Source organism: Anguilla anguilla, chromosome 2 (assembly GCF_013347855.1).
Source record: "Anguilla anguilla isolate fAngAng1 chromosome 2, fAngAng1.pri, whole genome shotgun sequence".
Lineage (NCBI taxonomy): Eukaryota > Metazoa > Chordata > Actinopteri > Anguilliformes > Anguillidae > Anguilla > Anguilla anguilla.
Genome location: NC_049202.1, coordinates 8,778,218 through 9,053,217, shown reverse-complemented (window position 1 = coordinate 9,053,217; position 275,000 = coordinate 8,778,218). Strand labels below are relative to the sequence as shown.

General features: G+C 43.9%; 5 protein-coding genes across 11 annotated transcripts in view; 2 read left to right on the top strand and 3 right to left on the bottom strand.

The window, feature by feature from the left end:
• The window catches only part of LOC118221909 (myelin and lymphocyte protein-like), a 4,989-nt gene extending 1,459 nt beyond the window's left edge, over positions 1-3,530 (top strand). The window contains exons 2-4 of the mRNA XM_035407338.1: positions 1,823-1,990; positions 2,239-2,376; positions 3,022-3,530. Coding sequence (XP_035263229.1) covers positions 1,823-1,990; positions 2,239-2,376; positions 3,022-3,096 — 381 coding nt within the window. The 3' untranslated portion in view covers positions 3,097-3,530. The remainder of the gene's footprint in view (positions 1-1,822; positions 1,991-2,238; positions 2,377-3,021) is intronic.
• A 2,080-nt stretch (positions 3,531-5,610) lies between these two features.
• mrps5 (mitochondrial ribosomal protein S5) lies at positions 5,611-30,371 on the bottom strand. The gene is made up of 11 exons (XM_035407016.1): positions 30,252-30,371; positions 27,045-27,194; positions 22,858-22,983; positions 20,105-20,338; positions 16,998-17,032; positions 9,696-9,786; positions 8,482-8,528; positions 8,326-8,383; positions 6,974-7,036; positions 6,639-6,775; positions 5,611-6,558 (listed from the first exon to the last, which is right to left on the bottom strand). Exons 1-11 carry the CDS (start codon positions 30,298-30,300, stop codon positions 6,334-6,336), a joined length of 1,215 nt encoding a protein of 404 aa, XP_035262907.1. The 5' UTR covers positions 30,301-30,371; the 3' UTR covers positions 5,611-6,333.
• Positions 30,372-37,912: 7,541 nt separating this feature from the next.
• Positions 37,913-41,742, bottom strand: LOC118220082 (bilirubin-inducible fluorescent protein UnaG). The gene is made up of 4 exons (XM_035403700.1): positions 41,591-41,742; positions 39,048-39,235; positions 38,458-38,559; positions 37,913-38,104 (listed from the first exon to the last, which is right to left on the bottom strand). The coding sequence occupies exons 1-4, from the start codon at positions 41,661-41,663 to the stop codon at positions 38,048-38,050; spliced, it is 420 nt and encodes a 139-aa protein (XP_035259591.1). The 5' UTR covers positions 41,664-41,742; the 3' UTR covers positions 37,913-38,047.
• Positions 41,743-100,692: 58,950 nt separating this feature from the next.
• Positions 100,693-243,533, top strand: LOC118220813 (sodium/calcium exchanger 1-like). Of its 6 annotated transcripts, none has more exons than XM_035405098.1 (11): positions 100,693-100,795; positions 114,304-116,154; positions 206,924-207,030; positions 210,540-210,560; positions 211,474-211,491; positions 211,626-211,640; positions 213,578-213,646; positions 218,283-218,407; positions 220,486-220,585; positions 234,516-234,791; positions 238,916-243,533. In XM_035405098.1, exons 2-11 carry the CDS (start codon positions 114,341-114,343, stop codon positions 239,290-239,292), a joined length of 2,922 nt encoding a protein of 973 aa, XP_035260989.1. In that variant the 5' UTR covers positions 100,693-100,795; positions 114,304-114,340; the 3' UTR covers positions 239,293-243,533. The 6 variants fall into 6 exon arrangements, with proteins under 6 accessions (XP_035260989.1, XP_035260990.1, XP_035260993.1 ...); XM_035405099.1 differs by lacking the exons at positions 100,693-100,795; positions 206,924-207,030 and adding exons at positions 110,407-111,317; positions 207,742-207,842; XM_035405097.1 differs by lacking the exon at positions 100,693-100,795 and adding an exon at positions 110,408-111,317.
• Positions 243,534-273,175: 29,642 nt separating this feature from the next.
• Positions 273,176-275,000, bottom strand: part of tmem178 (transmembrane protein 178) — a 10,285-nt gene continuing 8,460 nt past the window's right edge. For both annotated transcript variants that reach the window (XM_035402732.1, XM_035402733.1), the window contains one exon: positions 273,176-274,638. In XM_035402732.1, coding sequence (XP_035258623.1) covers positions 274,397-274,638 — 242 coding nt within the window. In that variant the 3' untranslated portion in view covers positions 273,176-274,396. The remainder of the gene's footprint in view (positions 274,639-275,000) is intronic.

Below are 275,000 nucleotides of genomic sequence, written 5' to 3'. Positions count from 1 at the left end.
TATCCAGGAATCATTTGAAATATTTTCATGTTTGATTTATTCTTCTCTGCCAGTTGACATTAAGCTCCATATTAATAAATCATCTGAGTTTTGGAGTGCTGATGTAGGATCAGTTTTGCTCTAGCTCATAATACAGAAGGTTATGATGTGGACAGGAAAAACCTGATCCTAGGGTGGCACTGCTACTCCGAGATGCTTCGTAAATTTTGGCCTGAAATGGAGCATTCTGCATTATCTTTATTGGCCTCAGTGGTGCATTTCTAACCTCCGCCCACAAGGTGTCACTGCAGCCAGCTTTTCCGTTCCCTGCTTAACCATTTGCTCATTGATTGCAATTTCAGTTAGTTCCAAAATCTGTTGTTTTGTCAACCCTGAATATTACTAGTAATTCCGTAGTTCATTTGTCATATGCAATAATAGTAACAACAATGATAAAATTAAAATAATAAAAAACTTAACATGTTTTGCTACTAATACGCATTGTGAATTAATTTTCTTAAATCTGTTAAACAGATAAGAAAATATTGTTGTTCAAACACTGCTGCTGCTTGTTCACACCTTGATAGTTTTTGCATCACTGTGAAATGCCTCAAGATTTATTCTCTGACTGGATAACATGGTGTGAACATAACAGTTAACAAAACCAATAACAAATGCATCAACATGTAGATCATTGTTTAATGCGACACTTTAGGTAAGCACCTTAAATTAAGAGCCTGTACAAAATAGCAAGAAATACAGATTCTCTAACAAAAGATGAAGTTTACCACATGCAATTTAAGCTGAAAAATGCTTTCATTTAAGATTACATGACATTATGGTCATGGTCAGACACCATCTTTTTTGTGATGAAAAAGTGGTAGGCTCTCTGCTACATCTCTTTTTCAGTCACAAGTAACACCCCTCCCCAATATTTTCACCCATCTCATAAAACACCACTGAGGATGGCTGACTTGTTATCCTTCCAATGGGATGGTACACAAAGTATATAAAACAGAAGTGGGAAGAATATTTGTGACAATTTTATTCTTATTTTGGTTGATTCCTCGGAATCATTATTAAAGTAGGATATTTTCGATGATGTAGAACTAGTCGCACCGCAGGACTTCTTATTTCACCACATATTCTAGTTCATTTTTGTCAGTGCTTCAATTGGCACCAGGAAATAAGCTTGTGCTGCTAAGTATTTTCACCGAAGAAGTACCAAACACGGTGAATAAAGGTGATTTATAAATTTGATATTCATCTCGAATGAAAGCTCAGATGGATCTTGGTCATATAGAGTAGAGACACAGTACAGAGGTTGTGTTCCTGGTTCAGAACCGGTTCGGAGCTTTGCTTACAACTGAATTTCAGGAAATGGCTGTAATTAGCCTGCTGTGGTCCTAAAGCTGGATGTCAGCTCACAAGCTTGGAACATTGCACCACATAATTAGCATCCTAAGGAAAGGTAGCTGCCAAGACAATGTTTCTTGAATTGGGATGGGGAGGAAGAGGGTTGTACAACCAGAATTTAAAAGAAGCCACACTTAACAATAACATTAAGGATAAGAACAGGCCATTCAGCCCCATATGCTTCCTTCTAAATTGTATCTAAATTGATCCATATCTAAATCGTACCTACTGCTCTGATTACCTATGGACTACTAGATGGTATCCAACACCTTATCAAGCCTAGTCAAAAAACCCCCCACGGTTTCTGCCTCTACTACTTGGCGTAGAATGGCGAAACGGTGGATTTGATGGAGGTGTGACATTTCAAATGGCGGTTGCGTAGCGCGCGCGTGTCACGTCACCCACGTCTCCCCCTCGTGCGTTTCAGATCTTCGGGGGGCTGACCTGGACCCTGGTGGCGTCGTCTCTGGTGGATCCCCGGAACCCTCTGGGGTGGGTGATGTTCGTGTCCATCTTCTGCTTCGTGATGACCTTCCTGTGGATGATCATCTTCGCGTGCGGGGGTCACCGGAACAGCAGCGGTTGGGCCGCAGCGGTAAGGGCCTCCGTGTGTAAGCGGTCAGATCGTGTTTTTCTGTGGCGGTGGATTTGTGGTGGGGGGGGGAGGGGGTTCAAAATTTTCTAACTCAAGTCGTTACTTGAAGTTTATCTGGCTGGCCACGCAATGTGTGTCTCACTCACTCACTCACACTCACACTAACTCACACACTCACTCACACACGTGTTTCATGCTTCTGAAATGTAAATATTGTTTTTGCACTCTCTCTCTCTCTCTTTCCACAGGACTTTGCGTATCATGGGATCGCGGCGTTTTTTTACCTTAGTTCCTCCGTTGCCTTGGCATATGTGACCATTGGAAAGAGAGACAATTTACCGGGCGACGAGGCCCTCAGGATCTACAGAATCGACATTTCTGCTGTTGTAAGTACTTCAGATGCTTTGGAAGTCTTTGTTTATTTTATTTTTAAATTTGACAATTACAGTTCACTCGGAAATTTAACTTTAAAAACAAACCTCTGAATTATTCTTGCATCTGCATGTCGCCACCCACCCACTTGTCTTTGACTCCGCCCCCACCCCATGCATCATTCCTGCCCCGCCCCCTTTCCCTTCTAAGTATGTCTCTGGCGTATGTGCAATGTATCATCTGACGGACTTGGGCCATGTCCAAATCGGCGCACTTGCCTACTATTGAGTATACAAGTCATATACAACTTGTATACTCAATAGTAGAAAAGTACACCGATTTGGGCACAGCCATAGGCTCCTGGAACCTCGTAAAGGGTAAGCACTCCACTGTTTAAAAACTGAGTTCAAAAAATCTCAACTATGAAGAATCCGAATCAGAAATGACATGACTTGGTTTAGCCTTATACGGAATATAACTGTAACCTAGGTGATTCCGGGCCTAGTTGCTCCGTTCTGTGGTTTCTCATTAGCAAGACTCATTAGCAATTCACAAACCTGTATCATTTAAGGTTGTATGCCAGAGATGCAAGCAGACGAGATGAATTCAGTTTTGTATGTATATTTATAAATGTATTTAACTTATTTAAACTCTTTCAGGTTTTCTCGTATCTGGCCACGCTGCTGTACTTCCTCCACACCGTTTTCTCTGCCTTGAGGTGGAAATCTTTCTAAAAATTCTTTCCACATGGAGCTCGGTTTGCAAAATGACAGGACAGAATGACAGAGGACTGAGAATGACGTTTCGGAACTTTGACTGCCATGGCTTCTGTTCTGAGATGAAGGGAATAACTTTCATATTTCATATAGCAAAACCACCTTAGTAGTTTCCCTGCTCTAGATTTACCAGTATGAGGACAGGAAATAAGGCTACTCTCAATAAAAATAAGAAAACAAAGTGGAATTGTAGTATAATGATGGCTCATGTATAAATGTTTTTTTACAGATGTAAGAATGGTGGATATATAGAGCCAGTAATTTCTTTTTTAATAACCAATTTTTCCAAGAGTAATGACAAATTTCCATTTCACTGTATTACTTTTTGGTTAAACTCATGTGACTTAATTGAATAAAATAAATCATTGTGGCTATGCCATGTTATTTTCAAATTTTTTGGTTTTGTACAACTTTATTCTGTTATAAATTGGATATAATTTTGTATATTTTTTGAACTGCTGCACATAAATCTAAATTTTAATAAAGGGTAAACGTTGTAAAACCTGAATTTGACTACGTTTCTAAACCTCAATCACTGTTTTTTTGCAGGTGTTTTTCATTAGACTTTAGCAGTATCCATGAGTGTTCTAGTTGTGTTGACTGTAGAGAGCCCATGTCCAGCTGACATTGTGCCCTTTCACTGTGGACAGTCAGCCTGTTGTGGTCATTGTGAATGTAGGTGTTGAGAAAAAAAAAAAGATTGTTTTTGCAATTACAGATTAGAAGAACATGCCGTATATATGTAATTATCTGTGAAAAATGCCCACACTTTGTTGCTTCATACTGGTTTTTACCCAGATCTGCAAAGTAACAGAAAAATTCAGTGTTAAACTTCACAGTTGATTTATCAGTTCAGTAGAGATTATATGTACTCTATTTGAGTTAAAAGTACTATGTGAGAGTTGATTTTTACTGTCAATATTTTGATGAGCATGTATATATTTTGTGCTGCCTGTTTACAGTCAAGGCAGATAGGTGACAACTTCGTGTGTCACATGCGAATTGGATTAGATTTCAAAATGCTGTGCATCTTTAATGGTCCAGGGTCGTGCAGCGTAGGCTACTGACCCAGGTAGAACGAGCCAAAGCTCCAATTCGCGTTACAACCGAGAGCCAGTGTCGCACGGCAAAAGTATTAAATGTGTTTGGCGCCCGAGGCCGTGGGCGGGGCCAGAGCCCATTTATTGTCTGGCACACTCCTCAGATCATTGACGCTTTTTGTATGGTGGATATTTCTCTGCCGACCTACTGTTCGTTAATAGAGAGGGACGGCAGCTGGATTTGGAACTCATTCAAGGAATGTACATTCTGTGCAAGTTGCCTATCAGTTTAACATTTAATATTCCTGTGTAAAACTATAAAGATAGAAGTGGAATCCTACGTCATTGGCCAAGTATGTTTTTCATTCATACAAGGAATTTGACGTTATCAGAAACGCCGCACAATGTAGATAAAACGTCAAAACCGCCCTGCCAAAGACTGGTAATGTTTGCTTTTTGGCAGTAGACTTGCAAACTACAAATACAGGGCGGAAAAAATAAATACTTGGTTGTGAAATACAGGAGATGGACTGTTTCAGAACTGAATCCTGAGCCCAGCGAACTGTAGCTTAGCCACGATCAATTATTTATACCTAAAGGTCGTTGGCGACAGAGCGGAACGACATTCTCTCAGGAGCAGGAGCGACTAAGCGACAGTGTTCTTTAACTACACGGAACAGGTGCACCTTCCAGGGCTCAAATTCTTGCTTACCCATTCCATATCTGGCCTTGTTCTTTCATTGGAGGAAAAAGGGCGAGAGAATAATAGAATAATTAAGAGAATAATCAGCAGTTTATCTTCAAATGGGGTTGCTAACTTTACAGATTAAAATATTTTCATATTTCAATATTTTTACCGTAAAAACATGTATTTTGTGAAATATGAGTGGGCTAAAAAAAATAAAAAACGGACCAATAAAAAGGTGAGGTAAGTAGGCTTTATCTCAGAGGTTGTAAATTGCACTCCCAGAGGAGGTACTGCATTCATTTAGCCATCCATTATCTATATCGCAGGCAAAGGTCGTGTTGGAACTGGACGCAGTGGGCGAGAGGCAGCAATACGCCCTGGACTAATCGCCAATTCATCGCAGGGCCCGCTCACCATTCAATCACACTGGGTCTATCGGGACTATGATTAAATGGTGCTCAAGTCGAATTGTTGGCAACCATACAACTAGTAAAAAGCGCAATATAGACAGGCTACTAAAAACATTAAGCTAACGCTTACAGCTCCAGCAGCAACTTGAAAACGAACTCACTTAAGTCCAGTGATTTCTCTAGCTACATTGATTCAAAGTTTAGCTTTGTGTTTTAGATAGGGGAAGTGCACCATCTCATGCCCCTTACGCTGTATAAACATAAAACAAATATTCCCCATGCATACCTAAGAAAGCACGACACAAGAGATCCATTGTTTTTTTTTCCACTTTAACACTTTAATCCAACATTCCTCAATGTGAAGAGACCAAACAAAATGATGTCACTCAAACCATAAGGTCACCTGGCCAGTGTCTTAGATTTCCACAAATACAGTATTTACAGCCAGCCATTTTACATCAGGATTAGAGACCTAATTTGTTAGCTTGCTGGATTCAAAACAGAAATTCCAACCATAACCATGGTGACAATTTACCCTAAACACTGACCAAACATCAACTGCTCTGGATACAAACAAACACGCAGACACGTGCATGCGCTCTCTCTCTCGCTCTCTCTCTCTCCCTCTCACACACAAGCACACCATTAGCCTTTCCTTTCCTTAAAGATATTCAATTATTAATAGATCGTGTAACTGTAGTACACTTTGAGAGTTTAACATAGAATACACAGCTCTACTGGAGGGGTGATTTTTAACATTTCAATAATTCTGCTTTAATCTTGTTAATGAGCATGGGTCCCCATTTGTTCAGTGCGACTTTCAGCCGTAGTTTACAACTACAGGCCTGGGGGTGACGTGGTTCTGTTCAGGGTCAGTGCTGTCAATGGGCTGATGTGGTTCTGTTTAGGGTCAGAACTGGCACTGGGCTGATATGGGGTCAGAGCTGTCGCTGGGCTGATGTGGTTCTGTTTAAGGTTCATAGCTGGGCTCGGGTGCATTTGGTTCTGTTTCGGGCCAGCGGGGGTTGTGGCTCTACAGGAGAGTGGGGGGCGCTCTTCACCAGACCGTCCTCTTGACGTTGGCCCAGACGGAGCGCTTCATGCCCTGGGCGGCCCGCACCTCGCCCCAGTCCAGCTTGGTGTCGGGGATCTCGTCCTCGGGCTCGGGGGTTTTGCGGACAGCGCTCGAGGGGGAGGCCACCACCAGGGGGAGGGGCCCCCGCTCCGACTGGAACTCCACGACGTGCAGCTTCTGCTTCTCCGCCAGGTCGCTGTGAGTCTCCTGCAGGTGGAGAAAGACGCTCCACTTCAACACCCATCGGTCCCTGTCTCAATACGTTAACAGTAATAACAACAACTCACCTGATTGGCCAGCCCCTGGAACAGCGCTCTGGTAATGTTGAGCAGGTTGGTGGAGCCAGACACTTTGGCATACATGTCCTCGATGCCAATCAGTTTGCAGATGGTGATGATGGCCCGGTGGCAGTGCAGGCCGTAGCCTGAAATGGAGAACACACAAAGCCCAGTGAAAACTGGGATCTCTGCAGGATGCTACCTCTCCGATGATCTCTAAGAACCCAGTCAGTCTGGAACCAGACTCCTCACTGGTTAATCTGGAACCAGACTCCTCGTTAGTTAATTTGGAAAAAGACTCCTCAATGGTTAATCTGAAACCAGAATCCTCATTGGTCTTTTACCTTTATTTTGTTTCTTCATTCGCAGGGTTGTCCTCTTAAAGGTTGAGTTGATATCATGGTAAACTAAGAACAAAAAAAAAGAAAGAAAATAAACAATGACAATCAGGAGATGCTCAATAAGATCCCCAAAGTAACAGGATAGAGGACTCAAGCTTGCCTTCATTTCCATTCACCTGCAGCCAGAGTTTGGAAATGCATGATGCAAATCTTTGCCTTTGGAGTAGACACTTTTATTGAGGGGGGGAGAGATCAGTGTTTGTGCTTGTTTCATACAGATAGCTATACACCATTGTAAAATGGTCAGTGGATATTGCTTCAAAACATGTAAGTGGGTCAGAAAGACAAAGATTCTCTTTTGGATGTTAGCCCAAGCTTCAGCTCAAGCCAACGGCAGTACTTGGGGAAAAAAAGGCTTCTGGCACCGCACACTGCAGCCACCACCAACGCTGTGCTAACGTTAGCAACAGCCACTGAGCTAGCCGTTAACTCTCGCTTGGATAATATCTACCAGCTCTCAACCTCCCAGCCAGCAAATGACAAGGTGAGAGTGGAGCTAAAGGTGAGGCAACCACACCCACCACTGCGGTGAAGAACCATGTCATGGCGGTTAGCCTGGCAAAGCAGAGCTTTAGACCGGAGTAACCACCACCGACTGCCCATCCCACAGACCGCCTTAAGCGAGGACTCCCACAGGAGCCTGCAGAAATCAAAATCCCTACGGGGTAAAAAACGCACTGGAAATCTGCCAAGGGAACTCATGGCTCAAAAATGCTAAGTCACTTCCGAGTTATAGGACTACAAACCCTAACACCCTATTGGGCAATATGCTGTTAGTATCGCTAATGGATGATTCTCATTGGCCCAGCTGTGAAGTGGGCGGAGCTTATGACAGATTACATTTCAAAGCAAGATATCCCAGTTGATACCGTCATGTTTTGCTGGCATTCTCTTAAGGAAATGTGAGGTACTTTTCATGATTCTGACTTCCGTGCTACAATGACATGTTTACATCAGTAATATCGCCTATTTGCGCTACACCCTTACATTACTGGGATATGATAGGTAACTGGAAACCTTAAAAATTATGATTTTTACTGAATATTTATTTTATTGAACAGGTATTTTTGATTGCACTCTGGACAATTTGGAGATAAGCGTTCTTTCTCCTTTACCATGAATGGCAATCGAAGCATTAAGTTTACTAAAAGCTCAAACCAGAATGACAAGAACATTAGGGCTTGTTCAACAGTAAACTGCTAACCACTCAGAGAGCGCCTCCTGGTGCCAAAAGATGTAAACTACTTTGATCAAGTTTGATTAATGCACACAAATCGCAGTCTCCTTCCACTTACTGGTGTGGCTGTTGTATCTTTCAATGAAGTACAGGTAGTGCACAGCCCTGTTCTTTGCCTGAAAAAAGCAAAAAAAAAAAACATCTAAAGTTAATATTTGCATGCACTTCAGAGACAGGAGATGACAGATGTGCAGAAATGAGAAATTCACTTTACTTTTCTCAAGGCTGTTGTCCGATCTGCGGCTTTTCCCACAGCGAAACCTGTGGAAGAAATGGTAAATATTTCAGCCATAATATAAACATTTCCATGTGTTTGTTCAAGTCCCTTATATAAATTGGGCGTTTCAAACTCTGGTCCTGGAGAGCCGCAGGGCCTGCAGGTTTAACTCCAGTCCTGGAGGGCCACAGTGTCTGCAGGTTTAACTCCAGTCCTAGAGGGCCACAGTGTCTGCAGGTTTAACTCCAGTCCTGGAGGGCCGCAGTGTGTGCAGGTTTAACTCCAGTCCTGGAGGGCTGCAGTGTCTGCAGGTTTAACTCCAGTCCTGGAGGGCTGCAGTGTCTAAAAATTAAGCCCTTGAGTGCTCAAAAATCTTTTGGCCTTCCACGACTATTGACTGACACACCGATCTTAAACGTGCTGGTGCAGCACAGATTAATAATCTTTATTCAGTCAAACTTCACAATACATTTACCGCACCTCTGATATCAAATGCTGCCAAGCCATGTTGTTGCAACAACCAACAAAAAAAAAAAAAGTATATAAAAACTAAAAAGCACTCAAGACTGTTGTTTTTTTAAAACCTTTTCTCAATGTGAGAAAATCCTAGCATGTGTGCGCAAAGCAGTGATGCCTTTTTTTTCAAAACTGAGAATAATCTCTCGAGTGCACAGCACAACCAAAATGACAAATACGAAATTGATGACATTAATCTTTTTCTTTTAAAACTCATAAATAACTTTCATAATAACAGAGGGGAAATCCAGAAGGTGCTCATTTTGGGGCTGCAACCAGGGGGCAGTATTTCTCAGGTACTGTTTATGAAATATGCATTTGCAGTTAATCAGCCAAATTGAACAGGGCGGAGGGGGGAAAACACTTCTGCATCCAACAGGAATATTCCAATTTATTTTTAAACAAGGTGCACATTTCAAAGTCTTTGAGAAGCATCTAAACGAAAGTGCACCCCTGTGCCACCCTAAGCTGGGATGGTGGTTGCCAAGATATGGGAGTATTTCTCACACACACACACAGCTGAAATATGTGCAAGTGTTTCATATGCAATGCTGGGTCGCTCACCTTTTTTTTTTTGGCAGGGATTATATCTGCCATCTTGAGCATTTTGCCAGTAGTTTATCCCAGATAAATTAATTTACTGACAACACATTTTGGCGCACACTTCCCCCATTCCATGGTCCATTGTCACCTACCTGCGGCTCCGTTGCCGTTTCCCACGGCAACCAGGCAGCTAACCACCCTCTTTCGACCTTCTTTGGCTGTCATGTTGAAGACATTCTTCACCTAGAGGAAGCAAGCAAGAAACATAGGGTGAAAAGTGTATAAACGCAATTCATTATTATTATTATTAATAATAATAATAATAATAATAATAATAATAATGCACCTCAACTGCACCCCAACTCTGCTGCTTTTGAAATTATTTCATAACAAAAGCAATCCTCCTTCTGGCCTGCAGGTGGCAGTCATGTCTCAGCCTTCTCACAGATCAGACCAAGACTTTAATCACTCATCAGGTGGAACGGTGTAAAAACCAGCTCAGTCAGCTCTAGTTGCGTGTCAGAAATCACAACTCAAGAACAGAACAAGGGTGTTCTGATCACGACCACACAAAGCGCTTTAAAATAACACCACAAAGTGCTGTCTTCAGTGTGGCAAGAGCCTTGATAAGTATAAACTCACACACGATTTATTTTAGTCTCGGACCTCTTGACAACGCAATGTCTGAGGTGTCGCGACAAGTTTGCTTGGTAGCTGTTAGCACGATAGCTCGTTGCTAACGATGACCAGAACAACAGAGTGACCTTAAGGGACATCATCGAAAACCGTGCAAGAGCTCAACAGCACCACCTGAGTCTAGGACACTTAGCACAGCGGCTGCCTGTTATGGGCAGATAACAACAACAACTGTTTGCTGTTAGTAGGGGCGGCCATAGTTTAGCATTTCAGTGGCAACATTTTATTTGTACGACCACCACAAATTACAGGTTATTTTTATAACAACATTTCATTTCTAACACGCATCCTTTTCAATATGTGACACCAGGAACACCTCCTCCTAGATGTAATTCACTGCTCTCTCTTCTTAATTGAAAGTTATGGCCTTTTCTTCCCAGATGGTAACTGAAGCATATTTTTTCACAACTACAGCCAGCTTTGCTAAGTAACATTCGTATGTATACACATCTGCATAAAGGCTCACACACAAGATCTGCCTCTGATTTAATCACAGTTCATCTACAGCTAAATTTAAACTGAGAAAAGGCTAAAATGGCAGCAACAACACAATATGAAAATAAAATAAAATGTGCAGGGGATGGGGGGGGGGGGGGGGGAGGGGGGGGGTGAGGGTCTGCTTCCCACGCCACGGAAGGAATTCACACGTTCAACTCCAAAACTCTACTATTCAAGGTTCCTGGGTCAATGCTCACTCTCGTTAGCTTTTAGGCTGTGAAAAACGACACAGAAAGACTGGGCCTTATTGATCCAGGAAAGTATGGCTACAAGAATAAATAAATATAGGCAATAAGCTTTTTCTGTAGCATGGTGGCTCAATATCAGCCCTGGAGGGCTGTAATCCAGCGGATTACAATTTTTTCGTTTTTTTTTTTTAGATCTCTCTTCAAACAGAGCCGAGAGAGGAGAATATTGATTCGCGGAGGACTGCGATCAGCCAAATCGAGTCTTTTGAGTGCCACACTGGACCATGAGCAAACAGTCCTGGCAGCTTTCCGGAGAAGCGGAGCTCATATGATCTGCTCCAGGTGATGTTTCCAGAGTAAAACACATTCTAAAAGTAAACGCCATGTTTTGAAACAGGGAAATGTATTTGAAGCAGTTATGAAGATTTGCCAAGCCTCACTTGTCAGGCGTGTAACCGTAGGGTACTATGAGCCTGGTCAGGCTGCTCACAACCTTATTGGTACAAAGAGCCTGACCAGGCTGCTCATAACCTTTTGGTACTAAGAGCCTGACCAGGCTGCTCATAACCTTATGGTACTATGAGCCTGAACAAGCTGCTCATAACCTTATTGGTACTAAGAGCCTGACCAGGCTGCTCATAACCTTACGGTACTATGAGCCTGACCAGGCTGCTCATAACCTTATGGTACTATGAGCCTGACCAGGCTGCTCATAACCTTACGGTACTATGTGTCTGACCAGGCTGCTCATAACCTTATGGTACTATGAGCCTGACTAGGCTGCTCATAACCTTACAGCACTATGAGCCTGACCAGGCTGCTCATAACCTTACAGTACTATGAGCCTGACCAGGCTGCTCATAACCTTACAGTACTACGAGCTTGACCTGGTTGATGCTATGGTTGCGCTGGTTGAGAGATAACTCAGAAAAACCTCCAGGGGCCGAGCTTTTAAACACACCACTCAAACGGTTTTCAGAGGCCTTAGAGAGAGGGAGAAATTATCTGGAGTTGAGACCACGTGGAGCCTAGATGGGCCGAATGGCTTGTTCTCAATCATCAAGCACTCTTGAGCGAGCAGAGATAACCATTCCGCTGGAGACGCTGCACTTCCACAGACTGAATGATTGCGACGGCGTACATTAAACAGAAAAGAAGAAAGACTATTTATTTTCACTAATAAAAAAAAGGCTGACACTACGTGACAAATATGTAGACGCTCACGGAAAGCTTTTGTGCGGAACGGAAAAATTAAACTATCGACGCGGTGCAGCCGAGATGCCCCTCCCCCATCAATCTAAACGTTGGGAGAGAACGTCAGACGAGGCCTTTCTGTCTGCACCACCATTTACCATCCACACTATCGCCATTTTCCATTCGGCCACATTTCGTCCTTTACTTGTACTATGACTGAAACAAGTCCACAAAACACACATTAAGCAACACAAATGTTGCACCTTTTCAGTTTGGCGAGTTCGTTTTATCACCTAAAATAGTGTTTCGTGAAGAAAAAACTTAATTTTTTCCCCCTGTTAACCAGCCAAAATTCATATGAGTCCAGCAGGGACCATGTGCCCTCTAGTACGGCATCAGGTGATAGTGTAGTGTAGTGTAGTGGGTAGGGAACTGGTCTTGTAACTCCAGGGTTGCAGGCTTTATTTCCAGGCACAGCTGTTGTACCGTTGAGCAAGACATTGAACTTGAACTGCTCCAGTAAATATCCAGCTGCGTAAACGGATGGTATGCAGAATAATGTACGGTGTGCAAAACCGCTCTGAATGGGAGAGCATCTGCTAAATTTGAAAGCATCAGAGTTGATCTTACGCTGAACGTTTTACACAACAACCTGGCAGTCGTTAGACCATGAAGCAAAAACACAATTTGAAAACGAGTTACTTGAGATAAGAGCCCAGAATGTAAGGTACAGATGGGCGTGGACTCACACATGCATCGTAGCAGCCATGCAGAGAGTTAGGGTGGATAAAAACCCTTCAGCAATGCATATATTATGAACATCACTTCTAAAATAACAAGTGCAGAATTGAGCTCTTGTACTCAGGTTTTTCTTGAGCTCATTCAGTATCATCTCCACAGTGATTGGGTGTAAAGCAGTGTGAAGGTACCACTTGGGTTTTTTTTTTTTTTCTCCATGAGAGGATTTTAGGAAAAAAAAAGGCCCAGGGAACGCAAAAAAAAAAATAGGCCAAAAAAGATCTTGCAGAATGCAAATAGCACAGTGCTGTCAACGTCCTTGAGCCTAAACAATACCCACGCAAAACGGAACCCTGGGAGTTTTGGCACCCGGCAAGTTAAATTCAGACCCCGAAGTGGAGTGCTATTTCCTGTCTTCAACGAGCTGTCGCACTGTCACCAACACCATGAGCCTGTACAGGAAGCCCTGACAGCATCTTCGTTGCTAGGTAACCGCACAGCCTCCTCCCCCCACTGCTATTAAGACCTGGAATGATGGGGGGGGGGGGGGGGAAGGCTACATCAATAGTTCTCTTAAGCTACACAAAGTAGCAGAGGGAGAATGCAATAAAGAGGACTGTAATTATTTGAGATGAAAGGACTTCCATTGACTGGAACAGCAATCAGGGCCGCACACATACATTCATTACCTGCCTGTCCTCCCTGATGTTCTGGGGGGGGGGGGGGGGTGGGGTTAGAGCAGGTATCGATCAAGTGCGCAGATTATAGGGGGGAGGGGGTAGTCAGTGCACTCCAGAATCTGGATACATTGTCACACTTTGTTTCTCCCAGCATCTGGCAATAGGCTATTGTTAAAATGCGCAGACCTGCACAAGTGACACTGTAGGCTACGTTAAGGTTGACAGCGAATTCATGGAAAGCACTAAGAACAGAGGAAATGGAAAAAAAATAAGGAAAGCCACAGAATCTGTGGCACCTGCGACTTCTGTGACAAACACCCAGCCTTACTGATAAGTTTATCCCAGTCACATCAAGATATCCCCACGTTTATCATATTAAATTATTATTGTCATCATCATACCATATTATTGGGAAGGGGGTGGGGGGGAATGGGTTTGGGAGACTGAAACACCCTTACAACCACAGGGAACGGTGCTGTGTTTATCAGTGCTTCAGTCCAAATTAGCGCATGTAATTACAAGCAGCCATTGCAGTAAATATGACAAAACCGCATGTGGTCTTAGTACACGCATAACACAGATTTCTTACATGATCACACAAGAACTGCTCAATGTCAGATTTTGTTTACATTCATTGTGAAATGTATTGCAGGCAGTTTCTTTTCCATTTGTACTCATTATGTACGTACAATATTTCATAATAGAAAGCAGGACAGCATTTGGGCAGGGCTGCGCTTCATGCTATAAGCGCTAGCTTCCATTCCGCCCTCAGATCAATGCACGCGCTCTGATAATTATCCCTCTGAATGGAAATGCATTAAAACCAGGGACAGCCGCGGCGCGCGCCTTTATAATCAAAGAAAACGGCAGATTTAAAAGTACAGTACAATAATTGTGCATGTTTTTAAAGCGGAGAATGAAGATGGTGCTGATTAGCCTGGCGAACTGTGTGTGACACAAAGAACATCACATTTTTGTCATTCTTCAGATTGTGTCTTCAGATCAGCATACGTCTAAAAGAGCTGAAGCCATGTCCTACTTAATTAAAATGCCATGAGTTCCTGGATAAATCCTCCGATTTGACTGACAGCTCTCCAGCTACGGAAATGGAATCTAAAACTCAAAAGATGAAAATGCAACATTTTTCCTCCGTTTTTTTTTGCCTCCCATCCACATAAAAACCACATTTTAGGACACCAAAAACTGAGCTTTTCAAAGACTCTCTCCAGAGTGGAGATATTTTGGGGAAACGGCATTGTCAGTGTTTTCACATGGATGGATGAAAAATGTGTAAACTATGTATAGTCTGAACCACATATCCTATAAACCACATCGGAAAAATGGCGTGAAGCATGTGCTTAATGTTCTGTGCATGTTCCGTCCTGGAAGGCATTCTGTGTGGATGAATATTTACTTTAAAAAAAAAAAAATTGCCATTGCCATTGAGCTGTGCTTTATTTGTACACACGCACACACGCACTCACTCACTCATGCACGCACGCACGCACGCACACACACTGGCAGTCACTTATATTACCCAGGTGACACCCAATTAGCTAATTACTTATCTTGGATGCCAATGTGAGCAATGGCACGGTAAATCACAGGTTTACAGGGAGAGGGAAAAGCCTACTAAAACTGCTTCAAGGACTTTTGCGCCACAACTTCGGACGGGAAGGTCCTTGGCTAAATGCCAGCGATTTTTACATAATCCAGTGCAGCAGGAGATTTTCTTCAGCTCGATCCGCAGAGCACCAGAAATGAATCCGCAATCAGTGGGGTTTTTGAAATATGGAACGCCATATGATTTTGAGCTCAAAGTTCAGCCAGACGTAGCTCAGCTGGGGCATTAGCTCCTGAGCGGACACGAGGCCAGGAAAAACTGAGCAGACCCCCAACCGGAACAAAAACCTTTCCCACAATGCTCGGCGCTCTGCACATTCGTGTCACTTAGGTCTGCGAAAAAAGGAGGCGCAGAGATATGTAGGGGAGAGATAAAAAAAGGAGGAGCGATGGAGGTGTAACAATCGGGCAGGTCAGCCAAAGTTGATCCGTGGCATTCACAGAAAGCCAGACGTTGCTTTAATGCCAAATGCAATAACTGCACATTCACCACCAGATATCGTCTGCACTTTTGCTAACTGAGAACCAAAATCGAGCACAACGGATAAAGTTGCTACATCAAAGCCCTGAGATCAGGCGATGTTCTACCTGGACTGAAAAAAAGCACTGTTTATAAACAACGTTAAAGGTCATAAAGTTCTGTTTAAGCACCAAATACCAAGCAGCAGTTAGTCGTATATGCATTCAACTATTTATTAATCAGAAACAAGAGCCAAAACTTTTAAGAGACTTTTTGGAGTGCTTGTCCAAAAATGGCACTTTCCATTTTTTAAGCGTTGCCATCCCCACAGTGCTTTTAAAGACCCTCCTGACCCCTCAGTTCGTTTTAGGAAAGCTGGCATCATCGCTTCAGCTACTGCAAGTCTGGCTGTGTTCTGGGCGGGAGAGATAATAAGGCTCTGGTTTGTCAGCGGCTCTCTGCTCTGGCGCTAGTGGGAGGCTGGAGCCGCTGAAACAAAAAAAAGAATTTTTTTTAACTAAAATAAAATGTCAAAGTGTTTGGTCGTTTTTGGCTGGACCGCAACAGGGGGGGCCAGCCCAATAAACGCGAATGTCTGTGACTGAGTGACTGAGTGAGTGATGAAGTTACACCGCGCATGTCTGTGACTGAGTGACTGACTGATGAAGTTACGCCATTGGTCGGCCGGTTCGGTCCAGCCATATACTAGGTTTTGACCTGGTCTTGTTTTTCATCCACTGGACATAGTGGCTGGTTTAACTAAAAGTTAGTTTCAGACCCTGATGTATACAAGGTCCTTTATGTTTCATATGTGACTGTATGCTAGTAGGTTCATGTACTATATGTTTCAGATGTGACTGTCAACAAGTTTCTGCATACTTCACATGTGACTGTAAGGGATTAAGTTCCTGTATGTTGCGTAAGTGTCTGCATTCAAGTAAGTTCCTGTAAGTATCATACAGTATGTGACCATGTGAGTAAATTCCTGTACGTTTCATATCTGACTGTAATGGCAGTAAGTTCCTGAAGCTACAGCAGCAGCAGCTCAATGCGAGACTCTGGTAGTGAGACCGGTCTTCTACTTAAAGCCCTTTGCGTAGCCTTGGGTAGATGAGCCGAAGAGCAGTCCGATACGCTCCTGATCTCATCGCTTTTGAACCCCAAGCTACAAGCATTAGCGGCTCCTCAAACGTCCATGGCAGGTCACGGTGTCCCAGAAGGAACAAACAGCCCTGGCCCCTTACGGAAAACCCTGCCCCCCAACCCTGCCCCCGTTTCCCAGGAAACCACAGGCCTGGAAAGACACCAACAGTCTCCTGTTTAAAATCCTGGGACCAGCGATGTCATCTGGCCTCTCCCAAAGCTGGGGAATCTTACCTCTATCGCACGAGAATCAAAGTCTTCATAGGTTTCTGTAGAAAAAGAAAAGCAAAAAAACAAAAAACGCATCATCAATAGCAATACCAAGGTGCAACCTAAGCTCACGAATGCCAGTTACTGTTCTTGTGCCCTTTTTTGAAATGTTTACTGTGGTCTATTGTACAGTTAAACCAGCATTGGAGCATTGAGCTAATTAGCTAATGGAGGTCATAACCGGTGGAAGCAAGGTGCTCGATTCACACTACCCTGCCAGAAATGGAACACAAAGTAAACAAGCTGGAAATGTATTAATATTCCTATCACCACCTTCCTATTTCAAAAGCTAATTGAAGTAGCAGGCTGTAGATGACCAAGTTCATTAAAAGAATGACTCTCTCATTGGTACACAGGAGGAGTGAGTTTTTAGATCAGCCCATTTCAAACACTCAACGCACAAATCAAGGTGATGCAAACTTTGGTAATCAAACAAATCTAACTTTCAGGGCTAGCAGGGGAGTTAATAAGCTGAAACACCTTTCAACCCAGTGGGAGATGACGCAACCCTGTGGTGAAGATTAAATTGCTCAGGTTAAATTGAGAATGCCAGTGATGCACACCTTAAAGTGGACCAACTGGATCTGCCCGTCAAAGCTGAACTAGCCAACTAAATAAACTGGTGATTTAAATGCATTCTACAAGCATACTGAAAGCATATATGGCAAAGTTTAACTCTAGGCTACTAACAAAATTCACATTAATTGATTAATTGACAAATAATGGTATAAAATACAGCACTTAAAATACAAAAAACCGAGGCAGTAAGTTCAGTCAGTATGTATATATTGCATTTATGTATATAAACATACATAGCATTCTCAGAAACACAATTTACACATGGTACTTCCACTACCTCAGCGATAAATTATTCTTTGCCCACTGCTGCAATCTGTATTTACTGATTTACCACTAGGGGCAGTGGATTCCCTTAAGGTTACTGCAATGCTTCCTCAGTTTATAGACATTACTGCAAAACTATGACCTATGAGTTTGAGACTGATTACCAGGGGGTGGTGGTGGTGTTGTTGGGGTGGGGGGGGAGTCGGTGTGGTTGTTTGATTTATGTGGCGATTTATGGCAGGTTCCCATCCTAAGGGGGGAGTGGGGGGAGGGTGAATCTTTGGTTTGATCGTGATTTACAGCATCCTATCTTAAGGATGTGGAAACAGCCAGGGGAGATCAGGAACCGCTGTTTAAATTTTTCTGCCAATCCACAGCTGTCTAGCTATGCATCATGGAGACAGCCCAAGGTGGAGCTTTAAGGCTGGACTGCAACTGCACCAGATTTGCCATTGCGAAAAAAAGATGCTACGTGTCACCGAGGGTTTGCAAATCTTCAAGTCTCCAAGCTGGCTTTCATGTTCCGTGGGGGCGAATTAAAACTACAGTGCAAAGTATGAATAAACTTTAGTGCGGTTGCTTCAGCAGTTGTTCAGCTGTTACTAGATTAAACTGGCCTAATGGGGTTTTGTAGACTATCAAATAGTGTCAGCAAATGGGCCTTTTAATAACCACCTCCAAACATCCAGAAAAAAGCACCCAAATTAAGTGTTGAGTATCTCAGCCATTGATTGGTGTAGAGAAATGGCAGATCACTCAAAACAGAGCTTTATACAAGCAATGTCCAGCTCTGAGCCATGGTAAATATTATAAAGTTGGAATGGCATGACTAGCTTAAAAGCCATAAGAGTTGTACTGTGCAAAAATTCAGGCAGAAAGAAAATAATATTAAGAAGTCTGCAGAAGGCAAAATTCTCAACAGTTGCAATGATGTGAAAACATCTTTAAAATCATATCACCCATTGGCCCAGCACAGAGAGACACACTCCAGAACACGCCACACTCATTAAATAGCTCTGTGGTGCATCTCTGAGATCGAAGCTGTGCTGGTAGATTTGAAGGCCTGAAAATTCAAGCTGTCTATGCACAGAAGTAACAAGAAGCCAGACTGATGAACATTCTGGAGGATTCTGGTGTGTTTCCTTAGGACTGGGGGAGGCAACTCTGGTCCTCATTTTGGGAAGCCCTGCCTCAAAGACGCAGTGTTTTGACTTTTCGCCAGTTTGCTAGAATGTTCTACAATCCACTGCGCTGTAGAATCAGACCTGGGTCAGACATGAATCGGGAATATTTCAACTCCATAGACGGCCGTAAAACATCAAAAGGTATTTTGCGGATATCTGAGTGTTTTTACGCGAAAGGTTAGTCAGCTTCTCTGCTTAGACTCGAACCCAGCATCCGAGCGAACATATAAACACGTTTGCTTATGGCATGTTTGTTCACAGACCCCCGCCGTCAAAGTCAATTTAAGTTTGTCACTTCTCTGACCATCTCCCGGCTCCATCTGTCGCCACGTGACATTTGCCCTCTGAAAACAAAGGCATCGATTCACTCTTTCCGGCAAGAATCTGGCTTTTTCGAAGGCGGGAGCCGAAGCCGCCAAGCCCGTTTCATGCTATCAGAAAGATAAAGTTCACCGATTTGGAGTTATTGACTATATTGTTTATTTGGCGGTGGCGTGATCGGAGCGCGATATAAACTCGCAGCCTCTGTGTCCCCCGCCGCCTCAGCGCACTGGTCAGAGAGGCCCGCAGGCCCCCTAGTGGGCGAGGTGATTCAAGCGGTTGAGCGCCAAGGATGGTGTAAAATCCAGTGTGAAACACGGGAAGGAACCGAACCGAACCTACACCCTGTGAATCTGTTCAGGCAGATTTTCAGGCACCTTTCTCTTGAAGGTCAGTGTTATTTAGGCAATTTTAACATTTTAATTTGCAACTGAGGGAGAAGAAAATGGACGCAACATCTGTTGAGTCTGAATATTAAAACAGACGCCAGAAAACTGTTTCTTTTCCAAAGAATCTTGGTGAATCAAGGGCTCATGTCTGTCTTAAGCAGGAGTGGGGCTAAGGGGATATGACAGGGAAAAGGGGCAGAGCTCAAGGGGGATAACAGGAAAAGGGTAGAGCTAACAAGGGGGAGGGGCTAAAGGTGTATAACAGTAACAGTGAATAAGACCACGCAAGAGCATAGCGTTCAAAAACCAATCCACCAGCAGGAGGCGCTCTCACCTCCGTTAGGACCCGGGTCAGGGGGGCCCAGGCTGATGCCACCCCAGGAGTTTCCGGTCCACCCGCGCTCCCTCTTCACCTTCATCTTCCTCTTGCGCTCCCACTCCTCTCTCCTTCGTATCATGTCGGCCCGCACCTCCTCCTGCTGCTCTGCGTCCCGCTGGGAGAACCTCTGCACCGCCCCGCTCTGCAGCACCGGCACGTTCAGACCCGGCCACAGGAAGCCGCCCCGCCCTGAGAGGGGGGGGAGAGAGGGAGGGAGGGAGGGGGAGAGAGAGAGAGAGAGAGGGAGAGAGAGAGAGAGAGAGAGAGAGAGAGAGAGAGAGGGAGAGAGATATAGCACATATTTCTGATATTTTCATGGAGTTATGTCCAACTGCATCACGTAATAATCTGTAAATATACCAACTTTAAACGTCGGCAGATGTGGTATAAATAATCCACGAATTGCCCTATAAAGATGACGGAGATGGGCCGTCTAAGACACTTCAGCGCAGGAAAACCCCTGGGGAGGGGAGAGCAGCGCGGGGTTAGGGGGTCAGGTCTCCTCTCAGCAGGAACATTAAAACATTACGACTCCCTGCAGTCCCTAGACCAGCCAGCGGCACTCTCTGCGAAGGGGCTGTTTCTGACCCCAGGCAGGGACCTGCAGCTCAGCCACAGGCCAAACAAACACTCACGGACCAAGTCAGGGACCTGCTGCGTACACACTGTCCAAAAAAAACCCCTCGTGGATGAAGTCAGGGACCTGCAGCTTAGCCACTGGCCCCAAACAAACACCATCTTCTCCCCACTCAGCCTCTTCCCTCCTTGCGTCTCACAGTTTGAAGCACCTCTTGTCTTCACCCAGGTGATGCGATTTGTCAGAAAATATGGTCAAATCCTAAAAAAGAGGGCGGGTTTATTCCTCTGAACCTCACTGCTTTCTTCAGTCACGCAGCAGAGCATGTCAGTGCTAGTTTTCAAGGCTGAACAAAAAAAAACAAAACAAGTACTTGCATAAAAACTGTTAAGCTCGCAGAGAGGAAACTCCCAATTAGGGAACGCTTGGCTCATCCGATTCCCAGGTGGGGCGCCTGGCACGGTTTTAAAGTCCGACGCCTTTTAATGTACTCCTTACAAAAGTGGCGGTTGGCCCCCTCGTTAGTTGAAGGCCTCCTGCTGCCAACGGCCTACAGATGAGCAGTTAGTAATTAAAAGTGAAGCCCGCATTATGAATGACATTAATAACCCCCAGATACTGGCAGGCAATCTCTATTTTTTTTTTTTTTTTTTTGGATAAAGGGCCACATGGGATCGCGTCGGCCAAATTAATACCAAACATTTCCCCTCCAAAAAAAAAAAGAAAAAAAGAAAAAAAAGCAGCTCCTAAAGCAGAGACTTGTGCCTCTCGTTCATTAAAAATTGATGAAGGGAAAGAGGGATTGTTATGCATGAGTTTACGCAACGAAAATGAGACCTCAGACGACCTCTTAATCCTTACTTAAAAAATGTGTGACTACCTGTGACTCCAGGCTCAGGTCAAAAACAGTGATGTTCTATTCACCGTGTACCACATCGCGATCAGAAAACCAGCATTTTACAATAAATATGCAGTTTGTGTGCACCAGCATTTTATTTATAGGAGGTTAACTGTATGGAATAAAAGTTAAGGTTTGCGTAACTACACAGACGATTCAGATGCAAAACTACATAGCCTAAAGCCTGAATCTCAATGGCAACACTTTTAAAAACAGCAGTTATTAAAATCAATAAAGCCTTTGCACCTCTTAATTAATTTCCTCAATAAATACACTGTTGATTTCCAAGTACTGTTCACTAAACAATATATCTGTGCCAATTTGTAAAGCAGTTTACACTTTACTGAACATGAATTATGCACCATATTGAAGTCAAGTCAACTTTATTTATAAAGCACATTTAAAAACAACTGTCATTGACCAACGTGCTGTACAACTTCATTAAATAGAAACAGATGCAAGGAATAACAAAACATTTCACAAATACACCCTGATGAAGAGGATCTAAACTGGGTTTAAAGGCCAAGAAGAAAAAATGGCCTTTCAACGAGATTTATCAACGGAGTGGACAGACCTGATATAAAAAGATGAACTATTCCACAGCTTCGGAACAGCAATAGCAAAGGCATGTATTTTGTTTTTGAGGCGCCTTTATATTGTGTATTGATTGAGCAACTTTCGTACTGACTGAGCAACTTGGCACGACAATCTCCTTTGGGATTAAAAAAAGTCTAATCTTATCTCATCTTATCAACTTTTAGCTTTAACCAAGCCTATGGGAATGTCAAAAGCATCTGGCCAGAAGATCTGAGTGACTTTGAAGAAGAAAAAAGGCACAGAAGGTCAGAGGTATAAAGAGGTGGCAACATGGGTTAGAACTTTAAAAACAAATAATAAAACCCCAAAATCAACTTGAAACTGAATTGGGAGCCAGACCAGGATGGGTTGATGTCGAGTTGAAGTTTAAGGCTGTTGTTGGGTTGGAGCTGTGGTTTTGGGGTGTGGTTGGGTTGGGGTTGAGTTGAGGTTTAAGGGTGCTGTTGGGTTGGAGCTGTGGTTCGGGGGTGTGGTTGGTTTGGGGTTGAGTTGGGGTTTAAGGTGTGGTTGGGTTGGGGTTGAGGTTTAGGGGTGTGATTGGGTTGGAGCTGTGGTTTCGGCGTGTGGCTGGGTTGATGTTGAGTTGAGGTGTGGTAGTGTTGGCAGGGGTTTGGGTTGAGGCGGTGGTCAGCATACCTTCCCCAAAGCGCTGGCCTCTGTTGAGGTCTTTCTTCACCTTCCTTTTGGTCCTTTTCCCTCTGCCTTTCCGAGCACCGGCACCGGTCTCAGCCAGAACGCCCCTCCACAGCTCGTCCGCTGTCACTGTGGTTACCAAAAAACACAGAATTAAACAGAATAAAGATTAGACAGATAGAGAGAAAGAAAGAGAGAAAGACAGGATACTGTTCAAAGTGGAAACACCTTGCTGGGGGTTGAACTTTGAATAGTCACCTTTTCTGACAGAGAATAAATTATTTCAGAAGTAGTGTGAATGTAGTTCTCTTTTTGTGAAAGATCCAAGGGTTATTTTAATTAAACCAGGCAATGCTTATATATTTCTACTGACAGTACAGAGTGAGCACTTGATTCCAAGTCTTAGCATTTTGCCCTGTTTGTTCAAATATACACACATGCAATACATGTATTGGGTCGAGCATTGTGTTGGAGATCCAGTGACACACTGTATTAACTATTTACATGTGACAGGCATTGAGAAATGCATAATGGATACTGTAATGTTAAAAGGTAGGTGGAAAGTTCATTGTGATTTCACTTATTAAAGAGACTAAACCTCCAGTGATTTAGGCACTTTGAATTTGCTCAGTCTTTTCAGTCATGCAATCAGTTGTGTGTGTGTTTGTGAACAGAATAAACAAAAGGTTTTTGGGATTACACACACACGTGCACTGCATGTGCCTATCTGTGTTTGTACTGATGCTACGCTACGCACAGGGTATTTACAAACAGGCCTTCATTAGACAGCTGAAAGATGCGGGTCCTCTTAAACTCTCTTTCAGGCTTGTTTAACCAGGCAAGCAAGCGAAGGAGAAAAGGTCCTATCAAGAAAACCTGCCAGACCTAGCATAGAGATCCACACGACCAAGTGCCTTTAGTTAACTCGAGTAATCGGTTTGTTTGCCCAGGATGCTGCCGTCTGGAGGAGCAGACAGGGGTCGGAGGCAATTACGTTTTCATTCAGCCGAGCAGGAGCACAATTACATAACGTAATGTGGCAACGGCTCCAATTAATTGAGGCCAATTTATGACGGCCCCTCGGCGATAAGGCAGCGTGAGCTTGGTTCAATGTCACTCCCAGCCCAAACCCGCCGTCCTCCCGGGGGGATCGCTGGCCCAGAAGCCACCTCAGACGTGACCCCATGGCCTGATGGGAAACGGATCCAAACTGCACTGAATCCCGCACGTTTACGGAAAGTTTTGCAGCTCTCAAAAAAGAAAAACCGAAGCTTAGAACATTTTTTATGTCTCAACTATGACCGTCGTCTTGGGGAGGCAAGATCATATTAACACAAGTGAGGTCCAAAATGGACACTAACAGCTGGGCTCTCAGCCAGTGAAGAAGCAGCAATAGACCCAAATTAGGACCCCCACTCCAATGTGTAATGTACCCCAGCATCATTAATGCCACACGCTGCCAAATCACTTTTCATAAGAATTCATAAGAAAGCAATTAACAACTAAAGAGGAGCAATTAAGAGCAATTATCTACTGAGTGGCTTGGTTGGATGTTCCAATTATTCATCAGCCAAGACCACTGACCTGCTGTTTGCTTCTTGTGAAAGAATGTAGACGAGGTGCAGTTTCCTCAGGACTCTTGTCCTTGTTCCCTAGATAGACTAAGATTAATTACATTATTCAGTCCTAGTTACACAACAATTATGACTTTTACGTAAATCACTGGCCTTTTTTGCCAGAAAACAGCTTTAAGTGATGATATTCTGCATACTTGTTCAAACACTGAATAGAGAACTTTCGATGACAATTTGGAATCAGACAAAACAACTTTGCCAGCTAACGTTAGCACTGGCAGCATTTTAATAAAAATATGAAACAGACTTAACAATTTCATAAATAATACAGAAGAAAGCCTCTCTGCACTCAGGTTCACAGCTGAGGTGAACACAACACTCAGTTTTTTCCTCCATTAAGATGACGTCATTCCTTTTACGTATGTACCTGGGCCTTGTGTACCTTTCAGAAGACTGAACATATTTGCGTGCTTGGATGTGTGTGTCCGTGAGAGAGAAAGGTGTGTGTGTGTGTACACGAGAGGTGTGTGTGTCTGTGTACAGTATATATATTGTAGGTAGATTATCTGTGTAGGACAGCTCACGCCTGTTCTGTATCAGACACACTGCAAATATGCGGTGATTGACAGCTGGGAGTGAAACAGGATACAGAGTCTCCTCCCCCTGCTGCGTGAACCCCAAACAGGACGGCTTTATTTCTCAGGCCCGCGTTAATTCCACCTTCCACCCCAAAAAGAGCTGAACGCAGCTGAACACAGCTGGCCGTTTCGGCTCCCCCCTGTCGCCCGTTTCATTTGCCGGGGGGGGGGGGTATGGGGGGGGGGCGGCGGCGGGCCGTACATCACTAATTTCATTACGCGCCGTCTGCCACCGCAGGATTAATGCTCTAGAAAATCTAAATCAGCCACCCTCCCGTTCCCTTCTCCCCCCGCCAGCTCCTACCACTTCCTCTTTTTTTTTCCTGGCAGGAAGCTATGGCTGCAGATGGCTTTAAGATGGAGCCGGTCTGTGCGCCATACATCACGGCACGGGCAGGGGGAAAGCCCTGGGAAGCCGCCGCCGCCTCCGCCGTTCTGATCGCCCGTGAAAAATGAAATTTACTCTCTGGTTCTTTCCGCCCCCATTGCGCTCACAGCAGCAGAGGAATCCCACTGAATCTCGCTTTTCAGAAACAACCTTTAAAATGAAAGGCATTGCTTCAGTTTATTATTGAATTATGTTTATATATGTTTTTGTGTAAAACTTGGTTTCGAATCATGAAATATTAAACCCGTCCAAAATGAGTAACCGTGACCATTGGTCTGAGGAGGTTATTGTGAAAGTGAAAATTATTCTCATGGAACTATTCTTGTGTGTGTGTGTGTGTGTGTGTGAGCCTGTGTGATGCAAGAGTCTGTATCCTGCTGCAAGTCTAAACTACATACTACATATTAATAAACACAAGTATTATTGCAGACAGATACATTTATTTCATGCTATTCTGTCCATGCAGGAACTTGCAACGTATTCAGTACATGGATCCAAGAATGTCGAACAGGAGATCAGTAATTGGCCAGTAGGATTTAACTACCACTGTTCAGATTTGTTTACTCTATTTTTTACATTAGTGTTTTTGGTTTTGTTCATATAGAAAATACTAATATAGAGAGGTAACTTAGTACAACCGTGTCCTTATGTAAATTGCAAGATTAAGCTAATTTTCCTTCACATTTCAGCAACACTTGCATTTCAATGTGAGCTCAGTTTAGATGCAGAGCCGGTGCCTTTGTAAATGAAGTGTGATTTTTCTTCAGCAAAACATGACCTTTTAAATACACTTGCAAATGTTACTCTCATAATTGCCCATAAATCGTTCACCTACTGCAAATTGCTAGACCGCGATAAGCTTCTCATTGTTTATCCTTCATCGTACTGTTGTGCAAAGAGAAACAGAGGCTTTGTTTGTATCACAATCGCAGTCTTCACACATCAAAACTGCTCATTTTTGTGTCGCTGAATCTGCAAATAAATTTGCTCAAAACAAGTGGCAGGATGAAACTCTGGAACCACTCAGGCAGGGCTTTATGTTAAGATTTTTTCTAAGGAGCACATACCTGTATGCTCCTAAGGTGAAAAATGTAGGAGCACACTAATGCATCGCATTTAGCAGACACTCCTAAAATGGGAGTTGTAGTTCCCTGTGACGACTGACTCATATAAGCAGGGCGAACTGATCTATTAAAATATAAAACAGCATGGGATTCATTCACTCACTCACTTATAGCACTCATATGCTATCTGTATAATCACAGATTATATACCAGATGCATGGCTCTATATTCTTAACCTTAAAAGCTTCCTACTCTTATTGTTGGGAGCTGAAAGGTTGCAATTTGATGCATCTTATAAAAATTAAGGGGCATGGCCAAGTACGCAACTGCGGTGCAGGACATTCCGCATCATAATATAGCACCAGAAAATCCTTGCACAAATCAGAACCTCCTGTATTTAGGAAGGCAAGAGGAGGCGAGGAATGCAGGAGTGGAGTAGCTGGCGGTTCTATAGAATCTGCAGTCGCACCAAGACTCCAGAGACACTGAGAGCGACTGACCGACCCGTCAGGCAGGTCCAGCTTACGTTTGTTGAAGAAGCTGCCGTGTCGGACCTGTTGTGTCGGGAACAATGTCGTGGTCGCGGTCGCGGTTGGGGTAAGGGCCCAGGAGGTCGCAAGGGGCCTGGACAGTTGAGAGAGATGGCGCCCCCCACCTGCCAGAACCAGGCCTGGACCTGAAAGAGAACCAAGCGAGAGTTACAGCGGATGTCATGCAGACAGTGAAGAGATGAACCCAAAAACTCATTTCAGGCTGAGGGAGAGCAGCACTAAACCTGTTCAACCCATAGAAGAGTAGATTTTTTCTGGAATCCTTTTTAAAAATTCTAAGTCAGGGTTCTAGAACTCCACTGCTTTCAATTACCAGTAGTGACTATGACATCAGCATCGGAATGTTCAGTGAAGAACCTCCTAATCACATAGTTGTGATCTCACACCTTTTAAGGGTTAAGGGATCTTGCTGCCACTGACTGCGCTGCCAGAGGTGGACGTGCAGCTGTGAGAGGCACATGGCAGAGGGTAATTATTCATTTACTGTCTGGTTTTAATATCAGAGCTGCCGCCCCAAGCAGCTGCACCGTGTTGCCATCTCACAGAACCCATCTGACGCTCCGTGCTCTTTTCAAACGTCAGCAAAGGCCTGCAGCTTTTCTGTGAAGTGTTCTTTCAAACGTTTACCAATTCATTCATCATTTAAAAAAGGACTAAAGCCATTTCGATAAACTTATTAACAAACTATTTGGTTTTTTTTTCAAACTAAATTTTTAAAAAAGGCACCATGTTTTATGATTCGGCTGGTTACGCTTCACAGGGTTTAAGCAGAGTGTTATAAAAGAACCACCATGGGGCGAGTTTTATTGAGCATAAAAATCAGGGGTCGGTGCAGGAATTTTTTTAAATCACATGATCTGAGTCAAGCTAAAACAAGACAGCTGAAATACAGCGGTACCTTTAAATCTCAGGAAAAGCTGTTGAGAAAACCAGCTTATTTATTTATTTATTTTTTATTTTTTGGTCTTCGTAACCCTCAAAGCCTGGAGCAAAAGTACATGTGGCATCAGAAGACTGCCGGGTCCAATCGAAATGTCAAAGGAAAGCCCTTTACAGAGGGATGCCTCATGGGTGCTGGTAATGAGAGTTCTGGAATCCTGCCTAGAGCCAAAATGGAAATCATAATCACCCACCCCTTTTTCCTTACACAGTCAAAGTGAATATTAGCATTGCAATGAAATATTCATCATGAACTGTTACCTTAGAGGTGAATGAAAATCCCAGGCAGTAGTTTATTTAAAATTTTTATTACATATTTTTTTCAAATTTGGAATGGCCACTTATGCCTGGAGTCCATACAGCGCCACCTACACCCACACAAAGGGCAGCACAGCAGACAAGTGTGCACAAAACCCAGGCAAACAGCACTACAGCTGACGACAGCGCACCACACTCACACAAAGATCACTACAGCTAGCAAGTGCACACTACACCCACACACACAAAGGGCACTACAGACTACGACTGCGCACTAATCCCACACAAAGGGCACTACAGTTAATGAATGCACACTACATCCACACAAAGAGCACTACAGCTGACGAGTACGCACTACACCCAAGCATTCTGCCGTGGCTTCACTACACCTTAAAGCAATCCTGTTCCTGGAGATCCACCGTACTGTAGGTTTTCACTCCAACCTTAACAAAGTACACCTCTTTTAACAGCCAGAGATCTTCTTGACCGGTCATTTAGTCGAATCAGGTGTGCAAAATTTGGGTTTAAATGAAAACATACAGGGAGGTATATCTTCAGGAAATGGGTTGGGTAGCCCTGTACTAAAGCAATACAGAAGAAAAAACAGCATGGATGAGAAGAGAGCTGTCTCTCTTTCCAAAAGAAAATCAATCTTAAGCAAACTTAAGTGAGTGAAGAGAAACATGCAGATAAAAACCAACAAGAGTCCAACGACGTGACTCACATAACGAAACGCACCCCTTTAATGTGCCATCAATGCACCAAACGCATCCCATAGACCCTTCTAATGACCGATAAAGTTCACATAATGGTAGGAGTCATGCTTGAGAGAGACTGGATGATCTTTACGATAGCTACGGGTACAGGCAGATATTGTGGGCAGTATGAAAACAGGCACTGTTCTGATGATTTAAATATCTGTAAACTGTGGCACTGCTTGCAAAATCGTAACGCGACAAAACAAAGCAAACCTACAAATAAATTTTGTTACTTCACAGAGAGAAGTTTGCATAGTAGTCATCACTGATGTCTTTCGGTCTTGCAAGATATTTGCGATTATATCACGGAGATGTCAAACTACAGTCCTAGAGGGTTGCAGTGTCTGCTGTTTTTGGCGTGTTCTCAGCACCAGTGGTTCATTTAAACCATCGACTGGCTAAGGAATCCACATACCTTGTTTGCAAGGCCTTAATGATCAGCTTATTGAAAGGAAACCACAAAAACCCGCAGACACTGCGGCCCCCTTGGCTTTCAGTTTGACACCCCCGGATGAGAGGAAAGAATACCTTTGGCTACGAAATCTCTAAACTTTTTCGAGACTGTGCTTGGAGGGATTAATGAAAACAACCATATTGTTAATATTGTTAACCATAACATATATAGCTTACAACCATTTTCCGCTAAAGTACAAATAGGCCAGGGTACCGATTTTTTTTGACAGCATCACATTTTAATTGATGCAGGATTTTCCGATAGGCCAGCAAAGATCGATTGATGGCTATGATTATAAATCTGCGCTACCGATAAGACATTTCGACAAGGTAGGATAAATCGACAGAACATCAGCGTACGGTTAAAGTAACACGATAATAATAATAATAATAATAATAATAATAATAATAATAACAACTGATGTGGAATGTCTGAGGAGGTTTACATGTTAGCACATCTGGTGCTTCGACGAAGTCCAGCTAGCCTACATATATAAAGTAAAACAGAAATTTAAGCCACCTCTATTTAAATCACACAAAACAGTGTCAACTTCACACGATGTCTTATAAGTAGGACCACGTAGTTACAATTAGCCAGCAACCTAAATACCTAGGACATGTGCTAGCAAGCTAAGCAGCTTGCAGCAAAAAACTGAATGCACAGTTGGACGATTTCAGGCGGGCCTGGCAAGTATCTTGTGCACACATACATTTGATACATTGATTCGATCTATTATTTGGACCACAAGATTACGTATAGTACATTTAATTCACCTCTTAGAGTTATCCGGAGGATAGAAGACATCCATATGGGCGCCGCCATCTTCAATGTCGACCGAAGGACCCAATGTCAAATTAAGTACCCTACAAGCTGCCTGATCAAAAATAAATTTCGAAATTTCGATTCGAAATTATTACAGTTGAATTACTTTGTCTTTAATAGTGTCTGATATGGTTTTAATAAAAACATAAATCTTTAGGATTCCACGAATTTTGTTTCAAGAATAGTCTTTGTGGGACGTCAATCTTTTTTTCACAACTGAATTGGGTGATGGCTTTGCTTGGCTTTAATTATCTTCTCTTGTCTCCGATCAGAGTGTGGAGGGAGACTCTCTGGGATTTTATAGCAGAAGTTCAAATCGATTCACACCTGTAGGGGCTGTTATTCTGTCATTAGTTTAGCTGCAGTTCAGAGTTTAAAAGGAGCTTAAACCTTAGAGTATACCTGAGTTGTCCGGAACACGTCACGTGATCTCGTAAACCTGATTGTTGTGTCCTCAACCTGAGGTATAGAAATCAAGCTGCTGAAAAAATAGGAAGACAAGTGATAATACTGAAGAAGAAGGTTAAAAAAAGAAACTTTTTTTTGTTTTAATGAGAAGTGGAAGGGAAAGCTTGATGAAGTGAAAGGTGAGAACGCACACACAACGCATTAACAATGTGTGATTCCAGATGTCAGTTTCATGCATTTTTGACCCGTTTGGCCTTCCGTACTGAAAAAGGATTCAAGGAAAGGAAGAAAGGATGGATAAAATAAGCGACTGGAATGAGCTCATAGTTTTTATTTTATTATTTTTTTTAAAGGCATTAACGAAGGAATTCATTGAAATTAAGGTCCCACTTGGTAGAGGGTAGCCAAAATCAATTATCAGGACAGCTGTCATGGCAGACTGACAGGAACAATGGCAAAGATGGCAGATGGCTGTAACTACAGAACTGTGTTAGGGCAAAACAGGTTAAGGGGAAAATAGGAAAGAGGAGGTATTTATGGCCAGGATAAGGTTGGGGCCTTTTTATACGGTCTATGGTTGGGGCACACTGGATTGAATTCTTCTTTGCAGCTGGTGGGGAGACACATATATGTGTTGTGTGAGATCTGTATGGTACCAGAGACTGTTGAACAGACAATAATGGTGTGTGGCAAATGTGCTAATGAAGGATCAATGTTATTGCAGTACAGGGTCTGTACCTATATGTATAGGATATAGAATAGCTGAGGGTGGAAGGGTCAGTGATATCAGAGACATTTTGTGTGAGGGGAAAGGTTCAAGAAAGGTTTATAGGGCTGTAGTGTAATTTATATTAGAAATGGCTTTGGGAAATAGGATCTGACTTCAGACCTAATCTGCTCCACACTCCAGCACATTAGGTGGTGGTGATGCATCATCCATGCAGGGTGCGAGCCGCCAATAAATACCATTGAAGAAGAAAAAGCAGCCCTTAGTTTCAGACCCTGGATTTGTGAAGACCAATGAACTGTATGGTGTAGACCAGTGGTAACCAACCCTGCTCCTGGAGATCTACTGTCAGGTAGGTTTTCACTCCATCCCTAATTTGGCTCACTTGATTCTACTAATTAGCAGCTCAAGAAGATCTCCAGCTGTTGAATGATGTGTGCTTTGTTAGGGTTGGAATGAAAACCTACAGGGCAGTAGATCTCCAGGAACAGGGTTGGTCACCACTGGTCTGCTCAATGTAGTGTCTGGCTAAAAAAAAAAAAGTTAAAAGTTATAAGAAGCAAATTAGAAGGTGAGATGGGGAGAACGGCATATCATCCCAGAACGTCTGAATTCACAAACGAAGCGTTTTCCCCTGTGTAACATCTCGGTCAGTACACACACCTGCTCACAAATTAAAAAGCCCCTGAAAGAAATGTATCCATGGCACAGCAGCAGCAGACTGTATTTTATGAATTGTAGCCTAATATCCTGGTCCGTTTAGCAATGGTATTAAATTCAGAGAGGGGTTGCCAGTGTGAAGGAAAAACCCCCAAGGGGTTGTTGATTATGAAAGCAATGTGGTGTGAACTCCATAAATATCGCTGACGGTGACTTTCCCAAAGTACAAATATCCACAGTAACCACACTTTGGGGTGGGGGGTCAGTAATAACGGCAAGAGGGCTGTCTTAATAACCTAGCCTGGTTTTCTTTTTTTTTTTGCTAGCGGCAGTATACATTTCCAGCTCTTTTGTATTCTCTTAACCAACCAGCAGGCCACAGTGGTGCCGAATTGTGAAAAGCGGGAGTGTTACCAACTGTGCCAGCAGTGTACCAACAGTGGGCCACTATCAGAACTGAGACCCACAGAGCAGTTTGAAAGGCATCCCATCTATAATTATGCACGACAAGTCTTCATTTTAATTTTTAATTTTTCTATTTTAGAAAATGCAGGAAAATAAATTGCGTCTGCACCTACAGTGCTAACCCAGGTTAAAGATGCAGATATGTGGCAGAACTGAGACAACAGCTATTACAGAAAGAGGAAGAACTGAGAAACAGCGCTCCGATGTCCTGTCTTGCCCGATATTAACAGCACGTCTGTGTTCTATCTGTGCAGAGCGTAGCCTGGCTCTCTTCAGCCAGATCGCTTGCAGGCCCAGGCTGTTGGGATTAGCCTGGTTCAGCTGTCCTCCAAGGGCAAACATTAGGATTGGCTGCCCTTGCCACCACTGTTGGTGTTTGTGTGTGTGTGTGTGTGTGTGTATGTGTGTGAGTGTGGTGTGAGTGTGTGTTTTGTTGCCAGAATCTCTGTTTAGAGCTTGTAATTTTCACCCAAGCCATATAAAACCGGAACAGAACCAGAAGGTTCAGGTCGGGCTGGCCCTAATTCTGTCATTTTATATTGGGTCGGTTGGGGTCGTACCCTTTGTAGCTGACCCTTTACGTTTAAAAAAAATTATTTCAGTGTATTTTTGGCATATTCTATTTTCATAAGGAAGTAAAGCATCTGTACATACATATTTTATGGATCTGCACTTTAAAAATAAACACCAGTGTTAGCGAATTGATAATGTGTCTTCGTCAAACTTCTGATTCATTAAACATTTTTTGACAGTTTAGATATTGGACACCCTCGTGAGATTACGCTGCCTCCTTTGGATACTGTGGAGTTTAATCAGGTCTTATTCACTCTGTACAGAGCAATTATTCCCCTGCAGCGTAATCACATGGGACAGCCCCTACAGGAAGTGCTTGCCACGTTGTGCTGGAGGTCAGCAATCAGTCCTGACGGCTGTGTTTGCCATAATTACCGTTCGCCGAGCGGCAAAATATCCACGCCGCTTCTTGCAATTACATGCCATTCACCGCAATTTATAGACTGTGTGTTCCTGCGGTTTCCTCAAGGTTCGGCTTGATGCAGAAAGATGACTGAAAGAGGGGGGGGTAGCACGCTATTCTCGGTGCCCGTAGGTGTTATGTTTGGTGTCTTGATGATACTCTGCGCTGAGGTGGTATTTTTAGAACGTTTCTGTTGGAAATATGAGGAAGAGTATACGTAGGTAGATCACATCATTGTCCTGAAACTGTCAGTGTGCATATTGCTGTTTTTTTTTTTTTTCATGCTGCAAGGTGTCTGTCCGCAAAAATATTCCCGAGCTGTCACTGTCGAGTTCGCTTCACGGGTGCAAACTTCCCATAAGGCCCTTGTGTTTGAAATGTGCACCCAGGCATATTTGATCCAGGGTGATGCGCTATGGCTGTGCTCGCCTGCGGAAGGATGTTCCTCTCCTCTGCCATTCAGAGTCAATCTTCTGATGAAAAAGCGACTCAAAAACAATTTGCCAAATTCTTTAAACATGGTGGAAGCACTGATGCTGCCAGCAATATGCACAAGCGCAGGACCGTATGAGGTTCGATATCCACGTTTGTGGTATTGCTCAGACGAGTGAACTGCTGTGGCACAGAGTCACTGGTGCATGTAGGGTCTGTGGTAGGTGTGTAATGCGGCAACACATAATGGTACAGTACTGTACTTGTACTGCAATAACATCATTTAGGTTATATTACATACATAATACTGTTGCACACAGCCAAACCTGGCTAAATGACTTTCTGGGACCCAGAGAAGAGTATTATGGCACATCAGAAAACCATGGATGGACCTGACAAATCCGTAAGAACAGCAAGGTCCTCTATTTGTCAGTTTTCGACGACAGCTTCAGTCTCACTATGCGCATTGCTGAAGGGCTTTGAGCTTCATACAGAAAGAGATCCATATTAAATCAAATATGAAACTTACACTGATGTACTTCCAGAGCTATTTGCTCCGCCAACTTTTAGCTGAATTACGACTCCATGAAAGGAACTACTCAAAATGCCCCCTGAGAGCAGCGGAGTGGAAATTCATTGCCGATGCGTATCGGTGAAGGAGAATTAGAGATGGCGGACAAAAGGCCTCATTTCCTTTTCCAGGGCTCGGAGACTTTTTAAACTAATCTTTAGAAATGTTATTTCACGGCAGAGCTCTCCTGCAGGAGAATGGCTGGTATCAGATCCAGGCACGGTGAGGAAGATGTGCACTGGCATGTTTAGCTTCACAGATGGGTGATTATGTATACAAGGGCAGGTGTCCCGCACCCCCCACCCCTCCCCCCACCCCCCCCGTCCCCCCGTACAATCATGGGGTCAAACGTGAGGTGTTTCTTTTAGGCAGAGCACCCCTTGAGCTGAAGCCGGTGTGTGGTAAGTGTCTGTAATTGCGTGTGGCACTGGGAACGCGGGAGAGGCAGGCTGGTGCGTTCTCTCTTTCGTACGGCATCGGTGAGACACAGTCACATGAGCAGGGAGTTCCCAGTGCTACAACATCTGTCATCTAGTATATAACATCTAGTGTGTGATCTGACTCTCCACATAGCAAATTCTAAAAATGCATTACATGCTCTCGAAAAGCATGAACAATACAGAAAAAATAAAGTAAAAAAAAAATATGTTGAAACATATAGACACATATAAATATACATAGACATATATACACACACACACAGTCTAGTCCCAGGAGCCCAGACTCCGTGGTCTTTCCTGAGTTAACATGCAGCCGTGACATGTTTCCATCAGCCTAATGAACAGGCATGAATCTCGGAATGACTCAGAATGAATCCCCGCACGTGACAAACACGCGTGCGATTTCGTCGTGTTAAGAGCCACGCCAGGCCTGTCAGAGAGCGCGTTTTAGCGTGTCACGTAGATTGGGCCGAAATTGAAGTTGACTCATCGCGCCGTCTCCCTCCCACCTCCTGGCAAATCTCCCTAAACACGATGCGCACTTATCGGGAGCCGGGAGGAGTCCCAGGCTATTTGTGATGCTCTGGCCCCTGAAATCCGGCAGCTGCGGCCAGCACCCAGGCTGGAGGTCTGTGGATCTCCAGCAGACCCTGTGCACTTACAGATTCTCCACTCTGCCGCCATTGATCTGTCTCCAGGCGTTCCATGATGCACCTTTATGAATATTCATAAACAGGGCGTGGCCAAGTACAGTACTGTAGCAGTAATGTGTGTTGTTAAGTTGATTTGTGGGTCGGCTACATTTAATTGTGGATTGGCTACATATATTCATTGATCAGATACATTTATCTGTGGATCAGTTGCATTTATATGTGGATCAGTTACATTTATTAATTTATTTTTGAGACAATAATACCCTAATATCATTACCATTATAACTGGCTGTTTAGCCAACTGCTAAGTGACACGCTTATTGAAATTGTGGCTGATTAACCTACGGGGTCCAAGTTAAACTATGCGGTCGTTCCCTGCACTTGGAACTGTACTTCCCTCTAGGGTTTTCAACACACCCGTTCCTGGTTTTGGTTATACACTTTGTTGTACGTCGCTCTGGATAAGAGCGTCTGCCAAATGCCTGTAATGCAATGTAATGTAATGTTACATTACATTAAATTATATTGTAATTGTTAGTATACATTACATTGTATACTAACATAATGTATTGATGTTAGTCTGGCTTTTGTGTTTTTTTTTTTTTAAACTTCCACTCCGCCATTTTCCTGTTCAGTGAATCTTAGGTTGACACCGAGTGAGGATTGCTTGTGATGGCTCTATTCATTGTTGGCCTTCTGGCGGTCACATTTTATGACTTTTTCAAAAGGCTCAAAGTCCAGAGGTGAGCTGCTTCTTAATGGGAACAAATTCGATCACAGGATGGAGTGTCCTGAAGTCCGGGAGCCTGCGATTCACTAAAAGCCTCCTGGATTCAGAGACATTTTACAAGTGCCACGGAACACACTCCAATTGATAGCCGTGCGTAGGACGCACTGAATTATTCATTAAGGCTTGTGCTCGTTGCTTCTGAACCATCCTGCTTGTTTGAGGTTTCACACAGGCGTCTGGGAGAAGGTCTGGGAGCAAAGTGTCCAAAACAAGCAGTTCTCTTTCAGGTCAGGGCTCTGGATGGACAAACACAAAATAGACACCATCACGAAATGAAGATCACACAGAAGAGACTACGCACAGACCTTATTGAACAGACAGCGGGTCTATGCAGTGACTGTTCTGTGAAGGCAACTGACATTACACTGTACTTCCACAAGAAGGTACCATAGCTTCACTGGATCACTCGATTGTTTTCACATCATCATTTCTCATTAATAGACGATGATGTCTTCTTTGGGACCTATGAATAATTTAAAACCTACTGCAAAAGAATGCCTTGTGAGAAACATTTGATTAGTATATCCTTATTGTTGTTTTCCACTGCAGCCATAGACTACAGAAATTGGCAGTATGCCCTGCGCCATGCGCATGGCTCTTAAAGGGAATGAAAAGAGGTAATCTGATTGGCTATTCATGAATCCAGGTTCACCACACCCACTGATAATATATTCAGTATAGTCCAGCCCTTTTTCCAGGTGCGCTGCTCACTTTGTGCCATACGCACCTCGCCTCTGGTCACGAAAGTACCAACGTTCACTAGCTAGGCCCAGTACACCCATGAGTCATGTGACACTGATTCCAGAAATATGCATATTAATTCTCGCCTGTAGCAAAGCTCCGCCTCTGTACTTTCTGACTCTGTGCCAATTGTCTGAACGCATCGTCCCAATCAGTGAATAAGCGCTATCCATTCGATGCCACAAATGAGGTTGTTTTTTATTAAACAAGTTGCTAACGGTTACGACAGTCTGCTGGATGGAGTCGTGACAGGAAACACTGGAGGATACTTTTAAAAGACAGGAAAATGCTTCCAAGAGAAAGGGACAAGGCCTAAAAAAAAACATGTGCACACACACAGAGGGTGACTGAATTTATGTTTAAAAAAATTATTTTTAACTCTTTATTTCACCTCCAATAAAGCAGGGCCTCCAGTTACTGTTGTCAGGGCCACAGCATATTTTGTTCTAAAATGTTGTTGATTACATTTTTTATCTGTGTTTCGACGTGAGCCGCAATGTCAGATTCATGTATGTACAGGCTATAGCCTACTAGAAACTAACAGGGTGTTTTGCAGCTTTAAATGGGCTGGCCACATGTAAGATCTGTGATTGACTATGGGACTATTTGTGGACTCGCATTTATATATATATATATATATATATATATATATATATATATATATATACACACACACACACACACACACAGCAGGGCTCAAAACACTCAAAAACATACAACATGAATGAAAAACATCAAGTCAATCCAGGTAACATGAAGAGATATAAGTATTTATTCACTCAGTATGGAAAGATTTAAGTCATTAATGTGCACGTTGTTTTAATCATTTGACGTCATATAAGCGAGTTTTGGCGAACGGAGGAGGAAGACAGGGCGACACGGGTTCATTCCGACGCCCTCCGGTAGCTGCGCACAGCCACGACGTCTCCCATCGTAAGTGTCTGTGGAAAATAAAACATCATAGGAATAAGGCTACGTGCTAATTAGACATATATGTGGAAATAATGATTTCTGCACCTTCTGAATGCTTGATCACTAAATTTAGGAAAATCGACCACAAACACAATAATAGGGGTAATAGGCCTACCATACAAGGTAAACAACATATCCACTGAAATTGGTCCCCGTATTGGGTCAGTTACGTTATGCTCCGGGCAAGCCGGAAAAGCTTAACTTAACAGATGAGCACGTTTGGGGGTAATAACACAATTACCTATTTTTTAAACCTCAGCATTCCACAGACACTATTAAAAGAGAACCACTGGGCGATGATAATTTCACGTCGCTGTCTTACCACGAACAGTTTACCGTCCTTGATCTCTCGGACCAACGTCGTCTCCTTGCTGTCCCACTTTTGTAAGTACACCAGCTTCTCTCCCACCAAGTTCACGACAGACTACAATTCACAAAATGCACAGGGCTAAGTATTTTTTCTTTCAGAAATGCTACTTTACTAGCACCTCTTTGTAACTGTACACAGTAAAATGTCCTATGTTAATTCTAGGGAAGAACACTAGCAGAACTCAGAGGAGTCAAAAAAGGTGAAGTGTGCGAGTAAAATGCACACAACACATGGTTCAGTATGGTCTATGATCTTTAATATGGATTGGTAAATCACTTCTAATGTATGATCATGTTTCCTCGAGACAAAACTAGGGACATATTCCATTATGTAAAGATCTTAAGTAGGCTAATTTGTTGTGTGGCAGAAGTTGTGCGTTGTGCTTTTTTGTGGTTTTGCATGGTTTTCGTAATGTTGCGTGTCCAGTAATTATCCTTAGCTATTAACACAAAAGCAATACATAGAATAATTTGTATGTTTTCATAATCTACATTTATATATTACCATACTCTGAGTTTACATCTAATTGGAAATCCACTTACTCGTACGCCTTTTCTTCGATCAGAAGGAAATTCGTCGAACTCCTCCCCTAATGTGAACTTTACTTCAGTGTCAAAGAACGTAGGAGGCCCGTTCTCTATTTTCACTCTCATTTTGTTTCCGTCCTTTTGGGAGATGTATAATGTCGGCGTCGTGGCGTCCCCACCATCGCTTAATTCCTTTGGGGCTCCTGCAGGAAGATAATACAAAACAACAGGGGTTAAATTGGGATTTGGGAGGTGGGTGTACCCTGAGATCCGGTGGGAGGTGGGTGAAAAAAGGTACAAACCAATGAATGTCTCAGCTCAAAATAGTTGTATTTTTAATGTATTGTGCACATAATTGTAATTAAGGAAAACAATGTTTTAAGAAGCATGTATACTATGGATGCAAGATTTTACATAAAATATTTCAAGTTTATTTGAGTGTCATTAATGCTGAGAATTTTTTTTACCCCTTAAAATAATCTGTTGTCATCCTCTTTTTCCCTCCCTTTCTTCCTCCTTTATCCATCTTTCTTAAACTGTCGATTTGAAACAAAACCAGCAGCGACTGGTCTGCTGAAAATTGGTGGGGCGCAAAACTTTCCTTTAAACTGATCATTGATCTCAAACTGTTTTAATTCATTTTCAGTGATTAACAAGCATGCAAACATCTGACTAATCAATTGGAAAGGGACAAACAGCTTCTTCGCATTGTGTTAGGGAGATTAAATGATAAATGCGATTTAGAAAAATCCACTTTAATCACTTCAATTTAAGCAGTGAGTATCAGTACAATTAATCCACAGAATAGGCTACTCAATAAAATAATCATATATAGCCAGCTCTCCCCGAATAGGCAGTTTTATCGAGTAGCCAGGCCTTATAGCCTACATGTATTTTCATTTGCAGTCTGAAATTGTGCACATTTTTAATCAACATTATTTGCGGATACATTCCGCACTTCCTCCTCACTCGTATTCATGGCAAATATCTGCAATGCGCAGATTGTAAACAAAACTGATTTGCAGGTTTTGTTTTTTTTGGTTGTTCTGAAGGTTAACACGGTAGATAACAGACTGGTGTATCTTGTTTGTTAAGTGTAGACTACTTGGTGATTAAAACTGATTTTTAACAGATAAATTGAATTTATAATTGAATCCCCCTAACACCGTATGACGACGTTGTGTGTTAGAATACTTTCCATTTGATTAGTCTGATCGTTGGCACGCTTGATAATAAAGGAAAATTACGAATGAAAACAGGTTGAGATCAATGATTAGTTTAAAGGAAAGTTTTGCGCCCCACCAATTTTCAGCTCACCATTCGCTGAATAAAACGTTATGTGGGAAATAGCTGTTCAAGCCTAGCTTAGCTGCTGACCAGCAGCCTGATGATTTTGCTCAAGCAATCAAAGTTGCTGTTAATAATAGTCGGCGTTCGTGGGGGCTGTTTATTCATCTCTCTTTAAAATGTTGCATAGATGAAATTACATGTTAATGAAATTACCTACCGCGTCCGCTTCCAAACCATCAACGATATTTGGACTGGATTGTCACAGTTATTTGAGAAACTGCCGGTCAAAATTGTTTATTTATTTACCAAAGGTGGGTTGACGCCATCCACCCGCGTCCACCCCCAATTTAACCCCTGAGTATTATTATAAGTAATTATAATTGCAGCGTGCACGACTGCGCACAAGATTAGTGCTGCAGTCCTTTCGAGACTGGGCAGAAGGACTCACCAGCCAGTCACCGGCTTCTCTGCTTGAGAAGGGGAGACCAGGGCACGGACTAACGCGGGTCATGCTTCTCACGCGTCAGTGGCGGGATGATTTGAAATGTTCAACAAGAAGCGTCATTACCCAGAATGCTCGGTAAAGGCGGCGCATGAGCGAACAGGTCAGATGGAATCCTACTTGTGTGTGTGAGGTTGCTTAATTGGCTCAGGGATATGGGAGAGATGCAGAGTGCCAGTGGCTAACACTCTATTGCGCACGCGCATAAAATAGTTTCCTTGGGGAACACTCACTCTTATACATGCTTTTGGAGGCATTCACCTCATACTAATCTGTTGGTGTGAAGAGCGGTTAGTTAGAAAAATTATGAGCCATTTTCTACATGACAAATATCAAAGATGACAAATGTTAACTGTAAAAACATTTTAGATCACCTACCTTTGACTTGGTGTGGTGTGGAAACATAGTTCTTTCCAGCCTGCCATTCTCAGATGCTGTTACTATGTGCCCTGGAGCTGTTACAACTTGACCTCAAATACAGGGCTAGTTGTAACCTTTCAGTTCCTCTACCTCTGTTTGAACTGTACCTGACAGGAATGTCCTTGGACTATACTGGTGGTCTATAATCATAGCAAAGGCATGCATCTTGCTTGTGGGTGACAAGTATTTACTGTAATATGTGTATGTTTTTAAATGAGTGAAAAGCAAAAAGGATTAGTTTGTGACCACGTTATATGTTTTTGTCCCGCTACATGGAATAGAGCAGATCCTTCTTAAGAAATAGGTGTACAAAGTGTACACATGTTTAAATATTCATTTAACTCACCGATAGCTTTCAGGTATTCACCAAAATTATGGCTGTCTGCGATCTTCCAGGTGCCAACAAATTTCTCGACCATGGTGAAGAGTTAAATAGCAGTCAAGCAGATAAGGGAGAATAAAAAGTAGATGCTCGCAAAGCTGTTGCCTCTTTTTCCAGGGCTACTGTGCATTTCATTTATGTCTATATGCAACATTAATACCCAAGTGAAGGGGTGGAGACATTGGCAAAAAGGTGACTGCACATCCTCATTGGCTGTTTGTGGGAAATATGTGACTCTTGATTGGTCAACATGGAATGTGTGTACCGGACTTGTGCCTTTACATCTATTTTATTGGGCTAATTTGGGCTTTGATTGGATTTTTCTTTACCAAGAACGCCAGTGTATAGATATGTACATGTATATGTCTGCTATGAAGTTTCAAAACTAGTTCAAAACTATTTACCTATTTTGATTGGTAAATAAATACATAACATAAATAAATAATGTGCAGAGGGGTTTGTTATGCTCATATAAGGACACATTTATTTTGGGTGTTGAACCTCATGCTTTGTCTTAACCTGGCTCGGACCACAAGGTCAGGGCTCACCTCCCAATTCCTTGAAAGCAGCCACTTTCAATTCAATTCTGTCACTGGATTCAATCGGAAAGATACCATTGCTGAAGCACGAGATACAGCTTCACTGGAGATCTGACACTCATCATGTGAGCATCCGATTAGACAGATAATACAGGACCTTTTATAGCTTGGAATTGTGGTTTGAAATATGTGCCGCTTCATAGTTTAATTTTTTAAATTTTAACTGTCTTTAATAGTAGTGAATCAGATATCAGGTTTAGTTTCTGTAGTTCCTTTAGAACGTCTTTATTTGAACTGGTTTTTTACGTTTATTTGCAGCTACTTTAATTTATTTTTCGTTGTTGTCAGTTGCATCCAACAGGTCTGATTACATTTTTTTGCGGAGTAGGATGTCATTATACCTCTTAAACAAGCTTTAAATGAATCCCAAATTATGTGAGATGATAGTTTCTCTATGTCCTCCACTTCTACATTAGTTGTTGTGAACGGTTATGTATGCTGCCTAACTGTTTATTTGAACTTTGTGTCTTGTGAATGTGCCCAGTCCAGAATATGACACCAGCTCTGAGTTGCTTCAGACCATCCAGGACTTTACATCCTTTCGTTCCATGATGCTGCTCATTTACATTCCAGGATATGAATAGATTTCTTTTAGCTGTTCTCTGCTTTGGGGTTTAAATAATTATTAAAATCTCACGTTGTCATCAATTTAATGTCCGAGTAAATAATTTGCAGATGTGTGTGATGACCTTTATTTTCCTTTTTACAGTATATGACTTTAACCAGCCACTCATTACCCAAGCACATTTATTTGTTGATGACCGTGATCCTCAGATAAAATAAAAATGCGACAACATTAGCAAACATGCGCACAAGGCAAACATACAAGATAGATCCTGCCATATCTGTGCTTCCAATGAGCATAGAACACAGTGAGAGATAAATAACAAATAGCCCTAAGGTGCACACCTTGTTGAACAAACTTTGATAAGGCATAGACTACAGCACTGACCCAGTGGCATATTGGCAGTAATTGCATCTTTTAAACCCAACTTAAGCATGTTCAGTAATATCCTTCAGTTACTACAGACTGAAATTAAACTTGGTATAGAGAATAGGTTTCTCTTGAGTCAATAAACTGCCTGTATTCTAGGACTTAAAGATGCTAAAACTAAAATAAGATGAATGAGACAATTCATCGAGTGAAAACAAAAAAATAAAATAAAATGATTCATTGATTAGTTCTTTTGAGACATTATGTAATATTACGAATGCCACTGTATCACCCCCCTATATATACCCCCCGTCTAGAAAAAATACATCATAATAGCCTATAAGTTTTATAATAACTGTTATCGAAATTTACTCCTTCCAATCTTCCAATTTGAAATGCTATCAAATAAGTATTCTACCCACCCCCCCCGTTTCACTTATGACCAGTCTGTCTTCACTTCACTTCCATAAGGTGTAAAACGGTGTAAAACACGTCTGTTCAAACAAGCGAGGGATACGTCCTTCAACTACATTTTAGGTTGGGGAAAAAAAATTAACTATGCTAATTATGTTCGCTATTTGTGCCTCTTAATAAGCCAGGGTCTCCAGTTGCTGCTGCTTCTGAGAAACTAAGACAGCCAGAGTCTGTTTGTCAAGAACACACAAACTCTTACACTGGTTCAAAGATTACATGGCTGAAAAGGAATGTGCACACTCACTGGTATACATGCATACATACACGTACGTACACGTACACAAGTACTCTATGACGTGTTGTATTTTTCTTAGTTTTTTTATGATGTACACCACGTGGAATGATTTACAAAAATAAAATAAGTACATTTTTAAATTCCAGTATGGCTGAAAACACACAAATATACATTAATATGCTCAGACGTCGGTGGCAGTGCAAACGGGGTCCTTCAAGTCTGGAGGCAAGATTTTGGTGGTAGCCCTGATACTGAATCTTGAATGAGTGCCATGCAAAATGCTAGTAATATCCTAGTATGTAATAGAGCCTGGAAATTCAATATAAATTATGCAACGCATTCACAGAACTCCTGTTTCTCTGCAATGTCATATAAGTCAAAGGACAAAAAGGACATTGTAGTATATTTATTCTGGACATGAAGGTTAAGGTAACTGTCCGATCAAAAGGAAAAATGTAACTTTTCCAAAGATTAACTTTGTATCCTGAAAGTTTTCCAAAGTAATCCAGTATAGTAAGTATGGTGGGAATGGAGGTTAGTGGGTTTGGCACATAGAGCAGAAGGTTGTCTGAGTACAGGGATAGTTTATAGAACCAGCCCCCCCCCCCCCCCCCCCCCCGGTCTGTGCCTGAAAAGTCACAAGGTTGTCTGAGGGCAATAGCTGGAGGCAATGGCAAAGAGGAGGGGTGATATGGGGCAGAAAGTGTCCTCAAATCCAAATATTTTTATGGTTAAAAATAAATATTTCCATTCGACTTCTGTCGAAAGCTTTTTCAGCATCGGGCGATATGACCTTTTCATGGGAACGACTTTTCGGAGGAGTGTATAATGTTAAATAACTTTCTCAGGCTTGAACTAGAGTGCCTATTTGGGATGAAACTCGTTTGGTCTGGAGGAATAATCTGTGGGAGAATATTCTCCAATCTATTTGCTAGGATTTTAGATAATATTTCATAAATGTACATATAATCTACTGATTTTTTTTTACTCGTTGGTCCAGTGTAAGATTGTACCCCTCCTACCTTAGAGAAGAGCAGGAAGGGAACAGGGAGGATTTGGGGGGGGGGGGGTGTATAATCTGTAAATTTAGGGTGTATAATCCCAGCCCTCTGCAGTATGTTAGCGGTTCCTCTCCAGTGGCGGGCAGGGCTACGCCAGGCGAAGTCCGCGCTCTCTGGCCCTGCACATCGAGGTTGGGTACTTTCCACTCTGCAGTGATTTGATGTGATGAGAAAGGAAGGCCCTGGTATATGTGGGGGGGGGGCACAGCCCGAACCCCAGGGAGCTCTGTCAGGCGGACTGCATTAACCTCCGCTGGGCCGGAGCGGGGAAACCAAGGTCACAGCTCCTCCTGTGACCAACAATCAGATATTTAACCCCCCAGACCAGAGGAACACCGCCTCGGGATAGATGCACTGTATACTCAAGGCTCAGCCTCTCTCTCTCTCTCTTCCTCTCTCATCTCCCTCTCACTCTATTTTTTTATTTTCTTTTGTTTTTAAGTCCCCCCCCCCCCCAAATTTGACCCAAATTGGAATGCCCAGTTAAATTCACTAGGCTCATAATTGCGACCGCCTCTGTCACATCGGGAGCGCGCTCAGAGGCACTCTGCTGTGGAACACGGAACACTGCGGGGCCCGTCCACACACTGGAACATTGCCCTGCCAGGATGAGTCACCGAGCAGCACGAAGGCCACACGTTTTAGTGTGTTTTTCTACAAGGCTGCACAGGCTCTGTCTGGCTCAGGCCTCCCCAGGGTTCACTCTCAGCCACAGCGATCTGATAAGGATGTGCCCTCTGTTCCGAAGAGCTGGAGCACGGCATTCTGGGAGCCACCGCCGTGTCGGAGACATAAAAATCCTGATCGAATCCGCCCCCCCGTTCCGGACGGACGAGGCGATCGACGGGCTCTGTTAGGACAGCTTTTTTTTTTGACGGCAGAACAGGAGGAGCCGCCGTTTACGCGTTCGAGAAGCACACACCCTTTTCGAAGCTTCTTTCCTCGTAGAACGTGAGTCAGCATGCAGTCACTGTCACATGTCACTTTCACGGATCCCCCCTGCCCCCCCCCCCCCCCACCTCGGGTATCACTCTGTCTCAAAGCTGCACCAGCCCCGGGGTCTCGTTGGAGCACTTAGATCTGCTGCTACTACGCAATACTAATACTTTAACACATAATAATAATAATAATAAGAATAATAAGAATAATAATAATCATAAGTTCAATCGCCGGCAGCGGTACTTCTGGCTTGGTCAGACGTTCCTACGAACACAATTGGCAGTGTGAGCGGGTGGGAAGCCAGTGAGGGTATGAGTCCTGATCGCTGCATTAGCGACTCCTACTGGTTGGTCGGGGCGCCTGTCCAGCGGGGAGGGGATCCGGGGGAGAGAGCGTGAACCTCCGCACGCGTTACGCTCTCCCGGTTTAACTCCTCGCTGTCAGGTGAAAAGAAGCGGCTGGCGACTCCACATGTATCGGAGGAGGCACGTGGCAGTCTATACCCTCCCCAGACCGACAGAAGGATAGAGCATCGACCAGGACTGTGGCTGGTCCACACAGGGAATTGGTATAACGACTAAATTGGGGAGAAAATGGGGAAAAAATTGCCCAAAAAAAAAAAATAATAATAATAACCATGATGTATGATTAACTATGTAAAACTTGACCTTACAATGGATTTCCACCAATCCATCATTCATGTTTTCATCCAGAAGATCAATGCAAACTGCACTGTGATTAATTATCAAAAACGCAATCCCGGTCGGCATTATGTCGTAAATCGATACAGTGGCAGCCTGCCTAAACAGCCCATTGACCTGCGTGATCCTTCATTATGAATGAGCTGCTGCTAGTGCTGTACCTGACACCCAGCTCCTCAGAATCACTGAGAATGGGTGATAGATGTGGCGCAGTCTGTAGAGTGGTGCAATGTGTACTTCTTCCCAGCATATACATTTTCTCAGACATTTGCGGTTCCGTCACTCACAGCTGACGAATAACCAATCGCTGCTCGACTACAAGCTGGATGTTGAGCCATGTCCAGTCAGATCCATGTAATCAAAAAGCAAAGCGAATGGTTAATTTATGAAAAGACCAGCTAGCTTTTTGAACCTTACCAAGGTCCGTTTAATAGCATTAATGCTAGCTACCTTGTGAACAGCTGGCTATAGAAACATAACCTTAAAAGCTAAAAAGTGTTAAACTTACTAAAGAACATCATGCATATCTGCACAAACAAGGCAGACATATATTTCTTCTACAAAAGTGTATTCAAAGGTTAACACAGACTTTGTAAAAGGGGGGGGGGGGTGCCACACTATCACCAGAAGTTATATTAGCCAATGATAATGTGCTATTTTAGGTGGAAAAATAGGGGTGGTACCTGGGGTGGCCAATCAAATGCTAGAGGTGTCCAATGCTACCCCGGGTGACACGGCCCTGGGTTCAGCCCCCCCCGACCTCTTCTCTTCTCTTCCTGTTTCCCTCTCAGCTTTCTTCCTGTCTAAATACAGCAAAAAATATACACTTTGTCCAAATGGGTCAAATGTACAATGCTTTTAAAATGGAAATGCTTCCAGTTCAAATGAAACTGTCGTATAACTTTTGAGTTGCATACCCACTTGCGCAGTTATGATATACAGTCTTATTTATCAGCTTTCATTGATCATTTATGCTATCATCAATCTGCCATCTTAATATTGATTGAGGGAGAATTCAGAGAAGTGTTCACTCTTCAACGTTCATCCATTGTATTTTTGTAACCGATCCAAAATGTTATCACTGAAACAGCAGAACCACCTAAATCCTGAGCATATAAAACCTCAGTTGTCTGAGAGATTATAAGGTGATAACAGGGTAGTGTATTGGTTTGCTTATTGCCTGTGCTAGCTGAGGTCATTCATTAAACACCCCCACGGCCACCCATGTAGTGCCAAATTAATACTTTCTTCCACGGTTGCCTAATTAGTTTCGGTATCCAGTGTTTTATATTACAATTAGACTCTTATATGCATAATAAAAACAAGTAGCAGGGCTCATATGAACATCTATAAATGCAAGACACGAGACTGCTCTGCTTACAAGCGAAGGCTCTAAATTGAGATGATATATAAATGTCGGTGAAAAATAAAGTTCCATCAGGGATAACTGGCCGTGACTGTGAAATCACTGCCCCATCAAACAGCGTGAATCTGTGATCTACCGTTCTCATCCAGCTAAATTAAACTCCATATTCATGTTCATAAGTCGTATTCCGGAATTGAATTATCCCGGCACTTCCTGCGGTGCTTGGATAACGGCGTCTGTGCGTCCAGCCCAGGGATCTCAAGCTCAAATCGATGTGTTCCTGCACTTAAGTGCGTGTTTCACGTCGCTGACCGGCCAAAGAGTCACCTTGTTTCCTCACCTTGTTTCCAATGCCTAATTTGGCGGTCGCTTGAAAGGAAATCACAAAAACCAAGCAGAGACCGCGGCCTTCCGCGAGTTTGAGAGCCCTGGTCCCATAAAGTGGACCGTGTAGATTTCGGCTTGGTCCAGTAGAAACATCCGAGAGTAGTCTTGTGCAGTTATTCTTCATCTCCCTCGTTTGTTTGTCCACCAGTGTCGGCCAGGGACAATGCACCTCTGTCTGACCCAAAGAAAATCAAGCAATTTAATCAGTATTTCACTTTGATGTAGTGCTCTTCACGTCAAGCGTTCCCAGGGCAGTGAACCGCAAAAAAAAAAAGCAGCAACAGCAACAAAAATACAGAGGGAAGGCACCGATCAGTCAGCCAATCAGGTGCAGATTTAAACTTCACAGGCATGAGAGAGGGGCATGCTGGGGTTCAGAATTATTAATCTCTGCTGGACGAGAGTTCCACAGCGGGGGGTTTAGTGATGAATCAATCTCAGCCCAGCTGAGAGGTGCTGATGTCTGGGCACTGCCAGCAGTTCCTCCCCTACCTTACGCAGGGATCCATGTAGGGTGCTGAACACAGCAAAGGAGACCAATACTGAGAGGAAGCAGCCCTGGCATTAGAGCTGCACGGTTAGATATGGCCCTTACAGTACAAAAAAAATATCATGTGCAATTTGTGCAATGTGAACTGGACATTTGTAACATGCACTTGGCTTTGAAAATGTCCACGTGATAAGAAAATAGATCACGTTGACTCATTTGCGTCTTCACATTTTCACATCTGTGACATTTTTAAATGTGAACTACAGGTTTTACATGTGAGAACACGTGAGAACAAAACGTGTGCTTTGAAATAGCATAGGTTACTCATCTTCTAGGATTATTTTAATAGTTCATATGTGTACTCTTGTGTAACCATAATGTGAAGACCCAACTCACATGTTGTGATCCTTGCGAGTTTGCTATACTGCTTACTGTACTACAGGAGCACAAATACACACCATCTCTCCCCTTGCCATTGAATTGAGAAGTCTTAATTAATACAAAGAAACATCGCATAGGCTGTGCTTTTTCATTGGGCACTTTCAATGACGTCCACCTGATTGGATATTACAAATCCCGTACCGTTGGTATTTTGTTTGTTCGCTGTTGTCTGAAGAGAAGAAGAAAGCTGTTTTTCCCTGTGAAATTAACCTCTTTCCATTATGTTGCTTTTGTTGTTGCTGTCTAAATTTAATATTAATATTTCATATCAGCCAGGGTGCCTCTGCTGCACACACCGAGGTAGAACACATAAATGGTGTGGTAGATTGCGCGCGGCAGGTTAATCAGATCTACTGGTACGTGGAGACATTTCGGTTATTCATGCGGCGTGCTGCTATGTATTCAGCTTAATGTCATCTTAATGTGCTGTGTACTGGAAATGAGCTGTGTACACACTCTAAATCATTTAAATCCCCCCTGGTAACGAGAAAGCACGAGATACCCAGCATGCACTGCCAAACCATTCTAAATTGCCACACACCTGAGAACAGCAGGGAAATTGTTCTTTCTGTTTATGTATCACGCTCAGAAATGGGGACACAAGGTTATTCTATGACACTGACAATATGCTGTAAATACACATACTCTGTGTGAATATGGGAACGTTTGAATGTATTATAAATGACGAGAGCGCTTCTGAAATGGTATTAATATTCCCTGCGTTTCAGTGGAAGCAAGGGTTAAAAACGTGGGCGTTCTCAGAAGCGAGAGGGAGACGTCTGTGATGGAGGAAGGTGACGGACAGCTGAGATTGGCTCTCGGAGTTTGGACAGAATCCATGTTGGCAGGCTGGAGGCAAATGACTGATGACTGCATCCGTCATTTTTTTTTCTTTTTGAGTCTGCAGGAAGCGAGGTGGATCCATCTGTTGTTGAGACCACATACACTTCTGCATCATTCTAGCTTTCATCAATCTATTATTTTTTAGATTTTAACACATCATCCTAGTGGACTGTGTTTAGTCATCTCATGATGTCAAAGTATTTACTGTGAAGGGTGGGAACTCATCTCAGTCCCCACTAATGGGTGGTTATTACATGGGCCGGTCAACAGTGGAAGACTCCCTCTCTGCAGGAAAGAACTGTTTTATCATGGGGGTGAGGTTGGTCACTCAGTGCACAGTCAAATGTCCAGTGTTAATTCAACTTTTAACAGATAACATTTGGTCCCACTCTGGAATGTGGGATCAAACGTTATCTGTTAAGAGTTGAAACAACATTGGTAGAGTTGAATTAACACTGGACATTTAACTGTGTACCACTGCATAAGGACTGACACCAACCTTACCTTCTTTGGGTTTGAGTGCCCCCGAATCATCCCAGGAAAATGGGTGCCACTCCATTGCAGAACCTGCAGAACCCATGACAGTTGGAGTGCTGTTGTGCTTCCTCTTTTGGTCACTGCATACTCAGTTGAGAATAGGTGTGAACAGCCCCATTGACTTGCTGCCCAGAGTTAACACTGACGCTAACAGGACTGTGGGCTGTATGATGACGGCTAGTGCTTTAGCCACACGTATCCTCCGTGGTCCAGGGCCGGAATGCACAGGTACGCGCGACCTGTCTCGCGCCACGGCGACACGAGTCTCAGGGGGCTTCGCCGCGCATTAAAGGGATCCTCCGCCCCCACCTTGTCACTTGTCAGCGGTTGTCGTCCCCGACCTTGAGCTGGGCCTGACCTTGAGTGGGGGGGGTGGGGGCAATGGAGTCCGACAGCCTGGCAGTCCGGCTCACATGCAGAGATGCTTTACGTTCTGCCATCCTCTGCAGAAAGATAGAGAGAAAAGGAGGAGGAGGAGGAGGATGTGGAGGTGTAACTGGTTCAGCCTGGACCGGGGTTGCATTACGGTGATTATCTGGTGCACTTATCTTACTGTCCATAATTTAATGAAATTTCTATACAACACAAGCACAACTCAATTTACCTTTTCTGTGTGCGGCCACACAGCCAGCCAATTTCATTACAAAGAGTAAAAATGCAAGAATGTTGACAATTTGTATATTTGTATATAACATATATATAAAATATGCTTTTGAACCTGTACTACTGTATAGTCTGCAGTGTATTGATTGTCTATTGAAAAGGCATTAGGATCATATAAATTATGCATTTATGCAGTGTATCTTTATTTCAGTGATGTTGCCACACTCACAGACTACTGTGTTTTGTGTATTAGGTAATTACCCTAAATTACCTGGTGGAGGTGCAGGTTGTTTATTAATTCTCAATGCGTGAGAGAAGTACTAAATAATGAACATTATTTTCCATCCATCCATTATCTAACCAGTTACCAGATTGTCATCAGAGGGCACAGACACCTTTCACTCACACACTCATATCTATGGGCAATTTAGAGCCTCTACTTTAACCTAATCTGCATGTCTCTGGACCACACAAACACAGGGAGAACACGCAAACCCAACAATTTCGAACCCTGAACCTTTTTGTTGGAGGGCGACAGTGCTACCCACTGCTGCCCAACATTATCATTATTGATTATTGTAGTTGTTGTTTCATAGAAAATTAGCTATTGCATATTGTGAATATGTGGCCTTTTTTGAAAATAATAGTGATATTATCACAGCGTGTGTTTTTAAAATCATGCAACACCTGAAGGTGGCAGTTTAGCTGAGTTGGCTTTATTGGCAGGACATGAACAGACTAACCAACAACATTTTCTATGATCTCTTCTACCATTTATTAGTTTAACCAGTGTGTTTTGCCTTCCTCATTTTTGCCTGAAATCACAGTATGAAGAGTCCTCCACTTATTCTCTGCCTGGCCCAGTACTGCAGGTAAACGAACCACACTCATAATTACTCTCTTTGCTCTAAACCCGACCAGAATCACAATGCGCTCAAAGTCTTTTGTTATGTTTCCAAAAAGGACTGAATAATATTCATAAGATCTCTGAACTCAACAAAAAGCTCAAGTTTATGTGTGGTTTCTTCAGCAACACACTGCCTGTTCTCACGTTTAGCCTACTTATTAAACTTCATGTTTTCTTTCCACAAAAAGTTTTTGCATACTACTCCTACAACTTTTAAGCTAGACATGCCATTCCAACTTTATAATATTCACCTATAACTTAACGCGTGAACTTCGTCAGTCATGCGGGCGGTGTAACCACCTGCTATTTTTGCATGACTCACGTGGAAGCAAAGCTCCACAGGAAATTTTTATTTTGTTTGCTGCTACATCATTGGCCGTATTTATGTACCCCTTGCGCAAGAAATTTAATCGGAGCCAGCCAGACTGCCCCAGAAGTGAAATCCCCACACCAAGCATCCTCAAAATTCGTTCAGTTTGAGGACGTGCGTATTCCGCCCACTGATCGAGACAACATCTTGCAAACCCAGCGCACCCCGCGAGGGAATACAATGAACAAGCCGAAGGAATTTTCGGGGATAATACCGAGCAATATGTTCCCTAACGCACGGCACCTTCGCATCAGTGACGGTTTTTTCGCAACAGTCAAATGAACTGTGATTCTATCCGGAACAGGTGGCAGGGATAGAGTTTATTTTTCTTACACTTCCCAGAAGCGGCTGCTTTGAAGGCGGTTCCTGTTATCTGGCACGGCACGAGCGCCTGGAGTTTATCCTAACGACTAGATACACGGCTTACACCCGTCTTACGACGTCGGTCTCAAGACCTGTGCGCGCATCCATATTAACATCCTGGGGTTAGTGCTGGACTGGTAGTGAGCGAACATAGCCGCGTGCATAGACAGTTTGGAGGAAATAAGCTAAAAAATCAGGGCCTAACCTTTCTGTAGACATATACGAAATTTTAGAGATTATTATACTGTATGTTGTCATACATTCATTATAATCAGAATGATATTTTAATTGAGAAAATATATGATTATTTTGAGGGAGTTTGAAACTGTAATTGATTGAATTGTACTAATTTCCTAATTGATCTGTTATGTACACTTAATTTTCTGGCAGAATTTAATTAGAAATATTTTTCCTCTCAAAAGTAAAGCCCCTGCGCATAGTTTGACAACTTGCAGTAACTACTAGACCCTCTTGAAGCTGGATAAAGTGTTCTGACTTGTATAATCTGTGCGAGAAAGGCCTTAGACTCAAGCGTGGGGCTCAGGGGCTGGAGGGTGTGGTATTTAGTCACACAGAGAGAGTAGGGCAGGAGTCTGTGTTGGGATCATTAATCTAATGACTATGACTGTCACAGTCCCTGGTCCCTTTAAACCAGTACACACAGATTACCTTGAGTACAGCGTGTCCTTCATTAACAGGGACGCATAACCAGGCTTACGGCCAAATATTTATTTAAACTCTTAACCGTAAGCTGAAATGCTCCAGGTGTCACAATAATTGTGTGTAATATTTGGGAATATTTATTTATTTAAAGTTAATATTCAGTTATCTAACATTGCTTTGTAAATGAAGTTTAGGCAGTGGTATTCTTTTTATAGCTCTAAGTGAGGTCAAGCCTATTTTCTCATGCAATGTACAGTGATATGTTCACTCAGGTTAGTGATATACACCAGTGATGGTTCACTCATAGGTTAGATCAGAGTGACTTATTTCACACAGGAATGCTGGAGCAGTCTGTAGATGCCATTAATGAGCTTTGCCATTAATAACAAAAATTATAACAAATTAGCAAACAATAAAGCCATGTCACACAAGTGATTTTTCTGATTAAATATTTATGAGCAGAACCTGTCCTTGCCCACCCACCTATCCCATTAGAATGTGATTGGCTCAAGGCAGGCTTGTGTATTGCATGTGTAATGATATGTATGCAGTGCTGGTATATGCTGGGGGTGCACTGAGCAATGAGCTGCAGCGGCACCACAGTTGTTGCTGAGACCTGTTGGCTTTATTAAAACTGTGCCACTTTCAGCCTTACCGATCAGAGGTCTGAAAAGCCCCAAATATCTTTCCATGACTACTCACTCACTCTCTCTCTCTGTGCTCTATGTAATTACACAACTGGTTCAAGACCTGATCGAGACTTCTGAAACATTCCGTAAACAAGCCAGTATTTGAGCTTCCTTCCCGTTGCTAAGAAACACTAAGCAAAGGCTGATTCTTGCATTTGCAGATATGCACACATACACACCAGACCTGGGTCAAATATGCATTTGTTGTGGATTCAAATACTTTTCTATGCTTTACTGATCTTTTCTGGTGTATTGGAGCCAATGAAATACTCTCAAAAAGTGCAAACCCCGCCTTCTGGTCATATTTCCAGGCTCAGTTACACCAGGCAAGATCAAAAGAGCACAGAAAAGTACTGCAATCCAAAACAAATACATATGTGACCCAGGTCTGATACACACACGCACACACACACACATACACACACACTGATGGGTTCGGTGGTTTGTTCTGTGTGCATAGTTAAGCGTGTGTGTGTTGATCAGTGATTTAGTATAGCAGGTCCCCGGGGCCGAGGTTGTAAATTCTGCGGCCGTTGATCACGGGCCAGGGTGGAACAGGTCCCTGCCCTCACTGAATGGACACCAAGGTGCCAGAAAATTTTGGGCGAGACTAGTAACGTGTGCTGTTGATGAACAAAACATATGTCATTGTTGAGCAAACCAAACATCAAACTGAACTTACCGAATTGCTTGTCAAGGGATAGAAAAATTGGATGTCAACGTTAAGGACAAATGTTGATTGAAACTAGACCCCTCTTCTGTAGTGCTTTTAGAAATCTTTTATGAACACGACTGTGGTTCATGAATGGAAGAAGCTCAATCTGATTACCTTATAGAATCGTGTTTATGTCACTACGTGGGGCTAGCTGTGTTCTGCTGTCCTCAATCTCAGTAAACAGTATGTGAGCAAACATCGGTGTCTATTTCAGAGGAGAAACTAGGTCCTCCTGTTGAGTAAATCTCTTGCTGTGATTGCATTACAGTGTGAAAGAGGAACCAATTCAGAGCGAGTTTAAACCAATCCCTTTCATACCCCTAAAACTTTTTCATTCGAAGAGCTATTTGGCAAAGGTTAGAACATGATGTAATTTAGGGTAAAAGAACTGGCGCTGAACACTTCCTGCATTCAAACCTCGCACTCTCTGAAGCCCAGTTCTTCTTTTCAGTGGAATTTACCTCCACAAAGGCTCCTGGCACTGAAGCTCGAGGGCTGGATTTAAGCCCCACTGTTGGCTTACTGGCAGGAGCTGCCAGCGAGCTTCTTCATCTCATTCAGAGCGCAGATACAGCACTTCAAATATTAACATTAGGGCGAGCAGTCTTTTAATCTGTGGTCTCCAAAAACAAAGCACTGCGCATAAAATATGTATTTTATTGTTAGATCAAATATCTGAACATAATAAATAAATACATTTCGTTCAGTGATTGCTTTGTCTTTTCATGCAGGATTATGATGTCAAGCATCACCCAGGCAACTATATCTATAGAATATCTCATTATATATGAGCATATGCATATGTTACAATGGCTAATATCTCAACTGGCTATACCTCTTTATTCCATTTTTCACTCCTTCCAAAGATATCGGAAACACAGGATGGTTACACACACGCACACACGCACACACACACAGGGAAGAAAGAAGCTAGGATTGCAGAAACGTTAGTCATGCCTGCAGTTATCATAATATACAGTAAGAGCCCCTCACTTGGAGATTTATTTACCTGCTTCTTCACGACTTGAGTGTGAAATCCATGTGGATTCGAAGGGATTTGAAGACCAGCGTCCCGAGTTTATAGCGGACCCTGACAAATTCTGAGGGGGTTCACCGGATTCAAATCCCGAGGTCTCCCCCAGTCCAGTTGTTCCCAAAACCGGTGGGGGCTCAACAGTTTATTTCACCCCTTCGGAGTGGGAAACTCATCGCAATTCGCCGTCTTCATGACGGTGCCGCCCACCACGCCCAACCCCCCCGCCCCCCCCCCCCTCACCCCACCTATCCCGCTTTCATGTATTCATACCCATTTATGCGGTATGTAGAATGGATGGAAAGGCACAATCTGTTTCCCGTTTAAATGCATTGCACTGTGTTTCCTCTCTGGAAAAGTAAAAGAAGTTATTGCTCTTTTTTTATTTCACCTCAGAGTCCCAGTTGTCCATGTAAGGTTGTTTCACGGATCTAGCAGCTGTGGCGCAAGGCGAAATCAGTAGATCAATGCTGTGAAAGACTCAGCGATGTGAGCGCGCCCAGTGCGAATGCAGCCATCCGTGCGGAGCGATGCAGCGTATCTGTGATCGATTAAGGAGGCTGCGGCCCTCGGGGGTCTGCAGACGTGCTAGTCTGAGAAAAGTGCGCGGGTCAGTAGAGTGAGACGGAAGCATAAAATAATTTTTTTTTTCTAAATGTCAGTCCACGAACAAAATGAGCCCATTGTTCTTTGAATGATGTTAAATCTTTATGAGCGTACACCTGTGTGTGCTTCCAATGGAGTCTGCAAATTAAAAGCCAACTTCATTTAAAATCAATTGTCCCCCACCCCCACCATTTTACACAAGAAATAAAAATTGGACACATGAATGTGAATTAAGTGTTTAACTGTGTTTTCAAACTACACAAGTGTGTTTTCAAATCAGTTCCCAGAGCAATTTTATAAAAAACCCAGATTATGTAGACCAGATCAGAAGCCTGAGGTAATTCATTCTTATATCAGTAAAAAAAAAATTTTCTTTGCGTTCATAGTCAGACAACAAAGACAAAGAACAAAATATTAGCAAAATTACCATGGGAAAAATCCTCCTAAAGTATCCTTTTTTGTCAGTATGGACAAATTCTACAGCAGACATCTACAATGCTGACCATTCCCCAGGTTGAAAGGAAGAGGACATACTGTCCTTATTGTACATACCTTATTTTACATCGCTTTGGATAAAGGCATCTGCGAAATAAAAGTAATGTAATTTGCCTTCACAAAATCAGTGGAAGAAGATACTGGCCAGTCCAGTGCTCTGTTGTTCTCTATCACTTGTCCAATCCTTTAACTAATCATCTTCAAGGCAGTGCCTCTGGTTGGTTCTGAGACACTGATGTCAAAAGGGCTATGTTTCACCTCTGCAGAGAAAAGCGCTCTTCATTCTTTCACATTGTGAAAATCATGTTCTCTCTACTGTAAATACACTTCTCCGCCAGTGACTCAGACAGCTTTGAACTGCTGAAGAAAGTGGCGGATGTGGATTCTCAAAAAGATTGGAATTGAATTGCCTAATAAAAAAACATGACTTCCTGTAGACCGGCATTGTTCTAAACAAAAAAAAAACTAGGCTGATAGGCTCTTTTCTTTCTTCAAATCCATGTGGTTTGTGAATGACTGTTGCAATCTGTAAAATGGTTTATTTTAACGAAAAGAAGGGGATTACAGAGACTATTGACATGCAACTGTTTAAATAAGCAGACAACATTTTTTACGTGCTTGGCAGCTTAAGAAAAAAGGAATTACAACTTCTGTTTATTTATGTGTTAAGTACACATGAAAGAAGGAATTACAACTTCTGTTTATTTATGTGTTAAGTACACATGAAAGAAGGAATTACAACTTCTGTTCATGAATGTGTTTTTAGACCTGGACAAGTCTGAATGGGGAGCCATGTATCTTTCACAGTTGCAGAGTAATTTAGGTTTTTAAAGTGCTTTTGGTTAATATGCCTCCGCAGATTTGATGTTAAACCTGAAAGAAACCAGTACGCACTGTTTATTTAAAGGTGTGATTGATATACTGACAGAATAATGCATCTCAGTGTCAGGAGTGTTTCCTGCCGTTGATAACAATCAGATGTTATTGGTTAATGCTGTCAGCAATGTATGTTTTGGGGGGTGGGGGTGGAGAGGTGGGGGAGGGGGCTTAACTAAAAACTTCCAAAGTTGGACAATACTGTAACTTGGGGACATGCCCCAGGGCCGTAACAATCAAGGAGTTTAAGAAAAGTTTTGGAAAAAGTTTTTTTTTAATCAACTAAATGAAAGCCGAGACAGCTTTGATTGAAGTTGTAAATGACATAAGATTACGTGACCCCAAATGCTCTCTGTAGACTGATAGAATGCCATTCCGTTTTAACGCTGAGAAAACTGAGATTTTATTAGTTGGTCCAAAAGCCGAGAGAGATTAGTTCTATACCAGACTGGGTAATTTGGCTGTGCAAACACAACCTGAAATTAGAGACCTGGGAGTCACTCTTGATTCTGACCTCAATTTTAAAAAGCATATTAACAACGTGATTAAAAATATCTTCTTCCACCTCAGAAATACTGGCAAAATAATTTGTTCCACAGCAAGATGCAGAAAATTAGTCGGCTGGATTACTGTTACTCACTTTATACTGGCCTTCTAAAGTAATCCATTGACAAACTTCAACTCATGAAGATTTCAGTGACCAGATTTTAAACCTAAACTAAGATGAGAAATCATATAACTCCATTACTGTCTACATTACATTGACTCCCTGTGTCCTCTTGAAAATATTTTAAGGTTTTTTTTATTGATCTACAAAGCCCTAAATGGTTTAGCACCTACTTACTACGACTATTACATCCCAGTCTGTCTCCTAAGATCCTCCTTTGAGAAATTACTAAATGTGCCAAAAATTAAGTATAAAACTATGGACCAGGTTGCCCTCTGCTTTTATGGGGCAAAAGTATGGAACTAATTTCCAAGGAGGCTGATACAGTGGGCAGTTTTAAGAAGCAGCTAATAAACTAAAAATGTTTATTTTACTCTTGCTTTTAATTGATTCATTTTCTTATTTTAGCTATTAATTATATCAAATATTTTTATTTATTCAATTTATTTAACTATCCAACAGCAGCATTTTAAACTTAACACAGTGCTATATGATGCTTCTCTTTATGACTAGCTGGCAGTTTTTCAGGAGCAGGTAGGTTGGTTAACAAGACATATTGTGAAATATTAGCTAGCTATTATTTGAGCTCGCTGTTGCTAACGTTAGCTAGCTTTCTCATTAGGTTTCATCTCTTGAAACATTTAATATATCCTTACTGACAGTTGGCAGTTGTTTCAGTGGTCCAGCCACCGTTCTAACTTCTGGCCTGACCCTTAATCGGTGCTTCACCAGTCATTAAAAATCCTCTTGCACAATCAGGCCCATCTCAAGTCCCAGACGGCAAAGTAGGCTGTGGGAGTGCTTCAGATCCGTCGTCTGGGACCAAGCGAAATCACGGTTCCCATAAGGGAGGGCGTCCCATCAGACTGACCTTCTCCATTCGTTGCAATATAGAGCTTGGCCTGAAATGCAGTTCCTCCCTGGTAACAGGTACATAAATAAATAATTTAATACAGTATATACCCTCGAGCCATCATACGCACTGGTAAGGATATCTTGGGGATGTAAAGTATACTTGTGAGCTACCTTACCATGGTATATCGGAGTTCCGTCTACACATGCAGGCCCATTTTTAGGCATGGATGAACTAGGCGGTCGCCCAGAGCAGCACCAGGGATATGCACAAAAACAAAGATCTGCACATGCGTCATGGACCCCATATTGGTTTTTCATAGGAACATTTTTAAGAGCAAAAGTAAAGATAATTTGAGAAAAGTTTTGTGAATGAGGCCCATAGTCCGGTTCCAGGAGGTACTCACAAGTGCAACACTTTTTGTGGACTTGGCATTCTTTTGTTTTAACACAAGAAAATCAAACATCACCTGACTTTTTTTTCGACAATAAAAACATACTAGCTTCTCTTTACCCCCCAGAGTCACCCGTCTTACTCCCCACTTCTTTACCAGCAGAAGAAGAAGCAGTAGATGTGTCATCAGCAACAGGGCCTTTAATCACTCCTTCTGAGAGTGTCTTACCACTGTGGGGTACAGACTTATCTAAGAACATGGTTTAATGGGTCAGGATGAATTAACTAGCCAGGGCAGTGGCCTGAGTCACAGTAGGGGTTTTGTGTTTGTTCAAAAATGTCACCACCCTGTCTGGGAAGGCGGTTCTTGAACTCCTCAAGAATAATCAACTGAGCACAGCAAAATCATATACTGACTGAGGCGAGCACCACAGTCATACCACCATTCTTTATGGGGTGAATTCAACAAAAGGCAGTCCATCAACCCTCTTAGGACATCTAAAACTGTAAGCATGAAGCTCAGCTGATTTTAAAAAAAAAATCATAATCTGAGGATTGTCTAAGGAGGAAAGAGGAAAAAACATCCTGTGCCTTGCCAGTGAAAACACTCTGAAACCCATTCAAATAAACTGAAATTGAAGCTCCTGTTCGCTTTCTTGTTTCCATTTCTTTAGTTCTAAGATCTATTTCCCCTATTTGTTATGTGCTCCACTAAAAAACTTGCGAGGTTAAACAATAACCCAGGAACATACCCCAGGGCTGTAACAATCAAAGAGTTCAAAAACATTTAGCCGCTGCACAAAAAGGGAGACATTAAATGCCAAAACAACACAGAATGTCTTACCAAAGTTCGGTAGCATAAGCAAAAGAGAAAAGAAAAAAAGAAAGAAAACAGAACATAACTAACGATGCCGAAGAAAACAAATCTGACTCTAATCAAATAAACAAATTGTCTCCCACAGCCTAAGTTACCTACACTACCATAACTACCCTAACTAGCAAAGAAGAAACAACACAAACTTTTAACACTTTTAAATAACTTGGGGTGTTAATAAAATGACACCTCATCAACACGGACACTCTGTACTAACACTGACGCTCTACGCGAACACTGCCTGAGTGTATAATTACATTGACACTAGATCCAGCACTGGCCCTGTACCAGCACTGACGATATACCGCCACTGACTCTCGCAGGATTGCGCTGTCCTTCCGGAACCCTCTCTCTTTGGCCGGCACACCTGCAGCTGCTGGCGGAAATTCTAACACCCTTGATCGTCATCACCGCGGCATCGCGGGGGGGGGGGGGGGGGGGGGCTGTCCTCTGGCCTCGCTGTGTCCGCCCGGACCGGAGTGAGGAAGTGACAGAGGTGTCTTCTCAAAAAGATTGTAATTGCATGACCTAAAAAAAAAAACATGGCTTACTGTACACCGGCATTGTACTAAACAGAAAAACTAGGCAGATAGGTTCTTTTCTTCAAAAGAATACAGTTTGTGAATGGCAGGTGTCGTAACCTGTAAAACTTTGAGATTCATTTCAATCAAAGAACAGGAAGAATTACAGAGGCTCTTGACATGCAACTGTTGAAATAAGCAGCTGTCATTCTAGTGTGCTTGGCAGCTTCAGAAAAAAGGGATTAGACCGTCTGTTTGTTTATGTGTTGAATATAGCGTCACAATTCTGGCCAGTGTCCTATCAGTAGCCACTTTCACACCTACCTTGTTTGGTGTGGATCAATCGAACTCTAAGTTTGGTTCGTTGAAAGAAGTGTGAAACTTCCATATGCACTCGGGTGCGCACCAAACAAGCAAATCCCGGTTCGTGTTCCTCTGTACTTGTTAAGTGCTGATTAGTTTCCTTTATTGTATTAGTAGTTTTTGGTTTCCTCAGGTGTGGTCTCGATAGCGTAGCTCATTTCACCTGTTCGTGTTAGTATTTAAGTCCCCGTGTTTCTGTGTTTCATCGCTTGGTCCCTGTGTAAGCCTCTCTTGCTCCCGTGCCTCCCTTAGCCTCGTGTGGGGCTCATTCCAATTGGTGATTTTACCCGTCCCCATCTCCTCGGTCCTCACACGACCCGGAAATCGATCATGGTTCCGCCATCTTTAAGAACATTCCAATACGTTAAGTGCTCTTTGGAGGAGCGATGATGATGATGATGGATGGTTTGGGGTTTGGGCAGAAGTCACAGGGTCAAGATGAAGATGAAGTATGAGGGCAGGTACGTTTAGCTCTTTGAAAACCTGCCCGTTCGGGATTTCAGCAAAAGAATGGGCCACTGAAACCACAACCAATTGCCCCTCTGGGGACAAATAAAGTTCTACTTGACTTGAAACACAGTCTGTCACCTTTAATTCATTATTCAACTGAAGGAGATACTCGCACAAATATATAGAAAAGGGCTACTGCTTGCTCCTCGTGATGTGCACTCACATCTGACAATATCCTGTGAAATACCTCCAGGATTGCAAAAGGTGCTAGTTAATCCCGCCCCCACACCCTGTCATGGTGACGTTTTTTATTGCGACTCTGCGAAAGCGTCTGCCCGCTAGGCTACGTAGCTAAACTGTGGAAAATGCTCTCTGTCCTCTTTTGAGAGCTCTGTGTTTCTTAGCTGAAATCCCACGCGTAACAAACAGCACCAGTCATTTATTGTTCTTGTTGTTGTCATGGTTTGAAATTAGACTGCAGCGACTGGCCATGTTAATCTGCATTACTGCGCGTCCAATCGCGTCTACATTACAAATACAATGATAAACAGGGGCGTTTGTTCTTTTTTTGCGCGGACGACCTCGGGCTCTAATAAAATGCATTTTCGATAAATGCACCAAGCTGGGCAAAAGCGATATGTAAATGCACTCACATCAGACCTGCAGTATCTGGCCATTCCTCCCATTCCTCCAGGGTTTAATTTGTTTCTGTAATATATGTTCTACATGGACGTTTTCCACAGGCAAAGTATAAACAGATCCCTTTCATTTCTTCTTGGGTTTCTCTATGTAAGTGTTTACTTTTGTGTATCTGTAAATGGGAACGATATGTTCTTGCCTGTGACAACACGCTACACGCTTCTGCAGCCATATGATCTTCTTGAAGATCTGTGTGGGAGTTTGATGCTGTGGGGGCTCCATTCCACGCAATCAGTTTAAGTGCACCACACTGTGAAACGTAATAATTGTGTCATGCAGACGAATATTAGGCAGATTATTCAAATTATTCCATTTGCATTTAGGTATTTAACAGACACTGTGATCCACAGTGACTTACAAAAGTACGTGCAAAAGCTTAAGGGAATGAGCTGAGACAATGCTAATTCATCAGTCACAACCGATAGAAGTGACTGCTGTGTGTTCCAACCAATCCCTGAGCCCCCCTGTTCCTCTCTTGCACTAGAAAAGCACCTTCAACACCAACATTTTTCAGTTGGACAGTTTACATCCTGTCCAATTTAGAGAAGTTCTAGAAGGGCTACATTTAAGCTGTGTCATCTCGACATGGCTGTGCGGGGAGGAGGGGAATGGGTTGGGAATTTGGGTTAGGGTTGGTCCTTTGTCTAGATTCCTAGATTGAGGACAGGGTTAGCATTAGTCCTTTGTCTAGATTCCAGTGCAGACCTGATGCATTTAGTCCTTTTATCTTTCATTATTAGCAACGGCATTGCCTATCCAGTGCTTACACAGTACTGTCAGTCTGGGCCAGAATAGCCTGTTGTTCTGGAAGTGTGGACACCACAGTGAACCAGCGTATACCTCCTGAGCTGAACACAGACACCAGAGTGAGCCTGCATATTTATCCTGAGCTGAACACAGTAAACCCGTGTATATCTCCTGAGCTGTCAGCATTTCATACACGCCGTGTGCATCTGAAATGATTCGCCCATTGGTGACGACAGCGCTGCAGGTAATCAAGAGACGCGCAGGTCTGTGACTCTGTCGAGTCGGGGTTCATGTCGGGCTCCGTTTCATCCTCAGGAACTTTTCTCAATTCATACGAGACTTTGCTTCATTATAGCTGATGGAACTTTGAGTTGCGACACCCCAACGGTATTTCCAGATGCTGTAGCAGACGGCTTATTCCCCACACCCTGAACAGTCAGTTTCTTGCATTTAAAGCAAGATGCACATTTGCTTTCTTCTACTTAGAGAGTAGAAAAGTTTGAGGTCTGATATGTCTGTTCTGTATGGATATTCAATTCAAGCTTGTGTCTGACTGGCATTCCCAACAGTAGAAATTCCAATTTATTTATTGACATCCAAGAACAAAGGCCACAGTTACCAGGTGAGGGTCCCGCCCAACTCCAGGCTCTGAGGACTGCTGTGTGTGCAGGTTTAACTCCAGTCCTGGAGAGCCGCAGTGTCTGCAGGTTTACCTCCAGTCCTGGAGGGCCGCTGTGTCTGCAGGTTCAACTCCAGTCCTGGAGGACTGCAGTGTCTGCAGGTTTAACTCCAGTCCTGGAAGGCTGCAGTGTCTGTGGTTTTTACTGCAGTCCTGAAGGGGGCATAGTGTCTGCAGGTTAAACTCCAGTCCTGGAGGGGGCATAGTGTCTGCAGGTTAAACTCCAGTCCTGGAGGGGGCATAGTGTCGGCAGGTTTTTGTGGGTTCCTTTCAATTAGCTGCCACTTTAGGCTTTGGAAACAAGGCATGAGGACTCTTTACACAAGAATGAAATGCACCAAAACCCAGCAGAAGAACATACCTCTGAAGAAATGTATCTCTTTCCCCCCCAAACACTTGTTTCTAACAGTTTCACTAACTGCTAGGAGCGGCCCGTTTTTTCTGTCGATTCCTGCAATTTCCACTCCATTCCCTGACAGCAGGTTGTTTGGAGGTCACTGTTCAGACACAGCAGATTCATCTTAACCTGGGAATGTCGGGGGAACTCCACAGGGAACACGGGCTCGGATCACCTCAGGCGTTTCCACGGCGATGGCTGTCCCAGCCAGGCCTCGTACTCATGGCCATTGTGATGACTGATCACCTGCTCCCACCACGTTGCCACGGCAGTCCCAGAGACAGCCTTGTCCGATTATTTTTAAGTCCATAGCACAGCTCCTCTTGGATGCTGGACATTATGACACACTCTTGTTTTTCAGAGAGAAATCTTTTTTTAGCTGGTCGTCATTGCCTTGAAGGGATGCACGTGTGTGTGTGTGTGTGTGTGTGTGTGTGTGAAGGGGGTGGGGGGCAGTGGTGGTGGTTGAGGGCAGAAATCTGTGCTGGGGAAACTGAGGACACAGTATCCATAAGACTCAATCAGACCTGATGAAATGATAATTTGAAATTAATTAATTGGGTTGAAGCCAATGAAATTCCTCCAGATTACTGACAATTTGAAACATTATGCAAATTTTCTCTTTTTTTGCAAGATGGTACATTTTTGATTAGTGACATGTTGTGTTGAATCAGATAACATCTGAATTATTACAGATACATGTTTAACCCAAATCGGCATTCAGGAGATATGTATATATATCACATGTATATATGTGTATAATACATTGGTGATTTATTTTTTACTTAGTTTTGTCTCTGTGTTGCAGCTAGAGAATTCAATCTGTGTCCACACATAAACCTTGGGGAAACAAACCTTACCCTTAATTATTTTTGGAGACATATACATTTTACCGAGAAGGCATTGGTGCAGCTGTGGAAATGTGAGTAGTTGCAGACAGGGACCATAAGGGGCGTGGCTGAATAGCATGTTATGCTCAGTTAAAGAGCCCTGTGTACAGAGCCCTTTACCCGATCTGACCTCTCGGCAGAAGGACATTTTAAATAATAACGGATCTGACGTTACTTGTGAAGCACGGTCTCATTAAGGGTTCTGCCCGCTGTTAAAGCCTGTAAATGAAATTAAATCAAATTAATTTGTGTAGCGTGTTTTTATAAACATTTGTCACAATACGTTTTACTGTGGGCCCTGGGCTAAACCCCACAAAAGCAAGCCTGGAGCGATGGTAGCAAGTAAAAACTACCTAGGTGGGACACTTTGGTAGAAACCAGACTCAAGGGGTGGGGGGCAAGGGGGGGGGGCATCCTCCTCTGGTCAGGGTGTGGGCATGGTCAATCAGTCAATTAATCACACGCGATTCGTGGTCTTATCTCACAACAGAATTTGACATCATTACCAGGACGACCAAACAGCCGATTCGTTTAAATGCCAGAACGACCAAACAGCGGAAAATTGTTTAAATGCTTTTTGAATCTTGAGTCTTTTACGAATTTGTTTTACGGTTCATTAAATACCCTATTGAACTTCCTGCCTAATCAAAAAAGATGAGATTACTCTTTATAAAAGGCCAACTGAATCTTAAAGGTCAAAAGACTTCTATTCACATTTTTGGCGCTGATCTGAATAGTTTTATGAAATTGAGCTGACAAACTAAAATCATTTGGAAAATTTTCCTTCTGTGCTATAAAGAGCATACTCCAGTTCTGCCATCAGAGAGTGATTAAGCTGACATTAATCTAGATATTTTCAACAATCTCCATGGATCGTCTGTACAGTACGTCTGCTTCTTGTGCAGCACCAGTTCCTTCTTTGGCCCATATTATGTAAAATGTCGTTCCCAGACAGTCGAACTTGTGATTATAGGCCCCCGTCTGCACTCCTTGCTAGGTGGGTTCCCCTTTGTGTTGAACCTGAAAGTAGCTCTTTGAACGAGTGCCTTACTCTCTCTCTCTCTCTCTCTCTCAAAATTGCAAAAAGCAAAGTGGCTCTTTGCTCATTTCAGCTCAAAAACGAAATTAAATGAAAATGTTTTTCAAGATGAAAAACTATGCTGAAAAGCCAAAGAGTACTGAATCTCAGCCAGGCACCCTGCAGTTTGCTTATGAGTAGAAGGTTTTTACTTCTTTTCTTTTTCAATGTGTTAGCTTTTTTTTGGCAGTGCAAGACCTGCTGGGATATAGGGTCCCTGGTGTGTTTTGAATACTTTATTTTAAATACTTCAGTCCTTTAGACACCAGCAACACTACTGCAGGTTAAACAACCATTTTTAAGAACTAAATAATTAATCACCAATATTCAACACAAACATCTTCCCTATAATACAGTTAATGATATGTATATGATTAGTCACATTTTTGGGGATCTTCAGGAATTTTGCAAGAAGTTTGAATAAATATTTCACCCTGTCGTGGTTGCCTTACTGAAATGAGCACACTTAGGGGACATACTAAAATAAAATATACTGAGTGCATGAGTTTATTGTTTTTATATTACACTACACATAAGAATTTGTTCTTGACCAACCTGCCTGTTTAAAGTGTAAATAATTTTAAAATCTTAAAAAATAAAGACAATATGTAAATAAAGGATAAATACCATATAAACAAAATACAATTGAAATACTGCTTTTCAAAAAGCCTTTAAATATATATTAAACAAGCCTCACAAAATTTTCACACAGTTAAACAGATGATAATGTTTCACTGCATTCAAATTTTGTCACAAAAACATTGGAAGAAAGTTGCCTAAGGCAACTAGAAACGTTTATCGCCCCCCTCCTCATTTGTTTGTCATGTATATAATGTCCTCATTTAGATAATATAGATAATCAGAGCTAATGTAGGCTTGCCTTTTCTGTATCAAGCCCTTTGGCAAATAGGCAAGGAAACAAAGCAGGAGATTGCTTACCATGGAACAGATGGTGTGACAGTCTATAATATTGAGAAATTTGCCACAGAGTATCAGTTAAATTATTTTCTGTGATATACTACGTGATATTTAACAAGCACTTTCTCCATGTTGAAATTATAATATGGTGAGGCATGGCCTTTGGTCTGACAGACCATGAATCTGGATGACTGTTTTGGACCATTAAGTTTCTAATTCTGTTGAAGGATGATGTTTTGGGTACATAGTTAATCACCTCCCTGATGGAACGTTGCTAATGTTCGCCTCTTTTGACTCTGGACACCAAATACTTACTCTTGGGCTTCAAAATTTGTGCATCCTGTGCAGAGTTAGGGCAGGCGTACAGTATACGAGTCGTGAGCTCCCAGTTGATTTTTTCTGATCGGGACCAAATCGTAAGAAAAGTGTTAGGTCGTAATGTCAATGGCAACTCGCAAGGTATGAGATACCATTCCGAACAGATCCAACTGGCTTACAGGCTCCCAACTGTTTTTTTGACATGACAAATTCAATTGGCTTACAAACACATTTGAAGGGTCTCAAAACTGGGGCTAACCAATCCCAATTGTATTCACTCACTAAAACAAACTCCTTATCATGAAACTCTGCCAATAAGTCATGCAGGGACAAAATGGCATCTCGTGACGCCAAAGGAGTCTTATGACTGCCCAACGCAGTGAAATGAGAGTCACTTGTTAAATTAACAGAAAGAAATTCAAACCGCTTTGGAACCTTCAGGAAATTTTATCACCATAGCATTAAATTTGGACTTTACATATATAGCTCCCTCTCCCTTTTTGGTTTGTCTGATCTAAAGACATTATAGCCAGATAAGTTAATAGCCCCATAGGGAATAGATTTGTTGAGCCAAGATTCAGACAGCACCAGCACATAGGGATCAGCAGTATAGAGCCAGACATTTACAAGATCCAGTAAATGACCTTATTATTGTAAATTAGCTCATAGCTCCAGTTACCTCTGCATTGAAACATTTACCAAAATCAGCAACCAGGCCTTTGCCTGATACTGGAAATATCAGATTGTCATTTCATGTCTGTGTGACACATGATATGAGTGTCTGTGCATACGTGTGTTTGTGTGTGTGCGCATATTTGTATTTCTGTGTGTGTGTGTGTGTGTGTGTTTGTGTTTGTATGTGTGTGTGTGTTTGTGTGTGTCAGCACAGGCATGTGTGTGCGCGTACAGTGTTGTGTGTGTGTGTGTGTGGTTTGTGTTTGTATGTGTGTGTGTGTTTGTGTGTGTCAGCACAGGCATGTGTGTGTGTGTTTGTGTGTGTGTGTGTGTACACTGGTGTGTGTGTAGTTTGTGTTTGTACGTGTGTGTTTGTGTGTGTCAGCACAGGTGAGTGTGTGTGTGTGTGTGTGTGTGTGTGAGTATGTATGTGCCATTTTGCTGCATGCTGCCTGTGAAAGGCACACACACTGATTAAATCACCCAGGCTTCTCTGACACATGGATGTTAACATGTTTTTCTCGCTGTTTTTCAAACCAGTTCCTCAAATCACTCATACAATTAGCCGAGTTAATTAGCGCACCACGCTCAAAAGCACGGCGCACATCGTATTAGCTACTGTCAGTGTGTGTGCGCTCTTATGCTATTTCAGAATTAAACTGAAATCTGCGAAAGCTACTTCTGTACCACTTTATGTACCACCGTGTTGCCCTTGAGGTCAGCTATGGTTTCACTCAAACAAGCATTTGCGGTGCACAGGTCAAGTTTGCGGAGGTCGGTAAAAGTTCACCGCTTGAATTAAATGCCATTTTCTGACCTCCATTCTTCTGAGATAAAACAATAGCACTCCAAAAATGGCAGTGTAGTATAACAGGTTGTGAACTGGGTCATTAACCTATCGCTTTCTGGTTTTCTTCCCACGTAGGGCACTGTTGTTGTACTTAGTTTCAGTAATAGCCCAGTGTGCAAATGTATACCATATTTAAAATGTAAGTAAATAAAACTGTGTATTTGTGTAATTCTCTCAAGGAAAAAAATGTTTCTGGGTAGTAATATGTTGTCAAAAATTATCAGGGATATACAAAAGAATTTGCTAATTATACTGATGTCTAAAGAGTTAAATGATTTTAAATGTAAATTCGGTCCCGGTCTGCTGAACGCTGATGACTTAATTTGTTATTTTGGGAGACAATGTTCCAGGTTTCATAAGCGGATCAGCGGATTTGGCAGAGTTTGGCAGAAAATCACTGATCGTCTCTTTTTACTAAATTGACTCATTTCATATTTTCTCACATTCAAGCCTTCCTGGATCATGCAATAATAACCGTACCGATCTCGTCCTAATTAATACTTCATGTTTAGCACTTTAAAACGCATGCGCTATTTCTAACCTTTCCGAAATAACCGTGCCAAACTCTTCCATTCAGTCTAACAGGTGTTTTCCTTAATTCTATTGTAAAACAGGCGTTTCAATGAATTTGAAAGAATAATTAGGTTGGAAGTTGCTGAAATTAAAAAACTAGATTTAGTAAGAATTGTGAAACCCGGTGGTTGGACCACTGCGCTTCATTATCCTCTCTCTTGAGTTAAAAATAAAAACTGTGGTCCTGCCCCACTGGGCAAGCACCGTCTATTTAGCAAAGTCGCACGGACGAGCAGATCAAGTCGAAACGGTTTCGTCGTTACTGGCTCTCCTGTCAACGTCTAGTGGACATACACGTTAGATGGTGTATCTGCCGATCTTGACCGAGAACATTACAAAAAATGTCAAGCAATGACTTCTAACTCACCCTAAATCAAGCCATGACTTCTAACTCACGCTAAATCACAGTGAAGTGTGAGGTGTACGGACGTGACGTTTGGATGCTACGTCTTATACATTTTCATTCTGGTTACTCCGGAGACGTCCCGCAGACAACACGGCGACATCCTACATACGCCGAATGGACGCTATTCAGCCCAGGTGACCATGTTCAAGCAGCAGGACAAAAGTGAGCTTTTTGTTACTGTCTGTTTTTTAAGAGACATGGCAGGGGGCAGAATGTTACCTTTACGCAGTAAAAGTAAACGGTTCAGTGTTCAATTCTAACTGAATTTATTCGAGTCTAATAGGCACCAACGGTACTCAATCAGAGTAAAACGTACTTTATTAGAGTTGACATTTAGCAGAGTTGAAACTGGTACTTTTACTTTGGGAAGAGAATCGTGTCCGTGAGTAACAAGAAGCCGAGGAGTTTCAACCACATGACATAGACGACTAATATTCCACTGACTGCCTGGATATAATAAAGCCTTCATAATTGAGGCAATAAAATAGGCAATTATGGGTCACTGTACACCAATCACAATAATTAATTGTCATTATAGGGAGAATTCAAAGCAATTGTGCCAAGTCCACTTAAGAGTTAATTGACATAAAAATATCGGATAATGCCCTGTGATTTTTTCTCTCTCTCTGAAAGGATACCGTCATCTTTTTTTGTAAAACATATTTCCAAAGTAATAATAAAAATAGTAACAAAAATTTTCTTTTTCTGTAACTTTTTTTAGGCATGATCTCAGTTTGGACTGAAGTGGGATTTTGTCTTTGTTTCCTGTGTTGATTAGATTTGCAACAATAGTTTGTCATTTTTTTCCACATGGGCTGTTTTCAGATCTACACTACAGCCTATATATAATATTTTGACAAGGAGATTTTCTCTCAGATGATAAAGTGTAGCAATTTATTTCTTTTCTGCATGAGATTGAACACAAAATAACAACTGAAAAATGTTTTAATAAAGCTCAAAGCTCAGAGACAAAAAAGCAACACAGTGTTTTTTGTTTCTGCTCCATTTCATATTTATCTCTCAAACATTTATTCTCAAAATGCCCAATAAACTGGACTCTGATTGGGCTGAGTGCTGCCGTTTAAAAAGGAGAACTTTGGAGCCTTTGTGGTTCTGAATAAAAATCCAAACGACAGTTTGTCTGTAATCACCATTATCGCTCATGGCCTCGTCGTTATTCGAGCTTAAGCTCTTCACATTTGCTTTGCCATGGGAAGGAACCGGTTCAGTAAGCCAGGCTAATCAGGAGCGTTCCCCAAGTGACGTTTTTTTTCGCTCCCCTCTGGGGTCCACACTTTTAATGCTCTTATTTGAAGTCAATTGGAAAACTCTTTCTAAGAGCGTGCGGCTACTTTTAATTTGCGGTGTGCGTGTGTGTGTGTGTTTGCGCTGGACCACCAGCTGCCCCCAAAATCAAGCGGGGCGGGACTGGGGTGTCCCCGTGTGGCCCTGAGGTCCAATTACTCACAATGCCACTTTCTGTACCGTGACCTCATCTCTGTCTGTAACCCTGTCTGCCCCCCCCCCATCCCACCTCCAGTCTGCGTAAACAGAAAAACACGTAAGTAGGGTCAACTGTCCTGCTCTCCTTAAGAAATATCAAGCTAACCTTTGCACTGGAAATCTCTCTCTCTCGTGCTAAACTGCATTCAGCATGGGCACAGAGTCTGTGGAGACAGAGAAAACAGTGCTATGCTATGAATCTGTGCATCTGAGAGAGACAGAGAGACATATTCACATAAGGTAATGCCTCTCTTTAACCTGTGGAATAGAACCAATTCAGGAAGTAGGTAATTCACTATACAGTGCCCTGTCATGCTTGATAAAGATATGGTGAACATATCAGGGGACATATCTGCACATTGAAGATCATTTTAGTAAAAGATTTAGGACATGCATACAGTAAGTATTATGAACATGGTTCTACTGTCTTTTTCAAAAGTGAGTAATGTTCAGGGTCAAATTTGTGTTCAAAATAATACAACTCCTTTAGATGTCAGTAAAATTTGAAATTCACCTCTTAGAATGTGCCGCTAAAATCTTACAAACAAAAACATGCAAGCACATGAACAAACCGTTTTACCCTGAACCTTTTCTCAAAATGCATTTTTCTGCCGTAATCTGGAGAAAATGACTTGTGTCTGAGGTTTCATACAGTCATTATGAGTCTTTTACCCTGGCAACCCTGGTAATGCGCTTGATGTGAAAAGCCAGGGGTGTCAGCGCTGTTGCGCTATTGGAACAATCACACGAACAAAATTAGAATTTCGCCCTTTTCAGTGGCACTTTCCATCACCGACGCCAAAAATGGAAGACTCCGCAAATCAGGCCCCGGGGAACCCAGGGGTTTTGGAGTCGGGACGGCCGGAATTGGCCCCCAATTCCTGGCTGACGGCGGCACCTGGGGCTCCCTCACATTACACGGCACCGCTTCACCCCCCCCCGGAAAACCCATTTGGAATTACCTGTCTCGCTGGCTGTTTCACGGGGCTAGAGTAAAAAAAAAAAAAAAAGCAATTGTTTGTAGCTCTCCGGGGTAAATTCTCTCCATATTCATGAAGGAACGGGATGCTGAGAAGACTACAGGAGAGATGAACTCCGCTGCTACGAATGTGATATGGTACCAGCCGCACCTGGGACAGGTACTCACGCGTCAATAAAATCGCTGTAGATTACTGATCATTTGGGAAAAAAAAATGTCGATGTTCAGAGATATCTGTGAAAGACGCACTACAGCATGTTTAATTTGATGCCGAAGCTCCTCGGCTCAGCCACCGGCACATTTAAGAGATTCAGAGGCCTTCTCTTTTAACCCTTAGAGGTGTAAGACCACAGATATGTGATTAGAATGTTCTTAACTGGACATTCTGATGCCGATGTGGCAGTTACTACTGGTAATTGAAAGCAATGGAGTTCTAAAACACTGACTTATAATTTTGAAAAAAAAAAAACATTCCAAAAAACCTTCAAAGGGCTAACGGTGAAGATTCTGTGCTTTACTAGAATTTCTGTACTTGTTGGTTATCTGCAGTTTGCTAACTAGAGCCTGCACTGCCAATGGCTTTGATTCAGAGCTGTCTGTTAATTGTGGTTACCGTGACAACTGGCAATGTAAAGAAATCTCCTTTTGCCGTCTTGGCGCCCAGGCACAAGAGCTCTTACATTACCGCCCACAGCTCTAGCGACTGCGCAGTCTGTATCTGGAGCCTCAGTCTGCCTTCATCAGAGGACCGGCTGCCAAAAACGGGGAACCAGGGGGGGCCCCAGATTTGGGCCCCTTTCACTTTTGTTTTTAATGTCATCAGGTCTCTCAGTTTATGCTGATTATTGTGTTTTATAAAGAAAATCTCATGCATGTGAATTAATTGTTCACTTATACAAACTGCAGTTTTCATCGTTATCCTGTATGTGGGAGGCAGTGTACTGTAATGGGTAGGGAACCGGAATGGTAACCTGAAGGTTGCAGGTTTGAGTCCCAGGTCGGCCGCTGACGGTTGTACCTTTGAGCACGATACTTAACCTGAGTTCCCTCAGTACAAATGGCTAATGCTGTGGAAATAAATAGCATGTACCATAAACGCCTGAATGTGCTGCAAGCCACAATGGGAAAGAACACCTGTTTACTGTTAGTACTGTAATGTAACGCTCTTCCCATTCGTCATGGAACACATCCAAAGGTGGCGCTGGCATGTTTCGCATTTTCCAGTGTATGATATTACATGTTTTTCATAAGGAGCAGAATTTATGGATCCGCAACGGCAGCTGCTGTTGCCTACTGGGAGTAGTGTTATTTTAACACGCAGTCCGCTCCCTGAAACGATCGCCTGCCCTACAGCTGATCAGAACCCCCCTCCCCCCCCTCCCCCCGCTGCAGAGCTTTATAGGCTAGCCTGGAGGTCAGCTGACTCGCACCCCGCCCCCGCAATGCGTGTCAAACCGACGTTCTTTAAACCGCCGCGCGCACCCACCTCTCTCTGGTGCGTACGGCAGACATGATGCCAAGCTCAGGTCGGGGAAAATCTGTTCCTCCCATGAAGCCAGCACTTCCATGCATAGAATCTGCATCTGTTTGTGTCATAATCTGGGTTTTCTGGGTTTTGAAAGCCATTTTTTGAGCAATCTTTTTTCAAATAAAAAAAAAAAAACCCTTTCCCCCCTAATTGGTAATTTAGTAATTTACTAATAAGTATTTATGACGTTTGGGTTCATTGTAGTCATGTCATTCTTAATTCCCGTGATGCTTCACTGTTTTCCTGCTGACTGTCAGAGAGTTCTGTGTTTTTGGTGAAAGGGATGAACAGCAGCTGAGGGAACTCTATGGGGATTCCGCTGTTTGTTGTTGCTTGGAAGCAGTTCTCTCTACATCAACACATCAATCCCCCCCACTCCCCCCCGCCCCCACAAGGTGACTGCCTCAATAGGTTCCATTTTTCTTAAAGCTTTAGCACTGTGAAAAGATCAACCCACACTGGACACAATAACCACATTTTTTATTAGAAAGACAGGACAGAAGGATAATTTTTAACCATTTAAATTGAGGAGCGGTGTCGACAAGTTTGAAGATAACAATCAATTACTTTCATTTAGACCCAAATATCATGACAGGAGATTTTCTAAGACTAACAGCTCCGGCCGTGGTATCTGCAGACTACTACAGTTGAAATAAATATAGATCCTAAAATCAGCAATGTTCCAAATCACAAATCAGCTTTTTTTTTTTTTTTTTAGAAACGTAAAATTACATTAAAATGACCAGCCATGATTAACTGCTTTGGCTCAAACTCTCCCGTTTGCCTGGGAAGCAGATTTAGCACAAGCTTTACAATAAATCATGCCCGTATCTGAGAAAAGCTGAGAGAATTTATCACAAGAAAAATAAAACAATGAACCTGAGGCCTCTCTGGCTCGCCTACCTTATAAATTTGATTCAGAACAGGTCGCCGCGGCAACAGCATCCCATAATCAGGCCGGTGATTATTTGCTCCAGTATTTCTGCATTTTTTCAGTAGCCGTGGCAGTGAGACTCAGGCACCTGAGATGTGGAAATGCAATTTGAGTGGTCGAGCCTGAGCGTCAGTTCAGGGGTTCACGGCCAGGCAGACGCTGTAGAGAAAAGATGGATGAATGGCAGACTGCTCACCAAAGTTAACGGCCCTGAACGGTCCAGTAACCTGCAGGATAACAATTACCCCGGTGGTGTGTGTGCGTGTGGGGGGGCTGGGGCTAAGGGTAGTGGTGTGGGGCGGTAATATGTGCCAGACAACCCCTGACAGAGTGGATCTTGGGTAGATCTGTCAAGCTCAGGGCTGCAGGATGTGTAAGACATCCATGGGAGGGTGGGGTGGGGGGGGGGGTGTCAGTTTTGGCCATCAATATCCTGTCAAGATGTGGTAGTATGCCAAGTCGACAGGAAGAATAATATGGATCCGTCCATATTATTCTTCCATACAATTCCTCCAAACAGTTTCCAGCAGTGTCCCTGTACACTCTGAACTTCACACTAGCAAATAACCACCCCCCACACCCCATCTACAAAGCACAAAGTACACTGCACTGCAGAAAGCCAAGCAGAAGCTGGAGCACATTAGAGTGCAGAATTAGCTGCTGTCATGTGCTCAAAAAAAAAAAAAAAACACCGGGGGAGGGGGTGAAACACTTCACAGGTTCCTGAGTACCTTTTTACCAGGGCCAATCTGCTTCAACCCTGATGGTGGGGAGGGGTAGGGGGGTATGCAGTGAAAACCCCCACCTGGTACAGAACTACTTCTGTAATCACTGCCCCCCTCCCCCCTCCAGGAGTCAGTAGCCTCCACCACCACCATGCTATTAAAAGATAAGAGGTGTACCCCCCCCCCCCGCACTAAGAAAAAAAAAGCCTATTACCCTGGCGCACCTGCCACTGTGATATATCACCATCGACCCGCAGGTTCATTTACCCATTTACCACTGTACACCCCCCCTGCTGGGAGATTTTTGTTTTATCTGTGAACCGTGGATACTCCTGAGGAAATTTTTGCATGCGAGACCTTTTTGTTAAAATCTATTCCACCTACAGAAAAAATAAAAAAGGGAGAAAAAAAACCACATGCCTCAGTCATTTATGGATGAGATACAGCCAGCTCTGTACAAGGCCAGCTGCTGATGAATAAAGAAATATGGAAAAAGCAGGAGGAGGAGGAGGAGGTGGAGGATGAGGGGGAGGAAGAGAAGCAGGTGCATGACATGCAGGAGCTGAAGGAGATGGAGGAGGAGGAGGTACAGGAGGAGGAGGAGCAGCAGGAGCAGGTGCATGAGGTGCAGGAGCAGAAGGAGCCAGAGGAGGAGGAGCAGGATCAGCAGGTGCAGGAGGAAGAAGAGGAAGGAGAGGAAGAACAGGAGGAGAAGCAAGAGAAGGAGGAGCAGTAGGAGGAGGGGCTGGATGTACAGGAGGAGGAGCAGATGGAACACAGGGAGGCATAGCAGGAAGAGGAGAGAGAAGGTTGCAGATAGGGTGCATCTGCATAATGCAGGCACTGGCCCAGTGAATCAAAGGTTACCATTGAAAAGCTTGTTTTGGAAATGTAATTTGTTTAGACTGCTATTCAAATGTGCTGATGAATTTGTATTCTAATCAGCAGTGTAATGAGTCCCCCCCTTCAGAACACATTTATTGCCAAAGGGCGTTCTTTCGTGACCACAGTTAAATTTTAAAACATTAGAGAGAAACATTAGAATTTCAGAATGTCAGCTTTTAGATGAGGATGTTTTTTTTTGGAAGGGGGGTGGGTAGGTGGGTGGGGGCGGGTGGATTTTCAGGGGACAAGATTCTGAATGGCAAGGGAAAGTATTTGTTATATGCGCCATGGATGAACAGGTAAAGGTGAATAATGTAATCAATAAGCATACCACATAGCACATTTACCTTGTTTACTGTTTACTTCAAGCGCAGTTGATTCAGCAGCCTTGTTCAACAATGTGTGTTCTGTGATTGGATCAAGAGTTTTTCTGCACAATGCACAATCTATGGAAAACACATTATGCAACCTATTGGAAAAGAAAACAGACCATTAGTCCCTAAATATGAGGGCTATAGTGGTCTGTGATTAAAAATAACTTCATAATTATGATAAATGTGCAACAGCTATACCGTCAAGACAATTTATAAATACAAAATACTCTCATTTAATGTGTAATATATATCATTTTAATTGGATTACAAAAATATAATCGCAATCGCACACTGTTTATAGTCTAATTAGAACTGCTATATGTTCCATGGACTGATGTGATATGTTAAACAAAAATCTATTTAATGTGTCATACAAACACATCAAGAATGAGATTTCTAAGTGTAAAAAATTAATGTGATGCCATTAAACTATCATAGATCATTAATTTATATTACGCTTGCATTATACTGTGAATAAATCTTGCCAATACATTGCAATTTCAGGATATGTGGTATGACTAATTTTGTATTACATCACAAGGCCATGCCAGGGTCCATGAAGCATAAACAGGAAATATTATATTTTTATTATCATTATAATTATAGCATCTACAAGATGCCTTTATTCGGAAAAACTTGTGATGTTTGATTTCAGAGATATAGATGAAAAATTACAACTCAATAAAAGACTGTACACATGAGAAAATCAAAATATAATTAAAATGTTAGAAACTTATAGCAAATGAGTCAATGAATGGTTCTGAGCCGGGAAAACACTCTTGGTTAATACAGATAGACTTTAAGTCGTGAAATGAATGAATTGGGTTATTCTGCACCATAACATTAAAATTTATGATCTCTTCAATTTTTCATTGCACTGTATCTACAGTATGTGGAAACACTGAACACTGTGTGTCTGGAAAATGGAGCATTTTTACAGGGGTTGTTTCTTGGTCTCGTTTCTGTCGATAAATCAGTCCAATGTGCTGGCGAATGCTTCTGCCTTTACTGTGAATGAGTTACGCCCTGTCTGATCCGGGCTTAACACACCCAGGTTTACACTCACCTGCCGTGCCCCACCAAGATGTCTGCATGTCCCAGCATGCACTGCACCTGTAGGCAGACATGGACAGTCTTATTCTCCCTGTAGATCACAACAAATGTCAGAGGAAATCACACGTTTTCATATGCACTTCCATCGGAATAAGTTTTTTTTTCTCTTTTGCATTCTGGGGATTTCAGGAGATCTTCAGGGGACGGATTCTGAATGGCAAGGGTAAGTATTTGTTATATGCGCCATGGATGAACAGGTAAAGGTGAATAATGTAATCAATAAGCATACCACATAGGATAACATTTACCTGGTAAATGTGCAATAACATTTGGCATTTTCCATTAATTCCTTTATTCCATAAATTTAGTCTTATGGACCTAGGGACGTCTGGAGATAGAATTTCACATCAAAAGCTGAAAGAAGTTGTGAAGATTTTCTTGAGGTGCAATCACAGAAACTTGTAGTCATCACAACTTCTCATCATGATCTCTGCTCAGTAAAGATCTCATTACTAATAAAGGCAATATGACTTCAGATTAATATTTACAGCAAGGCTGCAAATAAAACATCAGAAAGGAGTCTATTTTTCAAGTGTACATGTTTGCTGTATTTGTCAAATGGCAATTTTCAGTTGATTTATGATGATTGTTCTATGGGAAAAAAACAATCAGTCCCTCATTATAAAATGGTCCATTGGTGTGGTTTTGCATTTTACGCTGGTCACCTGTGAAGCTCATCAGTCTTATTTAAAGCGCGCCATTTTGATTTATGAGTACAAACACGCTACGAGAGCCTGGAGTTTCTGTCGCATGCTGCCTGTTCATAAGCAGATGGGCTTTGAGTTATAAATCATTCAATCATTTTTAGATTTTCTTTTTTCTTAACCAGACACTTTTGAACTTCCTGCGGTGTGGAGACAAAGTAAACATTCCATAAATAATGTTGCCTGTGCCAGTGGCTAACTGCAGTTACACTCTGCACCAGTGAAGCCCACTGCTCAGACGGAATAATCAAGGTCGATTCTCAGGCAAGCTGCATTGTTTTAGTTCATTCATCACGCCAGCCCGTGAGCCACAGAACGTCAGGAATTTTTACTGAAGAAATTTATTTTGTGAACGCTCTTGGTCAGAGTAATGTTCTGCATGTGTGATGCCACAGAACAGGCATGAAGAAAAAATGCATGGCTGAACAACTGACATGTGAAAAACAATATGTGCATCTATTTCCTCAGTCACAGCGTTTTGTTCTTGCTTTTTCTAAGTGGCATTGCTAATTAAGACTGGAGCTCAGTGGCGTGGGTATTTGAGAAAGATGGCCTCTCGTTGCTATAGTTGCTGTGGAAAGCATTCTGGTGCCCAGCAAAGGAGCCTGGGTAACCCTTCAAAGGGGTAAGACCACAAATATGTGAGTAGAATGCTATTAACTGAACAATCACTAATGGTAATGGAAAGCAGTGGAGTTCTAGAACACTCACTTAGAATTTTGAAAATACATTCCAAAAGAACCTGCTCTTCAAACGCTTAAAGATTCTTCAAATTTTCACCATTTAATCCAATGGTGAGTTGCATGCTGTCGTGTACAAAGGCCCCTTTCTCAGGATTGAATTGTGGTTTTACAAGACTGACATTTTTCTTGAACAGGCAAGGCCTTGAGAGAGATTGAAATTCATCAGGATAATGTATTCACATGTTTTATAATTCCACGGTACGTTGCAGAGCGAAGGGACTTGTTTAAAACATGGCCTTGCTCGTTTGACATCGAACAGCTGTATTGACTAAAGGAAATTGAGTTTAATTAAAACCTGGCGACAATAGCTGAGCAAGGAGATTGGCTGAAAGGAAGAGGCTGAATTGATATGTTCCCAACAGCCTCCAATGGCACCTTGTACCGAAATGGCATTTGTGATTACTCTGTGATGATCGTCCAACCTGCGGGGTGTAATTGGAGCATTAGCGTCTTTTGAATTCTGAAAAAAGTGCATGAATATGTATGAAAATAAACCCCTGAGTAAGTACAGGGATGACTAAAATACAAAATTCTAAATACCTCAGACATAAACGTGTCTGTAATCTGTAGTCAAAATGGTGGAGGTGCAGGTTGCTTTTCACTGCAAAAACCGAAACAAGCTCTTAAACTCTTAACAGGCATTTTAGTCTTATATTCAGACTTAAAATCCTATTTTGTATTACTCTTACATTTCATGTGTCAATCAAAAAGTAACTTAAAACAAGCTAATTTGTTCTACTTGAGAGAAAGAAGTAAGATTTTAAGTCTCATTACAAGACTTAGTCTCATTAAGTCTTAAGTCTCATTAGAACACTTGTTTTAACACGCGTGCCATTTCTGCTAATCCTCAAGTTTTCCCAGCCATATGGTAAATGAATTCCAACGAGGCGAAGGCTACATGAAGATGTTTTTTTTTTGTCAAGGGCTTGGTCTCTCTGCCCTGTCAGTTAGGCGCTGTTGTCGTTAATGCTGGGTGACAGCGCGGTGCTTGCGGTCATTCTCTAGCTCTGCAAGTGAGCAGCCGTCTCTTTCTGCGGCCGAGCCACGGCCACATCGCCGCTAAAACTGCAGCTGAAACACTGACCGCAGCGCTGTTTAAACCACAGCCAAGCCACGGCCACATCGCCGCTAAAACTGCAGCTGAACCACTGACCGCAGCGCTGTTTAAACCACAGCCAAACCACTGACCACAGCGCTGTTTAAACCACAGCCAAACCACTGACCACAGCGCTGTTTAAACCACAGCCAAACCACTGACCACAGCGCTGTTTAAACCACAGCCAAACCACTGACCACAGTGCTGTTAAATCTGCAGCCAAACCACAGACCACAGCGCTGTTTAAACCACAGCCAAACCACTGACCGCAGCACTGTTTAAACCACAGCCAAACCACTGACCACAGCGCTGTTTAAACCACAGCCAAGCCACTGACCACAGCGCTGTTTAAACCACAGCCAAACCACTGACCGCAGCACTGCTTAAACCACAGCAAAACCACTGACCACAGCGCTGTTAAAACCGTATCCAAACCACTGACCACAGCGCTGTTAAAACCACAGCCAAACCACTGACCGCAGCACTGTTAAAACCGTAGCCCAACAACTGACCCCAGCCTTGCTAAAACCCAGCCAAACTACTGACCCCAGCCCTGGTAAAACCCAGCCAAATCACTGACTGCAGCACTGCTAAAACTGCAGCCAAACCACTGACCACAGCACTGTTTAAACCACAGCCAAACCACTGACCACAGCGCTGTTAAATCTGCAGCCAAACCACTGACTGCAGCACCATTAAAAATGCAGTCGAACCACTGACCACAGCACTGTTAAGACCGTATCCAAACCACTGACCGCAGTGCTGTCAAAAACTGCAGCCAAACCACTGACCGCAGCACTGTTAAAACCGCAACCAAACCACTGACCACTGTGCTGTCAAAAACTGCAACCAAACCACTGACTGCAGCGTCGTTGAAAAAGCAGCCAAACCACTGACCACAATGCCACCAGTTCAGGAACCAAACCACTGACCACAGCGGAATTAAAACTGTAGCCAAACCACTGACCACAGTGCTTTTAAAACTGTAACCTTACCGCTACTATTTCACTTGTCTGCACAATGCAGAAATGCAGATATTGGAGCACTCACTGTCCATTGTATTTCCTCGGCGGAGTGGTAAAATTTGGGTGGAGCTCCTTTCCTAAGTGGCTAAAACTGAAGAGAGAACAGACAGCGTTTAGCACAGAACAGGGGTGTCCAACTAAATTCCCAGGAGGCCACAGTGCCCGTGGGTTTTTTTTTTCTTTTTCCTTTCAATCAGCTGCCAATTAAGGCCTTGAGAACAAGATGTGCGGACACATTAGCCAATTAGTGATGACACTGTGACCCTCCAGGACTGGAGTCTGACTGTGGTATGCAGGTCCGTCAGCACCTGATGTTTCAATGTGGCTGCTCTCGATTCCATGATTAGATGCTAAATTACAGCTGATGAACTCTTAAGGTAATGTGTGCCGATTTCTGTTTTTAACACACTGGCAACTGTAGTTTTAAAGTTTAGGATTACAAAATGTGTGTGTGTGTATGTGTGTGTGTGTGTGCATTTGTGTGTGTGTGAGTGCCAATTACAGGGCATATTTTTACAACTGATATAGGGGGTAAAGTAGCAGGCCTGCCTGTACTGTCTTACTGTGGCCTGTGTTTACAGTGTTTCTCTGTGTTTCCATGTGTGTGTGCAGCATTTGGTCCCTTGCCCGCATTTACACTGTGGTTTTTAACGCCTGTTCAATGTATTGTTTTAAGCTGTGAACACACATTTCACAAGGCGGCTAATAAAGACACATCAATGTGAGTCTGATAATGGATAGGGACACGTCCGTTTGTTTTGAAGCGACTGTGTTATTGCGCTGTGTGTTTTATTTTTTTTTCATATCTAACAGGGTTCGCTGCACACCGGTGCGATGGCAGATCCGAGGCATAATTAAATAAAAGCGTGTGTCTGACTCCTACACCTGCCCGCGCAGGGCACCAGCGTGTGAGGGGAATATTTTATCAGACCGCTACAAAGTAACTTATGATTCATAATTTATGATTCTGGAACATCAGGATGGGTGGATTTAAGAGGCCGGGGCACATAGCCTGCCAAAGACCCCTCGGAGGAGTTCTTTATCCTCTTCGTTCTTTTTCTTCTCTTCTTTCTCTCTCTCTTTCTTTCTTTCTTTTATAAAGCATTCCTCTCTTTATGCTCTCCTGGCTTTGGTGAGTATGGCCTCCTCCTTTTTTAAATTTCATTTTTACGTCTTTGGATTATGTGCGCCCTTTCTAGCACCTCCCTTGGCCGTTTGACTGTGGGATTTCTCAGGGTTGCCAGACACATTCAGGCATGGGTGAGAATTTTGCCCAAATGTGGGGGAATTTTGAAAAATTATAGTTAATATTTATGGCAGTCGGTTTTACATGGATGAATTTCTACATGAAAATGTGTATGACAGTCAAACGGAGAAGTTTGAATAATTTTTGGGGGGATACTTCTACAGACTTGTGGCAACACTGGCCATGTGTTATTACTTACAGTAGATACAGGGTGATCATGACTAAGCAGGTACCAGGTCCTGTCCACTCTTCTAGAGCTCTAAGGCCTCCTGTAAATTTCTCCTGCTCTTTCCTCTCTGATAATAATATTTTTCATATGATCGCTCACAGGTCTTTGATGACATCAGAGGAAAGGAACACCATGTCAGTCCCTATGCACATGTCCACTGTGTGCCTAATCCTTTGAAGGGTAGGTTTTTTTAGAACGTTGTTTCAAAATTCCAAGTCAGTGTTCTTGAACTCCATTTAGTTCAGTTCCCAGTAACGACTGTTACTTCAGCATTAGAATGTTAACTTAAGAACATTCTAATCGTATACTGGTTAAGGGTTAAGCACCTTCCCAGATCACACCTGGGCCAAATGTGTGTCACAAACACTTTAACTCTACACTCAAAATGTAAAAACCCTCCTGCCGATCCCTAAGAGTTTTCTTCAACAGTACAAATGTCACAAATCAAAACACACCTGAAATGTAAACAACCATGCAATTGTACATAAGAACAATTTCTGCGTTCTGAGAATGTGAAATGAAATGTTTCTTTTTTAAAAGTGCCGGTAGTCTGTGTGTATTTCACTGTCGTCTGAAGGGTTAAGGTATTTCGAGCGGGGGCTTAACGGGGGTCTGCTTGCCACGCTGTGTAAATAATGCAGCTGGACGGCCAGCAGAGAGCGCACTGCAGGGCTCTGATCCCCTCAGCTGAGGGGCGGGCGTCTGTCCCAGTTCCAGCTCTTCCGGAATTTGAAAGAGCACAAGGACATCTGGGAGAGGCACAGGGGTTTTTTGTTTTTTTTTACTGTTAAATGATCATCGTTTTCCCCCACGTAGGAAACAGTGCTGAAAGAAATATAGCAGAAGAAGAAAGAAATTCCCAACCGAGGCGTTTAAAATAGACTTCCTCCTGCCCTTCTAAGGATTAAGAATACAAAAATAACGTTTTTTAGTCGGGTGCATTGAAAACTGTGACTGTGTCTACATCTGCATCTACTCAGTATCTGCACACCTCTCGCTGCTGACAGTTTAATGAGTAACAGCTCGGTTGTATGTTTTCAAAAGGCCTCCGCTTTGCTTACTCATGCACAATACATATAATGTCTGCATTGTTGTATAAATGGCGTGTGGAAAATGTTCAGCCCACATGCGCCGTTTTTTAAATAGAACCTGGCCTTCGGGACGAAGCAGTAGAAGATCCCTGCCGTAGCCGGAGGTGAATGAAATGAGCTGTCTTTTGAAATAACGCAGTGGCTGCGATATCTCCACACTTCCTGAGTTTACTGCACGCGGTCGCTTTCAGCGCGTGAGATGAGTCAATCGCTGTGCTTCTTGCCGCAAAACGGGAAAACCGATCAAAGTTTCTTGTGTTTGATTTTGATGGTTCTCATTTTATTTTCGTGTCATAAGAATTGCCTTCCTTGGCAATCGGCCGTGGCTGAATGTTTTCATCGTATCATGTATATTGTTGTTCTGCTTAAAAAAAAAAAAAAAAGTTATATGCCTTTTATAGAAAAAAAAAAAAATGCCTCAGTGTCCTGTCCAAGTGATGTTGGCTCCTAATCAAGAATGACTCCAAAGCTGAAAATTCAATTAAGTTTGCATCTATATTTAAAGCAGGCATGAAATTGCGCATCCGGAGACAGAAAATTGGTGTCAGAAATCTTCTGATGTGAGGAAATCGCTTCTGGTTTTTTATTTCAAACAAACTCGTTTGAGCAAAGGTCAGCGGTGGTGCGGCCTGGAGCCGGCTCGCTCTCAGGGTAGGCCTGTCTCTTCCCATCTCATCCTCTGATTGGCAGGGGCAATAGCCACTAGTGGGGAAAAAAAAATGTAAAAGCTGGATATCTTCGTGTTTTTCCACCAGTGAGAGAGCATCCTGTGATTCCCGCGGCTGTGATATGTGGTGTTTACGTAACGGAGCCTGCACGTATCCTCTCTGCGGCTTCATTTGCTCTCCGGCTCCCTGGCTCCTACGCGATCCAGCAAGCCCCGGTTTTCCCCCCAACTCTCAGAGCAGAATCTATATCGCAGCTACGCTGTTCCCCATCGCGGTGTGAATTCATGCGTGCGAACCCGCTATATATATTTGATTTGCTTCCTTCTTACCGAACTGTGACACAGCTTGCAGGCGATTTTTGCTCGGTTACGTAAAGTTCCAGGGAAAAACCGAAGCGTTTGAAAGACCCCGATCGTCTTTGGGATGTTTGCAAAGCCTTCTGGGTGTTTTGCACATTATGCCGAGATTTATGTAAACAGACCAAAGCGAATCTGCGGCCTGATTACAATGATTGAATGTGATCTGTAGTTAGGGGCGTTGAGATTTCTTTTTCTCTCCTTCGCCTTTTTGTGAAAAAAAGTGATTGCTGGTGTGTGTAGAAGGGAATTATCTGGTCGTCAGTTTGTGTGTTAGAGAGTAAGGCTGTGGTGAAATGTCCTGGGAGTCAGATTCTTTATTTTAAAAATGGTTCACAGGGGTTAAGCATTTCCTCTGCATCTTTAAAATAATGCAAGCAGACGCCAGAGTGCCCCAGCAGCCCGGTGCCAGTGGAACAGCTCTGGTCTGTAGCGAGACGGCCTCATCACTGACTGCATTTTCAGGCACAAACAGTCTTGCTGTTTGGTTTCCTTTCCTACTTTCCCCGGTCCAGTTTTGTGTAATTCCTGCCATTCAAGCTCATAGCCGTCCCTGGTGTATTTATTTTAGAGAGGGAAGGCAGGACCTACGTAATGAGATGTAATATTCAGCAGGAAACGTGTAGTCTTAACCCTGTCCTGCTGTGGCACACACGCTCGGGCAGTGATGCTAATGCCAGGGATTTGCCTTTTGCACAAATCTATGTGAGAAAAGAACTCTGGAAGGAAAACTCCCTCGCTTGGTTTCGCTGGAGTTCGCTCCTCTCCTTGCCAGGCCCAGAAGCGCCGGAGATCAGGAGCGTTACTATTGGTCGCTGATGGTGGCATGGCAACAGAGCTGGGGGAGTATGGAGGCCAGGCCTTGGGGGCGGAGCTTAGCTCTTCCACACACAGTCCAGGGACACAAGTTGCCAAGGTCACCGGCTGCCGCCAACCATGCACAGTGCTGGGAAAGCAGGCTGGTCTCCCAGGCATTGTTGAGCCAATCAGCAGAGAGGAAAGGGTGCAGCATCACCAGTCAAGTGCTCAGAGTATCAGTATGTGAAGAGCTGACCAATGCCACTGTTTTAGAATGGTGCTCTGTGGCCCTTGGCAGTTCATTATTACACCACACTTGATTGGTCAGGTAAGGTCATTGATAATACTATTAACTCACCTAACCTGGTCCCTTGAGGTGGGGTGAGGGATTCAGGAGGACTAATCTGACTTATTGTATTACTGTTTACAAATGGGTTTTATTGGGAGCACTCTCTATAAACTGCCTTTCATTAGGGCAATGTAACATCTTCAAAAGCACTACATAAACCCTTCATAAGAACTACATAGCACCTTCATTAGCACGACAGAGGCATTCATAAATGATTATGTCAGTATCTGCAAAATTACGTATTTGCAATTGTTGACATAAAAAGGTTTTATGAACTTTTATGTAATGCTTATGAAGGAGTTCTACAGCTCTCGTTAAGACCATTCATAGGACGCTGCCAATCCAAATGCCTTGCATCTTTGGTGCTCTCCTGTTTGCGCTGGGTGCTGTGCTTCCTCTTCCCTCAGGGTTTCTCTTCTCTCGAAGGAGCTTCTCATCCCAGTATCCACCATGGCATTGCTCTCCGCAGGTCTCCCGCTGGAATGTGTTGACCTTGACTTTGGACAACAACAATCTCGTCGGCTGTAATTACCGGGCGGCGTGTTGTGCGCCATGATCAAAGCCATTCGCAAATTAATTAACAATGTGCTGATATGGCTGGACCAAGAGGAGACAGATGCGTTGGCTCAGTAATTAAAGGTGTCGTAATTAATGCCATAGTCCCTAAAGATTTTTTTAAAATTAAATATAAAAAAATATATATTTTTTAATCTGTGCATTTGCACTGCTAAACACCGGCACATTCTCATCCTTGTGGGAAGGGCACTTTACTTCGACTACACTAATGTATGGCATTTCGTTAAGGCTTTCTAGAAAGATCTTCAACCCATCTGTTCCTTTTTGAAACATATTTGAAAGTATGAAATAGACTTACAATGCTCAGGGACAGCTGTGGGGAAGGGCATTAAAAAAAAACACAGGAAGCCCAGAGGATGATGGGCCATGATGCGGTTAATTTTAGAACCTTAATCCGCTCAATATTCTGTTCAAGAGGGGGGGGGTTCGGCTGATTATATCCTCTCCTGTGTCTTTGAGTGCTAACCGCGGAATAAATTTGCGACAGGAAATCCTTTCTGTTCGTCAGGTTTTTATGAATGACACATCTGCGTAATCTGCTTACGAGAGTTTATGAGGCTTGCTAGATCATTCCAGAAGGAGAGGGAAGTTATAAAACAATGCGCAATGAAATTATTATTATTATTTTCCCCTCATTCTGCGTTCACCTCCAGGCCATCTATAGATGCTGGCATGAGTGTAATTACCGTATGCCATGTTTGCTGCCATCTCATATGTAATATTTATGTCTGTGTGTTATGTAAATATTATTAGAGCAATGCACTATGCAAGATTTGTCACCCCTGGCCCACCCCAGTTCTTTTCTGCAGGCTTTATTAAGGCATTTTTGCTAAATAAATAAAGTGTTCTCTGACTACAAAATGAAAAAAGATTATGATTAGATCATAAAAGAGAATATGTTGTTCTGAAGAGGAATAAAAAGAGTATTTTTTACAGTAAATACAACAGGTTGTGCTGTTGATCTGTGGTTTATGAAAATAATAGAATAATGATGAGCTCAGCACACTGAGTCATTGTTACAGTTGTCATGGTGAATGACTTTGATTTTTCGTGAATCACGTCAGTCAGTAAGTGACATGGTTGGCACCTTGTGCAGATCTGCATTTCCTTGGCATTTCAGTGTTCTGCAGGCAAAAAAATCATCCGAGGCTAGCAGCTAGCTACTTCTGTCTGTGAGTGATCTGACCATCCTTCCATTTCTGTCTGTGAGTGACCTAATATCATTTCAGTAATTTCAGTAAGATGTGTTAAGATGAAACTGGACTGGTTTACCTTACGCACCATGTTTGCTGCTGACCAACAAATCCTCTCCGTTCCTGCATTTAAGATAATAATAAACAAAAATCTTAATTAAAAATAAAAAAATTGTGTTAAAAAATGGAATATAAGTATACACAACGGTGCATCTTGGATGCTTATCACAGTATGGGTAAAAAAAAAGTAGAATTTAAATGAAATTGGTTTTTAAAAATCTGTCCAAAATCAGATCTATCTACACCTTTGAACATGGATCAAACCTTTGGCCGCAGTAAGTGAGAAAGTGTACGCGAGTCACTGGTCCTAACACAGTCTGGTTTTGGATTGAAAAAGAAAAAACAAAAAAAAAAACAAACATGTAATACGCTGCAAGGGCCCGGAGCATCCATCTGTCATGTGACATTATGTTAACGAATCAACAACAGCGCCCAGGCCACCAACCGTTTGAGCAAATATAGAAAATGGGTCTCGCTGAGCCTTCGGCTCGGACCGCTTTTGGCAGGAAAGACGATGACATTCACAGGACACGGGGCGCGCAGGGGAGGCGATCCGGACCGTTTGGTGGTTTCGGTGCTCTGTCTGCCGCGTTCTGAGAAGAGACGCTGATTAAACAAGAACTGTCGACTGATGGAAAAAAAGCAAAGCAAACACTTTCCTCCAGCCCGCCTCCATTTGTAAGGGCTCTTCCTTTCTCCTTATTAAATGTGAGTCATGTTAATTCTGCTCCCGACGCCACGTACTGAATCTTATCCCATGGCAACGCTCACTTAATTCATTAGGTAATAAACATTTTTGTACTCCAAGGTATTCAGTCAGTGTTTCTGCAGTGATCTTGAGAGAGAGAGAGAGAGAGAGAGAAAAAACTAACTTTTGACTGCTTTTTTCTTTCTGTGTATTATGTGTATTAATATTTCATTAAAGCAGAGATGGACCGTACCTTCATGTATTAAAGCCGTATAGAAGCACTCACCACCCACAGCTGAACTGATGGTCTGTGTCATTCCAGCACAATATAACAGGACTCTGCTGTATAGGCACACATGCCAGAACTCTCAGTGTTAAATCTAATAGAGATTGAGACCCTAATTACTCTATCAGAGTTTTTTGTGCACTGATTATTTTTGTTGTGCATTTGGTTGCATGCAATATAAACGAGACCTGGGCCACATAATTATTAGAAGCGCTCTTTAGATGCCATTATGCAAATTTTGACACTATAAGAGGAAATGTCTCTTTAGAATTTTCCAGCATCTAAAATGGTAATGTGTTCTGAATATACAGTGAGCGCCATAATGTTTTGGACAAAGGCATATATTTTTTTCTTGATTTGGCCCTGTACTCCACAATTTTTTATTTGTAATGAAGCAATTCGCATGTGGTTAAAGTGGTTAAAGTCCTCAGCTTACTGTAAATGGGTAGGTTTATACAATTTGGTGTCACCATGCAGGAATTACAGCATTTTTAATACATAGCCCCCCCCACCCCCTCCATTTCAGGGCACCATCATAATGTTTGGGACATATTAATCTTATATAAATGAAATTAGTCATGTTAATCATTATGTCCTTTGCATGCAATGACTGCTTGAGAATGACGCCTCATAACACTAAACATGGGCTGAGCTAGTGCTATCAGAGACTCATTTGTTTGAACCAATCATTTCATTTAACTGGTGCAACCGAGTCAGTGATTGACAGCTCACCAGTTAGGAGGTTGATAAAGCCTGTCTGTCCCATCACTGGACTGGACTATCAATGGGTTTAGTACATCTGACACTGAGCATATCTGTGGGTGTTACTCTGTATTGCAGAGGGGGATGAGAGGTTTGCCCCCCCCCTCCGGTTCCGCTCACTGTGTTCTGTGCTAATGAACTCCCTGGGCAGGTCACACCACACGGGCGTCTGTGGAACCTTCCGTTGGCACCACCTGCCGCGCTCTGTTTACGCGCTTTGATGTGGCCCTCCCCTCCCTTGATTTCATTCCTGGCGCGACGAGGGCCCCCACGTCTCCGACACACTCGTTTATTCGCGGTAAAAGAGAGGGAGGTTGGGGGGGGGGGGGGGGGGGTAGGGGGGTGGAGGCGCGTAAGTTAGCGGAAATAAAACACGCTAATTGCCTGGATAATGCCCGCCTCAGGCCTTTCTGTCCCCATTGATTTGCAATCACAGGTAGCTGGCGATTGCCGTTTTTCCATTTTTCAAAGCTTTTGAACACAATTTGCATTTTCTGCCACTTAATCAAAAGCCTCCTGATTTTGTAAATATTACAGGCCTAGTATGTCCTCTGTGAGAGAAAGAGAGAGAGAGGGTTTGAGAGTGAGAGGGAGAGAAAGAAAGAGAAGGCGAGGGAGCGAGAGAGAGAGAGAGGGAACAAAGTGCCGTAGGTTTCATTGTAATTATTTTGTTTTCTTATTTGATATCATTTATATAATTTTTCACTCATGCATTCCCCTTCCGTGCTTCATTGTCCATCAGGGCCACGCAGATACCTTTTGAGGGGCAGGTGCTCAAGGTGAGAAAAAGGCACACCAACCCAGATATTGTACAGAATATGTTTCACCAAACTGTGAATGAATGAGAACACTAATACACAGTTCTGGATGGGCCGTGTTTGATCAGAGCTGTAGAAGGATGGAAAACAGCGGGCCCCAGAATGTTCTCGGTTTTTATGTACAGGAATGCGCATATTTGTATGTTTAATTTCCTGCTGATTGCCCGAGCTCCCGCTTCGCTGCAGGTGGGGCAGAATTTGAAACACAGCGGGACATTTTTTGGCACGCCAGAGCGTGAATGGAGCGCAGAACCTGCGACGCTTTCATGCGACAAATGCGACTAACTCTCTGCAGCCTTGTGGAAGACGTGTTATTTTCCAAATCCACTTGCCGACACCGACACAACAATGTTTCCAGCTACAATATGACTAGAGAGGGAAGACTGTTAGTCATACTCAGATATATTTCATTTCTCAATGCAAATCTCATATATACTGTACATTTTACTAATTTCACAAATAAGTCAGTTTTATGCCTGTCTATCTTTGATATTTGCTGTTAAATGCTGAAAGTACTAGAGCAAATCTGACAAATAGAAATACTGAGTTATCTGGACAAAGTAGAGCCGTTCATTAGCGAATGTAGTGCGATTTAGTGAACCTGCAGTGCACGCACTCAGGCCCACAGTCTGAAAGCCAAGGCCCACTGGCCCTCTGGGACGGAGTTAATGGCGGAGCTGCAGTCTGGGGAACGTAGTCATTCGTGAATTAGTGCGGAACGCCGCAGTAGCGCACGGCGGGATTGCATGCCAGCCAGAGTCGGCTGCTGGCACAAACGCTCTGTGCAGTTGTTTAGGGCCACAAACATCCCTGGGCCACACATTTCAGGTTTTAAGTGTTTTTTGTGCGAGTGGGATTTTAGATGCTATTGTTCTTGCGCCAATACCCTGATCTGCAATACATGACAACCCCCTCCACCCCCCCACCCCCAGGTCTGTGGGGTCCCCACTTCATTCTTCCTTCGGGCCTCCAAAATCCTAAACCCGGCTCTGATACCAGTGCCAGGTAATGAAACCCTTCTTTAGGCTCAGATGAAAAAGCAATCAACCCACAAAGCACATCACAGAGCAGTGTTTAACCTTTATGTTTATGCAATTATGTAAATATAATAAATAAATATACCACTGCTTCTTATGCTCGTAAACCATGGGGCAAATACTAGAGTTCAGTGCTAATAGTTTTTATGGGTGGACACAAATGTCAATTCATTTTGTTAATACCTCAGGCTTGAAGTGCAATAAAGACACAATTTTTTTTTGCTGTGGTTGTGAAATACCAAGACTAAGTTCTGTTTATGTCGGCATTGTGTACCCAGTCATTGACAGCATCTCTGTGGCCTGGGATTTCTCATTATTCTTTATTGTTTGTCACAGTAGGACAGACAGCCTCATTAAGAACTCACCAAGGTCCGTCAAATCGGGAGTCAAACGCTTTGGGATGAGGACAGTCCGGTATGGCAGAAAAAAGATCTGAAGTTAATTGGATGCTGCTCCTTGTTTTTTGGTGAAGTCTTGTTACTTGCCCTGTTGGTTCTACTGGTCCCCTTAAAAGATGTACAAAACATGAGCTGAAATGAACAAAACCAAAAAAGTAATTGTAACTTTTTTTCTCTGAAAGTGATAATCACTGACTTTTTTCACTGTTGTGAAGGTGGCATGGTTGCGTGGTGGGTCGCGCTGGTGTCTCACAAGAAGGGGGTTCTGGGTTTGAATGCCAGCTGGATCCTCTCTGCGTGGACTTTGTATGTTCGTGTGCGTTTCCTCCGGGTACTCCGGTTTCCTCACACAGTACAACGACACGTAGACTTCTTTGCAAAAGCGATATCGACCTCAATGTGAGGACCCCGGTAAAAATAAAGGTTACATTTTTAAAAATGCAAAAGGAGTCATTTTGCCCTTTTCAACAGTTGTATTTTTCTGCAGAGCAACATTCACAGCTCTTTCTTTTTACACACAATCCATTCATCCATTGGTTTTTTTCTGAAGGGAGTCAGATCAAGTCCCTGACTTATGGGCACAACAGCAGTGACTCAACTGGGAAGCGAACCCAGTAACCTCAGAGTTGCAAACACACTTCCCTAGCTGTGCTACACAGCCCTGTCACACTTAATCATTAGAGCTAAAAGTTCCACTTGAGTGACTGAATCAAAATGGTCAGTCTACTCAAGATTCATTTAGATAATTCGCCCACCATTCAAACATCCTGCCAACTTCCTGTCACTCCCTGCACTGTTTTGCCAACTTCAGATATTGATGGACATTTTAAAAGCAGGCCACACTTTGAGTGCCATTCAATTTCCTGTGCTCCCCCAAGTCCACAGGATTGTTTGTGTGGACTGTGTAATAAGGATTAGTTTTTGGAAGGATCTCTAGAGACAGGAATCGGAGGGTAGACATCAGAATTAAATCTCTGAAGAGTAGGTTATTTGGAATGTTTTTTTTTTCTTCAAAATTGAAGTGTTTCAGAACTCCAGTAGTGGTTGTTACATCGGCATTAGAATTTTCAGTAAATAACTTTCTATTAACAGATTTTTGATCGTACACCAGAAATGGGTTAACCAAGCCTGACTGCTGATCGCGGTGTTTGGATAATATGCTTGGGGATGTGTTCATACCAAAGATTCCATAGACTCACTAGATACTCAGCTCCTGTATTCCTTCAGTTGTCTGTAAACCCTATTGACAGAAGGTTCAGGTTCAGGAGCTGGCCCTGATACACAGTATTAATGTAGAGAATGTGCATTTTTACAGCATTGAACTCGGTCACACCCTTTGATGAATTATCAGAGGAATCCAGAGGAAAAATCTTTTGCTCAGGATAATCTTTTCTTTAACTCTTGAGAAAGTAGTAAGATCTCAATTGTAAATCTTTTTGAGATCACTTCAATCTGAATTGTTGCTCCTAAAACCCCCTTAGGAGAAAAGATGAGATAATGAGAGGATGAATTTGAGACTTCAGTAAGACGAATGGATATTGAATTGAGATGCGGTTGTTTCTCATGAGGTCACTATGAGAAAACTGAGACATATTTGAGAAGAATCATCAGATCCTAGGAGTCATAGCTGAGTTTTCTTTGAGCTCTTTCTCTGATCTCATGGTCCCATGTTCAGTAGACCTAAATTAGACTTATTTAAGATCATTTAGAGATCTCTTGTTTTGATCAGAGTACGACATAAATTAGATTATATGTGGTTGTTTCTCCTGCGATTGAATTTGAGAAGTAGGAGGAAAAGCCTTTGGTCTCACCTTAGTATTAAAAATGGCTCATTTGTGTCTAGGAGAAATGAAAGAAACAACCATGAGATCTCTTCTTGGATTTTGCTTTCCTATGGGCAGGGAGACAGAACTTTTGGTGTTGTACACAGAGCTGAGCATCTGGTGAGTCAACAGAATCTGGTTTTGTATTATCAGACCGCAGTTTCCGAAGACCCAAAACCAATTAAACACAGCCTGTGTGCAATTACGATGGACTGCTGTTGGTACATAAAATCCAATAAACCTGATTGGCACAAGCTTATTGGATGATCTTTGAGGTGCTTAAGTGGAGCTTCCACGCTTCATTGTGTGTGTAAGGAAGCAATGCTCTGTAGATTTTGCTAGTCTATTATCAGACAGACACAACAAGTTTGGTCAGTTTCCCAGTTCATTAGCCACAACTGGAAAATAAATAAATAAACAAATAAAAATAGCACTCTGCCAAAATACGGCTCAAGGATTCAGTAAGCGAAGAGATTTTATAGGCCTTAACAATTGTAAACCTTAAAATGGAAGCAGAAACCTAATTTGTCCACACAACACTAAAGCGATAAGTGGGAAAGCAGAGTTTGAAAACACCCTGGCAATGAATAAACCATTGGAAACCCTGAAGGCAGAAAATTAAGGTGAACAATTCTCTAATTATTTCTAAAAGGCTATTGAGGTTCTGTGGTCTAGTACTGGGCAATGAGGCAGCACACAGATTCGTTAGCCTCATCAGATACTCAACTCCAAATTTCAACTCGGCAAGTTCCACCTCCCAGCCGAAAACCGAAGCATTCCAATTTGACACATCTCATGAATATTCATGAAGGGTGCAGCCCCCACTCATGAATACTGTAGCGATTAATGTTCTGTGCTGGAACACAGGACCATAAACTACCACTAACCATAACCTGCAGTAGGCAAGAAGCAAAGGGGACACTTGGACCTGGGTATCTGGTGTACCTAAAGAATCTTTGTTCACACAGTCTTGCTTGTGTATTGCACAGGAAATGGAATCTCTTTTCACACTAATAATAATGCGGCGTTCTAGACATCAGGGAAAGCCATTGAGTCTGTTTACCTTTTGTTACGTCAGGAGTGCCCACTGGGAGACCTCTGATTTTGGATCTCTGGTAAAACTCATTAACTATCAAACTGGCCTGCGATGTTTAATTGGATCCATTGACTGAGCAGATATTGAACTATTAGCCGGCGCTGTGGATGCTTCTCCTGAGGTCTCTAATAGAATTATGAGTTTGGTAAATGTATTCCAAAGTCTGGCAGAGTGAGCTTTCCGAGCTTTCCCACTGAACTACTATTGTGTCTCATGGGCTTGGTATCTGTAACAACAGGTGCACCGCATTCACATCCTGTCAACAGCTCCTATTAAATGATATATAAGACACAAAGACAAAAGGATGGTCTGAACTGTGTGAATCTCAAGTGGACAAAGATGTGAAAGATTTCTGAATGTGATTGCTGACTGGATTCACTGGCCACCATGATACGATCTTGAGGCCTATATTTAGAAGGGCACAGAAAGGGGGTTACATCAGAACACAGACACACACACACAAAAGCACGGGCCACATCCTCTGGATTGTGACATCACACTACAAACGCACTCAGTCTCAGATGGCACCACTATTACTTTATACACTCTGGATACTTAGCTCCACGTTTCTGACATCGAAAGGTCTCCTTCCCCTTTGAGAGTCTCAAAACACTCCAATTAGTCGTGTTTTCTGAGCACTCATGAAGAGGCGTGACCAAATGCGACACGGTGTCAAAGGACTGTTCTGTACTGTAATGTATAATGATCACCAACCTGATCCTCCTGTAGTTTGAGAAGCAGAGAGAACAGATGGAGAACAGGAGCTGATCTGGTGAGTCTATGGAATCTGGGCTGTAGCTCCAGCCCATGGACTCCATCCCCCACTACTAACAATTAGCAAAAAAGCGCTTCCATGTCTCTCTACCACATTCAAGAGTGTTGGAGATCAAGGGTGTAGGGGTGGTACAGCACCAGGGGACTACCCCCAGGAGAGGAGCATGTGCGGAAATTACATCCTCCAAAAGACCTCAGGAGTCACACAGCCTACAAGGCCAGTTTGAGAGAGATGTACTGTAAAGACCAGAGGCCATGTTAGGACATGTAAGGATGAGCACAGACAAACCAGCCCGATAAGTTCTCTCTTACTGCCTCAGTACTCCACTCTGTGCTGAAAGAGGGGTATTTTTAAATTTTTTCTGCCATCTGAAATGTTGAAGTATTGCAGTTGTGATCTGACCCAGGTATGGCCGAAATCTGACCCAGATCTGGTGTGTGCACAGAAGTTGAGTTTAAAGGAGCAGAAATTCCACAGTTCAGTTCCCATGGAAATGTGTTTGCATCAGACATTTACTTAAACCTTTTGCTTAAAACAGTCTCTTAAGACAATGACTTAAGACATTGGCTTAAAACATTCACTCGAAACAATCAGTTAAGGCATTGGCATAAAACACTGGCTTATCAGCCAAGTAGCCATTTGTCCTGCCACCCACTGCCAACACCACACTTTATCCATTGGGGTATAAACTGGGTGTGTGAGATTTATTCAGGGGTTGTTATGGTGATCTCATTATTCATGCCCGCAGTGTCTATCAGTGTGATATATGGCAAGGACCGCACCCACTACACAGAACATTTAAGTGCCGCTCTTATCAAGGTTGGATGGGAGGGATGATGGTAAAAGCCTTCATCCATCAACGTGACGTTGCGTCAAGATCTCCTCAAAAGTAATCCTGGCCACTTACTAAATTCTGGTGTCATAATTTATTTGCGCATTTCACTTTCTCCCATTTTTAGAATCGCTGGTCTTGTGTTGTGCGATAATTTATCGAATGGGTCGCCCACTCTTTGTTTTTTAAGAGGTGCATTATGCTTGAGTTGGAAGAGTCATTTTGCAACTGCTTATTGTCTAAACATACAGTAAGGCATTTTCATCAACCACTTCTTTGTGGGAGCTAGATTCTTTTCATTTTATGACATGCTATTCTCATTTGTACAATTGTTCGATAAGATGCATTGTAAGAGGGAGCACTGTGCATTTCCCCTACTAAATAGGAGGAATACCAGAAAAAAACCTCAGTATCTAGAATCAGATCCAAACAACGAGTGGTGCTGGTTTGATGGAGGGTGAGAGCAATTCTGAACAGTAGCAGTGAACCATGCAAAAGCAGCGCAGGCAAGCAGCAGCACTGACTGGTCTGATTGTTGGTTCAAAAAGGTGCTCCACTGGGGATGGGTAAGAGAGCAGTGTTGTGTGTATGCAATTGTTTGATTATGGAGACGCGTGAGTATGCAGTTACTGGGGCCAACCGATTGGTCAACTGCAGCTGGAGTTTCCTGACAGAATTTGCTTTGTGTGTCTCTCATTAGTGGGAGGTGTTCTGATACTGTACGAATGTATACCTGGACAAGGTCTCATGTTTTTATTTATTCAAATACACTTTTTGTTTCTTCTTATAGATCACAGGACCAAGGGTGCATCTTTGGTGGGTGATATTTGACTCCCAGATGACCTGGTGTGTACTGTAGCGGAATAACATTGGCACAAAAAAGACAGTTTCCAGGGCTGTTGTTTAAATGGACCTTAACTACAAAATGCATTTAAATTACCAAGTAATCATGGCGGGTTCAAATTCCAGGATAGAGGTCTTCCCGCATTTCAACAATCCTTAAAATACCTGCTGAAGGTGAACCCTACTCTAATTTGAAATCATGCAGGTGAACAGGATATTAAATAATTTAAATATGATTTTTTTCCTATTCCCATTCATCAGTTTTATCACATCAGATCAACCACCTGCTCGTTACAGAAATTGGATTTGTGTTCCGGACAATCTGAAGATTAATAGATGCGTATCACACTGTTATATCAGTGATCATTTTCAAAGTCAATTCCTGAGGTTTAATATTGTAATTTGCATACGCTGCCCCTATGTTGTTATGGAATGGGCTCTGTAATTTAACTACGTGTTATAGAGGTGTGCTTGTAATCACCTGGGTAGGTTTAATTGATTGCAATGTGCTCAGCTGCGTCTGATTGCTAATGTGTACGAAGGCAATGCTGCACCTGCTGCACTTCATTCTAGTTGTTTGTCTGTTTTTTTACGAGTGCATCACACCATAAGGCAAAATAAAAAATAAATTATTTCCGATGAGTTATGCACTTTGGTGCAAAAAGAGAACTCTTCATTGTTTTGGCTTCATGTTCTGGCATCATAAAATTTGTGTTATTTTATATTGCCAGTTGAGATTCTAACTGCATATCTCAAATGAGCAACATCTGGCAGTATTAGAAGCAGCATCAGCAGTAGCATTAGCAGGAGCAGCAGTAGCATTAGTAGGAGCTGCAGTCGCAGTAGCTGTAGCAATAGCGACAGCAGCAACAGAATTAGCAGTAGCAGGAGCAGCAGTAGCAGTACCATTAGCAATAGCATTAACATTATCAGTAGCAGTAGTAGCTGTAGAATTAGCAATAGCATTAGCAGTAGTAGCTGCAGAATTAGCAATAGCATTAGCAGTAGCAGCCTGCAAGGGGTTAAGGATTAAACCCTGGCCTCCGCCCGAAACTCCTGGAGACTAATAGTGTCCTGGGTGTCACTGTCCCAGCAGTGACAGGCCCTGCCTTCCTGTCACCAACACCCCCCCCCCCCACCCCAACCCCAACCCACCCCCGCCCTTGTCATCTTGAGCACCGCCCCAGGGGTCATGGCAGCCTGCTGACGCACGCACTTCTGCCCCTCTCTGCTGGTGGGGTGCTACAGTGCTACAGCCTCACAGTAAGGCCGTATGGCAGCTACAACAGGGGCCCTAAACGCTCCCAACTGCCAGACCCAGCGCCTCAATTCCCCTTTAATTGTGGGAGTCAGAAGCATCTGTTTCAGGTCAGCGAAAAACTGATGGATTTTTCCTTCCAGGCTTGGCTAAAAGTGAACAAACACGGCCATATAATTTTGGATGTGTTAAATTTGAAGTGTAATAACCGTTATAAATGTTAATGGTAACTCTGATGAAAGAAGCTTCCATGAAAATCCAATAAAATAAAATTACACGAAAATTGATTCTTTTTTTACCCTCTAGCCTGAAGGCCTAGCAGCTCTTGGGTACATGCCAGTTAGATTCCAGAACACATGATTGGTTAGGTCACACATGGAGGAAATTACATCATAGCTGCATCACTTCTTCTTTTGTAAACATGGGTAATTAAGTGTTTTTTCTTTGTTCATTAAAAAAAATTTCAGGAGAAAGACCCATGTTAAACTTTTGTCTTTGCACCTTTAATGCTTTGGTCATTTTAAGCATAGCACTGTTCCAATGACAAGTTGGCAAGGAATAGGTGGATGCTTTCCAGGTGTGACCAGCTCATGTGCCAGATGAAGGATCCACCTGAATCTCACCCAACATGGCCGGTAACTTTAAGACCTGTGTGTCTTACTATTCATGATGACCTGCAGCTCTGAGCAGTTGTACTTTGACTTTATTGGGGGGTTACTAACATGTTGTCTTGTTTTTTGGATTTCATGATTCAATTGCTGCAATAGATTGGTGTCTTGAATAATACAACTACAAAACCACAATGTGTAACTTTCCCAAACAGTTTTGTTTTTGGTTGCAACTGATCATGTCCACCTGTTTCTGGTTGCATCCAATCATGACCACCTTAAAAAGTTAATTGTGGGGGTAATGCCATCAGCCTGATAAAGATCAGGTGTGTTTGTGGGTGGAGCCATTTTTAAATAGGGGAGCATGGTAGAGTTTGGTGCAGTCTTGGCTTCCTAATCTGTATGAACTTGATTTTCTTTTGTGTCATTTAGTTAATGTAAACTAGTTTGAAATGCCACATCTAAGAAGTTTTTTTTTTTTTTGAATCCCTTGGTGAGGGCAGCTTTGGTCATCACTTCAGCAAAAACATAAGGAAATGATGAATAAAGATCTCATTTCAAAAGGTGGTAGGGGGTGGAGAAATACATTCCCTCAAAATGACAATTCCTTCTGCTCTCCACCCCCATGAGCTTTCCCGGTAACTGAACAACTGTCGAAGTCTAACACGGCCTCATTTTTGCAGAGACCATGGAGGTGTCCTGCTTTTGGAGTGGGGGGGGGGGGGCAGTGGAAAGTCACAGCCCCACTCGGACAACACATTCCTTCCAGACACAGGCGCTTCTCGTGCCGACGAAAAGGTGGCCCGCTAACAGGGCCCCTTATCTCACGTGGGGGCCTGGTGGCGACACTGAAACGGGGGCTGATAGCGGCCCGTCCAGGGGCCCGGACGAAGAGCTGGGAACAGGCCCATGTATGGAAGCGGGCTGGGGAGGCAGAGATAAGCGGGGCCGGCAGCTATGCGAACCATGTTTAGAGACACTTACGGGACAAGGACCGCAAAACGAGTCTTTCTGTTAAATTTAGAGAAGTTGGCGCATGACATTCTTTTTCCCAAGACTGGGTTTCGCAGAACTCCGCAGGGAACCTCAGAGGTGAGTACAACTTTTTCTTTTTCGTGTTTATCCCACAAGCTCACATCCAGCACCAGGAAATTGTTTATTTTTTTTTTTTAAAAGCAGCTGAACATTCTCTGGACAATTTTAAACATGTCAGCGGTTTGGACCACCACACAACATCTCTGCTCCACAACTTGGGCTGGGGTGGTTCTGCTGGTGGTTAAACTTGTGAAAATTGGGAAGGCTTTTTTCCCTGATTTCCTGTAAAGCACTCAGTCCACAAACAGGAAGCTTGTGTGTATTTGGGTTAACCGGTTTAAACCACGCTTTAAAAAATAATATATGTACATCCCCCAAAAAACATTTTCACTGCAAGAGCAAATGTTAGGAGTTACAAAAATTTTCCAAAAATGCTGAGCTCAGTCAAAAAAACAAAAAAATAATAAATCAAAATATACAGCAGGTGCATAAAGCCATAATGAGTTGAAAAATATAAATGCAAAGAAACAATGAACAGACAAGTGTCTTTCATACTTCTCCAAAATAATTTTGGATTTCCCCCTAAACAAGGCTTTGTCTATCCTCTGCCTCTAATGTTTTATAAGATTTAAAAACAACTGAATATATGAAGGAGTGAAATGACTCTTAAAAATGTTTTTTTTTTTTTTTTTTTTTCCGTCCTTTTGTGTCAGACCTATTACAGCGCAGGCTAAAATATTTATCTGTCTTAATTCTAATTCTAAATGGATTAATACGTAATCAACAATCCCAAAAAAAATAAAAATCCTTGATCCCCAGAAAACTATGACTATAATGAAAATGAAAAGCAATCAGATTCTAAAAATAATGGAGAAATGTTATTGACATGAGAATGAATTACATGTCATATAATAAGGAAATTTCATGCTAACATTCTTACATTTTTCATGGGATTTCAGGTGCCCAAGCACCTGCCAGCTTTGCCCCAAGGGCCCAATGTGCCTGTTTGTTTTGATTTTTTTTTTTTTTAAAGAATAATACTTGTATTATTGTTGATGTCATCAATTTTCATTCATTCTTTTTGATAAAATAAATTCTGCACAAAACCTGAGTGTAATAAACACGGTTTTTCTAGGTCGATGTGCCCTTTTCTCACTTGGAGCATCTGCCGCTCATAAAATGACTCTGCACAACCCTGGTAAAATCCAGTGGGGATGTGTAAAACAGATGTTGAGAGATGAGAAGTGGAATATTACAGCCTGCTACTGTGCGACCTGTTTAGAATGTAGAAAACAAATATGTTCCATGTTCTGCAGTTCCGATTATTACATCATGCTGAATTCCTTTTTTCTTGTTTTAAAGTCACCAAAAAGGTGCGTGTGTGGGAGGAGGGGGAGGGGGTTGGCAAGAAGTTGGTTGCAATCAGGAAAACCGGCAGAGCTGATGCATTTTAAAATGCTCCACTCGCGTTCTCTCTTGTTACCCAAGTGATGGACGCGGTTAACAGCGTCCTCAGTCGCTTCCAAGAAATCTGAAGTGAATTTCCGAGCGCTCCGACATTTCTCTCAGTACGATTCCTACCTTTGTTTTTATTTTATTTTTAAACTTACTTTAAATATCCATTTTCATTCGGTTGAGCAGTAGACCTAATTGGTCGTGTCAAAGAAATATCGACGCATACTGCGAATAAAGCAAACGCAACGGTTCCACGAACCAATTTGTAGAAAGCGTGTTTCCCCAACCAACAATCACAGCGCTTTGTGCCCGTTGTTTCCTTCATTCGCTCCCTCCTCTGTCATTTAAATGGCCGTGAGCTCCTCGGGCCCACGACGTTCCGCGCATAGCGGAATCACACATAATGGGGAATTATGAATAAATATGCGCGAACTTGCTCTCCCCGAACAGTTGTGACACAGAAACATCGAGTTTGGAATTTTATTCAAAAAATCTGCGATATGGAAGGCGCTGGAAATGAGGGTGTTTGGGGCGAGGGGTGGGGGCGGTGTGGAGGCAGATAATGTAGTCGTCTGTAGGCTGTTCTTGCTTTGACAGATAAGGTACTAGGCTGCAAAATCATTAATAGACCCACTGTTCGATGGTTTAATGGCGATAGTGTTTGTATGGTACTGTGATGTATAGTAGCCTACCACGTGATTTTTTTTTTCTTGTGCTGTAAATTCTTGGCAAATAGGTTTTAAATCCCAATTCCGACTGCATAAATTCCCTGCGTAAATAAAGTATAAATAACAATAAAAACGAAGTAAAAATACAGATGTGGATTACATACGTGGGATTCAGAGACCGAACAGTGGTGGTGTGGTTTATCAAGTGTGGGATTTGAAAGTCACTGCATGTTCTCCAAGGTCATTGCCAAGGCTTTTAAATAAATCAGGAGTGCGCTCCCACTGGTGATTACAAGGAAGCGAACCCCTGTCCCGAAATCCAATCACGCCCTCATTATTTCCAGTTTGCCCCAGACCCGCTGTCACACAGAGCAGTCCGATTTCACATTTCTAATTTTCTGTGCCCAGCGTAAACACGCTATCTTTGACGGCTACTGCCTCAAGGCGTTTCGACTCGTATGGTTTTTCTCCAGTGACGATTTAAAAACAGCAGGAAGTCCTTACGGTGGGAAATGTATTGTTTTATAAAATTATTTTCGCCACCGTCTGCAGACGCGCACGACTGACCGTACAAAGACCTGAAAATTACTGCTCGCCCACGAAAATAAAGCTCCGAAAATTCAATGCGCTTTTTTTTATTATCGCGAGTTCTTCCGACACTTGCTTCAGTTTCCTTGACAGGCAAGGCCGAGGTCAGATGATGGAAGCGTTCTGCGCCTGATTTAGACGCGCCCAAAGGTCCTCGTTTTCAACTCGCAGTATTTGCAAGCATGTTTGTTTTGGTTTACTGTCTGCTTTAAGGCACAATAAGAATTGGCCAATTGGTAATGTCTGTTTTACTTTAGTTTTTCGAGTTCATCACCCGAGAGACAGCGCAAAACATCTTACATTAATATAACGCTATTCTGGTCTATTCGTTATAGGGCATGCGTTTGTCTTTGTCTTTAAAGTAGTGATTGAAGGTGAAAGCATCTCTTCGATGTATGCAGTTATGAAAGTCGCAGTTAATCTGACTCTATCTCTCTACAGGCGCATTTAGGAACTCTCTCGTATCAACACCCATCGAGGACTCTTCAGCAGTTACAAATATAAATGACAAGGCATTCATGATTTTTATATCTTCTAAACGTTTAGCAACGAGGGCCCAACATCTCACCTCTGACGCGGCTTGAATTAGACGTGTAATAAATACCGTGAACTGAAAATGAGTTTACACCGTTAAATAGTGTAAAGATTGTGGATTTAAGTTCCACTGCCAAGATGTTTCTCCTTCAGGTTCTAATCCTCCTATATTTTATCTTTGAGAAGTCTAATTACCTTTTAGAAATGGTTTGAAATGCAACTGTATCTCAGATGTTCCACTGATTACAATTTTTTTCAAAAACATTTCTCAGTATTTCCCAAATCTGGGTTTTGTGGCCTAACATGAACACTTTTAGATTTACCTGAAAACTGTGAATTAGGTTTGGTTTGAACTGTTATTTAAACATAGGTTTGGAATTTACATAATATAACTAAACTAATTCCTGCCAGAGTTAATTTTTTTTGTATGCATGTGTGTTTTGATGGTTTAAAAAAAAATTGTATTTGTTCTAACAAAAGGAAAGAAGAACACATGCTGCTGTCCATGAAATACACTACATGACCAAAAGTATGACAGACACCTGAGCATCACACCCATATGTGCTTGTTGAACATCTTATTCCAAAAACATGGGCATTAATATAGAGTTGGTCCCCCTTTGCTGCTATAACAGCCTTCCCTCTTCTGGGAGGGCTTTCCACTAGATTTTGGAACATGGCTGCAGGGATTCGCTTCCATTCAGACACAAGAGCATTAGTGAGGTGGGGCACTGATGTTGGACAATAAGGCCTGGCTCACAGGCCGCATTCCAATTCATCCCAAAGGTGTTGGATGGGGTTGAGGTCAGGGCTCTGTGCAGACGAGTCAAGTTCTTGCACACCAAATTTGGCGAACTGTTTCTTTATGGACATTGCTTTTTTTTGCACAGGGGCACTGTCATGCTGAAACAGGAAAGGGCCTTCCCCAAACTTTTGCCACAGTGTTGGAAGCACCCGATTCTCTAGAATGTCATTGCATGCTGTAGCATTAAGATTTCCCTTCACTGGAACACATGGGCCTAGCCCAAACCATGGAAAACAGCCCCAGACCATTATTCCTCCTCAACCAAACTTTACAGATGGCACAGCATTTCGGCAGGTAGCGTCTGCCAAACCCAGATTCGTCTGTCAGACTGCCAGATAGTGATGCGTGAGTAATCGCTCTAGAGAATGCATTTCCACTGCTCCAGAGTCCAATGTCCAATTGCTTTACACCACTCCACTGACTCCAGCTAACGCTTAGCATTGCGTATGATGATCTTGGGCTCGTGTGGCTGCTCGGCCACGGAAACCCATTTCATGAAGCTCCCGACAAACAGTTCTTGTGCTGGCGTTGCTTCCAGAGGCAATCTGAAACTTGTAGCGTTGCAACCGCGGACAGATGATTTTTACACGCTGCGTGTAAAAAATTTTTTTTTTAAATAAATGATTGTGCTCATTACATCTAGTAATTAAGAGCAGAAGTTGAAGTGAAATCCAGGAACTGATCCAGACCAGAACCCCGCTCTCCTCGATGATGAACCGCCCCACAGAGGATGGTATGACTGAGCTTGTGCGCCAGTTGCCGCAGCGACGGAAGGGGCTCGGCGAGTGCCATGTCCACCAGCTGGGTGCAGGCTCAGGATAATTGATATTAAAAACATCACTGACTCAGGGAGTGATGAGGTCACTGATTTGGCTGCCCGCCTCTCCTGTGTGTGTATATATTATATATATATATATAATTTTTTTGATGCGCTATAGAGCTATCTGAGGCCATTCTCTCAAGAGTTATTGTGCTAATTTAATAAGTGAGTCAAGCTTAGACAGGCAATCTTAGTGGGTTCCAAATGGTTTGACCTGCCATTGGGGTTGTTTGAAACTGTAGTACACTTATTTCCGACTAGATTGGGGAAAGACATTAGAACATTTACTCTTACAATGACTTGATTTTTTAGAAAGATTTTAAAGCCCCCTTAAATTTTGATTGTCCTTCCTTAAAGGAATTCCAATCTCAAATAGAGGGGTCCAAATTACAGAATAATGCACATTTGAAGTAACACTAATTATTAACAGTAATAATTAGAAGTAACAGTAAGATCAATAATTTTAATCATTTTTATCAATCGGCTTGATAATATGGCTTATCTCTCTGCATGGCTCAAATGTGTATTTGTAGCAGAAGAGACCGTAGTATTAATGCTACTAACATGCCTCAACTCCCAATTATCTACATGTCCTTAACACTTTGTTCATGCGAATCACATGCATGCGCTCATGTTTTCTGACATGCACTGTAAGGCACTCTGGATGAAAGCGCCTGCTAAACGAACGTCATGAAAAATGAAAATATTGTTACTTCTGTCACAGGGAAAACCATGGCGATGAATTCAACTGAGGCTTCCCCTCGGGCTGTGTCTGTATCTTGACATTTATTAATGGGAGATGACTCCCTTTGCTGTCCTAAGTGCCTGCCACACCAAGACAAACACAGAATATCCCTCACAGAATATGCAATTAAACAAACGTGCAGCTCTTACAGAATATGTGAACGATGAAACACACCGTTCCTACAGAATATGCAACCAATCAAAGGCACAGTTCTTGCTGAATATGTAACCAAACGCACAGTTCATACAGAACAGGCAACCAATCAAAGGTGCAGTTCTAGCAGAATGTGACCAATCAAAGGCGCAGTTCTTAGAGAATATGTAGCCAAAGAAGCTGGCAGGCAGTTCTTACAGAATATGTAGCCAATTAATTAAACACACAGTTCTTCCAGAATATGTAACTAATCAAACATACTTCAGCCTTTGACCCATGACTCAGATCTGTCACCCTGCCGGTACCATCCCTGGGATCCTGTAGGTACCCCAATTTGGTCACAACTGTGCACTTGGGGGAGTGGGAGAGGCTGTCATTAATACAAAAGAAAAATACTACATGCACTGGAAACTGGGACATCACAGGGTGAATGGAAAAAAGCTATACACTTAATGAAGGCTTAGTGTAATTTCTCAACCAACAAATTTTATGCAGAAAAGAAAATTAAAATTTGCTTGACCGATTCCCTCGATATGGAGCCTACCTTCCTTTCCACTTTGCCCCAGATATCCGTGTGAGGTCTACATTTAAATATCTGTGCAGCATCTGCTGAAGACAGTCCATCTTGTCTTTTTGTGTTAAGCCCACCACCCCCCTCCTGCCCTTGATACAGGTCCTGAATGAAAATCGGATGCCTGCTGGGAGGTTCATTGAATATTCCCGTTGCATGTTTTCCACGACAAGCAAAGGAGCTCGCAAATTCTGCGTGACGGAAGCAAGCCAGCTATACTGTACAGCGTGTGCTGGGCTTGCTAAATTTCTCTGCGTGTTTGTTTTTTTGCAAACTGTATAATTGCCAGCTGCTCACTCTGAATACACTTGTTTACACAACTGGATATGAAAACAAACAAATAAATATGAATATGATTGGCTAAATATTTACATTACATTTATTCAGCAGATGCCTTTATCCAGAGCGACGTACATAAACTTTCAAATATGGCTGTGGTTGAAGCAGGAGGGACGCTATATGCAGGGATTATCAAAAAGGATATATCGCCATGCACGTAAACTGATCAATGTGACGGACTGATAAATAAGCGCATAATTGAGTTTCTGGTCCCAAAGTTACATGTACCGTGATGTACAGTACAATCATTTCAACTGTTCTGCAGTACATCACCTGGATTTTCAACCTGTAACCTCATTGGTTACAAGCCCTGTTCGCTATCATATTATAGCAGACTGCTGCCCTACTTGACCCTGTTGATTACAAATTACATTAAAGTTAATTACAGTTAACTGTATCTTGTTTAATGAAATGTCAAAAATCATAAGACCAGACCATGGGGCCAGTTCACACACAGCCTTAACAGATACCAGACCATTGGGCCCATTCACAAGCTGAAACGGAGCCTTACCAGACACCAGACCATTGGGCCCATCCACCACACACGGATATGGTGCTTTAACAGAATGAGTCACCCAGTAGCCACGGAATCACTTTCCTGGAATTGAGTTATATGTAAAAGATTTGTGGCAGCAACAAGCTTATTTTGATTCTCACTTGTTTTACTTAGGTTTTTCAGGTAAGAGACAAAATGCTCTTGTCCCTGATCAAATAAGGAAAAGCAGACAGTGCTTTCAAATCCAGACTTAGACTTGTGTTTGTGCATTCCTTCCTTAGCATGCCAAAAATCTGGATCTTAAAGCACACGGTCTATATTTTCCTCTCAACTATTTAATCGGGATGAAATGCAGACGGAAAACAATGTGAAGCCAAAACAATGGACATTCTTTCAATGGAAAAATACATTCATTACAACATTCAAGATTTTCAAGCAGCAAACATGCACGTCTCTGTTTTATGGGTAGGACTGCATTAATAAAATTTAATATTTCACTGTGCGATCGTCATTCATCCATTTTCTGAAAATGTCCATGAAGTATTTAAACAAAAATTAAAAAATCAAACTCTTGGAAAAATGTGTTTTGCACCAAGTAACTGTTGGGCTCATAAATACTTGTGACCAAACCATTTCCCTCAATTCAGTTTTTTTTCACAAACTACCTCACGCTTTGATCTCATATTAGTACTGCTAAAAATATTAGAAAGGAACTGCAGTGGCTAGTTGCACCTGAGTTTGCATCTGAGCGGGCATCATTTCTCTTTGCAATTCTGCACATGTCCAGTAGGTGGACATAACCTCTAACGCCATGCACTGTATCATGATGTGGCATTTATGGTCCCCATATGCGCTGAAGTTCTTATTACGGTCTGTTTCTTTGGAAGAGTGATGTGGTCACAGTGAGGAACCGCTGCTGGTGAGGTGTATGTATTACCTGCAGCGGGACATGTGGTCAGAGGTGTGGGGGGTACCGGAGAGGGATGAGAGGAGCTGACCTTTGACCTTTTGCCAGAGCTCAAATATGTAATACAGCTTTATTGAGCGTTCACGGGTCACAAGGACTGAGAGTCAAGCCATTCTCTCTTACCAAAAAGTCCAAATGAACTCTTGATTTAGCATCCAACCCTCCTTCCTTTCTCTTCAGTTTTTTTTTTCTGGGAACAAAACAACTTGGCATTAGGTTTGAGTGAATCCAGGCCATACCAAACCACTTCCTGTCTTCAGCCAATAATTACATCACACCTCTGTTCATCACACTTTGGCCAGTGGGTTGTCCCATATCTTTATGAAATTATCTTCCCCCCAATCAGTCAGGAAGGCAGATTTGCTGGCAAATGTACAAAACTGCACCCTTTCAAACTAGACCTCAATGTTTCACCGAAATAAAAAATAAAATAAATTCCCTTTCATCTTTTTCCTCAGGTCCCGAGACTGCACCTTGACTGTGGCACATAATTATAATTATAGCTTTGCCTGTCTCCAGCTATAGGGTTTTTTCTTAACATGTGAAACACACTTTTGCGGGTCAGTGTAAAAAGCCAGTGTTTATTTAACTCTTAGCAGTGCAAGCAGGATGAAATGAATGTACTCCATCAGAATAAAATGTACTTTATCAGAGTTGATTTAACACTGAACCCATTTTGTACACTACCCATTTTAGCAAAAAGTATTTTACTTTGTATAATGAGGCATGATTAATTGTGAACCAGTTTATTTATTTATTTATTTTTTTTTTAAAAGGCCTGTGGAGATCGGTATCATCTGAGAGTTGATTTCCCAAGAAGACATATAAGCATGTATCATTACTTTCAAATGAAGGCTTAAAAAAATTATTAAGAGATTTGTTAATTTGTTGAATACAACCGAATAAGGACAGCTGGTGCATTTAGTGCCGTCGATGGAGAGGGGGGCTGTGAATTCACTTGGCAGCGGTCCCCGTCTCCTAGCACAACAGTTATTCCTCCGATTAATCGGATGCTGGCAGTGAAGTGACATGTCTGCGCTGCCTGTGAAATGTCTACCCAAAACGCGAAAAGAGTTTGCGCACGGTTTTGGACGACAGTTTGCTACTTGTCGCTCTGTTACAGTACGTTGGAGAAGGGCAATGTGTAAAATATATATACCACGATTTTAGCCTACATATACATACCACTTTAGTGCAATATTTGCAAACTAGGGTTTGGTTAATGCGAGTTCAGTGATCTGCAAATGATTGTTAAAATAGTGGTACGTAAACGCGTGAATCTGAGTAAAATAAATGACATCACAACGGCCCTACCTTAAAAAAATGTATCCTGCGCGGGATCATTCTCTGACTGTATGATGATGTGGCACAAATTGTCTAATTCATCGCATCATAAAGAACCGAGATAGATTTGCATATTCTGACGTAGAATGTGTCAGTATTTGCATGATGCGTGCTATTGGCTCAAAAAACGTACCTGTGTCGATAGGTTATAAAAGGTGGTGGATGGGGCGAACACCAGCCATAGGCTCCCTCATACAGGTAGACTATCCCAGTCCGTGTGATAACAGATGCAGTTTAAAAACCGATTGCGTAATTGGTAGGCTACTGTTCCAACAACTTGATGTTTACAATGGATCCATGCAGCCCATGTAACTTTCTAGAACACTGTTTTCAACAGAATATGCAAATGTGGTGGTATTGACTCTTTTAAAAATCCTTGTTATGAAAAATCGCTAGATTGCGTTCTCTGAACAAATCAAGAATGCCGTTCTGAAAAGACAACGCCTCACAACGAGATCAGTTACTGTACGATGTAGGCTTATGTGGGAGGAACTGGATGCTGATAAGGGGGTTGGCGAGAAACCACGATACATTGCAAGTCTTTTCTCTCTGCGTCTCTCTCTCTCTCTCTCTCGTTCTCTCACTCTCTTTATTTCTCCCTCTCTCTCTCCTCGCACTGCGCGAGCCCCGCAAATCCGTCGAAATCGGAAAATATTCCAACAGTAGACAGGGAAGGTAGAAGGAGCTGGTTTTGAAACTCCGTCTTGTACTCCGCACGGCGCGTTCAAATCTGTGCTGGGCTCCAAGTGGCTTGTGGCTGCGCTGCACATCAGCAGTTCGTTGAGGAATAACGATGAAAAAGCGAGGAGGGATGGCTTTTTGACTGGACAACTTAAGATTCTGTAATGACACCGTTTATCTGATTTTTTTTTTCTTGTTTCAAACTGGCGGCGTGAAAGCGCGTGTGTGTCAATGGAAACCCCGGGGTCTTTCGCCTTTTCGACTTTGCAAGGGATAGCTTTCCGATATCCTCGTGTTTAACAGACCTAATCGTCTGGTGACATAACTGCTTCTACTCGCTTACTTCTGCTACACTAACGATAATTTCAACGACGACAGCACCGAGTGCGGACCATCAAGAAATTCGTATAAACGGTAGGATCCAGATACATTTTAAGTCACGCACCTTTTTATGTTTAAAAAAATGTGATTAGTTTATTTTGTCATTTCCAAATGTCATAAAATTAAGATGGTGAAGGCTCGGTTAGAAGGCAACTTGCTTATTCTACAAGAAATTAATGGACACGTGCAGATTTACATGTTGGCGACTGATGAATCTTGCACTTTTTATTTATTTCTATGAATTCTTGTCCTTATTTGAATACTTACAGATGGCCATGTTGGCTGCCGTAACAGCGAATCAGACATGTATGCCTTGAGATTAGGATAATGCCGTAGTTACTCTAGCATAAATACGGGATTGTACTACGAATCCAGCGTTTTAGTAGGTTAACCGAAAGGGCTGAATTACAATTGTCTATCCAGAATTTAGACTCCACGCGGTCTTGGAAATACGTACATGGAAGACACCGAACTATATAGATAATCAGCGAGCATATTAATGCCCGCAGCATTAAACAGGCATCCCCAATTAGGCTAACTCAAGAGAATGGAATCTCTCCCAGGTTGTGTCTTAATAGAGAATTTTCTGAATGACTTGCACGAAGATTAAACGTCTTGTCTTTAAGTTTAAGGCTCTGTTTCTTTGTCTGATACGGCACGGCATTGTAATTTATTTTCATTAATTTAAAAAAAGAGATTAGTTCTAATTATACTGATAACCACATTCAGTTGCCTATGTATTGCAATATGCCGCCTATATCGCAAAAGTCGTGGAAACAGTTGGACATTGATCAGGGTGACGTCAAGGAAACGCTCAACAGGACAGAATACTGTTGGTCTGGAGCTAAATCTCTATATGTGTATTATTGCATTTATTCGATCTTTCTGTGTTGGTTCGTTCAAATGAATTATGCCGTAGTTGTAGCACCATTCATATCGTCAAGTTTCGCATATAATAACCTTATTCCACAAATCGAATTAGAATACAGAACCACGGGTTTATTTTACAATAGAATACAGAACTGCAGTGGATATTACAATGGAATGGAGAACTGCAGAAAGATGCGCTTCGCGCACGGCTTCAGTCACTATGAGAAAAGATGAACTGACAGGCAGACGCAGAATGGTCATTTTTAGGGGTCCAAGCAGCGAAGCTGGTGGAACCCTATTGTATCTGTTAGGATTATTATTAGGGGTCCAAGCAGTGAAGCTGGTGGAACCCTATTGTATCTGTTAGGATTATCATTATTATTATTATTATTTCTTTATTTCTTTATTTATTTATTTTTTTCTCCGCTAAAAGTGTCTGAGGCTCAGCTACAATAATTCCTAGAGCAACCAAATTTGGTAGGTGGGTTCCTATGGCCCCCCACTACTCAGGCACTACAAATCGCTTATGTCGGCCAGATGGTGGCGCTATAACAAAGGGTCATGCGTAAAAGGCCATAACTCCCACACCATAAGTCAGATCAACACACAACCTCATCGATTTAGTCGCATATTTAACGTTGCCTATCGGTTTTATGAATCAACTGTTATAACCTGTTAGTCAGAGCCGTATGCCAGTGACCTCATGTCAGCAGTCAACCAATCGTCTTCTTTACGGCGTATGCGGGCGCTGGTTACTAACTACGCGTTTTTAATTTCTTGAGGAGGTTTGCGTCTTCAACGCGACCGTGGTCTGCAACCGCACATGCCGCACATTGCACACAACCCTTACACAGACCAATTTTTACGTGTACTATGCAGAAGTATAAACAGCCTTTAGTGTTACGACATAGTAAAGGCCTTTACCCCTAGCGGCTAGGAGACATCCATGGCGATGCAGTAGATATGTTTGGTGAAGGTATATGATCATGAGGACAAAACCATTTAACCCTCCTATTATGTTTGGGGTCAATTTGACCCCGTTCAATGTTTACTGTCTCTAAAAATATGGTTACCATATGTTTTTCAGCTAGATATTTCATGACTTCTCCTAACTTTATGGGGAAAACATTTAAAATTATTTTCAATGTCCTGTACACATGTTGTACGCATCGGTGTTGTTGGGGTCATTTTGACCCAAAAATATATTGTTATATAAAACCATCATTTTGATCTTGTTTTTGTTGTGTTGGCTGAGGGCACTTTCACATTAATTTGTGTGTGTGTGTGTGTGTGTGAGAGAGAGAGATAGAGAGAGAGAGGAGAAAACATAGTTCCCACGAGATCTCTGATACCACATTCTGACCCTCCTTTTGTTTCTCAACCATCAATAAACCGTCCTGTCATCTCTCAACCACCAAGAAACCCTCCTGTCATCTCTCAACCCCCAAGAAACCTCCCTGTCATCTCTCAACCACCAATAAACCTTCCTGTCGCCTCTCAACCACCAATAAACCCTCCTGTCATCTCTCAACCCCCAAGAAACCCCCCTGTCATCTCTCAACCACCAAGAACTGACATGTTCACTTCCAAAAATGGAGAACTACTATGGTCCGGATCCCCAGTTGAAAGACAGGGTAGACTTAGTGCTGCTAATGTCATTAAAATGGTTCCAGGCCCCACCAGATATGCTAGCAGTCATGTACAAGACATAAAGTCTGCATTTGAACTCTTCATAGCACCATCAATGCAAAAGGATATTCTTGAGATGACAAACTTAGAGGGGAGGCCTGTGTATGGTGACAATTGGAAAGAGCTGGATGTGACCCACTAGCAATCCTATATTGGGTTGCTTATTTTGGCAGCAGTGTACAAGTCAAAAGTCAAAAACATCTGACTGCATGACTCGGTGCGATAAAGCATATGTACATATGCACCTTGCATATGCATGTAATACATTAAATGAATACTATTTTATAGCGTCCAACCTCTCAGAAGTGTCTGCAACAACAGAAGTACCATGGTGTTATATATGTAATATAAGTGCCTTGATGATGACAGCAGATGCTGTTCTATCTGAACAAAACAAATCAAGTCATTTTTCAAAAAATGTGATTTTTAAATAATCGCCTCCCCTTCTTCCTTCTCACAGACTTGGGAAGAGGCGGAACTAGCATCTCGTTAGCACCATGGGACGGGCGCGGATTTCCCCATTCTTGTCCGTGGGTCTTCGGCTGGGCATCGTGCTGGCGGTGTTCCTCTGCGGAGCGGAGAGCGCGGCGGCGGAGAGCGTGGAGCAGAGCCCGGCGCCGGAACCGGCCGCCAAGTCCTCCAACCACTCCTGCGAGGGGAGCTACGAATGCAAGGTGGGCGTGATCCTGCCGGTGTGGAAGCCCCAGGACCCTTCCTTCGGGGACAAGGTGGCGCGGGCCACCGTCTACTTCGTGGCGCTGTTTTACATGTTCCTGGGCGTCTCCATCGTCGCCGACCGCTTCATGGCCTCCATCGAGGTCATCACCTCGCAGGAGAAGGAGATCACCATCAAGAAGCCCAACGGCGAGACCACCACCACCACGGTGCGGATATGGAACGAGACCGTGTCCAACCTGACCCTGATGGCCCTGGGCTCGTCCGCCCCCGAGATCCTGCTCTCCGTGGTGGAGGTTTGCGGCCACCAGTTCCACGCCGGCGACCTGGGACCCAACACCATCGTCGGGAGCGCCGCGTTCAACATGTTCGTCATCATCGGGCTCTGCGTCTACGTGGTGCCCGACGGGGAGCACCGGAAGGTCAAGCACCTACGGGTCTTCTTCGTGACCGCCACCTGGAGCATATTCGCCTACACCTGGCTCTACCTGATCCTGGCCGTCATCACCCCGGGGGTCGTCCAGGTGTGGGAGGGGCTGCTCACTTTGTTTTTCTTTCCCCTCTGCGTGGTGTTCGCCTGGGTCGCTGACCGCCGGCTTCTGTTCTACAAGTACGTCTACAAGCGCTACAGGACCGGCAAGCAGCGGGGGATGATCATCGAGATGGAGGGCGACAGGCCACTCCCGCCCAAGGTGGACATCGAGATGGACGGCAAGATGCTCAACTCCCACGCTGTGGACTTCCTGGATGGAACCCTGGAGCTGGAGGACAAAGACCTGGACGAGGACGAGGCCAGACGAGAAATGGCGAAGATCCTGAAGGAGCTGAAGCAGAAGCATCCGGACAAGGAGGTGGAGCAGCTGATCGAGCTGGCCAACTACCAGGTGCTGAGCCAGCAGCAGAAGAGCCGCGCCTTCTACCGCTGCCAGGCCACCAGGCTGATGACGGGGGCGGGGAACATCCTGAAGAAGCACGCGGCCGACCAGGCCAGGAAGGCCGTCAGCATGCACGAGGTGCGGACCGAGGTGGCCGAGAACGACCCCGTGTCCAAGGTCTTCTTCGAACCCGGCTCGTACCAGTGCCTGGAGAACTGCGGCACGGTGGCGGTGAACGTGGTCCGGCGCGGCGGCGACCTGACCAACACGGTCTCCGTGGAGTTCCGCACCGAGGACGGCACGGCCAACGCCGGGTCCGACTACGAGTTCACCGAGGGCATGGTGATCTTCAAGCCCGGCGAGACGCAGAAGGAGATTCGGGTGGGCATCATCGACGACGACATCTTCGAGGAGGACGAGAACTTCCTCATCCACCTGAGCAACGTCAAGGTGATATCGCACGGCGCGGGGGAGGAGAACTCGGAGGCCAATCACGTGGAGAGCCTGGCCTGCCTGGGCCTGCCCTCGACCGCCACGGTCACCATCTTTGACGACGACCACGCCGGCATTTTTACGTTCGAGGAGACGGTGACGCACGTGAGCGAGAGCATCGGCATTATGGAGGTGAAGGTCCTCCGCACCTCGGGGGCGCGCGGGGTGGTGGTCGTCCCATACAAGACCGTCGAAGGCACAGCGAAAGGGGGAGGGGAGGACTTCGAAGACACCCACGGAGTGCTGGAATTCCAGAACGACGAAATTTTGTAAGTTTCCGGCTTGCCTTTACTACAGTGTTCTCATTTTTTTTTTTTTCTGGTCATTTCTGTGTGGTTCTTTCCCTGATTGCACATTGACAGGGATCACTGTGGGCAAGACCACATTTCAGTGTTTCTTCAGTAGAGCCTAAGAAGAATTTTTTAAAAATTAATCTGGTTTCTGACTGTAAGGTCAGACATTTGCAGTCACAATGTACGGATAATGCCTGCAGTGGCGCACAAGTATGATCTCCCCCACATCAGCTGTTCAATGTGCAGTCAGTCCTCACCCTCCCATTTCCAGATTGCATTTGTCTGATGTGTTTGAATTCTTGTTTTCTTTCGTGACATTTTCATTTTACAGCGGAAACCGAGCGCTTGTATGCCGTGAGGACGAATCATTTTTCAACTTCTTTCCCTGTCCTTCCTCTCTGCCTCCTGATTCATTCTTTCTTCCTTCAAGGCTTCACTGTTACATAGTTGAGGTGTCAGTCGTCACTTATCAGGGGAGAAAAATGTCCAGCTTCATCTCAAACCCTGACCCCCTGGCCATGCCTTGTCTTGCCTAATTAGACGGAACGTTGCGGAACAGCTGTGAAAATCAATTTGGACCAAAATGGCTTTGCCGGTCGCGCTGAAAGGTGCTTCTTTTGGCGATTAGAGTTTGCAACAGTAACGTCAAAGGCAGTTCCCAGTGAGCTGTGTTCACACTATTATTATTACCTCACTTCCTTCAGGTTGTTATATATGCTACCGTGTTCAATCCTAAGGTTACACCTGCACCCTACAGTTGAGAAATATATCCCCGATGTGCTTTTGGGGAATTGCTCGCAAGCAGTATACAGCTAATTGTTAGGGTGTGAAAATTTGGCAAGGGCTGTATACTGTTTTTATTTTTCCCCCAGTATACAGCCATTGCCAAATTTTCACAACCTAATTTATAGTTATGAAGCAATTTCCCTGAGTTGCATTTTATAAAAAAACAAACAAAACAGAAGTGCATCTTCATTTAAAAATTTGAATAAGTCTGTTATTTTCTGTAAAAATCTATTTTAATGAAAGCTCTATTGTTGAAGTTGAATTTCAGATATGTAACTAGGCCTCACTTAAACAGGTAAACTAGACCGGCTGCTCTGTGGTTTGTGGTGGGAGGGCCTATAACATGCTCTTGTTGCTTCTCTGTAAGCAGAAGTTGTGATTTATTCAATACAATATTTATAACCACTTGATTGCTGATGCAACAATGTCAAAGGACCCATTTCCAAACCGACAGTCCTATTGCTAGCTCGCTAGCGGTGTGGCTATAAGTGCGGGCGCTAGGCTAGCAGCTGTGTAGGAGCTCAATCTAAACGCGTGCTCCTGCAGATCGTGCTCAGAGAAGGCCAGAGATCCACAGAACCGGGCACACACAACACCCACACTAAAGTCAGAGCCAAAAACACACCCACAGAGCTGTATTTTGGTTTAAATTAAATGATTATTTCGCACACCACATTATCATTCAAGTGGCACTTGGCTGTAAACAAACGATATCCTGGGACTGATGTTATGTTTTAAGGGAGCGGTGTTGATTTTGGGCACTGTGGCATCTATGGTAAAACACTTGTTTTGTTCTCATATTTCAGTATACATAGGCGTGCACATTAACTGGGGAAAACCTTTCTGTGACTGTAGACATGAAAAACGTCCTCTTCTTCAGGTTTTTAGGTCAGAGCTTATTAAAGTATATCCACATGTTAACGTTCCTCAGTGTTACCCAAGGGAGAACGGAGTCAGTGGCATTATAATGTTTAGCGGGCTGTGTACATAACTCAAAGGCTGTGGGTTCAATTCCCAACTGGGCTGGTACCGTTGTCTCTTTGAGAAAGGTGCTTAACCTGCATTTCCTCAGTGAAAAATGTATAAATGTTAGTACGTAGAAATGACATGCTTGCAAAGCATTGTGGGCAAGAGCTTCTGCTAAATGTAAAACGTTGCCCTTCCTGATTTACGATTCTTGGACAACCATGAGAATTTCTTCCGAGCTTCTTAGGAGCCAGAAACCATGTGCGTCTCTACAAATCTCTTTAAAAAATTGCAATCATTTGATTAGCCTCCATAACACAATTATTACAATATAATTAATGGCTCCAAACTGGAAATGGCTCCTGTTGTTATCGCAGCATGAAGGGAACCTGATTAGAAAATCATAATCCTAACGGAGAGAAAACAGAGGCTCGTACTCGGCTAAGGAAAACTTCTGGGTCTCCTCCATTAATTTTGACTGCAGTTGGATAAACAGTTTAGATCCCCGAATTAGAGAGCAAAAAATAAGCATTGCCGAGCACAAAAGGAATGAGTATACATTTCATTTGAAAAATGAGAAACTGGATGCTACTGCACATATTACAATGTCTCTCCTATACTTTCCATCTTAATTTAACAGCTACTCCATGTGGGTAGCTACATTAGGGAAGCATGTGACATTAAATTACATTTCTCTTAATGCCAGAGGCTTGTTTTTTCACCGAGGATTTAGTGGAGGATTCCACTTCAAGGTGTGCAAATATATATTTTACTGTATGGCACAGAGGCAATAATGTGAATAATCAATGCATGACACCCCATGAGCTTACCCTGTGCTGTACAATTTTCCAGAATCACCACTGATCTGGGAGGCACTGTGATGGAGAGATTGTGACTGTTGTGTGTGGCATTTGAGGAACGACAGGAAATGAAAGCAGACGTTCTTTATCCCCCCCCCCCCCCCACCCCCCACACCCCTTCTTCATTCAACGGAACAAAGGAGCAGGATGCGTGTGTGTTTGCTGGGCAAAGAAGAGACTGGCAGGGACTCAGTGCTGTTGGAGGCTGGTCTTTGGTGGCTGATGTGTTTTACTGAGGGTAATCAAAGGCAGCAACATGTTTTGGTCGCCCAGACCGGGACAGGGGGGGTGTTGGCCATCGTGCAGCGGCCTGCGTTTGTTGATTTTTGTTTCTCTCTCTCTCTTTTTTATTATTGGCGGGATGCAAATGGGGCGTGAAAGTGCCTGTGAAAGCATTCGCTCACGCCAGATCGGAAGCGGTGGTCTTTTGCCTTTCAAGAGATGGAAGCTCCCGGGGAGCAAAGGAGCGTTTTTGTGACGTCTGTAAGCGGACAGGGTTTGGGGGGTTGGGGGGGGGGGGGGGCTCGGGGTCGTTTTTCCGGGTTGCGTCACACGCTCAGAAAACGCATTTTGCTCGCGCCAAATCGAACGTTTCCGTTTTTGCGGAAGCATTTTTTTTTTAAAAACACGGATTAGTGTGGAATTGCATTAGATCCACATGCTCAGATTGGTGCCTTGCAGTTTGCTCCCTGTAACAGTGTCAACAGAAGGGGAACGTCAGACAGGGAAATGGTAAACAGGAGCGGGTGACATGGTCCCTTCAGCACTATTGCTGCGTGTCACAAAGGCAACAGATCAGCCACCAAACATGTGGAACACCTGACGTTTTACACAGTCACTGGAGAAAGCGAACATTGAATGTACATGCATCGAAAAGAAAGAGTCTCTTCTTAACCATGCCTTGCTCTGGTATTGGCATTTCAGGTCCCCAGAGAGGGCTGAAGAATAGCATGGGCCTATTTGAGCCTTCTTGTTTATAATGAACTGACAGCCACTCACAGGAGGTTATAACTACAGGGTTCAGGTCTCTCCAGCTCAGGAGCTCTCCTCTTGATCCAGATGGCAGGTGGTACATTTTAAAAGTCTGAGGACTGTGAGCCTCCTGCCTGCTTCAGACCCAGGGTTGCCGGTTTTGGCTCTTTGTAAAGCGTTCCTATTTTTGCAGCGAACTGCGGGATAGAAAATCTTTGGCTTCGAGCTTAGGCTTTGACATCAGGTTACATCAGCTTGGCCGGAGATTTTAAAATCTGACCAGGAACAGAAGTTCAGAGGAATATTTTGAAAAAGGAATACATAAAGAGCAATATATCTTTTTAATAAAGTTGTTTTTCCATTTAGCAATATATGAACAATATCAAGGCTTATGTGTGATGCAGGTCCTATTAAGTGTAAAGGGGTTGTGCATGGTCACCAGATATAGGCCTACATGACAAAAAAAAAAAACTTGAGTGTAAAATTTCCACTGTAGTTCACACAAGCCCAATGAATCCCTGCACTACTCAGTGTTCATACAGCTGTTGTCAAATACAATGAAATTCTGCATTTGACCTTTTTTAATAAGGGGTGAATGGGTTTGCTCATGAAGTGGGTCGTGAGCTCAGAAAGCTTCGGTCGCACTGAAATAGGTAGGGAAACTGGTCTCTGTGGGTGAAAGACGGCATGAGAATGAAACCGATTTTCTGTCGCAAATTAAGTACTCTAACTGCCTAATTGAAAATCGTGGCTCTGATTGGTTGTTCCCCCTCTCTAATTAGCTTGTGCACCTGTGATGGAGCTTTGGAGTTGGGCGTAAAAGACTGCCGTCGGCGCCGAACACTGTTCCGCAGACAAGGCGCCAAAATGATTGAATCTTTTGGGCTGAGGAACATCGAGTGCGGATCTTTTGTGATTGTAGTCAAGCAGGAAGAAACATAGCAGAGGCCTGGGGAACCAGGGAAAAGGGGGCGTTATAAAACCTCAGACAGACGGCAAGGTCATTAGCTTTCGTCTGGCGTTCAGCGTGTTGGATTGGGGATGTGAGGTGCCGTTTCAGTCGACTGCGTCGAAGGAGGTTTGGAGCTCAGGGATTGGCTCCCTGACTTTCGGTGGTGTCCCCTGGGAGAACAGCACTGATAGTGGCACACCGCGGAAATGCAAAATTCCCTTATCAACCGCTATAACCTAGGACCTGCCATATTTATCATTTCTTTTCTAAAGGAAAGCAGAATAGCAGAATAAAATGAAGTCAAATTCCAGTCCTGGAGGGCCTTAGTCACTGCTGGATTTTGTGGTTTCTTTATCATCTTCAGTGTAGTGTTGTGCTTGAGATGCTGGAACTTGTTACTTGGAGGCTGCAGGTTTGATTCCCAGATGGGGCACTGCAGTCATGCCTTTCAGCAAAAGTGCTTCACCTTTATTGTAAATCTCTCTTGACCAAGAACATCAACTAAAGGGCTAAGAAAGGGCAAATGACGCCCTGGAAACAAGGTGTGTGCTGAATTCTTTAACACTTCAGTGACTTTGAGTGCTGAAACTCAGCAACCAGCAAGACCCTGTGGCCCTCTGGGACTGGAGTTTGAGATTCCTCATCCTGAGGACTTCCACTCCCCCCCCCCCCCCCCCCCCACATTTTCATCTCACTCAGCCCAGCCCTCGGGTGCAACCATCTCTAGTCGTCAGTCTTCCGGGGACTTCCTGCCTCAGTGGTTTTCCAAGAGGGAATTGCAATGAGCGTGCTGAGAGAGCCACCTTCTTCCACCGCCTCAGCGAGACGCTCCTGGGAATTATTTAACCCCCGTTTCCCAGAGCTTCCAATTCAAGACCATGTTTTTTATTATCTTTGTCAGCAGTACCGCTCAGTGCACCTGGGTCAAGTAATCATTGTGCTATAGGGTTTAAGACGCAGTTCTCCGTGGGAGGTCCATCCTACCATGGACAGGGCTGATAAGCCGAAAGGTTGGCTCAATGAAATTAAACTCCAGAGTAGGCAGACGTGTGCACCTTTATTAATCAAATTTTAATCAGTGTTATTCAGTTTTATTTGAATAGCGTTTTTTACAGAGAACTCCTTACGGAGTGAAAACTGGAAGGAAACGCGCTCAAGTGGGGGAAAAAAACTCCTTCATTTCTTCACATCAAATAATTATTTGAAGTACTTTTTAGTTATAATTATGAACTGCACCTTCACATCCTTGAAACGGTAATGGAACGTGTTACCGACTAACACAAAATGCCCACTCGCATAAAATAAGAATTTTGCCATTAATCTTTGTGAAGATGTTTTGTATGAAAACTGTCTATAATCGGTAGGAGTTTTAACTGTCGTCTGGAGTGTTAAAATCTCAACGGCTAAGTTCCCGTAGGCTTTTATCAGGTGGCCTTTCCTCTGGTGTGGTCCCATTTTCATTCAGTAATGCAGACGGCTAAAACTAGTCCGTATAATCCCGCCTTTGCCGTTTGCTGGCCAAGGTGTGGGCCTGTATTCTGAGCATCACGTGTGGTCTGGCGGAGAAGCCGACCGAAGACAAACGACCTCTCTCCGTCTCCGACGCGTTCCAGCGATTCGAATAATCCGCCTGTTTATGCGAGCACCGCTTCAAGTCTTCACACGGAGGGCTTTCCAAAAAAGGCTTCGAGATGATTTTTTGGGGTGGGAGAGAGAGGCGGGAGGTGTTACCGCGACTTGCTCCTTTGACAGCTGAAGTGGGGATTCTTTTCAGACTCGGTGCTAAGTGTGGGCACTGGCACTGTCCAACATTTAAAACCTGCAGTGTAGCCCTGAGGTGTGTATTGTTAGTGTGGATGCATGATGGAAGTTCCTGGACAAAACTAGCACATTTGTTGGCTTTATACTCTATCTGGGTACATGTAAAAAAAATAAATAAAAAAAATACAATTTTTACTTGTTTTCATAGTTTTCTCCTCTTGGGCAAGAAAGGAACGTTGGGTATTTTTGACTCTGATTATGTACCTTCTTCAAAAAACTGACAAAATGGGTTCAAATTTAATCAGCCAATGATTGACTGAGTAGTCATCACATCCAAGAAACGTCCGATTTTCCTCAGATTTAGTTTGCGCCGGCCATGATCACGCACCGGATTAGTGGTTCTCAGAATGATTCGGTCAACTATTGACCTCTGAAATGAAGCTTCCTTTCCAGAACATACTGAACTATCAGCGATAACCAGATTGGATTTTTAAAAAATGTTTAACTTGAGCTTTTAAGGCATGACACTGCACTACCGCTATTAAATTGTCCTTGGTTCTCCTTTTCATTCAAACGTCATTCAGCGACGTTTTATTTCAGGACAAATTTAATAGATGTAGTGAAGCTCATGTCTTGTATATCATTTCTGTCAGCTGGCTAAGTCTGCATCCAGCGGTTTTAAGCCGAGCTGTCTTACTGTTTCTTCCAGTGGTTTAGTCCATGTCAGTCATTTTAATTGAACCTTGCAAATGCTGCAATGCATCAATGTGTCACTAGGCGTTGCAATACCAGTATGAGCCACCAGGGGTGTGGTCACCGATCTGTTCCTTGCTGTTCAGGCATGTTGGTATTGTGCTTTTCCAAATCTTCAGCCGTGTAATTATTTTCGAGTGCACAATGGTGTAGATAACAACACAGGCAAGGGACTATTAGTCAGATACCTTAACATAATAGATGAAGCACTGCTCATTTATTAGACAAATTATAGTGTGTGCGTTGTGTGTGAGACTGAATCATTAGGGAAAGGTATCATTTGTAAGTATCAAAACAATAGAAAGGACCTTGGAAATGTGTTGTTTTGGGAAGGACTTCCATTGGAGAGACCAGTCTTTTGTGTTACCAGTGTTACCAGGCGGTGAAATGGCCTCCAGGCTGGGGCCAGTTCTGAGTTATTCTTCCCCACAGTCTCATTCCTACATTAGGTAGTTTATCGTCGTATGACCCGGCAGTTCATTTTTTTTATCCCCTATAGGGGACATGAGTCCCTGATCTTAATCTCAAGAACCATATAGTCTGCTATGCTGAAACCTACACTACAAGGGACAGTAAATAAAAAAATAAAATTATATTTTTCAAAATATTTTCACTCCGACATTTTTTTCCATTCAAAACATTTATATTATGCAAAAAAAAAAAAAATGTAAATACTTAAACTATTTCTTTTTTTCCGGGTATCAGGAGGACAATGTATGTGGGTTTGAAACGGAATCATCTTTTCAGAACACAAGAGCAAGAGACTTCATAAAATAGGTACTTTATTAATGACCTTGGGGAGATTTGTTCATAAAAGCAGGCCAGTGAAAGAGAGTGTTCAGCGCTCTGTGAGGCCCGAGGTCCTCTGCCTCTTCTGTATGACCTGGCCAGGTGTTCCACACACCGGCAGCTCTCTGTGTGCTTGAAGTGCTGTCTGATAGAAGTGTGCAATTTACCTGAAATATCCGCCTGTGCGCTTGCATGTGGGTTTGTGTGAGTGTGTGTGTCTTTGTGTGTATGTGTGTGTGAGAGTGTGCGTGCGTGCATGTCAGCACATGTGAGCCTGTATGACTGTCTGTGTTCCTGACAGGACACGCCGGGCGTGTTCGATGGCAGAGCCACGGGGTGCGAGAGGTTCCTCCCCTCTCGGATGTCGGCGTGTCTGCTGTGTGCCTGATCACACGGGGGACCGGCTGTGTCCCAGCGCAGGTCCCGCTGCTGCGGAACAACAAATTCCCAGATTCCCCAGATCAGAAGCCGGAGCGATCCTGATTTAATCAGAAACATCCCTGCACCGAAGCGTTCTTCCTGTGAGCCGGGAACCTCACGCGGGGTAAAGCGATACACGGCCGACCCACCCCGCTGTTGCTTAAATTGTATGAGTCCTTAGAGGAAGGCTTAAGCGGTCTTTTTGCCGTTTTCAGAAGTGAGTCAAAACATTTAATAGCGCTGTTTATTTTTACGGTTCATTTCCGAATTCCGCTCATACTTGCCTCCATCGCTGATGATGCTCCATCCCTTATGGCTTTATTTTCCTTCAGTGTGCAGTGGAGTCAGTGATGGAAGATAGGGCGGAAAAGGACGGAATATATTTTCCCTTTATGGTGTGAGGTCACACATACTTGATTAGAATGTTCTTATTACTGAACGTTCTAATGCTGATGTAACACAATCACTTCTGGTAATTGAAAGTACTGCAGTTCGAGAACACTGACTTAGAATTTTGGAAAAGCGTTCCATGAAACCTGCTCTTCAAAGGGTTAATGTTTGGGGTTGGGGCAGCCTTCCCTCCTTCAGTCCATGCAGTTGCTTGGCTACCTTCTACTTTACTGACGGAAGAGCCTTCCTCTAAAAAAAAGGGCAGGTATTACAAGCATTCAGGGTCCATGTTTGTTTTGTTATTTTTAAAAAGTTATGCTTTGTGGAAAGGGCAATGTGTGTGTGTTTTTTTTTTTTTCCTCATGCAAAAGTGGACGCTGAACATTGATTTAAAGGCCACTGGAACTGTGCTGCTTTTTTTGGTGTGAAATGCAAGTGAACCTCTTGTCAAAGGTGCATATGACAATAATATTTGAGTCCAAAAAAGGGGAACCATGGAAACGTCCCGGCTTTAACTTTCCTTATATGGTTCATGTTAGTACTAAAGGAACCATGAGGTTTACAGTAGGTCAGAATGAAACGATGATGGTTGAAAAACTGAAACTGATGAGAGACACACACAGGTAGTGGATGCATCCATTCACATGTATTCCAAATCATTTGAAATTAATATGGGTATTTATCGATCTAACAACTGCCCTTAAGTCGGTTGAAATCCTTCTGGTGCCCTTTGAGTCTGTTGTCTTTAAGTACTTTTCACTAATAAAGCTGCTGTAAGTACAGTATTATTCTTAAACGTCCATGTTGCTCTCCACAACCTTAACACTGCTCATCTTAAACATATTCATAGACCTTTGATCACCGAGAAACAAAATGATGCATTATCCTTGTGCATCAAAAATCTGGTAATTAGCCTGTACTTCTAAGCCTGTACAGTGTCAGCACCTCCTGTTAGTGACAGAATAAGCAGCCATTTCTATTTTAAGAATTCCTCTAAGCCATTTATATATACGTGTACACACTACTGCTTGATTCATTGTCTTATAAATGTTTTATTGATAACACATTTTTAAAAGGTTTTAAGTACGCTTGCATTTAGAGTGTGATGCTCACTTTGCAGAAGCGGGGAAACAGAGGTATCACCGCCACTGAAATGTGTTGCCTTTTTAGGGCAAACTTAGAGGGAAGTGAACGGTAAATGTAATTATACTCGCCTCTCATTCTCTGTTGCTTCCCCCACTCTAGGTCAGATGATCGCATGGTGTTCATGCGATCAGTTTGGGGGGGTGCGGGGAAGGTATACAGAATGGTGAAACAATTGGCGAGAAGAGCAGAGACCCTGTGTTCTCATTATCAGGAAGTACTTCTTTAAACAGGAAGTCATCAATGTGCAGAGCCACTGGCCGGGTTATGTAATAGACGGAGGGATACGTCGGGTGATGAAGTCCTGGCTTGAAGCGGTGATGGATGCTCTGTAGGCTTTTGGTAACTGAGGAGCGTAGAAGGGCTGAATGGCCTGTTCTTGTCATTGAGTCTTTGCGATTTCTTGAGCTCTTAATCCCAAAATCCCGCCAGTCATCTACCCAGCATCCTCCACTGCTGTGTGCTCTTCTCGTAACTGTCACATGAACGTAAAACAGCCCGCCGCGTTCCGTACGTGCGCAGAAAATTCAGTGCCATTTCTCTGAGGCTAAGGTTAACCTCGGCAGTCATCGTGCACCTAAGTGTTCCATGTTTCGTTTTGTCATGGTTAATTTCACCATGAACAGGAACACACTGGGGGGAAAAAGCCATGAAGTAAATTATTCTACTTTAGCTGACTTAATAGCATTAGCAACAGCAGCAACTACTACTAATGACATTAGCAACAGCAGCAACTGCTGAGTGTCCACTGAGGGGAAAAAAAAGACCTTCCTTCTTTTTTTTTTTAAACCAAAATTATGTTAATAAATACTCCTCAGTGTTGTGGATTATGAATTTCCCAGCTGTAGATAGAAATATCAAGCATGGGAGATGCTGCTCCCACTGTTTAAAGTTCACCTTCTAGTGCTTCTTGATTTTACTCAGTAGAGCTTTGTTGTTTAATGGTGAGTATAACACACACTCATTATCGTTTATTATGTTAATTCCTTCAGATGCTGAAGTACATTTTTTGAGGATCTTTATGTTTTTTTCTCCACACACAACTGAAATGGCTCGCTAATAATTGTTATCCTCCTTCTCCCTTTAAATTTCCATCTCTCCGTCTCTCTTGATTACCCGTGCAGCACACATTACGTATAAAATCCCTCTTTGAGCTGATGGAATGGCATTGACTAGAGCCCGGGCTCTGAAGTCGTCGCCCAGTGGACAGTTAAAGTGATTTTTTTTTTTTTTTTTTTCTGAATGAGTGCTATCAGCAGGACAAGCGGGCGTTATTGTAGTCTACAGATTACGTTTATTTGGGAGGTGCATTTTAGTGCATTTTTTCCCATCGCCTTAAAAATCTTGCCCTGATTTCAGAAGTATTTATTTATTTATGTTTATAATTTCTTTTTCTTTTTCTTTTTTTGCTCAGAGTGGTTAGTTTGTGCTGCAGTGTGTCAGGTCATGTTCTCGAGCCAGACTCGATGTATTCAAGCCCAGGCTTGATGCAGTGCTGGACTCTTTAGTCAACTGATAAGTGAAGCGTCTATAGATGGACAGAAAGGACCGCTTTTGTCAATAACTAATCCCTTGGGAATTAATAAAGTACCTAATTATCTTATGTATTTGTTTTTGGTATTGTCGTGCATTCATATGCACTCTTATGTATTATTATTCGCTCTTATGTACTGTCGTAGTTGTTTCCTATGAGCTTACCTAGGTCCCCGTTAGGCTGTCAGGACGTGTGTTCACTAATTTTGTGTGTGTTCACTTTCGCTACGTGTGTGTTCACTGTCGCCACGCGTGTGTTCACTGTCGCCACGTGTGTGTTCACTCTGGGTGTGTGGTAGTGCAGGCTCAGGCCCTCGCCCTCCCCCCCCCCCTTTTCCATTGCAGCCTGTCTCTTGCCCCTGAGGAGCGTCATGGTTTAATTCCCGGAATTGTGTTTGTGTTCCCGAGCCAGGAATTGCATTGTGGGAAGTCAATATGGGAGAGAGGGAGAAGATCTGCCGGGGAAGATGTGATGTGTTTATCCATTTCTGGGTTTTGTAAGCTGACAGGCTTCATGTAAATAAGCCTGTATCACTGAAAAAATAATTTCCTCTAATTTGTGGGGTGGATTTGGCACCGCATGCCAAGGAGAATCATTTCAGGAGAACAAGGCCTTGACAGTTAGACTGGTTTAATAAGAAACTAGGCATTTATTTCTGTGTGGAGGAAGGCTGCCTGTATCCCAGCCTTGTTTGTCAGGCCCCTAGCCTTACAGCACTAAAGTGGTGAACAGTGCTTAGTAGCTGATTATTTAGCTAGCATTGCTATTGCAGATGATCTTATTCAGTCCTCATGGACATCTGGATGCAGTGACACCGTCCATCTTCTCTCCGATGCATGTTACATAAGATCCTCCAGTACGAAAACTGAATATACTGCAAAATGTTGTAGATATGTGGACTTTTTAGAAAATGCATTGATGACTATTTTTCACAGCAACAAGTGACAATTATTCATTACTAATCAAATTTATTTAACATAGTGATGATCCTTGCGGAAGGCTGAGAAACTCTGATTTACATAACGTTCCATTGGTTAAAAATCTGTGTGTAGTTTTCTAAGCTCTGGTTGGTTCCGTCTGAATGTGCACATGATGACGTCCCCTTCCTACCACGCAGGAGAATTTAACGAATCTGGCAGTGCGTTATCAGATTCAGAGATCACAGCAAACCATTTGAACGCGTATTTCTGAAAGTGCGGTTCATTTGCTGATTTAAGGTCGGCTGAATTTTAATTGGAGTCGTTCGCTCAGATTTCAGCCTACAGTGAGTTGAGGTTGGCATTGAGGCTGAAAATGAGTTGTGAGCTTAATGAGAAAAGGCCGCGTTTCCCTAGAAAACCCATTAACCGAAGCGAACACAGGAACGGCGTGGGATTCTCCCTTTGTTCACTGGGCGATTGTGATGATGTTCCTGAGGGAACACTGTCCCTAAATTATGTTCAGTTAGCCCACAGTGGACCCAAGCATTCAGGACACCCAGGCTCCCTTGCGTGTGTCTGTGTGGAATGAGGGGACTTGCTTCTCTCAGAATTCTTCTAATTTTCCTGCCAAAAAAAGAAGTGGGTTCACTAAGAAAGTGTGAGAGCGTTGGCTTGTGCTGTTTCTCACTATTCGGCTGTTTTGCTTTTTTTTCTTGTTTTCTTTTTCCAGTAGACTCTGTGTCTGAACGTGTTGCATTTTAAAGTAATCGACATCAGTCTTGGAATCTAATATGTTCCTATTACTGATGCTGTCATCGCATTGTGTTTTTATCCATGAGTAACACATCTAATGGCCTTTCTCTAGGAGAAATTTACATTATATGAAATATGTTTCGCAGGAGACTGTGTGAATTTGACATGCTTGATGGCTTTTCCTGTTTTTATTGATGAAAAATTTATGGTTCTCATGGTTCAGTGAGCAGCATTTAAACTCATCTGTGCAGATCCACGGTGGCCATTTTTCCTCCAGAGTGCTCACCTCTCATTCGCTGAGGAGGAGAGGGAGGGGGAGGGGATTGAGCCGGTTAAGCTGCCAATGAAATATTGTTTTAGAAGCACGTGCAGTGTGCTATGTCTCACCTGAACTCACCAGGAGCCGTGAGCCCCAGTTGCGTGTTCTCATACAGACCACCACATTATTTGGGATCTCCTTTAAACCCTCAGGGAAAAATGTTCTGCTTTTTTTCCAATTTCGGTGTTTCACAGATTAAGAGATTATCAATAAATCAAAATACGCATAAATACTCTCCACAACCCCCCCCCCCCCCCCCAAAAAAAAAAGAGGAAAAAACATTTAATCTGTGCAAATCTTGGATTTGTTGCCTGTGAGCTCTGAAACATAGCAATATGTATATGCCCCAAAATCTTTCATCTCTGAAATCCAATTCAATTCAATTTTATTTATTTATTTTTAGCGCTTTTTGCTGAGACGCTGTCACGAAGCAACACTGCTAATCTGCTTTAAGAGTCGGTGAAAATCTCCCCTGACGGGGTACGGAGCTGGGAGCCGTTCTCCAGGCCCTGCAGTCCGCCCACGCTGCAGGTACAGCCGGAGAAAGAGGGGCCAGCTCTCAGCTCGACTCTCACTAGCCTCTCTGTCTGACTTCAGCTCCTAATGGCCGGCCTCGCTCGTACAGTGTGCCCGTCCTGCTCGGCTTCCCCTGCTCCAAACCGATACGCGAAGATAAAATGGCAATTACCTCTTCTGCACTGCACCTCCAAAGGGCCATTATAAAACTGCCAGGCTGAGGCTAAGCAGGTGTCGAGGGTTGGTGGGGGCAGAGAGGGGATTGGGGGTCTTGCCAGTTGTGCTGTACTTAGTTATCGGCCTGGACTCCCACACCTGAATGACTGTTCTTCCATAGTGACTGCTCTTCCTTAGCGACTGCTCTACCTTTGCGACTGTTCTTCCACAGTGACTGCTCTTCCTTAGTAACTCTATTGTGACTGTACTTCCATAGTCACTGTTCTTCCATAGCGACCGCACTGTCTTTGTGACTGTTCTTCCATAGTAACTGTTTTTCCGCAGTGACTGTTCTTCCAGAGCGGCTGATCTGCCTGTGTGTCTGTTCTTCCTTAGTAACTCCATAGTGACTGTACTTCCATAATTACTCTTTTGCCTTAGCAACTGTTCTTCCCATTGTGACTGTTTTTCATTGTTACTGGTGAAAGCTGATGTTTCTTTTAAACATCAGCTTTCACCAGAAGTGTGAAAATACTTTAACCCCTTTAGACACCGGTCAAATCCCTGTTATTGACTTGCCGGGATTTGACCGGTGTCTAAAGGGGTTAAAGTATTTCAGGTGCTTATTAGACTCGGGGTCTGGTTTCCGCTGGGCTGCTGCGTAGGAAAAGCCCTGACTCGCAGCATTGCACCCTGGGAAGTGTGAATTGAACGGAGCGAAGTGCTCTCCCTCCCGCTGCGTCCGTGCGCGAAAGCGATTGAAAGAGGCGAGTCTCGATGACGTCGGGGGTGAATTGCAACATCTGCGCCTGTTCTCCTGCCGGGTTTCTCCGGGACCCACGGCAGGGCCAGCACAGTGAGCCCCACCAGCCCATTTAGGCTCATTTCGGGCCATTGCCTGGGACCCGTATGCTCCCCAAAACCCGACAGAAGGGCAGATTCTGGGCAAATCAAAACACTGATACCAGCCAACAGTTATGCGCGCTCTACTAATTAACTACCGTGAACCACTCACGTAGTCCATGAGATAAAGAGATTTAGTTTTGCAGTATAGGGCCTGAGCAATGGACACCCACGGTACATGTACCTGTAAGAAGAGAATCCAGCAGTGTGTTATATTGTTAACTGACAAAAGTCATAGCAAAGTGCCATTCACAGGGCTTAATGCGATATTAAAGGTTCAAATTAAGACAGAAGTATTCATTAAAAAACAATTGAAAATCAAAGGATGGAGGAAAGGAAAGGGAAAACATTGGCTGCAAACAGGATAAACAGGATTTGAGACCGCAGTCCAGCTCATTAGGAGGGAGATTAATTGGCTTTTATGTGATAATTTGATGAGCAGACACTTGTTTGCCCCCTTGCTGCCGTCCTCTTTAATTCTGCTTCCTGATTGAAGTGGCTTAAACATTTTCCCTCAAAGTGCTTCGGGCGTCTCAGCGGCCCCTTGTTGAAAGTGCTGTCAGAAAGGGGGACCCTGGGGGCCCATGAGATGGGGGGGGGGGGGTGCAGTGGAGGCCCCCCCTTTTCTTTCAGTGGAACCCTATTTGTCACCGACTTCTTCTTCTTCGCCTGGTAACAGACTAGCATCTCTTGAATGCAACGCAGATGTTGCATCACAGTTTAGCAGATGTTTCAGTTCTTTATGTTGTGGTTATTTTAAAATTCAAAGTCATTTTATTGGCTATTTAGGAAATTTCATGCCCGGTTTGATTAGTTTCCTAAATGCCGTCTGTGAGCAATTATAAGCGATTGCATTTTTTGAAAAGTTGAAAATCAGTAATGATGATAAACGTACTTGCTCACGATTCACAAAATGGCGTGCAGCTGTTCAGTATCCCAGTAGAAGGAGCAGTGGCTGGCTAAAGTGAAATGGATGTGAAAATCGTGATTCTTTTTGGAAATTGTGTGGTGACAGTGCAGGTTTTTAGTGTTCGGTGGCTAGTTCTGCAGTTATGGAGTAAATTCTGAGAAGTCAACTCGTGTCTCTATTCCTTGCTTTTTTTCATTGCCTGAAATGATACGTTTCCAAAAGTTGCTGGAGGTAAAGAACTGCGGTTAGCTCCCGTGAAAAGTCTTGCTTATAAATATTAGTGATGCTGCCTCTGGCTTGCTCTGTAGGGGCTTCGCTCAGGGCATACTGTGAAGAGTATTGTGACAAATCCTACAAAATGGGCAATATTTTTAATTTTTTAAATTTTATAATAGTCAAGGTAACATGCAGAGTGTTTTAAATGTTTGTTAAAACATTTAATGAAAAGGCTTCAACCTCATTCATATCCAGGAACCAAAAGTCTGGCATGAAATAAATAGTAAAACAGTAGTTTTTATTTTCACGTGGGGCTGTGGTGATGGAAGGCTCCGTGTATTTGGTGGTAGGGGGAGAAAGGAGCCGTTTCCAGGGTGCAGCGGACCGCGAATTTTCGGCGGGAAAGGGGCGGAAGGCGTTATCGCCCGACAGCCGCGGGGCCCTGAAGGAAGAGGCGCAGGAGCGGGTCAAGATAACTGTTCCCTCGTACCGCGTCGGGTTTTAGCGAGCGCCCAATCGCCCCAAACAGGCCGAGCGCCTGCCTCTCTCTCATCGTATTCAAATCGGTCTTCCTGCTGCCATAAGTCCTCCCTGGAAGTTTTTTTGATAATGCTTTAAAAACTCTGGCGGCTGCCGGGTTTCAATCTTCGCACTTCAGTCCAAGGGCTGATTCTGATTTTTCGTTTTGCATTTCGTCAGTCCTGGAGGGTGACTCACACTTCAAATAAGTTGTTGAGCCCACTTTTTCATTGACGCACAGACATTTGTGGGATTTGTTCTTTTTTGCACGCCATTTTTCTATAATTTGCTGCATTTGAGAGACACTATGATATGTGTCTTGGTGTGGATAGTTAGCTGTTCTCATACAGCCTTGCTTTTTGTAGTATTTTTACCGTGGGCTTGCAACTCTCAGAATGCAGTGATGAACAAACTAGATATTTTAGCTTTGAGTAGTAATCAGTCAGAAAATATCAAATCTAGGAAATGATTGAGTCAGATGTGGGGGAAAAAAAAACGAATTCATGGTATATTTCAGTAGAGTTTATGAACGCGCAACTAACCAAGAAATTCTAGAAACAACATTTCCGAGTTCTAAGAACTGAGTGAAAGAGGACCTTTTCCGAAAAACAACAGCGAGACATAAGTGGAAGAAGGAGCCAGACGCTCGCTCGACAGGAGGGCCGTTTCTCCACGAGGCTATTACCTTTTGTTTGGCTGGCCAGAAAAAAAAAGAGAACAAGATTCATTTTCAAAGGTTAAATTACACACTTCTTCACGGAGACCCAAATCTGAAAGGAAATGAATCGCCATGACAATAACAGCACCGGGGGCTGTGTGATTGTTGGGCTGAATGATCGGACTGGTCTGAGAGGAGCCAGTGGTCCACAGGATGGCCGTTTATCACGAGTAGCTGAATTGGGAGTTTTTTTTTTTGTTTGTTTTTTTTTGCCAGGTAACAGGACATGGCCTCTCTTCAAAATATTTTACTTTTCTTCAGGGGTATTCACTACATTTATAAGCAGGTGCGAATGAATAATGATGTTATAATACGTAACTATGTCATCATAATGCATGCTCTGTAATTCTGATGCCATGATAAATTATGCATAATGCTGGTAATATTAAATATGTAGTCATGATGTAACAACAGAGCCTTGCAGTGGAGTGGTGACTCTAGAGTGATCAGTTTGATGTCATAGAAGGTTCAGTCATTTTCATATGGTAAGGTTAGAAGCCAATGATGTCTAATTTATACTGGACAATTCTGTGAGATGCTTGTTGCAGTATCTTTGTGTGTGTGTACGCATGTGTGTGTGCATGTGTATGTGTGGGTGTGAAAGTGCATGTGATGTGTGTGCGTGTGCACGTGCCTGTGTGTGTGTGTGTGTGTTACTATACAGGTATGTGTGAGACACTCCTCTCCAGGTAATGCCTCCCTCTCTGAACCCTGCCCACCCATGTGACCGCACTTTAAGCTTCCTGCCAAGGAGGGTCTCTGGCCCTTTAAGAGAGAGGTGTAACGGCAGCAGTTCCACTCTAAAACATAAACACTGCTGCTCCTGGGGGATCTCAAATGGAAAAAGGCTGGACAGGCTTGTTAAGACTGACTACCGACGCTGCGACCACACATTTCACAGAGACCAAGGGGTGGCTTTGACAGCGCACAATGTAAACCCGGTTCGGTTAGCAACTCAGCGAGGAGGACTGCCTTATATAGGCAGTGCATCGGCCTCTGCGATGCATCAGGTTTGTGTCCGTGGTGACAGCAGCAGAGCTGGCTGCAGCAAGGGTACTTGCTTGAGGAATGAAGGCAATTCAAGGTGGTGTCACAAGGTGCTGTCTTACACAGGGGGCCTAGTGTGGCTGGTTTTGGTGAGCGGTGAGATTCTGTGACCAGGGGAGGTCACCTTTAAAATGCTAATGAAACGGGTCTAGCGCGTGATGTCATGTGAAGTTGCATGCCATTTGCTAAAGCCCTGTTTAGACCAAAGGTTCACAATGCGACAAGACCATTTTTACAATGTTGCGGAGAGGAGCTGCAGCAGTGCGTGATACCAGTCTCAGAACATCTCATGTCGGTGCTTGCCGTTGCATGTGATTCAACTTATCTAATCGCTGGTGGCGAGTTTTAGAATGTGCTAGAAATTTGCCAGTTGCAAATCTTTGGTCTGAACTCGGCCTAAGGTTGGAGATGCCTTGTGATGCTGTATGAAAGCATGTGAGCACTTGGGATAGAAGGCTTTTGTGATGTCATAGGAAAGGACATGGTGTTTGATTGGTGCAGAACCACATTGTGATGTCATGAGGGATTGGTATGGAGAGGCTTTCAGGCTCAGCCAAGCCTGTGGCTTTTCCACCATCTCTGTGCTGCAGATCATCTCTGAAATGACTAACGAGTTGTTCCGGCAGACAGTCCGGTCTACACAGAAGCCCACAGGCCTAATACCCTGCTGGTGGGGAGGTAATGAACTGGCCAGGAGCTTGGTGGTGAGGACTGTACTCCACTGTCAATGAAACGTTTATACCATTCTGCTGCAGTTTACAATACACACATTCATTGTGTTTGTGTATGCATGTGTGTGTGTATGTGAGCATGTGTGTAGCTAGTCTGTCTGTCTGCATGTGTGTGTGTGTGTGTGTGCACATGTGTATCTGTGTGTGTGTTTGCTTGGGTACTGTGTGTGTATGTGTGTTTATATCTGGGTTAGGTCTGTTTAAACAGTGGTCTGACAACTCTTGCTGTGTGAAGTGCCAGAGGGAACCAGCTGTTTGTTGGAGGCTTTCTGAAAGCTTGGGGAAAACCTGGCCCTTACTGCGCACAGTGTTTGGTGTTTGGGTGCCTCTGTGGCTACGGTGACCAGCGCCTGATCTGGCTCTCTGCCCGCCTTCAAAACTTCACGAGAGAGATGAAGAATTACATTTTCTCTAAGGTATAGTTTGGGCCCCAAAAGAATGTTTTGAAACATATTCCATACATTAGATTTTTATTTATTTATTCCAAACTAAGGAATACATCAAAAGAAAAAATGAAGAAAAAAAATAAAATTAGAAAACAACATATTTACATTTGCAGCTTACTGCTGGGACAAGTTTTGCAAAAGTTTGGTGAGAAACAGAAAAGCATGTATTGTAGCAGGTGCATTGAAATTTTCATTGGACTGGCGCAATATACCATAAGCAACACCACAGTGATGATTGACATTTATCAACCACAGCGTGCTACTGACAACGGTTGTGAAAGTTGGTGGTTAACGCGTGTGGTGACTATTGTGTCCCATGCAAAGCCGGCTGACTTTCACAAGCACCACTATTTTGAACTGGCTGTGATTCGACTGGACCGAAACCCTGAGTGTTTTTCTGGATGTTTGCTGAGGTCTTGGCCCGGTCTTTAATCCTGCTGTGTGAGGTCCCGCCGTGAGGCTGCACGCGGTGCCTCGGGTCGAGCCGCGGGTTCGGCCTGCGGTCGGGGCCCGTCTCGCCGCCCGTCAAAGCTAACGGCGTTAGCCTACAGATTTTAGACCTGCAGATCGCCGCGCCTCTATACGTCCCGTGCATCTTCATGAGCTCCGGGGGTTTTAGTTTCAGGAGTTTGATTGCGGCTCTTGCCTCACGAGCGTGACGAGCCCCATAACGATTAGTCACGTTTTCATCTGGTGAGGAGGCGTTCACCAGCTGGAACGTTCCGGTGCCAGTATGAGATCCAGGGACAGCAGAGAGAGAGAGAGAGGCTTCTTTACAGGCTGCTGTACCTCAGTCTCCTGCTGTATTTACCGTTGAGTGTGGCTCGTGTGTGATGAGCTCGGCATCTGGGGCTGTAACGTTCACGTTTTTCCATTGCGTATGAGGCTTGTTACCTGAGCGCCACACGTTTACCTGTGGGAATGAGCCTGTAGGGAAGGGCAGGAAGTGGTGTCCGCCGAATTCAGCAAAATGATTGGTTTGATGAGGTTGCAGGTTCAAATCCCAGCTGGGGCACCACGGCTATACCCCGGAGCTAAGCACATAACCCGAAGTGCCTGGGTAAATATCCAGCTGCGTAACATGGCAGTGTTTAAAATGTGATGTGTGCACCTCTCTGTGGGATAGGAGCATCTGCTGTGCACTGAAATATACATGCATATGCAGAGATTTGAGATAGCTATGCACCCGCTGACAGCAGCTGTGAGTCGCAAACCCGGCCCTTCCCAGCAGCCCCCCCACCACCTTGTAACCCCTCTGCCAACCACCACAAACCCCCCCCCCCCCCTTCACCCCAACCCAGACTCCTTCCTGTGTGTCACCTCCATCTGTGTCCCCTCCCTGGGTGGGGATCGAGCCACTCCTCTCAACACAAACGCACATACAAAAACACGCACACACACACACACACACAGTACTGTTCTCTTCAGTGATGCTGTTTTTCGAACCTAATGCTTTTTACAGCATTTTTACTGCACTCCTGCATGCACAGAATTACAGACCCAATGCTCAATGAAGCAATAAAATAACAATGATGGAGAAATAAAGTCTAAGTACATTTATTGCAAAAATAAATCCCCATAATAAATATTGCATCCATATTTTTTCAATTCACATATCGAATTTCAGTTAATTTCCTGAACTGACTGAATATAAGTGGGAATGACCCCTGACCCTGTGAGACAGGAGTGTAAGCATCTTCCATTTCTATGCTAATGAGAGGAATTTGGCCCTTACTGTACAAAAAATGTTGTTTTGTTCAGTTTTTTCCTTCCATCCCTCTCACCCAACACGCCCTGCCACCCATGCCGCCCCCCCCCCCCCCTTCCAATTTTACACCTAGGTTTTGTGAGAGCCCGCCACTGCAACTCAGGTGAAAATCAAAAAGCCAGGTGGCATTCCCAGGAATCTACCAGGAACAGGAGGGCAAGGCTAGCTAGCTACGCGGTTTCCAGGGATACCGCATCCTGTTGTATAGGCAGCGAACAGGAATAGTTTTCTGCCATACATTGGCACAAATATGACCTCCAAAAACCCCAGATAGTAATCTTGCTGGAGGAAAATTGGGGTGGGGGTGCTGGGGGTGCACCCACCCTAACCCTAACCCCCTCCCCCCTTACTGCCAGGACTTTTCCAGGAAACGTGTCCCTGATCCTCTGGGATTTTACTGCTAACTACTGGGTTAAAGTATCGTTGATCATTTCTTGAGTCCAGGTACCGGGTTTTGCATCGTACTGTTGGGGGGATGGTTGAAGTTTCCAGGGCAACAGAGACTCTGACATTTTGCTGGTGAGGCTCTGTTTTTGGCCTGGCTGTGTGGTCCGTTTGATCCGCAGGTCAGAACCCACAGTAATGGGCCCGTGAGAGCCGTGTAGGCCGAATCCAGGAGCCCCAGCTCTGTGCTGCCAGTTCTAATTTGAACAAAGACCTAAGAGCAGCATGAACTCCCTGCTGCAGAGGAGTCCTGCTCGTTTATTTGGCTTAAATGGGTGTCAGATAATGTAGTCCAAGCCTTCAACAACTTCCAGTACTCCATGGAGAGACGCTGAGCTGTGCAACTGACTAATGGAAAATAGATTCTGCATTACGTGCCAGTACAAATTTGTAATTCATAATGTCCATATTTACAAAGTGTGTAATTAATCCACATGAATTTCTGGATATTAATTCCCAGTTGTTTTGGCTGCAAGGCAAAACTGATACTTTGCATTTTTCCAAGCATTTTTTCAGACATTTTACTCGTCTCTGTTGAAGGCACGATCAAAAATAAAGCATTTGAGGCGTGTTTCCCAAAATTTGTCATCTCTAATAAGGTGTTTCAATTATGCTTCTTTGACAAAACTTTGAGTGTTCATTATCTCTGCGAGAGACCGATCTTATTATGAGACAGCTTCTTGAGTGGGATGTCAGGCTCCATCTCCGTCACGCAACTTTCTGTCATAATTAATCAAGAGATGGAGCCTTGTGAAGGGGAGTAAGATCGTTCTCCTTCGGTCAGTGAACAGGTGGGAGACCGCAGCTCTCTCGCTCACCGAAGGTTGATGTCTGATAGGGAATAAGCTGGTGAGTATATGTACTTTCCCTACGAGAGGAATTAACAGACCAGCATTCTGTTAGTTGGTCCAGCCTTTTGTGTAATTGTGTAATAACCAAGCTAATCAGAAAATCAACTCCTTAAGCAGTTGGTGTGCATGCGTGCTGAGGGGTGGATGTTGTGATTTGCAGTACTTAAGAAATAGGGGTGTATCTGATCCTGAATGTTCTGTTAAAATTTGCAGATTATGTGTTGTGTAGAGATGTTTTTTTCAACTTTTCCCACAGTTGAACGAGGATATTGAGAAGGTAGTCAGAAGATGAGATTACCGGGAAAAAGTGAGCAAGAAATGAGAGAAGAAATAACCGGTATTTGTTGTGCTCGATAAAACGTGGTGTAATGCATTCCTTAACACAGTGATGGATGCATTTACCAAGTGAAACTTCAGAACAGGCCATTCAGCCCATCTGGGCTTGCCATTAACCTGTAGTTGAGAGAGTATCCAGCACTGTATCAAGCATGAACTTTAACACATCTATTGCATAACCTGGCAAGCTATTCCACACATTGACAAAATTCTGTAAAAAAAAATATTTTGTGATGCCACTGTGGAGTTTAGCACGAACGAATTCCGTCCATGCCCTCCTCTTTTGCTGCTAGAGCTCGACCTGAAAATTTGTTCTTACATCTCGGGTGAGTTTCCGAAAGTCGTCTGCGGTTTATCCGCGCAACAAGGGTGTGTGAGAGAGGCCGTGTCCACACTCTCAGTTCCAAATATCCGCAAACCCGTAAATAACTGGGCCGGGGGGAGGCAGAGAGAGAGAGAGAGAGAGAGAGAGAGAGAGAGAGAGGGGACGGCTGTTTATCTTGGGCCGGAGGCGTGCACTTGCATGCACAAGGAGACTGAGCCGAACGTCGAGGGGCACGGGGTGTTTCCGCGGAACCCGCCGCTCGCAGTGCCAGAGAAGGAAACGGGGGATAAAACCCCAAAACGTAAACCGACGTGCCGTGCGGGGCGTACTTTCTCTCCGCTCCGCGAAGCATCGTCCGCCCGGGCTCCTGTTTAGGTCTCATTTCAGGAGCTCAGAGTAATACTCGGCTCAATCTGGCGTTTTTCTCCTGGTGATTGACGTGGGAAACGTTAAGAATGCTGGGAAACCGCTGTTTTTTCCCAAGCTGCGCCCACGGGCGGTGAGAGGAGATGATATGAGATTATCTTTATAATCCCCGAAGGGAAATTCGCCATGTCTGTTCCATTAGAGACGGTACCATAAAAAAACACCTGCCCCATACATATGACATGACATAATAATACACATGACAAGATAGGAGCTGCATGCACACAAGCACACACACACACAGAGCCACACACAGGAGAGTATTGTACTGCTGACTCAGCCAGGGGCATTAATGTATGTATGTAAGTCTCAATGCCCCTATTGGACGATGAGTTACCAAGGGTGACAAGACTGTTATCCCCACTCCATTCCATCATGGATGCGCGGGTGTGAGAGAACAGTTTAACCAATGAAAGTGCCTCCTGTGTATTTAATGATCCCCCACAGGGCCTCTTCACTTTGGCCTGTTCACACACATTGAGCCCTACATTTCAGCCTGGACCTGGATGCTTTACAGCCCCCTGGTCCTGCTTGCACCAGATCATCTGTTTGCTATGACCAAAAAAAAATTAATAAAATAAAGTAAAAAGAACTGTGATGACGAGACCCTTCTGCTAGAGGAATGGTTTGGCAGTACGGAGTTGATTTGGTAATAAGGATTACTCTCTTGCGTGGTCTGTTATATAGGGTTGGGGGGGGGGGGGGTGGGGCACAAATTGCAAGCGTTTTATCTGTAATCCCCGTCGCCAGGATTGTGACACGCATCTGATTACACCTCCCAAGCTTGTTGTTGTGATCGTAGCTCCTCGTCTGTCGTGTTAGCCCTCTTCTCTTGTAAAGCACATTTTTAGTTTTTCTGTTTTTTTCCCTGTAACGGCGGTTTTCTCTCTGACCGCCGCCTTGCGCGCGGGTTCGAAGCCTATTATAGGGTGGATGGACTGAACCGCTCTTTAATTGGACGGGGTGTTGTGTTTTATTGTGAGGTCACTCCACCGGGGATTCTGCAGTCTCCGGAATTAAATTACATTATTTGCCTTGATGCTTTGGACACATGTAATTCATAATATCAAGAGAAATGAAACTTTATGAATTGATATTATCAATGAAATATATAGAACAGGGGTGGCAAACTCAAAGTCTTGGAGGGCTGCAGTCTCTGTAGGTATTTTTTGGTTTCCTTTCAATCAGCAGCCAATTGCGTGACACGTTGAGAACAAGGTGTATGGACTCCTCAGCCAATCAGTGACTTAAATTAATCTCTCCTGCTGAAACACACTGAAAACCAGCAGACACTGGAGTTTGACACCCCTGCCCTAGAACTAAACACACGTGGGTGTGTCTGGCACGCATGAGGAGCAGGTGGATGAGTTTAGCATGCTTACCACTGCATGTAATCAAAGAACAATAATTAAACAGGACATACTGTACCGTAGCACCAAATCACTTCTGCCTCTCGGCCTCCCTGTCTGCAGGGGAACGAACGGCGTTGTCCCCTCTCAATCAGACGAGGTATTATTAGGCTGTCTCCTGTTCAGCCAGTCACTCCTCCTGACGGCTAATGCTAACAGGAAACAGACCTACACTCAGTGACTGGGGCACTGGTGGTGTAAGAAAGGGGAGGAGTGTTGGGATCTCATCTGTGAGCAGGGTGTGCTTTCAATCACATTGCATATGGGAGGTCTCGCGTGTGTGTGCGTGCGTGTGTGTGTGTGTGCAAATACTGTCCTCTCATCCATAGGTATAGATCTCCTTTTTCTATCACTTATCATATTTATGTATTCGTTTTATAACATCCCCTCACACAGTTTTTACTTCATCCTTCCCTCCCTTTCTCTCTATTCCTCTGTCTCCCTCTCCTGTCTCCCTCTCTCTGTATTCCTCTGTCTCCTTTTCTCTCTGTCATCCTCTCTCTGTACCTCTGTACCTCTATCTGTCTCTCTCTTTCTCTATTCCTCTCTCTCTCTCTCCCTCTATCTGTCTCTCTCCCTCTTTCTCTTTATCTGTCTCTCTCTGTCTCGGTCTCCCTTTTTCTTTCTCTCTCGGTCAGTATGTTGTCTGTGCTTCTGATCTGCGCTTCTGCCCTCACTGCCGTTACACACGTCGTCCTCCTCTCCCCCGGGGCTCACAAACCACAGCTATTTCCATCTAACAGCCCCCCCAGGGAATCCTGGGACAGAGCCTGCCTCCGCTGGAGGGATGGAGTCCGATGAAGCTTTCAGATAGCTCTAACACTAACATGAAATCCCACTGCCATATAAGGGACCAGCGCCGCAAATGTAAACAGATTCGCTCCTCGTTTGGGACTTGTTTGCAGATCAGTTGCTCCGTTGTTTGTCTCTCTCTGTCGTCCTCTCTCTCCCTGTCTCTCTCTGTCTGTGTCTCTCGCTCTCTCTCTCTCTCCGTTGTTTATTTGTTTGCCTTCTCCCCGTGTGAAGTGTAGCGTGGAGGGTATTAGGCTAGCACGTGTGGAGCAGTGTGCTCGTCTGGAAGTCTCTCCAGTTGGACACGAGCCCTTCATCATCTCTGTAAGAATCACTCTGGAAAAACATCCTGTAATATTCACTGCCTTGGACACTGTGTGGGCGGCATGCTGGTGCAGTGGATAGTACTGTCACCTCACTGCAAGAAGGTCCTGGGTTCGAATCCGGGGCCAGCTTGCATGTTCTCCCCGTGTCTGCTGGGGTTTCCTCCTACAGTCCAAAGGCAGGTTAAGCTACCCAGGTCTACCTGTGTGTGGACATTGGTTTAGTATAGTTTACAGGCATTTAGCAGACGCTCTTATCCAGAGTGACTTACATTGTATCCAATTATACCGCTGGATATATACTTGAGCAATGCAGCAAGTACCTTGCTCAAGGGTACAATGGCAGTGTCCTACCAGGGAATCAAAACCTGCAACCTTTTAGGTTACAAGATTATTGTCTCTTATTGGACCTGCTGTTGCTCTTTAATCCTTTGGGGTTCCTGAATCTGTTCTTGCGGTGCTGGTCACCACATCAGGGCTCTTCACCCATTTGTAGCATACCGTGCCTGTTGCTTCTAATGTATTTTTATATTATTTCGTTGAGTGGCGTCTGTTTTATTACCGTTCCATCAGCTTGCAGATGAAAGTGCCGCAGCCAGACGCGTGCTGAAAGCACTGCGAGTGCGTCCTGAACGCCGCGAGGAGAAGCCGAGTGTCGGCTGAGAGGTGTGTAAACGTCGAAACGCGGGGCGCCGCCTGATCGCTCCTCGTTTCGGAACGGGACCCGGGGAAGCCGGCATTAAGATGTCAGAATAACCGATGTGGCTCCGTAAATCTCTCCGGGAACATTTTCCCCGCCATCTCATTCTGAAGGGTAAATTTATGCTCGTCTGTCTTGTTAAAGGAGACGCAGTCTTGGCTTAATTCGTAGGCTGTCATGCACTTATACCCTACACGCTTTGCATGCATATACTGTATATCGGTTTATGGGGAAAATATGAGCTTACTCTTGAGTGACTATTTTTCCCGATTCGCAGAATGAACTCTAATTTGGCGAGTTTTTTTATGAGCCTAAAGTAATCCTGGTGCATGCTGGGAAAATGCATCCCAGTAGCCCATGCAGCCCCTCCAATCCTGCAAGCGTTGACTGATCTCAGGTGGCCGTCACACGCTGTGCCCAGTGGTCGATGCTCACAGTCCCATTCGCAGCGAAAGTGGAGCATCCAAAGGAAAAAAAAACTCTATTTTAACGGCGTCTAGTTCACCAGGGACCCCCCTGCGGGGCAGACGAATTGTTCCCCAGTTTTTATGTGGCCCGGCTTCGCCTCGAGAGAGTCTGCGCCCGGCTGCTGACCCGGAGTGCGCAGGACGGGCGACCGACCCTTTCAGAAATGTGTCCTTTCACGTCTCACCCAGACACGGGGGGGGGGGGTTCCCTCCAGAATAACCCGGAAAAGAGGAGTGAAAACAGCCTCTGCTTGGGGGTGTGTGGCCTGTGTTAGTGCTGATGTCATTGGGGTGTGGGGCCGTTTGGGGAAAACATTGGTGTGACAAAGAAGGGCCCAGGGGTGCAGTGGATTAGTACTGTGTCGCCTCACTGTAAGAAGGTCCTGTGTTTGAATCGTAGACACGCATATTTAACTAGACAGGCAAGCTCGCCTTCAGCTAACCTAAGCTTGTGAAGTCCTGGAAGTAAGCCTATGTAACGCATGTTGAGGGCAAATCATTGGAGTTCTCATTAAAGTGAATGGGGAATATCAGACTTTTGAAGGCATAATAAAACGTCCTCGATGGTATTTTGAAACTCCGTTCATGACCGTTACGTTTCATATGAAAAGCAGATTGCAAAAATACGTAAAATGCAATAAAATATGCACATTTAAATATTTTCCCAGGACCTCTGGACCAAAACAACCATTGTTTCAAAAATTGCTGCTCATAACGAAATTTATGATCACAAAAAGTGGACGGTGGATTTTCTTTGGTAGTTAAATTAAATGACCTTGGTTTTCTACATTGAAAAGCAAGCTCTTTTGCCCTCAAGCATGCGCAGCAGTGGCTGTTTCCCGTTACTTCCTAGGCTTCACCGCCTGGCCCATCCTGCCTTCTTTAGTCCTTATGTAGGCTCCGTGGATTGAATCCAGACCGGGGCCTTTCTGTGTGGAGTTAGTGTGTTTTCTCTTTGTCTTTTTGGGTTTCCCCGCACAGGCCGAAGACATGCAGGTTAGGCTGCACGCGGGGGGGAATTAACAGGCTGTAAGTGAGTGCATGTGCTCGGCCAACCCACCCTGTAAGAACAAAGGTTAAATTTTAATTTAAAAAATGTAAAAACATCTGAAACTGCAGTCTTTTCCATCGGTTTCCTTCGTTTTTGTGAGGTGATGGTTTAATGCACGAAACAGATGGCGGCAACAGTGGAATGCATCGCTACAGCCCTCTGACAATTTTCAAAGGAGAAAACCCCATGAAAGGAAGAATTCTCTTGAATATTGGCGAATATGTATGTTCCTTTGAAGTGGGTGTTTCTTTTTGCAGTTGTAGGAAAAATAATCAGCAGGGGTTTTCCTGCTATGCAAATGGTTAGAGTTTTTAAAATAATTTTTTGACCCAGATTTTATATATGCTGTGTATGTAGAGTCACAGTGTTGCCACGCTTGAGTTTGATTATGTTAAATGTTGTTTATTAGGTTCAGTGGTATGGCCCTGGGTCCATGTGCAGTTTGTACTGTACCTTACTGTACTGAAGCCTTTACCACCCCTGGTCACACAACCAGTGCAGGGTATGCTCACATGCTGTGCACTATAAACCATCCATCAATCCATTGTCTGACCAGCGTATTCCTGGTCAGGGTCACGAGCCATCACAGCATTGGGTGAGAAGCAGGAATACACCCTAGACAGGTCGCCAATCTATCGCGGGGCACACATGCCATTCACTCACACCTACGGGCAATTCATAGTCTCCGATTCAGCCTTTTATACAGCTGGACATATACTGAAGCAATGCAGGTTAAGTACCTTGCTCACCGGTACAATCAATGGCAGTGTCCTACCCGGGAATCGATCCTGCAACCTTCAGGCTGTAAGACCGGTTCCTTGCCCATTATACTACACTGCCGGCCTATTCACATGCGCACTCCACATAGAAAGGGGCCCAGGCCAGGATGCAGTATAAACCAATAAAACCAGCCAAGATGGAAGAAACATCCAGAAGATGATTTCTAGGACAGATAGTGCTGTCACTTTGATGTCACCCGCACCTGGTTTAATTGGCATTGCGATGTATCCCTGGTGATTTCTCTATTCTTTTTTAAGTGAGGGGGTGGGGATCTAAGAGTGATCCAACGCTGACGTTGCTCTGGGGAACAGATTGCGTGATGGGCCCTCGGGATTCGAAAAGAAAGTGCAGAGGAGAAGCTGGGATTTTCCCTTGACATTGATTGACAAGCTAAGAGCTGATCCGAAAAGATAGATAGAGACTGTACTTTTAACCAGTAAAGCGCTTTGTGTGTCTTATCACACTGGAAAAGGGGGGCTTATAAAGGATAGATAGGCACTTTTGATTTTATTTATCTTTCATTTGCGCAGTTAACTGGTTGATCAGTTATGTTGCTTTTCCTCTATTTTTGCGACTATTTGCACAAATCTGTCACAGAAGATGTTTCTCTCATAAAGATTAGCAGGGAAGGGTTGTGGAAATTAAATATGTTGCTTCTTTTTCTTGATAATTTCATCACTTGGATTACTTCCAATGGAACAAGTCTGAGAATATTTATGATGCCCAGATTATACAATGCCGGTCGGTGACATGCAATCATCCTGTTAGCTGAGAATTATGATTCCGTGCTTCCTGAATTATGGGACTCTGAAGCCAGATCATGTGTTGTCCTGAGTTCTTGTACAAACGGATGAGCAGTGGACGAGATGTATGGCTTCAGTTTGAGGTTGAGTATTGAGAGGAATGTTCTGAGGTCGAGGAAGCCATCTGTCAGAGGAGACGTCTTGAAAAATTGAATTTCTGTACACTGATGTACACCTCTCCCTGACTTTATGAATTTATCTTCCAATAGCACATTTCCGGGAGAGGCATCAGTGTCTTTGACATTTTCATTTGTACAGATACATTCTGGCTTCTTAATTCAAATATGGAACATTCTTATTTTCCATCTTGTTGAATGGCCATCAGGTCAGGAGTACATATATGGAAACTCATCAAGTGCCCATTAACTACAGTATAGAGAGACCCATTTTACTTGGGGATAGCTAGAGGTTATGGGATAGATCTATTTATCTATCTGTCTATCCATCTTCACATATAATCATACAGAAGGGGGTTGAAATTCATAGATATAAAATAATAATAGGAAATGTAATTCCTTTCCATATGAAAATAGATTGTCAGTGCAACGCTGACATTGTTGCACTGGACTTAAATATAAATTATGTTGTCAAGGGACAGTCGCGTGTGTGTTTGTGTGTGTGTGTGTGTGTGTGTGTGTGTGTGTTTATATCCCTTTATAATAAGCCTCACCTGAGTCTTACTTGAATTGGATGGCTGTCTTGGTGCTGTTTTCTTCTCTTTGAGTAGTATAATTAAAAAAAAACACTACTGCCTGGACACATCCAGATTAAACTCCCTCCCATTTTGAATTGCATTTTGTCTCTGTGAATCCTGCTTAGGATGTTTATGGATTTCCGCTGGCCTGTGTCAGTGCCTGAGGAGTGATGTATGTGGGAGTTGGTGGAGATCCATGGCGGAGGTCGCAGAAGGGGGTGGGAGAAATCTGGTATTGAGTGACGGATGTAACTCAGTGGGTTCTGAATCCCAGCTGGTGGAGAGGACAGCGTTAGCGGAGTGTGTTACCGCGAACGCGATGGGTGTCTGTGATGCACTGCGTCGTCTCCGAAAGGGAACAGTGTGGCACGAACAGCCGAAAGTGCGTTCTGATGCGCGATGAGTCACGTAGCTCGAGAGAGAGCGAGAGGGAGAGAGAGATAGAGAGAGAGAGAGATAGAGAGAGAGAGAGAGATAGAGAGCAACAGCGCAGATTCTACACACCCACCAGATGCTCTACCCTATCTTAACACCGTCTCCTTGCCTCTCAACCCAGAACATTCCAAATTGATGCATCTCATGAACATTCATTAATGGGTGTGGCCAAGCGCACAGAATTGTGGCAATGGGCATCCGGTACTGTAATATAACACCAGAACCATCTGGAGCCTTCTGTAGTCGAGAGGCAAAGAGGACAGAAGGAAAGCAGGCGATAAGTATCTAGTGCGTTTAAATAATCTGTGTTTACAGCTTAAAACAGTCTATGTTCCAAATGCCATTTGTTCACGGTCTTTAAACAAGTTTTAAGGGATAAATATTAGGGTTTGCAAACTATAAATTATCCACCTCATCTGCAGTGCTTTCCACTTATTTCTCATGGAGTACTATTGCAGCATCCCCCAGACTGCTTTGCAGACTTGCTGTGCCTTGGGGCAGACTTCCTGCGCCATGGGGTACATTTCCTGTGCCACGGGGTAGACTTCCTGTGCCAAGTGGTAGACTTCCTGTGTCATGGGGTGGACTTCCTGTGCCACAGGGCAGAATTCCTTTGCCATGAGACAGACTTCCTGTGCCATTATGATATCATCTTCCATTAACAGTATGTGACAGTGAGGCATTGCAGATAAGGTGAATGATTTATAGTTTGCAAATGATTGCATTAAAATACCAGAAAATATATGTTTTATTTGTTTATAAGACTGACCGAATGGTACAAAGAACTAAATTTACACGTGTTACCACAGATTGTCTAGACATGCCAGATATTTATCTCTGCATGCCTTCCGTCCTCTTTGCACAGAAGAATGCACTGGCACAGTGCTTTCCTCAGTCTCGCCTCCCCTTGACAAATTTAGGAAGATGTGACAAACAGGAAATTACTTCAGCATTAGGGAGACAGGACCTTCAATGGTAACATTACATGTATCTGTGTTGGGTGGTATAATCTGTCTAATCTGCTCAGCTGCAGTGTAAATGGGAAGTCAATGTGTAGAACCTCCTCTTCACTTCCTGTGTTCTTTGCATATGACGTCATTGGTATTAACTCCCTATCAACGTTGAGGAATGCGCTGACAGAGTGATGCATATGAAATATCAAGGCTCGTGTTCAAAAAGCGTTTTTGTACGATTTCATCTTCCCCCTCGGCATCAGACATCTGACGCACTTGGGAACAATGGCACTGGTGGGTGCAGGTTGCTGTGGCAACTCTCTTTGATTGGCAGGGAGTCAGTGGAGTAGATGACTCTTATGTTCCATTTTTGATGCTTTTTCTGACTAAAACTGAGCTGGTTAGTCAAGCAGCCTTTAGCTACAGTGAATACATATTTCTTGGATGGCTTATTATATGAACAGCAGTTATTTTTTATCTAATAATAATTTCTGAATAAATATACTGAATAAAATTGGCAGTTGACCAGCAATTTCTTAGCTGTCAGTGTTCATATAGGCACAGTAACAATGATCCTGTCTCACCTTGTGGCCACCTCTAAGATGATTGGCTGTCTCTCTTTAACTTTGCACCCGATTGGTCAGTTTAGTAAGAATGAAGAAAAAATAAGAATTTAGTGTTGAAACTGAATTCTGCAGAGACAGGCATTCTCTTGTCATTTGTTGCAGATATCTACATATATTACAATTTTAAAATACTGATTTTGATTAATTCATCTCTCTCTCTCTCTCTCTCTCTCTCTCTCTCTCTCACTGTTGTTTAGAAATGCATCTTTCACATAACTGATAACCCACCATCTCAGTGGTTCATATTGAGTTCTCTATTGGCTATGCACGTAGCTTTAAAGGCAAATGAGGTGAATCTATGAGATGGATCCCCCCAGGGAAAGTTTTTGATTGGGTGTTAATGATGAAACCATCTGCTTATACTAAATGTCCTGTTCTCAGCATTATGTATTCATACGTTCTTGTGTTTTTAGAAAATCAGCATTTTTGTCGCGTCTGACTAAAATATACTTGATGAGGTAGAGACTGTTGATTACTTTTCAGAGAACAGCTCTGGGTGCCCTTTAAGTTAATTGAATGCTTCATTTATCGGTGTCACATCGTTTTCTCATTCAGACCTGGCACATGAAGCCATTTCCTGTTTACCTCTTTACTGTAGTTAATCAGAGCTTTAGTAAGGTTGATATGGCTATTATTATTATTATTATTATTATTATTACTGATAACTTATTTTACTGTAAAGATGAAATTGACAGTTATTTTGTGAAACCTGAGATTGTTTTTCTTTAAGAAAAAACAGCACTCAAACTGTAGAGTAGCGCTAGACATTAGTTTCGAGCGAGAGCAAAATTCAGAGCGTGAAGCCAGTCAGACGCTCTCGGCTCATCTCGTGCGTGCGGCAGTGGATCAAACAGGAACGCGCGCGTCTGGAGAGAGAGCTCGGTCTGGCATTAGGCTCTGATCTGAGTGTCGGTCCGCTCAAAGCGAGCGTTAAAGCCATTACCCGCCGCTCGTGATGGGAATCACGACGTCCCTTTGTTGACTCATTCTTCCATTCGCCAGACGTTCGTGCGTCTCGGCGGCGAGACAATGGTGACGGAGCGTCACTCTGATCGTTTTTTGGAAACAATGCAGGTGTTTGTATGAGAATAGGAATCACGCGCACCTCCGGCATGGTTTCTTACAGAAAATGATTCGGTGCCTTGCCGGGAATGGTTGACAGTATAGTGTAATGGTTGGGGGAGCTGGGCTTGTAACTGAGAGGTTGCGGGTTTGACTCCCAGGAGGGTCCTTGCTGCTGTACCCTTGAGCAAGGCACTTATCCTGAATTAGCTTCAGTAAGTGTCCAGCTGTACAGATGGATTGTACGCACAGAATTTAAGCTGTGTCCATTACCCGTGATATTGCCATCTGCTAAGTAAATGGGCATTACGTCGAGATGATGGTGTGCTTTTTTAGGACATACCAGGGCTTGTGGTTCCCAAACCATGGGTCGTGGGAGGGGTTGAATCGGGTCACTCAAAGATTTTTTAGAAAATAACTTGTTGCGTATTATACAATTTCCATTAACGCTGCCATCATTCAGATTAAACGCTGCACCAGCTACGTGCACATAACATTAAAAAAGATTTGTATTTATAAGCTCATATTTTTTCCCACATATTTTAGACTACAGTATAAGAACGTTACAGGAGGGGTTACAGGAGGTATATTCCCTCATTAAGTGGGTCATGGGGTTTGGAAATTTTGGGAATCACTGTCCTACGGGTTTACTAGTGACCCTTCCAGAGCAGGAACGCCACACTCGCTACAAATCAGACGGGTCGCAATGGAAATTCCAGTCTGTTCTACAGGAAGTTAAGATGGTTGCCACAGTAACCACCTGAGATGTGTTTTTAAAAAAAATATATTTATCAATTTTGTATGTTGCACTTCAAAGGCTTGTTTACACCCTCATATTATACTGGAACGGTTGAGTTTTAATTAAGCAGTGTGTTTTTTTGTGCTCTGTTATCTGTGTCGCTGGCAGTGTTTTGCTTTTCAGTGGTTTTGGCTGGTGCCCCTGATACACACAGTCCAAGTAGCTTGGGATTCCTGGCTGAATGCTAAAAACAGTAACCCCCCCCATCTTTGCCGCGCACATGGGAAATCATCATGGAAATGCACAGGGTTATTTTAGGAGGTGATGTCAAAAGCCCATGGCCCCCGATGCTCCCCTGCACAAAAAATAAATAAATAAATAAATCTAAATAAATAAATAAAATAATTTCACACACCGCCTCCTCTGGCGTAGCCTGCTAGCAGAAAGGAGAGGAGAGAAGGCATCAGTCAGTCTGTGGAGGACGGGGCCAGCTCCCCTCTCAACTGTTTACACGAGGAGCAGCAATTGATTAAAACGTGTACGCAGCTCAATGGCTTGCCCTCTTCTGTGTTTAGTCTTTTTGCATACAAGTGAAGAAAACCATGTAACACACAGCACAAGTAACGCACAGAACACGCAACACACAGCATACGTTACACGCAGCACAACGCAACACACAGTGCGTGTATTGTAACACATAGCAGACAATAGCCTTACACTTTTTTCATTCCACAAATCATCATTATTTAAGCATGTTCTATGAGACATGTCCTTGTGTTCACAGTGCAGAAAGAGCACTATTAAAATAATTTAAAATGAAAATGAATCGTGAGCATTGGGTTTTATTTCTTGGCACATTGTTTGTTTTACTTCACCACCATACAAGATGCATTTGATTCAGATCTTTTGTGCATGTCGAGCGTGTCGACAGGCTTGGAGCTTTATTGAAATACTTCAGGTTCTACAGGCACTATAATTTACAGAACTGAATGATAGATTGAAACTAAATGACTCCGAGCCCGTGGTTCAGGGTCACAGTGTTTAGAGGAATCATCTGTTGTTCAGTCGATTTAAGCTGATCGATACACAGGCGGACGGCAGCTCAGGCTGTGTAACCACAGGTTTTATCCTCAGGCTGTCTTGGGGATCGCAGCCTGGACAGGGTAGTCGCAGAGCTTTTGGGGAGGCACAGTCCAGACGGGGTAGTCGCAGCTGTGTGGGGGATCGCGATCCGAACGGGATAGCCACAACTGCGTTGGGGATCGAGGCCCAGAGAGGGTAGTCACAGAGCTTTAGGGGGGCACGATCCGGGCGGGGTGGGGTAGTTGCGGCTGCGTTTGGGATCGTGGTCCGGACGGGATGGCCGCAGCTGCGTTGGTGATCAAGGCCCGGAGGGGGTAGTCGCAGAGCTTTTGGGGGGGCACAGTCTGGGCGGGGTAGGGTAGTTGCAGCCACATTGGGGAACGGGCCTCTGGAAATTTGTGGCTAATTTTAATACGGCACATCTGCGCAGCGTCAGCAGGGCACTGTGTAGCACCTCAGCCCAGCCGCTGCTCCGCAAGCCCCGCTTTGTTTTTTTAAGCTGCCATGACCGCTACAAACAGGAGGAAAAACAGGCCCTCATTTTCCATTCATTCTTCCCGCATTTTCCCACCCTTACTCTTCCTCACTCCTCCCCCTCTCCCACCTCTTTCTTGTTCTGTCACTCTTGCTCACAGTGCTTCTCTCTCTCTCTCTCTCTCTCTCTCTCGCTCACTCTGCTTACCCAACCTCCCTCTCTTTCTCTGTCTCTCTCTGGCTTACACTTCTCACTCTCTCTCTCTCTTTCTGTCTGTCTCTGGCTCGCTGTCTTCACTCAGTTTGTGTCCCTCTATCTTTCTCTGGCTCTTTTGCTCTCTTTCCATCTCTCTCTCTCTCTCCCCTCACCCCTCTCTCCTTCTCTCTCTCACTCTTTCTCTCTGTCCCCCCTCCTTCTCTCTCTTTCTCTCCCTCCCCCTCTCTCTCCTTCTTTCTATCTCTCTCCCCACCCCTCTCTCTCTCTCTCCTTCTCTCTCTCTCTCCCTCTCTCACTCTGGCCCCGCTCCCTGTTTCACAGAGCAGTATAAACTCCAGCATATTTTCCATGACTTCAGCCTGTGAGAGACTCTGCTGCGGAGCCATGGAGCTTTCCTCTCTGTGCAAGGCTGCCCCTGAGCCTGGAGAGATCCTCTCACCCCACGAACCTCTTTCACAGTGGTGTCTGTGTGTCCCGGGAGAAACTGCTCCTGTTCTGGGGAATGAGTACAATGGACTAAAATGTTAAATGTTTTCATTTGTGCTGCATTGGCTCTCAGAAGCATGCGTTAATAAGGATGATGATGATGATGATGATGATGGAGTGTATCTGAACCACCCGCCCAGCTCATGGTTGCCTGCGGGATGGATTAGTTCAGGTGTTTCCCGAAGACTCAGATCGGTCAACCTTGTTAAAAACTGAAATATTCATGTTAGGTGTGTTTTTTATTTTCTCCAGCTCCTTGCCCTCATTTTTCAGACAAACTGAATTGCATTTTATTAGGATGTCTGTATTTTTATTTATATACTGTATGCACACACACACACACGCGCACACACACAAACACATCCCTACTGGGCAGCCCCTTCTGAAACTAATCCAATTGGAAACGGTTGACATCCTCTGGATTTCGTGGGGATTTATGCCCATTCAGGTGTGCGTCCAGAGTATTGGTCCCCAGTCAGAAATCCGTGTTTTCTACAACCGCTGAAATCTAAACATTGAAAGGAGCGCTTGTACAACACAAATATGAGCTTCATTGTGTTGAGTTACCAACCCTATTGTTTGCTTTAATATGCACTGTGACCGAACGTTAGTCCGGCCATTTAAAAAAAAATTTTTTTTTCCATTTACTCTAATCAGTTTGAGGGGGATTATGCAGTGAGCCCAAAGCTTTTTTTCCTCATTTTTAGATCCATTTTTCTTCAGCCTGTCTCTGTCTGAAGTGGAAACTCTGGTGACAGTCCAAACAGGCAGCCATGACCATGAACATGATTTATGTTTGAGAGCGGCATCCCTTGCCCGTGTCTTACTCTGCGCTCGCAAAATCCTTTTCACTTCCTGTTTGGCACGTGCTGTGGTCCTCGCTGTGTTTATCCTCAGACCAATGGACCCCCCTCCACACCCCCCCCCACCCCAAACAAACATCTGAAACTGACCAGGGAAAGTACAGTCTGGATTCCAGCGGGAAAGGGCCTCATTAAATTTGGAAACATCATTCTGTCATATTAATATAGAACAGGGTTCCTCCACCAGGAGCTGGGTCTCGTGGATCGTCTGTGAAAACACGCCAATTCCCTGCAGGTTTTGGGGTGGGAGAGAGAGACAAGATGAGAAGGGAGAGGCGAAATTATAAATAAGATTCTCACAGACGCGAGAGCAGGAGAACGTCTGGAGCCTTGAGCAGCGCTGTTGAATTCAGATTCAGATCCGTGTGATGAATCATATTTCAGTGCAGCAGGCAGAGGGAAAATGCATTATTATACTTGTGTGTATATTTACATATATATGTATGTGTATATGTACATCCATCCATCCATACATTTTCTAATCTGCTGGAGGCTATTCCTATTCCAGTATACATTGGATGAAAGGCAGGAATACACCCTAGACAGGTCAGCAATCCATGGATGACCCATATATATATACACAGAGACACAATCAATTTTTCGCTGTTATAGTTGGATATTTTTCCGAGGCAATTAAAGTTGGACACGTCCATGGTAAAGAGTACAATGGCAGTGCCTCATCTGGGAATGAAACCTGCAACCTCTGTGCTAAAACCCCAGTTCTCCATCTGCAGCAGATGTTGAGCATTGGTTACAGGTGCGATGACTTTCAGACCGGAAAAGAGCACCAGGTTGTACTTGGTTGCTGTGGCAACAGATGTGGACCATTTGTGAGTGCTTCAGGGGTCTGTCGGACCAGAAGGAGTGACCTTGCTCCGTGTTCTTACCAGTTTTCAAACCAAGAATGTTCCACCGGACTGAAAATCTATTCTCTCTCTCTCTCTCTCTCTCTCTCTTTCTTTTCTGCCTGTGGTTAGTTTTTTGATAGTCTTTCTTTTTATGTTTCCTAGTCTATTGTTTTATTTTGAAGTATAGTAATTTCTGTGTTTGGAAAATGTCCCAATAAAAGGGGTTTTTAAATCTCAATCTCTCTCTCTCTCTCATACTCTCTCACTCACTCACTCACTCTCTGTCTCTGTCTCTCTCTCTGGCAATGGTAGTGTAACTGTGTAAACCAGCTAATTCTGTATTCATCTATGGTTCTCTGTGATTGACTGCGGTCCCTGGATGGGTGATGTTGGCTAATTGAAGTCAGCATTCATTCAGAATGAGCTGGAGTGTGACCAGGAAGGGTCTGCTGGCTAACCTACCCGTGAGACAGAGGAGAGATGTGTCTTCCTGCAGGGGCTTCTGGGATTCCTTACGCCTCGGGGTTTAATTGCCTGTTTAGAGCACAAAGAATGGGATGTGGATCTCCTGTTCCCATTTAAATTCACTGAAGGAATTAACAAGGTGAACTACAAAAGATTTGGGGTTGACCTCTATCAGTAGAAGGGGAATGGGTGGAGCTAGGGGTGAATTCCTTCCATACAGTGCGTTTCAGCAGTTTGACTTGTGTTTAAAGGGTTAAAGTATTTTCAGTGATTATTTATTTATGTAATTATTATTTTACTCAGGTCTTGACCCAACCCATCAGTGGGTTTGCGAGCTACCGCAGATAAATATAGCCTTAGGACTGCTTTTTTCCCAGATGGATTCCAAGCTTAAATGTAGAATATGGGGGCACGCTGAGTATCCAGCTTCCTGTTATCGCCTTGCATTTAAAAGAATTTGGCCTGAATTCAATCAACATTTGTCGTCAACTTTGACTTACAGAACTAAACGTAAGCGTTATGCTTTTAGTTCACAAACTCAGTCCGGCATGTTACCTCACGCAATCCCGGAACTCGTCAAACCGTATTTATGAATTTAAAAAAAACAAAAAAAAAAAAAGCAATAATCATTCTTTATTTTAATTGTTTGTCAACGGTAAGGTCAAATGTTTACGTTTAACCCTGTGCGTGATGGTGTTTTAGGGCGGTGCGGCTTCTCCGCTTTTGCGTACCCTTGCCTGAGAGGACCGATGAGGATGTTGGGAGGTCTCTCTCTCTCTCTCTGCTGACGCTACGCGCCGAGCACAGTTCCCTCGTTGTGGGAGGAAACCGCTGTATTTGTGGAAACTCTATTTTCCCTCCCCGCAGATAGTAATGGCACTGAAGGGGATTGTTTTAATGCGGGATGTAGGAGGAGAGCTATTTTCTGAATGTCTCTCAGGTTATTTCATACCAGAAATGGCAGTGATATCTTGTATTTATTTTTGGCGGCTGTCGCACTGCAAGACCATTTTGCTGTCTTCAACCATTTTTCCCCTCACTGGTGCCAGTGTAGCATTAAAAAAAAAAAAACATTAACTGTGTATTGACTCACTCTGTAATAGCAGTAATGCGGAGCTCATTTTAATAATTTGTGCCCCCTTTTTTTTGCACGGCGACTGTTGTTGTGGTGGTTTTCTTTGAAAAGGCACGCGTTTCATGTTACAAATGAAAGGGAAAACGTATCCGATGGTTTAATTCGACAGGCTGCCTCTGAACAGACGACCCTCAGATGAAATGACTGACAGCAACGCTAAACAATGATGGCCGCTCCCCTCCTCTGCGGAGTCCTCTCGAGGCAACGTTGAAATGGCTTCGGCTTCTCGTTGTGCTTTCAACTGCGTGAGCGTTACGAGGACAGTACAGTAATTACAGAATTACACCAATCGCCATAAATTTTTCTCTGAAAGTGGCTTCTGTTTCTCCTAAAGCCTATGTAGCTTGTTTTTAGCATATGTAGTTTTTGTGAAACTGGAAAAAAGAAAAAACTGAGGCAGTTAGAAAAAGAGTAGTCTTTTCCAGGGAAAGGAAGTTCCTTCTGGGTGATGTCATATCCTGTGTAACTCTCGAATACTTTCCGTTTTTGGGCTAATAGATGATGTATATGTCTGGAACTTTGGTAAATTAATTTAAGACTACTGATGGGAGAACAAGGTTTCATTTACCCCATGATGGATGGTACTACAATGAGGTGTTTCATTGATTTGAGCCAATTAAAAGCTTTTGCTCACCACAGCAAAGTACACTGATTGGTGCAAAATAGTGAGTCACTGATATCTTACTGTGACTCTGCCCATGACTGTTTTAGTGAAAGCTCACTGACACCACAGCATTAGAGACCGTGACAGTTAAAAGCTACACTATATGACCAAAATATCTGGAGTCTGTGGCTGTTTTTCATGGTTTGAGCTAAGTCTCTTAGTTGCAGTGAAGGCAGATCTTAATGCTACAGCATACAATCACATGCTAGACGATTCTGTGCTTCCAACTTTGTGGCAACAGTTTGGGGAAGGCCCGTATGACAATGCCCCCAGGGACTCAGCAAGGTCTATTTAGAAATGGCTTTGTTGAGAGTGGTGTGGAAGAACTTGACTGGCCTGCACAGATCCCTGACATCAACCCAATACAACACCTTTGGGATAAAATGGAAAGCAAACTGTAAGCCAGGCAGTAATGCTCCAACCTCTAGTATACAGTCTTCCCAGAAGAGTGGAGGTTGTTTTAGCAGCAAAGCTTGGACAAACTCCATATTACTGCCCATAATTTTGGATGAGATGTTGAACGTCAGGTGTCTACATACTTTTGGCCACGCAGTGTATTTGTCTGGGAGATACCCAGGGCAGCCCCTGCTGGTTGCTCAGTGCAAACAGCTGGCCATAATGTTAAAACAGCTGTATGCCATCAGGGGTTGCCAGATAATCAGTGGAAATTTTATCACCTTGTTGCCACGTGGGGTATTAGTGCTGCCAGCGAAATATGGCATTGTCATACCTTTTCTCATCCTGTTACAACAGAGCGTGGGAGGGAAAAACAAAACAAAATCAAGCAGCAACTGGTTCCTTTCTTGCTTATCAGGGGAACCAATGTCTATTTTAGGTCCTCTTGAATTAGATTTTTCTGTTTTGTACCCCTAATTGAGTTAGCGTTCATTAATAAGCATTGACGTTTTATGGCAGTTATTGGCCGAATGAAATTACAATCTCGGTGCCTGTAGCGTTTGCCGGTTGGACTCGAGCGATACTGTTTTGGCTTCCAGTAAACTCATTAAGCAGGGAAGACCCATAGCAGACAAACCGTTATCAGATCCTGCTGATGTCTGAATATTAACTGTATTGGGCAGAGAAAGCCTTTATTCCCAGAAGCAGTCGACAGATTTGCATTCTGTGTGACCTTTAGGTCTATAACAGACCTGGGTCAAATACGTATTTTGGATTCATATACTTTTCTGGACTCTGTTGATCTTGCCTGGTGTAATTGAGCCTGCCAATGTGACCAGAAGGTGGAGTTTGCACTTTTTGAGAGTATTTCATTGGTTCCAATGCATCAGACAAGATCAGTAAAGCGTAGAAAAGTATTTGAATCCAAAACAAATACGTATTTGACCCAGGTCTGGTCTATAATGAGTTCTACATTTGGAGTGTTGTTCACTTCATTCAGGGGGTACCTGGCTCCATTTCCAAAGTTCTGGCTGATGTGTACCCCGCTTTTCCTTTCAGTTGATTTCCCTGGCTTTTACTTTCCGTGCTACTGTGCGCACCAGCACTGACTCACTCCCAAATCCGACCGCCGCGAATATTTTCTCCGCTAAATAATAAGTGTCATCTCGGCAGCTGTAGCTCGTGATTTTGTGTGGAATTATCACGCTAAATAAACGATTTGGCCGCTTAAATGATCAAGCACAAAAGTTGGAATGGAATCTCGAAAGAGACCTGCCCTCCTTGTGCACCCCTGATCCTGCTCCATATTCCTCCAGAAGGCGTCCGTGTGGCATATCGAATGCGAGATTTATAAAGTGTGTCGCATCTGGGATTCTGCCTGGGCCCAGATGCCGGCTTGGCTTGATGAATCCCAAGTCTGTTATTTCCGGAGCACCGCGCGGTGCGGCGATGAATTCATAGGGAGGTCACCCCTTCGTTTTGGCCGCTCGCTCGAAATGTTTCCAGCTTTTGCAATTTTGACGTTTATGAAAAGGGGAAAGCAAAAAAAAAAAAACCATTTCGCAGTTAAGTGTTTATTGTTGCCATGCCAACAGATACGTCTTTCTCTCCCTCTCTCTCTCTCTTATCTCTGGGAGGTGGGAAAATGTGGAGCAAATGACAGAAAATGTTGTCCTTCCAATGATGGCCTGATTTCACAGTTAAAGAGTTAATAGTGGATCATAAGAAGGGTGTATATTTTCATGTTTTAAGCCACATTAATTTGCGGAGGAGTTGACAAATGTACTGGCCAAATTAGTTTAATGATCAACTGAAAGGTTGAAACAACAGAATATTTTAGTCGTGTAATGATGTAAGGCGGGCAGTAAGGTCATGTACATTATGCTACCCAATGGTCTGGCTGTACGTGCTCTTCAGTAGTGTACAGTAGTGTTACACTGGAATATACTGTACTGCTGTGTTCCAGTATTGCCCTTATTATATGTGCAAGTGAATGGTAGCAAATTTGGCACACAATGGACGCCAGGACTCCATCACCATTCAGACATTGTTCCTTAGTCAGGACGCGTCTGACAGAGGGTGTCTTTCAGCGCGTAAAATGTGTTGTGTCGAGCCGCCGCCTGAAAGATGGCCTTCAGCGCATTTCATCAGGGATTGATTTTTATGGCTCGCGTGCTTAGTTGTTTTCCCTCTGTTGTTTTCACAAGTGTCCCTTTGCAGGGCAAGAGCAGGGGATGGAAAAGTAACTGGGGAAAGCCAATCGGCTTCATGAATCCTTGGTAAAAAGAATACTTGACAGTTGGGTCATGACAGGAACCAATGGCAGGGCTAGGTCTGGGCATAGGTGATGGCAGAAAAGGTGCCAGGCTTGTCACTGGAATCCAGTCAGATGATGGCCCAGCATGCAACTGTGTGTAATAGGCGCTTCATCCCCATGGCATTTTTTCTGCTGAATTATTGAGTGGTGCGAGAGTGGTGACGAGTGGAGTCAAACTCTCTGGGCTGGAGGGATAGCCTTGATTTTGGGTGGTGTCCACATTCAGCTGTGTGAACTCCCCAAATTATGGTCCCTCCCTCATGAAGTAATGGCGGTTAGTAATGCTGTCTTTGTCCCCTCCAAAGGGCAGCTGTGAGCTTTCAGTGTAGAATGTCTGACTTAGAACATAGAATCTCTGGCCGTTGAATTTAAAACTTTGAACATTGAATTGTGTTGTCGACATGCACGCTGATGGAGTTACGTCTGTGTTGCAATCAGTGAGAAAGCTGGATATTTTTAAAAAATTGTGTGAATGAAAAAATAACTGCCACTTCAAACACACGACTTGTCTCAGTTGTCTTTTGTGAATCAACATCTTGGTCAAAAAGGCCTTTTTTCAAGATGAATCGAAGTACCATGAAATGTAATAAAAAGGCTCTGTGCTAGTACACAGTGTCATTTTGCAGTCAAAATGTCCTTGGGAGAATTGATTGTGCCATTTTCTTCGAGCTAAGGAAAGTGGTAAAAAGCTTTTAGTGTGAAAATGAGAGAAAGTAGTGGGCTTGTAAAAGAGCATTGGTAATGCTTTATAGTGAGTCACTGGCCTTGCAGGCCACGCTAGGCCTACGCCTAGCTAGCAGTGACCGATCAGACTGCAGCTCTCGGCAGGGCAGCGTTTTGGAATTCAACACTACAGTCGTCCACTCACAGCAGGGATGTCCCAGCTGTTCACCTTCTCTTAGCAGCCGATCCTCATCTCAAACTGCATCGCTGTGACCATCCAGTACTGGACCACTGTAGTGCCTGTTTGCAGAACAGCTGTGCCAACAGAGAGCTGAGACACTGCGTTCTTGCTAGCTCAGCCGTTTCACGTGATTGTCCTTGAGTTGATCTTCTGATGCAGATGGATCATTTTGGTGGAGCATCAGTCAGCTCACACTCGCACATAATCATTTTTTTTTCTCTCTGATTGTGCACATTTTTTAAAAAAATTGTGTTTTCTTTCTTACCAAGGCAGGCTAGCTGATAGCTGTACTGTCCAGATCCTGAGTGCTCTTTGCCATTTGCTCCCAGTCCTACTGAATTTCCATTACTTTCTATTACCAGGCTTTTCGAACTGAAAAATGTGGGACGGATGCGAAAGACACTGTGGAGCTCAGTTGCTTTTTATAGCAGGGTTAAGCAGCCAGGTACGTTACCTTGCCCTGAGCTGCTGGAGACGCAGTTTAGACTGCCCTCAAAAGATTACTCATCATGGGCAAGCGACCTGGTTTCGGTGGAGGCCGCCTGGCCGCTTCTCGCTTGCTGTGTCGGGTTAAGGCTGCTGTCTAGGGGACGAACTTCGGGACTCCAGGGTACCACCCGTGTCGGACCAAACGGGGCTCACCTGACCCCTTCGTGCACGGTGTAAAGGTTCTGGATTTGGGCTTGTAAGCCAGAGGTTGGGGGGTTCAGTTCTCAAGAGGGGCGCTACCATCACCTTGAACAGGGCACTTAACCTAGATTACTCCTGTAGAATATGCAATTGCATAAAAGAATTGTATGTTTTAAAAAAAATAAAAAAATAAAAAAATAAAAAATAAGCTGTGTAATTCATTCTTCATATGCGCATCTGTTAAAATGCCTGAATGTATATGAGCTCTACCCATGCCCACGTCAGTAAAAGGCTCACGTGTGCTTTTTTAAATAGTGCCCTGAACTCGAGTGGGATATAATGAAAGGTTTTGCTAAGCAGTCAGATTTTCTCAGAAGCAGACTAGCCAGGGTTGAGTTCCCCAGGTTCCACTATAATGAGTCATTTTTGGCCCCGGTCGTTTTTACATCACCCGACAAACCCCAAGTGGAAGCAGGAAATCTGGCTGCAGAGGCCCCACTTTAAGGTCACGGTCTTGCCTCGGGGTGTGCGTGTGCGCGCGTGCGCGCGTTTGCTTCGTCGGGAGTGTAAGCGGCGTGTCGCAATTTTTAAGTGTCCCGTTTGGATTTAGCATTGCCCCCTGAGCAGTTCACCAGATGAGAAACAGATAAATATTATCCGAAAATGCAGCCCAACCTGGGAGGTAATGAAATCTCCGAACAGGTCGGTACCAGGAGGCTATTAAAATGAAAACTTTATTTTATTTAGACCGTGGTTTCCATGTTTTAAAAAAAATAATTATAATAATTTTAACAGGTTCAATTTTGCCCAAAGTTTCAGGGGGCTTATTTAAAAAAGTCAGGTTCTCCGGATTTCATTTTCTCCTTTTCATTTTTTCGCTTTTGCCACAGACACATTTTCTTTCACTGTTGTCCATCCAGGAGTCTTGTTCTTTATGCAGCCCTGGGGTAAATGTCAAATTCAGTTTGCTCAGATCATTAATTTAAGAACTTGTTATTCTGCAAAATATATCCAGTAAAAGCAGCAAAAGATTGTAGTTAGGGACTTTAGAAGTCTTTAGTAGTAACTTGATCTGTCCGCTGATAATATGGTCAAAAATCCTGGCAGCTACAACATAATCAGATATCCAGTAATCGGTCTCCCATCCTGGGAAGGTCTTGGCCAGAGTGATACCTTTAAATCACTGGGGTGACCACACCCACTCTTAATGTAGTGCCGATGCCTGGTTGAGTCAGAAGTGTGTTTTTGATGCAGCGAGTGAAATATCAATATGACCACAAATTGATGCTTGTTTTGTTTCCTTGTAACAGCTGAGGGATCTGTGAAATATAATAAAATGGAATTTAGGAATCGGTGCAGGGCACTGATGGTCTTATTACTTCGGTGATGTTTGTTGGGAGTGCTTTAGTGGTTAGGTAATGGCTCTTCCTCTTCTCAGAGATTCCTGGAATGCCATCAGAATGTTTCTGTGGAGTTCCTGTAGTGTGGATGGGAAACCCTGTATATAACTGCTCATTGCAGTTCTAACTCTCACGTCAGATTTGCGATCTCATCAGAAATTTGAAATTAAGAAGATATTGATGGTCTATATGTTCCATAACATTTTATATGTAAATGAAAATAGTATATGTATTCATTCATATTTAACATTCCAAATTTAAATATTATATGTATATTTTAAAATCTTGTCTTTTTCTGTATGCTCTGTAATGAATGGGTTATACTGGTCTGCATATGTGGCTCTGTTAGCATCTATCATTTAACTGCTTTAAAGAGGTTTATTTAATCTGTGGTGAGCACTTTGAATGGTACTTCAGTCTTTCCCCTAATGGCTACTTCATTTAGAGTTGGTGCTGTCTGACTGCACTGTGTGAGCCCGCTGTTCTTATTGGCCGGACCAAGGTGCTGACGGTGCTGTAAGCCACTGTTCTATTGGTCTGACCTGGTTGCTTCGGCCTCCTGTATCACTCCAGCATTGAGAGTTTGCCAGCCTGTTGTGAGACGCGGAGAGCCTAATTAAGGACCGAGGTGGAGGTGAGGCTGACCCCTGCTTATACGGGGGAGAAACCCCAAACCAGATCCAGCATACTGGGTCGCACAGTGTCTCTACGCTGGTGGTGTTCAGCTTAAGCGTCAGAGAGCTGAAGGGCATTGCTGGTCTTCACTGACACTCCACACTTGATGAATTAAATTAAAAGCAGTTGATTAAACTGTCAGTTCAGCTCACTGTATGGTTGGGTCATAATGAATCTGTAATCCTGACTATTTCCAAGAAACATACATATTATGGCACACACACACACACATACCCACTGGTGCAAGCGCACACACACACACACACACACACACACAAATATAATCCTTCCACATAATCTATGTATTACAGTATATGGAATGCATTATATGTAATACGCATAATTTTTAATAACAGCACAGCACAGCTTCTTTGATGGTGGAGGTCTGCTCTGCTCAGCTTTGATAGGGGTCCTGGGGTTAAGTGCTACATCCTCCTCAGCATTTCCAGAATAAAAATACGCCCTTCTGTTTGTGGATCAGCCGTGGGTTCACTGTCGAGTTCTCCACAGGATGTGTTCGCATTCATCTGTTTTTTTTTTTTGTTTGTTTGTTGGTTTGTTTGTTTGTTTTTGTACCAGAGCTTCGTCTGTGGCGGGGGTTACCCGAGCTGTCCTCACTTCAACCACCGCCCGCCTCACGCCTGGGGGTTCGTTCAGAAACGGCGTGAATTAGTTTCACTTCGCATTACGTGTGAACGGAATGCACAGTGAATGTGGACTCAGGCGCACGTTCTGGGCACGTGGAGTCTGTAAACCACCCTACCCCCACCCCCCCCACCCTCCCACACACACGCACTGTAAGCTGTCATTCAAGTTGCACTTTGAAGCTTTGCAGTGTTGGGAAAGGTATTGAACATAATTATTCACTTCGCACTCTGCAGATCATCCCTTTGGCTAAGAACTGTCAGAGGACCTGGATCCTGGAAAGAGAAATGAGAGGGTGTGTGCTTGTGTGCTTATGTGTGGGTTTGTGTGAGTGTGGTGTGTGTGTATGGGTGTGTGTATGTGGTGTGTGTGAGTGTATGTGTGAGTGTGTATGGGTGTGTGTATGTGCGTATGGTGTGCGTGTGCCCGTTTGTGTACGCGCGCATGTAAAATATGAAGGGATATGGAGGGGCTAGCAGAGTGGGAGGTTTTCTCTGTAAGTGGCTGATGGACTGAGACAAACGGACAGTGGAATCTGTTCCTTCTCATTTTTGCGATGGGGCAGTGGGAGGGAGAGAGGATGTTTGTCACTTCATGTTAAGCTATCAAATAAATACAAGGGTTTGCCTGTGAATACCCAGCTGTTGTAAACCGGAATTACGGGGGATGTGGTTGGCTGCGATGGAGCAGTTTATTACTTTTATTCTGCTATAAAAAGTACCAGGAAGAAAGACTGTCTATCTGCGCAGAAATCTGCATTCAGTCTTGGAATGAAAGCTTTCGTTATTAACCATCAAGCTCAGATGATAGACTTCACATTTCCCTGGTATATTGGACATTCTAAATCATGATGTTTTTCTTTTTATGGGTGAGCAGTGGATGATGAAAGATCTCTTGCAGCAGATAAACTGCTAATATTGTTATTGACTACTGTGCTTCCACTGTTGTGTTGTGCATTATTGCTGTGGGTCAGCAGCCACCTTCATCTTCCAAAACAGGGTTTTTATTCGGTGAACGCCCTCTCGGCCTCAAAACAAAATGGCAGTTGCTACCGCGAGCAGCCTTAAGCTACCAGGACACGGCCTTACTCTTTGCTTCCCCAGAAAGAGACCGTTGACTGGGGGGTGACCAGTTGTTTTACATTCAAATGACACTTTATTCGGTACATCTAACTGGAGCTTGAAGTTTAGTTGTATGCCTTGAGACAAAATCGAAGAAGTGTTCACAGACAGAGGGCCGCAGAAGCATTTGGTTTGACGAGCGACAGATGGTGCTTATTTTGCGTATCTGTGAAGGACGTGTCAAACAAGACACCCCCTTCACCAGTCTAAATCTCATTTAGATGCATGCTGGGAAAACCAGCTAGTGTGTGAGTGTGTGAATCAATGAGTAATTGAGTGACTGAGTGAGTGTGTGAGAAAGTGAATCAGTGAGCCAGTGGGTGGATAAGAGTGAGTGAAAAAGTGAAGGTATGTGTGAATGAGTGAATCAGTGAGTGAATAAGTGAGGGAAGGAGGGAGGGGGTGGATAAGTGAATGAGTAGAAAAAGTGAAGCGATGGGTGAGTGAACACATGAGTGAATTAATAAGTTAGAGGGTGAGTGAGTGAATAAATGAGTAAGTGAATGAATGGAAAAGCCAGTAAATGGGTCAGTCAGTCACTTCCTCCCTGTTCTCCACCTGCTGGAGCGGGCCTGTCAGGGAAAAGTCTGCTGGCCACCCAGAAAGGGAGATGGATGACTGGGGGAGGATGGAGTGCCTGGGAGGGTCCCCAGCCAAGAGCAGGATGATGGTGAGGACTAAGGGAAGGAATTTTCCACAGTCCCCCACCCCCCTCTGCCGTACTGTACTGGCTAACGGTCTCTCCCGACTGCTGCTCTAGATCCAGGTGTTCAGGCGCCCCGGTGTTTTCCCCAAACCCGCGCCACACAGATGGCACATTTACGGCTAAATCCAGCGCCAGAGTCTGCCAGGACTGACGGCGGCATCTGATCTGTTCGGTAACGAGTGCCTCGCTGTCACGATACAGGCCAGGATCAATCCTTCTTCACTAATCAAAGGAGCTGCTCGTGTTTTAGAAGCCAGCCGTAATGTGCTTTATATGTTAAACAGACAGCATTCTGTGCAGTCGGAAACAAAGCAGAAGAACTGCGCTCAGCCTGTTTTTTTCTGTAGCATGTGGGTTCATATGATTTTGTTGTTGGTTTTTGTCAATCAGCTTATAATCACTGTTGCTGTTAATGTCATTGAAACTGTGTTATTGTGTTTGTGGGTTTCCATCTTCACGAGTTATTTGCTTTGGCGATGCGATGCCCGGCATTGTCATGCCAATAAAGCATTTCCACATTTGCAAAAGAGGGACGGAGCGAGGGAGAGAGAGAGGTGGGGGGGGGGGGGGGGAGGAGAGAGATTTGTGTGACCTGTACTCAGATGAACAGAGATATCATTTCCCATTGTGGAGCAGGAGATCTGCACGGCTGGTATATTGCGCCATTTGTTAGCGAGGCCCTTTTGTCATTTGTGTTTATTTGTTTTGAGCGGAGCGCGGAACCCAGCAGTGGCGTGAAATGAAAGGCCAAAGAGCTGGCTGATAGCGCACCCCCCCCCCCCAAATCCCCCCCCCCCTCCCCACACCACCACCCCCAACACCCCCCACCCCCGGGACAATCTTACTGGCAGGAAATTCCGAGCTGGGTTAATCAGAATCTCATAAAGCCGCCCCCGCCGGACCCCCCCCACCCCCCGCCCCCCCAGCGTCAATAAGGGACAGCGCTCGCTTATCAACTCCTCCGTATTGTGTCGATATCAGGGTGTCCCTTTGTGTACATCACCCCGGTATGGACGGGAATGAGCTGGCTCGCTCCTCCTGCTTTTCGCCACAATGAGAAATAATTGATGGAGCAGCGGACGCTTTGAAAGCTGAATGTAGATAAGGGGGGGATTATCCTGGAACGGGCGCCGTGGTCCTCGTAACGTGACCAACCCCCCCCCCCCCCCCCCCCCCCCACGCCCCCGTGGTTAAGGACTCGACTTCCCTGTTCCCCTGCAGTCAGATACGCTTTTGGAATTACTTTAGCTCCTCAGATTCACGTATATTTTTTTTTTAAAAAGACAACAGTTAGACAAGACTTAGCCGTCGCACCCTTCCAGCTTGGGAAAACGGACCGGTGTGTGGCGCGGGCAACCAGAAAGTCGCTCAACGGGAAGAGCCGCAGGTCTGCACTCAAAACATATTTGGTGTGCAGTACTTTAGAGTAAATCGGGGGTGAACACGCAGACCTCTCAGCTCTTAGCCTTCAGTGTTCATCCACAAGTACTTGCAGAAAGTGACAGTAAAATAGCTTTGCTTTGACATTTTAAAGCACTTCTATCCCTGACGTTTTTCAACAAAACACGCCACTAACCAAAAAAAAAAAAGCCGTTTAATCATATGAGAGAAAAGTTCAGATCTGAACATTGGTGAAAATACAATGCTTTAAAATCAGCTGTGACAGAACATTTTATGTTGTTCCCACTTAGTGTTCCTACTTATTCCATCAACAATGAAACACAACATTTTAGCTTCAGATGTGCTCTCTTTATTGTTACAAACTGATGAGTTTTGACATATCATCTTTATAATTCTTACACATAGGCTGACACCTTTTTTCTTTCTTTCATTAATCAGATGATTAAGAGCAGATGTGTCACTTAACCTGGTGAATTGCATTTAAAAGAAGACTATTGTCAAATATACAATCATGATTCCACATTGCACAATATCAAAAACACATGACTAATACAGTTTGTTTGCATTGGCATATCACTTCATGTACGGCACAGTTTATCCCTTGTGGACTTGTTTAAACACTGTTAGTGTTGAATTAACACTGAACATTTTCTGTTCGGATGTTTCCTTTAAAATAGCCCGCAGAAATTTGCCGTCTGAAAGGTTAAAATATTTAAGACTTAAGTATTGGCTGCGCGTGGCTGTCTGCTTTTCAGCACCTCCCTGTCGTCCTCCGTCGTCGTCGTCTGGGCTAAGGACGTTTTCCTCCGAAAACCTTTCCGGCTCCAGCAAACGAAACGCATTTCCGTGTGAAAGATTCATCAGCCGCTCGCTGCGGCGGGAATGTCGGGAACGACCGAAAGCTGGGAACGCTTTCGGAAACGTTAGCGTAAGGAGTCCAGACGGGCCGGCCCCGGCCGGTTATTGTCATTAAGGCTCTTCGCCTTGCTTTGCCTGTTTCCTCCTCTGTTCGGAAAGCCCAGTCAGTCGTATTTTTCGGCACGCTCAACCGCAAGCAGGGCGCGGGGCCCCGGTGATGCACGCCAGGTCAGCCGGCGGGTCTCGTCACGCCGCAGTTCGCGAGTCTGTCTCACACAGACATGAGTCTGAGGAGGACTCTTCACCTGCAGATTAACAGGCAGGCCAGCAGGGGTCGCCAGTACATAATGAGGTCATCCGAACTGAACGAAGTCTCTTTCTCTGGGTGATGCTAGAGTCAGTCGCACACCACCATGCAGGGCTGCCGGCCAATCAGATTCAATGCCAGCCCGGGCAGCCTATCTGTGCATCAGAGCAGAGCCTTAACCAGAAAAACCATGCCTTAAGCTTCTTATGGCCAGATTTGAGGTTCAGGAGGTCCTGAGAGATCTGGGCAACTTTCTTTTATTTAGAGAAACCCTTCTTCATGGGGGATGAGAGGCCTGGTAGTGTACGACAGGAAACCTCACGCAGACAGCTGAGATGTCTCCCTCGGGGGGGGTGGATTATAATGACAGCAGTTGCACAGCAAACATTTTCACTGTTAAATCGACTCTAACAGCGTTTATATCCGACAGGGGCGATGAGTACTCCATTAGAACGAACAGTGCTCTAACAGAGTAGACTCCACACTGATCGAGTAGATTTTATTCCTCTTGGACTTGCGTCAGCACTTTCAAATGAACCCCGAACAGTTTTATACTGTGTGCTGAGCGCACTGTTGCGTGTGTGGAAAGTCTCTTTTTGGACAGATGCTGTTTCTAAGTGAAGTCCTGGGTGTGTGCTTTTCTCATTTCCTGCACTGCGACAGGTTTTCCACTCGTTCTGGAAGCGTTCGGGTTTCTGGCGGCTTGCGCAACGGCGTGCAGCAGTGAGCCCCGCTGAGCTGTAGAGGGCGCTGCATCTTGTCGTAAAGTGTGGGCGTATCTGTGCCAATGCAAGTGCATCTGCAAAATGTAACCGAATGAAATGAAGCCTTGGTTGATTATACGTTTGTCTTTTATTTCTTTCTTTAACCCTTTAAGGCGTAAGATCACGAATGTGTGATTGGAGTGTTCTTAACTGAACTTTCTACTGCTGATGTTACTATCATTACTGGTAATCAAAAGCAGTGGAGTTCTAGAACATGCTAGAAAAAAATGCATTCAAAAACACCTACACTTCAAAGGGTTATTTACAAGGAAACTTTCCCCCCCCCATTCCTCTTAAGGGGCCTAACTCACCTTCTCAATAACAACGAGGAACAGGTCACATGATGTTTAATTTAATAGAGTTCTGGGGAAAAGGTTGAAGACGGATAGAGGTACTGTGAAAACACCCAGTGTAAACTCACTTAGGCCATGCTGGGCCATGTTTGGCCAGTTTAGCCCGTATTCTCTGTGGCACTCTAAGTGCAGCAGCATCTGGAATTCTCAAGGAGAAATACAACGCCGCTCTTCCCGGGGAAAATCAATCATCTCGTGCTTAATCAATGGAAAAGGCTGTCTCAGATGTCTGGCTGGGGTCAGATCAGGTCAGTAAGGCCCTTACGTATCTCCTATATCAGTACCACGCTTCTTAAAGTTGCAAAGTTGGGGAAGGGTAAAGGATATTTTTGACAGACTTTTTTTTTTTTTATATCAGGATCGACAGACTGCTGAACTGCTGTGGGGATGTTTGTGAGGGTATTAGTGTTTCTGTGCCTTGCTGAGGGAAACTTAACATTCCCACATTTTATCTGTTTATACAGCTGAATCTCCCCCCAAAGCAGTCTGAGGCTGTTCTTTACTAAAGGGTGCAATGCAGCGGCACTGCCACAGTTGGTATTTGACCTGCAACCACCTTACAAATCGAAATTCCTGAGGAAAAAGTTTTCTGTTGCAATTTGTAAACAGCAGCATTGGAGTACTCAGTCTGCATAACCCGCATGTACTCAATGTATTGCCATATTCCATTTTCAGATGGGGAGAGGACGTAATGGTCCCACTTTCCATTTATTTTGAAACGGTGCAGACAGCGTGGAGGAGAAAATTATCCAGTCACAGCACTTGTACTTGAGTTACGTGTAAATGGGATTCTTTGGAATGTTTTTCATTGGAAGGCTTGATCATCCTTTAGGAAGGAGAGCATCTACGGCGAAACATGAGGACTAATGCTCCATGGGTTAGAATACACACAAACACACACACACACACACACACAGGCCCTGCTGTAGCAGAAACACAATTAACGACCAGCAGCAGCGTTTGCTCTCCCTCAAATTGAAATTGTGCTAAGTGCCTAGCGCTGTGACAGTTTTCTTAAGAAGCAGGATTACATCAGTGCTCCTTTTCGGTGTGCAGTTATTGGCAGTCACTCAATCAGAGCTTAATGGACTCGCAACAATGGAACAATGGATAAGAATCTTCGTTCGACTTCATTCGCCGGGGCTTGACAAAATGCTTTTAATTTTCCTGAACGGCTTCAGAAGAAATTGTCAAACAGTTAAAAAAAAAAAAAAAAAGAAGAATAGCCCTAGAAAGGGGCCAGATTAAATTCATGCTCATTTTCCTCTGTTGGAGTGAAAGGAAGCTTTTCAGGGGGCTGTAAATGGAGTTGGCATTTTAAGATGATTGTTTTGTGTGAGTGGGTGAAATGATTCTGTATCTCGCTGTGTGTCCAGCAGCCTCAGTCTGCGGGGAGCGCGGGCGATAGACTGTTCAAAATCAAAATTTCCTTTTTACCGCAGACCTTCGCCCCATCATGCATTCACTCTCTTTTCAAACATGTGCGCACATGTATATTTGGCCATTTGTCAGAAGGTAGTCTTTTTTGTTTTGATGTTAAGGTCCCAGCTTCCAAATGGACTGAGCTAGAGAACACCTTGTTGGTTTCTTTCCTGGTGTTCCGTAATGGGGTGGGGCCTCAAAATACTGTAGAAGGCAGAAGGCCATCTGGACATATCAGATGGGCCTTAATTTTGGGTCATACCTGCATCGTTCTCAGATTAAAGCAGGCGCATGACCTTCAGACCACAATCCCCCCCCCACCCCCCGCCCCAACCCCACCCCACCCCAGCCCGTCCCATCCCCAGTCTGTTTATTTTTCCACACAGCATCAAATGAATGGTGATTGTGGACAGGGAGGTCTATAAAAACGTATTTCAGATTCAGCTATTCGGAGGGAGGGAGAGAGAGAGTGAGAGGGAGAGAGATTAATGTATATTAATGTCACTGTGTAGTTTTACACTTTTGCAATACACGTTCTGTTGTCATGCAAATAAAGCATGGATGAATTTGAGAGAGAGGGAGAGAAGGGGGGTGGTTGAGGGGAGAGAGGGAAACAGAGGCACATTTCATAAAAAGGAGTCCTACACGGCTTCAGCTTTTCCTCCAGTGGTTGATTATTGAAGGTGACAGTGAAGTTGTCTTTTGACATTATTCTGTCATAGCGCCTTCCTAGCACATCGATCAAAAAATACTTATCTCACTGGCACAGAGAAGAGGGGGCACTGCCTACACACACAAACACACACACAGGCTCAGAACGTAGAATGAAAATGCAGAAGGATAAGAATCCGTGTCCTCAGATTACGGCTGGATGCATATTTATGAGAATCTGTGAGTCCCAGCTGAGGATATCTATCAAGTCTTCTCTCAACAAGGGCCTGTATGTTTTTACACTGAGAATAGAATAATTTAAACCTTGAAGTAGAAGACCTCTGCAGATTTGTGTGAGATGGATAAATTAAAAAAAACAACCCTCCTCTCATTCATGGATTAAAATTTATTTTGGATTGGATTGAAAAGGAACAAAATCACACACACAGACCAAGATCTTTTTAGTTTGTGAAGTTTTAATTAACAGCTGTAAAAACTGCCATCCATTCAGGTATTTAGCTAGGAAAATGACTATTTCCTTGCGTTATGTAACAACACTTTTTGCCAGTGTGATTGATGCACTGTACTGCATAGCAACAGCACGAAGCATGACTCAATAGAAAGGAAAACAGTGTGTTGCTGTGTAATTATTGGATATATCAGATTTTAGATTCTGATTTAGAGTTCTGAGAATAATTAGTCAGCCATGCCATTTTAATATTGAAAAAGTTTCTATGTGGAATTGAAGTTCTTGAATATATGTGCATAAACTTACAACAGCCCCCCCTTGAAGACCGATAATTGAAAGATAGAAGCTTGTAGCACATCTTGCCATGGAAGCTGTTATTCCAAATCATTTTTCCCTGTTGAATGGTGGTTGGCTTCAGGGTTGCCAGGCTGTATATTTGTTCCCCAATATAGGGGAGTTTGAAAAATTCATAAGTAAAACTTAATGGGAGACACTGATAGATTGAGGATTTAAAAACAGGTATATGGTGAAAATGTCATTAAATTCTGTATGGGAGCCAATGGAAAACTGAGGATTATTTTAGTGGAAGAAATTCCCAAGCATGTGGCAACAGCTGGTTGGTCTAATGGGAAGCAAGGCCCCATGGGACCTGTAGTTCACAAAGTAGACTATAAGCAGTTACTTATTTAGTATCACTCACAGTGATGCTCTCTACTCCTTTTGGTCTGCGTAAGAGCCATTCCTTTTGATCAAATGAAGCCATTGGAAAAAGCATCCTCCAAACCCCCAGGGGGCGATCTTTCACATATGCCACACTTGAACAACTGCAGCTGCGTTTCTCATGAGTTAAAAAAAAATCAATAAACAGAAAAGAGGAGTCCACAGAGGTTTCTGGGAAATAAATAAAAAATGGCGGTTTTCCATAAGCCCTCCCTGGGGGGTACAGAGTCTCAAGGCTGACCCATCTGCCCCCCCCCCCCCCGCCCCCCACATACAAGCCCCTCGGGTTGTTTGTGTTTGTACGTTTGTCTGCGTTACTATATTTTGCATTCACTGCATGAGAGAATCGTCATAAGTTTAAGTTCGTTTAAGTTCATGCCTTTGCAATGTGGATTCCTTTCTAATTTGGTTGACCCACTATAGATCAACTCCTTGACCAATAAATGGCAGGTGATTCTCCATTTAGGAAGTTGACGTGAAGAATGCCTAATGTAAAGCATGCCCAATGGCTGTCTTTGACATGCGCTGCCATCTCAGATGCGTGGGCTGAGCCGGGATTTTCGAGGTCTGAAGCGCACATTTGGCGTGCGCGTCGAACGAGGAATCATGAAAAATGTACATTTGTGCACAGATGGCGTCCATTGAGGGATCGCAGTTCTGATGAATAATAATAGAGACTCTTTTCTGGCCATCTTGTAGATTCTGGCATGATCTGCGAAGTGTGTTCCTTGCAACATGGAGTGTGCCAGGGCCTGCTGCCTTAAGCTAGGGGACTGGGGATTCTGTTACCCCAGCGGATACTTACCCCTCTCTTTGACACAGAGTTATGTCTCCCTATTGTTGAAACCGGAACATTCCTGTACTGTGGTGTGGCAATGCCGTGGCAAACAGGTGGTCTGTTCTGTGAAATATCACAGAGAAAACGTCCTTGACCAATCAGAAGCCTCCTGTAGTTGAAGAGCAGGAGGAGGGAAGGAGCACGGGAGCTGCGCGTCTGGTGCGTCTGTAGGATCTGTGGTGACGCTAAAAGATGAAGTTACAAATGTGTTGCCTCCTCCCAGTGCGAGTATTCTTCATACTTCAAAACGTACAATCTATTTAATCTGAAATGCCCTTGATCCGGGGTACAACAGCAGTGCCCCATCTGGGAATCGAAACGGCAACCTCTGGATTTCAAGCCCAGTTGCCTAATTGCTGCACTACACTGCTGCCTGTGCTGTGGTTTAGATTTTGAAGACAGAGTGGCTCAGGTGGGCTGTGCTCTTGTCTGAGTCAATCTGTTGATTTCCACATAATTCACTAGTTAGCCAGCAACTTTTCGTTCTTTCTTTGTTTTGGGTCATGTTATGTTTCGGGATTGCCTGTAATGTTTCTATGGTGACGGTGTACCTCTGTTGGTGCAGTTTCCACATAAGCTGTACTGTATGTTTGCCCAGAAATACCAAGCTCATTTCTCTCTTTCAATGACAGAAACTACTTTGCTCTCAAAGAATCTCTTGTTTGTTACCCAGTTGTTAATTGTGTGCTTTCATTAAATATGTACATTAGCAGTCAGAACCAATTTGTCATAATTGCCTCTGCCTGATCAGAAAACTTGCTTATCAAACAATGCACTACACCATTCATGCAGATTATCGGTTTAAAACAGGGATCTGAGATTCAAAAGCTGGAGAGCTGCAGTGTTTGCTGAATTTCAGCAGTTGAGTACTTAATTGGAATCATTGACTGGCACACGCTGTGCACGTTTGACACAATTCTGCAATTAAAATTCAAAGAAGAAAACACCACCCTGTCACAATTTTTACCACAGTACATTTTTTCCCCCCCATCATAGAATTTTCACTCAAGGCTTAAAATATGTAGTATGCTGCTACATCCAAAATGCAAAACTGGGAGTTTGGAGGTAAGGAAAGGTTAATATTTGAGTCAAAAGACTTTAGTCAGTGTGAGTGTGATTTTCTGTCTTTATGTGGTGGCCTGCTTGACTAGTGGTGTACAGGGAGTGTGTACAGAGAGTGTTCAGTTCATTCAATTCCGTTCAATCTCCAATAATGTCATTGAATATTCATGGCTTTTGTGAATGGCCAATAAATTACATCGAGAGACTTTGTCAGCTCCACCCCAGGGAGAGCATCAGGCTTTCATTTACCGATTGCAGAGTGCTGAGCAGGGAAGGATCGATCCCGCGGCGCGCTACATGCTATACATGCTAACGCAGTCGGGCGTCCCGTCCCTGATCTCTCTCAGCGGTGGGGTTTCCACTTCTTCAGCGACGTTGCATCATTTAGGGTTGGTTTCTGATCGGAATATCCGGCTTTGAAATTATTTGTACCGGTCTGGTTTGTGGGCCCGACTGAACAATAGAATGTGCGAGCTGAGGAAATTGATTTTTTAAAAATTAACCATTAGTTTTTAATGAATTCGCATCTGAACCACCCTCAGTCTGTGATCCATTCCTACGACCCATTGTACGGCTCCAAAATACGATTGCACTGCCAGCAGTGTATGTTGTCAGGTTTTGAGAAGATTCTAAATCTGGCAACACTACCATAACATCATTGCAGGGTATCTGCGTGAGATCATTTCCCCACACAAACCTGCCCTGATACAAGTGTTGTTCCTATATCGCACCTGAGGAAGACCAAGAATGATATGCTGAGCGCACCCTCTTATCTTCGGATAGCACTGAATGCTACACAGTGCTCATCCCCTCCTTTCTGTAGCACTTCATTTATTATTCAGTTCGGGTTCTTATCAGGATTACAAAAACATGGAATTTCTCTCCTTCTTGCATTTCAGAAATGGGTGGATTTGCCGGATTTGCTCAGAACGTATTTTTCATTAATTTGCCTAATGGTGTTTGCGATTTGTGGGACACGCTGCAGATAAGACTGAGGATTTGGCCTTCTTTGTGTAGGTTAAATCTCTCATTTTGCTCACTTTGGTAGAACGTCTTGCCGTTTTTTTATTTTTACTTGCGACAGATACGCGGGCTTGGTTGATGAGTTGTCTGTTGCCTTGGACACGGTCGAACAGTCTTATACCTGTGTTCTCAGACCTGAGGTTTTAGGGTGGTTCGTGGGATGACTATATCAAGCATTACATGAGTTTAGCATATGCTAAAAAACAAAAAAAAAAACAAAGTTGATTTGACAAATGGGGGAAAAAAATCATGTTTGAACAGATGTTAAGCTCTATTTTAATACGAGATCTGGGTCACAGGAAGAGCATTTGCTCATGAAGTGGGTTGTGGGCTCGGAAAGTTTGGAAACCTCTTTTGTACGTCATGCAAAATGTTTCACTTTTGACCCTGGAGAGAGAAATATCTCATTCCTGATTAATCTCCCTTTTGTCCACTTGGTATCCATAGTGATGCCTTGGTTGTCATAAGCATGGCTGTTCATATTTTCTGTCCAACACAAGTAAAACTGGTCACCCGAGAAGCGGCTTATCTTGTGCATGTTCCTTTATATTTTTTCTGTTAAAATAAAATTAAAATGAAATTTTATCCCCAGATGATGAACATCGCTCTCTAGCTTGGCATAGCATGGCAGTCAGCAAGGGTGCTGTCAATTAGTCAGTCGGTAGGGCTGAGTTGATTTAGCTGTCTGCTGCAGGTAACGCATTTTACGCCAGATCCTTTTGACTTGAACATGTACAACACACTGCCTCAATCTTCCTTTTCACCAGAATCTTTCTAGTGTGCAGTACGGTTACGGTTAGCGAAGGTTAGTAAATCATGCCAGCGTTTATAGATTTGTGCCTTGTTCAGTAAAATGAATGAATTTCTTGTGAAAAACCCCCGCAGTTCTATAAGATATCCTTTACTTTTGAATACGACGCATTTCTTTTAAAATGCACTAGATGTTTAAAGAAAAACCAAGTGAAGCGGAACAAGGTTTATCTTGTCAATGATGATGGCCTTTTGATAATTACACACCAGCTGCTAGTCAGACACGCTCAGCTTTGCATTTTATTTTGAGGAACAAATTTAAACGAGATGCGTCTTTCTTTTCGTTTCTTCACACGCTTTTATTAGTTGAACCGACGACTGAAGTGAAAGATGAGAAAGGAGAGGTAATTACTCGGTTTCTTTACTTCTTTACTTCTTCTATTCTCATTCTTTAATGAGAATATTCTGCTTGGTATAGTTATTCATGGTTTGACTAGTTTACAGTTTTGTGTACAATGGAAGAATTGTTTTTCGCTGATCTATTGCAGTGTAGTTTAATGGTTGGGAATCTGGGCTTGTAAATTGTAAGATTGCAGGTTTATTTTCCAAGTGGAGCACTGCTGTTGTACCCCCAAACAAGGTACCTAAATTGCTTCATTAACAGATCAAGCTGTATAAGTGGATTTTATTTAAAAGCTGTGTAATTAATTGCCGGTAAGAGCTTCTGTTGAATTCTTAAATGTTAGAAAAGTAAATCTGAATTTTAAAAAATTGTCATTGACTGAACTGAATTGCAACCTCAATGTGTTTATTTGAGGCTTGTTGGGTTTATGTGGGGTCAACATGTGCCACAGTGTGCATCACTTATGATGGGAGGCCAGTCAAGGAAATATATTCTGAATTTGCACTACGCTTGTTCTCTGTAGGGCAGAGTTGTCTAACTCCAGCCCTGGAGGGTCGCAGTGTCTGCTGGTTTTCAGGGTGTTCTCTGCACCAGTGGTTCATTTAAGCCATTAAATTAATGGATCCACACACCTTGCCTTCAAGGCCTTAATTGGCAACTGATTGAAAGGAAACTAGAAAAACACACAGACACTGCGGCCCTCTGGGAATTTAGTTTGACACAACTCTGCCATAGGGGGGTGAAATTGCAGCCCGTATGAGGCACATATTTATTCCCCCTCAGTTTCAACCCAGAATCCTGGAGCCAAAATGGACTCCAGGAGCCAAAATGGATGACTGCACCTGCGGAGAGGCCACTACTATCCATAACGATAGTGATTCTGCCAAAAGGAAATACCTTTTTCTGTTCTGTTGCTGCCTTGACATCGGCCCTGCTTCTGGCCGCAGTGCGGATCAATGAGAAATCAGTGTTCATTCATTCATTTGTTCCTCACGCTGCTTTAAAAAAGAGAGAGGGGAGGGAGTGCAGCTGGAGTACTGGAGAAGAATAGATTCTGGAACAGTCGCAGCTGTCCGCAATCTAGAATATTCCCCAAGCACCGGTTGTTTTTAATGGTTTTTTAAAGTGTTTTCCCATGGTGCTGTTGACCATGCCTGCCCTGCTTTGTGTGTTCATTCATATGTGTTATCTGTGCCGACCCTACAACAGCCTTTTTCCTTAAAGACACAGTGCGGACCAAATAACACATATTGCAATATATTGAAATAAAATATGATGCAGCAGTATATGTACTGCATCACTTTTTTCAATATATGGGAAAATAAAATCTTCACTTTCAGATATTGCAATATGTTTTTGAAAAATATTGTTGTCACTATCTATTTACAATATATTGGAATACGTTTCATTTTGGTAAGACTAATGCCAAAAATTTGGCATGTGGAACATTTATCACACAGTATATCCTGACGTATGTTTTAGCAAAATATTTTTCATTGTTTTCTGTTACCACTTTGCTGGTTTTTAAGGGGCCACTTTAAAATGCGGTGGACAGCCCACCATGGTTCGAGCATGATGAAGAACCCCCCCCCCCCCCCCCCCCCCCCCTTTCGCACACTCACACACGCCCCAGCCCTCCCCCCTGTGGTCAAGAGCGGTTGATTCCGCTAAAACGCGCGTTCTCCTCCGGGAGCTGACTTCAGCGCGATGGTCTTGCCGTGTGTCATGGAGCAGCGGTAGCAGCTGTTTGGGATTCACACGTGGGGAAGGAGCTCTAACGAACACCAGAACCAAAACAGCGCAGAAAAAGGAAGAATTAAGAAAAACTTGAGCATGAGTTGTAGCGCTGTGTGAGCGTGCGCCGCGTGTATGCGTGTGTGTGTTAGTCTGTGTGTGTGTACGTGCGTGCATGTGTGTATTTGTGTGTGCGAGCACGCATGTGTGTATTTCCATCCATCTATACCCGCTGATCCTGGGTAGGGTCATAGGAGATGCTGGATGCATGCATTGTGAGAGGCAGGAATACACCCTGGACAGGTCGCCAATCTATCTCAGGGTGGCGTGTGTTTATTTGTGTGTGCGTGTGCGCATTTGTGTATTTGTGCAGTAAAGTTATGGGGGGGCCTTTGTGGGGCCAAAATGAGACTACACTTCCCTTCATAAACATAGAAAATGATCTTTCTTATTGTCTACATGTACACATCTAGGTATATATTTGGAATAGAAACAGAAAATAGAAAATGTACCACAACACGAATGGTTGTATCATTATGTAGGCAGTTGTGATTATAAAAATGCTTATTTTTTATTTATTGATTAATTAAATGTACATGACCCATTTCCCCAAATATGGTGGCATAAATCGAACTCTGTTTGTGTAGTCTTTGTTTCCAAATAAGCACTCGCCCTGGGTTTTCTTTTCAAATAATGTGCATTATTTTTTTAGTTCCGAGAAAAACGCAATTTAATTTAAACCCCCAGGTTTCATGTACTGTATTCAGCCAAATGACACTTCTGTGGTAAACAGAAGATATTTAAAAGCACAGCCCTGGGTACCAATTTAAGTGCTCAGCGCTGCTAAAAATCCCCATTTAATCACAACTTGCAATTATTCCCGTTCCTTAATTGCTTTTCCCTCTCACTCGTTAATAAACACTTCAAATGCCAGGGGAAGTTTTTTTTTTTTTTTTTTTTTCAAACTTTCAATATTCTGCTCTTTTATACATTTCATGTATTTTTCTTTTTTTTTTTTAAATGTAACATTCTGCCAAATGCGGCTTTATCAGTAATACTGGGAGCTGAGAGCAGCGGGGTCTAAGCTGACCCAGTCCACAGGGGTTGTCCTTTAATAACATGTTATCCAGGCGCCAAAGTGGAAGTCAAAGGTTTTTTTTTTAGTTTTTTTTTTACCAAGATTTAACTAGAACATATACAGTAGTCCTGGACATACATACTGTATTTATACACATTGATATGCAGAAATTGAAGTCCAGGCATGAAAGCTGCTGTAATAATGTGTCTAGGCTTTTTTTTGTGTGACTGTCCTTTTTTTTGTCTCTCTCCATTGTTCAAAGGAATGGCTCACTGCCTGAAATCCCATCAGCAGCTTTGGGTATTTGCAAATTCTGTAGTATCTCTCTCTTTCTCTCTCTCTCTCTCTCTCTCTCTCTCTCTCCCTCTCCCTCTCCCTCTCTCTTTCTTTTTCTCTCGATCTCTCTGGCTGGGTAGGTGTTGGATGTCTGGTGAAAAAATGTGAGAGAAGCTGCCATATGCTCTTTTACTCCAAAAACCGTCATCATTTATTAAGAAAGTAAAATTCTTATATACAGTTACTTTTAACTAGGTGACATATATCATGTTCTGGGGGCCATTACTGGTCAGTTGTGCCCTGATAAAAATGACGAAACTGATTTGGGAAAACAGCATATATTTACCTTGCGCTCAGCTTCAGGAAACTGTCAAATTGAGGCCACAAGGATGAGGATCAGCTGTTAACCCTTTGAAGAGTGGGTTTTTTGGGGTTTTTTTCCAATTAGGAACATTCTAATTTCATATTTGTGATTAGTATACTTGCACCTCAAAGGGTTAAGAGAGCAGAGTAGTTGTATATGTAGCTTGTGAAAAAGGGGCCCGGTGGCTAGCTTTGAAATCTTAAGAACATCGGTTGTGTGGTTTTAAACGCGTCCTTATCCGTTCGTATCGAAACGGTAAATGCGGTAGGGATTAACCTTATCCGCTTACTTTGGTTCACTGTGCTGTAACAGTTTACCTCAGTATCTCTCTATATCTGTTTTTCTTCCCATGAAAGGTAGTACTTCTCTCTATGGAGCTCTTACACCCCTTCGCTTTAAGAATGTGGTCAATACACCAAATTTCCTGCACTTAGGAGCAAAGAGAACCGTCTCGGAGTTCGAAACTTATTCACTATTCACAGATCAGCGTAATAGCTTTGCGAAAGTAGCTTTGCAGTGTAAGGGTCGTACTGTTGCACTGTTGTGTCCTGTTGTGTGTTTAGCTGTAATGCATAAAAGGTCTTAATCTTCAGAACAACATGGCTGCTTGCTGGTTAGTGTGCACATTTGAGGGGGGGCGGCACTTCCTTGTTGTATAGAATCTGTCCTGAATGGGGAGGGGGGGGTCTGGTAGCTCTGAGTTGAATTGCACTGCAACTGTTGGCAACTCTCTATAGAAAATGCTGCCCCGCACTGCCGCTCAATTATCCTTATTCCTGTTTTCTGCTCTGTTCGGAATCGATGAATAACCCTTTTCACACACGGTTCCTTCCTGCGACTCGTGTTTTTATTGATGCTCTGTGGCCTTCCTCGGCCTTTGGCTCTTCCCCTTTTCAGCTTAAATTGAAATGATCTAAATTTACAACCTCTGTCTGCCTCTCTCCCTCTCTTTTCCTCCCTCACTCTCTCTCTCTCTCTTTCTCTCACTCTTGCTCTCTCTTTCTCTCTCTCTCGCTCTCTTTTTTTCTCTCTGGTGGCTATTTTGTGGGCTTTTGTGCTGAAGGAAACTGAAACTGCCTCGGTCCTCTCTCTTTGAAGAGCTGAGCATTGTTGCGTCTGCCTGGCAACCGTTGCCATGTCAACTCCCCCAGATATATATACTGTGTTAAGAGGAAAGGTGGTAGTCAGAGAGGCGGTTGGGTGGTATTTTAAAGACGTTGTCCTTATATGGTGCTTTGGGAAACGGAGTGGAGGCGGGCTGGCTTGAAGGGGGGGCGGCTCCGGGACGAGTGTGGATTGTGTGGGGATGCCGGGCGATTGATTATGTTTTCGGGGTGGCGCAGGAAGCTGGGGTGCTGTAACTGGCCCAGGCATCTGATCTCCCTCACGTTCGTGGTCCGCTCACTTCCTCTCTTTGACTAAAAAAACTGCCGCTTTCAGGCCGATTCACCGGCCCGAACACACAGCGTGCCAGCACTTCTGAGTGAGCCAAGCCCCCCCCTCCCCCCCCATCTCCCCCCAGCCGCCGCGCGATCCAAGGCTGCCGCTATTCAGCCGCTCACCTCCATGCATTTCCCTGCAATGAAATCAAGACACATAAGGACTGCATTTGACAGCTATATGAGCTATATGCTATAAAGCATACATAACACTGTCGTAAGCATTAATTACATAACACCTTTCTAAACCTGTCTATAACGGTTACAGATCCCCTTTCATATTTTTTGCTTTTTTCATACAGAAAGCAAAGAGAATGGCCACAGCTGAGAAGGTTCCATGTCATGTATATGTCATGCTTATGGCACTGTTATGTAGGCTTCATATCATATAATGTATTGCCATTCTTTTGCCTTGTCAACGTGTCACCTGAACCTTTGAAGAGAAGCTTTTTGGAATGTTTTTTTTTTTTTTAATTCTAAGGCAGCATTCTAGAACTCCATTGCTTTCAATTACCAGTAGTGATTGTTAAATCAGCATCAGTATGTTCTGTTAAAAACATTATAATAATATATTTATGATATTACGCCTTAAAGGGTTAACCTCAGTTACCACATTAACGTACTACTATAAAGCTGTTCATGTGAAACTGCCCTTGTGGACCATTTACAGGTGGAACCTGCTGGAAAGGGTGTCCAGATGTCAGTTATGTTCCCATTCTGTAGAGGTCAAAGGTTAAATTTGCAGGACGGTTCTTAGGGGGTGGGGGTGTTTGAACGCAGCCGATTCCCACTCAGAGATATGGCTGATTGAGATGACACGTTGCTGATTGGCCTCGCTACTTTCACACCATTTTCCCCGCCCACGCTAAGCCTCACAGACTGAAACAGATGCACAGATTATTTACCATCTATTCAAACCAGGAATCGGCAAAACGAAGGGGAAAAAAAACAAAATCTCCCTGTGTGACACCTCATCACAGTAAGCAATAATATTTAAGAGCATGTTCTTAAATATGACGTTCAAACCTTTTAAATAGTTTCTCGCTTCAGGAAGGCTTCCGTTACGATTTTTGGGAATTACATTTGGCAAGCTTGATGCCAGGGGGGGATTGTGGCTGTTCAGGTCCAGGTCTTCGTACAGCGCTTCGGTTTTTTTTCGAACACGTTCTGAACGCCGGTCTCGTGCTGTGGGGGGTTTGAGCTGAGGGACCTGTTCCATTTGTTTTATCGTCAAAGCGCTGGGACACCTGAATAGTCCTTTGCTTTCGGGGGCTAGGCGGTTAGCCATTGATGAAGCCGCCGCATAATTGCGCTCGACACTATTAACACAAATAACCGCGTAAGCTGCGGCGCTGCAGACGGGGCCTGTTCTGTTCGCCGCCGTGCATTTCTGTCAGATCTGCGTTAATTGCTTCGGTTAATCTTTAAGTTAAACGACTGTTTAACTGGTCCGGTTAATGGAAATATCATGGGTTTAAAGACGACGGAGGCCCGCTCTCGACACAGACGCGTGATTGTGTTTACTCAGCACTGTTCAAACACGGGATCCGCTCACAGAAAGGAAAACGGAAAACAGCTGGTCGCGTATCGGCTACGTCACCCGCACTGCAGATCAGGACAGAGGTTATGCAAGTTGAAATATGTCGAAGATCATCTCAAAAAGGACAAAATAACAAATTACTTATATGAAAAATAAATGCTATATGATTAGTAAATGTATTATTATTAAATGTAATACATTATTATTATTATTATTATTATTATTTGATTGTTAATACGAATGTATAATGATGAGAACAGGCCATTGAAATTGTCTAATATAAACTCATAAGTTAAATACAGTTCAGAGATTATCCAGAGTCAGACCTGGCCCAGAAGGAACACCCTGAGTGTCTGCCTGCGCTATTCAAGTTGTCGAGTTGTTCAGCGCATTGGTGGCTTTTCTCCCGTCTTCTGACAAAAGGCCTTCCTGGCTTCCTGTTGGCCCGCTGGTAGCCTCCTGGAGGCGGAGTCACGGCCCCCAGCGCTCGCGTTCGTGACGCGAAAGCAGAAAGAGAGCTTCGAGCGGCCGGGGGAAAGACAAACAGTGTGTTTAAAAAAGTGACACACTGAGCTGATGGTAGGGGTGGGGCGTGGGGGGTGGGTGGGGGATGGGGGGCGGGGGCGGGGGGGGGTACACTGGTCGGCGCTGTTACCGGGTGACTGACAGATGGTGACAGGGATGAAGGGGAAAGGGGACGAGGGGAGCCTTATTTCAGTTGACGTGTGTACTGTGTGAGTGCAGCAGAGGGGGGTTTTCCTGTCCTGTAAGGGCTGTTAGGCAGAGACATGGGTAAACATGTCGCGCCTGACGGAAGGAGATCTGAGCGATCTTCCTCTCCTGCTCGTTTGAGACATTGCCAGGTTGGGGGGGGGGGGGGGGTTTCCATGGGGGAGCGCTGCTGCGTGCAGCTGCTTTAATAGAAACGTGGCGGTTTGTGTTTTCGCGAAGAGGCGGTTAAGAGAACGCAGACCGCCTGTGTCGCGTCCAGCCTAGCGGCCGTCTGCAGAGGTTTTGTTTGTTTTTCGTTAACGCGGACGCGGTCCGGAGAGGTCTTATCTGGGATGTTTTTTGTTATTTCCCATTCCCGTATCAGTGTTCCGGTTTACTAGGGAGCGGGAACGATCGGCCGAAGGGGGGGGGGGGGGGAGCGGTGCTCAGCGGCGTTCAGCTCCGCGGATCTTCAGGTTGGATGGTTCATTAGGAACACAGTGGAGAACATTGGGGAATGGAAATTGAGTCTAATGAGAGTGGATATCCCTCCTGAATATCTCATTAGCAAGGTTAACAACCCTTTACCATTTTAACCCTGCGCTGCTCCATCTGTCTTCAAAAGGTATACCTTTTCACCATCTCTCCCCCTCCCCCTCTCACCTCCCTTTCTCTCTCACCCTCTTTGTCTCTCTCTCCTTCTCCCCCCTCTCTCCCCCTCTCACCCTCTTTCTTTCTCTCGCACTCTTTCTCTCTTTCCTTCTTCTTTCTCTCTCTCTCTCTCTCTCTCTCTCTCTCTCTCTCTCTCTCTTTCTTCCTCCATCCCCACCCCTCCCACACAGCAGCTCAGTGAACACTGGGCCGTAGGGCCTGCCAAAAACGTCCACTGTTTTCATTAGAAACAAAAAGCCCTATCGCACTGATCACTTGGCCTGTTATTCTAAGCGATACCTGTTTTTTCTTCCTCTGTTTTCCCAAACCAGGCACTATATTTTCTTTGCAATTAGACTGGTGGTTCTGTTTCTTAAAGTTGGCACCCATGTGTCCAAACCAGGCCACACACACGTACACACACGCACACGCGCACACACACACACTCTGACACAAACACACATGCACACACACACACACACACTGACACACACACCATGTGGGTGTCTGAATGCAGTCGGATCAGAAGTGCAGAGCAGCGTCTGTTTCGGGATTTAGTGCCAGAACTTCCGCTCTTAATTATTTAATATTAGCACAGCCGTTTACTTCAGAGCAAAATGATCAAAGCCTCGCAGTTCATGTGCGCCTGTTATGGACCACATGGACTCCATTAGAATCCGAAACACTCCATCGGATTTGATTTTGCTCTGGACATTTTGCCTTGTTGATCTGACACTGTTGATTACGGTAATGAGCCACAGTGGTGGACTGCGCATGTATCCTTGTTGAGAAGGATTTTTTTGTTCCAGATTTTAAAAATGGAACCGCACTGGGGGGTATAGAGCTGATTTAGGAAACAAAGACCAGCTCCTTCCAGGAAGTGAGTCAGAGGCAGGTAACCGAGGGAAGATTCATTTAAAAACAGGGGGCTTAACTTCCTCTATCCTGTGAACAGAAATAAAGCCATAATGACTATATGTGTAGTCGCTAAACACCCTACGTACCCTGTAATTATTCTCCACTAGGCCGGCGTAACTTAGACAATGCATAAAATTCCAGAGATCCACACGTACTGTATTCATGACTATGGCTCTTTAGAGAGCGATCGCGCCCCACCGCTTTCCAAACTCCCAACAGTCCTGGGTCAAATACGTGTTTGTTTTGGATTCAAATACTTTTCCATGCTTTGCTGATCCTGTCTGGTAAATTGGAACCAATGAAATACTATCAAAAAGTGCAAACCCCGCCTTCCGGTCATATTGGCAGGCTCAGTTGCACCAGGCAAGATCAGTAGAGCACAGAGAAGTATTTGCATCCAAAACAAATGCTTGTTTGACCCAGGTCTGACTCCCAGCAGTGTTTGTTTCTGCGCTATAAATTCAGCGTGTTCCTGTCAGCAGCGCCTGGGGGCACCGCCGGCGTCTCTTTAGCGGTAAAATCTTCCGAGCCGCTGCTCGTGCGTCTCAGAGACGGAGAGGCCGCAGGGCGTGGCGGGCCCTGATTTCTGAAGCTCCGTCACCCCTGTCGAACCGCCGGGAAGGTTCCCGTAGATCCGCCATCGTCCCCTACAGTACGCCGACCTGGCGTCCGTCCTTGGTCCCCTCCCGCTTTGATTCCTCGGTCGTCGCTGCTAAAGGGCGGTGTATTCTCAGGTGAATTACCTGACAGCTGACCTACCTACCCACCCAGCAATAGAGGAAGAGGCGGGTTTACTCTCGGCCATCTTAGGCACTCTGTATATTATCTGCAGTTTATCTCATTGCAGTTCTCATTGACCGCATGTACTGCGCATAATATGGTATCCACTTGGAGCCCGAAATAGATTTCCATCGATTTCTCTTGATGGAAGGAGGTCTGGTTGAAACAGTAGAAAATCAGCTCCGGGGGATGTGGTTAGTGTGGCCTGCGCAGTTCTGCATCGTATGACCAAGCACTTACCCTGGGTTTCGTGTTCCAGCTTTTCATTGGTGCCTGCTGAGTTATGGACGCAAATGAGGACATGCCTTTCAACTGACCTTGCGTATTAATATTCGTCTACTAACCCAAAATGAATATTAGAATGATCAATCTTTCACTTTTTTTATCCTTGCGAGCTGCACAATGGAAATTAATACTGTCAGTTAATTATTGGTTGTTTTATGCACAGATATCATGCCTGTGAATGTTGATGAGATAAAGCATTATTCATATTTTTAAAACTAGCAAATGTTTGAAAACTGACACAAGTACTAATTAATTCAGATTTTAACGATCTTTGTGATCTCAGTAATTTTCGTAATTGTTTGCTCAGTCACATCTTTTGCAATGGTTCTTGGTAACCCTTTATTTTAAGGTCTGCTTATAAACTGCAAATATTATTAAATAGTATTTCAGTCATTAGTAAACTGTAAGTCAGTTACTATAATTATTTCATGTATTTGTGAACATTTATAAACTAAAAGCCATGTAAAACCTTCCCTATGTTAACAATACATAATTACATTATATTAATATGGTGTATAATTATATAATAAGCCAACATATGCTGTTGCTAGCATGGGTACATTAAGAGGGTTTTAAGCCATCATGAGAAACCATAACTCTTTACTATAACTTAAAAATAACTCATAACTACTTAACTATTTAACTATGATTTATACTTTTAAACAGTTTAAAGGCCCTTAATGTAGCTAATGTTAGTAATATTTTAGACTTTGATCAAACTAACAGATGATGAAGAACACATGTATAGTATACATTCTATTATGAGGAACTGTAATCACATATAAATTATGAACAACAAACTTTATACATGTGTTTATTAATGTTAATAAATACATACATTATTGGTACTGACATACAGTTTGTGCATGGTTAAAATACTATTTAATAGTGGCTTATTTATAGTTTATTAGCAGACCTTCAAATAAAGTGTTACCCAGTTCTCAGTTTCCCAGAAACCGTTTAATTTTTAAAGTTTGACCCTGTTTGTATTGTAGTTAGAGACCCTGTCCATGTCTTATCTGCTCTGCGGCCCAGTGTTGCTGTAGCACCCTACATCCTGTCTGTTAGGCGCTTCGTTGGTTACGCGATTCTTCCGGAATGTTCCGTAGGACAGCGCGCTCGCAGAATCGCAGGGAACGCGGTCTGTTTTGTGGGTCACCGTCTCCTTAGCTCAAGGCCGGCTCCTTTGTCATGTCAGGCAGTTTTTAGAAACCAAGGTCAGTTTTTTAAAGTTCAGCGCGACTCTAAAGTTCAACCTGAGCGCACTTTCCCCGCGGTGTTTTTTTTTTTTAAAGCGGACTTCGGGGGACCAGAGCACTGTGACCCCTGAACAGATCAAACAAACCGTCTGACGTTTAAGGGGGGGGGGGGGGGGGGGGTGTTAGTGTGGGCCCGGGGGCCACTGCTGTCAGGCAACGAAACAGACCTGTCAGAACCAGGATACAGTAACATGGTACACAATAATAATGCTGGGAGACCACCGTCCGCATGCACTGCCTCTACCAGCGTGTGTTGCTACTGGCAACATACTTTCTGCCCATAAATTGTATCCTTGCTCTTCTGAATCTCCTTGAGCTGCACCTGTCTTTTTATTGCAGTGCATTCCATGGTGTGTTTTAGATAAGTGAACTTGTAGTAGTAGTCGTAGTCGTAGTCGTAGTAGTAGTCGTAGTCTTAATCTTCCTCTTCCTCTTCTTATGTGGTGTAAAGGGGCCCGTGGGTGAGGGATCTATAATGGAGTACACACAGCGATAGGTGCTCTGGTTTAAGGGACAGTGAAACCTGCTGTTCCTTGAGAAGACTGATGACGGTAGTCTTCACCAGGCCCAGCTCCCTCACGGGTCCCCGTCAGAGAGCCGGTATTTCTGTTTGCTGAGCAGGCAGCTCGCTGAGCTAAAAACAGCCCCCCCCCCCTCGGCAGGTGTGCGGCCGGGTACCCGGGAAAGCGGAGCGCGCTCCGTCTGGCACGGACGTGCTGGCGCGGTGCCGTTTGCAGCCACGCCCACTGCCCCTGAAAACGTCCACCAACCTGGGTTACCCCGCGTGCACTGCGGCAAAGTGTGGCCTCATTTGAAATAACCCAATAATAATAACCCCTCTATGACATTCAGGACAGCACGGTGTCTGTGTCCAGTGATGTCTTGAATTTGCATCATTTTCTCTCCTTTCCATCAGATAGGAAAAATATACATAAAATGTCATCATTGCCAGCAAAGCCCGTTAGTAGCATTGCTCTCGATCAAAACTACTACATATACTTATTGTCACGTAATGCCTTATGAAGTAGTTAGGAACTACAGTTCCCAGCATGCTTTTCATGAGAAGCCTGTGCACAGAGAGTAATGAGAACAATCAGGTGTGATGTAGCAATCCTTGGTTTATTTAGTGTTGGTACTGTTGTCGTTAAATGGAAGTAAACTCACAACACCTGTTTTGTGCAAAATAGACATTTCAATCCTTTGGGATCCTCAGGCAGAAACCTCGACTGGTCCAGAAATTAACACTTCAATTTTAACACAACCCAGCCTTTGTTTGTTATTTTATTCACACCAGGGGCTCATTCCCCTTGTTTTCAGTGTTAAATAGTCTCTTGTGTCCCTATTGCTTTGCTTTCTGTTGGGTTATGGTCTGTTAAGGTGGCTGTGTTCTCTCGTCGTTAGGCAGGTTAAACTGACTTTTTCCCTGTTTTTCAGGATTCGCTCCTGTGTGTGCTAAATTCACTTGGGTTCCATTATTTTTAATGCTTTAAATTCATGTGCAGATCGGCATTGGAGGCAGTACAGGGCGATGAATTATTGAAGCAAATCTAAACAAACTGCATGAGCGCTGTATCATCTTTGAGTTTTTAGAGACCTTTTAGTTTTTTTTTTTTTCCTCAGATTGCCCCGGAGGGGTGTGAGTTGGTTTGGAGTGTTTTCATCAAGTCAATTATTTATCTAGCCTCATTTCTCAGAGCTCCCCCTCTCCTCCATTAACACAATGTGTTGGAGAGAGAGAGAGAAAAACAACCAAACCAATAGAATCAGAGCCATTTCTTACTGGCTGTTCCTTCTCTTGCTGTCATAATTGGCTGGGTTTCCAGCTACAGAGACAGCTGCAGCGTTTAACTGTGGGCCTGAGTGAAGTGAGCCTTTAACCCTTCGAAAAGTAGGTTTTTCTGGGATGCTTTGTGTTTCAAAATTCCATTCTAAATTTAGTCTTCTAGAACTTCACTGCTTTCGATTACCAGTGTGATTGATTACTAGTGATTGATTCCAAAAGCATTAGAATGTTCAGTTAAGAACATTGTAGTTATGTATTTGTGCACCTTAAAGAGTTAAATCTGGGTTTGAGCTCCACTGCCACAGTCCTAACCCAGTATGAGATCATTGTACTAATCTCCAAGAGTCATCTCCAAAATAGAGAGAGAGGGAGAGAGAGGGGGGGAGTTCTTTCTTGCTGAGTTGTGCAGTACAGTTTAAAATAAACCAGAATTCTCCTTTGGTTCACCCCAAAATGCCACTGAACATGAAAGGTGATTTGTTCATTTTTGGCTTAGACGCTTTGGAATTAATTCAAAGCCGTTCCTGTTTCTACTCAACCATTATTGCCAATAGTGTTAGCAGTAGCGATACATTTTTTATTTTGCTTGAATGTTTGCACTCAAAAGCCCACAGATTAAACTGCATTAATTAAGCGTCGTATTGGATCGGGTTTCTGGTGGCGTCTGCAGATGATTAGTTTTTTCGCGAGCTGCGGAAGTCTGAGAAGCGTTCTCGGGTCAGGGGCTGAGCTCGGACTGGGCGCGGATGCTGCTGCCATCTCCTGGGTAATGCCCCCTCCTGGTCAGAAACGAGTGCAAACAGAAAGGAGGAGAGAGAGATGGGAGTGACGCACCTGTCCTCCCCCCGGGAGGTCCCGCGGATGGCTGCGGTCTCTGGGGGTCACGCGCACAGCTGCGCGTCTTTGTGTTCGTCCGCCGAGCGACGGCCCGTCCTGACGGAACGGCGACGCCGGCCGGCTGCTTTTCGGCTCGCCTTCGCACAGCGCCGGTCCGCTCCGATGCCCCCCCCCCCCCCCCCCCTCCCCGCTCCGCTATGTGGCGAAATTCCCAAACTCCCACAGCTTCGCCTTTTTTATTATTTTCTCTGCGTCTCTGTTTTTGTTTCCCCCGGTGGAGGGATAACAGCCCAAACAAAAGAGCTGGGTTTCCAACAGCTGTGTACACTGTTCATATCCGTGGCTGTAATAATCATTTTTTTTTAAAAACAACCGTCAAACAACTCTCAACTTTGGTTTTAACGTGGCTTTTGCTGAAATCTCATGGTTTTAGAAATTATTTTGTAGCAGCTGCCAGTAAATTATGGACTGGCTGCACAGTTATGTAATACTGATTCATGCATGCAAAATATCATAACAGGAATGAGTCCCCTTCCTGCTTTTATTTTGACAGGGTGTTGACAGGTCTGACAGAATTACATAGAAATATCCCAACAGGATTATTCTGGAGCCATAATTCCAGTGTCGGTAGTAGTGCTCTGCGTGCTAAGTACTGATAATTCCTCATGCCATTTTCTTCTTTTTTTCTTTTGCAATCTTGTTATAAAAAAAAAATCACCAAACATTTTCTTTTCCACTGAAGAGCATGGCCTACATCAGGGTTCGAAATGCAGGGCAGCAAGGAGGGGGGGCCCACTGGAAGAGATCTGATACCCCCCCCCCCCCCCAGTCTGCAATTTCTCAGACCCCCTCCCTTCCCAAAATCCAGAGAGTAATTAGAACCCTGATCTAAATACTTGACCGCAGTAATCTTTGCTTAATAGAAAACGGTTTTTGGCATGATTCTCTCCCCAGTGTGTGGAAGGGCACCAGCAATCAGTGAAGGGTTCAGTCGTAACATTGAAAACCTGACCTTGTTTACCGAATAAAGAGGGAACCGCCCAGTTCCTGTAAGCCCCTGGGCATGTCCATATCTCACGCTTGTGGCAACCTGCGAGTCTGATCTGAGTAATTGACCTAAACGCTTCTCACATTCGTTCTTTCAACGAAGCCATCGATCGGCAAGGTTGTGCCGGCTTAACCCAGCCATCAGATTAATTCCTGGCTCATCACTAGGCTTGGTAATTTCAACTCTGTGACCTCTGGCTAATCAGCCAATCAGCCGCGCTCCAGCAGAAAGCAGCCAATCAGCTACACTCAGGCTGAATGCAGAACTCCATCACTCTGGGGAGCCCTCTTGTTAATAGGTTTTATGATTAACGGTGAGGAAACCTGGGTAAAATGCTCATGCATACATTTCAAAATGGAACATTGTGAACTGCAGTTTAAAGTGGACTGTTGGCCTCAGTGGTAACCGTTCTTAAAATAAAAGATTAGGGTGCTGGTCCCAGGGTTGGATTATGAAGGTTGGTTTGCAGCTTCCATTAAAGGATCTACATTTTATATGATTCCAGTGATTATTTATTATTTCAGGGATTTTACTGGATTTTGCTGGTATTTAAAATGATGTAGCGATTCAGATAAACCAAGGATAAAAGAATGCGCTTCAACAAAAAATAAATGTAGAATAGTGCCAATCCTAAATCAGGTCCAGACCCACTAGCTCTGAAGTCAAAATGTGCCAGCTATTGATGCAAATTATTTAGTTCCCAGTGAATAATACGTGAGTCAATCTGGTTTTTGAAACTTTATTTGTGAGATGTCCTACGTCGTTCTTGATTTTAATTTTTTTAAGAGCAACAGCCTCGGGTTCAAATTAAGCATTCGGTCCCCAGCGGTGTAATACGCGGTTGAGGTCCTCCGCTATCCCTGCATGCCTGGGGCTGCTACTTGCTTTTGACTTTTCTTCTGAAAGGGTTTGATTGGGATCGGTGGGACAGTTTGCGCAGTTTTGTCGAGCAAGAGCGTATTTTTGGGAGGAACAGATGGCCACAGTGCCGTGAGGGGTGCTGGCAGGCGTCACAGCCTTAATTACCCCGCTCCCGAGGAAGCGACGGGGGGAGCGAGCGAGCGTTTCGCCGAGGAACGACGCCTCTCTGATGCCCCACCTCCTTCGGTTTCTGGGCACGTACGTACGGAGTTTCTAACAGACGCGTTCTCCGGTTCGGAAACGCTACCTACGACCTGCCAAACGCAGATAAATGGTTTGAATAAAAGGACCTTTCCAAGAGATGTTGTGTAGCCGCGCCGTAATGTGATTTGTTTGGTCCTGAAAGTAAGAAAATTCAATTTTCCCCTTGGAATGTAAAGTGTTTTCAATATTAGATCTCCTCTCCCCGGTCGTGTACAGGAGAGGAGGAGAAAAAAATCTGATAACACGATTGATAATAAAGTCAAGAGAGAAGCAGGACAGAGCCGACGCACTTGCCTGCGAGCCTCGTTTGCTGAGAGAACCTGAGGAGCCGGACGTGCCTTAGATTCAGCTCCAGCCTCGAGCCATGCTAATGCACCCCTGTGCTTGTCAGACAGAGGCTGACCTTGGTCTCTGACCCCAAACCCGGGCCACAGGGGGCAGTGTTCTATTTTCTGTTCCGGTGCACTTTAATGTACCCTCTCTCCCTCGGCAGAGGAGGGAATCAATCAGTCTGACACGTACACACACACACACACACACAGACACACACGCAAGATGGAGAAAGGGTAAGGAACTGCGTGGTTGGCTGACAGATGCTTGCGCTTCCTGTCATAAAGGATCCTGGAGAAAAGGCAAAGGTGCACTAGCGTGTCTCGCCACCAAAGAAGAAGAAGAGGCCAGAAAGTCCAAAGTCACACAGACAAAAGACCAACTGTCAACAGCGCTGAATTCTTTGAAACCTTCCGCACTGGCAAAGCGGAAACAAAGAGTACACCCTCTTTCAAAGCCTCTGTAATATATTGTTTACACAAAATACCGCAGAGCGCGTCTAAGTATAGCTTTGTTGTGAAATACCGAAGAGTGAGCAATTAAATCCTCATTGGATTGGTTTGAGAGAGAGACAAAGCCGCCGAAGTAAATTGCTCGTACACAGACGGGAGGCTGCGCTTTTCCTGCTCCCTGTGAATCACGCCCACCCCCTGTCATTAGACTCCTTTTTAATCCCGTCCTCAAACTCAACCCGAAAAAGGCCGTCCCGCTCCCGATGCCAGTTTAGGGCGGTCGCCCCTCTCAGTCATTCCGGACCACGGCCGGCGCGACCGAGGGGGTTTTCTTCGGTTAGAAAAATAAATAAATAGGAATTACGACGGTTCCTTCTTTGAAGAGATCAAGATCGATGCCCTGTAATAAGATTGCAGTCCCCGTGCTTCGCATTCTGTGCAGTGAGTGAGATTGCAATTGATTCCCGCCCCTCCCCACCCCCCGCCGCCGCCATTCCGGCTCTTCGCAGATGGAGTATGTAGTCGCTGGTTCTCATGTAATGTAGTGTTTCCAGCCGGGGTTCCTGCCAGTTGATTAAGTTAAGCATGTTCAGAGAATGCAGCAGACTGAATGGGATTGGAGTAGAAGAGGAGAATCCATGCTGGAGAGCAGTAAAAACAGGTCTTCCTCTTAAAGGGACAGCGCACAGGTTCCCCATCCAAACTTTTTAGTTTTTCTAACACATTTTGGGCTGTTTTCTGCCCCGCTTGGCCTCACACGCTAACTGCGCGTACATTTTACATGATAAATCTACAGAGAATCTCCTGTCACTTCACGTTTCAATCATGGCCTCTATAAATGTGGACATTTTCAATGAGGAGCTACTAATGAGATCCACCGAAGCAGTCACAGCCACTGAATGAATTCCAGTTTCGTTTACTGCCCTCGTGAAAGCCAAAACTGTTAAATTGTGCATAGTCTGTTCATCCAATGAGATTCCGCTTCTTAGACATCGTATCCAATGAGATGCTGCTTCTTAGACACCGTATCCAATGAGACGCCGCTTCTTAGACACCGTATCCAATGAGACGCCGCTTCTCGCTTATCACCCTGTTTTCTTTTTTTTTTCTGTACTCTTGTAAGACCTTGTCTGGTAAGGTATTAAACATGCTTTACAGGCAAAGCACCTGAACAGCTCCCGAAATCGGCTAAGAAAGGCTCTCTCTGAAAAGGTACCCTGGATGACTGAACCACAATAGCAGGCCAGCAGTGTCGGTAGAGAATGTAACTGCCACATGGGTTTAACTGCAGCTCAGTAGCTGGAAAATTATCCTTAGGAAGCGCTTTGATAAGAGATGCTCACTCAGGCTTAAAGTGACCACCGCGGACATGACCTCTTTGACTTTTCCCCCAACAGTAGTTTTTAAAACCCTTCCTCCCGGATGTGATTTTGCCCCATAGCTTTCCCTTCTTTTTAAAATGCATAAATGAATTCAGGTGGCCGGTGGTGTGGTCTGCTACTTCCTCCTCTGTTCTGCCCTGGCTTGAATACTAAGCAGACTGCGGTTAATTGAATTCCAAATGCTGGTATTCGGGATTCTTCCTTTTGTTTCCCCCTTAGGCCCATGCTGAGAGCCTCTTCTTGGCCGCTCCAATCACGAGTAGGCGGTGAAATCCGCTCTTAATGAAAGTCAAGAGGCTTCGTCCTGGTGAGCCGCAAAAAAGCTCAACACCGTGATTCATTTTTTTTTTTTCTTTGTGATTATAGACTTACCATAATACACAGATAAAGGGCTGAAACCAGGCAGGAGAAATGTATCTGGAAGCTTCGCTCACCGTGCAGAGATGATCTTCAATGAGATGAGCTTGGCGACTGTGAAACGGAATCCCGCGCCACTTGAAGAGACTTCCGGAATCTAACGTTAGTCGTCCGTAGGGATCGGTTGAATTTATTCAGCTCAGAGCATGTGTCATCATTCACCACTGGCAGTTTGTCAGACTCTGTAGCACTTCAAAGCTTACAAAATTGGCATTTTAGACATAGACTGATGGGTTGTCTCCTGCATAACAAGTGCTTGACCCTGTGTCAGGATACATAGGTAAAAACGTCTGTTCAACATCTATCTTAGCGCTCTGTTACGTGCTTGTTTTTACCCTGGTCTGTGTTCTCACCAAATGCACTTTATGCATCTTCCTGTGCTGGCCGTCAAAGTTTTGCTCCGAGAAAAGAGCGTCAACATTGCGAGAAGTAACGACCGAAACATCCATTATTGAAATCCACGTGAATGATGATCATGGAAAAAGTTCATATTTCCACTCACCAGTACTCATAGTCGGTTTTCCCCTCATTTTTTAAATTCTTGAAAACAGATAAAGTTTCCAGTGATAATTGAACATTCCCGAGTAAAAGCTGAATTAATAATTGAAGGGAGCACCTAGGGATGACTTGGGAGCCTGCACTGAGAGCATTCCACTACTGTGGAAATGCCTGTTTATTAAAAACTGAAAACCCGGCTAGGGACTTTGGCTAGAATTGGAAGCTAATTAATTTTGTGGAATATTTAAAGTCTCTCAGCCATTGTGCTCCGCTGGTCCAGGGCATAACGGAACTGCTAGCGACTGAACAACGCCGTGTTTACGCTCACGGTGACAGACGTCACGAAATAGCCGAGACTGTTTAATGAAGAAGGTCGCCCCTCGGGGAATCCCCCCCCCCCCCCAAACTGCCAAACTGTACGTGTCAGTTTGTGATAAATAGTCGGAGGGAAGGAATCCTCTGCGGCCTTATTCGTCGGCCTTATTTGGACAAAGTTCGCTGTGAGAAGACGAAGAAAGAAAAAAAAGATGGTGGGTCAGCGCAAAGAAAGTGGGCGAGGTTGGCCCTTTTTGACGGACAGGAAGGGGGACACGTCCTTGATGCGTTCGTCTCAAGTCTCGCCAGCAAACGCACAGCGGCTGTTACCGGCCCAGCGTCGGCAGCAGCTGTTGGTCCGTCGGCTTTTGGGCAAACGGCCCACTTGCACGGGGCCGTGGGTGAGCAGCTGCCTCGGGCCCCGAGATGAGGACCGGCTCAGAGACGACAGTGGATTAGTGGGCGATTGGTCTGGTCTGATCGGTACTGAGAACCCTAGCGCTAACTCTGCCGTACGATGATGGTCTGATCGGTGCGAGACTGCTGTGAGGTGTCTCTCGCAGTGAAATCTGACATGATTGGATGCATTTGCCGGACATTGCTTGTGATTGGATAGGCCTTGACCAGAACGGCCCCCAAAAGAATGTTCTGACTTGGATTTTCCGACTCTGTCTTCTTGAACAGGGATGGGCAGTATTTCGAAATAAATGTTTCTGAAACGTGTTTACATGTAGTGCATTTGCGATGCAAGACTGGTTGTCTGTCGTTTTAATGGTTTATATCTGCAAAGTAACCTCTGCCAGTTTGATTGCAGTTTATAGACACGTTCTATTTGTGAAATATCTTATATTTTGTAACATGATACATGTCACGGTATTTGTTCCTATCCGGGCTCATTATATCATAATGGAGAGATAAATGGCGAGGGAGAGATGACATCTGTGTCTGTCCGTTTATCCTTGATGAATCGCGTCATCTACCTCCGCTATAGATAGCACATCTTAAACTTTCATGAGGGTGGGCTAGACAGAGAATCCGGGCGGCCATTTGTGTAGCACGAGGACTTGAGAAGGCTTGAGGAAGAAGGGACTAATCTGTCACAGAAAGCCACCGTGAACTATGGCTGTGCTTTAAAAAAAAAAAGGGGGGGGGGGGGGGGGGGGGGGGGAGTCATCGGTCTTGGGCTTTGAATAAGTTAGGAGCTTCGAAGAGATCCATCTCTTTCTCTAATGTGTCCTTCTCATTGTACACTGAGACAGACCTAAATTTATTGTATACTGTGTGTGTGTGTGTGTGTGTGTGTATGGGCATGCGGGGGTGTGCGACAGGGAGGGTGGGTGAGAGAGGTAGAGAGAGAGACAGAGAGGGGAGAGGGAGAGAGAGACAGAGAGAGGGAGAGGGAGAGGTAGAGGTAGAGGGAGTGAGAGGGATTGAGAAAGAGAGAGATGGAAAGGGAAACAGAGCAAGGTAGAGAGAGGGAGAGGGAGAGAGACACAGAGAGGGGGAGAGAGATGGAGAAAGAGACAGAGTGAGGGGGGAGAGGGAGAGAGTCACAGAGAGGGGGAGAGTGATGGAGAGAGAGGGGGAGTGAGACAGAGGGAGGGGGGAGAGGGAGAGAGAGAGAGGGAGAGAGAGATCTGTGGCCTGTAATGTGTTTTGTGAATGTGAAGCACTCCTGCCAGACCTCACAGGACAGATGGAGCTGACAGCAACGTGATGAGAGAGAGCGCAGAGTTTGTCCAGAGGGCAGAGGAGGAGGCGTGTGTCTCACTGCCTCTCCTTCAGAGTTACTGCCAGTGCAGGAGCTTCTTACGCATACCTGTGCTGACTGTGCAGCTGCTCCCTGTGCTGCTCCCTGTGCTGTGTGACTGCCCTGTGCTGTGCTGCTCCCTGTACTGCTCCCTGTGCTGTCTGACTGCGCAGCTGTACTGCTCCCTGTGCTTTCTGACTGCCCTGTGCTGTGCTGCTCCCTGTGCTGCTCCGTGTGCTGACCAACTGTGCAGCCGTATGCTCCCTGTACTGCTCCCTGTGCTGCTCCCTGTGCTGTCTGACTGCGCAGCTGTACTGCTCCCTGTGCTGTCTGGCTGCGCAGCTGTACTGCTCCCTGTGCTGTCAGACTGTGAAGCTGTACTGCTCCCTGTGCTGTCAGACTATGCAGCTGTGTTGCCTGTATCAAATGTTACTCCCACCTCAAATATGTGTGAAAAACTTGCTGGAAGAATGAGAAGTCTCCCTGCTGATCCCTGAGAATCTTTCAAATGAGAAGTGCTGCTAATAAAAAGATGCACAATCATATCACATTACATTTAGCTATCAGATGCGCTTCTCCAGAGATGCTTACAGTGGAAGAGATCATTAGTACATTACCCTGCGTTATATAAGGGATAGTGCTATAGACCGGGGTTAAATGCAGTCTTATACCAGAGTGTATGTCCAACATCATTAATGCACTAATGTGTGAAAAGGGAATTTTCTTGTGAAAATAGATGCTTCATCTGAAGAAGAAATCTGTTAGAATGTTGCTAATGTCGATAAGGAGTTGGTTTTCTCTTCTCTCTTCTCTGCAGCTATGTATACACACACACACATACATTCACCTAAACACACACACACAAACTCTCTCACATACAAACACACATACACACACACACACACACACACGATATTCAAATAGTATATCCTGGTATTTATTTTTTAATGTGAGGCCAACATAGTAGGCCACGTTCTCCGACACATCCCCGCATTCGTGCTGGTAAACAATCCCCTTTGTCTCGTCTGTCGCGAGCACACCTACACACAACCTGTTCGCACGCAAATAATCTGACTGCGCATATGTGTCAGAGCACACCTTTTCTCACCGATAATTGCTGTTCTTTTTCCACGTGGGGGGGGGGGGGTGGGGGGGGGGCGCTTCTGTCGAAGAAATAAAGGATAATATTAAAACCGCTCGGCTTATTCGCGTCACGTGCTCTGGCACCTCTGAGAATAGATTCTTAATGATTTAACATTTTTAAAAAAAGGTATTGATTTGTTCCCTCTTCCTCTCCTGAAACAGGCGGTCATCCGTTAGCAGGTGTCTTTAATTTCTGGCCGTGTAATTTGTGGAGGAGGCGGAGTTTCGGCGTGCGGGGGGGGGGGGGGGGGCGGGGCGATATTCATACCCGACCGCCCCGGTGCGCCGGCGTCCCTTTTACGGTGAGCCAGCTGTCGCCGATGCGCGGTGCGTGCCGCCCGGGTCCCCGGGGCCGCTCTCATCTCTGCTCCTGCAATCTGCACCGAGACACGCGTCCTTTCTGCACATAAGTCACACGCCAGCGCCATTACTTCCATCGCCTCTGTCGGGTTTATGGGCTGTGATTTATGACCGGGCAGTTTTTTTTTTTTTCTTTTTCTAGTATTTCTAGAAAAAGAAATACTAGAAAAATACTAGGATGTGGCCTATCGTACGGCAGTTGATATTTTCCATTTTGGCATTTGAAACGGTGATCTTGCACAGATGGGTGTTTACAGAAGCAGGTCCGGTTCAGTGCCTTGCCGCGGGTGGCCAGGGCAGTGGTCCGCTCGGGGATTGAAGCTGCGATGTGTCAGGCCCGGTGCCCTAGCTGGTTCAGACTCTCAGGTTTTGTATGTGGACATCTTTCAATGAGGAAACTGAGCATGTGCGTGCTGGGGAAGACGATGGTGGGTGAAGATGACTGGAGGCTCAACGTGGGCGCCAGGTTTTGAGCAGAATATGAGAGTGCCTTAGGCCTCTCCGGGCAGAGAGGTTTGAGGGGAACTGGCAGCCGCTCTGCTTAACGGTCCAAGGTTCGAGATCCCCTGCAGCCCCAATTCAACGTCACACCCGAACTTGGGCTCGCAAAGGAGAATGAACGCATGTCCATTTTGGCAGGGCGACTTCTTCAGCTATGATGTAAAGAATGTAAGCAGTGCGCTTTACAAAAGTGTTTCAGGTTCATCGCATTGCTGTTGGGTACAAAGGCAGTACCCCGCCTGAGGGTCAAATCCCGCACCCTCTGAGTTAAAGCCCAGGTCCCAGACCACTGTACTGCACTGCTCCCCCAAAAACATGAAATAGACCGTTGCCAAGAGCGACAGAGGTCTGAGGAGAGGAGTGGCAAAGACTGCACATAAACTGTAGGAGGAAGGAAAGCAGGACTGTGGGTGTGTGGTAGAACACGGCTAAATACCAATGAGGTGGGCGGGACTTGGGAGAAGGTGGAGAATCAACAGTCTGCCCAACCAGAGAGGCTGCAGAAGACCTATGCGATGGAGAAAAAGGTTGTAGGCAAAGAACGGGTGCCATATTGTGGTCCTCTGATTTCAATAAAGTCATTCAGCCATTCAGAGTCAATTCAGTAGTTCAGGCAAAATTGAGACTAATTGGCCTTGCACCTAATTAGAGGTAAATCATTTGTAAATGTGAAAAATGCCAGTTCACAAATGAGCGGTTCAATTAGAGGGTTACACTGTGGTTGTCAGGGATATGCTGCTATGCCTTTTTCGATTAAACCCCCCCCCACCCCCCACCCCCCACCCCCACCCGCCCACCACCACAGAAAGTGATTGATAGCTCCAAAACACCGCGATGCGTTCGTGTCACGAAAACATGACACAGGAAAGCCACTCCACGTCTGTTCGGATTGGGTTGAATGATTGCTCCGTTGCGGAGGCGGCGATGGCCATGGCGGCGGGTAACCCTGGTGATTGTTCTTTCGCTTCCTGTTAACAAGGCCCGCCGTGGGGTGCCGTGACAGTTTGCCGTCCAGACTGCGCGGGACGCCGGGGGTGAGGGGGGTTTGGGTGAGGGGGGCCAGCTTAAAACACACAGGCGAGGCAGAAGCTGTCACAGGATCCTCTGAGGAGGAGAGAGTGCTATCTTCCCTGCTGCTCGCACACCACCGCCCCCGCCCCCACCCCCCCGCCCCCACCCCCCGCCCCCCCCCCCCCCCCCCCCCCCCCCCCCCCCCCCCCCGCCCCCCCGCCTCCCGTCATTGGACAAACACAAGTACCGGGTGATGTTGCCGAGCAGCGCTCTCACCCCGATCCTGCCGAGCCCTTTCAATTTCGCATGTATAAAATATGGGGTTATTACGTCCCTCTGCGAGGGTTACTTTTCACGCGTCCCGCGGCTGGCGGCGGCGCACATTTATTAGGCCGTCCTTTGAAACTCTCGGCGGCGTAAATCCCCGCGACCCGGCGGCGCTGCCATTTCACGCACATACGAAGTGATGTAATGGCCACGTTTGTTGAAGGTGACCGTCTGGCCTGTTTGCAGCACTGCTGCAGCGAGGAGCCATCACGACGCTGGCTGACATTTTGTTCACCCGCTTCCAATTTGCGCCGTCAGAAATGAATCTAGAGCGCGGCGCGAAGCGAGAGAATCTTTCGATCCTTTTCGCGGCGACGAGGAGGACAGCGCAGCATGCGCGGCTGCCGCCGCCAACGTTAAAAAAAAATAAAAATAAAAAATTTTATTTCAAAACGAGCGTCGGTTATTCCGAACGCGGGCCCTGTAGAATTCGGGCGTGTCTAATGAGGACAGGAGCGCTTCTGCGTCGAGTTCTTCACGGGTCGCTAGCAAAGCGTCTCCTTTCCTCCGTTTCTAGAACTTTCCCGGGTGACCTTCCTCCCTTTTTTTTTTTTTTTTTTTTGTACGCTCGAGGGAGAGGAGGACGCTCCCGGCAGCCTGCGAAGGCACTTGAAAGCGAACGCCTCTGCAACTTCTCTCCGATTTGATCGATCTGCGACAAATCGCAGCGCCGGAGGGCACGTAGTCTCGCAAAAAAAAGAAAATCTGTGAGCGTGTGAGCGTGTTGCCATGGCAGCTAGAGCTCGCATCTCCAGTTGATGATTTAGTGACTGTAGCGAAAATAAAAATCGCTCCTTCACTTGTTTATTTTGCTAGAACATTCCTTCAGTTTCTCAGTGGCACCTGGTAGGTGAGCGAAAAGAACATATTTTTCCCCACACCGATTTCCTCTCTGATGAAACCGAATTCTTTCCTTTCTCTGAAGCAGCACATCATCTCAGTGTCCCTGTTTGTTGTTTCATTAGGATCGACTGAATATGTCACTAAGTGGCCAAATTAGACTGATGGGACTTGAGCATTGCTTTTTCAACTATGAAGAATTAATTGGTCATTCACAGTGCCAAGGAAGCCGTCAAATCCCTCCAATTAGTCAGTCAACTTCAAATGTACAGATTTAATTTTCACTTTATGAACGCACTTAATGTGCAGGCTCATGAATCCAAAGGCTCCCTACATGGTGCTATCCAGCTATTCACAACCGTTCACCGAAGAGGGGTCAGAGGAACACATTTGCATGGATTTTGGCCACAGTTACAAAACATAAATATTGTTTTAGTGTCAGGATAAGTACAAGTAAAGTATGACCCAGGATGTCTTGAGTAGGAGTGAAAATGGAACTGTGGGTTGCATTGGCCAGGATGGTCAGAGCTCGGTCTGGGTCCTTGTTTGGAGATACCAGTTTGGAGATACCAGTCAGTCGTGGGCTCCTCTCAACTCAAAATCTCCATGGCGACGAGCGAGTTTGCATTTATGTTTACGAGACCGTGGCTGCCAAAAAAGGAGACCTTTATTCACGTCTCCAAGAAGCTGTGATTCCCCCTGGGAGTTTTTCGGAAAGTTCTGGAACACGGTCGCGAGGTCCTTGATGATGTCAGTGCACTCTGTGCCATCTGGACAGTGTTGGATTTTGGTCCTCGTTGGGTGGTACAGTATCAGGGTGTTTATGAAGTTGTGAACAAGGGAGTGAATTATTTATTTTTGGTCCTAGTGGCAGCAGCTCTTCTGTACACACACACACATTCTTAGAGAATATTTGTCTTGGTCACAAATCTGACTCTTTGCTCTGGGAAATCCTTGTCCACAAACAGGGAAGAACAAATGGCAATGTTCTCCCAAAAAAAAACTAAAAGTTAGCTGGAACTTTGTTGTGTATATTTATAGGAAAGCATGTTATGCAAACCCTAACGCAGAATTTCCCTCTCGTTCATTTTCAAGGACTTGTAATCAGTAGAGCCCTTATGAACCGGACGTGCTGAAGCAGGGTCATGCCATGTCTGTCTCTGAATTTAATGCCAGCTTCTGCTCTGTATTATTTAATTAGCCAAGTCATTTGCATAACCTAATACTTTACATAAATGAATCAGTGCGCTTTGTGAATCACAGCCGACGACCGTTCTTACGTCCCTCTGTGAAGTGTTTCACTGGTGGTCTAGTCTATGAGTGAACTGTGTTGGCGTAGCGTGCTAATGAGCTAACTGAGTCAGTAGTCATTTGGTAAAGGCAAAAATCCCCACGCACACACACCACCCTGCCAGGAACAGTACTGCTCGAACCTCATTATCTACTGTAGCACCAGGTTGTCAAACAGCAGAAGTATCTAAGCACCACTGGAATTGTAGTTATCAGCACCAGAACCTTTGTGAAAGATTAAAAAGTCCTTCCTGAGGAAGATTGAGCGAACCTGTTTAGGCTAGCGTGTGCAGGTAGCTTATTTATTCCTCAGTGGGCTTCGGTGTCCGTTATCTGCGGAACAGGCAGAATTGCTCTATAGGACAGGCCAATTTTCAATGAGACTAGAAGAGTCTTTCTATGGGGCTTTTCAGTGGCCTTGTCAAGCCTTTCCTGAAACCCTTTAACTGGGAAGTTTTCTGAAACTTTGGCGAAACATTCAGCAAAGTTAGTGACGAAAATGCTTAAATTCTTGATCGGCTTATGGTGGACTGCACTTAAAAAAACCATTCTTTCATGCTCACACATGCACACACACACACACACACACACACAGGCACACAGACACACACACACACACACACACACACACTAAACTAGGTGAATAATCATTTTCAGTAAAATAAATACGCTATTAATTAACATGGCTGACAAGATAATTCACCAGGAAATTAGAAAAGTGACACAATTCCTGCATAAAGGTTTAGGCAAAAATCAGGGACAAGTCAGTGGTGTCACAACAATAGCATTAGTCAGTATCTTCACCTTAAGTGCCATGGCGTAGGTTTATGTACTGATGACTGTGCGCGTGTGTGTGTGTGTACAGCTTGCTAGATCGTTATCTTGCAAATGAGGTTTCACACTGTACACCCCCAGAGCTGTCCTACCTCTCTGTGTGCTGTCAGCCACTAGCACGCGGATCCCCGTCAGCATGGACATCTGTCCCGCCCCTGCCCAAGTGCAGTGCAGGCTGGCCTCTCGCTAGGGCAGAGCTGGGCTTCAGGGTCCGCTGCACCTGTGCTGGTGCTGGGGTGGGAATCGATCAGGTGCCCGTACTTGTGTCTGAGGCGGCAGACTGTCCTCACCGACTCCCCCAGCATCCTCTGCTACACCTGGTCTGGACCTCTCCTCTCTCACCTCAGGGATAAGAGAGAGGGAGGGAGAGAGAGAGAGAGAGGGGGAGAGAGCGATGAGTCTGATGATTCGCCCAGTCGTGCGTTTGACGCAGCCAATGTTGTGCGTGCCACTCCTGGGGCTCAGAGAGCAGAGACAAGGAAATGAGGAAGCGACTAAACAAAAGTGGAGGACATGGTGATGTCATTTCCTGTGTTCTGCCATTATAGCGAGATTTTTTTTTTAATTTAAATTTATTCTTGCTGATGGATTTGAACTAATTGTTCAAATCATTGTATCTGTATAATTGTATCTTTTCACCGTGATACTGAATAAGTACAGTACTTATTGGTGAAATCTAGACATGAGTCAAACATGGACGTTGCGTGTAGATTTTTCCCGCTGCAAACTTAACACCCTTCGAACCAACATTTCAACGTGATAGCAAGGTGCGAACCAACCGTCTCGTCATATTTTCCCACACGTTTTGATGTTCCCTGGTTCTTGGAACGAGTTTACCCTCTGCGTGATTGAACTGGCAACGGAGGCTACTGTTTCATTCTGCAGTAAATCCTGATCATATTGCAAATGTTGAAGGTTAATTGGATTGGAATTAGAGTTATTTTTTTTTAAACTGGACTCTCCCTCTCTGCAGTGTAAGGCAGGTCCTGACAGGTTGTCATTAACAAGGAAAAGGGCTTTGATTATGAACTGGAGGGTCTTCGGGGACTCCTTAGTCACTGCATGGATAATCCATACGGGCTGTCTGGCCTCTGTCTGTATCGGAAAGAAAATCACTAAGGGGCTTTCACTCTGTGCACTTAGATTAGGGCCTGGCAGACAGACAGGGAGAAGGGGAGACTGGTAGACAGACAGACAGACTGACAGACTTGGTACCATGGAGACAGGAAGTCAAGGGAAGAGGGAAGTCAGAGGTTTTTTTCAGTTGTAACAGCAGGTATCATTCAAATTCTCCCATACAGATAGAGAACAGCGAAAGTACACTAACATCAAACAAGATATTGAAGAAGTTCACTATATGTTGGCAAATATACATATTATTGGCGCTGAGATATTTCAGTATATTAGGAGCACTGCTATATACAGTATATCATGATAAAAGTTGAAATATGTACAATATACTGCAGTATAATATATATCCATTTTAATAAGGGCTGGTGTAGTCTAGGGCCACACACACACGAGCTTTGACCGTTTATAATGGTTTATTTTCTTGGGACGGCGACAGCAATGATGCCGGCATTACGTGTGTAAAACCGCTCGTCAATCTCTTCCGCACGTGCGGTCCGCCGCTTTGCTGTTGGTCAACAGGTTGCCGGGTTAAGTACAGGGAGAGTATGGGAACGGGGGGACCCGGGGGGCGGGGGGGGGTTAGGGAGGGCAATTTGCTGAGCCGTGGTGTGGTTTAGCCTGCCATGCTCACGGGCTTCGGTTTCCAGGAGCACGGAACGACCTCCACAGCTATCAGCTGAGCCCTTGCAGCTCTGTCTGGGAGAGAGAGAGAGTCTCAGCACTTTTAATTAACAGTGACACTCTCCTTTCATTTAATATCTTCCCTCTCTCTCTCTCTCTCTCTCTCTCACACACACGCACACAGCAATTACGCTCTGAGCGAAAAAAGTGAGATATATAGACGATGATTAATTTAGATGTTGTGTCTTATTTCACCTCACAGGAAGTGAAGGTCTCCGATAACAGGTCTGTTTCCTGTTCTCCAGATCACTCAGAGAGTTACTGTAGTTAGCTCTGCTCTGCCATCACCCCTCCCATGGGAATTTCTGAAGAGCTTGATGCCCTTTTTTTTTTTTTTTTCTTTTTTTGGATCTGCTTTGTATTATTCACTCAAAACTGATATGATAGAGCAGGGAAAGGTCACATTTATTAAAAGGTCAAAATTTCCATTTCCGTTAGGTGTAAATGAGCACGTTTATATTGGATAATTGTCATTTTGTTCTGAAATGCCAAATTATGAAATGCATTTAAAAAATTATTTTGCAAACTCCATAGTTGCAGTTAGAGTATTTCATATTTCATATTTTTACTGTACTAACAAAAAAATGCACTGGCTAAATGTGTTCCCAGTGCAGAATGGGGATTTATCAGATAAACAGACTGCTGTTCATTTATCATCAACACTGTTCTACACAGGGAATTACTATGAGTGACAGGGTGCTGAACTCTCATACCTTTAAATATAAATACATGAATATTTTTCACACATGATTGAAGTTTTATAATAAGAAAATTTTTCTCGTATTTTTTGGAGTTTATTGTTACATGTTTATTATATTTGAAAAGGTTTCTGACACGCTCATAGTTTTCTAGTCAGGAGCTCAGCACTGTGTGATCTCGCTGTTTCCATGGTTAATGCATTAGTAATGAGAGAAGTCCGGGGTTTGTCCTGTCATGTGGAAGTGTGTAAAAAAAAATGAGCCTTAGTTTCCATTCCCAACCTCTCAGACCACCACATTCTCCATCTCTACTTGTTCTCCTGATGTTCCCTGTCGTTTCTATGGCTACCGCACGCCTCTCCTGTTCTTTTTGTCCTGCTTGGCTGTCGTTTTCCTCTCCTGCAACCTCTCTTCTTTCTCTCTCTCTCTTTTTTCTGTTTCAGCAAAATTATAAAGATCAAAGTAATTGATGACGAGGAGTACGAGAAAAACAAAAACTTCTTCCTCGAGATCGGGGAGCCCCGTCTGGTGGAGATGAGTGAGAAGAAAGGTGGGCGTGTCCAGCATCCCCAAACCCCCCTTCCCCCCCCGTACCCATCTGTACCTCCCCTGTACCCCCCCTGTACCTCACATCCTTACAGGCCTCCATCAATGGACCAAGGCATGTTTACACCACCAGGGGGCGGCACACAAAGAAGGCTGACTCATTCATCCCTGCTCCATAACTAGGTCCAATTACCATCAAGCACACCCTCTGCTGCCATGACACCAGCCTTTTGGGGGTGTGGCTTACAGCAGGAATAAAGCAGCAGGTATTTAAGTAGGATATGACACCTACTCTATTACCATTGCTGAGCTACAAATACAAATTCTGTAATGGTTTTTATCAGGTATGGCTCTACCTGTGAAGGTTTTTATGGGGTATGGCTATACCTGTAAATGTTACGTATCCCAGGCCTAATTGTTGCGTTGCACCATTAAACCTAGTCTGGTAGCCTGTAACACAGTTCCCAGTGCACAGTGCAGTGCCCTGAAGACCCAAAAAGCACAATTTCACCTGAACACAAACGCTGAGCAAAGGGTTCTTCAGCCTTCTTTCAGATCGCCCTGTGCTGGTGACAACACACCACTCGGTGGTGCTCTCACACACACACACACACACACACGTGCGTGTGTTTGTGTGTGCGTGTGTGTGTTCAGCTTGCCCCCACCCTTCCCCCCCCTCATTATTTGAACCTGTCTTGTGTCCCCCCCCCCACAGGAAGACCATATCCATTAGAATACTTGACCGCGAGGAGTACGACAAGCACTCCTGCTTCTACGTAGAGCTGCGGGAGCCCCTGTGGAAGAGGCCATGGACAGGTGTGAGAGTACTTAAGAGCAAAGCGCAAACTTTATTTCTCTTTTTCCGACAGCTAAGGGGGCCGGGGGGGTGGGGGGGGGGGGTATGGGGCTTTTTCAACCCCCGCCCCGCCCCTCCACTCTCCTCTCCTCTTTTTCTGCTGTCTTCTTTCGCTCTTTCTCTCTACTCTCACACTTCCTCCTTTTTTTATGGCACGCTGCTCGACTCCGGTCCACTAGTCTTTAGCAGGGACGCGCTGACAGATACGGGAGGGCACTGGGTCAGATGATTGACAGAAATACTTTAACACTTTCATAAACCAGGCCTGCAGATTACTGTTTGACAGTTTTTTTTAAAAAAAGCATCAATTTTCATTAATATCCAGAAGAAGAATGATTTTGTTTGATTGTTCATTTTTTGGTTAGTAACATGTCCATGACATGACATTTCTCAAAAGGGATATTTGATGGACTGTTTTAATTTTTTTTTTTTTTACCAGATTCTAAAGAGTTAACATGTTTCAAATATGTACTGTATCTGACCCAGGTCTGCTGTCATCCGGTTTCTGTTGTTTGTTAGTTTTTTTCTTTTTCTTTTTTCTATGATATCAGTCAAGTTATATATGTTCAAGCCTGCAGAACAGCTATCAAACTGTGATAGGGATATAAATCACATTCACCTGCTGGTTTTTTAAAGCAAGTCAACCAGAGATATGGGCTTCCACATATTATAAATCAAACCGTGGTGTGATTGGTCCAGTTTACATAACAGTGTGAGCCCTTTAAGAAATGCCTGTAAATCTTAGTTTTCTAACGGTTCCCTATAAAACTAACTCTCACCTACCAGCTCTTCACTTAAGTTCACGGCACTATTGGCCTATGAGGACGGGAAAAACAGACTGAGAATGATACAGTTGACCTTTGCTCCAAATTCTTAGGGAATATTCATTATATTTAAAGTGGATATTAATATTTTAAAAATGCTAACGGGTGTTAAAACCCCTGATAATGGAGATCAAAGTAAGTTCAAGCAGGAAATCCCTATTCGTTCTGGCACACAACTGGTTTTGCGTTTTGTAAAAAAACTCGGCACAAAGTACCGTTCAAAGCACAAACTGCTCCTTTGGAAGTTTCTGTATCTTTCTCAAAGGACGCAGATCTGGAAATTACTAAATTTTTACTGTGAGGTAACCAGCCGATTAAAGGACAGTTACAGGCATTACACACACAATGTGAGTGGAATCGATGTGCTTGCTGCTGCAGTAACAGACCCGCTCCAGTACGGATGTTCATGTTTTTCATGACAAAAAAAACTCCGTCACTTGTTTTGTAAACGGCCGCAACAACGATCCACTAGCAGGCAGTTCAGCCAGGGAAGCCGAGATGAGAATCGGCTGTTAAGAGACAGCTAATTAGTTGGTGATTCGTCTTGCCGCTAATAGATTGCTCGCGAAATTGGGCCAAGTTGGGCCGAGAGATCAACGGCAGGCCGCTAGCAGGCATCTCCCGGGCCGGCTGGTAACCATTGGCTGACACAGTGCGGACTAATTATGATATTTGCCACTGTTATGTTTTTATGAGCCTGAGCAGAAGTAAGCTCGCTTGAGTTACATTAAACCACATTGAAGTGCTGGATTGACGCCGTGTTTGAATTTGGCTTTGCGGCCGAACCAAAGGAGCGAACGCTAGGCGTCGTCGAATCCGCGACTGCCAGCGGTCTCTAAAGTGCAGTCTTTGCTGGCGGGGCCACAGATGCCTAAGATGAATGTTGGCGGACCTCCGGAGGGCCCCATGCAATGAACAAGCGGGAAAAGCAAACTCTAATTAAACCGCGCTTTTTGTCCTCTTTGGAGTTACGCTGCAAACCGCTACTTGTTTCAAGCCTCAGAGATGGTGGTGATTTGTTATTTACGGTACGTATTCAGTTATTTGGTTACGTGAGAGTGCTCGAAGGGCTTAAATAGCAAGCCGTAAACAACTGCAAGCCCTAGTGGACCCGTTTGCACAGATAAGCATTTTATGCTAATTGGCGTGACACTGTTAGTCGACATCAAACAACCACAAGACCAAAATATTTTTTTTCTTCTATTCATGTTTTATCGATAGGCTGTGCTACGGGCACAATCTTTGAAAAATTAAAATTACAATATCTATCGCTTTGAATAATCCCAATTAAATACATTCAATTATTCTCATAAGGCCGTAATGAACTGGCCAGCGGAACGACGATTTAGCATTGCTGCTAAAATATTCATGAATTTTTATTTTCTTAATCGGTGTACATTCTCAGTTGTTTGTCACCCCACTCAAGAGCTTATCTTTCCCTCTACAACTCCCCTGGAATTTAAATAATATTTTAGATTTATTATACATTAGACCCTGTTAACAGGCACATTTGTACTTTTTTAGCTTAGGCACTACTTCCCATTAGCAAGTCTGGATATCCCTCTCCAAGTTTTTCCCAGGAAATATTATGAGTCGTTGAGCATGTGCCTGATGTTGAGTGTTCATAAATGGCCTTCCCACCACAAAATGCCAAAAGCTCCCGACTGGTTTTGTTGCATGTTCATCTTTACCATCTGACTAATGTGTCCTGACAAGTGGCACCGTTGCCGTTTGCCTGGATTTGTGCTTTTCTCTTTTGTGTCGTTTCTCTCGCTCAGTGCTTATATTGTCTGTTCTTTTGTTGTTGTTTGTTTTTTTTTTTCTTTTCGTCAGCTGTATTGCTGCATGAATGTGGTAAGCCCCTCCTCTTTTTCATTATTTAATCCCCCGTTTTTGCTTTGCTGTCTTCACATGTTGATGATGTTGAGAATTCACGATCGGGTGTGCAAAAAAAAAAAAAAAGATTTATTGACCTCCATTCGATCGGGGGACCTGCAGGGTTACAGGAGTTAAGTGGATAATTGCGCAGGGTAAAACCCGGAACACTTCCTAAACCTGGAACATGGACTGAGGTAGAAAGAGCTGTTCCAGGTTTTACTCAACACAGTTATCCAGCTAACTCAGTAATCCAGCTTTTGTGAAATACCCACCTGGAGTGTGTTGGTATGTAATCAATTCAGGGTGCGGTTTCATGAAATCCATAATGGGTGTGGCTCCAATTAGCTGTCAGTCATTTACAATCTTCATAGCAAAACACGTTGATTGGTTCAAAGCAGTGATTGAAAGCTTATGTTGCCCTGCCCATTCTTAGGGTTATGACACCTCATTCTCCCACCAAAAGTAACACCACCACAGTGCTAAAGGAGAGGTAGCTAATCCACGCTGCCATATATTTATTAAATTATTTTTATATGCATGTTCTTTTGATTATTTTTTGGAACATTATTTAAAACATTGCTTGGTACAAAGTCAGTGTATCCCCAGTGTGGTCTTGCTAATGCACATGTTTGTTTGGTCAGGTTTGTGCACATTTTTCTAATACGTTTGAGCGCTGATCCATATTAATAGTGCGCTGTTGAAGCCCCCAGGGTGAGACAGCGCCATTTTAGGTGTTTTTGCTTCGGCACACGCACAGTTAGTGGGTGATTTTACTTGCACAATTCAAACATCCTCTGCTCATATCAACTCAGAAGTTGATTTTCTGCACTGAGCCTCCGGAAATCTGTTGTAAGGTGTGCTAAGTGTTCTGTGTGTGTTGTGGTTTTAGGTGGATTCGTACAAACAGGTATGCTGTTCTGTTCACAAAACAACTGATAATATAAAATATAATATCTTTTTTTACCGCTGGATATTTAAATACAGATATTTATTTGTGTATATTTCATGTCCATATTAACATCTATGGTTAATTTCTACTAGGGAAACACCTTTATGGTAAGGAAGAATATTCTGCTATTAACATTTTAACAAGAGCACTTAAATCACACTATGTGCAGTAATGGCTGCATTACAAAGGCACACTGTTTTGAACAAAACAATTCACATATACCTTGCGGTGCCTCACAGACTTTTGATGTTTATTTATTTATTTGTTTGTTTTAATGAATATATCACTAATCAGAGTTACTTTGGCTCTCCAGTCATTTTCAAGCAAATGCAGGTAAATGCATTTCTGTTTCTCCTAAAATTCACTTTCTCCCAATAAATTGCATAAAATTCCCTCTTATTTTTTATTTTATTTTGTCAATTGATTAAATACTTTTAACTAAACTAATGCCATTATAAATAGAAATAGAAAGCAGAAAACAGGATGTGCTATGTTTAAGCTTACACTGTACATGCTAAGTATTGTAAAAGCTGAGGGGATATTTATTGGACGGTGAAAAACAGGATTTCATTTAGAAAAAAAGTAATGTTTCCAGTCACCTCCATTCATTGTTCATTTTAGTAGAATATATGGTTCTTGAGATCAAAGATTACCTGTACCCTACAGGGGGTTCTTAGGTGGACATGGACACAAGAACAGTCTTAATGAGCTTATCAATACAGTATGTTAAATTGCCGGATGTAAATGACTGCGATCATTAGATCATTCAGAGCAGACGTTGGTGTGAAATTCAGAAGCGGATATGGTCCTCCAGTCAATCCCCACCTCTGGCGTAAACACAAAAGAAACAAGTGTCGCTTTTTAATAGACTGCACAGCCCATTAGAGAGGTATCTGCTGATAATATTACTTTATCCATGGCCATGCATAACAGATAATATCATATTTTAAGGAAATGGGGAAATGTTTTCATGCTTTGCATGAAATGTTTATATATATTTATTTATTTATTTTTTTAAAGGAGGCCAAAATGACTTTCAGAACTTCACCTCATTAATACACTTTCCACATCCCAAAAGTGCACTCCTAAGACTTTCTTTCTTTTCTTATTTTAGTTTTTACAAATTTTCTTAGATGATACGTTTCCTTCTCAAAAACACGTCTTGTGAACATGTCTGTTCGCCAGTGAACACCCCTCTGTGGTTCCAACCTCTCGCCTGAGGTTGTTTTGAACGCTGTGATAGAACAGGCACCAGGATCATTTGCAGGATTTTAGCTAAGGAATACAACCTTGTTCGCAGTATTTTATCTAGGAAATAAAACCTTATTTTCAGGATTTTATCTAGAAGTAAAAACCTTATTTGCATGATTTTATCTAGGAAATAAAACCTTGTTTGCAGGATTTTGTCTAAGAAATAAAGCAATTTTTCACTGAAAAGAGAGGGACAAGATTTTTTTCTTCCTTTTTCTATTACTGTGATGTTCTTTTCTGACGAACATGATGAGCATCTTAGTCGATGCGAAACAACCAGTGCAATTTGTTCAGTCATATTTAAACATATCTGCAAAGTTACAGCCTGTAGTTTTTTACTGAAGACTACTTGTTACTCTGGACTCATGCATCTCTAGTTCTTTCCCTTTACAGAAGGGTGGAATCAATAGTTAACTGAGGATTTGATTTTTTTTTTACCTGTACAGAGGGTTGTCATGTTAGAGCTAGAGGCCTAGATATTGTCCCACTACTCAAAACTTGTGACAATAACTTGACTGTATATTCCGTTTGCTTTAATAAGTTTGATTACTAACAGGCATGCAGCACGTTCAGGTTAAAGAGAGCAAACCTTCCTGGTAACTCTGAAAAGCTGTTAATGCACTGTGTTCCTTGTTTGCCCCCTACCCCCTGAATTGTATTCACAGTCACCTCAAACCCTGCACCTCCACTTAATATGAAAACGTAGATAAACCTCCCCTCCCCCCCCCCATCGTATGTTCACAACTGAAAGCCAATGGGACAGGCTCTGTTTAATGATTATTGCCCCTGTTAGGCCGGGACGTCTACAGGAAGGTGCTGGAGAAAGACATTCCCATCCCCAGCACTGTAGTCCGCATTGCAGGTAACATCCCCCCCCCGCGTCTTCTGTATCCCACCCATCAGTGCACTTCCATTAAACACAGTAAGCGTGTAATAGTGTGTGCCTCCCCAGTGTAATCCTGGGGGGTGTAATGTCATGATGTTTGCTCTGGGGCGATTGGAGTTTCTGCTGATTGCAGATGGAGAAATGACCTCCCACATGCCATACATACAAACACACACACAAACACACACACGGGCACACAGACCATAAACACGAACGAACAAACGAACGCACGCACACACCGTAGACATGCACGTCCGCGCACACACACACACACACACACACACACACACACACACATGTACAGGTACACACGCCATAGACATGCACACACACACACACACCGTAGACACACACACAAATACACACGCTGTCTCTCCCCTCCTCCAGGCTCAAGGTGACCCCGCTCACAGTCCTCCGCTCCTCTATGACCGCACTTTCTTAAACCCACCAAACGAAGCGCCTGCCCCACACTGGAGCTGCCAGCACTCTCCCCCGTACACATTAAATAAGACCTGAGCTGCTGCTATTACATGGATTTCTGTGAGAAAAGCCCTCATCAATGGAATGACAGAACCAATTTTCTTCAGTTTTTTCCGAAGACGAAACCAGCCGTGGCGCATTCTACAAGCCAGGGGTCTGCAGCCGTGGTCCTGTTGAGCCGTGGGGATTCAGGGGGTTTTCTTTGTTTCTCGGCCCTTAATTGATCGCATTAAGGAGTCCAGCGGCAGCCCGTCAGCTGTCTGACAGGCGCTTTGCATGCTGGGAAGGCTTGCGCTCTGAAAATGTGCAGGCTCTGGATGCTCTTCAACAGATAACAAAAGGGACGAATGGCATCGCCGTGTTTCCTGTATGAGCCATTTGAGCCACTCTCTCTCTCCATGCAGATTGAAGGGAAGAGCCAAAATGGCAGCCGTGAGCCAATCTTTCTCCATGCAGATAAAAGAAAAGAGCCAAAATGGCAGCCAGGAGACACTTTCTCTTGTCGCAGATCAAAGACAAGGGCCAAAATGGGGGGCCGTGAGCCGTCTTTACACACGGCCGTCCTGCAGTGGTGGTGCTGTCAGTGGGGAACAAAGCGACTGAAAGGGGGGGGCATGAACATCAGCCGGAAAACAAAGCTGGCGAATTTGTTTGAACTCACCGAGCCCCGGTTTCTCTTTCAAATGGTGGCTGAGGTTTTCTGACATCCCACCAGTAATGCAAACACAAAGAAAGAGAAACAGCAAGAGGGAGAGAAATAGCACGCTGAGAAATTTTGATGTGGCTCTTTTTTACATTAGCATTTCAGAGAGAGGAGATTTGAAAATAACTGCTCGGAAAAGCCAGCGAGTCTGTTGGGGTCGCAGTAAGACACTGGCACAGAAACCCGCGGTTGATTTATAGTTTTGTTTTTTTGTGCACACACAAGAGTAGAGGCTGTGGAGGATGCAGCCCATACTTATAATCAGTTGAGATCAGGGAGGGATGTTGGCTCTGCTCATTTTGGGGTTCACAAAGCTTAATCTCATGCCAGGAAAGTTTACTTTTTTTATCCGCTTTTTACGCTGAAGCTTGGAACTGTGTCTTCAGCTCCAGTGAACACTCCTCAGCTCCTGGACGAGCACACAGGTGCTCTGGCCTGGAATCTGTGAGAGTGCCACGCCCTCGCTCTGGGTGAAAGCAGCGCTCACCACCAGCGGGCAGTTGGGCCTCTCGAGCGATGGCTAGGGCGCGGTAGCGCCTCCGAGCGCGAGGGCAGTTATTATTTACAGAGCGAAAGCAGCCCCGCTTGGACCTCCGTCCTTCTGAAACGCGGCCATCTGCCCACGGAACAGCGGCTGGCCCTTCGGTGGTGACAGACAGAACGGCGTGCGGCCAAATTTCGGCCCCGCCAACGTTTTTTGCGCTTGACCCCACCGTGGGCTAACTGGCTAATTGGCGCCATTAGCGGGTACATTTTAACCTAGCCCAGTTCTGCCTTGGACCTCAGCAGGGGGCGTTGACCTTTGACCTACACCACATGCCCGCTATTGATGGTTCCCGCAACCAATTTCAGGGAACATCGCTTGATAAAGCCTAGTTGTTTTTTTTTTCCCCCTTGTTTATCTTAATTCCTTTGATGGGGAACCGTTCCGTCTGCTGTGTAGCAATCGCTCCCGTGATTCATCGCAATTTCCTGGATTTTGTCAGGTGTGAGTGATGTCATCGGGGCTGGTAGGACACGGGGCAGATGGGAGAGGGAAAAGCCGGCCAATCGCAGAGCGCAGCACGTCGAGTTGACAAGCTGTGCCCGGCCCGTCTGTCTCCGATCGCGCCGATTGGTTTAAGCGGGTGAATCTCGTTCGGCATCGCAAGCGCTCTGCCCGCCGAAAATGAGGAAATGAACGCAACGGTCTCGGAAAATTACTGCTGCGGCTTCTGATTTCCCGAAATGTTTTTGTGCCCAGAAGAAGGAAAGTATAGCCGGTGCGGTAATTCGACGTTGGGCAGCATTACCCCTCTCAATTGCGATTCTTGACGTGTTTACCCAGATGTACTTGTGTTCGGTTCCCTTTTGATAAATCATCTCCGTCAGTCACTGACAGCGATCTTGGACATCGAATGCACTGCCTTCTGAACGACGTTCATTTTTTTTTCATCTGGAAGAAGCAGGCAGGAGATAAGTCAGAATCGTTTTGACATGGGGGAAAAGATGAAGTCACGGATTCTAAAGACACCGTAAAGCAGGCCCGACTGGCCTCGGGTTCATCTGGGGGGGGGGGGCTGCTTCTCACAGAGCTGTTTAACGGCACCTCGGAAAGCTTACAGCACCCGAGCAGCACTCATGGACTACAAATTGAACTGAAGCTGAACTGTAACAGGGATCCAAGATAACGGTGTCAATAACCAGCCTGATGATTTACCAGCCAAGATCAAAAATACTCTGAATTACATTTTATTGCAAAACACAGAACGGTGGAAATGCGGGTTGCTTTCCCGGTGGCACAGAGTTATAAACCATGTCCAGTGAAATGTTTTGTGTTAAATCAACTCTAATAGAGTATTTTTTTACTTGGGTAGAGGATGTTTTTTTGTTTTTGTTTTTTTTTCCCCAAGCATTTTCATTCAAAGTAATGTTTCAAATTCATGTATTTGAAATGTGGCCCATCCCCCTCGCTAACATCGGTCATACCAGCCGGTTGGGCCAGCTGCATCACCTGATAGGCCCCAATGCTAATCCAATCAAAAGGGAGCTTTGGCTAAAAGCGGTTCAGCTTTATTTCGGAAGCGATGGGGAATTGGGGAAGTGTCTCGTGTTTAATATGATGAAATCAGAGCATTGTGGGGGAAGGGGGGGGGGGTGGGATGTTACCTGAAGGTGGTACAAACTCAGTTTTGGGGAGGGGGTGGGCGGGTCTTTATCACAGGTGCACATGGCAGGCCCCATCGGCCACAATGGCGTTTCGGGGTCTCTTCGTGGGCTCTCTCCCACGCACGGTTTGACCTTGCAGTGACCTCTGCTGCTTTAGCGAATCACGCTCGTCCCTGCAGGGGACTTGGTTGGTTTTTTTTGTAGTTTTTTTTTTTTTTTATGGAAGGGGGATGGCGCATTAAGATTCAATCTCTCCTGCCGCTTTCGGAAATGATCCCTCCGTAATGGGGCGGTGAAACCCAGCATCGTTTCATTACCGGCGTTCCCCCCCACCCCCTCCCCCAGCCCCCCCTCCTCTACCACCCCCCACCCCCTCTCCCCCCTCCCCCCCCCCCCCCCCAAACCTTGCTCACGGGAAGATGGAAACATTCTTTCATTTCCTTTCGGAAAGCCCTGGACGTGCTCGTTTTACACGTGCAGATAGGCTGGCTTTTCATAAACCACCTGTCCTCGCCTACCTTGTGACAGCAAGATAGATTTAGGCAAAATAATTATTCGGTTATTTACTTCAACATCCAATTTTTTTAAGGGACTGAAAGGCTGAAAGGCCTGGGAGAAATAATTATATGAAATAAAATATAATAGACGTTTCTTTTGACGGCGGTAAAATACCTTCTTCTTTGTTTTCTCTGTTTTCACCAGAACAAAAACTCTTTTGTGTGAGGGTACATTTCGGAAAAAAAAAAGATTTTTAAAGTATTCAGTGCCTGCAAGGGCCAGCATCTAAAGAGCATTTCAGAGACATATTTGGCCAAGCTCTGACAAGCCGTTCATGTAAGTACTTAACGAATACCATATTTAATCATTTCCTTAAGCACTCAAAGGGTATTTTGGTAAAATTGCATAAAAACGGTATGAAACAACACTTTCATACTGTATGGATCTCCTGTGTCCTGTGTGAATGTTGTGTGCTGTATCAAACATCAACAAGCGACAGCAGATTTGGTTCATAAGCACCTATTGGTGTTTGATCACCTATTATGATGTCACAAAGGCTGGGAGTGGGGTGGGGTCATTTCAAATTCAGTTGAAATTCAGTTCATTTAAAAGCCAAAGTAAGGTTCTATCAGTATTTTATTTATCAATTAATTGAATTTAAATTAATTTACTGAATTGACTGGACTGAAATGTAAGTGGCTCCAACCCCTGGGTGCTAGTACAGGAGGATAATGCGGCCATTGCTGCATAACCGCTAACTTCCTTGACCGCTCTCTCTGGCAGAGGAAGAGGAGGAGCCCCTCTCCGGGAGGAACGAGGAAGAGCGGCGCATCGCCGAGATGGGTCGGCCCATGCTGGGGGAGCACGCCAAACTGGAAGTGGTCATCGAGGAGTCCTACGAGTTTAAGGTATCTCAGAGCCACGCCCCTTCGCAGCCACGCCCTTTCAAGCCACCGTCCCACGCAACGGTTTCGGGAACCAGAATTTTCAAAAGTGAAATGTCCTCACGGTGAGCTCAGGTGTGATGAGCGCTTAGTGTGAAATGCCCATGACCGCTATCTCATCAAAAGATAAGCGGAAAAATCAACAGAGTAAAGAGGGGGGGAGCGCGTGCAAAAATAGAATCTCTCATATTACGTTTTATGAAGCCCTCCATATACGCCAGATGCACAGGCTCGGATGTGCTTGACATTTTGGCCATAGCCTTTCTCAAGAGACTGCTGGGCGAGGGATACTATTTTTGTTGTGCTCCCTGTTTATTTGATTAGCGACTAGAACATTCCCAGAAAGTCCGGGGAAAGTTTCCCCACGCATAAATTTGTCTGGGCTCAAGGACATCCCATGTAACATTATTTTTAAGTCGGAAGGAACTTAAAAATAATGTTACGTAGGATATGAGTTTCATTGGGTCGGTTTTTCCAGTGCAGAGAGGTCTCATCTGGAGGTGTAATTCTGACAGGTGTGAGCAGGGCTGGGTGATACACCCTAGCAATAATAACAATCATCACTACCATGTGGCTTTATTTATTTAAAAAAATGTATTCCAAAGACCGCGTGGAAGCGCAGCTCAAATTTGGAGGTTCACTGCTGATAGGCAAGGCTGTTACTCCTGATTGTTATTGCATTATTTTAAAAAGTGACCATTACTGTTATGGTTTGTCATTCAGCCCTGGGTGTGAGGCTATAAATAAGTTATGAATTATGCATGTTATTATAATTCACAGATGTGTCAGCCAAAGTCAGAAGAGGTAGTTTGAGGCTGATGTGTCAGCCATTCAGGGCAAATGGCGTGAGTCTAATGGGTCAGCCAATCAGAGGAGGCGGTGCGAATCTGATGGGTCAGCTAGTCAGAAGGCGCAGTGCGAGTCCGGTGGGTCAGCCAATCAGAGGGGGCGGTGCAAGTTTGATGGTTCAGCCCGGTTCAGGCGGAGATGGCGGTTCCTGTCTCTGTGTTCCGCCCGTGTCGCGTGTCCAAAAATCGCTGGAGAGGTTCCCGTTTCCTCCGCCCCGGAGACGGATTGATCCGCGCCATGGATTTTTATTTATGCGTGCCTTCCCCCCCTCATTCATCTCCTTGTAGCGGCTCTGACTCGCTGCACGAGGCTGCATAGATCTCAGATTTCCCGATTCCCAGTGGCGGGGGGTGGGGCGGTGGGGGGGCGGCGGGAGGGGGGGGGGGGTTGGTTTGGAGAGCGCAGTCATTTCTCTTTTAGAAATATTTCCGATTTCACCTCATTTCTTTGAGAGGTAAAGCGGTTTTGCCCAGCCAGCATAGCCTCTTTCATTAAAATGCATGAGGTGTTTTGGGGCTGGCTGTGCAAGGGGAGGTTTGACCTCAGCGCACGAGCCGCAGGTCTGATGCCTTAGACCTGAGGTCTCTCGGGCCGTCTGGCCCTGGAACACGCCGTTTGCGGATTGATTTTCCTTTTCGTCAATAAGATCTTGAACTTTGGGTCCGCGTTATTCGGTTATGTGTCCCACGCGTTGGTCTCGGTCTGTGTTGAACTGTGTTTCTCACGAGGGGCTTTGGTGGAGACCAGTCCTGAAGACCTCCAGGGTCAACACAGGGCTGGGAATGTGTGCCACCATTACACCCGGGGCTAAAACTTCATTTGAAATGCTTTAACCCTTTTTAAACGCTAGTACCATATTAAACCATATAAAACATATTTATGTAAATATTTTCAGAAACATGTTTACTGTAGCATTATTTATGAAACATAAATGAGCAGCTATGTTGCATGATGCTGTTTGATGCTGCACAATGCTACTGTATGTGATGCTGCATGATGCTACAGTATGTGATGCTGCATGATGCTATTTGATGCTACATGATGCTACAGTATGTGATGTTCCATGATGCTGTGTGATACTGTGTGATGCTACATGATGCTACAGTATGTGATGCTACATGATGCTGTGTGGTGACAGATAAGTGTGTGGTGCGCTGCTCTAAAATGGTGCTGTTTTCTTTGTCTCTGTTCAGAACACAGTGGATAAGCTCATTAAGAAGACAAACCTGGCCCTGCTGGTGGGAACTAACAGCTGGAGGGACCAGTTTATCGAAGCCATTACTGTCAGTGCGGGTGAGTACAGCTGCAGTTTGAGGCTGCTTTCTGTGCTCACGTCCATAGAGGAGAGACTGACCCAGGATCAGTTCGCCCAGCCATAATCATGGGCAACAGTGTGTGGTAATGCTTAGGGAACTCTGCTTGTATTTCAGAGGTGGCACTGCCAGCTGTATAAACAAGCATAATGTAAAGAAAATACGTTGCCTTAGCTGGATAAGAACATCTGCAAAATGTAAATGCAAACAGTACTGGGAGAGTTATGTAGAAACAATATATATTTATTCAATTTGTGAAATAATTCTGTGCTTGTGGGAGGGAATCCTCACTAGAAGTGTTGAGCTCTGGTTCTGTAGATCTGGGTTGTTACTCTCCTAAATCTGTCAGTATCTGGGATAGCCCTGATGCCAGGTGGATTGCGTTGCAGATCTGAAGCATTCTCATGCTGAGAAGCATTAATGAACATCGCTCATCGCTCCCTCTTGTGGCTGTGGCTGGAATTTCAATGTCACATGTGCTAAGTTTGCTAACACGTCCTGGAATCCTGTGGCATGGCACAGGGGTGGCCAGTTCCAGTCCTAGAGAGCCAGTGTGATTGCAGGTTTCTGTTTCCACAAACAAGCTAATTGGCTGTACACACCAGCACTGGTTCACTTGTAGATTAGGCCACTGTAGAACCTTTCATATCAGGCCACAAGAACAGTCTTTGGCTGTCGTTCATGCGCTTAACAAGAAATGTAGCTAAAATGTCAGATGACGTAAATGCTACGGCTAATTAAGCAATTAAGCTGAGAAGGTGGCGTGAAAACCTGAAACAGGTGCAGCCCTCGTTGCCCACCTCTGTTCTGAATTGTGGGTAAATGAGAAGCCTAGATGGACTGAATGGCCTGTTCTCATTACGTATTCTTATGTTCTCATGTTATAAATGGGCTGAATGGTCTGTTGTCCTCATTTTGTATTCTTATGTTCTAATGTTATAAACAGGCTGAATGGCCTGTTCTCTGCATTATGTATTAGGTAGGGCTATTTGCCGGGGTAGAATAACGGCATGTTTAATAAGCCTCGCGTTCGTCCGTCTGCTACCTTGTTTACCTGGCATCGGCGCCCCCGCAGTTGCCACGGCGATGAAACAGGGGCGCTGGATAATGGCGGGACATAAGTAACATTCCCCGCTGGTAGATCTGGAGAGAGTGTGTCCTCGTTACGATTAACAATCTTAAAATAGGAGAGAAGTGCCCCCACTTTCCTTTTGGGTGAATTTGATTGGCTGCCACGCTTTTGCATCCCTGCTAATCGTGCCTGGCTAAGGCTGCTCCTACAGCCCTTCTGATGAAGAAAGACAGGAGCCGCTTCTGTTGAAAAGAGGTGGATCAATCTCTCAGGTCTCGCATCCATTCTGCTTTTCTTCCGGAACTGCTGAGCATAGGAGGAGGAGGTCGGAAAGGAGCATGTGATTAAGAATGACATGTTTTTATTAGTGTTTATCTTTCTTGTAGACGCTGTTTCATATTGGCTCATTTAAGCTCCAGTGAACCTTTTTAACTTGATTAACTTCTGCCACATGACTGTGTGACTGTGTGACTGTGTGACTGTCTCTCTGTGATTTTATGACTCTGCGAGCGCACGACTGAGGAGAACCGCGCGGGAGTTTATCTGTTTAGCAATCAGCGCTGGGAGGTAGGCTACTCTAGAAGTCGGGGGGAAATCGAGGAAGAAATGCAGTCGCTCGTTAAAAAAGAACCCGGTGGTCGGCTCCCGGGCCCGCGGAGTTCCGCGGTGCAGGAGCGCTTTTGTCCCGCCGGGGCAGCGGCTGGCTGGGACGGTATCCAGGAGACGCCCGTGATTAACGGGGACGAGCGGGACCGTGACGAACGCCCCCGAAAAAACAGCCCCGCGTCTCGCCGCAGGTACCCGGCGTCTGCTTGAGAGCAATCACCGCTTTGCCAACAGCGGCGGGCTGGCGGGCGGGCGGGCGGGCGGGCGCAGGATGTTTGATTGGGGGGGGGAGGGAGATCACAGGAAGCCAAACGCTGCAGGGAAAGCTCCCCCTCCCCCTCCCAGACAGTCAGGCTGGATGTTTTCATCACGCCGCGGCTACAGGGGCTCTCCTTGGGAGCCCACTTCATCAGCCTCAGCAGGGGAAGAGGCTCTTCACTTCACAAGCGCAACGTCTCCTCTTCTCCTCTTTAAGAAAAATAAATAATAAATAGATTTCTTATTTCTTACTGATTTTTCCCTCTTTTTCATGCCAGTTTTGGCAGGGCCAAATCGAATTTGTCAGCGTCCATCAACTACAACCTGCTATCGACCAGGACCGTGCAGACAAGCATCTCTCTCTTTCTCTCTCTCTTTCTCTTTCTCTCTCTCTCTCTCTCTCTTGGCCGTTTCCATCAGATCACAGCAATGATAAGTCATAAACATCTGTGATATGTTTACGGTTGCTGTTGTGATTCCCAAATTCAATCCAAAATTATTTGTTTGGATGATATGAGTTATATCTGGTTTTTTATTTTAAAAAATGATTAACACAAAAAGGCTTTTTCATGTCAATAATTTACACACTGAAACCATGTACTTTACTGTAGAAGCCATGCACTTTAGAAGCTGTGGGCTTTTCTTGTTTTGCTACCTTCAAAGGCAAATAAAAGCTGTTAATCGCAGGAAGAAATCTCTGCACTTTACATCCAAAGCGTTTCTAATCCCAAACATTTGAGTTCAATCTAGGTACACATGAATATTCAACAGAGTTAGCGCCACAACTTGTTTGGTTCTGATTGCAATCGCTGTGGAAATGGAGTCATTCTACCAGCCAATCGCAATGAAGCATACTATGCCTGTTCATGAATATTCATGAGGAACAACCGCCGCCAGGATTCTCAGAATGCTTTAGCTGAGTGCACGGCTCAGTTAGGGGAGCTGTTGCCTGATCCGAGCGCGGCGAGAGGGCAGGTGGGCACTGGGAAATGGCCACTTGGGGGTGGGGGGCTACTGCTCCTAATTTTTAGCAGATGCTCTTATCCAGAACACTAATCCAGAGAAGTTTACGGAACTTTTTTTGTAACATAGTATCCATTTATACAGCTGGATATATACTGAAGTACCTTGCTCCAGGGCACATCGGCAGTGTCCCACCTGGGAGTCAAACCTGCAACCTTTAGGTTAGGGTACCTAGCCATTGAACTATAACAACACATTTAACGACAGTCAAGAAGGGAAATAAATAATCATCACGCCTCTTTCTGCCATGACAGATATCTAATTGGATATCATGCATAATATATGTGCAGTCTGTGTGATTGCTGTTTAAAGCACATCCTTGTTAATAATAAACACCATCGTGGGAATTAAACGATATATGGTCACACAGTGGAAGACTTCTATTTATGCAAAGCAAGTTTTACTTTATTTACACAGTAAGGCAGCATGTGTATTATTGCTAATGTGTCCTCCTGGTTTATAATGGTCAGTCTGCACCCGACTGGGTGTGCACAAGGCCAAGCTTGTTAATATATTTTACATCAATGCATTTTCTGTGCATTCCATTTCTTTGAGGGACTAATGACGAGGGGCATAGCTGTTGATTGACAGCTGCTTAGACGAATGACTAATGAAGGCCCTCGTTGTTGCCGGGACCCTGTCGCAACAGCGGTTATATCACCTTGTAATCCCGGCTGGTTAATGTTGTATATCCAGGGGTTTAGGATTTAAGCACCAATAAAAATCCTGGCGGGTATAAAATGGGGTGGGGGAAGGGGGAGGGGGGGGGGGAATGTTAAAGGCTGTAATTCATGTTTTATGTGCTGTACACTTTACTGCCCTCCCGTCCGCTCACTGCTGTCTCTTACGTTCTTATAATGGAGTTCTGCACTATGTGTTCTCGAGCTCAACCGGTCATATACACGGAAAAATGAAAAATTAAGTGCAAAAACAATAACAACAAAAAAAATAAATATGAACCCTAGGCAGTGCAGGATGAGGCTAGAAACCCAGAAGGGCCTACATGGGGTCTCGCCCTCATTAATAAATAAAAGAATAATTCTAAAGATACAACTAAAACTGAGCTAATTTTGGAGGAAAAATGTTACAGCTATTCCCTGATCTCTTTAAAGACATTAAAGCCCAACTCCTGGATGACCGCGGGGCACAGAACAACAGCCTAATAAACACAAACAGCCTCCAAAAAACAGGACAGCACTTTTAAAGAAGACAGGGTGACTCAGGTTTATGAATCATGAACTGCAAAACAAACACCCCCCCCCCCATCTTAACACAAATGCTCCACTGTAAAATGAATGCAGCTCCAACTTGAAATCTTGAAAGCTAATTGAATTTATGCACCATAACCAGTATATTAAGTTTGAAGTTTTGAAAACATAAACAAGTTTTCAGAGACCCAAGCAACCAATCAAAGACCTAACAAGTGTCTTCTTCCTAATAACGAGCCATAAATGTGTTACATTAGTAACGTGCCTAAGTACAGAGAGATTAATGAGAAGCGTCATAAACTCACTTCCTTTGTGTTATATACAACCATGAAAAAGCCTGTTGCGTTTAATGAATGATTGGAGATGTTCGATGTGATGCCTTATATATCATCCTGAATAAGGTTTGTTTGTTCCTGTTATTCATCTTCGCATTTAAACGTAATTTTTCGAATGACAGCAGCTCCTAGGGACACCTGGCCGGAAAAAAAAGAAAACCAAAACGGTTACGTTCCTTTTATAATTGCCGCTGAAAAATGACAGTTGCGTTATTGCCCCGCACGGTTCTGTGCTCTGTGATGTAATTACTGTCGGTTCAGTACTTGTTCCTCTCCGTCTCGGCCTCCCCTCCTGGTTCCCGGGGTTGTCTTTGATCCTGAGTCGGCCCTGAAGGCGTAGCGGCAGATTGGCTCTCCTCCGAGTTCCACATTTCACCGGTTTTTTTATTGTGCCGCTGTTGTCGTTGCGTGGAATAGCAAAGGGATCATGGGAAGACGGGGCAGTAAATTCCTGAGCGCAGATGGGAGAATTTACCCTGGGGACCTTGAGTAAAGGAGGGAGGGGGCAGATAAATCTTGCGGGTGCTTCTCCAATCGAACTGCTGGGAGTAATTGCATTTTAATTTGCTTGAGAAACGAACAATGCGCTTACTGTTGCTTACCACTGAAACCATATACTTCAAAAACATTCCCTACTGTCTTGGTTACTGTACTTGGTGAGCATGAGTGAGCCAGATTTTTCTGCTTTGGAAAGATAAGCCAATTATATTTATTTATTTATTTATTTGCTGTCAATCAGTTAAATTACATTGCACACTCGTACACTTGCACACACCACACAAACACACACGCACGCACACACACACACACACACACACACACAGGCAGCATGTGGAAAATGGTCCCAGGTGAATTGCTGTGTAGTTCTTTCCCCACAAGCACACTCATGAAAGCCAATTTAAGGGTCAGCTATTTTCAGCCTCCACATCAAGACCCCCTAATTAACTTAACACTGGTGTCAATTAACAGCAACGTCGCCCTATGTCCAGACACGATGCAGTATCCATTGTCTTTTGTCAAAATGTAAAATGGATGGACTGAGTAAGAAACTATAAACACACAGGGAGCTTACTTCTCTTTCCTCCTGTTTGGGATTGTGAGGGCTAATAATAACCACACTGGAGTTAAAGTGGAAACGAGGACTCCATTTGCATTTTACCATCGCCATCGCCATACCCTCTCAGGAGACAGGAGAGAATGCACTGAGATGGCAGCTCTTTCTCAGGAAAAATAACAACCTGGCCCACCTCACAATCATCCATTTACGTCTGCTGCTAATTGGAGCATTGAATTAATTAGAAGCCCTCTGGGGAAAAAAAAAAGATCTTTTTAAATGAACTTTGGGATGTGCGTGTTTTGTCAGATGTGCTGCGTAAAGGCAAGTAAATGGGGCGGTTTGTGAGCTATTTTCAGTGACGCCGTTTCACCCTGTTAGCGTGTTGTCAGCGGTGGGACTGCGCGCGGCTTTAACACCTTGTCAGGTTGTGAAGAGCCTCGAAGGTGAGGGTACTGTCTGGTGACTGCAATTCGGCTCCCAGCTTTTAGAAAAGCCACCGAAAAACACTGGAAAAGCATGCGGTGACGTGGTGTCACCCGCTGCTTTTTCTTCATACGGCGGCCTACAGCTAAGCTCGCTTGAAGTGGAGGTGGAGGAAGAAATCTCCTTTTTGCAGCTTTTGGGTGCATTCCACGGGTGCCCAATATGCCTGCAGAGGGGGCGCTGCAGAGCAATGAAACGTGGGCCCCTAACAGACTGAGCCCTGCGGTGCCCTACGTGACACAGTCGCCCTACAGCCAACACTGGCGTGGTCTAGATTTGATACGAGACCGTGGAGCTCATCCATGCACCGCACTTAACCGAATGAGCTGTCCTACAGGCCGTCGCAATAAATATTTAATCCTTTTCATGATGCTGAGTATTTTACGGTGAAGCCTGCAGGATGCTGCGGGTGCAGGCAGGGGTAGAGTACATCTGACTCCATCGCCGCCGCTCAAAGGCTAGTCTTTAAAGGACGCCTTCTTCAAACACGGCTGCAGAAATGACTACATTACCCTACAAGCACGCATGCGTAGACGCATACATTTACAACAACACGCTTATTCTGACATTTTACTTCTCAAGTAGGATCCATTCTTCCAGAACTGCGCCCGGTTCAGGGAGGACTGGGATACGGGATGGAAGGGGAGTACTCCTAGACTGCATGCCAAAAACCCTGCATGAGTCTTATTTGCCTCCTTCCATAGATAAGGACCCTGGCCGACTGCATTTTGAATTAAGGGAAGCCCAGAGGCTAGGCTTCGGATCAACCTGAAATTAGCTTAAGTGCAACTTCGCGTTGCTTGAGTGTTGTTTAAGTGGTTTTAAATGACATAAATGCTGTTTGGGAAATGACGGTCTGAAGGGGTTTTTGGGCTGAGGGCGTCGTGCCAAGATTGAATCTCGGTCCCTGCCAGTTATATCTGTGGCGGCTTGAGTCTTAACAGCTTTTTCGGTGTGACTTTTCATTATCAGTGTCACATTCATTGTGTTTTGGTTCTTTTTTTTTCAAACCCTTTGTTACCACTCAAGTCGAAGCCATCACCAGTGTAAAGAAGTATGTTGCACAAGTAATGAGAAAGTAATGCGTTTACGCGTTTGTTATTCAGAGTTTATTAGCGGCAAGAAATCTTGCGGAATCACATTTACTGGCATGGCAGGGGCACACTTGCTGAAAACAAAGCTGTTTTCGATACCCTCCTCCTTGAGGATGCATTATTTAGTGCATTAGAAAGTGGATATGCGCTGCGGGTATTGATTCTTGCCTCGATACCCAGCTCCCAGCGATGGAAATGTTAGAAATGCCTGCCCTCCGGTAGGTGCATCAGCCAAAACGAGCCCAGAAAATATGTGAACGGAGTTCGCGGATTTGCTAAACGACTGCGCGGTTCAGCTCGTTTCGGGAAAGCGACGTCCCGCCGCTCCGTGCTACCGTCATTAGCGACAGTATCAGCTGGGAGAGCATCGAACATCTCCGCTCAGTTCCGTTTTTATCTCCTTTTTTATTTCTCGGTTTTCGGTTCGAATGTAATTGAAAGTTGTGGAGAGAAGCACCGCTTCCTAACGGGGCAGTTTCACCTGATGTGAATGGATCATTAAAGCAAAGAGCTGTAAAACTTTTTCTTTTTTTTTTTTAATCTGGTGATTAAACTGTCACCACCTTAATGGGTCTTCTAAGCAGAAATCCAGGCAGCCTGGAGAGTTTACATGTTTGCGGTAATGAGTACATCCTCTCGTTAGTGTTGTAATTATGTGCCGTTTGTTTTGTAATGTCATTCTAATGATGAATAAAACCTGTGCATACATGGAGATGGATGTTATCATTTTCCATGTCCAGAACGTATTTTACACAACATGCTGCCGTGTCCTTGCTTGGTGTTTTTAAGTACGTGTCTGAAAATGGCACGGGTAGTAGCATAGAAATAAATTTTTGTATTTAGGAAGAGAATATATTTTAGCCAAATTATTTTACTTGAATAGTTTTTTGACATTTTTTATTTATAAAAAAAAATTGTCCTACCATCAGTCCCAAACAAACCAAGAAAGCAGGACAGTGAAATTCAGAAGTACAAGAAGTGAATTCGGTCTTCTGAAAAACACCACATCGCTTTGTGTGACATTGTTGAAAGGCCAAGCCAGGAAAGAATGTGCCTCAGATTCAAGGTGCTCATTCTTCAGAAAATGTTAAAAGCCTTTAATGTAGAAGAGCATTTTAAAGTGCACTAGGCCTGTAGTATTCCAATAATACATTTTATTTGTTAGTACCTTTCTGTAGCACACAAGGTCACTGTACAAAGAGCACATTGCAGTCTACATTTTTCTTTCCATTTAGATAAGCGCCTTTGCTTCCAAAGGGCATCTGACATTTTGGACACACTTCAGAGCCTAAGAGGATGCTTCTTTGTCAGTTAGTGTTCTTCAAAACAAATAAGTGCCCAAAAAATGTCCTCACTTCATTATTTATACCCCGGTAGACATTTTAAATGGTATATAACGTTTACATTCCTCTCACAAACTGTGAGATTCCATTCAGGGTGAAAATCCTCTGCTTCAGTTGTGAATTTAAAGGTAGCGGTCAGGTGATTGACAGGTAGTCACAATCAGATCCCTCAGATGTCAACTCTTTAGACTTGGACCATATGCCGTTATCTTGGGCAAACACATATGCGCATCGCTCATAGATTTTCAATGTGTTCGGGTGCCGTGCTCATCCAAGGTCATCTTTGGTGTTTTCCCAAGGATGTTACCCCTGAGAATTTAGCTTATCTCAAAGTCAAGTTCTGAACACCACTGAAGTGTTGCTTTGGGCAACTGGGTGGAAGCTCTCCTGGGGGAAGAATCTATCCAACCTTATCAGCCGTGGTGTCATGACCAGAAGGCTTAAACTCACATATGAAGAAATGTTTGCCAGTACAAAGTATGTACAATCTCAATACATCCACAGGGTCTTTACTCATGAACATAACATAATAAACCAAGGGGAAAAAAAACAATGATTATGACTGAAAATGCATGGAGATGGTTGTTGATGTTTGTTTTTTTAAATTCACTTACACAAGGCTTTAAGTGATTTTGTATTTAGTGGTAAAATGTGCAGTACAACCGTCTAGCCTTCTTTGTTCATTGCTTGTGTTTGTTGGTTTTTTGTTTGTTTGTTTGTTTATTTCTGGCTGGTTAGGCGTTTTCTGAGCTTGTTTAGTGAGCCGAATGCATTCTGGCTGACAGCTGGGGGGGAAGCTCTCTGACTGCAGCTCGATCCCCGCAGAGCGTTGCTGTCTTTCCCTACAACCAATAAAAAACCGCCCTCAGTTAGCCCCTAGCATCAAATACCTGTTTTTATTTGTTTGTTTGTTTGTTTATTTGTTTGCACCAGATGGTATACAAATGGTTTCAGTAGAAGATGCTGCCATTACATTCCGTCCTGAAGTGAAGCTGTTCTGCTGGAAAGCGGAAGTCGTCGTGCAGAGGCGCACAAATGCAGAAAGAGCTTCGCAGCTTTCTAACAGCTTTTAGAGCACCTAAGCTAATGTTTCATACTCATAATAAATTAAAAGGCTGCCGTTTTTATGCGGGTTTGTTCATTCCGAATCGCTTCTGCAAATATTTGCCCGTTTTTGGTGGATGACGTGTGAAAAGAGGCGGACTGTGTGGGCTCCCAGGACTGGGGGCGTACGCTAGGCATCTGCTTAAGCACAGAAGTAAGGATTAACTCCACAGAGGCCCTCTGTTCTCTCAGCATAAAGAAAGATTAACTTGGGAGTGTAGCGGGCGTAGCGGGCGTAGCTCGGCTAGTTCGCTAGTTAGCACAGTGAGGTGCAGTAAAGCTGAGGCCTTGTAGCAGGTTACCGTGACAACACTCTCTAGTGTCACAGCCCTCAGGTTCAAAATAACGACTTTGCCCCTAGCTAGGGGCAATTGTGGGAGGCGAGAGCGATGCCAGGTGCCAGGTGTGTGTGGTTTTAGCCTTAGTCTTAGGAACCTTTGGGCGAGTGAGAGGCATGGGTTCAAATCCCACCTCAACTGTGTGCTTCTTACTTGTAATAGTCTGTGTAAATTTGTGTATCTCTCTCTCTCACTCAGACGGTGTTCACTAAATAAATGCCAAGTCCTGGGTTTTACGTTCATAGCCATGCCTTTTATAACAGGGGCTTCTTCAAGCAAACGGTCACCGATGTGTTTGGGTGACAGCTCGGTGTATAGTATAAATCAGACTCTGCTGGCATGATTCCCACTGTCCTTCCCAAAGTGTCCTTGAGCAGAGGTACTTAGCCTGAATTGCTCAGTTAAAATAACCTGCTCCGTAAATGGATCTTATGCCTTAGAAAATGGAGGCTGCATAAGCATCTCTGAATGATAGCATCTGCTAAATGTAATGGTTCATGTGGTAGCTACCTGGGCCATGGTGTTGTTCATTTAAATGCTGCAGAGCTTGGCTTTGAGGTGTCTTCTTAACAAGCATAACATGTGACACAAGTCTATACCTCAGGAAGGCATCATGTGACCTGCTGCTCATCCATTTAAGGGGAGGGCGAGAAATTTGGACGTTTTGAACTCAAGCAGTGTGAAGATGGATCAGATTCCTCTGTTCTTTGATGTACCTCTTTGATGTTAAGTACTATAAGAGCTAAGAACCTCTTCCCTGGTCTTTTTAAAGTCAGTGTTCATTTCATGATGGGGTGTGAAAGCTTGAAGCCTTCATCGGGCACAGGAGACGAGGCGTCGGAGTTAAATTACCATCGAGTGGCGCAGAGCAGGCACTGGTCCGGAATTGATTGTGGAGGAGTGTTAGAGTAGGTGTCGCGGTAACCACGGCAATGGTCCACCTCAGCCGGGGTCAGTCTGAAGAGCAGAATCTACTCAGCCGCTGCACATTCAGTATAAGCTTCGCCTCTTTTGTGCGCTGATGGGAAAGCTCAGCGACGTAGGCAGCTACGATGGCTGAGAGGTCTATTGGGTAGGCGGTTGCTTTTGGCTAACCAGCTTTTTAATCACACAAATGTCATTTAAATGTCAAAATATTTCAGGAAAAAACATTGTTGTTATGCTCTCTCTCTCTTGCTCTCACTGTCTTTCTCTCTGTTTCACATGGTTTCTTTCTCTGTTTCAATTTGAATAGTCAGGGTTCTTTGTTTTGGTGCAGAGCAACAACATTAGTGGTGCATTGGCAATCCATGCTTCTGTGATCAGGCTTAATGCAGGCTTGTGTCTGTAATCGGGTCTAATGCAGGTTTGTGTCTGTGGTCAGGACTAGTGTAGGCTTGTGTCTGTAATCGGGTCTAATGCAGGTTTGTGTCTGTAGTCAGGACTAGTGTAGGCTTGTGTCTAATCAGGTATAATGCAGGCTTGTGTCTGTAGTCAGGACTAATGAATGCTTGTGTCTGTAATCAGGACTAATGCAGGCTTGTGTCTGTAATCAGGACTAATGCAGGCTTGTGTCAGGACTAATGCATGCTTGTCTGTAATCAGGACTAATGCAGGCTTGTGTCTGTAATCAGGACTAATGCAGGCTTGTGTCTGTAATCAGGACTAATGCAGGCTTGTGTCTGTAATCAGGACTAATGCAGGCTTGTGTCTGTGATCAGAACTAATGCAGGCTTGTGTCTGTAATCAGGACTAATGCAGGCTTGTGTCTGTAGTCAGGCTTACTGCAGGCTTGTGTCTTTAATCAGGCTTACTGCAGGCATGTGTCTGTAATCAGGCTTACTGCAGGCTTGTGCCTGTAATCAGGCTTATTGCAGCTCTGTAGTTTCAGGCACCGATGTTGGGGTATTGGCTTAGATCCCCAAAACCCAGCCCCCTCCTGCTCTGGCCCTTGGTTGTCTTGTACAGCAAGATGTCTCTCACCATCATCAAAACTATTTGTGATTAAGGTTTTACGCACGAGGAAGCCTATAAAAATGTGCTGTGCCATAAATCCTAGTGTTAAATCACCACTAACTGTTAGTATGAGCCCAACAGGGGCAGTGTGTATTCTGTCTGAGGTAAAAGTACTCTACTAGAGTTGATTTTACACTTAAAGTTGTGCGTGGAGGCTGAAATGTGAGTGGTGATCAGAGATGGGCCGGGACCTGTGTTGTTATTTTCCCCTCTCCCGAAGTGGCCGGTTTTATGTCCCAAGTGCAGTCGTCGTGATTGAACTCTGCTGCCCCCTGGGGGTGATGAATCATCTGCGCCGCAAGGCCGTCACCTGCTGCCTCTGCCAATCCGCACCTTTGAGATTTCACTAATTTAAGCTGACAAGGACATATTATTATTATTATTATTATTATTATCATTATTATTATTATTATTATTCAGTGCATCCATCTTGCTTTGTAATGAGCCTACATTAGGGCTCTCAAACTCAGATCCTGCAGGGTTGTGCATGCCCAGATTGTGGCTGCAGCCACTGCTTAATGAACTCGAGTCTTTCGTTATATTCTTTGCCACAGTTCTGTAAATGATTAATTACAGCTTTATGCTCAGCAAATGTACTACAGTTGTGGGTTTTGGGGGGAGGGGCTGAAATGCATGAGATTTTTCGCCCAGGCACACGAGACTGAGATTGGTCCACGTCTGATTTGGGGGGACCTCTATATCTGACCTCTGCGCGACCCCAGCCATTTTTAGAAACGGAACGGCGATCCTTCAAAGGGTTAATCCCGCAGCGTTGGCCCTTAACGCTAATGGGTAGAGGCAGGTCGGGGTTTGTGCAGCGCGGATGTATTACGCTGAACAAGGCCCCTGAGAAAGTCCGCGGGGAGGCCGAGACTGTGCCTGCAGGAAAGCGGTTCTTTTGAGCGGGGATAATGGACGCGGTTCTTCGGCGCGAGGCACGAACGAGGCATCACGAGGCGGCTCTGGCATCCGGTAATGGAGCGCTTTGCTGCGGCGGCTTCGTGAGCATCGCCTTGCTCAGAAAATAGCTGTTCAGCACAGCTGTGTGTTTTTGTTTGTTTGATTTACGGGACGGCTCATTCAGTCGGGCTTCTGGGGAGCCGGGGACTCCGGCGCGTTCGTCCGATACCCTTCTTTGAAGGCCTGCTGTTGTGACCGAGTTTTAACAGCAGTCGGTTCGTCTTTCTTTCAACAATCAATTTGTAAATTTGTGTAAATTTGCCCAAATGGGCGCGAGGGGAAGTTTTATTCATCTGAGAAGTCTGCTTGGCTGCTGACAAAAGCTTCTTTTTTTCTGTTTTTTTCCTTTGAAAGGAAGCAGCCGTATGAAATAAAATGGGACAAATCCCACAGTGCTCCTGGCAGTACGACAACGCCGGCTGTAATTATTGCCTGGAAAGCAGGCCATTCCAGGTGAAATTCTCCCACTGCGTACACCTGCAGTAAACCCAGTGCCAGTCAAACAACGGTGCATCTGAATCATGTAGAAAATCACTGTGATTGTTTGAAAGTTTTTTTGTTGCGCATATGCTTATTGTCTGCTGAGATCAGAAGCCATGCTGAATGCTGGAATACTCCTTGAAGGTGCTGTAGGGGGGTCCGTGGCCAGACCTGATAAGCAATGAGTATGCGTAGATTTGGGAAAATATTTCAAAATATAAAACATTTTTTTTAAAAATATAACTTTTTTATATATAACTTTATAACTTTTTTTTTTTTGTACCAAGTCACCGGCATAGTGGGAGTGGAATGCGCCAGAAAGCCCGGCGGGTGTTTCTGCTGTGCGTTTGTATTTCTGTAGGTTTGTTCTCTGAGCTCATGCCGTAGGTCTTTCTGCTAACAGCTCATTTTCTACATGGTTGATATTTTTCCCGTTCTTCTCCTCTCCTCTCCTCCCCTCTCCGATCTGAACCATGTCTGCCGTCGTTTCCCGAATTCTTAACGGCCGGCTTTATCCTCTCTTCATTCCGCTCCGATTTTTTCCCGCCCCGCAGGGGAGGACGACGACGACGACGACTGCGGCGAGGAGAAGCTGCCGTCGTGCTTCGACTACGTCATGCACTTCCTGACGGTGTTCTGGAAGGTGCTGTTCGCCTTCGTGCCGCCCACCGACTACTGGAACGGCTGGGCCTGCTTCGTGGTGTCCATCAGCATGATCGGCCTGCTCACCGCCTTCATCGGAGACCTGGCGTCCCACTTCGGCTGCACCATCGGCCTGAAGGACTCCGTCACCGCCGTGGTGTTCGTGGCCCTCGGGACCTCCGTGCCGGGTACGGCTCCCGAAAAATAATAATGATGATCATCACAATAATAATAATCATAATCATAATCACCATCACCATTGCACCATAATAATACCACCATCACCTCATAATAATACCGCTTTATTATTATTAGTGTTATTATTGTTATTGTTGTTGTTGTTATTATTATTTGTTGTAGTCCTTGCTGTTTTTGTAGGCATATTAGTATTTACAATACTAATAACAATAATAAGCATCACCACACTATAATAATATTATTTTCTTTGCATTCTTCTTGGTGTGAAAAGCACTTTACATTTGATATTTAAAACAGTGAGACAGTGCAGTAAACAGTAAAATAGAAATATTTGTCTATATGCATACAGTACATAGAAATAGTGATAAACAGGAATGAGAACTAAGCCAATTACAATTTAAAAAAACAATATTAAAGGAACATATCAATGGCAAAAATGCTGAAAGTTTATTAAAATAAACTTAAAACTGGAAAAGGGAGAAAAAACTGCATTGTGGAGAATGTTGTTTGCGCTAATGTTTTATATTAAAGAAGTAAGCCACAAGCGGAATAAATGTATATTTGATAACCGTTATCTTGTCCTTGAAACTTCAATCATGAAAGTCATGGATGTTAGGCTGCTCCCAGAGTAACAAGTTTGTTGATTTGCAGTTCTAATTAAGTTCGGGTTTAATCTAATTCCTAATTGCGTGTTTTGATTGGAGGTGTGTGTTCACGCTGGTAAACCAAAAAAAGCATGACAGTCAGTTTTCTCCAGCATGAGAAAGCAAATTTGCTCGACTCAGTGATCGATATAAGCGGCTCCTGCGTTGTAGTCATTATGGCAAATGAGATCAATTCCGCTGCATCACCAAAACTCAAATTGAACTCGTTTAATATAGAGGTGCGCGCCATTAATTAAATGAAACACCCGTGAAAAGAATTGAAGAGAGCATTTCAGGATACGCAATCAGCTTTATAGTTTCCGCACAGCCATTGTGAGATGTGGTCGCCCGTGGTGCTAAATCTCCGCAGGATCTCCGCGTTTCTCCATCTAAAAAAAAATGGAAAGTAAAAAGGAGTAAATGTTTGTTGTAAAAATAAACCCAATAATGACGGCAAACGACACGTTCTATTTGCAGACCTCGTTGGGGGACTGCAAGGTTAATTAACGGTGCCCAACGGGCACGCTCGCGCACACAGAGTGTATCCGGGTGAAATAACACCAAGAAAACTGTCAGGCTGCCCTTTCCCATTTGCGGAAAAGCAATCAGACAGAAGCTCAGACTTTGATAATACCGACCGTGCGAAGCGCAAATCCTTCTTCTCACATATCCGATGTGTGTCTCATCTTTTCCTGAAAAACAGCAAATGACCTCATTGAATTGGATTTTTTTCCAGTTCCAGTATGGATCACATTTGCATGCAGGCCCTAACTCTGACACATGGGATAGTGCCTTGTGTCTGACTGGTCAAATGTGCGATTGTTTTTGTCCTTTCAAGTGCTTTTTTATCCACATTCCCCATGTGACACAGCGTTAACTCCACTTTATTTTATGACAGAAATAAGAAATCCGATCGGGCACAAATCCGATCGAGCCACATGTAAAATTATTTTGTGGACAGTCACTCCATAAAGATGAGATTTGAAAAACAAGTGGTAAGGCCTGCTGACAAAACACAGCCTAAAAAGGAAGCACTTCAGGGATGGAATTCAGGTTTAAAACAGGTTTTTTTTTTTTTTTTCAAAATGTTTTGCCTTGAATTCTGTGTTCAGTTTGCCACGTTCCATAATAATCTTTGAGGTGTGTCTGCTTTTGTGTAGCGGGTCTGATAGAGGTGTAAATAAGTTATGAGTGACATATTTAAGAATCAGTGTCACACTGGACACGGTGGCCTTATCAGCAGTCATAGTAACAGCGCTTTTGTGCTGGGTTGCAAGGATTGGAATATTTTCCAAGCTCTTCCGAGCAATCCCAATGAGAACTTCCTAGATGTACCTCTTTCAAACGTGTAATGTCACGATAACTCAGCTGGCTCAGCTCTGTCAGAATGACTCTTTTTTTCATACATTTTTTATTTCGGTTACGTGACCCACCCATCCCCTCACCCCCACCCCTGTTTGTCTAATGTTTTTTTAATGGCTTGTGAAATAATTGGAAGAGAAACGATTGTTATGTGCCCAGATCTCGCAGGGCTGTGCTGTGGTTTTAACGGCTCGTTTCGGCTCGTTAAACATCGTTTGTTACCCAAGGCGTCTCTCGCTGGAGATTGTGTTCTCTGTCATTACCGAGTCTGTTAATTATGCCGACGGTCGATTTAGCAGGTAGCCTGCTCCCGAGCCAGGGCTAATGCGCATTAGGAGTGGCTTTCGCTGCTCCGGAGGACGCTTCCTAGGGCGTTCGCTTGTTGGTAACCGCACGCAAACAGTGGCGGTCTCGATCGCCTTGGCGACGCGAGGCGCACGTACTGAGCGGAGGGAGTCGCTGGAGCAGAGCGAAAGTTAGGAGGTGGGGGATGGATAATCTGCATTAACCCAAAATCTGGCGTGGCTACTGTGTGTCGTCTGGCGCTAACGTGTTGGAGGCAGGGGCCCAGGATTTCCCTCCTAGCGTGCGCCAGCGGAAGTAACGATTTTTTGACGCTCGGTCCAGTTCTACTTCCAACACATACACACAGGCATGCACACACGCACACAGATCACCTGAGTAAGAAAACATTTGTGGAGGGGGATTAGGGGCCCAAAGGCTTGTACTGTATTGCACTTTAATGTGTGCAGTGCTGCCATACAATATTTAGAGCTCGGAGGAAAATGACCCAGTCTGAACCTCACAGTTACTACAGACCTCTCTGCAATTTAACGCTGTTACAAGTTAAAAGAAGACACCGTCTGCTGCATTTAAGATTTGTGTCCAAGGCTGATTTTCAACCCTTCTCCCCAGTTTTTGTTTCTAGATGTTTTGTGGGAGTGTCATGGGGTGGGAATGTTTGCTCTGCTGGGCTGGTGGTTGTTTAATGTGTTGCAATCCAGCTAAAGTATATAATTGGCCGCAGTATAATTTACGTGTTTTGCTTGATTGCCATTGTTTGCCTAATGAACATAATTTTCAGTCATAGTTATACTGCTGATAAATGACCTAATTCAGTATAGTGCAATGAACCAACAGAAATACAAGTGGAAAGTGCCTCTGCCTGTTGAGCTTTAATGACGACATTGCTCTGCCACCGCTGTGACATCATCCCTTTGCCACCTTTGTGACGTCATCGCTCTGCCACCTTTGTGATGTCATCACTCTGCCACCTTTGTGGTGGAATGTTTTGTATTTGTTGGGATAATACGTGATGGATTTCTCATTGAGATAATGACCACACCGCTAACACTGATGGATAGCAGGCCTAATGGTGTAATGGGAAATAAACTGTCTGTGAAAATGCTTGCAGAAACGACAAATTACACAGATTGTTTGTTGACCTTGACCCTGTCTGTGTTCTATCAAGATTAAACCTCATAATTCCTCATTTTTTATTGCATAAGCAAACATAAGGATAATTAATTTTTTGTACATATTTTTCTGTGCATTCAGTAAATGAAAGAATCTTTATTTGAATAGAAATGTATCTTTTTTCACCTGCTGACTGATGGCTTAAAGGACCAAAACATTGCAAAACATTGCAAATGTTTATAAACTGATATGGTGAATAGAGTGACTGTCAGACCCTGTGCAATCACTTTTTAAATCACAGCTATAAGCAGTCATATCCTCTGCTCTATTCAGCTGTTCAGTTGCTTGTAAGATGTCACTCATTCAAGTGAAAACGTTTTTTTCTCCCAACATTTGCAAAGCACAGGATGGCATCACTGAAAGCTACTGCTCTGGCTGACCATACCAGTGGATTTTCCACAGTTCATAGCAAATTATCATTAATAAAGGTTCTGCACAGTGTAAAGCCTCTATTTCCAGGTTCCTTGTTTTCGGCACGTTCACCACCATCACGTCGCATCTCCTGACCATGCCAGAGGAGTTTCCACATTACCCCATGGACTTCCTCTACCAGGGCACTTCTACGCAGTTTTTAAAAATGTTGACTGTTACCCGGTCCCTCCCCCTGTGTCATTTTCTCCCGTTCGTTTCAGACACATTCGCCAGCAAGGTGGCGGCCATCCAGGACCAGTACGCCGACGCCTCCATCGGCAACGTGACGGGCAGCAACGCGGTCAACGTGTTCCTGGGCATCGGCGTGGCCTGGTCCATCGCCGCCATCTACCACCAGTACCACGGCAGGCAGTTCCGGGTGGACCCCGGCACACTGGCCTTCTCCGTCACCCTCTTCACCATCTTCGCCTTCATCTGCGTCGGGGTGCTCATGTACCGCCGGCGCCCCGAAATCGGCGGGGAGCTGGGGGGGCCTCGGACTCCCAAGATCCTGACCACCGCGCTCTTCGTCAGCCTGTGGCTGATGTACATTCTCTTCTCCTCCCTGGAGGCTTACTGCCACATCAAGGGCTTCTGAGCGAACAGCCGGGAGGCGTCAGAAAAACGAGGAGGCGGACGACGAACACCAGGGGGCGCCCAAAACGAGATGATGATGATGACGACAAAAAAATAATAATTGCGGTGATGTTGAAAACAAATAATGCGTAAATGATAATAGTAATAATATTAATAACGGTAAATCTGAGAGAAAAAAAGGAAGGGAAAAGGGAAGCCTCAGCAATTAAATGTTTTGAAGTCACGTTTTGTAGATTTAAATTTCTTCCCATCAATCCCTGCTCAACATCAAGCCAACCCCATCCCCCTCCCATCCCTGTGTCCCATCTTGTTTCTTTTTTTGTTTGTTTGTTTTTTTAAAGAATGGATGGAATATTGGAGTTAAGAGGAAGCACTCTGCCAACTGTGTTCAGAGTGAAGCATTATGGGTGGCATATCAAATGGACATTTACAAGCAGTGTGCAGTAATGTCTGGGATTCTCTGAAGCCTCAAAATAGCGTTTTATATTTTCCAATTTTTATTTTTGAGTTGCTAAGTTGCTGTTTGTTCACGAAAGACTTAACCACTGGACTGATCTCCTACCCGTGTAGATATATGATTTTTTTTTTTTTTAAAGAAAATGATATTTATGCCACATCAGTTCTTTGATTCCACTACTGCAATTATACGCAGTGGAACGATCAACAGATGTTAAGTTCTATATCAACGAGTGATGTGGCACAGCAAGTTTTGGGCTATGGGGTGGTTGCGCTTTCAATGGACGAAAATGTGTACAGTTGAAATTGCTGCTAATATCCTGTTAGACCTGTAATTTCATAAGGTTTCTTCGTAACTAAATGGTGTTACATTAGATGTGCTGATGTCAGATCAGAAATGTTCACACAAAGCTTCTTGGCCTGTTGGTGCAACTAAAAATGGGTGTTTTAGTAAGAGAGTCCCATGTGCAGTGAAAGGAATATGAGAAGCTCTCAAATTAAAGCTGTATGTTGAATTTAATTGTTTTTTATAACAAAGAAGTCAGAAGTTCTTTGAAATTGGACACATGAGTTGTCTTGTATTGGATGGTTGCTACGTATGGAATATTACTGTATTACATTTTTATTATTTTATTTTTTGGTTGTGAAGGATATGAAATATTATAAAGCCACAGGACAGGTGTATGTTTTTTTTGACCCATGTATGAGATGGAGGCCATGTATTTGTTTTTTTCTGTGGAGAATTGGGGAAAAATGCCCAAAGATAGCTAAATGGAACTGGGATTTTAATATGCCCATTGTTGCTTTTTAATTAAATGTGTGAAACTATAAGCAAACAATTTGCTGAATGTAAAGGCTTTGCTAAAATTGTATGTAGGTGAAAAAATGCACAAAATTCTCCAGGTTTCTCTCTCTTAGTCTTTCTCTCTCTCTCCCCCTCCCACTCTATATCCCTCTCCCCCTTTCTCTCACTCTCTCTATCGCTCTTTCTCTTTATCTTGTCTCATCTTGCCACTCCCCTTTGCCCTGCCATAGAGAGGATTGGTAAAGAAATCACATGGTTGGATGCACTACCATTCTAAACCAGAGGGGGTGCCAGAGGTGCCAGAGCTTGATTGAAACCTGCCTTGAGAGACACTTCATTTTCTTGGCCCATTTAAACATTACCAACCCTGAAGCCCCTTTATTGGCCTTAGTTAGGCACTCTCAAACCTTTGTGCACAGATTGGTGTTTCAGTGTATTTGCGGTGACCTATATTTAGATGTTGTACTGTTTTGTTTACCACAACATAAACTGCCATTTATAAGCTGAAAAGCACCATGGTTTATTTTAAACCACTCTTGTGTATCGTAGTGGAGTAGATATAAGATATTGGGGCCAGTTTGCCACAGGTTAGGTCCATTGCCTGGGTTGGTACGGCAAACTTGATTGGTCAAAAGCTCTTTTTGATTACCGACCAGGTACACTTTAGTGATTTTTTAAAACCAATTTAGTTCTAGGAATAAATGCAATCCTACATTTGTAAAACGGTGAAACAGATTCTTAGAGTGGCTGTTTCCGCTGGTAACCCAGTTTTGGAATCCAGTGATATTTTTTTCTTCTTGTCACTCTAGAATTTTAGTCTGACTTTCTGGGGATAGTTATTAAGTAGTGTAAAAATAATGGCCTAAATATTTCACCTTTTGTGCAATTTGCTACATTTTGCTTAAGGTCATATTTGTAAGAGAATACCTAGTGATGCTGGGTCAGCTAGGCTTTTCCCCCTTTTTTAAGTTTTTACTTTAAAAATTTTTTTGTTTTTACTCTTCAAAGTTTTTATTAATACCAAAATGATTAATCTGTCTGCTGTATGGATCCTTGATGCGCTTTTTTTCCCTGAATGGAAGCTTTCGTCAAGTATTTATATGAAATCTGTGATCTTTTCCTGAAACTTTAAAACTTTTCTTCCTCTTTAAAAAACATTTTAGAGTATGAAAAGCTATGATCGGGAATTTTAAGGGCCAGTGAGGCTGTTGCAGGGGTGTGTAGTTGTAAACTGCTGAATTTAATTATTTTATTTGGTTTTTCTCTCGTTATGGGAGCGCAAGGCCTCTCTCTGAAGGCCAAGCCGAGCGCTCTGAAAAATACGTTGAAGCAACGTTGGACGCAGACGTTGTTCTTGAGAATCGCTTCTTGAGGAAACTCAATCGCTGGTTATCGCTCGTTCCTACGAAAGAAAAGACTCATCTCGGGCGATCAGCGATCTTCTTTGACTGTTAACAATTTTGACAATGAAAGACAAGAAGGGTCAAAGACTTCTACGCCTCTACCCTTGTTCCTATTTAACGAAGACGCTGAAAAGAGAAAAAAAAAATTTTGAAAAAAAAAAAAATACTCAAAAGGTATGAAGTACAGCCATATATTCTGTGTCCTGTCGCAGTGATGGTGTTACGAGGACTTGTGTCTACTCAGCCTTGTGTTGCCGTGGTGTTCCTGCACGTCATTGGTGCAGCGTTTCTCCGTATCCCTCCCTAGCCCCGCCCACTATGTCCATATTTGAGAATGTTACCGTAGTACTTGTAGACAATGTGCATGGATGAAAACATCTGTAAATAGTAAGTATCCCATTCGTAAAAGGGAGGTTTTGAAGTTTGAATGTTGTGTTGATGTGGATTTTAAGTCTATTTTAACTTTTTTTTGTTGCACCTGTGTTTATTTGAAAGAGGTTAAATCCTCTTTTTTTTACTTGCACATTTTGATGCTTTTAAAAAAAAAAAGGCAATATCTGATGCTCTTGTGAAAAGAGGGTAAATTAGCAGGAAGGATGTACTTACGGGAATCGGGGGTGCATGGTCACTTGTACAATAAAAATAATAAAAACATATTGTGCTTGAAGGAGTTAGTTGTACTTGACGGTATAAGAGAATTATGTAAATCAAATGATATTTTGTAGCTGAAGAGTTAGTCTGTAAATAGTGTACAGTGCTGCCTGACTGCGGCTGCTCAGCGGTTGGTGTTATTAATGAAGAGATATTTATTATCAAACCCTCTTTTGTGATCCAAGATGAACAAATATTGCCTTTTTTGTGGGAGTTATGACATTTTATTTTATTTTGAATCTCCTTAGTACTTTGCGCTGAGCGGTGCCTGTTTCATATATTTGGGTGTTTCTTTTTCTCTCCGTAATGGGATGGGGGTGGGGGGGGGGGTACTTTTTGAAATACAATAAAAACTATATGCCTGGAGACATCCAGAAAAAAGGAATATGAACAGTAACAGGGCCTACTTTAGTTCTGATATTATTTCAGCACCCGACACTACTGGTACGCAAAGCCTGAGACCTTAATAATATGGACAGGCAGTTGTTGAAGCCAGCTTTTTTTTTTTTTTTTTGTAACACAATATTATCTTTAGCCTTTTTCATAGCTGATTGAAGCCACACGAGTGTTAACTCCTTATAATATTGTGCCGTTGGCAATTATGACCTTCCCAACATGGCGGGTCTCTGACGCTGGTCCCAATGTACCTGCAGTCCCTGTTTCTGAAAGACCGGCTAAACACACAGACATGTGTCTCAGTGCTCAGATGGGCTTTTGTTTGTCCGGGTAACAATGTTTCTGTCTTTAGTTACTTTGCAGGGTTTGGTTGGGATTTTTTTTTATTTTTTTTTTTAAATATCATAAGTTTTCTTATTTTGTCTTTTTCTTTGTGTTGCACATGAAATATGAAGGAAGTACACAAACTGTGATCGTTATACGTGGTACACTTCATGAAAAATAAAGTTTGGGATACCCTGTTTCAAAGAGAGTTGAGTAGAATAATGTTTGTGCTGAAATGCTGACTTGATTGCATTGAGAAGAAATGTAATCTCTTAAGGGGAGCGGCTGATTGGCTGCAGGAGGCTTCATTGGACAAATGGCAGTACAGCTCTTTATTGAATTGCCAGTTTAATCTTTTGCATGTTTCTCTGTCAGTGAATGACAAGTAGTCCAAATACATTAATTTCAGCTGTGCACTGCATAATATTTTATTTACAGTTATACACTTTTCCTTCTTCCTCTAATAATAATAATAATTTCCAGACAGCAAGTAACTTGAATGTAATAAGTAATAACATAACTAAAGATTGACAACCCCTAATATAAGTTAAGTGTGGCACTGCCGCTGGAAAAAAATAATGGGTAAGGAGTTGGTCTTGTAACCTAAAAGGTCACAGGTTAGATTCCCTGGTAGGAGACTGCCATTGTACCCCTGAGCAAGGTACTTAACCTGCATTACTTCTGTATATATCTAGCTGCATAAATTGATGCAATGTAGAAAGTTGTGTAAGTCGCTCTGAATAAGAGCATCTGCTAAATGCCTGTAATGTAATGTAATGGTGTTCTACTAAGTACTGGTAGTTACCTAACTATGAAGGTCTCCTCCAAAGCATGCAACATCTACAGAAATCCAGGAGTGTGTGTGTCAGTGCTCGCTTCCTTTGATGCATATGTTGCTAGAGATGCTGCATCTTTTCATTCCGAAAGCAACACGTTTCTCAAGGATAACAGTCAGAACCAGCGACTCAGTAAAAATACCTAATCCTGGTAATGAACCCAATTATATTACAATGGAGTTTGGGATATCGGAAGAACTGAAATTCAAAATTGTGAATCTCAACCGTGAGACACGTCTCTGCACTGGAAGGCACCGCCTCAAACAGATTCAAAGCAGTTGGGGCAGCGAGAGTAACAGAAGGAAGCCTCGCTGCCCTGGCAAATTGCATTAGAGGTACATTTATTGAAAATGGCTCATTTGCATAATATTGCCGAGCGCAGTGCTTGACATGTAAATTTCAGACTGCTGCAAAAGACACGCGGAAGGTTAATAAGTACTTACCTGAGTAAATTACCACCATCTTTTTTCTTTCTGTCAGAGCTCATGCAGTACTTGATTTAATTATATATATATGTATATATATATATATATATATATATATATATATATATATATATATATATATATACATATATATGAAGCATTATTTCATGTTCTAGCTGATTTTTTGGAATAATATGTTCAAGTGCTATATTCAATATTGTGCTTTACTACCATTTAGCCAAAAGTACGATAATGGTGATTATTATGGTGAGTGCGATTACATTAATGTAAAACTCATATAAAGTTAAATGCATGTACATTTTCCTCTAACATGTCTTGAATGTAATGTCAAACGTGACCAAGTGATCAGATCTGTCATGAAGAAACATTTTGAAAATATTTCTCTCAACATCTTTACAGTTTGTAAGTTGAAGTATCCTTCTGCACCTGCAGTACTTTACTGCAATTATTTAGAACTTATTGGAAGGAATCCCAAGAGTCTTTCTCTATGCTCTAACAGCATAATTCAAATTGTGTCTCTTGAATCCGGAAAATGTCTTCTCCATCAGCATGAAAAAAGAAAACCAATACAAATATAACAAATGGTACAACCTTAAATGGCAATAATCCATAAAATGTACTGTTTTTCTGTGTGTGTTTTTAAAAGTTATTGCAAAATGTAAATCTGAAGCATGTAACATCCTGATCCAAGTCCTTCTTCATCTTGGTGCAATGCCCAGGAGTGGAATGTACTTATGAGACTCTATTGTTTTTTTAAATAGTTTTAATGATTTTACAGAAATGTATTGCACTCATTTTATGAGTTCCAGCTCATATCCTTGAAATGAAACAAAAGGATTTGGGATTCCAGATATTAATGGACAGCTGCTCATTTTTGTACACCATCACAAATGTTCAAATTAAATCTGTGTTAAGCCAGGTACAAACAAATTAGAAAGTTGTACTAAAGTATTCAAAAAAGTTGTACTATTAATATTTAAATGGCTTTTTAGATTGTATACTTATATATATGTTCTACTTGCAGACTGCTGACTCAGACGACTGCAGCTGTGTGGTGACAGGAAGCATCTCTGACCCAGCTCCCATAATGCACCTGTGACTCATCTCAGCTGAGGCCGCCGTCTCAACATTTCGTCGCATTCCTAACTGTAGGAGAGCGTCTGTTATTTCGCCATTATTCTCTCCCAATTTGTGTGTGTCTCTGCTCGCCACCGCGATCGCCCTCCCTCATTTCGGGAGGAAACGCGTGCGCTCCCCACCACACACTGAGTCCGAGGAGGACTATCCATGAGCGGCTCGTGCAGATAGACTGCTGACATCCCACTGGCCACAGGGGTCACTGGTGAGTAGGCATCCTGCCAACTGTAGTCCTTCCGTTTCCCTTGGCAACTCTACAGCCAATTATGTGCAGCCTTAGGGAGCCTTTCTTATCAGTTAATTGCAGATACTGCATTGACGTCTTCCAATTATTTAAAAATGTAAGCAGAAATCTTGCTTTTTCGACCAAAAAACTCATACACATTCCACATGAATATGAATTATTAAATATTATTTATTTAGTTAAATGTTAATTTGTTTAGTGTTACGTTCAATGCTGCAAACTGTTATTTGAGGGAAAGTATATGCTTAGCGCATAGTATTTATATATAATTACATTGTGGAATTTGAATATAAATGGACAGGTTACACAATGCTTATAAGATAATTATGTTTTGTACTTTCAAGAGCCAGTAAAGTGCAGATGGAGTTTAATGATATTTATGAGAGGTTTATGTTTAGTGATGTGGGAAAATAAAATCTTGTTTGGTTCGGCTACTGATGAATATTTCATTCTATGCATTCTGGAACAAGCGAAAAGGTTGGTATTCTGCTAACTGGATTTGAGAAATTGCTGTGAAATCAAGGTCATTACAACAGTGTCCCTTGCAACTGCATATTTAAAGCATCCATTTAACCATCGGGTAAACCATCAAAAGTGAATCGCCAGTGTGCTCTATTTCAACATTATGTTGATATTCTGTGCAGGACAGGACAAGGGGGAAGGCTGATTTTACTCACAATAAATTATTATAAATATAAGATTGATTTTATATGATACATTTTTTGTTATAGCACATCTTTGTGGGTGTCATGAAAGAGCATACAGTGAAAAATAAGTTTCGGTCAGTCGTCTCCTTTTGCTAGTCCTCTGACTGGGGACACTGCTTGGAACACTGCAACGCTGTCAGCAGCCCTTAAAGGAACAACTAAATATTTTAAGTTTTGTTTAGCGGCCAGCTAATTAAAACGATTCCCTCGGAGGAAATGCAGACGGGGTTGGATAAACCGGCTGCCCCCGCTCATTTTCAAAGCTGCTAACACAAATAGCCCTTTGTCTTCTGAATACTGACCGTTCCTGGCTGAATATCGAGAAGAACCATTTGTTTAACTGCAGTTCAATTTGTTTCGCTTCGTTTTTTTTTTTTTGTTTGTTGTTCTCCCTTCAGGCCGTTTGGGGGGGGCAGTTTCTAATTTGGATTTCGGGGTGCTTGGAACGGTCATTCCTTTTTTTTCTTTTTTTTGGCTCCCGCTTGTTTTAACGAGCATCGGGGCGTGGAGGAAACGAGGGCCGGGGGTTGTTAACCAGCTCAGCTGTGAAATTGGGGAGTCACAGACCGGCGGCTTGAGAACGCGGGCATCGGCCGCAGTGGAGACAGAGCCGCCCTTCTCCCACGCACCTTCATTCCGGAGCGTTTTTTATACCGCCGTGGATTCAGCGGTAAAGGGCGGGGGGTGGGGGGCGGGGGGCGGGGGGGGGGGGGGGGGGGGGGGGGGGGGCTTCAACCGCAACACGTGAATTATGAAACCGCGTTCCACGCATTGCGAACATCGACTCCTCTGGGAGAAGAGCGTTCGTTGTGTTCCGAGAGAGGATTTGGGTGAAGCGTTTAACCTTTGAGAAAGGAATTAATCAAGAGCACGGCAGAGACAATTTTATCTGGAAAGTTCTTCTGAATAAAATCAGATAGCACTGCGTGCGATTTCACACTGACCCTTTTAAGCACATAATGTGCACAAAATGACCAACACATGCAACGATGCAGTAGCGTTTATGCACGGTAAAATGTTCTGTGTTAAATCAAAAAGTTCCGCATAGAGTATATTTAATTCTGATACAGTGCATCAGATCCTCGTTGGTTTTGTATATAACTTGTGTCGCAGAGTCAGAGAATATTGGACCCAATCGGGCCGTCTGGGTAGCCTACCACCCCAGAGACCCGGGTTCAATCCCCAGGGATCTGGGGGAGATAGCGTGAACCTCCACACGCGTTACGCTCTCCCAGTGAAACTCCTCACTGTCAGGTGAAAAGAAGCGGCTGGCGAATCCACGTGTATCAGAGGAGGCATGTGGTAGTCTACACCCTCCCCAGACCGACAGAAGATCGACCAGGATCGTGATACACACAGTAATTGGTATAACTACTAAACTGGGGAGAAAATGGCAACAAAAAAGAGAGAGAATATGGGACCCGCTGGGCCTGGATGTCGGTCGTGCTAAGTAAATTCAGAGGGGATAATGTACATGCTGGACGCCATTCCAGTAACTTTCTCCTGGGCCCATTTGACCCAATTAGCTGATTGGCTATCTGTACCCCACCACCCCCAACCCCAATCCGTCTCCAGCACAGAAAACTCACTGCTGTATTATACTGAGCATGGAGCAGCAATTAATCATTTACAGAACTGAGGTAAAGACAAAAAATGAAAGATTGAGTGCATTAAGTAATGAGAAGAGGCTGCAGCTGAAACCTGGGCATCTACAGAAAGTCTGAGAGCCCAGTTCTGGTCTTTCTGCTCTGACGTGATCTGCATTTGAGCGCAGTTTTTTTTTTATACGTTGGCCTACATAAGAGAGTGAATTGTGCTGACTGTGCACTTAAACTGTTCATACGTTACGCAAGCACAATATTCCCCTGCCAAGACCCAGATGTAGCCAAGGGGGATGGGTCAGGTTCGTGAGAAAGCGACAAACAACAAGTGCACACTGACGATCAATGGAACAACAGCAAAACACAAATCTATAATGGTGTACATTATGGGTTTAGTGATGTGGTAGTCAGTCGTGTTTAGAGGCTCATGGGACATTCATGATGGATCTGACGTGTAGAAACTTCAGCCAAAAATCAGGTTCCTGACAAGCTTGAGAATCAGCCGAACAAATGTCATCATTCGTTTACGTTATTGTGCAAACCTGCAGGGTTAAATGCTTGGACATAGACATGCATTAGTGTGTGATTACTGCTTCTCTACAGCTGGCAATGTATTCCCATTTTAGCTGCTCTCCCTGAATCCCTTCAAGGTAAAAAAGGTAAATATGTGTTACTGGAGAATTTCTCCAATAACTGTGATGGAAATGTGTAATGAGCTGTATTATTGCACTGAATATTGTTTTTTTCTAAGATGTTGTATTAATGATGATGTACATTGTATTAATAGTACAGAATCTTAGATGTATGCATGCATGAAAACAATCCTTAAAAAGGTCAATATGACTGTGCACATAGATGTACTAGTAACTGCGTAGTAATTACATAGTAATTAGATAGCAATACAGTGTGAAGTATAAGGGGAATAATATGGGGCATTTAAAGCAAAGAGGCAAATAAAGGATTCAGGAGGTGAGTGAAGAGATAAGCGTTAGGATTCGGTCCCGGGCTGAGATTTATAACACAGTGCCTTCGGCTGTGTTCTATTTTCCACCCTCCCATGGTTCACCAGAAGCCTGTTCATCTGTGACATCCTGCTCATTTCCGCTGAGCCGCTTCAATGGTGTCCTTGACATTCTTTAAAGAGAGATACTGTTGACACGTGTTATAGATTAGCCTGTGGGCCCTACGGTGCTATGACCCTGACCAGGCTGCTCATAACCTTACAGTACCTTACGATACTATGAGCCTGACCAGGCTGTTCATATCCTTACAATACCTTACAAAAATATGAGCCTGACCAGGCTGCTCATAACCTTACAGTACTATGAGCCTGACCAGGCTGCTCATAACCTTACAGTACTATGAGCCTGACTAGGCTGCTCATAACCATACAGTACTATACACCTGACCAGGCTGCTCATAACCTTACAGCACCTTACAGTACTATGAGCCTGACCAGGCTGCTCATAACCTTACAGTCAGTCGCTTCTTCTGACAAATTACGATCTCTTGTTGCCAAGGCAGGAAAGGATTCTCATTAATTTTTAACTGTATTTGCCAGATGCTCTGTCTCAGGAGAGAGGTGCTTTGTCTAGTCTAATAATGATCAAAAATACTGCATGGACCACAATTTGAATGCTGTAATTAATTATGACAACTTTCTGCATGTATTCAGTTAATTGGTGGTTACATTGTGAAAATGAACAATCAGAATAACCAAGAATGATTTTTGAAAATCAAAAAATTATGAAATGTTATGACAGGGAGGAGACTGTCTCACATAAAAAGCGTGAGCATCTTTTAAGTAATCTTTTGTATTGTGTCTTTGTGGTGTTTTAGAATAAAAGTCGGGGAAATATGTTTTCCAAAAAAATGCAAGAACTCAATGTGTCATGTAGTGAATAGTAGTAATACAGCCCATTTATTGAGATGATTAATGAAATATGGCGACTCATCGGACTCACCACCGCTAAAGTAACATCATGATAAAAACAAGGTAAAGAAATGTATCTTTTGTTTTTTGTTAGGGCACAACATCAATGTTGTATGCTAACGATGCTGCATGCTAACGATGCTGAGCGATAACCATGTTGTATGCTAAAGATGCTGCACGCTGACGATGTTGTATGCTAACGATGCTGCAGGTTAACGATGTTGTATGCTAACGATGCTGCGCGCTAACAATGTTGTATGCTAACGATGCTGCGCGCTAACGATGTTGTATGATAACGACGCTACGGACTTCTCAACACACAACAGGCTACCACTAGCAACTGTGCCCTGAGGTGTTCTCTCTGCTCCTGTATTAGGGCACACAGCAGGGCCTTATGTTGGGAGGAGCCGACGCTGCCTTCGCTTCGCTCTTCAGGTTCCCCCCCCCCCCCCCAGGGACTGCTGGGATACGCTCGGGAAAGCACTTGACCTTCACCGTCGCAGGCTGCAGCATCTCTGTCAGACCTGGGAAAAAGACCGACTCGCTCAGTTGCCAGTTTGTGAAGCGGACCAAATCTCCTGAGCTGGAAGAGGCACAATTTACACAGCAATACATTCCATTACATTCCATCCCTTTACATTCAATCCCATTATATGACATCCCCACTACGTTACATCACATTGCATTACATTTGGCTGTTTAGTAGCCACGCTTATTCAGAGAAACTTATACAAATTGTATTACAGTCCATTTATACAGCTGTATAATTTCACTGAAGCAACTGAAATTGATCAATATGTAACCAACTAGTTGCAGCAGTAGCCACCTCTTGTCCCCATAACATCACCCACTTTCAGTTTTAGTGAATGCGGACAAGCGCACTTCAGCTGCGTAGTCAGCTGCGCAGTCATCGCATCAGCGGGCTACACTTCATGCGCAGTCAGGCCGGTGCGAGCAGACACCTGTTCGTCCAGAGAAGTCACTGATGCATGATGGGACGTTGCTCAACCAAGCTGAAACCCTCTGTCAGCGTTGGACATTATGGGGAGATCATAGACCAGCATTCTCTGTCGAAACACCACTCAACATCACTCTCTGTGTGGTTTTCAGCACCACGTACGATACTAATGGTTCACTGGGGGCATTTGAATTATTTGTTAATATCATATTTTGTCAGACTGAGAGACTTTCCATTTTTCACGCTTCATTGGGGTGTAGACTGTCCCGCTATTCCGCTATTTCTCCGTCCTCGGGCGGTATGATGCGATTGAGGCGTCAGACGAGGGAAGCTCTCCCTCTCTTTGGTTTTTTTAATTTAGCGGCCGCCGCCAGCCGCGAAACGGCAGTCAGCCGTTACGTTTCAGAGCGGGCGCCTGTCGCAGAACTGCTGATAGTCAGGATGCGACGACAGTACTGGGGGGGGGGGGGGGGGGGGGAGGAGGGGGTGGCTGTCAACAACGACGACAGCCACGACTTGCAAAGAAAGCAGGAAACGCAGCTTCACTGCACCTGGGGAATTGTGCTCATCTCTCCCCATACGAGATGGATGAAAACATTCAGGGAAGAGACGCGTGTGTTTCTGTGAGTGAGCTTACCACTTTGTTTCAGGCGGGGTGAGGCTTTGTATGCTAATAAGGTGTACTAATAAGGGCTTCACTTTAGGTCCTTTCTGATAATTAGGCGCATGCGGCACTCAGTATTTAAAAAATGCATGCAATGCCAGTGTAATGGCACTTTCAAAGCCTTTCCAATGGAGGTACAGCTATTGTGCTGTGAATGAACATATAGCTCTGACAAGCTGTAAAATTGCAACATGATTGACAGGCTGAAAGCTGTCCTAATTGGTTGTTAAGATTCAGCTGCGGTGAAAATTAGAGCGGCTGATTTCAGAGCCTGGAGCAGTCCAATAAAACAGATCTTTTTCTTAGAGCTTCTAATTTATTGGTATCTGTTGGAATGTGAAGGAAATTTACCCAGATATGAGCAAGTGTTCTCAAAAACTCATGTACTGTATCTTTAAAGGGAGACAATGGTGGTATTTTTGCCATTGGCTCCATAGAGTAAACAGCCTCTGTCTTCCTGCGCAAACTGCACAGATAGTTGATGTTAATGAAATAAGACCAGATGATGCACTGCTTACCTCCACAGATTGCTCTGCAGGCACAAGACCATTATCGCCCGCTGTACAGGCCGTTTGTATCGCGTTCTGATCCGGTATTTTAATTCTTATACAACAATGTTGTCGGCCCACATTAGTTTCACAGCCCTGAGTTTCCTGAGCCAGAAGTAGCTGTCTGTCAACTCTGGTACCAATTTCAGTCCAAAACGCAACCTGCTTTGCTTCACACTTTTCTGCAAGTCTGAGACAGTGTTGCTTGAGGTAAAATGCTAGACTGAGTGACAGGCCCAAACAGGCAAGAATGAACTAAACACAAAAAAACGCAGGCTTACCCGCGTTAACTGGCAACTCAATCCTGCAACTGAGCTTCTTTTCACGTCAAAATTTGGTATATATATTTGTACAGTTATAAGTCAGACAAATGAAATCAGAAATGAATTTAAATGTACAAATTGGCTCTGAAGTTGGGACAGATTGTTGATTAATCACACTGCCCCACACTGTGGGGGCCCACTCATGGCATGTCCGTCAACCAGCCGCATATAATCCTGCTCTCATACCATCTGTGTTACCAGCACTGAACTAATTACCTCCAGGACAACTAGCCGTCCTAGAAAATGAATCATTTCTCCGTTCCTCTTGCAATGCTCCGTTTACTCCTGTGAGCCTCTGTATGCATTTGAGGGTCTGCTAATGCACTTTTGAATAAAGGATGTGTTGTGCACGCTGGCATACTCTTCTAGATAAACTACAAGCTAACTTGTATCAGCTAAGCTGATGTTTGTTTAGCAGTTGGTCAGTTAGCAACCAGCTGTCTATGCTGCCATTCTAGCTCTAGCTTGTTAGCAGATAGATAATGTTAGCAAAGTTCAGAACATTTATTGGTGTATTCGGGCAGGTGTGAAGGTTTTAACATGTGGACGGTAGTCTCAAGGGGCTGACAAGTGTTATGACCAAAACAAACAGGGTCCATTATACCTGCTGTTTTCTGTGATCACTCTCTGCATCCACAGGTACTCTGGTTGTTCCTCAAGAAACACTGGAGCTTTTTTTAACAATCTCTTCTCTATACACACAGCAGTAAGGTCTAAGCCACTCTGGATGAGAGCTTAAATCGCTAAAATGTCGCACAGGAGACCTTTTACGCAGCTGAAGTAACAGCTTCCGTATGAGTAATGAAAAGTGGAGTTTGAAGGAACGTCCGTACACTGCGTGGAACTTTCAGATATGTCAACGTTCAACAAAGGTTTGCTTGTAATTACCCGTACGTGCATTTGAAAGTTTCACGCAGCGCGTGGGCGCAAACCACTCATCATAACTTACCTCCTGAAATCGAAAGGGTTGCCAAGATCACTTAATGACCCGCTCGAACGAAGCGGTATGGAAGAAAATGAGGACGCCACGCACCCCCCCGCTTTCATTCATCGCCGAGGGGTTCTTTAGCGGGAAGGGAGACTTACCTGAAGGCTGCAATCACGACGGTGCTGAGAGTAGGCGCGCTGATTTTCGCTCCCTTTTGACATATAACGGCGCTAATATACACTGAATCATCGGGACAGCGGTCATTAAGTAGAGTGGCCGGCGAAGCGGGTTCCGTTGGCAAATGGACGTTTGGCAATTACACCCTAATGGATGCAGGTTTCCTTTACAATATTCCACCACCGCCGCCGCCGCCGCCGCGCGATTGCGAATATGATGTTCAAGAGACCCGGCTTTTTGAAATGGGCACATTAATTAATGCTTTATGTAACGCGTGTAGTTTTCGTGCAGACTTTTGAATAAGCAGCTGACCCAGTCCTACTTCGTTTTCTCTATTGTCTGACATTTCAAAGTACTTTTTTCCCCCTCACTCACTAAGCACTGGTTCCAGAGGGAAGTTGTACTGCTTATCTTAAAAAATAAAAAATAAAGCTCACTACCTGGAGAGTTCAAAGCAAGTGGAATCTTCGTTTTTCAACAAAGTGGTTTTGGATACTTTAGGTTCAGCATATATATTCATTTTCAGTCCATTTAGGACTTGAGTTAAATTAAGTACTGTGGCATTGGACATTCTGTACTACAATGTGGTATTGGAAGCTGAGTAGACCCTGTGGACTCTGGCAGAGCCAGCTGTTCGCATAAATAGTCTGTGGGGCAGTTTTGGGCCATAAGCACAGAAGGACCGCAAAAAAAAGCTTTTCCAATGCTATTGTTCTTGCTCTAATTCCCTGGTCCTCGATCGCTGTCAACCCCGCCCACAGTCTGCAACTGCTTCCCCCAACCACCTCACCCCCCCCCACCCCCCCGCCCCCCGCCCCCCCGGTGCACGGTCAGTTGCCCATGGCTACTCTGGGGCGAGATCATGGTTTGGCTGAAGCCCCATGGGAAGGCATCTAGCCTCTTCTACAACGTTGGGTCCTCACTGCTTGTCGTCACAGACATAGTCTCCTGAATTGGATGTGGGAACGTGAGTCCAGGTTGGGACTCATCTCCAGGAGTTGTGCACTGTGTGGTTCCCGTGAGCAGCAGGTCTGGAAGGTCTACCTGGGGTGAGGGGGGGGGGGGCACACCTCAGACACCTGAGGTTTTCCAATCATCCCGTAGATTTCCATCTCATTTCCCAGCATGCTGTGCAAGGTGTTACTGAGCTCGTTGCCCAGCCAAGTCTCAGATGCCACCTCCCTCTCTCTCTACAGCATCCTGTTGGCTTTCAATGTATCCTCACTATCTGTCTCCATGGTGATCTGTTTTGAGCTGATGTTTTGAATAGCATTGCCTCGCTTTAATGCACTACCATGCTACATCTTTCTTCCCCCCTAATTTTTTTTTTTTTCCCCAAGGCTATTCTCATTATGTTGTGGAAACTGCATAAAATCCAAGGCTTTTGGAATCTCTCTTCGTCACATATTTGTTTTGCCATTAGCCGATACGAGGAGCTGAGACCCCCGAAGAAAACAGATCCGAACAAAACAAGGCCTCGCGCTGACCTTCCTGTGTGAACCGGCTGTTAATTAGCCAGCTCACGATCGTTACAAACGGACCTCGCAAATCCGAACCGTTTTAAAATCAGCTGCGTTCGCAGATTTCCCATAGTGTCCTTTCCCCAGGAACTTGAGCCTATGCCTGCACAGTGCCGTATCCTCTATGTATCCTCTTTGTATCTTTCTATGCTTCTGTATGTTACATATGTATTATTTGTTTTGCATTTTCAAATGTGAATAAATCTGCAGTTTTCTTTTTCATTTCTATTCCTGTGCTCTCAGAGCCGGAATGGAGTGCGGTTTCCCCTCTGCAACGGCTCTAATTACCGCTGTGTAGCAGAAACGGCATCCCGCTGCGCTCCACCGGAGCCATTTCGGCTGCAGGAGAGGGAGATGATTGACTAAACGGGCAATTCTAAAATGAAGAAATCATCCCCTCTTAGTTCATTTTTTCTAGGCCGGTCGAGCCTTCGGAAAAGTGGCACCTGTGAGAAGGGCTTGTCAGTCTGGTCTTTGAGTTCCACCGCAGAGCTGATCTCCACAGTCGTTTCAAGTGCTGTTGCACCCTGGAGCTCAGGTTGGCAGTTGCCTGTTGATATACTTTTGGGGAGACGATATTCTAATTTATTTTATTTTATTTTATTTTTTGTTTTTCATTTGTATTTTGTTATTTTACATTAACTAATTTCTTCTGAACATGTTTCCGCCATTTCAAATCCATCATGCCACCACGATTTACGCCAGAGTAGAACTCGGAATGTTCAGCGCTTAGCGCTGTCACAAAGGACTGGAGTTTGACATCCCTGCTGTAGAACCTTACAGCCAATAATAATGAGCAGCCCTCCTTTGGATTCACGTTGACCTAAATTTCACCCGTGGGTGCTCCGCCTTTGAAACTTCAATTGAATGAATCCTTCAGCCGGTGGCACAGGTGACAGGCGCGCTCAGAACAGACAGGGTCACCCGGGGTCAGGTCTACAATCGCTGCTTGTCAGGATAAGCCGCTCCCTCCTTTCTTTTTTTCTTTTCGCTTCTCCTCAGCCATGACAGAGCAATATACGGCGAGTTCAGCAGACGTCCCAAAGCTCTGCTGAATCGCAGAGTTCAGAGACGCTGACTCTTTATTTCGGTGCTAAGCGTGTCACTGAGACATCAAGCTATTCTGTGCTGTGAATATGCTTACATGTTAAGTTTTTTGAAGTCCTCTTTTATCATTCCAGACTGACGCAGCGTACTTCTGCAACATTCTGAACAAATGCTCAGTTTAAAAAATGGTCTGTCGGCTGGATTTCCAGTCTGAGAGGGAAGTGGGCTTGTTACTTAGAGGTTGCAGGTTTGATTCCCAGGTACTGCTATGGCTCAGTTGCTTTGGTGAAATATCTGAAGGAATCTATGTAACTTTCTTGGGATAAGACCGTCTGCTGAAACCCTAAAATATAAATGTAGTGGTATCACTTGGTTTAGACCAGGCGTGTCAAACACCAGGCCTGGGGTGCCACAGTGTCTGCTGATTTTCAGTGTGTTTCAGCACAAGTAATTCATTCAAGTCATTGACTGGTTAAAAAACAGGGCCTTAACTGTCAGCTGTCAGCTGAAACCACAAATACCTGCAGGTCCTCCAGGACTGGAGTTTGACACCGCTGGTTTAAGATAACACACTTAGCAATGTGCAGAGAGTACAACACAAAAAACACCACAGAGTTTATCAGTGAAGGGCGCTGGTGGGTCTGTAATGGTGTGCGCTCGTTCCCTTAGAATGCAAGCTTAATGTCAACCGTTACTTAATGACACTGAGCAATCATCTTCGCCCCGCCGTGAAGCGTTTCGCTCATGCGGAGTAATTGCATTCCGTGGGCAGGTGCTCGGTGATTTTGAGGAGCGTGACACAGACTCCCCACACTTAACGGCCCTCGCAGTCAGCAGATCGGAACTTAATCAGGCATTTAAGAAAAATTCCGGAGTTAATCCTGGGATGGTGTTTCCACCCTTCCCTCAAGTAAGAATTTGTTGATTAACTTTTTTTTTTTTTTCGTGGAAGACTGATCTTTTGCAGAATTTCAGATGCTGGTAGATGGCCTAGCCCACACACAGTGGCCCAAAACCGTCCTAAATGGTTTAATTCAGGTGTTTACATTTTCTGCTCACCACGCTCTATATAACATAGTACATTCAACACCTTATCTGCACAAACACCTCTTGGCTGCTGATTACTCTTCAGCTTTTTCTCGCTGCATCAGGTGATCAGTTATTTATATTTCTTTTTTGGGGGGGAGAGCCAGGTCTGTGCCCCCTGCCTGACGCGCACCTGAGACAGCCCCGCCGTGACCGCGGTGTCTCCCTGGGAACAGGACGCCTGCTCCAGGCTGATTAAGACTTCCCCGCCGCCGCTGACGGCTGTGCACCGCCAGCCGTGGCGGAAGCGTTCCGCCGGCTGCCAGCAGCTCAGACGACCTTGAAAGTTTTTTTTTTAAATAAAGCAGCAGCAGCAGCGAGGCTTCTACCCGGGGAGCGGCTCGGCAGAAATGCATTGTGGGTCCCTCTCGGCTTCCTCTCAGTGCCGCGTGGAAACACAACCGCTGCTTTTCTCAACAAACAAAAACCTCGCTATTTGTGTACAGTGTAACCGTTGTTTTCAATTAGTATTTAAATCTGTTATTGTCGTGAAAAGGCCATTTGACCCGTCTCAACCCAGAATTTAGCGTTGTTCAACTTTGGCTTCCTAGGGGGCCGGCTGTTTTAAGGAATGGATCACATGGGCTGAATATTTACTGCACCTACTAATACAGTATGTGTATATAAACAATGCCAAGTTTGTTTAAGCACAATATATACCCTCTAAAAACAGGCATTACTATTCCTTATTCTTTCAGTGGGAGGAATGCTGACCCCTGCTCACCCGGACTCAGTCTCATTGTTTTGGTTGTTGTTTTACAGCAGAGCTAATGCTGTGCTAATGTTGTGTCAATGTCGCGTCAATGTTGTGCTAATGTTGTGTCAATGTTGCGTCAATGTTGTGCTAGTGTTGTGTCAATGTTGCGTCAATGATGTCACTCTCTGCACAGCCCCTATTTATTCACGGTTATTTACTGTTGGTTTCTAATTGAAAATTGTAATATAATGCATGTTGGGTTACGCATTCATGAATGGTTTAATTATGCTGTCTTTAGTTCCACTGTGCGCTAAGTGGTGATGGAGATATTAATGAAGTCTCTGGGTTTGACAATTACTTATTGGTTCCTCTATGGATCATTAAACCGTGAAAAAAAGCAACAGTTGGTCAATAGCCCCATGTATAGTGATAATAATGTTCCCAACTAATTCAATGAAGAGGGAAAAATTGCTAAATTGTTTAGATCTCACCTTGAGTTCATAAATAATATTAAATAAGAATAAATTCCTGGGTAAAGATGTGACATAAACAACGAAATTAATTAATTACAATGCGTATAAAATTATTTAAGAAATAATGTCAAATACAACACAATTACCAGAGCCTTCTGGAAACCTTAGCTCTCTATTCGAATACCAAATACTCAAAAATACCCAGCCTGGCAACTTTAAATAATGCTCCCCTGATAGGGGAGGAGCAGAGAAGTTGCCCCTCCCTTATTACATCACAATAAGAAAGGGGCAGAGCATTGAGAGGAGGAAGAAACTGACAGCGCACACAGAACCCTCTATTGATTTCAGTTGTCTACCATCTGGGCTAAAGACAATGCCAGCATCCATTGTAAGATGATTAAAAAATTGAGTGCCAGAGACGACTTGAAGCAGAAGTAAATGGCTGGCGGCCATGTTGCATGCTGTCGACTTAGCAACTTGTTTGTTGCCCATGAGGTCAGCAGAGATAATTTGTTCTCTAATGAAAGTACCAGGCCGTACTCATTACGTACCCTTTAGGCATTGTTAGGACAGTGTGGCGCTAGCGTTGGCCTGTAGCAACGGGAGAACACAGCCGGGAGGCTCGGCCAAGGCACGCTCGAGCCCCTTTAATCAGTTTCAGCTCAGACAGGGGCCAAGAGATGTGAGTCTCCAGAGGGCGCTAGAGGATCTATCGGCTCACAGCTGACAAACAACATTCGCTCGATGCTATAATCGTGTATTACTCGTATTAAATTATCCAGGGGTTGTGTCCAGGCCCTCCAGCATCTAAAAGTGACTTCTTTGTTAAATTTGCCTCGTCTGTTGAAGTTTTTTCTTTCTTCAAAGCGAGTGAGTTGTTCGCTCTCCGACTCCAGAACCGCCAAAGCTGTATCTTCATTATTACATTTATTTAGCAGACGCTTTTATCCAAAGCAACGTACAAAAGTGCATATCAAGGTCATCGGAACTACAAAACACAGGTTTGATAAGGTACAATGCTCCTATGAACTCCTTCCCACCTCTTGTGCTTTGATAGCAGTAAGTCCCCCTGTTTGGCTGTGAGAAAAAGAGGAGTTTATGAATAGTGGGTCTGGAGAGTCACGGTCAATCTCCCAGCAGATGACAAACACACGCGGGAGAACCATCTTTGCCAAGCTGACAGCCGGCTTGATGTGAAGCTAACATGTACGACACGGACAGGATATTTACCGTAGAATTCCCACAGGGGAATACACTGAATTGCCTCCTGTCCCCCCACACTCTGATCCATGGTGCTTGTTTTGTGGGGTTATTGTGGGTTATGGGTGCTGACTTTTGAGATGTTTCCTCTCAGGATCGTTCACTTTGCCTGTTAGGTGTGTACACTTTTCATGGGAGGAACATTTTTTAAAAACACTTTATTTCACAGCACTTGACTTAGTAGTCAATAAAATGAATGAGCCCGTTCTGGTTTGTACTTGATGGATGTCGTCACTCCGAGTTCACAGACAATGTTCACAACCATAAACTATGTGCAGAACACTACTGAAGAATGTGGCAATGCGAGTGCTTTAAGTCTCAGAAAACCCCCTTTATCAGTGTTACATTGGCTACTGTAATATGGCTATGTATGTATGTATAAGATTATCATTACAATGTAAGAAAGGCCTAACATTTTGAATGTCTGTAACAATATCAAAATCACATTAAATTGATTCTTTTTTAGAGGTTTTGTTTATTTTTTCTACCATTTATAAAAAAGTATGATTTATTGGCTTCACCAAGCAGTGGCTGTTTATGTTATTTAAAAACAAATCTAGATCAGTTTATTTGCCAGGGATTGAACTGGCAGCCTTCAGCCCCGCTCCTGGAAAGCCACGGCATGTGGATGGCTTTTACTTTCACCTGAAAATCAGCAACCGGTTCAGAACCAGCAGAGAAGGTGAGGTTACCTGTGTAATCAGCTGCTCTAATTGGACAATTAATTGCTCTCACCGGCTATGTTCTCTGTTACAGGTGACGCTCAAACAGGTGATGTTCCCAGACACAGGGTGATGTTCCCTGACACAGGTGGTGTTCTCTGACACAAGTGATGTTTCTCCTGTTTGTGTTTTTTCTTGCCAATGGATGAGAGAGGGATGAAAGGAATAGAAGGAAGAGGGAATGTCAGAGGCCACTGGACCAGAGACCAAAACGTGAGTTCCCTGCACTCAGCATCCCTGCTTCCATGGCAACCAATCTATGTACTGTGTTTCTTTTTTTCTCTGTGATGATATTGATATCATGGTTGAAGTAAAGTGTTTTTTTTTTCGGTCCAGGAAATGAAGTGATATTCGAAGAATCCATCAAAAGGTTCTTTTATGTGCATCGTTTTTCAGTTCAATAATTAGATTTTACGTCATTGCTGGAATTGTCCAAACTGAAATGTTGTTGACACTACTTTAAAACTCAGGCCTGCTGAGTACCATTAGCTCAAAGCTGCATGCATCCATTCCTTTAATGAAAATATAATGATTTTTAACATTCAAGGGCACCAATCTTGTACTTCCGGATCTCTCTCCATTGTATTTTTTCCCATTATCTGATAAAAATGAGGTCAAAAACGTAGCAAATGCGCTTAAAAGAAAAATGCTTTGCATTGATTTACCAGTGTCAGCTGGGTTTTCCAAATATTAAAAGCCCTCACTTAACTATGCAGTTCGTCACCATTATGAATGACAGCACAAATCCAACTCCTTTATTTTCACACTTGAAATCAGCTGCGTGTTGTCTTTAAACTCTTTTTTGTCGTACACACGGGATCGAAACGCCACGCCCGACAGAGATTCTCACCATATGTTTCTTCCAGACGACATGTAGTGCACCGCTGAACACGACTTCAAGCGTAATCCCATAATCCCATGGTGCGGGACGTGCTTGATTTGTCATTTGTTTGTATCTGTGCCAGTGCCACGTCTGGCATGTTCGATTTACTTTTTTTAATGCGACGGAGTGTGGATCAAGGCCCTGTGGATGTAGTGCATGCCTGTGTCCTTGCTTCATACTCTCATTCCTGTATTCCTGCATTCGCACCCTGTTCACTGTTCACAGTGCCGGGAGAATGCTCGCTTCCAACTAAATGCATCCCCTGTGTGTAATTTTGAACTGCTCAGTTCTTGTACTTATTTTGACTAATTAAAGTAAATGGTATCCCAGGGCCGTTCAACTGGTTACCTGATGGCCAAATAAAGCTGCCATGGGGTTCCAGAACTACTTCTGTGACATCATTAAGTTGTTTTGTCATTAAAAATGCCCTTAGACCTTAGCTATGGTTGGGGGGAAAGAAATCTGAAGGAAAAAAAGAAAAAAAGGAACACTGTGCATGTGATACCTGAGTTTGAAGATCAGTGTATCCTGACTGATTTTAGAAATAAAATTAAGTCAGGCCATGCCAAACCATGCCAACCCAAGCCAAACCATGCCAAACCAAAGCAAGCCATTCCATACTGACATAACCATGCCAAATCAAGCCTAACATCCACTCGGTCCAAAATCAAAAGCTTAGAAGCTTTTTGCATAGATTGCACTGCCCTGTAGAGAACTCCCTTGTAGAGATTTTATACGTCAGTGGCACTGCCTGGTGAAATAAAAAAATGATTAAATGATCAAGAGACTTCTTCTTGTAAATTAATTGCTACGGAAAGACGGATATGCTTATTTCCGCATAGGACCAAAACCATCTGTCCAATTCAACTTAAGCAAAGTATGTTTTTATTAATCTCATATGATTTTAGTGGGATAGAAAAACATTTATCTCAGCCAAAAAGCAAGCCTAATGAATCCCACGAGTCCGTGTGAAATCTGAGGCAGTCAGAGAGGATTCAGCCAATTTGGCTGACCTGGCAACCCTGCTGGGGCTCTCCTGAGGGAGTGGCATTATAAATGCAGCATTAGATAAAAAACACAACATGAAACAGGTTCCTTACAGACTCTTGTAGATCAACTGGCAACCCAGGAGGGCAGGGGCAGCCTGCCATAGACGCTTAGCCCTTTGATCATTGCAAAGAAAAGAAAGTATATGCATCACTGACTGTGACTTCATTCAGGTCTGTGTCTATATGGTGTTAAATCAACTCTGTCAGAGTAAATATTACTCCAATAGAGTACACCTCATCCAATTTGGACACAGGCAAACACGTATGATAGCTAAATTAACACACTAAACATAACACTGAAGAATTCTACTAGCAACTGCATAATAAGTAATAGCTCTTTTGTTTGAACCGTACATGCACAATAAATCTTATTTGTATACCGTTTTATTAATAGTATGTGGGAAACTGCTTTGCCTCCGAGATCCATTTTGAAATAAGCATCTTTCCCTGAGGAAGACACAGCTGAAGAAACCTTGTATACAACATTGACCTAGTTCTCTCAATTGTCTGTCTTGCCTTGTAGATATTTGTTTTTTAATTGTTCTTTTAAATGTATTGTTCTGTTACATTTTTTCTGTGTTGTTGTAAAGCACTTTGATCCTTCTTTACAATAATAACATTTGTTATTGTTATTATAGTGGTGTGGGCCAACAGAGCAGTGGTCCGTGCTCTCCAAGTTTCTGAAGATTATGCGGAATGGATGCTGTCCATGGTGCTGAACGGGATGTGGATTGAATGTTGTCCGTGGCGTTGAAGATGATGTTGGAATGGATGCTGTCCGTGGTGCTGAATGGGATGTGGATTGAATGTTGTCCGTGGCGTTGAAGATGATGTTGGAATGGATGCTGTCCATGGTGCTGAATGGGATGTGGATTGAATGTTGTCCGTGGCGTTGAAGATGATGTTGGAATGGATGCTGTCCGCGGTGCTGGACATTATGTTGGAACGGATGCTGTTTGTTTTACTGAAGAGATGTGGAACCGATGCTGTCCATGGTGCTGAACCACCTCCAAGTAGCTGCCAAAATCAGCGAGGCCCGGGCTCTGGCTCGGGCTCCTCTGAAGGTATAGTCCTCACATAATATGTTAACAATGTAATTGCAAGTAATTACATAATGCTAATGTCTCGACCCTGCGCTTATTCAATCTCCGCTTTATCCAATTAAATTATCTGCGTCTCCACTGGGAAATTTGGAATGACCTAAACACCCCATAAACACTGATTGTTCTGATTGGTCGTTTGTCATTTTCCTCCCAAACACAATTGTGTGGGAACAGAGCACCCAGACTGTACGGCTGAACGGAGTTGGTATTACCTCCTGAAGATGAGGTCCATAGTGCAGTTTGTACTGTGGTACTGGAGGTCGGCAGTGGAGCACCACCCCGACCTTGGAGGGAACCTGATGCATTTTCGTCAGCAGTGACATGCTCAGGTATGTCAGCAAACTGTTTCTGCCAGGTTCACGCAGCCAGAACCTAATGGGAACGATGCTAATTTCCCATTCTTACGCTTTAAGAATCTTCCTGCGCTTGGAAGTGGAAATAAATAAGTGCCAGTCCAGAAATGTTGTAGCGATCAGCTTTGGCTAAAAGCAACGGTTCCTCTGACAACTGGTCAACATTAGCTGCCAAAGCATTTCAGAAATAGGGCCAGTTCAGTGAGTGAAGAGACTTTTTATTTGTCATTTTGTTGTGTAATTCCTTTGAAATTATTGTTTTTTTTGTTTCCGTATTTTGTTCTGTGAGGATGGGTTTACTTGTCAGCCTCGTAACTGTACAGTACTATGAGCCTGACCAGGCTGCTTATAACCTTATGGCACTATGAGCCTGACCAGGCTGCTCACAACCTTATGGCACTATGAGCCTGACCAGGCTGTTCATAACCTTACAGTACTATGAGCCTGACCAGGCTGCTCATAACCTTGCAGTACTATGAGCCTGTCCAAGTTGATGGTTATATGTGAGATAAGAATATCAGGACCAGTTTTTGCATAATGGTTACATAATGGTTACAAGCTCATCATTACCATCAGCCTGTTCACCTTAAATTCACATTAGCTCATATGTGTCAGCCTTCTAACATGTTTTAAACTACCCACAGCACTTGACTCAGGCCTGCTCCTGGGTTTCTCTCTCTCTACCCAAAATTAGGGTAACCCTATGACCCCGAGGCCTGGAAGATAGGCTTTGTCCTTCTGCCAGGGTACATGGGCTCCATCTGGCTAATCTACAGTCTCTTCCAGGCTTGTTTTCCTCCTCAGTGAGGGAAGCGAAGGCCTTTCGGCATGCCTGCCTGCCAAATCATAAACCTGTGGGAAACAAGCGCTCTGCAGCCCCCATCCGAGCCTTCTGGGTTATGCAGTTTGTTCAGAGCAAAGGATTTGCAATGGGGGAGCCGTGCGAAGGATTCCTGATAATGCTGCAGATGTACAGAGAAAGGAGATTTGCTGTACCAGTGAGGGTGGACTTCCTAAGGCCTAATTATTGGAAAGCAGATCGCACAGCTGCTGGCGATTATGGTTCGAAGGATAGATATTGACCAGACTAGAGTTTGAGAATGTATTCATTTGAGAACCAGGCAGCGCTCTGAAACACTACCGGCTCTGTCAAGTCATTTGCAGTCTAGCAGTCGTGATATCTCCTTTAAGGGCTATTGTACCTGTATTGGAAGCATCTGTATCAGGAAGGGCAGGTGTCATTTCCTGTCAACAAACACTGAAAATAATCCTTCTTAGCATCCTGAACTACGGCTTTTGCCTTCCCCATAATAAGAATTCATCACTCACACTATCAGAACAGAAAAATGGGGGCATGCTGATTGGTAGAATATTTTTAATGCTACTTTGCCTTCGGGGCCACTTAACGTGCATTTTCTACTGTCATTTTAATAAAGTTATTTCTCCATAATGCAAGTAAGTTTCTGTTGTTTGCGGTTTGATGTTTATAGGATTTTTCAGCAGTGTTATCAAAGAAATATGCAGATGCTGGCCCAGTCATTTCTTATGGTGATTTCTTCTGAAAGACTTGCCATCTATTGTCACTTGCTCATTTCAAGAACTGACATTGAAATCTATTTGATTGACTGATTGGCCGACCAATTGATTTGCATTTCAGAGCGTGATGCGTATTTGTGTAACATTCACATTTTCACAGCAAAGGCAGGGGCTTTTGGAATGAGGATCTGTCACTGTTCTGTTACACTTCAGGGTGATCGCTTACTGCAGGGGTCTGCTGTTCTGCTCCTGGAGAGCTGCATCAGCAGGCAAATACAGACCCAAGAAACCAGTTCAGTCGAGTGAACTGTGTAAAAATCAGTTGCTTCAATTTTCTAATTAACCACAGCATCCTGCACATGCTGCTAGTCTTTTGGACCGCTGTTGCAGACCCCTGACTTATAAATCCGTCTTTCCATGTTAGACTTTGTGCCTTCGCGTAACGGTTAGAAGGTCGTCATTACTGCTCGCACTTTTTCACCCTCGAATTCTCATTAAATTATATGTGCCAGCCATCTAACACGTATTAATCTGTGTCAAAGTACCATTTAATTTCATGCTAATAGCAGCTAAATTACCCAGGCAATACCACATGGTAAGGGGCTAATTGTTACATAAGCCAAATACCACAGTACAGAGGATATTAACCTAATTTCGCTGGCTTGCTTTTGTCTTGGATTTGGGAAGAAGCGTCTCCTTGGCCCAGGGTCCATCAGGAGCTGAGGCCAGGAGGATCATGGGAAAACAATGCATCATGGCACCTTTCCAACTGTTCTCATTAAAAGCCTGTTGAGGTCATTTTCTGGGGCCTTTGGTATTAGGTCCTAATTTATTTCAAATCAGTATGTTGGCTATCCCCGTGTTTTCAAATTATTATGCATATCGGCCAGGTTCACTTATTTTAATAATAAGATAAATATTATAGCTCATGATTAAATACTTCAATATGCATCTCGGTGTTTTCACGCATGCAATTCATGTTAGAGTGTGCCATTTAAAGCAAGCATGTTTTCATTGAAAAAATACAGAATGTAACAGTGAGTGCAGGGCGATTCATGGAGGCCAGTCCTAAACCAAGAGAGAAAAGCACCTCTGTCTTTTAAAGGAAGCGCTGTCCATTGACATGTAAAGGGTAAAAGGTCAAGAACAACATGTCCAAATAAGTGCCATCAAAACTAGGGGGAATGAACACAAGCAAGATGTGTTTTGTTTTGTTTTTTTGCCTATTTCCTAGTCTGGACCGCAGGTGCTTCATTTCTTGTCTCACATCAGAGTGTCGACCTGTGGAGGCTCATATACCCTTTGGGCAGGAGTCTAATAAGCCCCTCGGCCCCTCTCCTGGCTGAAAGCTGTCACAGTGTATTGTGGGTAACTGTAGACAGCCCTCTTATTGTGTCATTTTTGTATTTTTTTCTTTTCATAGACTGTATTTGTTTAAAAGGCTGCATTGAACTGACCCCTTAGATATGATGTCTGGGCAAATCTACGACTATTTTTATGATGCCTATGTTTCTGTTTCTCTTCTTGGGGCTTGTTGTTTAGTATTGTCTGTATGTAATCAGAATTAGTGCGTTGGTTCTTGGTGTGCACAGTTAAAGGTGTAGTATGTAGGTTTGTTTTTGCTCTCCTAGCTCTCTCCTGCTCGTTTCTCCAAACATAGGCGACATGCTGCGCATTAACTTGCGGTAATGCTTTAGTGATGTTACATATCAATTCGCTGGTCTGGCTTTTGCACGTATTAATCAGGTGAATGTTTCATCTGTATTATAAGTAGCTCTGTATAAGAGCGCGTGCTGAATTAATGTAATGTCATGTAAAGTCAAAACCGTGTTGCGCGTGTACAGCAGGGGACTCCAGCGCATCACCGCCTACCGTGCGGCTGACACTGACGTCATGGAACGGCTGTCGCGATTAATCTGCCGCTTTCCCTCCATCCAAACCGCACGTGACGGTTTAAAAAATCAGGTGCTGATTGAAAAAAAAGTCTCATCCGTCTTAACGCTGGAGATTAACATTTTACTGCAGAAATTCTGCGGATTGCATTGTTTCACATTCCCGGTGGTACTTGTTAGGTTTTGGCTGGCACATTTAATGCTGATGTCCCAACTTTTAGGAATACAAACGTCGAAACCTTTCTTTTCTTAATCTGAACGACACAATTCAAGCAAGAGCGTGCAATTTTTCAGTGACAAGCGGAGTTCAGTGGCGTCTTAGTCCGCAGCTGAGCAAATATTGCCTTTAAAACTGCAACTGTGACAGCCATAAATACGCGGTGAAGGATAATACGGGCTTGGAATTAGTATTTGTAAAGCTATAGGGTCCAGGGCACAATCGCTGTCCGAAGAGCAAGAGTTTCTCGGGTCCTTGGATTAGTTATTGACCTACAGTCTGTCCCCCGAGCCCCTGTGCGCTTCTAAATGCAATTGTGTGAGCATGTGCGGATGCGGGGGCGGACACACGTGCATGCGCTTGTTAAATTATTCATAACAACGTATATCTTGTTAACAGAGGAGACTGGTGCAATGTTAATATTAAGTAATGATCATACTGCCTGGCCGTTCAGTCTTTTCTGACTGAACCTTCCCATGTCTTCGTCTTAAACATGTTCCAGGTGTTGCTGAATTTACTGGTCACTGTTGCCTTTGAAGATTTTCACCTAAAAATCACTCGGTTGCAAGATGGTTACACTTTGTTGACAAACGTGACCACAGCAATAAAATATCAAATCAAACCTGCAACCCTGCAATAGGCTTGCTGTTCTATATACCCTATTTATTATCCTCTCTATTTTGCCCTAGCTTGGATAAATTTAGCCCACCAGTAAAAATCGTTTTTTTAGATTTACTTAGTTGCTTTCATAAGAAGAGTCGGCTGCATGGCGATTTCCATTTAGTTTAGTTGTATCGTATCTTCAATCTCGTGCTTTACATTGCAAACTGTAATGTTGTACATGTTTGTACGTACAAGCCGATGGCAATAAAAATGATCACATTTTGCAAATGTCAACATGAATGCCATGCATGTTTCATCCAGAAAGTAGTCGTCATGAGCTGAGCATTCATTGTGTGGCAGTTTTGGATAGCATTGGGGGCAGCTGAATTCTGAAAGCAAATCTCTAATTATTTTTTGACAGTGCTCATGAATCAGGGTGGTTGTGTCATTAGCGGCGGGGAGCGAGCCGAAGTCTGTTTGTCAAGATGTAGCCTCGGCTAGTGTAAATCCAGAAATCCAACAGTAGCCTACATTCGTGGCGATCGTGCGGCAAACTGACATCCCATAAGGCAGTGTGGCCCACCACGGGGAGGAACGCGGCGCATGACAGGTTCCAGAAGATTCGCGCTTATTTATTTTTTGAGAGCGTGGCCTCGTTACTGTGAGCGCTCCTCTGTTTCTGTAGGCTTTCCTGGAGCTTACATCGCCGGTCGCCTTTTCGGTGGGAAGGGGGGCGTGAATGTTATAGCGTTACACCATCTCCCTCTAGTGGAATTCTTGCTATTTGAACGCGGGATCATGTCTGTCAATGCAGGCCGATATACATCTTTCAAGAAGTCATTTATGAAGACAGTGGGGATAAAAAACCTAATCCTAATTCTGAGATGTCTTTTGTTAATGTCACATGTTTTTGAAAGTGTAGCTTATCCTGGGCATGCATTGGGCGAGAGGCAGGACAGGTCGCTAGTCCATCGAGGGCACACACTCCATTCACTCACATACTCATACCGACAGACAATTTAGACTCTCCAGTTAAACTAACCTGGATGTCTTTGGACTGAAACTGGAGTACCCGGTGGAAATCCACACAGACACATGAATGGCCTTCTCGCTGTGAGACTACAGTAGGCTGCTACCCACTGTACCATTGTGCCACCCTTGCAAAATCATACAGTACACATATACTATTATTCAAATCATAAATAATCTCTAATCTATATATTCCATAGTCTTTATGATGCATGCAGAATCCTTGTCTGTCCCTTTTGGGGGCATTTGGCTATTTCTACTCATGTTTAAAGTTCTCATCTGACTCTATGCAAGGTAAATGCTTCAGAACACAATGACGAAACCAACATGCTGGAACAGAAGCAGCTTTTTGCTCTTCCTCAGTATTTCAACTTATAGGTGCACGGCTTTTGTGCAACACTGATTTAACTAATTGTGTTAAAAGTGTTAGAAGATAACATTAAAGCATGATACTTTGCAGCTGCCATGGCCATGTATATGAACATTATGGTTTGTAAGGTTTCAGTGGACACAGTTAGGAGTTTCCATGTTTCCATTAGTCAGATAGTGATCCAAGTCAAGTCAGAGAATGATTGGTATATCACTGGAAATTTGAGTAAATTAACAAAATACATTTTTTATTCTTTCCGTTTCGTTTTTATATTAGACACTTACATCCATTTCTTTCAATTTCTGAATCATTGCCTTTCCAGTGAAAGTTAATAATTTTAGTATGTGGATAATTCTATAAAATTAGCTAATATGTTGCTGCATCTGCAAACGCATTTTCACACATCATATCTCAAAGTTATGCATCACAGAAATTTCTTCCTCCACGATTCTATCTTCAAAGGAACTCATTTAAGTAGAAAACTGATTATCAAAGCAATCTTTAAAAATAAAAAAAACACACATCTGTCCTTGAAATGCAGTTACTTTTAAATTTGAATTTACAAAACAATTTTGAAAATGATTTTTTCCGCTTATTTTTTTCTCAAATCTGGTATGCCTAATGATACAATTAGGAGTTTCCATGGTTCCTAAAAATAATTGAAAACATCATCATCCAGGAAAGTCTTGCTTCTGTTGTGTTCAGTATTTTATTTTATTTATTTTGTTTATTTTTTCCCGTGTTCTTGGTGGAGCAACTTATAAATGGGTTATTTCTCGCTAACTCATTCCCTCTGGCTCCCTGAAGGTCTGTGTCCATGGCTCCTACACTGGTGAATTTCATCTAACTTTTTTGTGCTTTTTCAAAAATATAGTCGTTATTTCAGAAAACAGAGTTCAATTGGTTTACTGGCATCAGGAACACGAAGCCTTGCTGAGCCGAGGGCTTCGTTTGCTCGCGGCCCGGCGAAGAAGCGATGTTCATTACAGGACTCTGTGGGCGGCTGACGTGCCCTGTTTTTTGTACTTCTATTTTTGAGTTGCTTCTTAAGGCTGTGTGGCAGCCGTGTCTTACGTAAACCGGCTCTCTCCGCATGCTACCGCACTGTGTTCTTCCGCTCCACGCTTCGACTCCAGCCGCTAAACAACTTTATAAAAAAACTGAAATTGCCCTTAAAAGTAATTTCCTACTGCGCGGCGTCAGCTGCCTTGCATCAGACCCGAGTATTATGCGATCCGTTTCAGTCCTGGGGGAAGGTGAGAAACGCTACCTTTTTAGTCGTAGTATCCCTGGCTATTATAAATGCAGTGCATCCGAATACGTATGAGCATACACAGCAAAATCAGGAGGTAATTCAACTTTAAGAGTGTTTATAGTAGAGTGGGTGTAATATTTTGGGCCTACTCGGTTAGAGTTAAGAGTAGGCTAATCATGGACAGGAGTGTAGCACAAAATTCTGGGCCCTATACATAAGTAGTCTTTGTGGGCCCCCTTCCTCTCTTGATCCACGTCTCTCACGCATAATTCTAGGCTTTTTGAGGGCCCTCCCCCCATTCGGGCCCTGGGTAGTCAGTCCCACTTTTCCCCCCACTACGACACCTCTGATCATGGATGATTTACAATTACCTATTTTCACTTTGCCACTGGTCTGTCATGACCTCATTAGAAATAGTGACTACTGATGAGCCAAAATTCATAATCCACTGCCCATAATACAATTTATTATGGTCACTATGCAAAGATCCTAACAATTTCAAGTTTCTGTTAAATGTCATTGTATAGGCCTATATGAATTCATTTGCTTATGTTACAAAACTATTCAACAAAGTATGCTTTCAATTGAAAATATACATGTAGCAATACATAATGTAGACTATACTGGTCTTATATTTGATATATTAGAATCTTTTTTTTCCATTTCCAATAGTTTTTTCCATTTTTTATATACACATACGCCTACATGAATGACCTTTTCAGGAATGATTGACTCCTAAACAGTCATTCACAAATTGGTTACTTAACTCAAATCCATAGCCACTGTTTTCTTAAATACAATTTTGGTTTTAAATAGAGCAAAAATTGCATCATGGCTGTTTCTTTGCTTTGAAAATATAAGTGTCGTCCTTGTTTATCTCTTTTTTTGTTTACCTACGTGGCAGGAAATGATAATTGTATGTGACGGTGGATGGGGAGTATAATTAGGTGTGTCTTTCTTCCCCTTTGGATGCTAACAGACCGGTTAAGGTCAAGATGAAAGAAACCCGGTATCGCTCCGCGAGCGTAGCGCGATCCGCTCGAGCGAACACGCTTCTGCGCCAATTAAGTACAAAGACCTGTCACGCGCAGAGCCCGGGACTGATGTTTGCTTTACGGCTGTACAAGGTAAAAGAAGGCCCACGCAACACTGCCCAGGTGGAATACACATTCAACGCATCATAAACGTCAAAGCATTTCCGCAAACCTTTAAAAAATCTATTCTAGCTATAACAAAGAGACTCGCACGATGGTGTGATTGATCCCACAACCTTCCCGTGCCCTTTTGAGACTCACATAGATAGAAAGATATAACTTTGGCAGGTAGGCTAAAACGATTTCATATATTTAATAGTATATACATGGCGTTACATCCTTGAATCCAGAATCCTTGCATATATTTCAGCCGATCATGTATCATATATGTCTGCACATAGTTCACCCTTTCATGCGGTCAGAGGGAGTCATATTGAGTAAGTATTGAGACGACATGTAACTTGTCAATTTGCATATTTCGGAAAAATAAGTATAGATTCGTTTACAAAAATTTGTTGGTTCCATCCATCCATTGTCTATCCCACTTCCTGCATGCAGCGGTTGAGAGGCAGGAGTACACCCTGGTTCACCCAATCCATCACAGAGCCCACGTACCACACACATACCTACTGGCAATTCAGACTCCTGTCGGCCTGCTGCCGTGTCTTTGGATTGTGGGAGGAAACCAGACTACCCTGCGGAGACCCACATGGACACAGGGAGCACATGCGGTCTTCGTGCAGAAAGGCCCTTTCAGGCCCTCTGTCAGGATTTGAACTCTGTCACTTCTCGCTGTGAGGCGACAGTGCTATTCACTGCACCACCGTGCATTTTGGATTTTTGACACACTTAGGATACGATTTAAGTAGAGCTTCACAAGTAGGCATGGAAAGTTCTGGATGCACTGGCGTACATCATTTTACTCTTCCTCTTAGCTCTAAGATGCCACATTCCGCTGTCATCTACAGATTGACCACTAGATGGCGTAATACTATCTGTTTTTTTTTTCCATTTTTTTATTGCCACATTATTTTACTGAATTTAGGACTGTTCATAAGGACTGCACCATCACACATCTCCCAGTTGGATCTACATTTTTAAGCCATTTTGGTTTAAGACTGAATGGTGATTGGGGGGGGGGGATACATGTATAAAAAAACCACATAAATGACCCACTGACCATGATATAATAAAAAAAGAAACAGTAGAATCAGGAGCTTTGGTTTGTTCATCATTTATTTTTTTTTACACATGTCTTAGGACCAGAACACAGGCGCAGAAAGGCTCTCAGAACTGGCTCAGAGACAGGGCTGGAGAGGAACAGCCGCGATCTTCCCGCTCGTCCCCGTGTCCTTGTCACTCGGTCGTCAGGGACGGGGGGGCGCTGGAAAGCACGGTGTTAGCGGTTGCTTAGAGCTCGCGGAAACTGCTGACCCTCGCACAAACCGCTTCCAGGAAAGAGCCCGTCACCCCCGTTAAAATGACATCAAGTGTAACTTGTTAAAGCGAAGACATTGATAACGTCCGTTTTATTTTTCCAGAATCCGTACCCTCAAGCGGTCTTCTGCGCACTACCGCTGTAAAAACCGTTAAATCGTCCCACGGGTCGCACGCGTCGCGTCAGTTCGGCTTTTGTTCGCGAGTACAACTGACCGCTTCCAGCAACGCGAACGCGTGGCTGTGATTTCCCGTTTCTGTTTCTCGGTGTCGAAAGCTGGCCTCGTGTCACCGATCTCACCTCATCTCTTGCTCTCGCTCTTCCTCATCCGCGTCAAACAGACTTGATTGACGGGAGCAATTGTGCATCTCGGAGCAGAAAACAGCACTTCGTTCCACACCATTGTTTAGACATATTTTTAAACAAAGGATTATTCTTTCACATGACAGCTATGGTTCCACCAGGGGAGTGTGCTTTTCATGCTAGACTTAGCACGTGTAAAAGGAGAAAGGAAGAAATGTAAAAGTTTTTTTTTTTTCAGTAAGTCTCTGTTCTGAAGAGTATTATCACTGATTTTGCCCAGTGAATCCGTACAGGCTTGGAAAGAACAGCTAACAGCCACAAGTATTCACATACTTCTTTTTTTTTTGTAATTTTTATCTTTTCGTATAAGAAGGGACGTATGTGCGCAGATACTACATGTGTGCTTATATACATGTACATCTATGTATATCCGTTTAATAATAGATGCGTAAAGATAATGACCTGTACATGAACTACACCGGCACGTTGCCATGACGGCGCAACATGGAGAGGAGGCTGCGGGACAAAAAAAAAAAAAGTCTGGAGACCGACCAATCACAGCGCAGCTTCCTCGACCTGTCAGCAAAAAATCGAGTGGAAGGGATGAACTAAACACTATGGATGACGAGATACCGCTGGTGTGTGCGTGAGGTGCGCACGCGCACGAGAGGCGCACGTTTGGGCGCACGTTGGGCTCCTCACACGGAGGAGTCGGGCGCCGTTTTCGACTGGAGTGCCTTGGAGCGGCTGAGGAACGGGTACGTGGTGCACAGGCACCCGGACGCCACCGTCAGGCCCAGGCTGACCCAGGCGCAGAAGATGGACCAGCTGTAGCCGTGGTCCACGTCGCCCGGCAGCCCGTAGATGAAGGGCGGGTTGCGCGACAGGTCGTAGGAAACGCTGGCGGCGTACGTGCAGAGAGAGATGGTGCAGAATATTCCTGCAAAGAGAGGGAGGGAGAGAGGGAGAGGGGGTGGGAGGCAGAGAGAGAGGTAGAGAGGCAGAGGGAGAGAGAGGTAGAGGGGGTGGGAGACAGAGAGAGAGGTAGAGGGGGTGGGTGACATAAAGAGAGAGTTCGATAGAGGGAGTGGGAGAGAGAAACAGATGGATAGGGAGAGAGGGAAAAACAGGCCTGGGTCAAATACATATTTTAAATACCTAAAATCTTCATAATTGCAATAAAATTGAAAAACATCAACAAACCAAAAATAATATTGATGCTTTTCTAATTGTCAGTAACTTGCAGGATTTTCTTTTTATCTGTGTCTAAAGACATACGTCTTGAAAAAGAGATACCAATCA

Coding starts and splice junctions, on each gene's coding strand:
- LOC118220082 (XM_035403700.1), bottom strand. CDS start 41,663: ATGGTCGAGAAATTTGTTGGCACCTGGAAGATCGCAGACAGCCATAAT. Junction 39,236..41,590: donor TGAATACCTGAAAGCTATCG/GTGAGTTAAATG, acceptor ATCTTCCTGCAG/GAGCCCCAAAGGAATTAAGC. Junction 38,560..39,047: donor ATCGAAGAAAAGGCGTACGA/GTAAGTGGATTT, acceptor TGTGAATTGTAG/TCTGTCGTGAACTTGGTGGG.
- mrps5 (XM_035407016.1), bottom strand. CDS start 30,300: ATGGCGGCGCCCATATGGATGTCTTCTATCCTCCGGATAACTCTAAGA. Junction 8,384..8,481: donor GGACAACAGCCTTGAGAAAA/GTAAAGTGAATT, acceptor TGCTTTTTTCAG/GCAAAGAACAGGGCTGTGCA. Junction 6,559..6,638: donor TCCAGGGGCTGGCCAATCAG/GTGAGTTGTTGT, acceptor CTCCACCTGCAG/GAGACTCACAGCGACCTGGC.
- LOC118220813 (XM_035405098.1), top strand. CDS start 114,341: ATGGGACGGGCGCGGATTTCCCCATTCTTGTCCGTGGGTCTTCGGCTG. Junction 213,647..218,282: donor CACTGTAGTCCGCATTGCAG/GTAACATCCCCC, acceptor TCTCTCTGGCAG/AGGAAGAGGAGGAGCCCCTC. Junction 234,792..238,915: donor CCTCGGGACCTCCGTGCCGG/GTACGGCTCCCG, acceptor CGTTCGTTTCAG/ACACATTCGCCAGCAAGGTG.